Source organism: Carassius carassius, chromosome 47, assembly GCF_963082965.1.
Source record: "Carassius carassius chromosome 47, fCarCar2.1, whole genome shotgun sequence".
In the NCBI taxonomy this organism is placed as follows: domain Eukaryota; kingdom Metazoa; phylum Chordata; class Actinopteri; order Cypriniformes; family Cyprinidae; genus Carassius; species Carassius carassius.
The window spans coordinates 15,546,543-15,786,438 of record NC_081801.1 but is presented as its reverse complement, the minus strand read 5'-3'; the positions used below and the strand labels follow the sequence as shown (position 1 = coordinate 15,786,438).

Genomic DNA, 239,896 nt, shown 5'->3' with positions numbered 1-239,896 from the left:
GCGTTTTTTGCCACACTTTTTCCTTCCCACAGACTTCCCTCTGAGGTGCCTTGATACAGCACTCTGGGAACAGCCTGTTCGTTCAGAAATTTCTTTCGGTGTCTTACCCTCTTGCTTGAGGGTGTCAATGATGGCCTTCTGGTCAGCAGTCTTACCCATGATTGCGGTTTTGAGTAATGAACCAGGCTGGGAGTTTTTAAAAGCCTCAGGAATCTTTTGCAGGTGTTTAGAGTTAATTAGTGGATTCAGAAGATTAGGTTAATAGCTTGTTTAGAGAACCTTTTCATGATATGCTAATTTTTTGAGATAGGAATTTTGGGTTTTCATGAGCTGTATGCCAAAATCATCAGTATTAAAACAATAAAAGACCTGAAATATTTCAGTTGGTGTGCAATGAATCTAAAATATATGAAAGTTTAATTTTTATCATTACATTATGGAAAATAATGAACTTTATCACAATATGCTAATTTTTTGAGAAGGACCTGTAGATAGTAAGTGCTATTTACATTAAATCCTATGTTATGTCACTCTACACACTCTATTGGAAAAGATTTAAAGCATGAATGATTATCCTTCTTTGCCCATGTATGGTACATCATTGCTACGCAGGTAACCAGCCGTGCGGTCACGCACTTGATGACTTTTGTGAGGCCATCGTAAAAGTTTATGGCTTGGTTATGGTGTACCCATAATGTCATGAAAAAAGAGGCAGAGTTGAAGGGAGGTAGGGTATATAAGTGCAGGAAACTTCACCCATCCGTACTTCATCTCTCAGCTTGCTCTTCCTCTCTGCTCAACAATCAACACCCAAGCCATGGCTTTCAATGGAAAGTGGGAAACCGAATCTCAGGATGGATATGAAGAGTTCTGCAAACTGATTGGTAAGCCGCTTCTTTTCAAACAACTGATTTTTGCCCTGTTGATGGGTGAATGCCAGTGGAAGAGTTTGTAAATCAGACTTGAATAGATGAGAGTTTCTGGCTGCACCTCTATCCACTTAATCCTAGGTTGCTCTAGTTCAGACTGTCCCTGTACTATAAATTGCTTTGGATAAGAAATGTTGTCCTAGATGTCCTGGTGTGTTTGCATCTTAAGAACCCGCTCTCTCAAAGATAAAGGTTACTTAAATAAATAAATCTGTGGTTCCATTAAGAACCTTTAATATTCATGGCACTTTTCCATTGCACAAAAAGCTCTTTATAGTAGAAAAGGAGTTCAAATTATTAAAATGTTCCTCAAACTATGAAAAAAAGTGTTATGGAATATTTTAAATATGGGTTTTCTATGGCACTGCTGCAAAACCCCCCATTTGGAATCTTTATTTTTAAGAGAACTCCTTTTCTGTGTTCCTGTGGCAGAGCATTGTGTTAGCAGCACAAAAGTTTGTTGGTTTGATTCCCAGGGAACACACATGGTAAAAATGAATAAAAATTATAGCCTGAATGCACTGTAAGTTGCTTTGGATAAAAGCGTCTGCCAAATGCATTAATAAAATGTAAGAGGATATATTTAAATTTGAACATCAGCTGGTGAAATTAAGGAATAATAAAGATGTTTTTAATGTTTCTGAAGCAGTTATTTGTATGCACACCAAGATTGCATCCATTCGATCAAAAGCAAAGTAAAAATAGTACTATTGTGAAATATTATCTCACTTAAAAAGAACTTCTTTTTAATATATTTAAAAAAATCTTTTATTCCTGTGATGACAAAACCAAATTGTCAGCAACCTCCGGTCTTCATTGTCACATGATCCTTCACATAATCATTCTAATATCCTGATTTGGTCCTGTATACCTCAGGTATCCCTGATGATGTCATCTCAAAGGGCCGTGACTTCAAGCTTGTGACAGAGGTCATCCAGAACGGAGATGATTTCACATGGATCCAGTACTACCCAAAAAGCCATGTTGTGACCAACAAATTCATCGTTGGCAAAGAGAGTGACATGGAGACCGTTGGAGGGAAGAAATTCAAGGTATGGCATAATAACACTCATGAAAGATCCGACTGAAGTTACTGTATAACTTTGACTTCAGTGAGACAGTATGTTCATAAACTGCTTCATGTAATGAAAACTCATATTTGCATGTCCTCACTAGGGCATAGTCTCCATGGAAGGGGGCAAGCTGGCCATAAGTTTCCCCAAGTACCACCACACATCTGAGATCAGCGGTGGAAAGCTGGTGGAGGTGAGATATCATGATATTTGACTTTGTGAAATGAGTTTCGATGCTTGTAAAGTAGCTAAAGTCCCCTTGCTTTGCTTTACAGACCTCCACAGCCAGTGCCGCTAGTGGTCCAGTTGTTTTTGTACGTACAAGCAAGAAGATCTAACTGCATTATTGAGATAGATGACCATGTTCTGCTCTGACCTCTAATTTTCTTGAATAAAGTGTACGAGCTAAACTCACTAATGTCTCCTGATCTCTCCACTTCATCCTGCTTAATGCATAAAGTGATTCAGTGATGAAATGAGTCATATTATAAAGAGATAAAATATCTAATCAAATTAAAATGATTGCTGGCTGGCTGCCTGACCACCACTGGAGGGCAGTCTACACTTAAATCCTGCATGTACCCTTCAGGCCAACAAGCTCCTTTGTAGCATTTTCCTTTAAATGTTAATGAGCTCTGCTGACCCCGCCCCTCTCTTCCAGCCTGCTCTCCTAGGTACTGTTTACTTTAGCCACATTCATTGTGAAACCTGCTAATCAGCACATTATTAGTAAAGGCGATTTGCAAAGATTAATTAAAAAACCTTATACTCACTTCTTCTGTAAGTGAAGCTGGACCACAAATGATTCAGGTGAACATAGACACATTTAGGTAGATCGGGGGCGCATTCCCTTCCGAAACAAATGTAAATGTATGACTGGTGTGTTCATTATTACATCCAACAACAGAATACCTATAGCTTAGGTGATATTTTTTTATCTACATCTGCTCCAGCGGTGAAACAATGGTGAACTGATGACAGCTCACTCAGGGCGGGTCTAAGGTAATACACCAGTGCAGTCTGTGCTGGAACGCTACTGTCAATCAAACTATCATGGGAGGGGCCTGTCTGTGTGATGAGACCAAGACTGTCTCAATTTGAGAAATGGGTACATTACATTAAATACATTTAGCACATACATTTACCTAACGTGTTCCCTGGGAATCGAACCCACAACCTTTTGCGCTGTTAACACAATGCTCTACCACTGAGCCACAGGAACACACAAAAAAATGATTTAAGTTTATTTTTTGAAGATTAATATTTTAAGAAACAACAAAAATTAAATTACAAAGAAAATACTGAGGACAATACTAATTGTGGATTGTACACCCTCGTGTTTTTTCCAAGACAATTTTTAAGGCAAAAATTAATTTAAATCATTAAAACATTTGAAGCATGTTTAATCTTTAACTGGTCAAAACACTGTTAATCTCAAATCTCACTATATAAAAACCATATGAACTAAAAATCCATTTAAAGATTCAGAATGAATAAAGAAATAAAACAAAAGCAGTCGAGGGTGCCCTTCAGTTTGGAGATACCCCCTCCTGGTAATTAAGAAAAAAGGTGCCAGCCCCTCCCCCTTCAATGCTTTGCAAACAAAGGTTGTGAAAATGATCCATTACCCAACTGCCCCTTTGCCAGCTCTCAACCCCCCCGTCCAATTTCATGTCTTGTCATCATCACACCAACTCAGACATGTGGCCCACCTTCCAGGATCTGCCCATGTACCCCCCGCCAGGATCCAGCACAAAGAGAGGGCCCCTCTCTCTGTCTGCTATCCACCCAATCTCTTTAATTAAACAGATAAAACCCCTAATCCCATCAAGAAAATATATATTTAAAAAGTCCATATAATGCAAAGTATGAAACCCCCAAAGCTGATGCCTATAAAAAACACTACAGGAATCAAACGACCTCAGGTGAAGAATCAAGGTCTTGTGAAGCAATATGATAGATGTAAGAGAAATGCTAATATTTAACACTTTTCACAATTGTCATACTCCTAAACCAGCCAATCAAATTAAATTATATAGCCTCTTAAAACCAGTGTTATACAAGGCTCCTCGAGCTTATTCATGGTCATTAAAGGGATAGTTCTCCCAAAAATAACAATTCTGCCATCATTTACTTACCACATGTCATTCCAAACCTGTAAGACTTGCTTTGCTCTTTGCACAAAGATTTTTTGAGAAACGTTGAGAACCGTTTTGACAGTTTTCATTCCCATTAACTTCAATTGTCTCTTGAACTGAAGCCATTTAGTTCAAAATATGTTAATTTCTTCCAAATATCTTCTTTTGTGAAGAAAGTTAAGTCACACAAGTTTGAAAAGATATGAGAGCTAGTAAATGACAATTTTCATATTTTGGTGGACTTTAAGGTCTAACATGTTAACCCAGCTATATCATGGCCATCTCTATTAGTTTTAAAGACTCATATAACTTCCAACTGTGTCATAAAAGAGATCTGTTACAAGCCAATTATTCTTCTCTCTCTTTTGCACTACACAGATGTTTCCTTGAAACACCCACTAAAATCATATTTTAATCATACACCAACACTACTGTAGCTGTTGTCGGCTGTTCTTTGAGGCCAAGAGCTTTCATCTCGGAAATGATCAGTGGTGCTCAGTTGGATGCGCCTTATTTGTTTAGTGTTGTTTTGTGACAGGAAGAACCACAATGTGGGGCAAGAATCTACCCCATTGTCTTCAGTCCAGTGTGTTACATGCTGGGAGGAATGGGGAGGGCAGTGGTATTTGGGGTGGAGCCAAGTGAACACGACCCCCTCACCCCCCAAAGACCTTTTCATGAGCAATGAGTCCACACATTCATATGAAACAGCTTGCCTTAAGCCATGCAAATCCAGCATGGCTTCTATTCAAAATGTCTGACTCTCACATTAATGAAACATTTACCAAGCTTTTGTGCATTTTTTCCTTTTCCATTTTATTTCTGGGGTTATCCAATTTACACCTGTTGTCCCATCCCCACCCAAATACAGGCTTTTAAATAAACCCATTAGATCACCGAATAAGCAGAATCCACGTTCTCTAGTCTACTACATGTCTAGAGATTCAGGAGACATTGGTTGCAATGTGCAACATTTTCTTGGTGGAAAAATAAATCACTGCATGTAAGCAGTAATAGATTGTTAAAACAAACTGAAGCAATGAAAAACTAATTCTACATTGTATAAAAACGTAGTGGTACAAAATAAAAATATTAAGTCTAAAAAAGTAACAAACTAATGATTACATATTGCACACACAGAGGCTTCAACAAGAGAATGGCTTGAAATATCAAACAGTGCGTGTCTGTTACAGTGAACACAGTTCTCTACCTACACAAAATATGGGACTTCAACACAAAAAAAGCCTAAGTTCTGGGTAAAAAAAAATTAAATAAAGAAAACATTTGAATGTTCTGACCAATCAAGAAGAAACGGAAAATGAAAAGACGAGCCCTGCAGAATCAGCAAGTAAATGGCAATATACTGAGGTAGTTTAAAGTTCAAGACTATAGGGAGAAAGATTTTGATCCAAAGTCCAGTAATGTGGTTGAAAAAGCTCTTCATTCAGCAGGACATAAAGCAGACACTTTGGTCTTAAGGCCGGTCATCATATATAATTCATGTGTAGTCTAAGAACCTTCTGAACAACAAAAAAGGACAAAAACAAAAGGAAAGAAATGTAGCATGTTTGGTTAATCTTCTCTTTAGTTTACAATAATAATAATAATAATAAAATATTTTGGACCCAATATTAAAGTCTGCTTAACAGAAACTAGACATCTGGACTAAAATGTTGACACGACTACAGCTGAAGCACATTGTAACAGCAGATCCATTTTTTCTAACCCCAGTAGTGAGGTTAAACTAGTTATTAGCATGACCTTCGAGGTAAATGGGAATGAAAGCGTAACAGTGAGGTAATCTTTGCCAGCCACGTCTGAAGGGAAGAGGTATCGCACAATAAAGTCGTCTTCATGGCATACAGCAGAACACGGTTCTGGCGATCATGGCTCTTTTTCCCTGGGAGGAGGAACTAGTAAAGCATGGTCTCCGTCCCATGAGGCGTCTCCCTCCATCCGCCTGAGGGAACTGGAACATCAACCTTCTCTAAAGACCGCATCGGTTTACCACAGATTTGGAGAGAAATACGGTGTGTTAGTATTAAGGAGATCTGTACATCCCTGAAAAGTGGCATGTCACTGTAAACAAGACCAGAAGGGAGACAGGGTTCTTGGTCATAAAGCCATCAATTCATATAAAAAGGCAGCAGCATCAAAGGACCGTAAATCCAGTGTGAAAGTTCAAGGACTCATTTGAAAATGCTGGTGGGATAGAATGTGGACCTCCACGATTCTCTTCTTAAGGCTGTGTGCTTTAAAAAGGATCCCCAAGTCATAAGTCTTTTGTTGAGGTTGACACAGAACCAGAGTCTAGCTTATCTGTTGAGGCACTGGAAGAAGGCCCTCACTTGGCTAAAAAAAATCTTAAAAAATAGATATCCTCAGTTCATAAAATGCCCAAAAGAAAGCATCCAAAAAAATAAAATAATAAGTTGTCAAGTTAATACAGTGGCAGCCCCAGGTTGAGTTTGTCCTCACTGTCCTAGCGTCACCTGTCGAAGCAGCCAGCTGTGAATGTGTGGTGGGAACTCAAGTAGCCACTCCCGTAAGTCAGACCGAGGCAGTGGCGCTCAGGCACCATGCTCACCTGCATGGAGATGGGACCCTGGAGGGGCAAGCCTCGTAGCCCCGACGCCAAGCTTGGGAAAGATGCGAATGAGCTGGCCGGTATTGGGGCCGAAAGGAGACCGGCCTGATGGGGCTGCAGATATTCCCGAGAGCCCACCGGTCCCAGGACCTGGCAGTCAGCCAGCATGTGCAGCTGGGATAATGCCGGCGAATGCTGGGGGAGCTGCGGGTATCTGCTGGCCTGGAGGAGCAGTTGCTGGGAGCTGGAGATGGGCTGCCTCTGCAGAGCCGGGGTGGCGGGGCTGTGGGGGATGTGAACTTGCGGCTGGAGGCTCTGACTGGCGGAAGGGGAAGATTTGGATTTGTTGGCCTCCTTTACATCGTTGTCGTGAGCCCTGAAAAAAATAAACAAAAGAGCAGGGTGAGGTGAAGCATGTGGGATTTACTTCAGGGCACATTACGTCGTATGAATGCGAGCATATACTGCGGTTTGCCCTTACAGTAACATGAGCTGGATGCACTGCGTCAGATGATCCCAGGAGTAGCCCGTGAGCAGGTGGAGGACGGTGGTCCAGCTGGGGGAGATCTGCAGGCAGATTCTGGACGCAGCTATGCAGGCAGCTGCCACCTGAGAAGGCCTGAAGCTCAGGAAAGCATGATCTACAACAAAGACGCATACAAACATATGTTATGTTATATCCTCAGTGATTTTACCACAGTTAAGAGACTGTTAGGCATGAAACATTTATACAGTGGCTGCATCATCAATATGCTTAATACGGCATCAATAACTGACATATAAACCATATAAAATAATGGTAATGTATTTATTAAGCATATAAATAAAACGGATAATTAAAAATAATTTCAATTATTTAAAAATACATTATTGAAAAACAATTCCTGCAATTCATCCAATTAAACAAAAACAGATACTTTGATTTTATATATTAATAATTATGTTAATGTCAAAGCATGGAAAAAAGGTGAGAAAATGGGCTATTTTTTTTAATTGAACTTTGTATTATCTAAGGCAGTGGTTCCCAAACTTTTCCATTCTACGACCCACCTAGACAAGTGTAATCTATTTCACGACCCACCAAAATATATATATATAAAAAAAAATAAGAAAACGATTGACATTACTTTAAGCCTAATCTTAAAAGTTTGATGACAGAAATTAAGTATTTAATAAAAATAAAAAATTTTCACTACTAATATTTCAGTTTTAATTTTTGTTTACAGACGTTAAAATATGTAGTGTCCATAAAAACGTGAAGCAGGCTCACTCTAGTGAACTGTAATCTGCGCTGCTGTGTTTTGTTGCAGAAAATACATTCATGATCTTCCGTTTGTGTCGGCGAGAACGGAGCACAATCCAACACTTATTTAGAAAAGCATGAGAAGCAAAGCAGAGCTATCTAACACAGTTTTGAGATTAAAATAATTGTGAAATTGGTAAAAAATTATAATAAACAGATGTGTCTCATTTTAAATAATAATAAAAAAAATATATTTATTTTTGTGATGGTTAAATAAATGTTCAGCAATATCTTCAAAAGACTTCTGAACTTTGGCAAATTTTTCTCTAAACAGAGATGATACATCAAGGAAATATTGCAAACTTTTGTACATTTTGTTACGTGGAAATGTTTAAATCTTGTAGTGTTACAATTAATCCTGCATTTGTGCCCTGCTTATGGAATTACATTTGTTTCAATAATAATGAACGAAACTTTATAAAACTGAACGTAACTTTTTCAGAAACTATCAAAAATATGCCATTACAAAAGAAGAAAAACACTATGAAAATGAAAAAAAATTAACTCAGTCGCACAAATTTAACAGGCTCTTCAAATATGCTTCATTCTTTGTTAATGTTTTTCAAAGATTCGTTTTCGCTAATCGTGGATTCTGAATTCATTGCTACAGATTTCGCTTACGTTTCGCAGTTTTTCGTTTGGTGTTTTGACACAAACATCTCATGGGGGTGGTGTTAACAGTGATCTACTCTGATTGGATAGTGAGCTTTTGATGGACAGGTGCTCTCTGACCGGGAAGTACAGACGCCACCCAGTGGCCTCTCTCGTCCTTCACTGTCGTCGCTCCTCTTTTGTATACTTCCTATCTCCTCCGGGGTTCTCGAGACCGGTGAGTGTTGCAGGTGTCGCTCATTTCCCAATCACTCCACGGCTCTCGGCCCCGCCCCACTCGTCACATTCGTGCAGCCCTAGACTGAACTGTGTGAGTGTGTGTGTGTGTTTTTATTGAAACGCAAATTTAGCTGCAGCCAAGTGACTTTGTGTGACCCACCTTGTTCCATTCTGTGACCCACAAGTGGGTCGCGACCCACAGTTTGAAAACCCCTGATCTAAGGCACCGAACCCCCAACTGCTCCCCGGGCGCCGCAGCATAAATGGCTGCCCAATGCTCCGGGTGTGTGTTCACAGTGTGTGTGTGTGTTCACTGCTATGTGTGCTCACTTCGGATGGGTTAAAAGCAGAGCACGAATTCGGAGTATGGGTCACCACACTTTCACTTTCATTGATAATAAGAAACATCTGAGCAACCAAATCAGCATATTAAAATGACTGATGCCTTTCCATCACAGGAATAAATTGCATTAAAAAAATATAAAAATCAAAAACAGCTATTTTAAATTGCAATATCCGCTCACAATATTACTGTTTTATTGTATTTTTGACCAAATAAATGCAGCCTTGGGGAGCAAAAAAATGAAAAGAAAATTTCCCTAACCCTTTTTTATCAGGTTTGTATACTAGAGGTTTGTGATAATCATCATTTTATCAAATTGACAATCTGAATTGATCTTTTCAAATGTCATTTTCTGACCTACTTAGTTGATCATTATTACTTTATTTTTAGAATAAAAGAAAAATTTAATTGTTTTCACCTTGCAACGAAACCTCCAGGAAGTAGTGCGTGTATTTGTCCATGAAGGCTTTGGTCTTGGACATGGAGGAGAGGGGCCAGCCGTTGTGCAGGTCCCCCTCCTGGACAGCAGCGTGGAGGTAGTAGTCAATGAAATGGGCCGGTGTGGGCATGCACAGGTTCCATCCGAACGTCTCCAGCAGCAGCAGCTCCATCTTGATGAGGTCACGTTTGTTGAGGGTGAGGTTCAGACTGCACATGAAGCCCAGAGTGTTCAGCTGCTCCAGTTTGGGCACACGGTCCTCTTTCTCCTCAAACTTACCTGTGCAAAAACAAACAAAAGTATCGGAGGTTAAGCATTTCATATGTTTGACGTTAAATGCTTTGTTTCAATTACAATGTTCAAATATGAATGCATGGATTATCCTGCTGGTATTCCAGACATCACATCAGAGATATCGTGATGCAGATTCATGACGTGCAATAAATGAAAGTAAGGACCTTTTCATAGCTTTTATAGCCTTGTTAAAGAATCTGCCGTTATCAGATATGACTAAGATCTAAGACATTCTTGATCTAAGAACCATCCATCGCTGTGCTTCATTCACATACTTGGGTTTCTTTAAAAGGATTTGCATTGACATCATTAAGGTGAGGCATTTTGTGAATTCCTGTAATGAGAGAGCACAGCTGCCTCACAGTGAATTAGCCCTTCTCTGCAAATTTCCTTTGTTCTCTTCGTGCCAGGTGTTATTATCTTTTCCCCAAAGTCCAAGACTCTGTGGTATTGCTTCCCCTGCAGTCTAATGCTCCAACAATAAGGGCCCCAAGAGTAGCCCATGACCTCTGACTTCTGCAGCTCATGCCTGAGCGGTCACAGACCCCCTCAGATTGCTGGCTGGTGTGGAGGAGAAACAGTCCAAACAGCGAAGAGAGACCAAGGTCACACCTTCATTCCTCGAGATTTCCAAAAACTCTTTCCTCTTAAAGGAAACGTAAGCACTATGAGGTCTACAGTCGTGGCCAAAAGTTTTGAGAATTACATAAATATTAGTTTTCAAAAAGTTTGCTGCTAAACTGCTTTTAGATCTTTGTTTCAGTTGTTTCTATGATGTACCAAAATATAATTACAAGCACTTCATACGTTTCAAAGGCTTTTATCGACAATTACATGACATTTATGCAAAGAGTCAGTATTTGCAGTGTTGGCCCTTCTTTTTCAGGACCTCTGCAATTCGACTGGGCATGCTCTCAATCAACTTCTGGGCCAAATCCTGACTGATAGCAACCCATTCTTTCATAATCACTCCTTGGAGTTTGTCAGAATTAGTGGGTTTTTGTTTGTCCACCCGCCTCTTGAGGATTGACCACAAGTTCTCAATGGGATTAAGATCTGGGGAGTTTCCAGGCCATGGACCCAAAATTTCAACATTCTGGTCCCCGAGCCACTTAGTTATCACTTTTGCCTTATGGCACGGTGCTCCATCGTGCTGGAAAATGCATTGTTCTTCACCAAACTGTTGTTGGATTGTTGGAAGAAGTTGCTGTTGGAGGGTGTTTTGGTACCATTCTTTATTCATGGCTGTGTTTTTGGGAAGAATTGTGAGTGAGCCCACTCCCTTGGATGAGAAGCAACCCCACACATGAATGGTGTCAGGATGCTTTAATGTTGGCATGACACAGGACTGATGGTAGCGCTCACCTTTTCTTCTCCGGAAAAGCCTTTTTCCAGATGCCCCAAACAATCGGAAAGGGGCTTCATCGGAGAATATGACTTTGCCCCAGTCCTCAGCAGTCCATTCACTATACTTTCTGCAGAAGATCAATCTGTCCCTGATGTTTTTTTTGGAGAGAAGTGGCTTCTTTGCTGCCCTTCTTGACACCAGGCCATCTTCCAAAAGTCTTCGCCTCACTGTGCGTGCAGATGCTCTCACACCTGCCTGCTGCCATTCCTGAGCAAGCTCTGCACTGGTGGCACTCCGATCCCGCAGCTGAATCCTCTTTAGGTGACGATCCTGGCACTTGCTGGACTTTCTTGGACGCCCTGAAGCCTTCTTTACAAGAATTGAACCTCTTTCCTTGAAGTTCTTGATGATCCTATAAATTGTTGATTTAGGTGCAATCTTAGTAGCCACAATATCCTTGCTTGTGAAGCCATTTTTATGCAACGCAATGATGGCTGCACGAGTTTCTTTGCAGGTCACCATGGTTAACAATGATTTCAAGCATCACCCTCCTTTTAACATGTCAAGTCTGCCATTCTAACCCAATCAGCCTGACATAATGATCTCCAGCCTTGTGCTCGTCAACATTGTCACCTGAGTTAACAAGACGATTACTGAAATGATCTCAGCAGGTCCTTTAATGACAACAATGAAATGCAGTGGAAAGGTTTTTTTGGGATTAAGTTAATTTTCATGGCAAAGAAGGGCTATGCAATTCATCTGATCACTCTTCATAACATTCTGGAGTATATGCAAATTGCTATTATAAAAACTATAAAAGCAGCAACTTTTCCAATTTCCAATATTTATGTAATTCTCAAAACTTTTGGCCATGACTGTATACGTCATGACACTGAGTTTAAAATACTTGCATATGTACATTTTTAACCCACGAGTCCTTTGTTCATGTATCGGGTTGCACTATTTTAACTCGATGTGTTTTTGTGTGCCGCCAACAAAGACAAAGCATAGAAATGTGTTGCCTATTTATTGTCATTTTGTCTGATATATCACATTTAATTCAAGCTCAAATACAATTTCTTTTGTCACATTACTGTAGATGCAGCAGAAGAACAGGGAACACTGGTGGACCTTCACGGTCAAAAATACTCAGCTGACACAAAAGCCACTGCACAGTGTTTTTTCTTAATTATCCGGGGTGTACAAATTCTTTTCATAAGCATCAAACCACAGGAGGCATCTGTCACACTAATCTGAATATCAGGAACCCTGCTGAGTGTTTCAGTTCAAACATGCCCCTCTAGGGTCCTCATCCTTCTGAGGAGGGCTGGCCTGCATTTGACATGCTACTCTACATCGTTTAGTTAAAAAGGAGCATGCTGCAGCCCCATTAGCTACAGGACAGCTATACCATTTCAACAGGGCTTCTTGCTGAAAATGAGAAAGTAACAAAGGATTCGAGTTTCACCTCATCTCGTTTTCGTTATCCCCTTCAAAATGCAGAAAACATTCTGCTAATAATAGAAATCAGATTTGATTAAGAAAAACCAGTTTCACAACATGCATCGTGCATTAAATTGGTTACCATAAAAAAACCCATCACCCCAGCTCAGGACAGGAAATGAGCCTGATATCTCACCCTCTCCTCCTCCAACAGTTTTCAGTTAAAAGAATGAGAGCGGGTGGGTGTTGGGGGCTAGATGCACTGATAACATCAACCTCAAGTGTTTTCGTCCACGCATATCCTCAAGCTGCAAATGGCCATCATTCATCTCTGGACGGTATCACCTGAAAGAATTTTATTCATTTCCTTGGTTTCAGAATAGTAATGTTTTCACTCAGCTAGTTTTTAAAAGTTGAAATCTGGGCAGGGCACAATTTCTGCCGATTCAGCCTTCGAGGAGATCATCCTGTGTTAATACGCAGTTCAATATGTTCTGGCTTTAAATTACACAAGCTTAAAAAAAGCTTAAACTAGGGGCGCTCCGATCAGGATTTTTGAGGCCGATCACAGAAAGCATTATCGGCCGATCCGATCACTGATACCGATCTTTTTATCATGTATTATAGTGATGATCCAATCAAGATTTTTAGACGTTTATTCAGGGCCTGAATTACATTTTTTAATATTAATTCCTCTCTTAGGTGACTCTTGTGAGGATTATTTTTTTTAATTTGAGGGGTGGAGGGGGGTATTTTTTAGACATTTTTCAAAAAAAAAATATATTTATCTCACCTAAATGATTGATCATGCACTGTATATTTATTTTTACAATCGTGTAATTGTTGCACAATAGCTTACACAGCGCAAGCCTGATTTTGTGAGCTGTATGTGAGGTCTACACATATTCCGAGTGTGTATGTAGTCCATGTGTGGTACAGAAGCAGCACAGACTGTGCTTTCACACAGGAGTCTGCTCCTGATCCACGGCTGTTTACCACAAAACAACATTTATACACTTTGATTTTGATTTTAAATCCAAGCGTTGTTACTCAAAATGCTTTCTCAACATTGTGATTCTTTTTTCACACAGTACAGTAATACAGTCTTTCATCAATTATTCAATGCTTTTGACTTTTGCATTTACTTCTAGACTTACATATTAAATTGCTGAAGCAAAACATTTAAACTACTTTTCTTACGTTATCACAAACATTCTAAATTAAAACTTACCATTGACAGAAACCGTCAGCTCTGCTGCCTTTTCTTTTGCATTTAATTATTACAAGCAATCCTGCGGTTCATAAAGAACTTTAAAACGATTGCCTTATTTAAAAAGTGCTCTTTTTATTTAAACCTAGCCAAAAAGCCATAGCCTGCGTTGGCTGTAAAACACAGACTATAATTATTCGCATTTATTTGCATGTTCATATTTACCGCAAACAATGTTCTACTACTTTAATTCAGTGCGTGCAGCACAGCAAAAATGCTATTCTGTGCGGAAAAACTATCTCTTCGCTGCTGCAGCATTTAAGACCTCTCCTGGTAAAAAAGGGCTAAAATGAATATTAAGATGGGATTTTTTTATAATATGAAATCACAAACCAGGCTGTTCTATGCAAACACAGCAGCTCCCTACCATTGGTCATAATAAATCTTGGTCTGAATGGAAACTTTCCAATGCTCTCAGCTTTAAGCTGAGTCCAGCCCTGCCCCACACACATTGACTGCAGGCCACGTAGAGAAACCCAACAATGGCCACAGCCGCCTGAATCAATGACTTAAGGAAAGGGAGGGATATTTTAACAAGGATCATGAGCGAAGCCATTATTCATTCAGTCGAAAGCAACTAATTAATGCCCGAACACTGCCAATTGCCAGCCAACGCAAAACAACCCTCCCCCAATCAAGAGGCGGCCATAATGAGGGTCAGAAGAGCGAGAGATGCCATTTAAAGACAACCTTTTGATTAGGCCTAAAAAAAAAAAAAAAAGTTTGGTTCCGGTTGGTTGTCAGTTGAGGTCATTGGTCGGTAGGGATTTATTATTTTTTTTAATTAATTTATTTTTTTTCTCCAGTGGAAGTTTTACAAACACACACACGCGCGCTGATTTTAAATGTGTGTACCGGTACTTTTACGACAGTGATTCTGTATTCCCGTTTAAAGTTGCCATAGACACGCAAAACGCACACACACACACAAAAAGCCTTCGCGGGAGTTTGACAGGCGATCTCATAGTAGATTAACATGGAGGATTTGAACTTGAAAAACGGAGTGTACAGACATCTTTTTGTAGTCAAACAACATTCTTTGTTATGTTCATTTATGTGGTTTATTTGATTTTGATGCTATAAATTAACTAGAAGCAAGAGACGATCAGTTTTAACTGATGATCTAACTTACAGCGATCTGTTCGACACATTCAAGAGCCACAAAACGGTATTTATTGTTTACATTTCTTTAAAAAATGACCACATTTGAAAGGTGAAATAACCAAATGAGACTTTGTTTCATATTAAAAGTAAGCTGGTAATGTTAATGTCCTGTCTGTCAGCATGTTGTCAGTGCCCTCTCTGTTCCGCGATATATTGTTGACTCCCCCCGTGTTTCTCTTAATGTTACGATTTCCAAACCTTAAGTTATAGCTCACTTTAGGAATTGACAGTTAAAGGGTTTTGATGCAATACTTAATGGTTTTTAACGGATTACTTAAGTGTAAAACAGCATTTAAAGGAAACTGTAATTTAATTAACGATGTGTGAAAGACCGTTCTTCCCCAGTCTCATAAAATAAATTTGGGTCGCACATAAATTGACAGGGTCGGTCGGAAACCGGAACCAAACAATTTTTTTTTTTTAGGCCTTATTCGGGTCAGTATTGTACAAATGCAGATCCCGAAAGCACTCTGAATTAATTGTCATTTTGGTCGCTCCAGATTTTAATCTGTGAAAAACACCACCACATGGCAACACAAGCCACCCCCCCCCCAGCTATCTTATCTCTCTCGCTTTGTTTGTGTGAGCAGATGTGTCACCACTGATAACATATCCTGCCACATTACACAGCACTGATATATTATGAGTCAGGCTTCCTTGTTTCCTGCACTACAAATCTCCTGAGCCCCTTTCACACTGCATGTCGGACCCGGCATATTGCCGGAACATTGCCTGGTCGCCCTCTGTGTGAAAATAACCACGTCCCGCGATTGATTCTGGCATTGAACCAGGGTCGGGGACCTAGTAACATTGCCGGGTTCAACCCGGGACGAGCGCTGTGTGAACAAAAGCCAGATCTAATGCCGTGTCGAAGTGATGACGCACGTTATCACGCGACTCTTTTACCAGCTGTTTTGAAAGAAGATCAATATTCGCGATGAAAAAAATTTGCAAACTGTAATGAAGCAGAGATCAGTTGGTTCCTCACTTTCCGCGCTGACACCGAGATCATTCGCTTGCTTCAGTGAAAGTGCCTAACGTTTTCGACTCGTACATTACACATCACGCCCTGATGTCACGTGTAGTTACGGGATCTTTACGGGTTGTGTGTGAAAGCACGCACATATCCCAGGTAATCACTGGCAGTGTGAAAGTGCAAAATCTAGCGACCCGGGAACAATTGCCGGAACACGTTACCCGTGTATTTGCCGGAATGGCAGTGTGAAAGGGGCACTGGAGACATCAGGGCGACACTTCTGCATCACTGCAAGATTGTCTCTCTCCTTCTGCTGCACAATGCGTTTGCAATCCACCTAAAACTGACAGTTAGACTTGCAACATGCCGGAGCAGCTGGAACTTGCTCTGCAATGCCAAACTCGTTCTTATTTGTGCACTGGATAGGTTGTCTTGGAGACTGACTCAGGGCTCTTCGGCACACAGCACAATACAGCAGCCAGCTAGCACAGAGAATCAGACACGCTCGCTCGGTTCAATAAGAGCACCTGGAGAAATTTCATCAGTTCAAATATACTTCATGGAACCTGCATTGAGTTTACCGCCTGATCAGGTACAGGTAGAAGGAATCAAGCATCACAGTCACATAAAAGCAGCAAATGAAGAGAAAATAATCTTCAACTTACTGGCCAGGAGGAGGCAGGAGAGGGCGATGACATACAGCTGCCGCACCGCTACATCATAGTGGTCCATAAAGAGGTCAAGCAGGTAGACGGCCAGGTGACGTGCTGTGGGGCACAGCTGGTACCGGTTACTGAGAACAGCGAGCAGGTCGGCAAAGTACCGCCGCATCCCAATCTGTGGAGACTGGGCCTGGTACGTTGGCAACTTCAGCTCCTATGGAGAAAAGGATGGTATGCTGTTTTTTTTTTTTTTTGCAAAAGAGTATATATAATATTTGGTCAATGGTACATTACAAAAAATATCATGGGTGTTCAACAAGAATGCATTAAATCTATCAAAAGTGACATTCATAATGTTACAAAAGATTTCTATAATAAATGCTGTTGTTTTGAACTTTCTATTAATCAAATAATCCCAAAATGTATTTATACAAAAGTATTAGAAATAACTGTTTTTAACACTGATAATATAAGAAAAGTCCCGAGCATTTAAATCAGCATATTAGTATGATTTCTGGAGAATCATGTGACACTGAAGGATATGTGCTGGCTGCTGGAAAATCAGCTTTGCCATCACAGAAACAAATTCTGTTTTAAATTCTATTCACATAGAAAACTGAACATTACTTGTATTTGAAATTATATTTCAAATATTTTATCACAATATGTTTGGGCTTTCATATCTTTGACCAAATAAATCCAACCTTGATGATAATGAGAGAGAACAGTAGTTTTTGTGCGAATCATTAAAATTATTGTTTTATTCTTTGATATCACCATATATAATCTATATATATTAAAGAAAAGTATACAATCTGTGAAAGATAGTAGTAAATAAAATAATGTCAAATTAAAGATAAATGTATGAACCATGAGCATAAGTGTTGCATTCTGCATTCAATTCATTCAATTTATGAAAGCTTAATTTTTCATGAATGAGGCCAAGCCCAAGTAAAGTAAATTTCCTTTTGTCAGCACTCTCCGTAACCAACTAAACCAGAGCCAATTTACAAATTTAGTCCAGCACTAACTGCGCAGAAATTACAACTCAAACCAGTAGAGCTGAAACAACGAATCGATTTAATCGATAAAAATCGATTATTAAAATAGTTGTCAACTAATTTAGTCATCGATTCGTTGCTAAATAACTTTTATTTGCCGTAAGCGGCTCATTTCATGCATATTTCAAATCTGCGGTGACCAAAGTGTGGCAGTAATGAGCCACCGGAGGTTTTACTCAGCCAGTACAGCAGGAGAAGTAGCGAATAGCCAATAGCTGGCCTCGTTTTATGTCACGTGCTTCCCGAACAGCGTCTCTGCAGCATTTAGCGGGATGTGGGAGACTGGGAGTACTTTACTTTGAGCCTTCAAAACAGAAGAGTAACCTGTAAACTCTGCACTACTGAACTGTTTAAGGGGACGTTCACATATCGCATCTTTTGCGCGCTCAAGTTCGTTATTTCCAACACCGCACCGCATCGAGTTAAAAACATCTCAACTTTTCAGAATGCTGCAAGCGCATCGCGGGTCATGTGACAAGAACTAACCAATCAGCTTCATCCTTTCCCGTAACAACGTTGAAAGCTCAGCTAAGATGAGGGAACAGCTGATCATAGCTGTATATGGATTTCCATTTTGAAATAAATTTACTAGCAGAGCTACTGCAAGCGATTTTTTGAGCTGCAAATCCATTTATCATTTGCTGAAATTTCCGCGTCTTCAAGGAGAGAGCACGTCATGGTTGCTTAAAGGCAGACGCCTCAGGGGCGCTTCTGCGCGAGCGCTTTGGAAAGAAGGAGAAAGCGGCGCGCCTAGCGTTTTCCACGCGTTTTTAGGCACGATATGTGAACGGCCCCTAAGACTTTTATTTGTGCAGATTCTCCAGTACAATGTTGTTTGCAAATGTTTAGTCGTAAAAGCTGATAACATTGCTTTTTAACAGTTAACATTTAAAGCTTTACAAACATGTTCTGTGATCAGTTTGTCGTTTACCAGTTCAAAATTCAGTCGTGCAGCCTAATTATGACTGAATGAGAGAGGTAAATGTTTAAAGATATTTGAAATGCCCTTTTTTTCTAAGTATTCACTGCTCTTTTTCACACAGCAGGTTTTTTGTGTGTGACTGTCCAATTTTTTTTTCTGGACAACCTTCTGATGGATTTTACTTTAAATTGTGAGTTCCATTCAGGTTTCATGCCACTGGCACTTTATTCGAAGGATTGTTTACAATTTCACAGCATAAGCTATAAAGCTGTTTCCCAGTAAATAATAAAATACAACGCACTGCAATTTTATTCTGTTTTATCCTTATTCTTCGTGTAAATATGTTCTGAAAGATTCCTTAATAAGCTTCGTTCGGGATGTTAAACTACTTTAGGAGCTCTAAGGACTGCCATGGTGAAAACATTATTTGAAATCTCCTTGTGAAATTTGCTAGAGTATGGGTCAGTGTTCTGATTGCAGAAGAGTTCGACATAGGATTACTAACACAATAAAACAACTCCAGGTATATTTTTGATTAGGATATGACAGTGCAAAATGGTTAAAATCTCTTAAAAATCTATGCTGAAGGATAAAGACCATTTATTAATAATTTACTTAGGGGGGAAAAAATGGAAAAAACTAAAATATAAGTACATAAACCGATTAATCGTAAAAATAATCGACAGATTAATCGATTATCAAAATAATCGTTAGTTGCAGCCCTACAAACCAGTCACGCTTAATAAGCAGCTTAATGGTCAAACCCTTTCCAGACATGAGTCCTTCAGGAAGAGTGTGCTGCTTTATAGTGGCTGTTGAGGAGAGTGCTGGTTCCTTTACAGGCCTAGCCATCATGTCTCGCAGCCATCTGTCCCCTGTGGGGTGAGGGGCTGGGATTTGACCCTCTCAAGGAGCCCTTTTGTGGGTCCTGCCCGCAATTTAGACAACCCTACAGCTGCTGCTGTATTTAAACGGCTGATCAGTTTGTTAACTGCATATCTTGATGCAAACCTTTTTCAAGAGAACACGATTTTTCAACATCTATAGCAATGGTAAAGCTAGAGGAAATAAAACTAGCTAAGCAGCAACCCTTTTGTGGTTTTAGATTTTTGTGGGTTTCACACATGGGAAAATCGGAATTGGCACTTGAACATCACACAAAAAAAAAAAAAGAGGAAAAAGACTTGCTTGAATTTTGTCATTTGGCTTGTTAAGGCAAACAAAAAGTATGAGCCATATTAAAAGACTGCTAATTAACCTCCTCAAAGATTTCAATTAATTGCAAAGACCCTTAGGTTTGGGTATTGACGTAATGGAAGTCGGCCAACCTCTCACACAAAAAAAATTTAACTATAGCCTATCTGTTTAAAGATTTACATCGGCTAAACATTTCTGCACAACATTAACTGAATATTTCTTATATATCAATATTGAACCGAGAGAGAGACTGTTCTGTCTAAAAGTCCACCAACACCAAACACCCGATCTCCACAAACATCTGAACCACTCTGCATCTGCATTGCATTAGACCTCCTACATATCGCTACATTTCGCATAGTACAACTCTGACTAACCAGGTAATGAAGGGAATAACTTGCCAAAAATGCCAGCCACATTCAGTCACATGCATCATTTTGCCGCTCCTTGACATGTGCTCAATAAACCCAGCAGGATTGTTCGGCCCGTTAATCTCAAGCTAACAGACAAATTCAAGTACAAACACACACACACACACACACACACACAAACAGAGCAGTTCACATTCCAAACCGGATGTGAGCACACCTCGCAATAAACAGTACGGACAATAAAGAGACAACAGAGTGCACTAAATAAATGCACTTAAACCTCACTGTCTGATGAGTGCAATTCACTCAGCAGTGAGGAAACAAAAGTTCACAGGGTTTAGCAAGACACTTCCTAGTGATCCAACACAAAAGTGTGTCCACTTTCAAGAAACAAATTTACCAATAATGACACAGCAGTTGTACATAGACTTTTTTTTTTTTTTTTTTTTTTACATAATTTGTAAGTAGTATACATATATAATAGTTACAGGATTAGAAAATATGTCAAATAAAAGTAAACTAAACGTATGATGTACCATAGAAGACCTTAATGGCTTTGCACAGGGTCCTGGGTATTCCTAGTTGTACATGATATTCAGTACGACTCTTATGAGGGAATTGAGCGTACAATATGAATGCAGACAATACTAGACGTTGGCCAGGAACCTTCAGAAAGCCACAATGAGAGGATGCTTTCTGAGGGCTATGAGACATTTCACACTTCCCCATCAAAGCTTGGGCAAGCCAAACCAAACCTGGTTCAGCGTGTGGCAATCCAGCCGTTGGAGACCTGGATGTTGACGTTTGGATTAAAAGTTTTAAAATTGCACTGTGATAACCTGTGATGAACGCAACGCAGTTTATTACAACTCACCTTAATTCGCAGAGCCTGGTGGATGTCCGCTGCAAGCTGGCTTTTCCACCACTGGCCCTCCGATTCCATCTTTCCCATCCAGAAAGGGCCCCAATCCTTCAACACAAACATGTGTGTGAGAGGGAAAGAAGCAATTCTTGTTCAGTTTAAGCACTTCTGCCACACAACTTCTATTTCAGGTTTGTTTGCGAGAAAATGTCACAGTGCTTCAAGGGAATTTAAGACATAAGATAAGTGGGCGCCTGTTTGAAATTCTTTTCTAAATTTACTGATCTTGAAGTCGTCCAGCAAAGTTCAAGCAGTTCATCCCCCGCTGGACTTACAACAGCCGCTTCGACGAAAATCACGACTTTATGTCTTATTTGTATAAGACTTAACCAATTAACTAAACACAATAGTCTAGCTTTATATCTAAATAGATAAATAAATCGGTCCGAAATGAAAGTGACCGGTGCAGCACATCTAGCCCTGCGGCACGCCACGAGACTCTTATTACAGCGATATCAAGTATAGCTACATGAGAGTTGTGAACAAATTAAGCGTATAGTTTCGGTTTAAAAACTCGCTAATCGACCACGACTATCCAAACTAAAACTGAGGCTGAAAATGCAACATTATAGGAAACATTATAACGGCCTTTATTAAAAGAACTGCGCGTCTTACCACTGAGACAAGGCGGTCCAGACCCCTTTGTTTCAAAACTGCCGCATACTGGAGTTATATCCTTCAACTACGCGCGTGCACTTTTCGAAACAAATCCCATATCAAGTGAAATTCTTCCCGTGTATAACAAACTCGGTTCAATGTGCAGTTGGGTGTTTTTTTTATCAAAACACCGCCGCGTGTATGTCCAAATGAACCCCTTTTGCCTTTTTTCGCCGTCCCGTGTAGTGCGCTCCCCCATCGGCCTGAGAGAGCAGCTCTGAATGATGTGTGTGGAGCTGCAAGGTTGCTCTGCACGGGGAGGAGTCCGCGGCGCGGACATTAACATGTTAACATGAGCGTGGCTTCAAACAACCCGTCAACTTGTTTCAAACGCTTATAAATGAACTGAATGAACTGAAATGTGCATGCAAGTAAGTTTTATTAGAAACAATCATCTAAATCAACAGGTAAAATGTGGTAATTATGGTTTGGTGAGATTAAGTTATTTTAATGTAAATTAGAACAGCGAGGAACAACATTTTAAATAATTTGTTTCATAACTGAATGTAAAATGTAAAGAATAAATAACAAAAAAATAATAATTTGGTTGAGATCCAATTATTTAATCATATAAATCTGCTCAATAATACTTTTTTAAATAAAAACGCATTTCGATTGAAACTGGTGTTGATAAAATTAATTTATGAAAATGAAGAATTAGAGATTGTCACGATAGTGCTGTCTGAATGGGTCCCACGCAACACCAATGTTTATAATGTAAAACTTAATCCTAGTTTTGTGAAATAAAGTGACCAATTTTAATTTATGATATTTTCTGCCTGTATTTGGCCAGCAGGTGGACCCTGCGCGCATAAGCACTGTAGATACTGCTTAAAACTCACCCCCGGTTTCACAGCCTGGTCCCAGACTAAAATGCATTGTCTGGGCTTTTTTACCATTAGATAAACTTTCAATGATGCTATTGTTTTGTCTCAAGATTCACACGAGTAATGTTATTTTCTAAGGCATGTTTATAAAAGATACTTAAATGTCCTAATTGCCTAATCCTGGTTTAACCTAAACTCAGTCTGTGAAACCAGGCCTAATTGTAATACAATATTAGGATAAGGTGAAGTTGATGCATAATCTAATAAATAGTAGCCTACTATCTATATAGAATACATCAATGCCTGATCAATGTAGATCAAATGATCTTTAGTTTCTTATAATAGGATATGTTGAAGTTAAAAAATCTAGTCGTTTTACAAGTAGCAGTTTGGCTAAGCTATATTTAAAGTACTACAGTATGATGCCAAACTGATTATTAATGCCATTTTTAAAGTGTCATGCAAAATAATAAATACAAATTTGGCACAAAGATTTGTATACTTTATAAGATGATGCTAATTTGATATTTACTGTATGCAATAGTGAAATTTGGTTTACTATGGAACATTTTTGTGAGAGATGTACTTAACCCCTTCACAACCATCAAACCAAGACACTTACTGTATGTTCCTTTATTTTAAGGCTTTGGAGAAGTGTCTACTTAACGCATAAATGTAAAAATAAATGAGATATATGGAAATCTTTACCGTTATAATGTATTATGGCTATTGTTTCCATGTTTCAAGAGTCTGTAACCATGTTTTCATGGTGAAATGCTAATATGTAAGTTATGTTATAGGCAAATGCTCTTAACTCCGTGTAATGCTACGCACTTCTCACAACTTAACACCACAGTGTTGCTGGTCCCCTCAGGTTTGATGTGTTACTATGTGGATAAGAAACTTTTGGAGCACCGCTGGTGTGAAATGAAGCAGTCTTATATCCTTGCTGGCCATTATATCATGTCATTAAACCACATCAGGCACAGCCAAGACCAAGTGGATCAAATAGCTGTCATGGCCTCCAATTCAGTGAAACTCCCAGAGTTGGCTGCCAACGCACAAATTAAATTAAATTAAATTCATTTAGCTGACGCTTTTATCCAAAGCGACTTACAAGTGCTATATATGTCAGAGGTCGAATGCCTCTGGAGCAACTAGGGGTTAAGTGTCTTGCTCAGGGACACATTGGTGTCACACAGTGGATTCGAACAACAAACACTTGAGAGGAAGTGCACATCTGCTCTCGAACAACTGTGTGCTTTCGAACAACAGTGCTTCCTCTCATAGTTAAGTTGCCAGTTAACTTCACTTTCACATCAAAATTAACTTCACACAAACAAAATTCAGATCAATGTTCAATTAATTTAGATAAAGTGATACCTTTAATGCCTACTTTAATAAAGGACCAATTTACACCATCAAATTATAACCTCATAACCAGCATGACCATTCTATTTGCAGAGGCTGTTTAAAGGCCCAGTACTTACCAAAGCGTATCCAGAAGTCTTCAGTCCTATCTCCCTGATGATATTGTTATGGGGCCTGGGGAACTATATTTAGATTAGATTCCAAAGGGAAAGCTCCAGCACAGCCAGACCAGCACCTGCTGTCAAAGCTGACTGCCACTGCCTTAGCTACTACTGGGCCTGGATCACATATACTGAAGAAGCAGTCAAGCTGGACATCACTGGGCTCAGTGTAACATTTATTTTCTGAACCATAAACATTTCTGCACTTCCAATATAGGTCTGACCTGCATACCACCCCACACTAGTGTGTAAAATGTCCAGTATTACTGCAACCGAAAGTTTTCAAGCACCACAGAAGGACATTTTTGAAAGTGACATTTTAAAGAGAAATGTCTAAATCATCTGCATCTATCAAAGAAAAAACAGTCTGCCTCTCCAACAAACAGATGAAGGGGAAAGTGAACTAGAGCAGACTGATGATATCACTGATGACTCAGCAAGTTCATACTACACTGCTCTATGTTCTCTGAGTGAGTACAGTGAAGCTTTAGGGGACAGAACACTCACTGTCTCTACAGAGCGTCCTGCTGAAGGTGGCACATTTGAGTTCTTGGATTGTGCTACCACTATAGAAATCATCACTTCAAGATCCTTGATCACAGACACTACACTATCACAAGACTACAAAACACAAGAAGAAAATGGTACAGAAGTGCTTCCTGATGTGTCCCAATGTGAACAGGATAAATCTTCATCAACTGGGTGTTAGAATGTAAGTCAAAACATCTGCTGTTGGGTAAAACAGCAACAAATGTGGATTTGCAGTCTGTAAAGGCAGCCTTTAGAAACCAGCCTTTAGAAACCCTGTGCAAAAGCCGGATAATTCAGAAAAGCTTAATTTATCAAGAAAAGATTCATAGGTCAAACCAAGGTATTATTTTGGAGGCAGCAGGACAACATTTCATACTAACATTAGAACTGCTGAGAAGCACAGCTCCCCAGAATCCATATTCACTTTAAACACGATTTTGATAACACCTAGGAGAAATCAATACTGCAAGGGTAGGGAACAGGAGCATGGTAGCACAGAGCCAAAAGAGGACCACGCAACACAAAAGCAAAGACCCGGGGAACGTTTGAGTGCACCCAGGGCTGAATGCAGGCTTGAGAGAGGCAGGCATATTCTGGGTCATATGGAAAAGGAGGGAAAGGGCCAGGGTAGCTGGGTGAGTTGCAGAAAGGAGCATGTTTAGCTGTAAGTCAGGTCTACAAATAGAAAAGCATCTGCAATCTGCATCTCAACACTCACAGTCAGCAAGCAGGAGTCAAGAACCCCACTGCACTGTTATTCGGAGTGTATCCCTGCAACCAGGCACCAACACTAGCTACAGAGACTCGCTGATACTCAGACATTGGAAAAGCAGAGCCGGCAAGGCATCTGGAAGTCCAGACCACTCTCTTACATGTTGTATAGCAGCACTTAGCAACCCTGCCACACTACAGGCAATAGCAGAGGATCAACCAGCATGGGAACAAAGGTTGCTGAAGCCATTAGTAAGGTGGGGGGCTTTGTTAACCTGAACCAGGTAAGAGCTTCCTGTTCTGAAACTGACTACAAGCATGTTTTCAGCTGTAGGTCCTCAAGTCAGCCCTCTGCTGATGAAAACCACAGCAATTGGACAGATGATGCTCTCTCTTTTAAAATTCATATGTATTCAAACACTCAAAACACATCTGCTTGCTCAGAATTCAGTAGCTTTGAGTGTGTTGATGTGGCAGTGGAATCCACTGATGAAGTAAACCGAGGCTTAAAGACAAAAAGACTAATCCAACTGAAGAGACCTGACACAACAGAGGCACATGCCAGAGAGAGCAGCAATCAAAGCCTTCAGGTTGCAAACACAACCTGTGCGTGCCCGGGACATATTTCAGCATCAGCATAGCACCCCTGCAGCTTTTAACCAGGAGTGCCATGTGGCTGATCAAAGGTCAGTACAGGCTGACCGAAAGCAAAGGCTTCAGAAGTCATTTTCCCTGGATGAAACATCCAGCAAAACCCAGATGGTTTCCTGCATCATAACAAATGTCTTAACTAAAAAAATGCAACATGAACAGAATCTTCAAACCTTGGATGTTTCTGCATCTATTACCACTGGTAAATGCATGTATTTGTCTGCCAAAGATGTGTTTTTTAAAACTACCAAACTAAATCAAAGTGCTACTCTTCAGAGGGAGGCCCAGAGAGAGTGCAGCCCTGTTCAAAGCCATTGCAGTGTTAACTCTAAAACACATCCCAAGCTGCTGAGCAAACATGGCTTCAATCCTCTTTTAAGTGCAATTGGCAGGTCTGAAGTTCAAGACAGTGGAACTGAAATAACGGACCCTTCAGTTCAGAGAATGAGAAAGCAGAGAAGTTGAGTCTGAGAGAGGACATGTTGCGGCTGCCTAACCTGAGCCCTGGTGTAAAGCTATCCTGTGACACAGCAAAGAGCAGAGCATGGAATTCGAGTGTAGAAACAAATGTAGCCATCAGCACACAGGCTTCTATGAAAACCACACCTGAAAAATACCATACAGGGCAAGAAATCCAAAAACAACACAATATGACCTTAACCAATGTGCTGGAAAAGCAGGAGCAACAGGCTGGCATTACTGAAAGTGCACTCAGTCCTACTGATATTGCATGCCTAATCTCTGATTTGCAAGTAAATGTAGTGGATAATATAATGCCTCAAGCTGATGAGAGCAGTGTTGGAAACGAGCAAGAGAGTGACAGAGAGGAAGTCAAGTCACCAGGACAGTCTGCAATCCTAGGTAGCCAAGGCAAATTGAAAGCCATGGGCCTTGTGCATGTAGTAAGAGACATGAGAACCCTAGTGAAAAACACATACAACATGTCTTTCAAGGGCACAGGGGAATCAGCCCATGGAATAGATTGGAGTGCTCCTTTGTTTCGGCCATCAATGCACAATCTATGCAACAACATGGGTGAAGGAAAGGGAAAATGATACAGACAAGATGAAAACCCCCTGGTACAGAAAGTCACTTCACCTCTTTCACTGGAGAAAACGAGAGATTACTCTGGACCAAGAGGATGCTTGACTAAGGTAATGCCTCCAATGGAATCAAATGGCAAAAGGCATTCCGTTGGATTTACAAAGGTCAGGCAAATTAGTGTAACCAAGGCAAACAGTTGTGCCTCGTCAAAGCCCTCAGAGACAAGCCCTCGGGATAGCCAAGTTGCCGTTCTAGTCAGTGATACAAACTTGAAATCAACTAACAGGACATACCTGGCACTGCAAGCTAAAGAGCAGGCCTCTACTGAAACCCCTACAAAAGGAGACTTGAACAAGGCAGAGCATGAGATGACCATCAACTCTGACAAAGATATACTTTTCCCAGTTGCACTGCAATATTGTCCACCCACAGCAAGTTCTGAGCAACAGGATCATGGCAAGATAATCAGTGATGGCCTACAGAGCCCATGTCTTCCTCCCAGGTCACAGAGTTCAGTGGGGCCTCTGTCTGCTTGCGTGCTCCTAATGGTTGCTTCAACACCAATGGTTCCCTCATATTATTACAAACCCAGTTCACTGGGTTACCAGACAATTTCTCCCCATATTCGAGCCATTCATGGATATGTTCAAGGGCCTGTCTTGTTTCAAACGCCTATTTACAAACAACTTTCTGCATCAAACCCAGTCATACCCCCCTACTGAGATCCCTCTCTAAAGATGTAAAAATGCTAGTCCATCCAACAGATGGCTCAACCAGTCAAGCTCAGAATGGGGAAGCAGGGCTGAAAATGTCTTCTCCAGAAAGCCAACACAACACAATCTTTGTTGCTCCCATGAATGCAGAGGCCAGGCTTGGGGGTACAGGTGTGCTGTATCCAGAAACAGGAGGAAGTGTAGCAGCAGGACAAAACCCCCGCCAACTGCTACTAGACCTGGAAACTGGCTGCTATTTCTATGTGGACATGCCTCAGCTGCCACAGCGCAAGATGCTGTTTGACCCAGAAACTTGCCAGTATGTTGAGGTCCTACTGCCACAGCAGACACTTCCCAGTGCTGTTTTTCCCACACCCTGTGCCATACCCTTTGCCTCTGTTCACATCCCACCCATGTACACCCCACAATGCTTATCTTACATACAGTCACATCCTCAGGTGCTCCCACCACAAGAACAATAAAACCTGACTGTAGAAGACAATAGAAGAGTCATCCCCAGTGCCTATTAATTGCTGGAAAGGGGTGGTATAAGCTTCTGGATGAGTGAAACATGTTGAACATCTGCTGTCCTGGTCTCAAGGCATCAAAGTGTATTCAGTTAGCACTGCGTTCAACACTCTTTACTTCGTAAAGGCTACCTCTGGACTTGGCAACTGACATGGGTGAGACTGATTATATCTGTTGAAATGTTGTAAGATGCATATGCATTCACACATTCAGGCTACATAGAGCAGGGGCTCTAAAGGGATAGGGGTTCAGATAACCTCTGGAATGGACAACTGAGACTCACCAAGAAACCTGAGTCTCTTGAGTTTGTTTAGCAAGTATGACAGAGGTCAAGATTTTGTTACTGTAAATTGTAAATATATTTACAAAATGGCAGTTTGAGCAAAACCATGACTCTGTTTCATGTCTACAGTGGCTTAGTTAAGCAGAGACCTTTGCTTTAAAGCCCCTGTTTCACTATACATGTTTATTGCAACATTATTGTTTGTTGTTAAAAATGTCATGAGGAATGAATTGGTAATTCTTCACAATAAAGTTCAGTCGGTTAAAATTAGTTAACACGTTAAAACATTATCCAATTTTAAAATAACTTTTCTCCTTTAAATTATTTTTCCTGTAATGGCAAAGCTGAAATTTCAGCAGCCATTACTCGAGTGTCACGTGAGCCTTCAGAAATCATTGATAATAATAATTTCCTGTTGTTTTTGCAGAATATGTGCTTTATAAGTACTAATAAACAGCCAATATGTTAATAACATGCATGCCAATAAGCAACTAGTTAATAGTGAGAATTGGTCCCTAAACTAAAGTGTTCCCAAATGTTGTTTAAAATACAAAATTCATTCATGGCATGACTTGGACATGGATAGAGCATATCTGCAGTTACTACAGAGTTTCTAAACTCTTAACTGACACCCTGTGGAGAAAGCTGGAACAAAACATCTGCTAATACAAATAGGTCCAACAAGCTCATTACCAAACAAGGTGCAGAACATCCCTCCGAGGATAGGGTCAGGTAAGGAGGCAAACAGAGCTGTGAACTTCCCGATAGTTCCCAATAAAAGCATTATGCCTGCTCCATACTGTATCAGCCATCCAGCTTCCCACCTATAGGATAAATCAAGACACCAGAGAAACCACTGCTTGTCATTCAACACAAAACAAATTCACAAAATCAACAACAGTCATTACCAGCTCCCTCTACCTCACCTTGGTGATGCTAAGCACCCCTATGTTAGGACTGGAAGAGGTCGATCCATTTCCTGTGCCCAGCAGCCCCGCTATGATACAGCACACTCCCTCTGTAAAGATACCCCTAGGAAAGAAAACAGATTTTCCACTTGATTTTTTGTTTTTCATACCTTCCCCCTCCCTCTCTGACATAAAGAATAGTTAGTTGTGACCAGTGTTGGGGAAAGTTACTTTTAAAAGTAATGCCTTACAATATTGCGTTACTCCCTAAAAAGTAACTAAATACGTTACTTAGTTACTTTTTATGGAAAGTAATGTGTTACATTACAATGCGTTACTTTCACGTTACTTTTTAAATATGAGCAGGGCTTGATTGTTTTTAATATAAGAAGTTCTATTTATAGGAAATGTAAAAGCCCTTTCACACCAAAAAGTGTAATGAATAAACCTCAGGCTGAAGGAAAAGTAAATTCACGTCTGTACAGTAGAACACAGGAGAAGAAGGTTCAACACTCTTCAGCAATAAAAAAAAAACAATGAAGCACAATTATTAGTTTATCTAAAGTCATTTTTTAATTATTAGTATGGTTGAACTGGATCATTAAAGGTCAGCAGCAAAGACACTGTTAATAAAATGGAAATAGATACATTTGTGTTATTTAATATATTTAGTTATTCCAGGTTTGCGTCATATTCTGAGTTTGCATTTCACTGTTTTGATTAATTTTGATGAATACTAAATCTGTTTTGTTTTTTGTTTTTTTTTGTGAGTGGGATGAATTAATGCACATTCACATTTAGTCTAGAACTACAGTAACATGTTCACACAGCGCACACAACGCCTCCATACTTCCGCTTTCTCCCAATATGGGAACAGGAGGCTTGTCAGTCAAAAAATGGGAATACAAAGTAACTGGCGTTACTTTTTTGAAAAAGTAACTCAGATATTTTCTTGTAAATTAAAAAGTAATGCGTTACTTTACTAGTTACTTGAAAAAAGTAATCTGATTACGTAACTCGCGTTACTTGTAATGCATTACCCCCAACACTGGTTGTGACATGATAAAAAAACCGTCTTGAGCTGTGATGAGGTGTTCCAACTCAATATCAGACTGAAATGATCTGAGATATTGTTAAGAGCAATCTGCAGTCACAACGCTGAGATCCTTCAAAACGAATATGCAGAGCTGTAGGTGCTACACACAGCAAGGAATACCACAGTCTTTAAAAGTGCGGTAAGAAATGTTGAAAGTGGATCAAAAAACACTTGATTCATAGCATGTTTGTGTATTTGAGATCCTTTTGGGTAGGGGCGTGTTTGTTTCGGTGATTTCAGATACCAACAGTTTTTCTCAGAAATCACCAACTAAACCTTAACTGTTTACTCTGGTTAATTGCTCTGTTGTTAGCATCTATCATACTTCCTCTTGGCGAAGTTTCTCTAAATAACAGTTTATATCTAAACACAGATGGTTATGTGTTGATGCAATCATCTGTGTGACGTCACAACATCAGCTGTTGCTAACACTAACACACAAGTTTTAACCCTGTAAAGCCTGCAATATCACATTTGCTAACTAAGGCCTCTATTATAAAATGGGGAAAACTTTGAAAAACCTGTTGTGCACCTGTGTGTTGTCTGATTTTAACCCTTCAGGTTGCGGTGCTTACCTATTGATAGCATGAACAGGAGGAGGTGGAGCTCCGGAGAGACGAGCACAGGCGTAATAGTCTCCGATCGACTCAACAATACCAGCTAGCGTGGCACTAAACATTCCTAGCACTCCTGCTACCGTCACTGTGGGTAAACCCCACTGACCTGTGACACACACAAAATCATGAACATGATCTGATTTGGAAAGACTTCAGCCATTAACCCACCAATATCCTTCCCTCTAATCATACTTCTAATCATTTTACTGTGGGAAAAAAATAGAAGCTGTTAGAAATTATATTTGTGTGATACAGGAAGCAAGCATGGTTCTTACATGGATAGAGGAAACGAAACCATGGTGCCTGGGTCATAATATCACCCCGGGCATCAGTGTGAGCCTTGTAACCGTAATGATTCGGGTCGTTCGGAAGCACATCCGTCAGGGTGAGAATATACAGTAGCAAACCAGCCACACCACCATAATTGCCATGATGATCTACTGAAATCACGATTATCAATTTCTAAAGACAAAATGTTTGAAAGTGAGCATTTCGATCTGTAAACGCACTGATAACATGCGCCACATTGGGTTATGTGAACTTGGTTTATTTAATTTAGATGAATATGGTTTAAGATGTTGTCAAAATGCATGATGACATAATTATCATGGAGCTGGTTGTTGAATGTTGGTTCGTACCGGAAACATCTTGAATATCTGCACATGTGTGATGTGACAGCCTTTTTGTCTAGAGTAGTTTGGGAAAGGACAGGCCCAGTCCCTTAGATACTGAGCAAACAAAACAATGAGGAAGATACACCTGGAACAACAAAACACACAGATGTATTAAAGCAAAAACATCTATAGAGGTAAAGGAAATGCATTTTTAAAGAGCTCAAGGACTTACAGCAGGGACAAGCCCCACTGGCTGCCTGCGCAGTCTCCTGCCGTCTGGAAGACAGACAAGCCAATAAGGGACACTGTGGGAGTGACACTGAATTAAGCAGGATCCCAGGGATTCCAGCAAACCCTATGACCACCTCAATCAGGCTGGACACAATGATAGCACCCTGAATCTACAGAAAATCGACACACACACAGAGATCAGGACACAGGACATTACTAAGGCAATGATGACTGGTTCAGATGCAGGGAATGCACCTCTCGTATCCGTGGCTGCCAAATATGAGAGGTGTTGAGAGGAAGACTCCAATCTCCGTAAATCTCCTCTGTGAAACCCAAAACCTAAATTAAGCATTAACTTAGACACAGATTTGATCCGCACGGTGTGGAAACAGATTCTCACTAAACAATACTTTCAAGAAGAAGAGGCGATTCACACAAAACTGTGCTGCATTTGAACAAAAAAAATGTCTATGTAAATATGATTCTTTTTGCTTTTCAAGGAGAGTGCTTTGTTTTTAAGACACCATGTTCATTTAAAAGCATTTGAGTTTTAAAAACATGTCATGACACGTGCAGGCTTTTTCCACTTTTTTGTTACACAGGGGTCCAACTGAATTAAGCAGGATCAGATTAATTAATGGAAATCAATTAATGTTAATAAAAAGATTTATTTAAACAAATCTTTAGTAACATACTACATGTCTTTAATATCAGGTTTGATCAATTTAATGCATTCTTCCTGAAAACCATTCGTTTCTTCTTCTTTTTTATATGCTGACCGGAGACTGTATTACAGAAACAGTTACTAACTTACAATTTTAACAATGGTACTTTCAATTAAGATATATATATATATATATATATATATATATATATATATATATATATATATATATATATATATATATATATATATATATATATATATATAATGTCATCAAACAGTTAATAGTAGGCATTGACACAAAACAATTGGAAGTCTATGGCTTCCATAATCTTTTGCTGATCTACATTCTTCAAAATATCTTCTTTTGTGTTCAACACACAAGAATTTTCATTTTTTTGATGAACTATATCTTTAAGTAAAGAATTAAGCTTAGAAATTTCAGTAGTATAGCCTCTGACGAGTTAACCATAGAAACAGTATCAGACAAAAAAAAAGGTTTTGCAAGGATGCAATACAGAAAGCTTCCCCCACTGATAGTCACTGTAAAACTCACACATTGTGTAACACTGTCTGTACCTTCAGGGGGACATTTCCATTTGTCCAGCCTCAGAATTGCCTGAGCAGGGATGAGAAAGGCAAAAGCACTCGCCTGGAACAAAGGCAACCTAAAAAAAAAATGATATTGTGACCACTAATTACATATTTCCATACTAAAGCCCACACTGAATAACTTACCTGACACAGAATGTAGTCTGTATGAGTGTAGTGATCCCCACACAGGTGAAGATGGTGCCCACTAACTGGCTGACAGTGTACTGGTCCCGCCCCACACACATGGCTTCAACCAATAGGAATGGTACAGCAATAGTTCCACTGAAGCATGTTAGGTAGTGCTGGAGATCCATATATAGCAAGGGTTAGAAAGGATGGGAACGTTAGGTGAGTGAGTCTGTGGGAAAGTATGAGCATGTAACCTGCAGTTCCAGCAGCACACACAGATACCAAGGCGGGACGTCCTCGATCCTGTAGATCATATCAAATCCTGCAGGCTGATTCTTACTCGCATCAGACACCTAAGCCATGTCAGCAGGCATCTCTTGTACCTCTGTACCATCTGCTGGCACAGCTCTATCTGAAGGTGGGAGCTAATGAACAACATTAAAAAGATGGAGTATAATGGAGAATAAACACGCACACAAACACACACAAAAATAAATGCATGAAAATATTATTTGAGTGCACATCTGTTACAATAAAACATGTATTGTAATACAAAATAGAAATACAAATAAATTCAAGTTGAATAGAAACTTTAAACATACACACAAACAGCACAAAATGAAAACTGAAATTATGAAAATAAAAGCAACTTTAAAATAGGTATAAATACTACACAATATATATATATATATATATATATATATATATATATATACACACACACATTAATTTATCATTAAAATGGGTTAATTTATCTGTGTAAATAAATACTTTCTTTCATCACAGCATACATTTAGCTAAAGTAATTACCACTTTGTACATTTTAAATGAAATAATAAAGAAAAATTGCATCATTTGATTCTTCATGGAAGCCAATTTCAAAAGTTGTCAAGTTGCTCTTTTTAATTTAGCATTTATAACGTACCTACTATTTAACTACATATAATGTATCTACCTGCAAAAGAACTGCAAACTGGTTAGTAAACATAAGTCTATGGTTTGAACAGTCTCCATTATTCAAATAACTTATGTAATTTGCTTCAAAACAAACTCAAATCTTCTTTTTTTTCTAAGAAAATGCTCTAATGCTCAGAATGATTGAAAGTGCTAAGATCATGGTCGACTTGACATGTACTAGTTTAGCACGGCCCTGTTTTTTTTGCAGGGTAGACATTTCCTTGATATGCATGACAAGTTAAGTGCACAATAAAGTGTTCAACCCATTTCAAAAGAGATAACATGAATAAAAACATTAACATCACGATTTATCACTAAGCAGCCAGACTGTATAAGGTTATGTCATTACAAAAAGCATTATGCAGATGCTATTCCCAACAATTTGGAATTTGTGTTCCATTAATAAAAAAAAGAAATAAAAACATAATTTAAAAAGCAGTTAATACCAAAACCTTTACTGGAATAAAATATGTATACATTATATCTACATAAAACATTTTTTTTAATTAAAATTATTTATCTAGGCTAATTTAGGATAATTTCTTTTGAATTTGTTTTCTTCCATCACATCACATATTTCCATCAAAATAATAGTGAAATATACGGTGGCCGAGACAGCTCAACACGCTGCAACTTAAGAAAACACATGCAAATTGAAAAAACATCAGCAAGTGAAGAAAACATCTTCATCAGTTTGACAACACAAGTGTTGCAAATCATCACAACACTTGCATACAACGAAACGCGCTGCAAATACTTCACAACACATGCAATTAACAAATGCGCTGCAAATAGCACTGATCACAAGGGAAATGTTTCAAGGAGACCTCAAAAAGGGATTTGTTTATCGTGCAGTGGCTACTGGGGCCTGTTTCAATAAGGAGGTTCAACCAACTCTGAGTTTAAACTTGAACTCTGAGTTGACTTACTCTGAGATGGGAAACTCTGAGTTTTCGGTTTCAGAACAGCTGAAATGAGTTAGTTCAATCAACTCGAAGTTGACTGACTCTGAGTTAAGCGTGGCACCGTGACTATAAAAAGCCATTATCAATGGAGCGCAGATATTATGATTCACCATGGCAACAGCGTCAGAGAAAAGGAGGTCTGCATATTTCTCACCAGCAGAACTGGATGTGCTTATGCAAACATATGGAGAACTTGAACACATCTTTAAAAAAAAAAGCAACACTGCTGCAGCAGCAAAGGGGAGAGAGTTAGCTTGGGAAAAAATAGCTGCTCGAGTCAATGCGTAAGTTGACTTTCTTTTTTATATATACAATTTGGGTGTAGGCTAATTAATTAAGTAATCAGAATAGGCTACTGTAATTTCATGAAAGACTGTAAAACAATTGTATATATAAAAAAAGTTGATTTAAAATCTAATTTTAAAAGGTATATTTTTAATGTAACCTCCCTCTACACACACTTTAGGTCAATTCCAGTGTTGGGGAGTAACTAGTTACATGTAAGGGCGTTACGTAATTTAATTACAAAATTATTGTAACTGTAATTAGTTACAGTTACTACGAAAAAATGAGTAATTAAATTACAGTTACTTATGAAATTTTTACGATTACAAAGGGGATTGCATTTGAATATTTACACACATCCACATACAGATTTAACTGATTTCTTTCCCAAATTGCACTGACTATTCTGAGACATACCGCCCTAATAATTTCCGGGATGCGGAAATACAGTCTGGTTCGTAGAATCCAGTCATAAAAACGAAATGCCTAACGCGGACGAATATGCCACATTTTGGATGACTAAATCAAAAGTAGGTCAGTACACTTGAATCAAAACATGACATGGACTAGTGTCTGTGAATATAAAGCCCCAAAAATGCAATATATGACTTGCACATTCTGCGTGTCTGTGGAAATCAGGCGCGGACTGGACACAGGGAGAACCGGGACAATTCCCGGTGACCTGGCAGCCGATTTTGCCCCACTATTTAATATCATTATTGTATACTAAAGCGATCATTTGCGAATCCGCCATCTGATAATTAAATCTCTAATAAGTCAAGAATTGTTAGTCATGACTCGCGCGCTCTCCGCGCCTCCGCCAAACGGTTTGGATCAGACTCGGAGTAATCAATGCGAGAGAACAAGAGAGAAAAGAGTGGACTGTGGAAGCGCACAGCTGGAGCAGAGAAGCAGAACTACTGTTCAGGGTTTTAGGTCAGTTTCATCTGTAAAGATGCTTTTTTGTCTTTGTTTTTTTATTTAATTAATCAAGCAGCAGCACGTTGCTCATCAGTCATCACTCAAAATACTATATAAAGGACATCATTATTATCTGTTGTAATGTTACAGTAGGAATTTAGCTGAAAAAAATTTAGATTTTTTTATAGGTTTAGGGGGAGCTACGAGAGACAACACCACAACCCTTACGAAAATTAACATTTTAATATTTAACTATAAATCCAGAGAAAATGGTTACTATTGTTTAACTGTGGTAACCAAAAATGTAAAATTATTTTACAAATCTATTTATTTAAAAATAAATACAAATCCATTTGCAAAAAAACAAAAACAAAACAAGGTTATTTTACTTTTATAGAGGTTAATAAAAGCATGGTAATTTTTTGTTACTCGTGTACAGTATTAGGATTTTTCTATAAAGATATTGTAGTATTGTAGAGTATTGTATTGTAAAGTATAGTTTTGTTCAATCTTGATTATTAAAGTCATGAGAGAGATGGATAACAGGGCAAAATAAAGAGACTGAAGAGAAAAATGGAAGTGAAGGTGCAGTTCAGGAGAGAACTTTAAATTATTTTGCATGTCCCCAAATTAAAGATTTAAACCTTTTTTTATGTCAGGTCCATACAAAAAAATAGTTTTGTCCATGAATTTGTTTGTATGAGTTTGAATTTTGCAGTCTGAATTTTTTTTCCAGTCTGCCCCTCCTGTAAATTAATGGCAAAGACATGGTTTCATTTACTACACATAGGCCCACTGAAGCTCGCAGTGTTTTCAACCTCTACCATCTCAATATACTGTAGGAGTACACGAGCACATAAACATAATTTCTAGAACTGCTCTGTGTCACTTCATGTGCATTTTACATATTTTGAGGAAACTATCATCATATACAAAGAGACAGCAGTTTAAAAAAAACACCAATGTTTCAGGAGTTTATTACACAGGATACGTCACATGCTTATTAGATAAATGTATTTAAGTTGATGTATATGCTTTCATTTATTATTCTTTAATTTTCACAAATTTAGAAAAGTAATCAAAAAGTACTCAAAAGTAATTAGTTACATTACTTTAATAAAGTAATTGAAAAAGTTACACTACTATTACATTTTAAACAGGGTAACTTGTAATCTGTAACCTATTACATTTCCAAAGTAACCTTCCCAACACTGGTCAATTCAAGGATAATTCATGTAATTGTAGCCTATATTGTTTATTTGAAAGCATTAGATGTAAAGTTTCTTGTCTGTCCTTATTGTTCAAGTGGTTGAGGTTGATTTGGGATGTAGAAATTAATAAGTACACTGCATTAGTAAGTAGAAATAGTAATTATTACATTAATCTAATTACACTGGTTGAATATGTAATTTGTAGTTATTAATTAAGAGCTATTTTATAGTAAATTCCCAACTGTTTTAATATCAGAGGTTAACTGGAAGAACAGTATTTTATTAAACCTATTAATTTAATTTTCATGTATAGGTGCAAACCTGCAGGCATCAAAAGAACATGGCAGCAGCTTAAAATGAAATATAAAAACAATTAAATCAGGTAAGCCTTGATTTTGCTATAGTGTACCTATTTGACATATTAAATAACTAAATAGCATTCAGTGTCTACCAGTGCAGCAGCATTTTTGACATTGGTCTAAATGTTCATTCTCTTTTGACTACTCAGCCAACAGAAAGAAGGCAGATGCTCTCAAAACGGGGGGAAGACCTGCACCCCCACCTCTGACTAATGCAGAGGAGATGGCCCTGAGCCAGAATGCTGGACGGCCAATAGCTGAGGGAATTCCTGGAGGGACTTCATCTGAGCCAGTCACTCCAGAAGATTCAAGTGCCTTCATAAAATGTAAGAGGTGTACCTACAGTATGTGTAAAAAAAATGATATTGACTTTTTGTGATATTTTCTATTCCTATCCTATTTTGTGATATTTTTTTTGTTGGTCCAAACAGATTCTGACGGTAATATCTGTCTTTTGGAGCCTTCTGTCCCAACAGAACTACAGGAAGTTGTAAGTAGCCTATAGTCAATGCACCATAAATTATTACAAAGTGTACTCTATGAAATTCTCATCTTCACAGGATGATGGGGATGAAGAAACAGTTTCTGCTGCCACAGAGAGGCCTACAGAGGTCATGTTAATATGGGTCTTTACACATCAAACAATCTACACATTCACATTTTTTATTTCGAGTACTTTATATCTATAAATGGTCATTCTTATCTCTACCCTCCCAGAGTGTGGAAGAACAACAGGATGAAGGTCTATCAACTTCTGGTGCACAGATGAACACAGTTCAGTTACTTACAGTAAATGCCACAGTTTAATTCTGTAGAATTTTACAAATAGGCTACACTATGTAACTCTAATAATGTATTTTCAGTTGCCAGTTAAGGAGTTATATAGACTTCTTCTCATTAAAAAGATAGAAAAAAACAGCAAAGAACTTATATACTTGGACCGCCAAATCCAAAAGTCAGATCTGGAAATTGAAATTCTGAAACAAAAGCTAAAGGTGAGTGTAGTCACAGTTGTATTCTAGAAAGTATTGAAACTATATGAAAACCTTTATTTATTTTTTATAAATTTCTGTGATTTTATGTTTATTCCTTTTTTGTGGGAAATAAAAAAAGACCATATAAACTGCTGTGTTTTTTTTTTTTTTTTGGTGGTAGTGGTGGATATCTTGACTAATCTGAGAAGACATTGCGGCAGATCATATCCCGGACTACCCTTCCATCCTGGAAATCTGCAGGGTTGATGGGGTCTTCCTCAGGATCTTGTACTTGTAGGGCAGGGTGTTGCTCCCCTCTAATCATGGCAATATTATGGAGAACAACACATGCCACAATAATGTTACAGGCCCTTTCAGGGGTTACCCTGAGGTGAAGTAGGCAATGGAAACGTGCTTTCAACAGGCCTATGGTCATCTCCACCCGGGCTCTCGTCCTGCAGTGTGACACATTGAAGCGCTGCTGGGGTCCTGGTTCAGGTTCTGGGTAAGGGGTAATAAGATTTGGTTGGCATGGGTAACCCCTATCTCCCAGCAGAAGGCCATAAATCTCTCCTATAAGAAAATTCATATTGTTTTAGTGCTGCATAGAAATTCTCCTGTAAGTGTGTAGTGCATACATTGAAATATGTGTATAGGACATACATTTACTTACCCCTTTCCAGTCTGTTGCTCAGGGTTGACTCTCGATATATTCTTGAGTCATGAACAGACCCGGGCCACTTTGCCTCCACATTTGTGACTATATGTGCAGCATCACATATGATCTTGAAAGTGCAAAGAATGACACATTTACAGTATTGTGATGTAGTCTTTTACCATTTGAAACAGTAGGCTGTCAGTATATACCTGCACATTAATACTGTGGATGGACCTCCTATTAACATAATCTGCTTAATTTTCAGAAGGTGCAATGATCGGAATATGTGTGCCATCAATGCATCCAACCACATTTGAAAATCCTAAAGGGAATTCTGATTATTAGGTTACTTCCAGTTGTCACAGCAATATATTCTAATTGAATGTCTTTTATCAGTCTCATTTAAACCGATTTATACACCACTGACCTGCAATCCTGTAAAACTCCTCTTTGATGACTCTGACTGGTTTGTGCCCAGGAAACACCACAAAAATTCGCAGAAATCGCTTAAGGTCTGCGCTGCAAACAGTAGCTTTACTAATATGTTCTGCATCTCCGATGTTATACAGAAAACTACCATTTGCAAAGAAACGTAAGGCAACGCAAAGAATCTGTTCTGATGTAAGAGCATGGCCGCGATGTGTGATGTTTCTGATGTATGGATGGATGAGATTATGGATGTATTTTATTGACTGTAAAGAAAAACGGTACCGCTCAAATAAAAATGCATGGGGATATGACAAACAATCCACTCTGGGCCTCAAAATCCTCTCCCGATGTAAATGTAACTCCCTATGAATTAATATAGCCTCTTCGTCAACCGGATCGTCCATAAAAGGACATGCCATTTCATTCCCTTTGATGCCTCTGCGTAACTGAAATGTGCGCAATGAATAAATGTACCAAAAGAATGAATGAGGTGTTTAAACACCGCTTCCTCTTTTAAAAAGGGGAGGACACCTTTAGAAACTCTGGGTTTAACGAAGTAAACCTGCTCCCGACCAGGTTAGGTTCAAAGAGTAAGTTACCATAGTAACTGACTCTGAGTATAAGTTACCTCTCTTTCAAAAACGGGTTTGACTTACCCTGCTTTCTCAGGTTTGACATACCTCCCATTCTGAAACGGAAAACTCAGTTTGCCTCATTTCAGGGTTAACCAACTCAGAGTTTTCACTTAACCTCCTTTCTAAAACAGGCCCCTGGTCAGTGGAGTTGTTGGTGAACTGAAAGGTGAGGTTTTTTTTTTTCATGGTGTTTTTTAAACACCATGATTCCTTTATCTTTTGGATATTATTAGCCTAAATAAGCTGAATAATTACATGATTAAATGCAAAACGTTACTTAAGATGGCTAACTTTAATATTCTCAACTAAATATAATTTCAAGGTTAATGAAAATAAATTTGCAATGCTTCATTAATTGTTTCTTAATGTGTATGTGCTGTGAGGATTTGCAGCATTTCTTAATTTATATGTGTTGTGAAGTATTTGCAGCGCGTTCCGTTATATGTTAGTGTTGTGAAGTATTTGCAGCGCGTTTCGTTGTATGCAAGTGTTGTGATGATTTGCAACACTTGTGTTGTCAAACTGATAAAGATGTTTTCTTCACTTGCTGATGTTTTTTTTTTGCATGTGTTTTCTTAAGTTGCAGCGTGTTGAGCTGTCTTGGCCACCGTAGAAATAAAAAAATAAAAAATAAAATTACATACGGAAAATGTGACATTTCAGTTTTCAGAGAAGCAGAGTTCAAAAGTTAGCAAGTTACTCTCTTATTTAGCATTAATAATTGACTTAATATTTAATAATAGATGTATCTAACTGCAAAAGACAGCAAAAGTTAACTTCGAAGGTGGTTGAAGAAAAAAAAATTTTTGGGAAACAAATTGTAGCGAACACAAAATTGAAGAAAAAAGAAAGAGAAATCTTCATTAATGTGATTTGCAAAACTCTTCTTATTCTTATGTCTCATTGTTACATGTTATATCACATATAACTCCCCCAAATTATAAAAGCTTTTCTTATTTATGCTTTGTTTTTTTTCTTGTTTTTTTTTTAAGTGCAGCTTATCCCAATTTAGTATTTTGAGTAAATGTAAACAATAATAATGCAAAACAAATGAGTTTCATTCACTGGCTCATATTGCCAAAGAGCAAAATTATAATTAAAATATAACAAGCATGTGTTTTTTTAATGACTGTAAAGAAAAATATATTTACTTACTACTTCAATAACTTCTTGGTGTATTTTGTCCGCCAAGCTAGCAGTTATTCTAAACAGTAATCTGGCACAATACTTTGCATCTTATATTTGAACATTTGTGCATGAAAAAGACCTAAATGTTTTGCTTTGCATGACCAGAATTCAGATTTAAATTTGTAAACGCCCAAGAAAAGAACATCAAGACATTTCCTCCATGTAAAGATAGTGACACAGAACATTTTAGTCAAAGAAAACAACACAGATTTCCTTCAGTACAAAGCTTCAGTGTTTCAATGCGATATTTAACCAACAAACGCTTGCTGCTCTTTCTTTCTTTGAGATAAACATCTGCAGCGTGACCCAAATCAGTGCTTTCACTCACAACAATGACTCTGCACTTTATAAATATTTTACCTTAAGCTCCTTTGCAGTTTCTGACCGATTCATTGGCCCTTGAAAGATGTGCGGGGCTCCGTGCTGCTGTCTCCCAGATGCCGTGTGAGACGCAGAGCGAGAGACAGAAGGGGACCAGACTAGACAGGTTAATAATCTGCCCTTGGTTCTGGACTTTACTCCCCCTGCCTGAGCTCATCAAAAGGCCGACAGTGTGAACACAACAGGAGCAATAGGACGTCTCTTTTGGATAAGAACAACAGGGCCCTCACAAAACAGAACATGTGGGGTTATTCTTCAGGGCACAGACTTTTGAATGGTTATCTAAAAGCCTTAATCTTCTTCATCTTCCTAAGAAGTGTGTGGTCTATTGCGAAAAAATGGGAACTGCAATATTAAAGCTGTTAAAGAGAATCAAAATTAGGCAAGATAACCCCTCGTGCAGTCCCCGGTGTGTCCGGTAGACGGACCTCAGTGGAAACCGCAAATATTCCACACTGTCCTCTTGGAGCAGTAATGAACACGTGATTCCACGTGGTTAACACCTAGCTGTGAGTGACAGATAAGTGGAGTTGCTCGGGTCACTTCTGCGGCCAGTAGAGGACGCTACAGATTAATTACTGAAATAAAGACTAATATTTTGCTAATAAAGCCAGATAGGGAGATCAGGATATCTGCAATAACGATCACACTATCCCAAGTAGAACACAGATTAAAATCTTTAAATGGACATTAGATATTGTTTTTAGATTATAAATGATATGAAAAGTCACTTTTGTGAAAAAAAAACTGGTTGCCTGGCGCAGTGATACTAAGTTAACACATTTTACCGATTACAATCTTGGACGCCAAATAACTATAATAATAAATTAGTGCAATAAATAAATAAATAAAATGCAGCAGTTATTGTAATTGTTATTTATAATAATAATTATAACAGTTAAAATCAAGCTACACGTTGCTGTCTTTCAGAGCATGCGCACAAGGCCTTCACAAAAAGTGACATTTTAAACAATGTTGATATTGTTAAAGAAAACTATTAAAAAGCGTTTTCGGTGATTAACCACATCAACTCTGGGGACCCACCGGTGGGTCCAATATTGCATATGCCTAATTCTCAAAAAATCAAAATAACAGCTCAAGTGGTTAAAATGAAGTAAAAAAAAAAAATAAGTGTAAATATTAGATGTAAAAACCCTGAAACTTCAAAAATCTGCTTGGCAACTAATATAAATAAGTTTGGAGTTGAAGTAGTAAACTAAACCTGATAGAAAATATATATATATAGAAAAACAAACTTAAAAACAAATTCTATATAGAGAAATAAATGATACTAAAATAGCACTGATAGAAATAAACCTTTGCATTAGTGTGACTGAAAGTGAACTCTTAAAGTGCACATAACCGCACGTATATTTTATATATATATATATTTATATATATATATAGTGCTGTCAACGCTAACGCATGCGATTAATTTTTGTCTGGTTTAACGTGTCAAAATATTCAACGCAATTAACGCAGCATCCGTATTTTCTGCCATCCGTTGGCTAGCTTTACATTATATGATCACGCTCTTATTCATTGAAATGCTTTTAAACATTTCAAGCACGGCAAGACAAAAGAGAATGCGCTGTCTGTGAATGCCCTTATGTGACACTTACACACACACACACACACACACACACACACACACACACACAATGCATAGACAGGGCGCCAGAATCCAGTTCTCTTAAGCGCTTGAACTAACAATAAACATCCCAAAGTGCCAGTTTTGTCAATTATCCTCATAAGAGCAATCTTAAATGATTTATATAGTCTAAAATGAACAAAAAGAGTTGTGAGAGAATGAGGCGAGATCCATAGACAGTAAGTTATATAAACGGTGAGATCCGCGTGTCTGTCTGCTCTTAAAGGGACAGCAGCCAATAAAGCTTCCTGTCAGTTAAAGAACAAAGGGAACAGAGAAAATGACTCGCTGCTCTTGACTAAATAACTTTTGTAGCTTTAATAAGGATTAACTATTTAATTTATAGTTTATGCAGTGCAGACTGCATATAACTTTGATAACTTTATTAAATTTCTGTATATTTCCTAACTGTTAAGACAGGAAGGGCAGGAGTAAACATGACATTTATTATGGGTTTATGTTGGCATTGTTTTAAGTTTACTTAAATTAAAAACGGTTATATTTTTGAAGCCTAATAATAAATGTAAAAAAAAAAAAAAAAATCAGTAGCTGTATTAATATCAGTAATACTGGCCTTCATTCATAAAAAAGATGCCATTTAAACAAGTATTTAAAATATACTGTCTTTATGTTGTTTCTACATTAATTTGATTAACTGTGAAATTATTACATTAAAAAATATATTAAAAACGTACAAAAACATTTCTTTTTTTATTGCGATTAATCACAGAAAAAATGTGTGATTAATCTAGTTAAAGTTTTTAATCAATTGACAGCACTAATATATATATATATATATATATATATATATATATATATACCAATCAGAAAGTAGTTACTGAGGCCATGTCAACATTAGGAGTATTTAATCCAAAACTAAAACCTCATTGGGTGGCATAACAATGACATCATCAATTACAAAACTTCACATGTAGAAAGATTCTCTATTCCTTTATTTATGCAATTCATCCTGTTCTGACGAAGTAGGATATCAAGCAGACACACATCTGCATCACGAATGAAAGAGAGGCAGTCCGGCATGCAGGAAAGGATATCTTAAGAAGATTTAAGCAGAAGTCTGGGGTAATTCTCTTTTCCAGTTTCAAAGCTGTAGCCTGGAAGTTTCCATAGGCTTATGCGACACATTTCTCTCAGAGTCCAGTATAGGATCAGAAGAACACAAGAAAGGAGACTGAGATGAGACGAGGGGAGAAAGAGGATGTCCAGAAGGACTGACAGGAAACCAGTGACACAGGCACGAACACAAACACAGCAATGAAGTACAAGATCATTCAGATCACATGACACACACGCACACAGATTTCTCTTTAAACAGCCACCTTTATTACCATGTTAACACCTGCTTACAATCACAATGTTTTGTATTATTACAAAACCATAGAAAAAAGAACAATTGAAGAACATTAATAACTTAAAAAGTCTTACAGACCACTCAGGTGTCAGAGGCCACACAAGTCAGGATTAGACAGACGGTCAACAGTACATTCATTTTTAACTATTAACCTAAATAAACTTCCTGTGTTCAGCTGACAGATGACTCCCGCTGGCTCGTCTGTCACAAGTATTCTTCAATACATGCAAAAGCATGTTCAAACCAAGGGCACGGTGTACAAAGGTGATGGAGAAGTTTTTTTTTGCGTGTGGATGGGTGTGAGCGTGTTTTACTGGGCTCTCCTGGACATCAGCATCTCTCTTATGTTGTCCTCCGCATCTTTAACGCTGCGCTCCAGGTAAGTCTTCTTTTGCTGCAGAAAAACAAAGGGAAAAGACAAAAACAAGTTGGTTATAACGTCAAGCTCGGTCACATCAGAAGGCTTTTTCTTTCTGAACACACCCTTTACTCCCCAAACTGCGTGACAGAGCTGTTAAAATTCTTTGTGATAAGATAAGATGATGATCGTTTTTTGGATCGTGTTCAGAGACACTCTTGGTGTGAATGAAACATTGATTGCTCAGGATGAATAAGGTTAAAGGTTTCTGATTGTCTCGAAATATGAAAAACCTTTCCTTTTATAGTCAGAAAACTTCAGGAAGACTATTACATCAAAGGTGCTGTTTGCTAGAGAAAGTGTAAATGGAACGTTACGCAATGCCTGCCAGGATGTGTAATCAGCTGACACCTGGTTAGCGGCGAGATACTGTACAGTTACAGGCCTCTACCTGAAGTCTTCAGACAATGTGTTGCAAAAGAACTGAGTCAAATGCTAAGTGTGCACACGCACTCACACACAGTCAGAAAACCTTTGCCCCAGGCAATGTGGCACCATCTCATCAGAAATAAGCCATTTCTGACATTCATCAACACAAACATTGTGCGACACACATCACATTATGAAGCCATTTATTATTCTGGACCAATTTACATGAACCAGCTCAAAGTTTTTTCTTACCTTATGTCACAATTTGAAAGTCTTTGAGACAACACAAAAGAACCAAAAGTGTGCCAGATTGTCGTTGTGTGTGGTTATAAGTCGAAACATGCGGCTTGTGGGCTCACATCTCTGTAATGATTAAAGAATAGGCATGTGTTTACATCTGTAACCAAGCATTACTGCACATTAGCTCACTGCTGTCTGGGAACCCCACCCTTCCTCCGTCCCCCCTTAGTCACACACGACTAGCTTAATATAGCTCGATTCTCAAAAACCTAGTGATGTGACAAAACCTTAAAGTGATAGTTCACCCCCCCCCCCCCCCAAAAAAAAATTACATCATGTCATTCCAAAACCTGTAAGACTTTCGTTGATCTTTGAACGCAATTCTGCATGACCCACTAAACGCAATGCAAAATCTTATGTCCTCAAACGAAATTCCCAGTGGCATTAATTCCTATTAAAGTATCTGTTATTTGTCCGTAAAAATTCTGCAAACAATGGTTCATGTGACCACACCTTAACACGTAATCGAACTTTTGTAGTTTAGTACTTTCATTAGAACTTGTAAATCAATTTCTTTAACACCTGCAAGCTATTAATAATTTTATGAAGTTACTAGTACAGCTGTGCAATAAATTGAAATTAATTTGGACTCCAACGATTATGAAAATGTAATAATCTAGGTAAAACGATTACTGCACTCCATTCTGCCCCCTTTCAAGTGGTGCGCTTTTGCACTTGGTGATTATACACATACACCCTCGTCGGTTATGTAGTATATGAACGTAAACGGTTGAGAATGAAAATACGTGTGTAACAGTAAATTGGATCCGTATGGCTCTATAATCCTGCTGCTGACTGTGTGCTTAATATTAATCAAACAACAAAAGACAGAGAAAAGAGAAAGACAAAGAGAAAGACAAGTTGTGAAATTTCTCTAAATCTCTAAAATGCAAATGTCATAGCATTTATTTTCAGAAAATATATTTGATTTAAACTGCTATCTTTAAATAAATCACTTGTATAAAGTTTTAGTAGGTTATGTGGCCCACTCAAAATTGTGTTAAATAACCATGATTTCAATATTGACCAAAATAATTGTGATTATATTTTTGCCATAATCAAGCAGTAACTAGGTATGGTTAAGGCCCATTTGTAGTATTAAGGTTTAAGTATTAAGATTATGGTTACATTTGCTGTCGTTTGGCAAATTTTAATGGGTTATATCCAGTAATTTTAACAGAAATCCATGCAATTGCAAACTGCGTGTGAGAATGAATGATTTCTCCACACAGATTTTGCAATATGGATTCACACTAGGGCTGAACGATATTGGGAAAAACTCACATTGCGATATTTTGTATTTCTGTGATTTATATTGCGATATGAAATAAAAAAAATGAAAAAAATGACAGGTGATTTCAAAAGCTCTATTTGGAAAAAAAAAAAATCAATGATTGGGGTGATTTTGTAGGTGAGTAAATCAGCACAGAAGAATAAACAAAGTACAAACATATATAAATATAATAAAACAAAGATATAAATGAAATAAACAGTGCTTTTTTCTGGTAAGTCTAACAGTATTCAGGTATACTGGTTGAATAATCAAATGTAAAATAACACTGCATAGTTTTCACTGTATAAATTAAATCTAATAAATGTGTGTAAAAGCTACAAAAGTGATTTTTTTTTCTCCATGCGTTTTCTTGTTTGATTAACATTCATGACACAGAAAGCCTTAGGAACATTAAACTGCTGTGAACCAATAAACTATCCATTTTCTTTATCAATTGTTTACCTTCACCTAAGCCATAAGCAACTGTCGCGAATGGATTCAGTGTTCATGTTAGCCATCGCCTGCTTATAACTGGAGCGGCATTTAATACACAGAGCCATAGATCACTGACACTGCAGGTGATGGCAATTTAGCGGTAATCACGGAACCAAATTTACTGATTAGATGCAGAGGCGTCGTGCCCATTCGAAGTGAGGGGGCACGTGCCCCCTCAGATTTCTGAGCCAAGTGGATTTTAAATGCAGATTCCAAACGAAAAAAATAAGAATAATATTTTTTATATATTTGATACAATCACAGCGTTGTGATTAGATCGTTCAGTGCACAGCATCAGCTGCTAAATTCAAATCTGCGTTCGCTGGCTGGCGCTGAGCCAGAGACAGACGCGTTCGTACAACGCTTCATGATAACCAATCAGAAACTATTCTGTTGCGCTTATGGATGCAATGGCCAATCAGAGACGTCCAGAAGAGTCATCGCTGAAACGCAGTGTTTTGTTCACTTGCTCGCTGACTGAATTATTTAGCGAATTCTCTCATCAGAAACAACAAAAAGTGCAGATGTGCGTACGAATGTAAGTAAGATATTCGTTTCATAATGTAAAGTGCTTCAGTGATTTTAATGGGAGTTTTTGAGAGTGCCTGAACTCTGGCTAGAGTGAATGAAAATGTTTTTTGATAATGTAAATGTTCTTTACTCTCTTTAAAATGAAAGTGTTAAAATAAGTATCTTACAATATTGTTATTAAAATTTACATTAAATGCAAATTCAGTCGTATTAAAAATATTTTATGGCATGATATGGCACTTAAGTAAAAAGTCAGGTTTTTATGTGTAGTTAATCGATTAGACTACATTTCCATATATTGATCAAATAGCAATCTATAAAGGTGCAAAACGCGTTTACCTACACATATTTGAGAAACGAGATATCCCCCCCCCAAAAAAAATGTGCCCCCTCAAAAATCATGAATGCATGACGCCCTTGATTAGATGCACATGATCATATCGTTAGAAAAATCTGCGTGGCTCTTGTCGTGTCTACACCGGACGCGAGCAGCGCGATGTAACAAAAAAAACTATTATAATCTGTGATGCTGTCTACACTGGATACTGCGCGACACAGAACATCCCTTGTTCTTTTTATGACATACTGACACAAAGTTCAAAGGATTTGCAACAGTCGCTTTTTGTCGCGTCCGGTGTAGGTAGCACAGCTGTCACGGAAACGATTAGTATAAATCTAATAATCCGAAAAACTAAAAAAAAACGCACATCCTGTGATGTGACTATCGATGCTAAAACGTTATATCGTGCAGCCCTAATTCACACTGACCAACATAAAGTTTCTTGGTTTGAAAGTGACTTCAGTGTGAGGGGCTTCATAAAGATGCAAACTTTTTATAACAGACGGACCGGTTTGGCCCATGAAATAAAACGATTGTGTCTTAAATTTCTCGATTCAACTGCTCAATTCATATGGAAAACTTTTACATTCTCTTTTTTAACTTTTTTAAGTGGTTTTGATGGAACAGATTTTCCCAAGTTTCATTAAAAATGTTTTCATTTATGTTTAAAGATGAATTACAGATTTGGAACAACATGAAAGCGAGTACACTTGCTGGGTAAATAACCATTCTTAACCCAAATCCTGGGTTCAGCCTGCTGGGTCATTTTATTGGGATATTTTGTAAGATTTTTATCCAGGTGTTGGGTAGTTTTTCTGCACTCTAAAAAATGTTGGGTTATTTATTTATTTATTTTACCCAGAGTTCAGCCTGCTGTATCATTTTAATGGGTTACTTGAACTGGAACAGCTCACTGATAGCAATTTTCTTCCCACAGATTCCCACTGGCTGCTCTTTCTGCTCCTGTCATGTCCTAAAAAGCTAACTAAATTTTAGAGTGCATTTTTGAAAATGAAAAACCTTAAATTTTAAAGATCTTTAAGATCTAGCACTATGCCAAAAAAACAACCCAGAAAATTGGTTAAATGTATAAAACCCAACAAGCTGGGTCAAAATAGCCCAGCATGTGTTCTGTCCAATATTTACCTAGTGCTGGGTTGCCAAATAACCCAAAAAGCTTTGTTTTTAACCCAGAATGTTTAGAGTCTAACTGACAAAATTTACATTTTTCGTTGAACTATCCCTTGAAACTTTTTGTGACATTAAAAAAAGAGTGCATTGTCTTGTTTTCCTAGTAACAGGCACATGTGTCATGATTGTTGCATAAAAAGAGAGGTATTTGGTTGTGCTTTTATTCATGCAAACATATTTTCCATTCGAAACTACGCCAAATGTGACACAAAAAATCAAAACAAGGATGCGGAATGAGACGAATATCTGAACTCTGTCCTAAAAAAAGCAAGAGCCAATTGTTCATTAAAGAGAAAGCTTATTTTTGGAATCTTGTCCGGCCTGTTGTTTACGTACAAAGCTGCTTGTGTATTTTGGGGTTTTTGTATGTGCGTTTGTAGATACAGATGATACATGTTACCAACATGCTTGCTTGTTTTTAATGAGAGGGCGAGGTTTGATGGGTTTTTCACACCATGACATCTGTTTTGTGATAAGTCTGCATGCCAGAAGGAGGGGGAAAATATTCTCTGAGCAATCATGATAAGAGATACGACAACAATTGATATCAGCTTTCCCATACCTCGCCATTATGGAGAGCTACAGAAAAAAACTATTATTTATAGGTCACAGTGCTTGGAAAGGCAAGGGAAAGGTCATGAAAATATTTAAGAGGGCAGAAAATGATATGATGGAAAACAATGGCCAACAGGGGTGCACAGAATTTTGCCCCTTCATCAGCCTGAAAGAGTTGAACAAGTGCTGTCAAGCAGACACTGTTAACTTGTTTGGCTGCCTTTAAAGTTTCTTTTCACCCGTGACAAAGGAATGTCACCACCATGAGAACACCCAAAATGCATGTACCAAAAAAACAAAAAAGCTAATTTTCTATTTGCGTGCATTCGGAGACGCAGGTTTACTGATGATGGCGCATGAATGTTTAAACTGGCAAAGCTTAAATGAGTTTAGATTAAACAGAGATAGCAACGTGTGCTGCTCAGGTCTCACCTGCATGCATGAAATTAACACCTGGGTGATGACAGCATCAATGACTGCTCATATTCCAGCATACGGCACTCGCATTGAATGTGTTTTCATTAAGTTGAACGGCGGTGCAAGTGCATGCTGAACCGGTGGTGGAGAACACTACGGTTTGATTTCTTACCGAGAATGAGGCCATATTTATTTGATCATAAATACAGTAAAAACACTAATAATGTGAAATATTATTACAAAAAATAAATATAACTGTTTTCAATTAAAATATTTTTTTTAAATGCAATTTATCCTTCTGATGGCAAAACTAAATTTTGAGCAGCCATTATTCCAGTCTTGAGTGTCACAAGAAATGAGTGTCATCAGAAATGATTCTAATATGCTGACTTGGTGCTCAAACAACATGTCTTATTATCATCAATGTTGAAAACAATTGTGCAGCTTAATATGTTTGCGGAAACCATGATACATTTTTGTTGTGGTTTCAGGATTCTAAAAGAACAGAAGATAGCTTGCTGAATAAAAATAGTAATTTTTTCCCCCCAAAAAACAAAACAACCGCCAATCTTTTGACAAATAAATAAATTGTCAAAACAGTTGTGTGCTTGCAGGCTGTATTAAATGTGTTGAGACAAAAGAAAATACAAATATAGCAAGGATTTATGGAATTGTCTTCACAGGATACACATGAGAGACAAAGCATGGCCTGTGTGATCCAGTTCCCGAGCAAATTACTAAATGCCAGTTCTTTTAATAAGTCATTCAAAAAGTCTACTGAGTTAAATCATTCTGATGCATCCTTCAGGAAATGAACTGACTAAATGCACTGAAGAAGATTATTCCAGTGGTTTATTTACTCATTTCTCTTGTTTGCGTATTGGGTGAAGCAGATATTCTATAAAAAGAACACTGGAGTTCCAGCTGAATTGCTACAGGGGAATCCTCTTCCCTGTATGCTCTGTGAATCATATGCAAAAGAAATGAAGCTTCAGATACATATGGAAAATTCGGTGGAAGACTGTTGCATTGACTACTATATCTGTGTTAAGCAAGATGAAACTAGCTGTTAAGTGCAGGAACAGAAACAAGACTAACTAGGCGCTGTTTGCCTCCTACACAGCTCTACTGAGGCGAGTGTAAAACAATCAATCTTTTGACTCCATGAATGTCCTGCTTGGTATATGTATGTGTGTGTCTTTCTCACTTTCGGACATCTCCACTGAGCTCTCCTCTATGAAATAGCACCATTTAAATCCGGCTCTCTTTGATAAATCAGTAATAGAAAAAAAAACAACTATAAAAATACTGTACAAATTAGTTTTTTAGTTACCAGTAAGTTGCCTTTTAATATATATACTGGTGACAAAATTGTAAATGGTTTTACATCACTTTTTCTAAAAACGTTTTGTAAAATACTGTAAAATTGATGTTTATGTACAGTAAAAACTATAATTACTTTATAACTTATAGTGAAAAATAGTAAAAGATTATTAGTAAAGGCCCCGAGTGAAACATCACTTTTTTTTTCTTTTTACATTGTTTTATCTTATTTCTGATAAATAATGTACATTAGGGTGTTTTGTGTAAAATGTCTTTATTTTTAATAATTTGTTATTTAGAAGTAATTGTTTATTGCATTATTTTAGTGTCATGTGTATGGTGATATTTTGTCTTTGAGTGTATGTCGCTGTGTATGTTTATACACGAGTACTGATCATGTGTTATGTATATACGATACTGTTAAATAAAGTGTTTATGGAAAAAAGAACAACTCTTATTATGATTTACAGTCAAACCCCATAAACATTTCCAGAACTCCCTGTGTGACACTTCACACATTTTTATTTTTAATTATTTCTTTATAATTGCGTTTCTTACAGTATGCTTCTTGTGCTATGCATGTTAGGGGTTTATTTTACAACTTATTTTAATTTGTGTCCATTGCATCGTTTTAGTGTTTTGTATTTGTGTGCATTAGAACTTACTTCAGAAAAGCAACTTTAGATGTACATTGTTTTTATCTTTATCTGATTGTCAGTATATGTTAAGATTTTAATTAGAGGAGCAATATTACAAAAACTTTTTTATTTATAGGTTGTTCTGTAATATATGCTCACATTTTACTTTATTTTTACATTATTATTCTAGCATGCACAATTGAAACCTTACACCATTTAACAGGATAATTTTTTTTAATTATAGTACTAAATCGGTTATCATCAAAGGTATGAACCCAGTAGATTCTGCTTTGCCCAAACACGTTGTGTTATGGAAAAACTATAAAGATACCTCAGAAGACTGACCTTCCCAGAACAATGCGGAAGAAGGCACAAAGAGAGGTCTTGTGGCTCTCTCTTCTGCAGTTCAATATGAATTGGGCTGCAGAAGCCTTCATTGTTGTAGCCTGAATGGAACCTCTCATGGGAGTGAGGGCCGCCCATAGTAACTTCTGTCAGAGCACAGATGACAGGGCAGATAGACTGCGCAGACACCGCTGTAAAAGAGCCCCTTTGTTGTTGCCAGCTCCGCTACAAGAGGCAGAGGTGACGCTTCTGAAAAGCACTGGCCAGCCACAAAGGCGCACGGAACGGATGAGCGGCAAAGAGTTGAGATTCAGCTTTAGCAACATAAACAAAAGACAACTGCCAAAGGAATGTGGCTGCAGCGGTTTAATTCTAGAGAAATGCTTTATTCTGACTGGCTTTGAGCTGCAGGAGTGTTTGTCTCGCAGAAACAAAAGGTGTATTCTTAGAAGTGCCATTGAAACAGGAACTTTAGCTCTATCTGGGCCATTGTTCTCGCATTCTGCAAAGATAAACTGTCATTTTGATTTTGTTGATTAAACACCTACAGAAAAATGAGGAATCCGGGAATTTCAGTGGTGATGGTGTGGTGGACATTTCAAATGAAGTCCCCTCTCTGCGTCTGGGCTTTTATGGTGTAATTTAAATTCATGTTTCATTTGATGTTTAAACAGTTTCCAGGTTACAAGCATCAATAACCTCACACCATCAATAAGCTTCCCAATATATTGCACTGGAGAGTCTCGGGTGAGTTGAGTGAATGTTATAAATTGTTAGTTAAACTAGCTGCCTAGTCTATTTACATTATATCTGTTAGGGATGCACTGATCATGATTTTTCATGGCCGATTCCGATAACAATAACAAACGGTTGAAATTGAAAACAATAACCGTAACCATCTGAAATTAATGGCAGTAACTGTACAGTAAGTAGCCTACATTAAATACAAACATAAATTGTACAGGCATCAGCATTTAGCTTTTGTTTTTGAATTGGGTTGAAACTACATAGAACTGGCCTTAAATGAAAAGATTAACTGTAACCATGTGAAATTAAAGTCAACAACTGCATAGTTCTACAATCCAAACAACACAATCAACACACATTCAATAAGATGTTTCTTAATCAGCATTCAGTATTTGTTTAAGTTTTTTAATTTGTTTTTAAATAAAAAAAAAGTTCTTTATCAGTGAGACTAAATAAAAGTATGCTATACAAAAAAATTATTCCAAAATGTTAAAATCAAATAATGTTGGTGCAAATAAAAAGATGCAAAGTGTATTATTCATCCAATTAAAAAAAAAAAATAGGGTAATGATTCACATCTATATTTTTTTACTGGAGCCAATGAAAAAGAAATAACTATAGTCTCAAGTTAAAAAAAATATAGATTTGAATCAAATATTAAGTCGATGTAATTTTAAGGTAAAATAAAAATAATCATCCTATACAGAACTGACATTTACTTCTGGCTTTTCAAACATGTATGCAAGATCTACTTTACAAAAAGTAAAACTTTACAAAAGTTTTGTCACAGTTTAGTCTGTTTAATTTCTCATCCAACACGTGAGAAGTTGAGCTGAACATCCCTTCACTGTCTCCACTTGTGCAGGGCGCAGGCAGGTACCGTACACTTGCGTAACTTCAGTGAGCGTTTGGCGTGTATGCCCCATAATACTTATCTTGTTGATCGTTATAACAGCATAAGTTTTCTGTAAAGATACGAATCAAAACAACTCACATGTCGAGTAAAACACAAGCGAGACCGGCATCTCTTTCTAGTTGAAGTTTATCACGAAGCTCTTTCTCTCCTTTTGTCCCAAACATTTCTTGTGTCGTTACGGGAGCTGTCCTTGTCGACAGAACCAGCGGTAGATGGTAAACAGTAATTATGTTCCATAAATAAGTAACACAATCCACCATAAAATGTGAAAGAAGTAAATAAGGAACAGCTTGAAGTAAACTAGTGGTTTGCTGGACGCTAGACACTACTTCCGCATTTGTCCACGACACTGCTGTCATGTGGTTTTTACGTCAGTAAAGGCAGTCACAAAAGGTAACTAACGTCATTGACAGGCGGCTGCACTGCCCCGTGTCACTGTTTAGAATGGGGATTTTCTCACGATTTACAAGTAGTTGAAAACATTAGAGATATTGTTAGTCATCAGCTGGACAAAATATATAACACTAGCCTAGTGGTTTTTGGATATTTTACTGCAAATATCTTACAAATTGTACCTTTAAACATTAACATAAAACAGCAATTTTAAATTGTAGTAAAATTTCACAATATTACTGTTTACTATATTTTTGATTAAATAAATGCAGTCGTGGCAAGTATAAAACACTCCTTTCAAAAACATTAAAATATATTATCAACCCCAAACATTTGAACAGTATTATTATTTTTTCTCTTTGCAATAAATAAATAATCATTTGCATTTTAAAGATCAATCTTTCTATTGTGGAGGGGCCAGTCAAAATTTTGGCCCTAAGAGACGATGTGAATCTTTGTAAACGGTTTCATCTAATATTTTATGTTTTATTTTCATGCTATCAAATAGTTTTCTTTGAGGGTGCAATAATTTGATGGGCACTTTTAAAAGAAAGTGTAGTTCTGTGCTTCTGTCAAGATCAAGGGTACAAAGTCAAATGAGGCGCAGCACAGCGGGTGCGAGGAGACCCATCATGTGTCTCAAAGAAGATGTGGGCATGAAAGTGCCATGTAAGGACATTTGTCCCATGCACTGACACCCAAGCCATGCAACTAAATCTGCAGCATCTCCCTCCTGCTGTCTCAGGAGTATTAATAACAAGCTTCTCCTATCTTTCACTGCAAATGCAGCAAACAATACCCCGGTGAGACTCAGGGAAGGGGGCTGACAGATCCATAACAGCCCTGTCAACAGGTTATCTCACGCGCTTCACAACAGACCCTCCCCCGCTATGGGCATGCAGCCCACCTGCATCGTGGGCCAATTATGAGCTCATAGTGGAACCAGCAGTGGGCTTAGTGTCACCCGAAGAGTCATCAGTCATGTATGGGGATCACGAGGGTGGTGTGTAGGCCAAGGCGATGCTCAGATGCTGACAACATCGTGTTACCTCGTAACGTATTGCTTTGCGTCTAGGCTGTGTGAATACCGAGGCCAAAGGAGTCATGAGTTCATTCGCTCTCTGTGGTCTAAATGCAGTCTCAGTATGTACTAGGCGGAAAATGGCAGCTATGCGATTTGACTGTACACAGGCGTTAAAAAAGCAAGGAGGCTTGTGAAACATTTGTGTGACTCAGGGGTTGTCTTTCAAACGCTAACAATCACCATCATTATATCGGTGCCCTTAAAAGCCAATTCACACTGCACTGACCGACGCCAACAAACGGCAACAGACACGTTCCTCAGGTTTTGTCTGATCAGTGTGTTACCCCTGTTGGCGTTGGTCGGCACTTGTTTTCACCAATTGAACAAGTTAAATCAGCGTTTGTTGGGTCTTGGAATGTCTGAGAAGTGACGTACTTTATTCAGTCGACTTCCAACGCAGTGGGAATTGGCCTTAAAACCAACAATTGATTATGACGTTTGGATAAGCAGAAAACATTTGTGTCTGGGGCCGGATTCACTAAAATCTTCTTGTTAAAGATTTTAGACTTACTGACACCCATACATAGAGCATAGGATGTTGATTATTGTTTTGATGTAAATGAACTATGTTTATCATATGAAGGGACAAGATCTGGATTAAACCACTTGATTTATAGATTACTTTTTCTATGCCTTTATGATCTTTTGTGTGTTTTGGCTACTTGGAATTTTAAATGGAGGGACAGAAGCATTTTGGGTTTCATAAAGAATTATCTTAATTCATGTTTTGAAAATTAACCAAAGTCGGGGGTTCAGAATCCAAAGTTATGGGTTATGGGTTTTTTACTTATTTGGGAGTCCAGGTCACCTGTAAACTTTCTGACTTGTTCAAAGCCAATATGTGCCCTCTATATAATTATGTTAAGTCTTTAATCCTATCCTGGAAATGTCCTCCTCTCTCTTTAACAGGAAGGGTGAATATGATCAAAATGAACTAACTAAATTTCTGTATTTATTTCGTTGGCTTCCTATACTTACACCAAAATCTTTAATCGTTTTTCAGCAGAATATTACATCTTTTATGTGGAATAATAAGTTGAAATGAATTAGTCAAAATCATCTCATGAATCCAAAATGCCTGGCTCTGCCAAATTTTCAAACATATTATTAGGCAGCAAACATAAGGAATATGCAATTTTTTTTGTTACAGCATGACATACAACTTCAGAAATTACTGATGAAAGCTGTCTCTTGCTCCACTGCAACTTTAACATCCTTGCTATGTGCACCCATTCCCTTGAAGTACACTCATTTAGTTAAACACTTTGTTGTTAACATTCACTTAGGATCTGTCTCAGTTTTGTCTCACATTAGGTCTTAAGGACCATTCTTTTACAGCACCTTTTTTACATATTTACCTTCTTTGTTTGACAGGGCCTTCAATATTTGAAGGGATCATGGATTAGTTACATTTGGCCAACTTTTCACATAAAATTACACATACACTTTGCATGATCTGCAAAATGTTAATTATTTCACCAAAATTAGAGAGCTCTTTCAAAATGCATGTTATTTTTATTTAGTATTGACTGATTAAGATATTTTTCACATTAAAAGAGGTTTACAAATAGTCAACGAGAAAATAATAGTTGAGTTTATTAATATAAAATGACCCCGTTCAAAACATACACTTGGTTCTTATTACTGGGTTGTTTCCTGGATTATCCACAGCTGTTTGAAGATGTGTACATTTTTATTTCGCTTAAACATCTTTTTTTCTCATTCAGTACAGCCCTTCAGAAGCTACAGAAGATACTTACATGTTTCTGAGAAGACAAAATAAGTTCAGTTTACCCTGATCTTAATTATGTTTCCTTCTGTAAAATGTATACTATTGTCCCCCTCAATGGCTCCGTTGAGGATGATTTGGAAGGAGGAGTTTAACCTGGTACTTGAGGAAAAAAGGATTGGGACTCAGTCCTTGCTCGAATACAGTCATTATCAATCAATACTAGCATACTCAAATTCAATTCAAGGTAGTGCATAGAACTCATTGGTCCAGAACTAAACCCAGACTTGACCCAACCTGCCTTCGTTGTGAAACTGAACCAGCAACTTTACTGCACTCTTTTTGGTTGTGTCCCAAATTGTCTTGACATCTGGGGGAGAGTGTTTAGGTGTTTCTCTAAAATCTCTTTTTTTACCAAAGGACTCTAACCCCTTAATGGTATTCTTTGGTGTTTTACCAGAATCTGTCAAGCTGACCTCACTGCAGGGTGAAAGCACAGCCTTGGCGACTTTATTGGCTAGATTACTCATTCTCATGAATTGTAAGTCAGCGGTTCTCCTACCTATGGCCAATGGGTTTTTTGACTTTCAGCATGCTCTTAAAATGAAAAAGATCAGATCTGCAATGAGACAGAAGCATAATCTCTTTTTGATATGTCATAGTGCACCCCCTAAATTATTAAGTTTTGTCCTTGTCAACTCTATTGACCACCCCCCACTGACTATCGACAGCTTGACTGTGGAGAGAGTCAGCAGCACTAAATTCCTAAAAGGTGCATACAACAGAAGACCTCACCTGGACCACCAACACTACCTCACTCTTCACGAAGTTGCAACAATGGCTACACTTCCTGCGCCAATTTAAAAGAGAAAGTCTCCCTCCAGCCATCCTCACCACATTCTACAGAGGAACCATTGAGAGCATACTGACCAGCTGCATCACTGTCTGGTACACTGTCTAGAACTGCAGTGCTGGTGACCACAAGACCCTACAGTGGACAGTACACATAGCTGCAAAGATCATCGGTGCCCCTCTCCCCTCCATTCTGGAAATTTTTCTTGCACACTGCTCAAGTAAAGCTATGAGTATCTCAAAGGAGCCCACCCATCCCTCCCACAGTCTCTTCCAGCTCTTGCCAACAGGAAGACAGTTACAGAGCATCAAAGAGCAGAGCATCAGAAGGCTTGACAAACCACCTGTAGAAAAACACCTTCTTTTCTATCTAGATGTAGTGTTTTTTATAAACACTTCATGTTACAAGGACTTAATCAGACAAATGTTTACTTGTGAATGCACCACAAATCATACTGCACTTCTTGCTTCTTAACCTTAAATGCCTCTTTTGCATAATATCATGCTGTTATCATGTAAAGTACTTGTATAGTCTGTTTTAGGTTATGTGTATGTATAGTCAACTATTTATAGTACATGTAGACTGTAAGAAAATATTGTGATTTTAACAGTTAAAGACTATAAGTGCTATGTAAGTGTATGTAAGCAACTATGTAAGTTTCCATACTATATTCGGCAAATAAATATAATTGCATTTAATGTAATTTTACAGTAAAATACTGCCAGTTTTTGTAAGAGAAAATGAAAAAGTCATTGTATAATTAACAGTGACAAACAGTAAAGTTACACTCCCAGAATTCCCTGCATGACATTTCATATTTGATGTTTTTGTGTGTGTGTGTGTGTTTAATAACATTTTATAGTTTTTTTTCTTATTAGTTGTGTACATTATGGTTAAATCTTACATCTAATGATGTTAAAATAATGTTTATTGCATTATTTCAGTATCATGTGTCACCATGATGGGGTTTAGTGTTTGTGTGAATGACACAGTGCACCTTCTATATATAAGTATTGCCCTCCTCAGCTCGTAGAAAAGCTTTGGTTCATCATGTGACTTTCTCATCACCACCAGTTTTTCTTGATTATCAGTGCATTACAATGGTACAATAAAAACTTCAATATGTTGGTTTATTACCATTATATCCGTTTATAAAATAGGGTATTTTATTGTGAATTTAATTTAAGTCTGTAAAACCCAATATATTATATTATACCATATATTTTTTACTGTGAAGGTCTTGCAACCACAGCTGCCTGTATTACATTACATTGTCTGCTATATATTTGCTTCTTATTTATAAAATACGGGCAATTAATTGATAAAACATTGATCAAAATTAAGATTGTGTCCAGTACTATATAAATCACAAAGGTTTATTTGGCATCTTTATTCCAAACGACCCGAATATCATACAAAATATTTTTGGATGACTCGTAACCGCGGTTGACCGCAGCACCTGCTCATTTTGGATCAACCCGCGCATCACTGGTGAGCACCGTCTTCAGGGCAATGTTCCCTGACTCGGAATGTGCAAAAACATTTAGTTGTGGCAAGGAAAAAACCTCTTATCTTGCTCGATTTGGACTTGTTCCGTACATAAAAAGGCAACGTCTGTTAAGTGTGAATCAAGGCAGCTTCGTTCTCATGTTTGACGAAAGCATGAATAGGACCACCAAAAGCAAACAACTGGATTTGCATGTCAGGTACTGAACTGAGATGCTTAATGGATCAACAGTAAAAATTGTGCAAGAATGCTGTGCTGTTGTTCAGAAAAAAAAAAAATCGGACACACACAAAAAACCTGCTGTGTGAAAAAGAGCAGTGAATACTTAGAACAAAAAGTGCATTTCAAATATCTTTAAACATTTACCTCTCTCATTCAGTCATAATTAGGCTGCACGACTAAATTATGAACTGGTAAACGACAAACTGATCACAGAACATGTTTGTAAAGCTTTAAATGTTAACTGTTAAAAAGCAATGTTATCAGCTTTTACGACTAAACACTTGCAAACAACATTGTACTGGAGAATCTGCACGAATAAGTCTTTGGGGCCGTTCACATATCGCGCCTAAAACGCGTGGAAAACGCTAGGCGCATCGCTTTCTCCTTCTTTCCAAAGCGCTCGGGCAGAAGCGCCCCTGAGGCGTCTGCCTTTGCTAAGCAACCATGACGTGCTCTCTCCTTGAAGACGCAAAAATTTCAGCAAAGGATAAATGGATTTGCAGCTTTAAAAATCGCTTGCAGTAGCTCTGCTACTAAATTTATTTCAAAATGGAAATCCATATACAGCTATGATCAGCTGTTCCTTCACCTTGGCTGAGCTTTTAACGTTGTTACGGGAAAGGACGAAGCTGATTATTTAGTTCTTGTCACATGACCCGCGGTGCGCTTGCCGCATTCTGAAAAGTTGAAATGTTTTTAACTCGATGCGGTGCGGACGCGCCCATTCGCCCAATAGTATCGGAAAAACGGGCGCGTCGCGACTGCGTCGCTTCCTTTATGAGCGTGCATACTGCGCACCTTCATTGGAAATAACGAACATGAGCGAGCAAAAGACGCGATATGTGAACGCCCCCTTAAACAGTTCAGTAGTGCAGAGTTTACAGGTTAATCTTCTTTTTTGAAGGCTCAAAGTAAAGTACTCCCACACATCCTGCTGAATGCTGAGAGACGCTGTTCGGGAAGCACGTGACATAAAACGAGGCCAGCTATTGGCTATTCGCTACTTCTCCTGCTGTACTGGCTGAGTAAAACCTCCGGTGGCTCATTACTGCCACACTGTGGTCACCGCATTCTGAAAAGTTGAAATGTTTTTAACTCGATGCGGTGCGGACGCGCCCATTCGCCCAATAGTATCGGAAAAACGGGCGCGTCGCGACTGCGTCGCTTCCTTTATGAGCGTTCATACTGCGCACCTTCATTGGAAATAACGAACATGAGCGAGCAAAAGACGCGATATGTGAACGCCCCCTTAAACAGTTCAGTAGTGCAGAGTTTACAGGTTAATCTTCTTTTTTGAAGGCTCAAAGTAAAGTACTCCCACACATCCTGCTGAATGCTGAGAGACGCTGTTCGGGAAGCACGTGACATAAAACGAGGCCAGCTATTGGCTATTCGCTACTTCTCCTGCTGTACTGGCTGAGTAAAACCTCCGGTGGCTCATTACTGCCACACTGTGGTCACCGCAGATTTGAAATATGCACGAAATGAGCCGCTTACGGCAAATAAGTTATTTAGCAACGAATCGATGACTAAATTAGTTGACAACTATTTTAATAATCGATTTTAATAGATCAAATCGATTCGTTGTTTCAGCTCTAAAAATTTGCGCAATTTAATACATTTTAAGACCTTAAAAAACTTATATTTTATTTAAGACGTTTTAATACTTTTTAAGGATCCGCGGAGACCCTGGTGAATATGAATCTGAAAAGAAAGAAGCTTCAAATGAATATTTTAAAGTGTGTGAATTAATCCAACCACCCCTATAGAGTTATGTTTCACTTTCCATAATCTGTGACCGACAGAGGAGCATCTTGGCAGCAGGGATTTAAAACTTTACCAAGACTCAAACTGACACAGGCAGAGACTGGATTTTTTCGATCAGGAAGGGTACAAGGGATTTCAAAACATTTCAGCTGGTGTATATATATCTTGGATATATTATTTACCTTATATAAGATTCATTTGATTTTGAGTCAAGCGCTTCATTGTATCACTATGGTGACATCTCTTGAGTTCAAACTACAATGCAGAATATTAATACCGTATTTTTTGGACTATAAGTTGCACCTAAGTATAATTCGCATCAGTCCAAAAATACGTCATGACGAGGAAAAAAAAAAACATAAGTAGCATTTATTTAGAACCAAGAACCAAGAGAAAGCATTACCGTCTACAGCCGCGAGAGGGCGCTTTATGCTGCTCAGTGGTAGGCTGCAGGAAAACTGAGCAGCATAGAGCGCCCTCTCACGGCTCTAGACGGTAATGTTTTCTCTGGGTTCATATCAAATTAATTTTGATAAGTTGCACCTGACTATAAGTCGCAGGACCAGCCTAACTATGAAAAAAATTTATGCGATTTATAGTCCAGAAAATACAGTAACCATGACTGGGACAGTTATATACATACCATTATAATGAGAAGGCCATTATACTAAAACGCTGTGAATTTTAAGAGTTTAGCTGCTGTTTCTGCACATTGTTTCGTGAAGATTATGTCCACAAAAGGAGTTCATTCAGAGCCCCTCAGATATGTTCATTTGGGCTCTGTTTGCAGATAGCCTATAAGTCTTAATATTAACGTTATGTTGTATAAATAACGAAGTGCATTCTATATGCAATTATGAGTTTAATCCCATTGATTAAAAACTTGCTATCAAATGCGACACTCTTCTGGTCATCTTCAGCGCGCACATCTCAAAACAGAAATGCAGAACATTAACTGCTGATGTTTTAGACTAATGTTATAATGAGAGCTGTTGTATTATTACACTATTGTAAAAAAAATTAATAAATAATAATAATACAATTGTTAATTGTTATGGTTTCTCCGACGTTAAGTGTTAGTTATCTGTTAATCAAAACATAAAACATAATTTACCCCATTTATATCTGCAAGGTGTTCGTTACACATTTTCCCTGTGTGTTAAAATCAGTAATTATGTTAGTAGAATGTCTGACTTGACTCTTGTTAATGTATTTAGCCCCGCCCCCAAATATATGATTCGACTATCAGTCGAATATCTGCAAGATTCGAAAATTTGATTCGACTATGAAAATTCTTAGTCCGGGACACCCCTAGACTACAGTAATAAATGGCAGGTATTTATTAATTCTGTACTATTTAGCCTAAATAAATTAATATTTTACAGTGTTTAATTAGATTATCGCTTCAATTAGTTAGCTATGTAGGTCTAATAATTGTTCTTACGTCTAGTGTTGTATGTTTTTATTATGTTTATTTATGTAGCACCGTGGTCCTGCAAGACACAACATTTCATTCCACTGTATGTCCACACATGTAGCGGAATGACAATAAAGCTCAACTTGACTTTACGAAGTACAATCTTATGGTAAAAAAAAGATAAGAACATTATTGAAAAATGTACAAAATATTCGTACATTTATTTTTAAGTTAGAAAATAAGAAGAAAATATCAGTTAAGAATATATTTATACGAATGCTTTTAGAATCTGACCCCTGGTCACTATGGGATATGTAACGGGCACAGTGCAATGAAACCAGCTGTCATCGGGCTTGATGAGGTATTTCTTATGGTGGGGTTGGGCTGCACCACCAGGGAAGCCCTGGGCCTGGTTCCAGAAGTCACCAGCCCTGAATTTGTTCAGGATGATGTCATGGCTGAGCCTGGAATTACACCCAAACTGCCCAGTGCACCGCAGCCAAAGTCAGACAGGCCCAGACACGATGCAGAACACAGTCCCAGCCAGAACACACACGCACACGCACACACAGCTCAGAAATACTGCACATGAGTGAACTCCTATGACCATACAGCCCTCGTGAAAACTTAAGGTGCACTTCCTTTTAGCTCATTTTCCTTTTAAATGCTCAGTACCTGCAAATAATGTAAGTAGCATTAAGAAAAGTATGTGCATATGCAAAGTTGGGAGGTGGATGAGTAATTGATCAGATAGTAAAGACATTATTCAAACTATGCAAAGTGTTTTACCTTGACATCTTGGATAAACAAGGAAATGCATTTTCCATATCACTCTGACATCATACATGTGCAGTGCCACTCAAAGCAAAGAATATCTAACAGGCTAATAGACTAAATTTCAATTATTGTTTCATTAATAACCTGAAATGATAAATATTTTAAAAAACCCTGTGTCCAAACATGCCTACTTCCATAGTATACTGTGTGACAAAAGCAGTATGTTGCAATTAATAGTCGAAAACTTCATCAAGTCTCTTATGCTTGCCAAAGCTGCATTTATTTGTTCAAATATACAGTATATTATTACAATTAAAAATAATGGTTTTCAATTTTGATATATTTGAAAAGGGATTTAATGTGATGAAAAATCTGAATTTTTGTCAGCCAGGAATCCAGTCTGATTGACTTCTTAATATTTAATATTATTGGCTTAATATTTTTGCAAAATTATTAAACTTTTTAAAATAATTCTTTGATGAATAGAAAGTTTAAAAAACAGACTGAATTAAAAACATTTTGTAACAAAAGTCTTTACCGTCACTTCTGATTAACTGAATGCATACTTGCAGAATTTAATACTTAATATTATTTCTCATTAGCAATCATTTCTTTAATAAACATTGTACTGATCCCAAACGTTTGATTGGATTTATATGTATATATTTGTAAACAGTTATTAAATTAACAAAACCAAATTAATGAACACAAATATATGAGAAAGAGTGAGAGAGAGAGAGAGAGAGAGAAAGAAAGAAAGAAAGAAAGAAAGAAAGAAAGAAAGAAAGAAAGAAAGAAGGATTTTGTGCCTATACTCTTCTGATACTGATACTTGATGATTGTAGCCAGAGGGTAAACACTTGCACAAGGTCATGACTTATACGTTTTGATCTACATTTTCAACACAGGCTCAAAGCTGGAGAGAGATGAAGAAATGATTCCGCATGACAAATCAGACCCAGACAGATGAAAGGTGAACTAGACCACTGTACCTGTACTAAATGTCTCATCTGTGCCTATGTTTCACTGCATCACAGACCACCTTTCATTACTTCATACACTCATATCAAGAGGCTCTGACACAATTCATCTGCACTGATATCTCTCATTCTGCTTAAACATGATCTATGTACAAACAGCTTACTTACCAGCATTGTGCATTGTATAAAATAAAGTATTTTTAGTACATGACTTTACATTCCCATCATAAGGAAATAAATACTTGCTCTCATCCTTCTCATAAAATTTTCCAAACTTGCATAGTCTTAAAATATTTTTCAAGAAATATAAATAGAAGCACGCCTCACAATATGACACCTTGATGACAGGCTGTGCTGTTTTATTAAAACTTCTCACCTGAATGGGGTTATACCTTGAGTAAGAAAAAGATAATGCAAATACGATGAAGAGAAGTTTCTAGCAAAAGCCTGCTGCATCCCCCAGAGTGTGTAGTAAATGCTAGTATTAAGCAGTGTTTACGGACTGGATACTTAACATAATAAAATGCATTTGAAAAATTTACCACAAAGCAAAGTTTAATGACCAGTTGCTATACAAGGTGCTAACTTGCTTGAACTGTTTAATGTGTGAGAAATGCTTTCTTCAGCTCAATACTTATGTCTTACTGTTATATTCTATGTTGTTTAAATGTTAAAAACTAAAAATCACATGCACATTTTGCAAAATGGGTTGTCTTAACAGTGAGCAATTTGGCATTTAACTTCATGCAAAAGAGAAAGAAGTGCTGTAATTTTGAGTAAAATCTGTATTTAGAGAATAGTTGGTGAGCGTCAAACTGAAACTACCGTTCAAATGTTTGGCGTCGTATTATTTGTTTCATGTTTTTGAAAGGAGTTTCTTATCCTCTTTATTTTAATATAGTTTATAATAATTTCTCCTGTCTTCAGCGTCACACGATCCTTCAGAAACCATTTCTTATCATCACTGCTAAAAAACACTTGTGCTATGTAATATTTTTGTGGAAACTGAGATGCATTTTTTTCAGGATTCTTTGATGAACAGAAAGTTCAAAGAGCAGCATTTAGTTGAAATAGAAATCTTTTAAGATTAGAAATGCCTTTGCTGTCACTTTTGCTCAGTTTAATCCTTCTTTGCGGAACAAATGAATTAATTTAAGATGTAACTAATAGGATTATAAAAGACTTTAAAGTAATAAGTACATTTCATAAATAATTAAATAATCATATAATAAGCTCATTAAAAGGAAAGTTCACTTTTAAAATTCTTTACTGTATAAAATAAAAAAGAAATGTAAAAAATGCAATAAAAATGGTCAGTAAAAAATCTGAATGGATCATACATACATAAAATGTATATATATATATATATATATATATATATATATATAGTCTACAGCAACCTTGGAATCTTCCTATTTCATAATGTCTATGTTACATTAGAACACAATCAGAAATCCCTCAAAAACCCAACAAACAAGCAATCCAATTTCCAAGGAACCTCGAAAGAGCAGATCATTTAAATTTGACGCTGGTGACACCAAAACCTGTGACAACATCTACGATTCAACACCCCACAACAGGAAAAACATGATGTGACACTTAATCCATTGCATCAGTCATTTTCATAGAGGCCCACATGTAGATGATGACGATGACATTTGTCATCACAGTTTCCTTACAATGAGTTCTTGGTGAGTCGAATCAAGAATGAATACATCAGTCCTTTCACAATTTCTCTCAGACCACCTACTAAGTTCCAGTGCAGCTTTCTCACTGGCTAAAATAAATGACCGTCAGTAGACTATGAATTTCATAAAATCTTTAAGCAGTATTTTACAAGGTTTGGATGTACACGGTCCGCAAATAAGGACTTTATGCCAAATGAAGCAAAGGTCCAGGCAAAAGAATGACAGCACAAATAATATAACATTGCAGCATGTGAATGTTTATGAGAAGATAAGTATATCATGAGGGCTATGTAGCTCATGTGGCTTTACCTTAGTGATGGGAATGCTGCGATGTATGCCCATTATCTTAACCACATAACCACATATGAATTGTCTAAACTTTCTACTTCTAATGGTTTTAGTCATCTTTGTAATAGAACCATGACAAAGCAATTGAACAAACTAACAGTTCTGACACCTTCTTTTTGAAATTCAAGAAGAGGTAAGAAAAGAAAAGGTATAATCGGAACAGAAACACAAGACATGGGCTCTGTTTACACCTGGTAGTAACATCGGTCTTGGGTGATTTGATCATGAGTGGTCGACCTGATCGCATTACACCTTACAGCACATGCACTTCAAATGCATTGGACCACTTGTGATTGGATTTCATCGAGCTGGGGAGCTTTCCTTTCACGAGTGCATACATCACAGTCACTGTAGCAGTGTATCTACTGTCCAAAACATTGGAGTTGGGATTTGTAAAGAAGTCTCTTATGCCCACCAAGAAGATGGGAAGATGACGCACGTTATCATGCAACTCTTTTACCAGGTGTTTTCGAAGGCAGATCAACGTTCGCAACTAAAAAATATGTGCAAACTGTAATGAAGCAGAGATCAGGTAGCTCCTCAATATCCGCGCTGAAGCAGAGATCGTTCACCAGCTTAAGTGAAAGTATAACATGCCAAGCGTTTTTCGACTCGTACATTACACGTCACATCATGATGTCATGTGTCATTGCGGGACCTTTATGGGTTGTGTGTGAACACACACACATATTCCGGGAAATCACTGGCAGTATGAAAGGAGCAAAATACATCCCGTACATTTTCCGGAATCGCAGTGTAAAGGGGGCTTGTGTCAATGCATAGAAGCTGTTCTGTGTAATCTGTATATGCATGGAATTCCATCATATTTTTCTAGATGATGCATAAACAGCAAACTGTGAAACGTTGGTATTTTATTAGTGGTTGAGTAGACAATTACATATTAGCATGTACACTAACGCAATCAATGTGCCACATGCAACATCCCTAAAATGTGGTTTCAGTGACTAGGTCCAAAACGCTTTAGGCTTTGTTTACAACTGTACTGGACACTTGCGATTGGATTTCGATATGTATGTTAATACCAGATGTAAACATGTAAATCAGTACTGCTGAGAAGTAAGAGAAATTGCTGTTGTTGTTTTTTTTTGTGGTCCTAACTTACCTCAAGCTCCTTGATCTTCTCATCTGCCGTCTTCTGCTTTTCCAAAAGCTGATTGGCGATCTCATCTTTTGACTGTAAAATGAACCTGTAAAAATTGAGAAGATGGTCAAAACAGTGAACAGAGTAAAAAAAAAAAAAGAACATTTAGTGCAGATTTTACACCAACAAAAACATACATACATGCGTCCTGCTCCCTCGTACATGCGGGTGCTGTCAGGGAGCAGTTTGATCTCTGCGTGCGTGAGGTTGGAGTGCTTCTTCATGCGGCTCAGCTGTTCGATCTGCAGGTCTGCCAGTTTCACCTTCTGCTGGGTGTCAACCATTTTAGCCTGCAACTCTGCAAAGGCCTGTGGCATACATATGTAAGGACTGCAGTTTGAGTTAAATGAGATCTTAAATGCAATATCAATGTCTTTTCGCATGCCTTTAAAAATGTTTTATGGGATGTGAAAGAGAAAGTTATTATAGAAGAAGAACATGAAGAAGGGTTGTTCTATATAACCTACTACAAACTAAACTACATGGACTACACTAGACTCTTTAAACCTTTTTGCAAAAGGTTTATAATTTGAATCATACATTTCATCAAAAAATATCGCAGTTATGAATAATCAGTAACAAAGTAAACATCAATTAACCAAAATGACAGCTATATTTTGAAAGCCTCTTACATCATTTGATGTATGTATTATACATATTAATTTGTAAAATGTTTACAGTAGAAAAAAGTGTAATGTCTATGATATTTTGACTTTATAATACTGAGAATAAGTCAATAAAAATGAAAAGGGTTCTAGTGCAGCGAGGTTGCACATTGTTATCACATTGTTTTTGCAGTTCCAGGGCATAATTCTAATCTACCTAGGTTTAAAAACTCTTTACTCGCTTAATTTATTATGACGAAGCAATAACCCCGTTTTTGTTCTATGAATAAATCTGTATTCCCTCGTTTACCTTCTTCAACTCGAGGTCTACGGGAGCCGCCATGATGCCGAGTAGAATGAGGCGCTGCGCTGCGCATGCGCACGATGGTCGCGAGCGCTAGTGACAGGTCTGCCTAGAGATACTAGCATTTTCGGTTTCGTACAGACGGCTGGGTTCTCAAAAATGCTCTCTAGATAGGCCCACACGGTAGGTTTATAGAAACAGCATCAGCCTTAAAATAATGCAGCACAGGAATGGCACAGTGCATAAGATATTAAACGTGTGTAATATTTTATATTTATTGTGAATGATGTATATGTAATGCTGTAAGAATGGCAAAGTTTCAAAAGCCAGTGCTGCCTTTTTATATTTTTCCAGCCAGTTTTGCACTGGAATGTTTCACTTCAGTGCTACGTTGCTCAAGAAAATAGGCTATCTGTAATTATAAAAATGTTAACGTAGTTTTATCTTGTAAAGTCATGTATGTTCTGCACTATGGCTCAAATGAGTCACTTTGGTTTATTTGGTTTCTTCTGCCATACAGAAGACAAACTATAGCAAACCAACCAGCACAATGCACATTCTATGATATATACCATTACATAACATAACATATTAATTCCCACCCCAGTGACCTCTCAATAGTTTAAACTTTACAATAAATAAATTAAATATCATAATATTTATAAAAGACAAATGTGCTACAACATATATTATAACATTATATATTATAGTATTATAAACACTGAAAACAAAATCACAGACATTCATAATGTTTATTAAACAATTGTTTATTAAAGTGAAACAGTAATATCATTGGTTAAAATGTTTCATTGTCATTGCCTAAAATTAGTAAATGAATTGCTATTTTGTAATATACACAGTACTTACATTTTTTTATAAACATATTCTATTTTATTTCACTTAATTTAAGCTACACTTTGTCAGTATTAGATATACCTACAAAGCCCTGTGTCAGACATTCCTCCACAGTATGTGATTTAATTGATTGCATTTTTAGAGCTCCACAAATCTGTTTATTTCACAGTTTAGCTATAATATTATTAAAACTATACAGGAGGGGTTTCCATATGTGATTGTACAGTCTGTCATGCAACTTCAGTCCTATTATTATTTGATTGTATCTATCAATAATAAATATCTATACAATAAAAACACATGTACAAAACTATCAGTGCATTCACACAAAATTGTTACATATCAAAATAAATAACTAATACATTATAAATAAATAATTACAAGTGTTTTGTGGTGTTTCCAACAGTACTATAGATTTAGACTGATGGGATAAACGCTCCGGTTGTTGACGTAACCTCGGTTCCCTGAGATAAGGGAACGAGCGTTGCCTACACACACTTATGGGGAAAACTCCTGTTTACTCTGATACTGAAGCCTGATTTGTTCAAGTTTGTGTACCTGCATGAACAAATGGTGCTTCAACCTGCCAAAAGGGGAGGAGCCACTACTATATATGTTAGCTCAGAGCGCCATTCGTCAGAATCTTTCGAATGTCAGCTGCAGCCATCGACTTGCGTGCAGACTTATAGCATGGCAACTTATGTAACGCTCGAGATTACATTAGTGTGACGAGTGGGGTGGGACCGAGAGCCATGGGACCAGGCCTGGACCTCTCTCGTCCGTCACTGTCGTCGCTCCTGTTTTATATCCTTCTATCTCCTCCGTGGGACTCGAGACTGGTGGGTCGGGCAGGTGTCGCTCAGTTCCAATCACTCCACCGGCCTCGCCCCGTTCCCACGGCTCTCGGCCCCGCCCCACTCGTCACAATTAGTAACCAGAGTATTCCCATTCGAATGGTATCTCCTGTTGCATATACACGCTTATGGGGAACGCATCCAAAAAGCACCATGCTGTAATAAACTGCATAACTAAGAAGCTCTGCATACCGAAATAAGGGCCCATAAGAAGCATGAGTATGAATGAGCCCCAAGCTTAACTCGCTGGGGACTACATACAGCAGTAAAACCTACATAGGATGACCAGCCAGTGGTCGCACAGATGTCACCAGTAGAGATCCCACTGGACCATGCCCAAGAGGAGGCCATTCCTCGAGTGGAGTGGGCCCAATGTAGCATAAGCTAGGGCTATAGCATAGATAGTCATTGTTTCATAACCGGCAGCCCTTTAGAGCAGCCTCCAAAGCATACAAAGAGCTGCTCCAAGTGTTGAATCAGGCCAGAGTGCTCAACATACACTCTAAGAGCCCTAACAGGGCTTATTGGCCAACCACTACAACATGATTCGCTGCGATTGGTTGCCACATAAACTTTGAGTGTGTAACTTTGGGTGCACCCTTTATCCAGCAACTCTTGTGATAAAGGTTAGCACATGTGGCATGTCACAAGAGGACGGGTCCAGGCTGCATCCTGTACACCAGTCAGAAAGGCATACAAGTGAGCGCTGGGCCAATCGTGGGCCCGGGCATCTTGGTGCTTCAAAAAGTAAACTGGGCAGTAAAAGTAGTCTTCTTAGGCAAAGAGGTCTAACTCTGCCCTCTAGAATACAGTCCAGATAATTTGAACCAGGCGAGCTACATTGCTCACTGTTCGTTGGGGGAACAGTCTCTATTGGTCCTATTACAAGCAATGCTTGCACTTCAGCCTGTAGAACATGAGCATCACTGTGCTGTACCGAAGTATGAATAATACATCTGAAGCTAACGCCGCTTTTCCACCGCAGGAACTTTACCCAGGAACTAGGGACTTTGGCCTGGTACTTGGTGTGTTTCCACCGCAGGAACCAGGAACTAAATAAAGCTCCAGGTAAAAAAATGCCTCTCAGAAAGTCCCTGCTGGCGAAGTAGTACTTTCCGGAACTTTCGGGGGCGGGACTTGTGCACTAAACATCCTGATTGGTTGAGTTCACACAGCATTGCTTGAGTTCAACCACCATTTATTCGGATCATTTTCAAAATATTACTGTTATTGTGTCATGAAATGTAATCTTAAAAGTATTTCAGGCGTTGTTGTTTGTAGTTGTTTAAAACTCAAATATTTGGTTTATTTATAAAGACAGCACCTATTTAAAAAGTGTGTTTCACCGATTTCGGAGACGTGAGCTCCACGCGATCAGCAGGAGCTCAGTGATCATGTATGCGCAGAGAGCAGTCTCACCTCAGCTAGACCTTCTGATATGTGCAGCTGGCTTTGATGTCTCTTTAGTGGTTAAACATAAAATATAATTCGTTTTGGGTAAATCTAACAGGTTATCTTTGGTTTGTATTCAATTTATCTATATGTTAAAATGAAAATAAATAAAGGCAAATTTACATAATATTTTGTTTCATTGTAATGGCTGTATATATACATATATGCCTGAACTAAGTACATTTCTGCAGCTGTCATTATGTTTAAATGAAAACGAAAGGAGGCAGTGGTATTTAATATCCTATTTCGTTTTATTGTAAATATACAGTGAGGAAAATTGCAGTAGTCAAGGCGAGCTGACTGAAGTTATCAAGTACGCTGCCGTTTGCAGAATTAACGGATTTATGTTGTCGGGGACATCACACTCCCGACTCGAATGCACAAAGTCTGCACTACCGAGGATGCACATCCAAAATCGGCGTACTTTGTATTGAGAAACGCGCACATGCCTACGTCACCAGTCTATTTGCCTAATCTTCTCGGTACTTTACACAGTGGTGGAAACGCAGAAAGCAACAGGTCTGGGGGGAAAAAAGTTCCTGGTACAAATGTTCTGGGTAATTTCGGTGGAAATGCGGCATAAGTGGCCTGCGTGCGAACTGGAATGAGTAACCTCATTCTATGGTTTTTACAACCTATACAACCTTGCACTTTTACAACCTGACACATCCGGGAAAGCTTTCCAAGCCTGAAGCCAGATGAACAGTGGTTTTAGTGTTTTGATTGGCAGATTGCCACTATGGGGTAGGGAACTGACTGCCACGGCAGTGAGAAGTGATGAAATGCTCAACTATCTTTTAGTTTGTGGGTCAACTATCTCAGCAGTAATTTTGTTGGGCTGAAGGGCGGGTCCAGTTACAACAGAGCTTCCATCAAACACAAGGCAGGGGAAAGGAAAGCAGACACGAGTCTTCTTTGAGGGAAGTACAGCCTCTGTGAGACTTAGCCCTCTAATCTTCCTCTCTTGCTGATCAGGACAGATTTTGACGAATGGCTCTCTGAGGTGACTTGAATAGTAGTTGGCTCCTCCCCTTTTGATGGGTTGAAGAACCATTTGTTTGTGCAGGTACACGAATGTGAACAAATCCGGCTTCAGTATCAAGATTAAACAGTAGTCTCCCCCATAAGCGTGTATACGCAATTGGAGAGACTATTGGAAAGGGAACTAGAAACACCCTTTTTGAAATAAATAAATAAGCAACAAACAAAACAGCAACTTGATTAAAGTCGCAATACATTCATTCGGTTCAGTCCTCTCAGTATGCTCTCCACAAGGAGAATACATTGATAAGGACATTGTACTGCACATGGAAGCAGCATTCAAAACATCCTTCATGCCAGTGTAGACAGCCACCATGACTGCAGGACATGGGATCAGTTTGAACGGGGGCTATCTATCCATGGGTCACACATCCTTTCGGCTTTCTTCACCCTGTAAATCAGTAATAAATATTATTTTGGATTAAATTGAATAAGAAACCAGTAAAGTCTGGCCATTCATTGAGAACTATTTACCTTTCTTCCCTTATCACTTCTGTAATGACGTTGCCTGGAGTTTGACCTTTTCTTCTCTTTCTACATCAGCATCATCTTTTTTGTGGTACCTGTAAGAAAAACATGCTGAATATCTAAGGAATTTTGTCAAACAACAATGGTTTAGTGATTAAGAATTATAGAATGCTGATTCATGGTAACTCACCTTAGGGCCAGCAGAATAGCGATGATTGCGAGACACATGAGGGACAGGACCACAGCTATGACCGCTAGAGCTGTGGTCCGGCTGTAACGCTGTTCCTCCTTACCAACTGGTAGGGTAAATATATGGCATCTCTCTCCTGAGTATCCTGCTTTACAACTGTGAGAAAGACCATCCAAAAGATCAAAATTAGTGTGTTACCACACGACATGAGAATCATATTCATCCATTTACTCAAATATTCATTTAAATTCCTATTCTGTAAAAACAATAATTATGTTATCTCATCATTTTACTTTTATTCTGCTCTACTTTTGTGCTATTCTGATCTACTATTCAAACTGTATATTGTAATATTGCTGATATTGGAGGCCTTTATATGATTAACTGCTTGTTTTTTCCTTCATATGTAAACAGCTTTGGATACAGCTAGATGAATAAAAGTAAAGGTTAAGCCTAAAACAAAAGATGTTCTTAATTTGTTGAACAAAAACTGGAAAAAAAACTGTATGACACTCACACACAAGAATGAGTGTTCAACTCCTTCAGATGCTGACACTCTCCGTGAATGCAGAAATCTTTGTATTCCTCCAGGCAGGGGTTCTTCTTTCTTCCTTTGCCCTTCCTTTTCCCTTTTTTTGTCTTCTTCTCTGTAATGGGAATCACTGATGGATGTTTGGGTTTGGTGGAAAATGCCACTGTTGAGTAAGAAAGAGCGGTGATGTCAGTCCTTGATGATCTAATATCATACAATAGCCTAAACCACTCAGTTCATATATTCACGTATTCACTAGCATTTCCTGTGGAAGTATACGGCACCTAGTTTTATTATTATTTTTAATAGTAAAATAATACTCAGTTGGTTTACATAAGTAGTCATTCCACAAAGTGTGACTTCAAAATGTACTTTTTTATATTTTAAACAATTATATTTTTTTGCAGTTAAATTTCGCAAAGCATTGAAACTCTAATTGAGCAGCTTTACAAATTGCATTCAAAGAAATATAGCAACTCTACCTCTTGGCTGGTTAGAGTCATAATCATCAGATAGATCAACATCTTCATCGTAATCATCATCATCTTCATCCACAATAGTCCCACTGTCCACCTGGTGCTGGGTTGTGTTTATTTTCTCTAGGGTGTGAAAGAGGTTGCCCACTGTTGTTCTGGGTTTTGCACTCTCATACCTGTCCACAGAGGCGCCACTGCACACCTTGAGTAACACTGGAACAAGAACAAGACACTTAATAGATATAAAACACATAGTTTATGCATCTTGCATACAGTCAATATGTAAACGTAAAAAAAACAATGGCAAAACTGAAAGCTGATGGAGATTATAGATACACGTATAATGCAAAATGTTCAATTAAACCAGGACAAATTGGGGAATAAAATGAGTAATCTGTCAAACGTGGTTAGAATAAACTCGTAGCAACAAATCATTTACTTAAAAAAATGTCGCTTAAAAGGTCTCACACTCATTTAAGAACCTGATGTAACAAAGTGCCACATATTGGCCAGGTCCGCGTGCAAGTTATAACAGCATATTTCATTAAGAAACCATAGTTTTAAACACTCACCGAGACAACAGAGGAGAAATATCGCGATTCGTAACGTATACATACTCCTTTTAGTATAATCCGAAATATTACAGGATCAGAAGTCGGTCTCGCGGTAACTTTGCCTCCCTGCCTCCAGCACTGTCCGCGTTCTGGACGTAAATGCGCGTGCTGGGGACTGTATCAAAGTCTCGTGCGGAGTGCTGCTGGAAATGAGAGCGCGCGCCGGTGCAGTTATATAGACAGACACACACCTCCCTTTTATGAATCATTTTTGCCACACCTAATCAATCATAAGCACGTAAGACACAAAGCTAATATATAGTCCGTCTGGCTGAGACTGTTTGAAAATTTGATTTGTCAATCATTTGAGGGGACAGAAGTGTCACAGGTTTATTAGTCAAGTTAATAATAAGTCCATTTTAAAATGGAAACTAGCTTCTAGATCTAAACTGGTTAACCAACTATGATCTGAATAAACGCTTTAACTTAACCCTTTCACGCATGAATTATGATAACCTCAGTCAGGATTTTTTTCCTGTGTGTTTTTATTGCTCTTAGGGCATGAAAAACAAGAATTGATTTTTATTTTATTTTTTTACAAATTTTTCAAAGAGATCTTCAGATGTCCACTTGAGTGGACAGCATGCGGTTGGTTTAAACTGAAGATATACTGTATTAAATATAAGACAATAATCAAACAGATAAAGTATGTGAATTTAACAAACTAATCAATGCAATTATATAAAATAATGTGAAAACTATAAAATATATGCAAAAAAATATAAATGCTAAATATTGCAATGGCTTCATACAACTTCATACAAGTTGCACTTCGCGTATCTATGATATCAGAACATGAGGACGTGATTCCATCAGAATTTTCTACAGCCTGTCAAGGTACAACTGTGGAATTACTTTTTAATGTTATGAGTAAAAAAACACATTACAATAATGCACATTACATAATCAGATTACTTTTTGATGTTATGAGAAAGGAAACGCATTACAAGTAACATGCATTATGTAATCAGATTACTTTTTGATGTTATGAGTAAAGAAACGCATTACAAAGTAACATGCATTACGTAATCAGATTACTTTTTGATGTTATTAGTAAAAAAATGCATTACAATAACATGCATTATAAAATCAGATTACTTTTTGATCTAACAAGTAAAGTAATGCATTACAAGTGTCATACATTATGTAATCACATGACTTTTTTCGATGTCAATGAAAATTACATTCTAATAATACAAATACACTTATTTACAGTAGAAAAAGTCAATGCATATTAAGTTTTTAAGTTTTAAATTTCAAAAACAATATTCACATTATAATTATGAATTGTAGCTGAAATATAGCCATTGCATCCATGACGTCCACTACAGTGGACATGTGATTAATCAGAGTTTTCTCTCAATCTAAAATCAAAACTTGGAAAATTTTACTGTGATATGACTCATTAGATATTGCTTTATGCTGCAATATTTTTTTTACCTACAAGAATCTCCTAGGATAGAAGGAATGGGTGGATATTCTGGAGCAACTTGGCATGTCTGACTGACCCTTGGCCATCTTGGTTTGGAGGGGGAAAAAATCGAAACACAAAGGCTTGCCACTTGGTTGCAATTTATAGGATGATGCACCAGGGTCCAATGAAGAGATTGATGTGCAACTTTGCCATAAAAACCCGTGCAAATTCAAGAAAAAGCTTTTTTAATAGCTGTCCACTGTAGTGACCACTATGCGTGAAAGGGTTAAACTGGTATGACCAATTCATAGCTGGTTTTTGTGATTATCCACAAGTTTGGACCTGCTTTAAAATATAATTACACACACACAATATATATATATATATATATATATAGAGAGAGAGAGAAAATGGATAAAGAGTTTAAAACAAAAATTAAAACGGTCTAAAATCATTGATTACTTTCAATGAATTATTTCAGGATACAGAAAACGTTCATTAAAAACTGTGATAATTTTCTGTAATTGGACCACTGGCACCACCTTGTGCTCAAAATAATAAGCTGACAATATGTAGACAAACCATAAATTCAAATCCTTTTTATAATCATTAGTGAGGAGCTGCCTAAAAGAAAGCCTATATTAGTCTAGTCATGCTAAATTGGTTGTTCTTGAACCACAGTTTATTGTTGGTCCTTTGTTTTAACCTAATGAGTTTGTCTGACAGAAAAAAAGGACAAAATGTGCATAAAGCAGAGACAACACATTGGTGAATGTTTATTTACCACATGATAAATCAAAGACAAACTAATAAAGCGGATTGTGACATCTACAATGAAAATATGCCTCTTGTAAAGTAGCCAGACAAGAAAAGAAAAACATTTTCCAGTTTATTTTAAAAAATCAGTTTCAACAAAGTTCTTTCCGCATTATAAAAAAGTGGAGTTGCAGCACCTCGTGCCATGCGAGGCTGGTGCTCTATAGTCTCTGAAGTGAACGATTTATCTGGAGGATATTTACAAGCATTGGGCTAATGGACAATCACCATGACTTGAACTCAGCGGTTGACAGTCAACTCAGGAATTGCAGGAAACCTAATACTGATTCCAACACTGAGCTTCAGAGTACAGGTGGGCAAGGAATGAATCTGATTCTTCCCATAGTCGTCATCAAAAAACAAAATCCAGATGGCCTCAGCAAGAAGACCCAACATTAAAAATATATTCCTTCAGGTGCGTCTACATGCCCCAGCCCCCTCCCATGCCATTCATGCTGACTGATCCACGGCTGCTGCCATAATAACTGTTGTTCATTCCACCCTGGCTATCTGTTGAAGTACAGGAATAAACATGTGAGAACCAGAAATTAGTGAACAAAATTAGAAAATATACAACTATAAAATGGTATAAAGTTAAAACAACCCACTGTAGTCATTGTAGCCTCCCTGGTTGCTGTATCCTCCAGTGTAGCCTCCACCCATCTGCTGCCCTCCATGTCCATAAGACGACTGGTTTCCTAGAAAATGAATAAATAAATATATTATACTGAAAATGTAAGCACTAGTTTAGTCTCAGACTCAGGACAGCTGCTTCACTATTGTCCATACAACAATAAAAGACATGACTGTTGCATGCTGGTCTATTATTCAGGGTTTCTCCAAGTTTTATGAAGGTAAATTTAACACCAAGTATAGAAAGTTCAAGGAATAAATTGAAATGTCAATATGGTCTCGAAATGTAACATTGTATTATCAATGCATCAAAGTTTGAAAACAACTTATCTGTATGTATAAACAAATTGCAACAGATCTCCATTACTTTTGTAAGACTGGAGTGGGACCATCTGGACTGACGAACGACTTCCTAAGAAAACAAAGGACTTTCCTGATAATTAACATTTGAACACTCTCTTGAACACCCTCCTGCAGAAGTAACAGTGCCATCAGAGACGCACCACACCTAGCAGTTCACACCTCACCATCACACTCCCTCCACTTTAGTTTCACTCAGAATTGCCAATAGTATAATATTCTACATTAATGCAAGTGATATTTACAGTCATGTTTGGTGTCATTTGACTTGTCTCGGGGCGACTGGTACAATGGTCTCAATCTTACAAAGTAGACTCAAAGATCAGACAGCTCCTAAGAGTTAAGAGATATTTTGATTACTGTAATGGGAAGTGCCCTTTTCCAGGGTCTTCCATGTAAATTACCTTCTGTTCACTTTGAGGTGTAAACTACCCTTGTCTGGGACCTGACTTAATCAAATTCCAATTGTTAGTTTCCGTCTCCATCTCGGGGGATGTTTGTCTTGGTCTGAGGTATTTAAAGGATTTCAGCAAAAGGATCAGAGTGATTCCGTAGCCAGAAAGCCTGTAGTGTGGTGTGTCTCTTCACTTCATACTATGTATTTTCTAAGGTCAGGTATGAATATTTTACTTTTAGATTAATCTTTGGGATTTGATGTTTTATAATGCTATGATTGATATGTTTTAGTTGGATATGTAATTGGCAGAACACATATTTACCTGACTGAAAATAAATTGTTACATTTGACTTTATTTTGTTTTACTCTGTAATCATTGACAAATCATTGTTAGCAACATGAGCACCCGAACGAACGAGTTAATATAAAAGTAAAGATTTAACTAGAATAAATGTCAGAAGAATACGAATTAAAAAAGGCATACAACCAATTAGCATTTCAACCTAAATTCAAGGTCATACTAAATGGAGTCAGATTAAAAAATAAAATAGAGTCAGATTTGAGTTTAACCTAAATTGAATAACTCTATGCGCTGAAAGACAGAACACACAGGAAACCTTCATCCAGCACCGGATACCTTCCTTGGGCCGAGAGCCTGGACCTTACACTTTAATAATAATAAAAAAAAATTCTTATGTAGATAAATTTACGTGATGAGAAGCAAAATTACAATTCTAGTTTTAAGAAAGCAACATTAAATAATTAAAATGATCCAGTTGTTCAATTTCGCAGAAGCAAGACTTCATATCTTCAATTGGCATCTTAAGTAAATGTGTCTTGATTTAAGGATGTATTGGAAAATATATTCTATTTTACGAAAATGTGAATTAAGACTTCGAGACCTTTTAAGACCTGCAGAAACCCTGATTATTGTGACATTAATATCACATCAACTTGGCCTTCTCAATTTAATATAAAAAGTCTCAGTAGTTATACCATTAACTTACCCATTCCCCCCATCATCTGCCCGCCGTAGCCCCCATTACTGCTCCCTGCTGTGGAGTTTAAGAATAACTCCACATAACGGTGTTCTGAAAAGGAAAACGAGGGCTGTTTATGAATACACATTTTGAATGTCAAATCCCTTTATTTAATATCAGTAACACAAAAACAACTCTTTCTAGTCAGGATACACCTAACGTACGCATGTTTGCTTTGTCCTTTGACATTGCAGCCACTGCATCTTCATGTGTTGCAAATTCCACGTCAGCTTCACCTGTTACCCGCCCATCTGGCCCAATCTCAATGTGCACACGCACCGGGTTCAGAGGAGAGAAAAACTGCACAGAAAAGGTTGAACTTCATTTTAACATCCAAATATATTTCCAAATGACCTTCATTTTCATAAATTCATAAATCAAGCATATCAAACAGCCCCCAAACTTACATTGTAGATGTCAGGCTCTGCTGCCCGGTAAGGGAGCCCCCTCATATGAACACAATGTCCTGTGGTACTCTGAAAATTACCACCATCACCATAACGTCCATCTGAGGCTCCTATTAAACACAAATACACAAGTAGAATCAAAGAAAGCACATGCAAGATGGCTAAAGCACAAAAATGTGGCACATTGGCAAAAGAAGCTGGTCTCACCTCCACTGTACCCACCACGTCGCACCCGATCAAAGGACCCCCCACGACTCATGCCATTGTAGCCTCGGCCTCCTCCGCTGGGCCGGTCGTAAGGCCCGGGTCTCTGCATGCCCATGCCTTTACGTGGGGGTTCATAATGTGTCCGCACTTCAGCTCGGCTGCTCTTAAAGATTTCAATATACCTACAACCGTACACATGAGCATTAAGGTGCAATGCAAGAACTCAACACAAACACTCCTGTTCAGAAGCAAAATGGACACCAAAGAACCAAAATCATAAGTATGATACTGTAAACATTCCCCTGTGCTACATGTACAATATACATGCATTTGACAGTTTGATATTAGTACTTATTTTTGACCACCTTATTCACAAAATTATATAGGTCTCCATTGTAGAGCTTTATAAAAGAACATTAAGCCCTTGTATAATTTTAAAATAAATAGTATACCTTTAATAGTTGATCCAAAAATGAAAATGGACTCACCCTCTGGCATTCCAAGATATAGATTGAGGAATTTAGCATTACATCATTTGCTCACCAGTGAATCTGCTGCAGTGATTGGGTGCTGTCAGAATGAGTGTCCGAACAGATCATAAAAACAATCGCAATAATCCACAAGTAATCCACATGATAATTAAATGTCTTGAAGCAAAAGACTGTTTGTAAGAAAGAAATACTTCAAGGCGTTTTTACGTCACGTCAAACTGCTAAAGAATCCATAACACTTCCTCTAACGAAAAATTCCATCCCATATTGTCAAAAAATCTAAATGAATAGATTTTTATTTTCACATATAAATGGTGAATGATCGGTGCACACTTCCCTCCTGATTAATACAAGATTACTTTTCCACTGGAGAGAACAATATTAAGAATAGATGAATGTTTTAAAGTTGGATTTATTACAAACACGAGGCTTTTCACTTCAGTTAATTGATGGACTGGATTTGCGGCCGAGGATTATTATGTTTTTATCAGCTCTTTGGACTGTTATTCTAACGGCACCCATTCACTGCAGTGGATCCATTGGTGAGCAAGTGATGGAATGCTTAATTTCTTCAAATCTGTTCTGGTGAAGAAACAAACTCATCTACATCTTGGATGGCCTGATGGTGATAAGCTTTCAAACTTTAATTTATGGGTGAACTATTCCTTTAATAATACAGTTGCTGTATCCCAAGTAACAATTTTAAGCTTTGTAAACAGCTGTTACATTTTGCTGTGCTATCCATGCATTAAACTCTAACATCTACTTCAGCATAACAGTAAATATAGACCAATTACACAATCCAGTCTAAAATGGTATTCAAACCGGCTGCTGCACTGCACTCATTTGTATACTTAAGAATTAGAAAATCCCATGATGCCCAAGTGCACCATTGCTATGCACTAAACATGCATTCAGCCTTTTTGAATCCAGACATTAACATGACTGCTCACAAATTAACACCTAAGGAAACAAAACAGTAGGAATCCATCAAGGCCCTGGGAGCCCAATGGTAAAGACGTGTGCATGTCCATGTGGCGTGTGTAAATGCATGTTGCATACCACTTTGAACGTTTACTGTAGTAGGTGTTTACCACATGAAAAACAGCTATCCATGAAAATCCAACCATCCATCCCCACCTGTGCCCTATTCTTTCCTTGTGTTTCTTTAGAGCCTTTTCAGCTATTTCCTGTGAAGCAAACTGCACGAAGGCCTCCCCCGTACTCCTCCCCTGGAAGTCCACCGGCAATGTTATCCCATTTGGCACGATTTCCAACCCTTCAACCCAAGGACAGATAACCCCAACGGGTACATATTAAATAAATCACATGCCCATTTACAATGTTTTTTTTTTGTCTTGAATGAAAATAAGAATTTAAAACAAAAAAAGCATATTGCTTATTACTGGGAGAGTTCCACCACTGGGGAACATGGCCTAGAAGTGGGCAAGCACTCCACTAACTTGGCTTAGACTGGATGATAAAGTGGCCATCCCAGAAAAATGTAGCTAACAAATGAATAAATCCTAGCAGAATAATTTGGGGCAACAGTGCTGGATTAACTAACGAAATGTGTCAAATTGTTCTAGCTACCATTGGAATGGTCAGATTCACCTCAATGAGTACTACGCTTGGCCATTACTTCTCCCGATGACTAGGTGAAGGGCTGCAGCGAGGAGTTTGAATATACCTGAGAAAAACTGCACAATCTCTTCCTTGCTACATCCAAAAGGAAGCCCACGCAATCTGACCAGTCCATCTCCCTCGGTCTCTGGACAGTTTGGACCAGTGTGCTTCATAACCCAGTCCATTTCCACATTGTTTGATTTGAATACTGAGAATAAGAACAGAAAGAAAACAATTCAAACTGTGAGGTAGTGCTGACCCCAAATTTCTAAATAGCAGTGTACATAAACACTCTGATCCTCGTACCTTCCACATATCTATGCCCCATTGTTTCTCTGTCTTTTTTGACGGCAAATTTCAGGTCTTCCTCTGAAACCAACTCCACAAATGCTTCTCCACTCGGTCTGCCTTCGCGTGTGTATGTAAAGTGGATGGCTGTTCCATTGTTGGCAATTTTGCAGCCTGAAAAAAATGGTTCAACTTTGTTAACTTTAAAGCTAAAGATATATTATGAGGGAAATATGTAATACATAATGAAGAGTATTATGAGGATCGGTATGCAGACTCCACGTTCTTACCTGAAAAAAACCTGGACACTTCTTCTACAGAGCACGACCAAGGCAAACCCCGAACACGGACGACAAACCCTTCATCATCAGCCATGATAACACAAGGAGTCTGCGTTCAAGTTAGAGAAAAACAAATGAGAAAAAACGTTCATACACTTCTCAAGTATTCCTGATGAAGATACTGAGAAACACCCTGGTCAGCCTGACTGAGAATCAACAAGTGACTGCAAGAACAAAGACTATATATATATATATATATATAGTGTTTACAGCTGCAGTGGTGTCCCATTCAAGCTTTAGCGGTAGGTTGCGTAGGAACAGCTTTGTACTTTGTATTTTATATATATATATATATATATATATATATATATATATATATATATATATATAAACTTTGTTAAACTGACAAACCACTAATGTTTACTATGGAACAAACCCAGCATCTACTGGCTCTGTTATAAGGGCGCATAAGGCACATACACACGGCCAGGACTCAAACAAAGAGCGCACGCAGGCCTCTGAAGGCCGGCAGCTTCATAACAGATAACGTTACTCCTTTAACGCAAACAGGAATTCAGCCTCTCAAACTCTTTAAACTGTACATTGTGAATATAATTTTTTAGAAGACGAGTAATACACATGATACCTTGGTATAACTGGTATTTTCTCTGCTCGTCGTGGTCACGTTTGAACGTTTCTCTGCTTCTCTTTCAGTGCTCAATATGACAACTTCCGGTGATTTTCACGCTCACTTCCCTATTTCTTCTTCTTTGGTGTTTTATTGGCGATTGGCAAACCAGCTTATAGGTGCATTACTGCCACCGACTGGACTGGAGTGTGGATCAAGATTTAGGCATTATCTATGATGGGGAAAGAGGCAAAAAAACAAAAAAAACAAACAAAACAAAAACACACCACAAAACAAAAAATAAAAAACACTTCCCTATTCTTCTTCTTGTAGAATTCCGGCAGTGTAGACGCTGCTGCCCTCCACGGGTCAAAGTTTGACCTAAATTCTTACATACAGTCCTGTATCATGCAAGAACTGAAGAACTGCATTGGAGATCATTTTATGCTCATTACTGTGACCAAACAAAACTTTTATATTTTAAAAGAGAAAAAGCCTCAACTCCAAGTCCTGCTAGTTTAAAAAATAATATATTTCTTTCTACTTCCCTATTCTTCTACTTCTTTCGAGTTTTATGGCGGTTGGCAACTCAACTTAAAAGGTGCTTTACCGCCACCTACTGGAGTGTGGGCAAAGGAAGGGGGGGGGGGGATAATGCTAAATTCTCTCACTTAACCCAGTGTGTGTGTGTGTGTATATATATATAATTTATTAATATATTGTGTATTTTCCCTAAATGTTTTCCATAATACTTGCTCAAGTGTCATGTTTTGTTCACCAATTTTTAGCTTTAACTCCCTATCCTCCTCATATCTTTTTCAGTCTAGTAGCATATGTTTCACTGTCTCTTTTCCATTACAGTGTGTGCATAGCCCAGTGGTTTTTTTCCTATTCTATGTAGTGTTGAATTTAAACCAGTATGGTCTATTCTAAGATGCGAGACTAACATCTATTACTTTACGTGTCTGCCCTTGCTTATTCTTATGACTAATTGTTTTATGTTGTAGAAATGATGCCCTGTGTCAGCAATGTCCCAATGTTCCTGCCATATTTTGAGTGAGTGTTCCTTTATCATGGTTTTGTATTTCTATTTCATGCTTTATAGAACCTTTTGCTCGAATATCCACAATCTCATTTCCTTTCATCCATGGGCAGGAACCCAAAGGAAGGAGACGTCCAGATCGCCCCGATTATGGAATATGAGAAGCAGATGGAATGTTTGATAAATAACATCTTGTCTACATGATGTCTTCCCAGACTGAGTTGGCCTACTTGATAATGCTGATGAACTGTCTGAAGCTACGGTGACACTTTGGTTCTGATTATTTTCTTCCACTCACTGTAAAGCCAGTAAGGTTGCTACTAATTCCACGGCGAATACTGACAGATGATCTTTTGATCATAGTGAGGAATGACAAAAGCACCATCAGTGCCGCCTGTTTTTTGTCAGCCTATATTATTATATAATAGTTTAGGATTATGCATTATTATTATTCTACAGAAACATTCGTTTTTACACGTTTTTACATTTAAAGAAGCATTTGCTGTAAATGAAGTCTATTTGTATATTATTTAATCTCAGCTGGTTGTTTCAGTTCTGAATATTTATCTATATTGTAGTCATAATAATATAACATACCCAAAGCATTGATATTCAGAAAGATGAAGCGTTTTTCGCTGCTCTCTCCTGATTCACTCACACCACACTAAAATAAAAATATATAAAAAAAACACTCCATGACGCATTTCATTCATGCTGGATTCAAACTCATTGTTCGATATATATTAGAAACAATAAACGTTGTAATTAATAATAGCCTATAATGAATGATTTGGCAATCAAAACAACAGAGAGTTCGTTCTGAATAAATGTATCTGAATAAATATATTTTATCCATTTCACTTCCGGTAAGGATCAGCCAGCCAAAATAAAAGCTATAATACAACGTTTGATTTTCGAAGGTGCTGCTCATCTGAACCAGCTCATTACGTCTTCTTATTAATATTTTTGTTGCTGACAGGTGTGTTTCTTCACTGTGGCAAAATCGCTCTTCACAGCATATAATACCTCGGCATATCATAATGAAATAAAAGTAGGCTATCCTGATCTTCAGTACTTTTTGGTTTATGTATAAAGTCATTTATAAAATGTAGAAATTTTGTTTTGAAAAGTGTCTACTTGTTTTTATGTATATGGTATAAAACATGTAATAATGAATAATGGATATTCTTACACTCAAACATTACATTAAATGAGACTAAAATAAGAAAGAAACTTTCATTCACAACTACATTTAGTAAACCAGAAGAAAACATACCAATGCTAATAATTATTATTATTATTACTATTATTATTATATTTAGCATTATATTACAAACAGCACGTCATTCAGTTACATTGGTATACATTCCAGTTAGTAAATGTACTTTATAAATGTGCATGCCAGCGCAAAATGCTGGTCAAAATTATAGACTTATAGAAATTGTGACTTAATTGTGAAATTGTGACTTAACTACAGTGGCGTTATGCAGACCTTTAGAGCAAAAAATGATTGTTGGAAAATTCACACCGGATATGCACATTTACATTTGATAGCCAGACACTTGTCATGTCAAAGGAGCAATAGAAAACAGTCCAGTCATGACAAAATGGCGAGCGGAGTTGGAAGTGAGTATTGCTCTCTATATTTTCATCATACACATGCATGTACGGCGTATGTCCTGCATGATGCGGAGGGCAGATTGTAATTGATGCATGTCAAGCGCGTGCATAATGGATTCAGCGGTGCGCGTGCATGTTGCGGGATTCGACACGCAGAAGTCATGATAACAGTAATGACGCTCATTGGCCGAAATCACTGGACACTTTACAGAAATGACACATTTATGACTAGCTTTCGTGAGCACATCACATTCCCCATCTATAAGAGGAATGTGAGATGCCGATGATGTGTCGACCATCTAGAACGGCATCATTATTAGATGTCAAGCTGCCCACCCACTGTAGTATAATGCGTCTCACAGCGCAGCACAGATGTGTGTGTGAATGCTGTTTACACTTGAAATGCTTTCTTCTCTTTATATTCTGTCTTTTTATTCTTTGGACAGAACATAAATTGCTGTTGGGCCCCACAGAGCCATGGTCTGTTAGGGAAAAGCTGTGCCTCGCCTCGTCTGTCATGAAGAGTGGAGACCAAAACTGGTGATTTTATTATTATTATTATTATTATTTTTTACACGTGTATCATTGCTTTAATTTAGCAGTTCTCAACCTTTTGGACTCCAAAATTGTCCCCAACAGTATTCAAAGGCCCCACGACTTTTTCAGGTTTTTTTTTTGAGCTTGGCATAACTAGAAAAATGTAAATTGAGTATAAAAATATCTTTATTTATAGTTGTTTTGGCTTATTTTAGTGCTTGCTTTGTTCCAAATGTATGCATAATTATGTTTCATCTATGTATCATTTAAAGTAATTTATAGTATGTAAGATATTCGGTTTACAAGAGCTCATATGGTATTTTCCTTATAAAATAAATAATTGCATAATGTATTTTTCTTTACATTCCAAAATATTACGTGACACTTAAATAAGCACCAGCAAGAAACTTTCATTCACAACTGATACCATTTTTTTTTGATATATAACTAGAAATATGTAAATTTAACTTATTTATTTCCATTAATTGAGAACCACTGGTTTAATTTCAGTAAAGCAAATCTGGCTATTCTCAAATCAGCCTAATTTAACATGCGGCATCAAAGTCGTGTTTTGTACATGGGTGTTGTTCCAGGGTGTCTGTGAGCCGAGCCATTAAGCCGTTTGCAGAACCTGGACGCCCTCCTGACTGGTTCTCTCAAAAGGTATCAGGAGAGCACTAGAGAAATCTAATGATACGGAAAACTTTAAGGAATAGTTCACCCAAAACTTGAAATTTGCTGACAATTTACTTTCAGGCCGTTCAAGATGAAGATAAGTTTGTTTCTTCATTGGAACAGATTTGGAAAAATGTAGCATTACATCATTTGCTCACTAACGGATCCTCTACAGTGAATGGGTGCCGTCAGAATGAGAGACCAAGCAGTTGATAAAAACATCAATCCGGCAAGAAACAAGTCCTTTATCCATAATATTGCTCTGTGTTATAATTTTGGGTGAACTATCCCTTTAAGGATGAATTCATTAAACATTATGTGATATATACTTTAACACACTCTCTCTTTCTTCACAGCATTGTGCATCACAATACTCTGAGCTCCTGGAGACAACTGAGGCCCCAAAGTGAGTCCGCTTTCTGTTCATTTGCCTTCCAACATCCACATCGTTTCTGACAGCACTTAATGGTGCACGTTCACAGGAGAAAGCGAGGTGAAAAGGGGGAGGTGGTTGAGACGGTGGAAGACGTTATTGTTCGTAGGTTGACAGCGGAGAGAATAGAGGAGTTGAAGCGATTGATCAAGGACACACAAGAGAAGCACAGGTACCAAATGTTCACATGCTTACATGGACCAACAGCTGCCTTCTGTTGACTTTAACTCTGTTTCTGTGTCCCTTTAGGAAACTGAAGAGAGAAACTGAGCTCATCCAGGCAGGACATCTGGACTTTAAACTTGAGGAGCTATGGGAGGAAATTGTACAGTAAGAATCACTCTACCAGGTTTATCCATCGCCAACTCAAGGCAGTTTTATCTGTAAATATACCACATTTTAAGGAATAGTTTCACCCTAAATGATCATTTACATGATTATTTATTTCAATGCTATTTTATTTTTCATGTTATATTATATTATATTTTATTTTGTTAATTTATTTTAGTAAAAAAAAAAAAAAAAAAAAAAAAATATATATATATATATATATATATATATATATATATATATATATATATATTCACATCAGTTCATAGTGACTTTCATTATGTTCCTCACATAAAGCTATCATATGCAAATCATATCAATATAGCACATGGTCATTTATTTATATACTATTATATCATTTATTAATATTTTGAGTTTTTATTTTTATATTTTAAGTTTTATTTTACTTTTAGTTTTAATAAGATTGTTAAGTGCCTCTTTAAATTTTATTTAGCTTTAATTGTTTTAGTATTAGTAACTGAAATGTCTTTATTTTTAAATTTTTTGGGGTTTTTCAGCTGTTCATCTAATATTTATGTATATGATTTTATTTCAGCTTCATTTCAGTTATCGATTTTTAATTGTTTTAATTAACAGTATGCAACAATGCAACAAAAAGAAGCTGAGTAAATAATCACAGAATTTTCATTTTGATGAACTATCCATTTAAGATTGTAAGTCTATGTTTGTCAGTTTAATGATTTCAATTCTGTATGTCCATTAGGAGCAAAAAACAAGAGGAAGAGGAAGCTGAAGTGAAAAGAAAGGCCACAGATGCAGCGTACCAGGGTATATAAAGAAAGCCCACAAAGTGTCATTAGCATTGATTGGTTTGGTCACATTGTCTTAAAGAGATGGGTTGCTAAAATGATGAATGCATATTTAAGCATTTATCTGAGATTCTATATGAGGAAAAAATGCTGTTCATAAATGTAGTTCCAGTTAATCATAAATGCTTAATAGTAAGAGCTGTTGATCTTTTTTTTTATTAGCCAGGCAGGCAGTGAAGAACACTCCTAAACGTGTTGCCAGTGTGACAGTGCGCTCCCCCACTGGGGCCTGCTCTCCGAGCCTGGACTTTCCTACTGGAGACCCATCTGAAGATCCTAGCACAACTGTGTGTTTCTTTGTTTTGAATTTTTCGATTTAAATTCTTCAATTTGAATTTGTCATTTATTTTAACAATCGTCCCTCCCTGGTGCAGGGGGCAGGATCAACAGTGTTTGTGCCCCTGACGGAGCTGCCAGGCCCTGGAGTGGTAGAGGCGAGTTTGGGGTCACTGCTAGATGAATCAACGCAGAAGAAGCTTTTGGGTCAGAAGATCACGCCGCCTCCCTCTCCTCTCCTGTCAGAACTGCTGAAGAAAGGCAGTCTTCTGCCCACCAGCCCCAGACTGGTCAGAATTCATCACATTTTGTCTTTAAAAAAACTGTAAAATATATTTTGGATAATTTTAAAGGGGTCATATGATGTTGCTAAAAAGAACATTGTTTTGTGTAATGCGATGTGTTTATGCGGTTTAAGGGTTAAAAAACACATTATTTTCCTAATACTACACATTATTGTTTCTCCTTTATGCCCTGCCTTTCTGAAACGCATCGATTTTTACAAAACTCGTCGTTCTGAAAAGTGAGGTGTGCTCTGATTGGCCAGCTATCCAGTGCATTGTGATTGGCTGAATACCTCAAGCGTGTGACGGAAAGTTATTTTCCACAATGACTGGAAACCCTGAGTAGTTTTGTCTTCAGTGTGGTCACACAAATTTCTTGTCACTAGAAATTTCTTGTATCATGCCTGTTTATGACTGTTGGATTCTTTGTTATTGTTCAGATTTTTTGTCTTGTTTTTCAAATCTAGTCAAAATGTAAAGCAATCTAAAGAAAATCATTATTGCAGGCAGTTGAGGGAGAATCTCCGTCGAGTCAACTTACAGGGAGTCACGATAATCAGATGATGACTTCTTCGCTCCCTGCCTCTCAGGCAGCGACAGGTATGAATTCACACACACTTGTTTGTACAGTGAGTCTAGCAATGTCACAGTTTAGCATCTGAGCAGTAGAAGCGAAGTGACAAAGTCTGTATCATCAAGAGCTTTGTGTTTTCTGTCTTTGTGTATTACAGTCATGATATGGGTATCTCTTCCAGCTTAACACCTAGCCTACTCTCTCTGTGCACCGTGTGTGTGTGTGTGTGTGTGTGTGTGCCACATGTGTCTCAGGTGCTCCCACACTGTCTCGTCTGCTGGAGGCTGGCCGCGCCCAATTTCCCTCTCAGCTGAGCTCATTGGCCACTGCAGACTCCGCCCTCAGCGCTGCCACCTCTGCAGTGGACCCCGCTGTCCCGCTCGGCACAGGTCTCTAGACTGTACACACTGTCTCATCCTTCTCCCATCTTTAGATCATAGCTGATGTGTTAACTATTTTGTAGCCTTGCTCAACTGTCTCTTGTTTGTTTGGTTTGTTGGAAGACCAATGTTTGTCTAAACGTCTAAAGTGGGTTTGATATGTGTCGAATACTTTAAACAGGAGGTGACGGAGCCCCCATGGCTTCAGTGGATAATAAGGAGGCGGTTTTAGGGGAAGAGGACCTGGTGACTGTGTCTTATATGGCAGAGGAGCTGGACTTAGAGACAGTCGGGGACATCATAGCCATTATTGAAGAGAAGGTAAATCAGACATGCACTTTCATCATGCATCTTTTTATTGTTATTACATTACATTCTTGATGTCCACTTAAATATTTTTTTGTGTGCCAATGTTATATTTTTAATATACAATATTTAATATTTCATGTTATTTGGTAAGAAATACAGCAAAATAAGTTATAAAATAAGTAATGTTTTCTTTTGTAATATATTTAAAAATGTAATTTATTCCTGTGATGGTAAAGCTGAATTTTCTTCACGCATTACTTCAGTCCATGATCCATTGGAAATTGTTCTAATATGCTGATTTGGTGCTCAAGAAACATTTCGTATTATTATCGATGTTTTTTTTCAGGATTCTTTGATGATTAGAAAGTTCAAAACAACAATATTGATTGAAAGAAATATTTTGTAACATAACATACATCTTTACTGCCAATTTTACTGTCAAAATTTAATGCATCCTTGCTAAATATAAGAAGTAAAAAAATACTGAATATAAAAGTTTATGATAATGTTTATAGTTATATTATAGTACTTATGTATAAGAAATTAGGATTTATATTTTAAAGAAAAGGAAATAGAAATGGTGCACAATAGTAACTCAGTAGTTAGGATGAGCTAGGCTTTTAAGAACAACATTATGGATAGATAATAATGAAACAAATCATTTTTGAGTATGTAGGATTTCCAAGTTTGAAAACATGGATTTGTAAACAACAAAAAAAAAAAAAAAAAAAAAAAAAAAAAGATTTGTAAGACAAAATCAGTTTTCTAAATCTACATAGGAATTTTTTCATTGAGGTACAATATTTATCATTTGAACACAAGGAAAACAGTGTACTGAGCAGAAATATATAAATAAAATATCAAAGCGGATCAAATTAGTTGATATTACAGAAAAACACGATTATCCATTAGACCATTACCACTCAAATCTTTCCATCTATCTGATGTTCCTGGCATAGTCCAACAACAAAAAAAACATTTTTGTGTTGACGAAGGGTGATGAGAATGCAGAGGCGCTGGATGCTGCAGCGGTGGAAGCCGCTCTGTCTCTGTGTGAGGACACGGGTCACAACCTCTCAGGTACCTGGGAGTCCGACCCCTTCAGGCCCATTGGCCCCGAGCCCTCCAGCACTTCAGAGGACTTAGACCCACATTCTCTGCATCTGTTAGAGGGGAAGCGAGAGGGTCTTGACATGTGTGGATCCAGCAGTGGCTGTGCACAGGAGTACACGACACCCTCCACCACTGTCCCCTCTGTTCCTCAAGACCCCACTCCATCAGCAGGAGCCCATTCAGACCCAGATGCCCTCAGACCAGAGCACACTGACGATGCCCAGGATGGGCGGCCAGAATCACTGCATGCTGTGATCAAAAGTGAGGCTGATGAATGGACACGGTCTCAATCAGGTACTCCACATTTTGCATTTACACCAGGGCAAATTATTTAAATGGTTTGACTGTGGTGAAAGTGGACATTGTACACTACTGTTCAAAATTTAGGATGAGTATATTTTGTTTTCAGTTAATACTTTTATTCAGGGATGTAGATTTCTAGTTTAAATAAAATTCTTTTAAACGTATTAGTCATCAAATAATCCACAAAAAAATCACAGTTTCCTCAAAAATATGAAGCAGCACAAACATTTTCAACTTTAATAATAACAATATGTTTCTTGAGCACTAAATCAGCATATATTAGAATGATTTCTGAAGAATCATGTGACACTGAGGACCAGAGTAATGGCTGCTGAAAATTCAGCTTTTACATTTAAAAAAATATTGAAATAGAAAACATTTATTTTGAATTGTAATAATATTTCACAATACACAAATACTGTTTAAAAAAAACTTACCCCATACTTCAATACACCTCTTCTGTGATGAACATGTTTTTAATTTCTATTTTTGGGAATAAAGTCAAAGATATATACTGTCCAAATAAAAAATAAACAAGAAAATAAAAACAAGTTATGAAATTCTTAAAAAGAAACCTTAGTTTGGTATGGTTCTTTATGAGCATCTTAGGGGGAAAATAGTTTTGTTAAAATGTTCAAGATAAAACATAAAACGGGAAATTATATCATAGACTCTCATGTGTGTCATGGTCAGTAAATTGAAAGTTTTAAGACAAGACAATGATAGTTTAGTTTGTAAAATGGCAAGTGGTGTGACCTCCCCAAAATCATATTTATATTATATAAATCATAATACTTGTAAAAAGAAAATATATGTATACCTTAAAAGTGTTTAAAACATTTTGTAAAATAATGACAGGATGTTTACATTCAAGTCATTAAATGTAAACCCTTTTTAAACACATATGAAACCAACAAGAATACAAAGAGTACATTTCTAAATTAAAATTGTAAAATATTATTCCTCTTCTATATTTTGGACACTCTTATGTCACTGACCCCGGTTGCATGTGATAATACATTAACTTGAACCCTAGTTTGCACACACCCCCTTTGAAACACGATTTTGGCAGCAACTCACAGATGTTCCGTTCTCTTCCAGATACACGGTCAGAAGATGACCCTGTGATTAAACAGCACTCAAAGGTGTGGTGATGCTGTGACTGTGTGCATACGCTAACACATAATGTACCACCCACGAGTACATATAGGCCCGGAAACCATTAACTCTGCCCTCTTTAGTATTTCTTTTACACTCCTCGTTAACAGGAAGTGAAAGAGGAGGCCGTGAGTGATGCGGAGGAAGGCAGTGTGTCAGAGATGAAAGCTGGATTAGAAGGGGATGGAGTCGAGGATTGTGGGGGAGAAGAGGATGGAGACGGAGTATATCTCTCAGAGCCTGAGGGGGAAACAGAGTTGGATCCTCCGGCCAGTGAGAGCGAGGACGGCTACAGCATGCACACGGCATCCTCTTCTGTACAGCTCCACACAACTGCAGACTCCATTCCCAGCAGCCCTGCCTCCTCACAGTTGTATGTGCCCAAACTACACATAATTAAGGAACATTCACACTTAGTCTGATTTTAAATAGTTCTGGTGATTTTGATTATACTTAAAAACATTTTTTTTAAAGGAATAGTTCACCCAAAATGAAAATCTGCTTCAAATCTAGTCTCAGGCCATCCAACATGTTGATGAGTTTGTTTCATCACTGGAACAGAATTGGCTAAATTCAGCATTCCATTACTTGCTCACCAATGGGATCCTCTGCAGTGAATGGGTGCCGTCATAATGAGCGTCCAGACAGCTGAAAAAAAACATTGCAATAATTGTCAAGTTATCCGCACGATTCCAGTCCATCAATTAACATATTATTAAGCAAGAAGCTGCGTGTTAGTAAGAAACTAACCCATCAAAGTATTTTTATGTTAAACCATTGCTTTTGGCCAAAATATGAGTCCATAATCCATAATAATGCTTCCTCCAGTCCATGTCCTGTTTTCCTCTCACATCAAAATCTACTGACATATTTGTTTAGAACTATTTTCTCATATAAATGGTGCTTGATCTGTGCATATTTCTCTCCCAAATCCGACTTTTCACCGGAGAAAGCAATATTATGGACATGACTCATGTTTTAGCTGGAAGCAACAATTTCAAGTTTAAAATGCTTAATAATTGATTTGTTTATTACAAACATGCAGCCTTTTTTTCCCACAAGACGTTAACTACTGGACTAGATTCGTGTGGATTACTTGTTGATTATTGTGATGTTTTTTATCAGCTGTTTGGACTCTCATGTTGACTGCACCCATTCACTGCAGAGCATCCGTTAATGAACAAGATGCTAAATTTCTCCAAATCTGTTCAGATGAAGAAACAAATTCATCTAAATCTTGGATGGCCTGAGGGAGAGTAAATTCTCATGTGTGAGTAAACTATTCTTTTAATACTTTTTTTGTGTCATTTAGTCACATCGGACTTGGTGTAAACAGACAATAATGTGCAATTATTCAACATGCTATTATTACATAATGCTGTCATCTTCATCCTCCTCAGCTCTATCTGCAGTGAAGATCAAGAAGCAATTCAGGCTCAGAAGATCTGGAAGAAAGCCATTATGTTGGTGTGGCGAGCAGCAGCCAATCACAGGTGAGAGTCTTCATTACTCGTTCCAAACCCCGCCCCCTTTTATTTGAAAGCCTCGGTTCTGCGCAGCCAGAATGATTAAACTTAGTGGTCATTTTAAACAGGTATGCAAATGTCTTCCTGCAACCGGTGACGGATGACATCGCCCCCGGTTACCACAGTATTGTTCACAGGTGAGAGCGAATTGTTGAAGGGAAATTCAAAGGGTTAGCAATGAGGAATCCAATTGTCCTTAATGATTTGCGATAAAAAAGTTGAACATACAATGAAAATAAATTCCAAAAAGTAATTACAAAGTCTTTGTGACACTTTTGGGCCTTTAGGCCAATGGATCTGTCCACCATCAAGAAGAACATTGAGAACGGGCTGATCCGGACCACAGCTGAGTTCCAGCGCGACATCATGCTGATGTTCCAGAATGCAGTGATGTACAACAGCTCGGACCATGATGTGTTCCACATGGCTGTGGAGATGCAGAGGGACGTTTTGGAGCAGATCCAGCAGTTTCTGGCCACACAGTTGATCATGCAGACCTCGGAATCGGGCATCAGTGCCAAGAGCCTGCGTGGGAGAGACGCCAACCGCAAACAGGACCCCAGTGACAAGGTGGGATGCTTTATATGCCATAGCATTTGACACTTTTGCACACATCAGAATATTCTGGATAACTAATATTAGTCCATTGAAACAGGATATGTATAAAGTAACTTCGCTGTTTTTGAAGTAAATAAACTTGCAGCTTTACTATTAGTGAAGAGACTGCACAGAAGCAGGTAAATGATTCTATAATGTGAGAAGAAAGAGACTGCTGAGTGATATGAAAGACATCACATTAGATGTCTAAATTTGGCCAGTCCAGTTGAGTCGCACCTTCTGCAGATCATTTGACTGATATAATACAATTTCTATTCAAATTATATTCAAAAATTATAATTTCTGTTCTTGTCTTTTTCAATGCAACATCCACCTTTAAACTGCTTTTGCATTTGAGTGTGTATTCGACCTTTTGTCTTCTCACAGGACTGTGTTCCTATGGCCTCTCCTGCATTCCTTCTCTCTCTCTTTGTAAGTATACTGTCTGCTTCTCTTACCCGTTATCATCACTGTTTTGGACAGATATTTTGAAGAATGTTGATAACTAACAGTCGCTGGTAGTCATTAAGCCATTAAAAAATACTATGAAAGTCAATGGCTACCAGCAACTCTTTGGTTATCAACATTCTTTGAACTGAAGAAGAATTTTCATTTTGGGGTGAAGTTAGAGCATTTTTGTTTATTGGAGACTACTGGCGATTTTTTATATACCATAATTGTCAGATTTTATCTTCTGTTTAACATATATTTAAAAGTGATCTGGAAAAGCTGCTGTAAAAAATTGGAGGGGAAAAAAGTTACTTGCTTTAAAGTGACTTTTGACTCATTCTCTTTCTGCAGGACGGGGGTACCAGGGGGCGACGCTGTGCTATAGAAGCAGACCTGAAGATGAAGAAATGAGCTGCCAGTGGGTGGATTCCTCTGAAACCATAATAAGTGACTGAGTGATGAAGACAGCATAGGAAAGTCTGTCTGAACTATATCGCTAACACACTTAAACAGCAGAGTTCGTGAGGGTTTCACTGGAGCGTGGTGTTTAGGATTGGACAACGATGGGACTATCTGAAAACCTGTGCATATATGTCTCTGTGTATGTAATTTTGTGAGGTGAGTGTTGTGTAGTACTTAAGATTTGTTTTGTGTACAAATAGTGCCTTTATAGGTATTGGTGAATGACCGATCGAAAGGACAAAAAGTTTAAATTAAAATGCCTTCTTATGTAAGAACAAGGTTACTGACATTTTATCCTGTTTTCACTCTCTGCCATAATGCTGTATTCTTGTGCTGTTCCAGACTAAATTACTTTTTTTGTTTTTTTACTTAGATTTTAAATAATGTTCACACATGTAATGGATGAGGACCAAGGACTTTCAAGCAACAAAAAAGAAAGAAAAAATAAATTTAAAAAAGCATCATAAATTGAGATCATATGACTTGTGTGCTATATTCAAAGTCTTCTGAAGCCTTAAGGTAGACTGGTGTGAGGAACAGTGTAATGAAAATGCAATAGCTGTATTGACAGATCTTTTCTTCAAGATTGTGACGTACATCAGAGTAAAACTGATTATCAGTAATGAAAACTAAACATAGGGCAGGAACTCGGCTCAAACCATTGGTTGTTAACTGGATGTAGAAAGATGGGAATGCGAGCTTGTAGTCGATTGTAGGGAAAGGACTGGATTTAAGATGATATGATTGAAGGAATCTGATTGAGCTCTAATTCACCAGAAGATTGGGCTGAGCCTGAGACATTTTGATTAAAACGACAAAATCAAGAAACAAACAAACAAAAAATATGTAATAACACATTTTTGTCATTATTTATTGATAATCTTTGGTCACCATTGACCTTAACTATAAACTACGATACTGATATGATCACCTCTTCCTGACTATTTGGTTTGGTCAATACTTTGGAGAATTCAACGTATATAAGCATACAACTTGTGAGAATCACAGACCAGAGAAACCATGTTTGATTAATGATTTATTTAAGCGGCACAAAAATGCACTCAATCCAAACAAAAACTTCCAGCAGTTTGTGGACCGCATGGAAACAAGATCAGAATATCACCACTGTTACAAACTCTCCACGTCACATCCAACACACTATTTCATCCCGAATGAGCGGACGCTTCATGTAGCACTTCAAAACATCTTAGCCTTCATGCTCAAATTTGTGCTAAAGATATATTATATTATAGTATGTTATATATAGAACATAGTGTTCACTGAAATGAGGTAAAACATTAATTGTAGTTTAAAACAGATGCTCAGTAACTGTTATTTGCCTAGTTATAATTACGGATATTAAATTGTGTCAGTAACACCTTCGAACACTAACAAGGCAGGAAGAATGCATGGATGGATGCATGCAATAACATAAGTAGTTAAGACAAATAAAGTGCCAAAAATATAAACCAAACACCGCAGATTAATAAATCTGATGTAATGACATTTAGCATTTTTGTCAGTGCACTTAACATTTTTACCTTCTACACAAAAAAAAACCATAGCTTAAAAACAGTTGCCTAACACCTTTAAATGTCCAAAACATACAGCACTGTAATGACCAAAAAACTAATTTAAAGTACACATGGGGCTTTTTAAATTTGCTACGTACAGAGAGCTTTGAAAAGCTGTAGTGGTCTATATCCCTGTTTTTAGAACCGTTTGTTTCCAAAAACAAAAAAATCGCTTTCTATTAAAAGTTGTTGTCAAATGTAACTCGCAGCACAAATTCAGAAAAAAAAACATTAATTAAATATGTTATTATATAAGTTAAATTCCTATTAACAATTAGCTTAAATGCAACAAATAAACGACAAGCACTACCTTTAATCCTGTCGGCCAGCCTGGAGTCGGTGCTCCTTAATGTAAGGAAAAAATATACCAGGCGCTCGCACAAATTAACATCTCGCACACACACACACGCAGTTGTGCATAGCAGCTGAATCAGATGAGACAAAAGCCGTCAGACTTCACCCCATTCATGGATGAAAGGCACAAATGCTCAAGTGAAAATCAGCTTGGACTCCTGCGATATCACATCTCTCCCTTCCTTTCTCCTTCCCGAAAAAGGTGACCCACCCAAGTAAATTGAAATATATAACCAATACTAAAAGCTCTTTGATTAGGTAGACCATGCTGTCTGGGTGGGCTACGCTGCCTCAGTCTCCTCTCTGTCGGCCCATGAAGCGGTGCAGCTTTTCACAGTGATCCAACTTCATGGTCTCTGCCTTCTGCTTCAGCCGCTCATCTCGGTACAGCTGGCCCAGATGAGCTAGATCAGATTCTGAAACAAAACAACATAGCTTTAGTGATACAGGGGTTTCTATTACAGAGCCATAACCTAATGAATGAGAAGACATCTCACTCTGTTGCTTCTCTTTCCAGCAGCTGGTCTGTAGATGGTCAACATAGTCACTCTCAATAGTCTTCTCCAGCTCTTCCAAGGCAGAGCCGCGGTATTCTTTCTCAAAACTCTTATCCACATAGTATGGCACACCCATGTGCTGGGTTTCTCTAGACACCACCAACCCCATGGACCTGTGAGACAGAGAGCACATGTCAGGTCTTTTCTTAAAGTGGATGTTTTGAACCATGTGTCATGATTGACTTACGGTTTGTAGAAGAGGCTGTAGGAAGGGTTGGTGGCCATCAGCTGAGTGAATACAGAGATCAGAATGAGCACTAGCACCGGCAGCAGCTGCAGCAGAGCTGTGAAGTTGTTCTACATGAAGACAAACAGGAACAAGTATTGAGATGGACCCTGTTTACAGCATGGAAGTCAGAAACAGAATGAAGGTGAGGTCGACTTGGTGAAATTTCCAAGACCAAAAAAGTCTATCAATAGTGTAGTGGTAAGTCCTTTTTAAATCAAATCGCTTTCTCTTGGTCAATCCAGTAGCAACTTGAACCCAGTGTAAAATCTGCAAGTCAAAATCTTTTGCCCTCACTCGAAATTACTGACTGTGCAGCTTTGTCTTTTGAGTCAATGACTGTAATTTTAAAAATACATAAAAAATGCTATTCATACATACATCAACTTGAGTATACCAACAATGAACGTGTTCTACGATGAACATGTTTTCACATTTCTGAATTAAAATTGATTTCTGTTCTTATAGCAAAGAATTAGCCTCACTAAAATGATGGAAATTAAAAACTTTAAATAGTTTTATTATTTCTTACAATTTGTTTTCTTTAACTGCATTACTGCTTATTAATATAAAATAACTATATATTAAAATAAAGTAAACAAGGAAAGATTTCATGCAGATGACATCATAACACCACATAACATTCAATGTCCCTACTAAAAAATATATATATATTTAAAAAGCATTTTGGAAAAGAATGATTACATTTATTTAAGAATATTTTTTTATTTTAAGTGTAATTTTTTTATGTCAAGGCATTAAATGACACGTATTTATTATGACACGTATTTGTGATCGGCTCTTATTTGAGGACTGGTCTTGTTTTAGCCCATAACTTGTGTGCTCCCCTATACAATCAAGGAATCATAAGATTAGTCACCTGACTGTGGCTCTCTTCCACCTCTTCCTCCCGTCTCTCATACGCACGGCGTCTGCGGGGCTGGTAATAATGAGAGTAAGAAGCTCCTTGGTTGGTATACACATGGATGTTGCCTGCATGAGGATAAGACTAGCTTGTTTTTTTAAATATGTGACGGAAGAATTTAGCTTGCATTGTATTAATTATTGGAACATAGAAATGTTCCAAATGAAATTACACATTGCAATTAATGAAAACGATTTCCTTAGCTGTAATGCTTTTCTTAAAGAGGTTCAGACCTGTAGGAAACCTGCCCCCGAAGAAGATGTTAAAGAGCTCCTCTGGAGAGATGTCAGCCTCAAAGTCTCGACTGAAGGTGCGGTGGTGTCCGTATGCATGAGTAGGCTGCGCTGAAGTATGACTGGATGTCTCTGCAGGGCCCTGCTCCCCACACTGATCATATTGCTGCCTTTTCTCTGGGTTACTGAGAACCGCATATGCATTGCCTATAGCTGAACGGAGAACAGGATATAACAATGTGAGGTCAGTAAGAGGTCTTTTATGCTCGCCAGGGCTATATTTATTTGATAAAAACAAAATACAGTAATATTGTGAACTGTTTCTAATTTAATATGTTTTCAAATGGAATTTATTCCCAGGGGTTAGAGCACATGCAAAGCATGCAATGACTGTGACATATTTAACATTTGAAAGGATACTATGGCAAAGTTATTGCTTTCTTTATTCAAACTGATTTTCTTTTTCATGAATATATGATTGACCTGAATAATGAAAGCTGTATCATACATTTGGAAAGTTTTGAGCTATATCACCGACAACCGACTTCTTAGTAATCTGCTATTTTTTTTGTAACACAAACAGACCTAAGTGAAAACCAGGCTTTAGTATGACTATTTCTATATAAACTAACAATGAGGCAATAATAATTGGCTTAAATAAAATATCAAACCAAAAATTGACATGATTGTATTGAACAACACTGTTAAAATACATAATCTAATATGCCTATACATAATATGAACAATACCAATTTAAAACAAATACCTGCAGAGGGCGTCAACGGCCTGGTGACGTTTAACTTTACAGCGTGATTAAACAATGTTTAAATCAATTAAATTTTAATATTTGGCCACATGCAGAAATGTTTATGTTGAAATCACGATGTACAATAATACAATACATATTTAGACATAGGTTGATGTATTCTCCTGTGTTGGCAAAGGTTTATAAATGATTTACGTTACAAATCTAGTGAGATAATGCACACTGTTTTTCCAGATGACGTTAAGCAATTCAAATTCACAGCGTATACTGAGGAAGAGTTTAGCCCCTTTCACACATACAGTCTTCACTGGTAAATTACTGGGAAAGTTACATTAAAAGATTATGTGTGAACAAGACCTTTTCAAAAATCCTGGTAAATATGTTCTGGCAATCATATCGTTCTTATGGAGATTACATGATTACGCTGAGCTGTTTACAAAGCTATGGGACTTTATAATTGGCTTTTCTATATAAATATGTGCTAGATTGACCTTTTTGTTTTTGGAATGTACATAGGATTATTTTTTTCTGCAGACCAACACTGCGCGCTGGAAATCCGGCACAGTGCCGGAGAACTTTAAGCCCTATATTCCCTGTGCTTGCAAATCGGAATTTTCAGTATCAGATGGTTTTTCAGAAATCATCTAATATGCTAATTTGGTGCTCAACAAACATTTTTTATTATCCATGCTAGAAAATAAAATAGAGACATCAAAACAACAACATTTATACATACACTTTTTGCATCAATCAAAAGTATTTAGTAATCACTTAAAAACATCTTTACTGAATAAAGTATTAATTTCCTTTAAAGGCGAATAGAACTGACCCCAAACTTTTTAGCATCAGCAGTGGTCATAACATATTTGATAGGGGTGTAACGATTCACTCGTTTTCTCGATGCATCGATTACAAACCCTGTCGATTCATATGCATCGATCTTGAAACATGATTTTTGAATCGTGAATCGCCGATCTTGGACAGCAATCGATTTAAAATGCTAAAAATCGAATGAATCGCGATTTCTATAGCGATTGAATGCTTTCAAAATGTATACACATTAAAGTACTACACGCACGAATTAATGGAGACCTTGAAGAGTGTTCGTGAATCGTGCCTCTTATCTGTCCTTCACGCGCTCCACTGTTTACCGACTGAGACTGTCACAGGATTGCGCTCGCGCTCCGTTCGTCTCTGACGCAGCTGACGTGCGATCTATAGGACTTGTGGCCAGTAATGCTAACGTGAAGTAGTTTTACTTTTCTGTAGTTTGTCAATGGCTCTCTGCATCTTACCCCGTCGACAGCTGTATTTATTGCATGGACGGAGCAGAAATGTAAGTGTCTAAATCATACGCACAGATCCATTGAATGATAAATGTTTTTAAACAATGCGGATGAACCGAATATACGAAGGAAACTTTTCAAATTAACCACAGCATTAACAACGACCTTGAAATAAGAGCGAGAGATTTATCTGATAATATGCATGAAAGTAGTGTTTGTTTCATTAGCAAACAGACATCTGGCGCGTTTTCTCTCAGAATCATTCGCTGATGGAGAGGAAAAGTTAAATCGAGATGAAGACGTTTTCACACTGAAAGAGAAGCGATCTCGCTCTCATAGACGTGCCAGGCTATATCTGCAGCTAAACTGAATAAAAGCAGAATGAACTGATGAAACCCACAAACAATTTATGAATGATGCAGTGCTAATTGACATTTATGACAGTACAGAAACTATAAAGTAGCCTATATTTTCTACCTTATTCTGTGCAGAAAATTTAAATAATTGCTAATTAAATGTAGCCTAGTATATAAAACAATCATAAAATTGCCATTAGGAAAAAATATATTTATTACAAATGATTGATTATTGTCCAGCAGTGTATTTGATTTATTAGAGCTAATTAAAAGTAATTAAAAAAAGAAGATAATTCCTTGTAAAAAATAAATAAATAAATATAATAATAATAATAATAATTATTATTATTATATAGGCTACATACATAAAATGATTGTATTTGACATTTCTGTCACTTCTGAAATTATGGCTATGCCCCTGGTGTGACAAAATGTTAGCTTATACATAATACTCTTTAAGCTCTTTTTTAAAAACTTGGCTTACATACATTTTTACGTATGCCATGTCGCATCATTAAACTAGCATTTAACAATGGACAAAAGTTTTTTTTTCTTTTTTTTTCTAACCTATGGTTCTCTAACCATAAATGCTACTGTAATTTGCCCCCTGACTAAGCATTTAAAGAATTTAGTAGAAGCATTTAAATAATCCCGTAAATGCACTTAAAGAATGCAGAATCGAATCGTTATAATCAAATCGAATCAAATTTAATTGTGAATCGAATCGAATTGAATCGTTCTAATTTGCAAAAATCGTTATTGAATCGAATCGAAAACCTATGAATCGTAATCGTAATCGAATCGCTGCCTTCCCAAAGATTCACAGCCCTAATATTTGAGATACCTTTAAAAGCTTCGGTCGCTCCAGGGGCACAGTTCTTATCTGGATGGAAGCGTAGCGCCAGCTTCCTATAGGACTTCTTCAGGTCGTCATCACTGGCATCCTTTGGCACCCCCAGAATCTCATAGAAGTCTCTGCAACTTTTTATCCTGCACAGGTTTAGGCATAGATAAACAAACAATGACTGACTTCTCATTTGTGGGTGACTACTCATGCCAGTATGGGGAAGTCGTGGCCTAATGGTAGGAGATTTGAACTCGTAATCCAAAGGTTACAAGTTCGAGTCTCGGTCCGGCAGGAATTTAGGTGGAGGGAGTGAATGTACAGTGCTCTCTCCACCCTCAATTGAGCAAGGCACTGAACCCCAACTGCTCCCTGGGCACCACAGCATGAATGGCTGCCCACTGCTCAGAGTGTGTTCACGGTGCATGTGTGTGCACTTTGGATGGGTTAAATGCATAGCACAAATTAGTATAGGTATAGGTCACCATACATGGCTGTATGTCACGTCACTTTCAGTACCTGAGCACTCCTTGCCGCTGCTCCTCCGTGTAGCTCTTCTTGTCGTCACCGGATCCCTCTGCTCTCTCTTGAGTACTGGGCCGCTGATGTGGAGCCGGGCCATCATCTTCAGAGTATCTCCAGCCGGGTGGAGGTGTGTAGGTACGCTCCTCTTCAGGGGGAGTGCCGCCATTCTTCACAATGGCATCAATCAGTACTAATGAGAGAAATCAGAGAGACATTTTAAATTGATTGTAGTGACTTTATTTATTTACTAGCAATAACAGTAAATTATACATAATTACATGCAACTAATCCTAAACCAAACCTAACCCCTATGTACATGTTTTTATTGCTCAATACTTAAAAATATAAAAAATATACTTAAAAAAAAAAATCATGTATTATTTAGTATCAGGACTTAATAGTAAGGTTTTTTTTCTGCTGATCCCCCATATCTATTAACAGGATTTCTGCAAGTTTTATGAAGATGGATTTAAGACTTTTTAAAGAGCTTTTTACAACCAATTAAAGAAAATTTAAGGACCAAATTGAAGGGAACACTATACATCAACATGTTCTCTAAATGTAAGTGTCTATGGAGAACACAATGAGTTACATTAGCAACACTTCAGAGTTTGACTTTGAGAATATGACTTCTAACCAATCTCCATTGCTTTTTAATTTATTTTACACACACACAGCTAGAATATGGAAACAACTTTCATTGTACCTTCTGATTAACAAAACAGAGGTGTTAATTATAGGACCTAAAAACTCTGCATGTAATAACCTAGAACACTGTCTAAGACTTGATGGAACCTAGGTGTGCTATTTGATCGCAATCTTTCCTTAGAAAGCCAAGTTTCTAGCATTTGTAAAACTGCATTTTCCAATCTCAAAAATATATCTAAATGATGGCCTATACTCTCAATGTCAAATGCAGAAATGTTAATCCATGCATTTATGACCTCAAGGTTAGATTATTGTAATGCTTTATTGGGTGGTTGTTCTGCACGCTTGGTAAACAAACTACAGCTAATCCAAAATGCAGCAGCTAGTTTTGACTAGAACCAGGAAGTATGACCATATTAGCCCGGTCCTGTCAACACTGCACTGGCTCCCTATCAAACATCGTATAGATTTTAAAATATTGCTCATTACTTATAAAGCCCTGAATGGTTTAGCACCTCAGTATTTGAATGAGCTCCTGTTACATTATAATCCTCTACGTCCGCTACGTTCTCAAAACTCAGGCAATTTGATAATACCTAGAATATCAAAATCAACTGCGGGCGGCAGATACTTTTCCTATTTGGCGCCTAAACTCTGGAATAACCTACCTAACATTGTTCGGGAGGCAGACACACTCTTGCAGTTTAAATCTAGATTAAAGACCCATCTTTTTAACCTGGCTGACACAAAATACACTAAGGATTTTTAGGCTGCATTAATTAGGTCAATCGGAACACCTTCCATACCACCCGATGTACTTGCTACATCTTAAGAAGAATGGCATCTACGCTAATATTTGTCTGCTTCTCTCTTATTCCGAGGTCACTGTAGCCACCAGATCCAGTCTGTTTCCAGATCAGAGGGTCACTGCAGTCACCCGGATCCAGTACGTATCCAGACCAGATGGTGGATCAGCATCTAGAAAGGACCTCTACATCCCTGAAAGACAGCGGAGACCAGGACAACTAGAGCCCCAGATACAGATCCCCTGTAAAGACCTTGTCTCAGAGGAGCACCAGGACAAGACCACAGGAAACAGATGATTCTTCTGCACAATCTGACTTTACTGCAGCCTGGAATTGAACTACTGGTTTCATCTGGTCAGAGAAGAACTGGCCCCGCCTGGTTTCTCCCAAGGTTTTTTGTCCATTCTGTCACCGATGGAGTTTTGGTTCCTTGCTGCTGTCGCCTCTGGCTTGCTTAGTTGGGGTCACTTCATTTACAGCGATATCATTTGACTTGATTGCAAATAAATGCACAGACACTATTTAAACTGAACTGAGATGATGACATCACTGAATTAAATGATGAACTGCCTTAAACTATAATTTTGCATTGTTGACACACTGTTTCCCTAATGAATGTTGTTCAGTTGCTTTGAAGCAATCCTTTTTGTTTAAAGCGCTATATAAATAAAGGTGACTAGACCACACAACACACTGAACACACTGCACAAAAGTGATGTTCTTCATTTGTTTTTGTTTTATTTCAGTGCAAATGTTAAAAATTCTTAAATTAAAAATATATGCAAAAAATGAACTGCATGTATAATTTATAAAAAGATCAAATATCTGCCAATATATGCGAAATTCACTTATTTTAAAGGGAAATCCAGGTTTCATACCCCAGATATTTGTTCTTGTTCCATAAACTCACTTAATTTAGTTCATTTCTCAAACGAGACTTCTAATCTTCATTTTGCATCTCAAGTAAAAGTATCTTGATTTAAGATAAAGGCAACATTTCATACCATAACTTGGAATTTAAGACATTCTGCTCTAGTCTCAAAGCTTTTTAAGGCCTTAATTTATGGAAAGGCAAATTAAGAGTTTTTAAAATGTTTTGGGTCCAACTGATTTCTGCTGTATTTTGGCCAGACAATGGAAGTCAGTGGTTACTAACATTTTTCTAAATATTTTATTTTGTGATCTGCAGATGAAAGAAATGCATAGGGGTTTGGACCGAAGTCGAAGTTATTTTTTTCTTTCTTAAGACTGAATTACAACAGGGACTTGTTTCACAATATCAGTCTCCACTGCGATGCACCACAGCTTTCAAAACGTCGCATGTCAGATATTTTCAACCCTTGAAGACCCAAACCCATCGCTGATCTGAGGACAGATTATATAACACACAACACCAAGACGCTGCACTTTCTATTTCAGCGCACTGACCTAACACACCTGATTTGTCAATCAAAGCACAACAGCATGATACAAACCTCTGGCCCGGGTGCTCGGGTAGATATTCTGCGCCTCGTACAGCAGCTGTAAGGCTTTCTCTTTGCGACCTGACCGCAAACACAGCTTGGCTTTCTCTATCAGCCTGTCAGACTCCTCTCGGTCCATTCCAAACGGTGACATTTCAAGCAACGAAACCTCCTCAAACCCGCATGAAATGACGACAGTGAACGAACAGAAGCAAAATAATCAAAAGAAAGCGTGTTTGACTGTAAAAACGACTCGCAATGTTGTTGACATGAAGCTAAATCTAGTGCGTTATGCTAATGCAACCAAAACAATTTAACTTCCGATGTTAGACATCTTCCGCTCTATTAACGGACACCGCGACTTAGTCAGATATTAATTTATCAAAAAAAAATCATGTTTGACCCTCTATAATAGATTTGGCTTAGTCACTGTAAAATGTGCGAGAAAGACAGAAATGCAATACTGCTTGCAACCTCCTCCATCGCTAAACGGAAGCGGAAACACCTGATGAGATGGACTACAACCCAAACAACCAATTAGAAGGCGACATTCCTTGCCGTAAATGGCATGGTGGCAATACCATAAAAATCCTAAACTGGCAGTCGGAGAAAATGAGTGACGATGCAGTAGTGGGTGTTATTTGTTAGATAAATATAAGCTTTTACTGTCTCGTATACACTGAACACAATGACCTTGTATGTTTAGATTAAAATTATTAACGAACTTCTTTAAAAAATCCACGTCGCTAGGGTTTTATAGTAGGCTAGGCTACGTTACAGCACACACACACACACACACACACACACACACACACACACACACACGCACACACACGCACACACACGCACACACACACACACACACAAAACCCAACTTAATGTCGACTTTTAAGGAATGCACATAATTTTCAAGATGAAATCACTGCCTGTCGTCCTCTTGTGGCTGAATAGGATTGGTCCTCCAGTATCATATCTTGAACACATTTTGATGAGAGCCAGCTCAAAAGCATTTTTCATTAAGATCAAGTGGAACGTGTATAAATACACAAATTCAATTACACAATTACAGGTGCATCTCAGTAAATTAGAATTTTGTGGAAAAGTTAATTTCAGTAATTCAACTGTTTTAAATCAATTCAGTGCACACAGACGGAAGTAGTTTAAGTCTTTGGTTCTTTTAATTTTGATGATTTTGGCTCACATTTAACAATAATCTCAACAAATTAGAATATGGTGACATGCCAATCAGCTAATCAACTCAAAACACCTGCAAAGGTTTCCTGAGCCTTCAAAATGGTCTCTCAGTTTGGTTCACTAGGCTACACAATCATGGGGAAGACTGCTGATCTGACAGTTGTCCAAAAGACAATCATTGAAACCATGCACAAGGAGGGTAAGCCACAAACATTCATTGCCAAAGAAGCTGGCTATTCACAGAGTGCTGTATCCAAGCATGTTAACAGAAAGCTGAGTAGAAGGAAAAAGTGTGGAAGAAAAAGATGCACAACCAACCGAGAGAACCGCAGCCTTATGAGAATTGTCAAACAAAATCAATTCAAGAATTTGAGTGAACTTCACAGGGAATGCACTGTGGCTGGGGTCAAGGCATCAAGAGCCACCACACACAGATGTGTCAAGGAATTTGGCTACAGTTGTCGTATTCCTCTTGTTAAGCCACTCCTGAACCACAGACAATGTCGGAGGCGTCTTACCTGGGCTAAGGAGAAGAAGAACTGGACTGTTGCCCAGTGCTCCAAAGTCCTTTTTTTCAGATGAGAGCAAGTTTTGTATTTCATTTGGAAACCAAGGTCCTAGAGTTTGGAGGAAGGGTGGAGATGGAAAACCATACTCCCTGCACCCGTTTAACAAGACATTTTTGAGCACTTCATGCTACCTTCTGCTGACCAGCTTTTTGAAGATGCTGATTTAATTTTCCAGCAGGATTTGGCACCTGCCCACACTGCCAAAAGCACCAAAAGTTGATTAAATGACCATGGTGTTGGTGTGCTTGACTGGCCAGCAAACTCAATAGACCAAAACCCCACAGAGAATCTATGGGCTATTGTCAAGAGGAAAATGAGAGACAAGAGACCAAAAATGCAGATGTGCTGTAGGCCACTGTCAAAGAAACCTGGGCTTCCATATCACCTCAGCAGTGCCACAAACTGATCACCTCCATGCCATGCAGAATTGTAGTAATTAAAGCAAAAAGAGCCCCTGCCAAGTATTGAGTATGTACAGTAAATGAACACACTTTCCAGAAGGCCTACAATTCACAAATTTTTTTTTTATATATAGTATATTTTTTTGGTCTTATGAAGTATTCTAATTTATTGGTGGGTTTTGGTTAAATTTGACCCAAAATCATGACAAAAGAACCAAAGACTTAAACTACTTCAGTCTGTGTGCATTGAATTTATTTAATACACAAGTTTCACAATTTGAGTTGAATTACTGAACTGGTCCAGAAATTTGAATGTATCATACAAAACTAAAATATTTGTATATTTTGGGCACATTTAAGATGCATGTCACTGCACTAGCTAAATTATCAAATCGGCAGACCCTTCCATCTCTCCAGCCTTAGCATTTTGCGGGGCTGGCAGGTTTTGGTTGCGTCTGGTGACTTGGCTTGTGGTAGAAGTTTTAGTGTCTTGTTGAATTGCCTGCCTAGGGATGTGTATTGTAAATAGATTAACTTTTCTTAGTTAAGTACTACACCATCGAATCATATTTATAAAAAGGGAGTCACCTAGGATTTCTCAGAGCTCCCTGTCAGCCTGTCCCACACATTCCTGTCACTCACATGACAACAGAGCTCACTTTCTCAGCCACCTTGGGCTCAGAGATCCTGTCAGGGCCACTGCAGAAATCCTTGAGAAGGCCACTTTCACTGCTGCTCCAAAACCTGCTGAGGTCCCACAGAGGTCCCTTATGTAAAAGCACCAGAACACAATTTTTATAGCATTGCTACTCCAGAGGTTCCTGCAAATGGGTCCCAAAGTCAGGGATGCTTCAGAAATCACTGTAAAAGGCCTCCATGTTTACAAAAAACAATGACACAAAACAAATATATGTGGCCTATACAGGAACACACACATTTGTGTAGTTGGACTTTTGATTTAAATTCTTACATTCTGTGTATCTCACTTTACAAATACATTAGATTACACTTTAATGCACTTAAAAAAAAAGAAAAAAAAGAATATGAACACAAAAGTGACAGTTTATTTATCAATGAAGTATGTGTCATGTTGAATATATGAGAGAATGTCTGATATAGGGATCATTTTATATGCAGTGCACCAATGTAGGTCATAAGCATGATTTGTGATCTGCACACTGGCCATCAGCTAGAGGCACATTAGTTCACATTCACTTAACATTAAATATAGTATGCAGCCTCCAATCTCATGCACTATGAACTGAGTGAAATCACAGTCCGTCTCCCGTCTCTAGTAAATTCTTGGTCCTCATTGTCCAGTGTAGTGCTGTGAACTGAAGACGTCTGGGGAGAATCTGTATCTGCACAGAAGAGAACTGCAGTCTTACAGGGCATTTACAGATTCATATATTAGAATAACATAAAATGGGATGCTATTATCTCAGTACCAGTCATGAAAACAATGAGGAAGTCAATTACTTACAGTTTTCAGTGTTTATTGTCCTCACAGAGACAAGAGTGATGCTCTCTTTCTCACAGTTGCTGGTCATGTTGCTTGATCAAAATTTTAGACAATTGTTTACTTGCCAACAATTCTGTTATCTAAATATAATACATAATATTATATAATATTTTAGCAAATGCATTTAATTTGTTTGGTTTTCTTATTTTCTTTCTTTTTTTTTTACATTTCCCATTAGTACAGTATATTGACGTCATTAACGTTATTGTTACGTTGAGTGAGTCAGAGACGTTCAGATCCAATTGCAGCATTTATTAAACAGAACATTATCTGGTCAGGCAGAAATCAGGAATGGCGTCAGGTGTGTCAGGGATAACCAGAAACAAGCAGAGATCGGGGCAGGCAGCAGAGAATCAGAGTCGGAATATACACAGACTAAAGGTCAAACACAGGGAAAACCGTTCTGAAATGCTAGACAGGGCTAAACAAGACTTCGCAGTGAGTGAGAGTGATTGTGGTGCTTATATGTGTGTGTAAATGAGGTGCAAGTGTGGCAAGGTAATTGGCTGATGAATGAGGTGCAGGTGAGGCAAGGTGATGTGATGCAGTGACTCATGGGGAATGTAGTTCGGGTGTGGTGCAACAGAATGAAAGGTGCTAGTGTCCAAGTGATTATATGGTGACATCTGGTGGTTGATGGGAAGAGGAGATGCCAGAGTCCTGAGTGGAGTTCCCAATATGAGAGTTCATGGGCACTCCAGCTGATGATCATAACAGTTATGCTTGTTTAATTTTCATATTTCATTTTTTCTTTATATTATATTATATTATATTATATTATATTATATTATATTATATTATATTATATTATATTATATTAAAACAGACAATGATGATAACCACACATGCAAAGTCAAATCCTCACCTGTCAGACACCACAGAATCACAGCTTTTAATACCTTTATAAGAAAAAAAATGAATTACTATATTGCAGTAATTTTGAAACTTCCAGAATGAGAGATAAACCCACCCTTGTGCTGTTTGGTGTCTCTATAACGTCCCCTGAGGTTGATAGCAGTCACCAAGACCCCCAAGACAACAATTAAAATGAGTATAAGACTCATCACACCTGTAATGGCAGAGAGGAAATATTTTAGCAGCAGAAATAATGTGTATCATGATATTTTATCAGTATAGAGCCTACCAAAGGCGAGCAAAGTGAGGCCGCTGTCTGGTGCCTGTGAAGGTGTGGCCATCCCCTCTGAAATGCTGATGTTTGGATTAGCTGCAAGTACGGAAACACTCACTGCACATGGAGAAAAAATGTGAAATAGTGTTTTAATGTAGTCTTAAATGATAAATGCTTGACTGTACTGCACAGCATGACCAGTGCTTCAACATACATCAGATATACATCAAATACTCAAAATTATCTTCAAATGCCATTTTATTTTCATACATTTGAAATATACTAATATACAAACTCATCTACATCTTGGATAGCATGAGGGTAAGTACATTTTTAGCAAAATTTCATTTTTGGGGGAGCTATTAATTTACCAGCAGTTAATAATAACTACCTGTAGTGATATGTGAAGAGAGGCCAGATCCATCAGTACCGCCTGAGCAAACAATGCTACAGGTTACATTACTGTCATCCACTTCCACTGATTTTGATCCCCAAAAGCTATATCTTGTCCATTATTTAAAGTCCATTGAAATTTATAATGATACTTACTGTTCATATTTTGGCAAATAAAAAGAAGGAGGTAAAACCTGTTATTTTGGCCACTGGGGATGAGGTGGAATTTAGAGTTGAGTCAATGTTGGATTTTTGTGTTGTTAACATGAAGCTGGTAATGATAGACAGTCCTGTAATAAACAATTTTATAACTTCAAAACTATTTAACCTCACAGTTCTCAGAATGAATTTCACTTAGTAGAAAAGCAAGATAAGCTTTCAGTCAAAATAATGAAATTCCAGTCTTCTCCAAACTTATACTCCCACTATATATAATGAATATTCTAATTTAAAGGGGTCATATGTTGCGATTTAAAAATGTTACCTTTCTCTTTGGAGTGTTACAAGCGCTTGGTGCATAAAGAAGATATGTAAAGTTGCAAAGACTATAGAGTCTCAAATCCAAAGAGATATTCTTTATCAAAGTTAAGCGTTAACCACTCATTTAAACACGCCCCCACATGTCTACGTCATGATGTGGGAAGAAATCAGTGGTTTAGTTGTATTTACAACACTGTTCCAGAACAGTTCAACCCAAATATTCAGTTGTGTGCAGTGCATTTTGCAGAGGACTAGGACTGTACCACAATGTTGGTGTCTGTTTCTATAAAGTTGGGCAGTTCCAACTTTGAAAGGACAGTCTGGCGCTTCTGACACACAGTCTTTAAGTATGTTTTCATATGTAAAGGATTTGCCACTGACAAGTTTTGAGCAGTGTAGAGTAGCGGTTGTTGTTTGTCGTTTCTCCGATCACAAATGCAGACGTGGTTTTGTTTACGCAGCATGATATGCAATGCAATGCGTAAAAAGACAGTATAAGTCATTATAATCTGTAATTATGTCCCCACTGGATGCAACAAATGCCTCGTTTGTAATGGGTTTTATTGGTTGTCTCATCGCGCCAGGACACACAGTATCACAGTATGGTAAGGGGTGTAACATTTTCGTCACACGCTTGAGGTATTAATCAATCACAACGCACTGGGCCGGGCTTCCCAAAAGCTTCGTAAGCCTAAGAAGTTCGTAAAAAATGATCGTATGACAGAGAACATACATTTCATAAAAAAACATATGCTGTATATATAAAACGATCATACATTTTAGGGGCCACCATACATAGTCAGTGACTACTGAAATCTAAGCCAGAAAACATTTGGAAACTAATCACTAGCAAGAATCCCCCCTTCTCCACATTTACTGTTTTACACCATTTTCCCTTTCTTTTTACTATATACTAAAAATATGTATAAAATTGGCTTCTCAATCGACTCACCTGCTGAGATTATGGATGAAGATGCAAACACGGGAATGAGAAGAAAAAAGAGCTGCTCCATGTCTCAATCCAAATGCGTTTTACTCTCATCCACATCCACAGGACAGGTCGTATGTGTCCCAGATATCAGAAATAATTACAGTAATTAAATATGTGTAACAAAGCAGAAAAACTAAGGAAATGATCTTGAGCGATCGAATTTGGTTGAAGCATTAACCAGTATGTTTAAATCTGTTTCCTGTTGGATATGATTGTAACACATGAGGGAGTGCACATATTATAAAGTCCTGCTGAGAAGCGTGTGTTTGGGTGTGTGTTAGTGGGCACCGAGCTCTGGTTTGAGGGAGAAGTAGCTGTGGCCCCGTGAGCTTCTTGTGGAAGAATAGCAGGAAACAGGTGGGATGCCCTCATGGAAAAAATCCCTCACTGACTAAGCCTATTAAACTCGAGAAAAAAAAAACAAAACACGTAACCAAACTGTGGTTTTTGCATTTTTAACCATTAATGTTACATTAAAAAGTACATTTTCATTGTTGATTATTAATAAAACAAAAGTTGTATAATCAATTAGCTTTTTTTTTTTCAAAGATAAAAACACTTTTTTCAACCAATGTTTTCAGTCCATCATTGAAAGGGGAAAGACAGATTAGTTCATGCATATTTTATTCAAGAGTATAAAAGTGATTTGTCCCATAGGGCATGCTTACAATATGTGTTTTCATTTAGGAAGTCAAATGCGAAAATTACAAGAAAAATAATCACAAATCCATAAAATTCCTTCTTTGAAATAAACCACGTCTGGACCAAACAAGGATCAGAAAACAGTGGAAATTAAAGAACGTAAGCTTAATTGTAATAATAAGAAGATCATCAAGATTCATAATGATAATATAGTTTTCCTCTTCAAAGTGAGACACTGAATTTTCCTCGTGTCCAATTAGTTTACATTTGAATAAACCATGCGATCATGCTTTGGCAGCCTGAATGTTGCTTTTCACTGAGTAATATGTTCATTCACACTACTGAACAACTTCTGTACACCAACTGAACAGAGAGAACCAAACAGAAAGAAAGAACTAAAGATGACAGAAAACACCTCGGAAACAGCGTCAGTGCCTGAACAGCCAAACTACAAAAATAAAATCAACCATAAAAAAAATGATATTGATGAAAAAAAGAAAAGGAAAAAGAAATGAAATAATAGATTACAAAATCATATCTATTTATAGAGATATAAAAACAAACTAGACCTTTACAAATATAATTCGAAGGGAAATAATTCAAGTCTACTATATTGAAACACATCACAATTATAATTTCACATATCAATAAGGAACTTAGTTGCATGCACTGATGCGTTCAGTACCATAGATGCTGTTAAAAATCATTGCCCTCGACCGCTGTTAATAATCATATTGAAATATATTTATATATATATTTATAATATTTATTTGACTTGCGAAATGTACTATGTGCATTCTCTCTTGAAATACAGGCAAGTGAGAAACAATCAGGAAGGTGGTGCCAAAGGCTGAGCTTGAGCTCCATCCGAACGGTTGCTTTGATCGAGAGTCTACGGCAGACAAGCAGTGCTGCTCTTCTCCTCTACTGCTTCATGGCATTTTACCAAAAACCAAATCAAGGAATAAAACCCCCTAGGTAAGACTGCATCGCAAGTAATAAAATGCACAGGATTTGTTGATAAATGTCCTTTCTTACAAACATTTTTCGTTTTTTTTTTCTCATTTTTTTTCAAATTTGAATATTTATTAATACTAGTAGCAAAACATTGTCAACAGTGAGATCATTTCGTTATGAGATGGGATCATGAAGAACAGCTCGGAATCAAAAGAGGAAACAAGTGTGCATGGAACCGGTCTGGGCTCATCACCCGCACCAACGAACTGGATGGATCAGGCTTAAGAGAGCGCTCCTAAACCCCGCCCACTTGGCATGTGGGTGGAGCCGGAAAAGGAACTGAGACCGCCCTCTCTCTGATAAAGACACTTTCAGGCCTTCACAGGCAAACCACTTCCCACCCCTCCTTCCTATTTGACACTCCCAAAAAAAGGCAGAAACTTGCCATAGGCAAGGTATCCGCTTCGAAAACTGCAAGCGGCAAACTGACAGCAAGAAAACAGCCTGCCTCTTTTCAGTGAAACATTAAAGATAGTTTGGTTCTCTGATTGAACATTGGAGAAGAGAGGGATGTGTAGGTGAAGTCATCGGGTGTTTTTGGAAGCAGGAGGTCTTTAATCACGGTTTTGGCGTTGTCATGCCATGGGTCGTGGCGGAGGCATGGACTCGGATGCAGGTGAGCGGGCAGCCGTTTCATCACTGGATGTTACTGTTGTCATCGGTGCCGTTGGTCTCGGACATGTTCATCTTGCCCATGGAGTGGCCCACGTGGTTGACTCCATCCTTGCGGGGCGGCATGCGCTCGTTGATGCGGTCCAGACCTTTAGCCTCTTCGAAGCTTCTGATCTTGTGCTGTGGAGAGAAGCCACGGATGGCTGCGGAGAGACGGGAAAAGCCCACAATGAGCAACTAGATTGTCCTGTAACTGTAATCAACGTCCTGTAACTTTGTAAATAATGCCATGAGGCCTGTAATTTCTCTTTATTAGAATCTAAACTTATAACATATTTATGTATATATAAATGTAATTATTCAGCTTGTATTACAGTTCCCACAAAACAATTAAGTGGCACAAGTGTTTTCAACATTGATAAGTAACGTAATAAGAAATGTTTCTTGAGCACTAAATCAGCTTATTAGAATGATTTCTGAAGGAGAATAAAGACTGCAGTAATGACATCATTAATTGTCATCACAGGAATAAATGACATTTTAAAACACATTTATTTAGAAAACAGCTATTTTGAATTGTAATTATATTTCACAATATTACTATTGAACGGTAGCTTGATTATAAAAAATATTATATATGGAGGACTTATAGAATAGAATGAAATTAATTATCAATTTATTAAACAATGTCATCGAAATGATGAGTAAATAGACATTACAAATGTTTAATTTATTTAACATTTAATTCAGATTTAAAAAGTTAAGTGTAACAAAATAAAGCATTAACAAATTATTTAAAGTGGACAAATACACAGACATTTACGTTAAACATACCATGACTTAGTAAAGTTTTTAATACAATTACTAATATTATTTTACATATCTAAACATATAATATTACCATATTCTATATATAGTAAATACTTACTACTAAGTACTTATTTCTAAATAAAATTTTTTAAATCATTGGTTATTTGCACTTCTTAATCCATTTGAAAGCTGCTTTTTTATATTCATTTTTATCCAACTGGAAAATGCCATTGAACCAATGAACCTTAGACTGAATTTTACACACCACACCAGCCTTAGAGCTTCCTCTGAAATGAAAAGCTTTAAGCCATTTTAGAGAAAACATATAAATATAAGTAAAAAATTCAAAATACTGGAGATATAGAGATAACCCCACCCTACCTGCTATTTTAACTATTTTATTGCTTTTTGTATATATATATCTCGAAAAGTCTTTAATACCATTAGTATTTTCACCAAAAAAAAAAAAAAAAAAAAAAGTTTTTAAGCCAGTTATTTCTATCTTTGGCTGTAGTGTGTCAGTAGGAAATATCAGTTTACATTTTTCCAAACATTCCTTTTGCAATTAATTGTAATTATCCAGTGAGATTTTTGTATGCACAAGGAGTCTGACAGCAGCCAGTGCTCCACACAGAGATCTGATCTCACCATCATCCATCTGTCTGTCTGGAATGACATGAAGAAACAGAACAAACTGAGAAAGACTAAATCCAGAAGAACTGTGGCAATGTCTCCAAAACACTTGAAGAATCCTTCCTGCAAAGCTACCTGAAAAACTATGCACAAGTGAACCAAGGACAAAAGCTGGTTTAGTGTGGAGCACTGACTGCTGTCAGACTCCTTGTGCAGACAAAAATCTCACTGGATTATTACAATTAATGGCAAAAGGAATGCTTTGAAAATTGTAAACTGATATTTCCTACTGACACACTACATCAAATATATATATATATACATATATATATATACACACAGAGGTAGTAGAAACTAGTGTCCAAACCCTTTGGAGTCCATCCATGTGTGTATCACTGAGGTGAGCTGGTCTCAGAAAGTGAGAGGTTGTATAAGAGGAACACACTCTGGTTGGCTGAGAGTTCCTGATTGAGGTTAATCACATGCTATGTCCACACTAGAACCATAAGGGCCAGAGGAAAAGCAGCGCCTGACAGACCATATCCAAAAATCATGCCTCCAGTTTAGATGCTACCTCAAACCATCATGCAAGTAATAAAAGGAATGTTCCCTTAATGTCACAACTCCAAAAGGGCACAGCAAATATCTGATTAAGTTATAGTTGCTTAAAAAAAACCCTTAAAACCTTTGACTTTTTGTAGAAATAGCATCTTGTGATAGCTTAGTTACATAACGGCTGTGTCTGCAACCTAAAAAACATTGCATTAGCAGGCAATATGTGGAGGTAGGAAGGAAACAAGGCAAATCTGAATCTGAAGATACTAAAATGTCTCCATCTGGTCAGTTTCTGAAAGCAGCATATATCCTGAATGCAGTTTGACAGTTGGTGGATTTTTTTTCTTATTTAAAAATCTAATTGCATATCAGCTGAGTAGGTCTCAAGTACATCAAGTACTGTAGTCATTGCAGGGCCCAACAATAAGGACAGCTGACTTGGGATCAGTGGCCTGTGATAGGTTTGTCACATAGTAAGAATGTGAAAATAAAGAAAAAGTAAATAATTAAATAATAAATGTTAAAATTATACATATAAAAAAAATAATGGAAATATACATTACCATCCAAATGTTTGGAGTCCGTATGGTGTTTTAATGTTTAAAAAATAATTATGCTCACCAAGTCTATTTATTTGATAAGAAAAATCTGTAAAAACAGTAATATTGTGAAATATTACTGCAATTTAAAAGAACAGTTTTCCATTTTAATATAGTTTAAAAAGTCATTTATTCCTGTGATGGCATTTATTTTTAATTTATAGCAGTCATTACTGCAGCCTTCAGTGTCACATAATCCTTTAGAAATCATTCTTAAATTTAATTATTATCAGTGTTGTGATATTTTTTTGTTCAGGATTCTTTAATAAATAGAAAGCATTTTTAATCGAAATATTTTGTAACATTATAAATGTTTTAGTGCCAATTTAATGTATCCTTGCTGAATAGAAGTATTACTTAAAAAATGACTGACCCCAAACTTCTGAAAACTAGTGTAAAATTACACATTCAAATGTATATAAAGGCAAGTACAAATCAGAACTAAAAAACAATGTGTTGAGCCCAGCATTGATAATTTGCTTGGTCATCTCTAAAACTCACCTGAATTTGGTTTAAAACCTTTGATGTGATGTTATGGTGCTTAAAATCCACTTGTGCTGTCTGTTTAGTCATTGACTGAGTGGGAATTAAGGCAGGTGCCTTGTGTTTTGGACACAGCTGCAGTTTTAACTAGTAAGCAATCCAGACTATGACAGATTACTTGAAAACTATTTTGATACCAAACTGTACCCAGACATGTGCTGTGCCCCTTCGTAGTGATTGGTGGCTTTCTGGTATTGTTGCTCTTTTCTAATGTAGTGTGTTAGTTGGTTAGAGCAGTTAGCTTCAGTATGTGGTGACCCTGGCAGAAAATCCAGCATAGGACGATAGATGTGTTTTGAAATGTCCCAACCGGTAGGTTCCATGTTGAACAAGAAACAAACCAGATATCAAACCATCTACCATTTTCCAACACTCATCTACCATCTTATGTTGGATTAAGTCCATATACATGTCCTGGAATTACCTTCTCCGTCTTCATCTGTCTCGATGGCTTCAATGGCTTCGATGGTTGCTGGAGGGAGAGGAGGGGAGTGTGTTACATCTGAACAAGCCATGCAACAGCAGTAACGCACAGGCAGCAGTTGAGCACAAGCAGCGGCGGGCGCCGGGACAACCCCGCGAGATGCATGCATGCCAACCAGACTATGGACCACGAACTCAGACAATCCCCTCAACCATTCGCACTTTGCAAGAGACTTCTCCTGCTTTCCACGCTTTCTGTGCTCAAGACACCCCACGGGTCTCTCAGAAACTCACTCTCATCCCAGTTTACCATTGACGGGTAAACCGACCCACTAATGTGTCCATGCTTTGGGGGAACTATATGAGCAGCACCCCAAAGCTTGGAGTTTTCAGAGGATACAGAAAGAGACAGATGGAGAGACAGGGACAGACATTACAGAGACAGAAGAGGAGGAAAAAAAGAGAGGAGGAGATAGAGAGGGAGACAAGGAACATGGCCAATACTGGATCGCGTGCTCACCACTCTGCAGAGTCTGCTTGCCGCCAGAAAGCACCCCGCTGGGCAACATGCCAGTAGGGGTCAGGCCCTTCAGGGTCAGCACATTCTCACTCTCCTCTCTATAGGAACAGCATATTAAAATCAGACACAATAAAACGCTGTAAAATCACTGATATTACACTAACATTCAAACATTTGGGGTTGATTCGTTTTTGAAAGAGGTCTCTTATGTTCACCAAGCTTGCATTTATTTGATCAAAATATTGTGAAACGTTATTACAATTTAAAATAACTGTTTTCTATTTAAATATACATTTGAAATTATAGTAATTTATTCCTGTGATGACCAAAAGCTGAATTTTTAGCAGCCATTATGCCAGTCTTCAGTGTCACGTGATCTTTCAGAAATCATTATAATATGCTGATTTGGCGCTCAAGAAACATTTGTTATTATTATCGATGTTGAAAACAGATGTGCGGCTAATATTTTTGAGGAAATTATGAAACATTTATTTTACGATCCTTTGATGAACAGAAAGTTCAACAGAACAGCATTTATTTGAAATGAAAATCTTTATAAATTATGAAAGTCTTCACTGTCACTTTTGATCAACTTCATGCGTCCTTGCTGAATTAAAGAAATGATGACCCCAAACCTTTGAATGGTAGTGTACATATGAAAGTCTCATGAGAGATACAAACTTTATATTCAATACATTTTAAAAACCTAGCAGACTAAACCATGAGTTTCCAAACTGGGGTCTGTTGAAAATTTTAAAGAACAAAGATAATATTTACTGAAATTTACGTTATCAGAGATCCATTCTAAATTCTAAAGGCTGGACAAAACACATGATATAAATTATGATCTTTTTTTTTTATTACTTAACAGCCATAGTTTTTAATAGTAAATAAGAAAAAATAAAAATAAATAAACATATGTGGTCATATTTGGCTTTAGTATACACTGACAATTTTCTTCATAATTAACTTTTACTGGTTTAAAATGACCATACATATATACATACACACACAGTGGGTACGGAAAGTATTCAGACCCCCTTAAATTTTTCACTCTTTGTTATATTGCAGCCATTTGCTAAAATCATTTTAGTTCATTTTTTACCTCATTAATGTACACACAGAACCCCATATTGACAGAAAAACACAGAATTGTTGACATTTTTGCACATTGATAAGGAAAAACTGAAATATCACATGGTTCTAAGTATTCAGACCCTTTGCTTAGTATTTAGTAGAAGCACCCTTTTGATCTAATACAGTCATGAGTCTTTTTGGGAAAGATGCAACAAGTTTTTCACACCTAGATTTGGGGATCCTCTGCCAGATCCTCTCCAGTTCTGTCAGGTTGGATGGTAAACGTTGGTGGACAGCCATCTTCAGGTCTCTCCAGAGATGCTCAATTGGGTTTAAGTCAGGGCTCTGGCTGGGCCATTCATGAATGGTCACGGAGTTGTTGTGAAGCCACTCCTTCGTTATTGTAGCTGTGTGCTTAGGGTCATTGTCTTGTTGGAAGGTGAACCTTCGGCCCAGCCTGAGGTCCTGAGCACTCTGGAGAAGGTTTTAGTCCAGGATATCCCTGTACTTGGCCGCATTCATATTTCCCTCGATTGCAACCAGTCGTCCTGTCCCTGCAGTTGAAAAATACCCCCACAGCATGATGCTGCCACCACCATGCTTCACTGTTGGGACTGTATTGGACAGGTGATGAGCAGTGCCTGGTTTTCTCCACACATACCGCTTAGAATTAAGGCCAAAAAGTTCTATATTGGTCTCATCAGACCAGAGAATCCTTCAGGTGTTTTTTTAGCAAACTCCATGGGGGCATTTATGTGTCTTGCACTGAGGAGAGGCTTCCGTCGGGCCACTCTGCCATAAAGCCCCGACTGGTGGAGGGCTGCAGTGACGGTTGACTTTCTACAACTTTCTCCCACCTCCAGACTGCATCTCTGGAGCTCAGCCACAGTGATCTTTGGGTTCTTCTTTACCTCTCTCACAAAGGCTCTTCTCCCCCGATAGCTCAGTTCTAGGAAGGGTTCTGGTCATCCCAAATGTCTTCCATTTAAGGATTATGGAGGCCACTGTGCTCTTAGGAACCTAAAGTGCAGCAGAAATGTTTTTGTAACCTTTGCCAGATCTGTGCCTTGCCACAATTCTGTATCTGAGCTCTTCAGGCAGTTCCTTTGACCTCATGATTCTCCTTTGCTCTGACATGTACTGTGAGCTGTAAGGTCTTATATAGACAGGTGTGTGGCTTTCCTAATCAAGTCCAATCAGTATAATCAAACACAGCTGGACTCAAATGAAGGTGTAGAACCATCTCAAGGATGATCAGAAGAAATGGACAACACCTGAGTTAAATATATGAGTGTCACAGCAAAGGGTCTGAATACTTAGGACCATGTGATATTTCAGTTTTTCTTTTTTAATAAATGTGCAAAAATGTCAACAATTCTATGTTTTTCTGTCAATATAGGGTGCTGTGTGTGCATTGAGAAAAACAAAAGATTTTAGCAAATGGCTGAAATATAACAAAGAGTGAAAAATGTAAGGGGGTCTGAATACTTTCCATACCCACGGTATATATATATAACAAAAAACAGCTGCCCTTCAATTTTAGGAAAGCAGTCTCTCAAATATAATAATCCTCTGCATATAACTTGCAATTTTATGTTATAACCACAGATATCCATGAAGAGCCCAGAATTCCATACTATACCTTTGAAATACTTTATTTAAAATACTTTGTGTACCTTTCAAATAGTTTTTGCTTCCCAGTTTTATGTGTGCACTGAATATCAGCCATGAATATCTTGCTTTTAAGAAGCCTCTCCTCTATCTATCATGTCTGATAAGCAAGCATAATATAATAATATAAGCATAAGCATGTGACCCAGCTGACCGCAGACTGAATGACTCAGCTGGAGGAAGCCCCATTTATACCTGAGCACAGAGAACATCTTGGCCATCTTCCCAATGGCACGGATCTTGTTCCTAATCACCTCTTTCCGCGCAGCTGCTGCATTGGCTGTGGGCGTAAGGAAAAAATCAAGCGGTCTCGGTCAGTCTCAGTATGTCCAGAGGATAAAAACCTCCAGAGAAATTTTAGTTTACATTTCTTTAATTATAAGTAGATTGTAGCATAAAAAGTTTCTCTAATACTGGCTGGTAGTAGTTACTTTAGCGGCTAGCAAAGTCAAATACTAAGATAAGCCTATTTAAAGCACAGTATCACAAGAGTGCTACTTAGCATGAAATATAGTTAAAGAACTAGGAGTCATAATTTAGGATGTACCTGACGTCAAAGAAAAGAAAATCATAATCATGTTTCTCACTAGGGAACTCATAAAATCTGTTCAACATCTAAACGCAATACAAAGGACGCTGTGGAGCAAACGACTGAGGATGTCTCACCGTCAAAGATCTCTTCTCCGTCATTCATCAGCTCATCGTCAGAACAGATGCTCAACACATTTACCAGCATCTCCGTGACTGCAGGCAAAGCACAGACAGTCAATCGCATCATCGACTGTCTCTGTATCAAAACAACATTAAGCTGAATATTTCGGACATTAGCAAAAGCTTTGGTTTAAGATATTTTTGGGAAAGAAATTAATACTGGAAGGAATTAATTCAAATGAAAAAAAGTGGCAGTAAGAAAATTTTTCTTTTGAACTTTCTAATCATAAAAGAATCCATAAACAATTTTTTTTTTTCATAAAAATATTAAGCAACTGTATTCAACATTGATAATAGGAAGAAATATTAGAATTATTTCTAAAGGATGAATTCAGCTTAGCCATCACAGGAATAAATGATTATTTCTAATAAAACAGAATAGCAATAATATTTTACAATATTACTGTTTTACGGTATTTGTAAAAAATAAAAAAAATAAAAAATAAATTAGTTGAGCATAATAAACTTTTTTTTTTTTCTTTACAAATATTAAAAACAGACTGTTGAGCCATGTATGTGTGTGTGTGTGTGTGTGTATATATATATATATATATATATATATATATATATATATATATATACACACAGGTGCTGGTCATATAATTAGAATATCATCAAAAAGTTGATTTATTTTACTAATTCCATTCAAAAAGTGAAACTTGTATATTATATTCATTCATTACATACAGACTGATATATTTCAAATGTTTATTTCTTTTAATTTTGGTGATTATAACTGACAACTAAGGAAAATCCCAAATTCAGTATCTCAGAAAATTAGAATATTGTGAAAAGGTTTAATGTTGAAGACAACTGGTGCCACACTTTAATCAGCTAATTAACTCAAAACACCTGCAAAGCCTTTAAATGGTCTCTCATTCTAGTTCTGTAGGCTACACAATCATGGGGAAGACTGCTGACTTGACAGTTGTCCAAAACACGACCATTGACACCTTGCACAAGGAGGGTAAGACACAAGAGGTCATTGCAAAAGAGGCTGGTTACAGAGCTCTGTGTTCAAACACATTAATAAAGAGGCAAAGGGAAGGAAAAGATGTGGAAAAGATCTGCTGAGTGGTCCATTGTTATATTCTCTGATGAAAGTAAATTTTTTCATTTCCTTTGGAAATCAGGGTCCCAGAGTCTGGAGGAAGAGAGGAGAGGCACACAATCCACGTTGCTTGAGGTCCAGTGTAAAGTTTCCACAGTCAGTGATGGTTTGCGTTGCCATGTCATCTGCTGGTGTTAGTCCACTGTGTTTTCTGAGTTCCAAGATCAACGCAGTTGTATACCAGGAAGTTTTAGAGCACTTCAAGCTTCCTGTTGCTGACCAACTTTATGGTGATGCAGATTTCATTTTCCAACAGGACTTGGCACCTGCACACAGTCCCAAAGCTACCAGTACCTGGTTTAAGGACCACGGTATCCCTGTTCTTAATTGGCCAGCAAACTCACCTGACCTTAACCCCATAGAAAATCTATTGGGGTATTAGGAAGAGGAAGATGTGATATGCCAGACCCAAGAATGCAGAAGAGCTGAAGGCCACTATCAGAGCAACCTGGGCTCTCATAACACCTGAGCAGTGCCACAGACTGATCGACTCCATGCCACGCCGCATTTCTGCAGTAATTCAGACAAAAGGAGCCCCAACTAAGTATTGAGTGCTGTGCATGCTGATACTTTTCATTTTCATATTTTTTAGTTGGCCAAGATTAATAAAAATCCTTTCTTTATATTGGTCTTAAGTTATATTCTAATTTTCTGAGACACTGAATTTGGGATTTTCCTTAGTTTTCAGTTATAATCATCAAAATTAAAAGAAATAAACATTTGAAATATATCAGTCTGTGTGTAATGAATGAATATAATATACAAGTTTCACTTTTTGAATGGAAATAGTGAAATAAATCAACTTTTTGATGATATTCTAATTATATGACCAGCAACTGTATATATATATATATATATATATACACATAACAGAGGTAGGTACCTTTCTCCCCCACAAATGGAAGTGACCAGGTAAAGACATCCATGAAATTTGGCAGCCAGTAAGGATGAGGGGAGCAGTTAAACTGCCGGATGTTCATTACATTGTTCTCGTACTTCAGAACGGCAGCTGAGGAAGTGAATAATAAAAAAAAGTGAGCCTCCGGTCTTTGAGCATTCTTGAATCAATAATATGAGAAACCATCTCAAGAGAGCACAGCTTCCTGAGCCGCTGGGTTTGTTTCCTAATCAACTAATTCAAGTGGAATAATTTTTTGCTAAAACTGTGCGTACACACAAACCTGGCCTAAATGAGCTCTATAAGGAAGAACATGTCAGTCAAATATACTGTATATCAATACATCTGGATATAAATGTACAGTATATTAATATGTCTGGATATACAGTATAGAATTTTATTATGTGGCATTTTCACAAAAATCCTCCACTAGATGGTACTGCTGAGAGGTTGACCCTCTTCCATCAGCGGATGATAAGAACACATGGATGGAGTCACTCGAGCTGATGCTCCTGCCCACACTCTCATCTAACTCTCTGTTCCCGTCACAATGCTCCATTTTTCTTTCACATAAGGAAAAACAGGACTCACCTTTATTGTTGTAAACATCAAGGTAGTTTGGTGCAGAGAAGATGGTAATAAGGGAAGGGAAGCCAGTAGTCTGACTCTTCCTGTACATCCGATAACTGATAGAAGAGAGAGAGGGAAGACAAATCACTCTGTAATTTACTTTTTATAAACAAAATGTGCAAAAACCGTACATGTACAAAAAAGGTGTACCCTTAAAAGTACAGCTTAGGACCTTATCTACGCCTGAAGCAGGGCTGACCGAACCCGGTCCTGGAGGGCCAGTGTCCTGCAGAGTTTAGCTCTAACTTGCCTCAACACACCCGCCTGGAAGTTTTAAGGATACCTAGTAAGAGCTTGATTAGCTGGTTCAGGTGTGTTTGATTAGGATTGGAGCTAAACTCTGCAGAACACCGGTCCTCCAGGACCAAGTTTGGTCTGCCCTAAAGGTCGCATATTAATACACAAAAACTAATTACAGAGCAAAGGACAGGGAATACATACCCTGCATCTTGTGCTTCGTGTGCTCGAATGATTGATAACAAGTTATTATTCTGTAGGAAGTCACAGACAGCTGGATAACTGCAACACGGTGATTGAGAGAAAGAAAAAAGAATGAGAGAGAAAATAAGACCCAGTATTCTCAAACTGTGGGTGGACGTGTCTCATTAATGTTGTACTGTTTTTTCAACCAAACCATTCATGTGTGAACGGAAGATGATTGCAGTTCCATGTGTGTCCAGCAGGGGCAGTGTGGCGCTCAACTGTGCAGCATTATCATCTTATGTTAACAGATACCCTGAAATCTATGGAAGCATATGGGTAGCAATATTCAATTTGGGATGTAATATGCAAAATGACAATGCAATATGTAAAATGGCAATGCATTTCTGTATTTACATTTACATTTTCCAATACATTTGTGCAACGTTTGGTGCAAAATGAAAATGAAAATTAAATTACATAATTTTCATTTGCCATTTCATACACCAGTTTTAATATGTAAAATGAATACTACTTTTAACTCTTTATAAGTTGCAAAATTAAAATGAAAATGTATTACAGAAATGATTAGATATGTATAACATGTTCAAGCAAAAACTGTGGCAAAATTATCATTTAAATGCTATTTTTCTTAAATGCATTAACACTCACAGTCAAGACTCTTACGATTGCATTTTCATTCAATGTCCCGCAATGAATGTAGCAAAATTCAATGTGCACATTGAAAATGCATGCACGTATCTGCCCCCTCCCGCCATGTCAATCACTGCGTGAACAGGGCGGGGCTTGCAGAAGGTCAGAGACTCAAATCTCAAGGAGATGATTCAAGTCAGAGAACATGGACAAGACAGTTGTTCCGTGTACGTTTTGATCATTTCGGTTTATGGCTTCAATATTTCATTCACACTTGTGGGCGGTGCTGAAGCGCTCCTTTCATCTGATTGGTCGAATCGCTCCACCTTCAGCTCGGTGGTTTCATTCTTTCAGGCAGAATAAAAGTCAGTGCGAGTGAAGCACTGTAATGTCTGAAACCACCGCTCACTGTTAGTTAGCATAATATTTGAATCAGATGTAGCTGGGCACATTATTCGTGCTGCTGAGACCTGCAAGAGACCCCTTTTTTAAATTATTTCTAGGTTATAGTATTGTATAAATATTGTCCCACTAATAAAAACAGTGCAAATAGTTCTGTCTCCTTGGATAACAGTGAAGTGGAAATAAATATGGTTAAATTTATGAAATACAATTAAATAGGATTTTTTGGGAAGGTAAGTCTGGCCAGTTATACAGCAACGCAACTCAGACGAGTCTGAAGATCTGAGCTCCGAGGCAATTACTCTCATAATAAATAATAATAATAATGTTACCTGTATTTTTCGGTATAAGTTGCATCAGTCCAAAAAAACATATATAAGTCGCAATGGACTTTTAAGTCGCATTTATTCAGAACCAAGAGAAAACATTACCGTCTACAGCCGCGAGAGGATGCTCTGGGGTAGGCTACAGGAGCACTGAGCAGCATAGAGCTAATTTTACTATTTTTATTTCAGAAATGTAACTATATTAATTTTTACAATTATTTATTAATGTCACACACACACATACCTAGTGCCTTATGACTTAAAAGATGAGAGTAGTAAATGTTACAGACATGGAACTGTTCAGTCTATTATTGATTTTTGTTTCCACTTCACTTTTAGCCAAAGAGACAGAACTATTTGCACTGTATTTATCAGTGGGACAATAATCATACAATACTACAACCTAGAAATAATTTGCAGGTCTCAGCAGCACGAATTATGTGCCCAGCTACATCTGATTCAAATATTATTCTAATTAACAGTGAGCGGTGGTTTCAGACTCTTATTCTGTCTGAAAGAATGAAAAGACCGAGTTGAAGGTGGAGAGATTCGACCAATCAGATGAAAGCAGCGTTTCAGCTCCGCCCACAAGTGCGAATGAAATATTGAAGCCATAAACCGAAATTATCAAAACGTACGTGGACCAACTGTCTTGTCCATGTTCTCTCACTTGAATCCTCTTCTTGAGATTTGAGTCTCTGACCTTCTGCAAGCCCCGCCTTGTTCACGCAGTGATTGACATGGCGCGAGGGGGCGGAGACATGATCGGCTCAGAATGCATTTTCAGTGTGCACATTGAATTTTGCTACATTCATTGCGGGACATGAAAATGCAATCGTAAGTGTCTTGACTGTGAGTGTTAATGCATTTAAGAAAAATAGCATTTAAATGATAATTTTGCCACAGTTTTTGCTTGAACATGTTATACATATCTAATCATTTCTGTAATACATTTTCATTTTAATTTTGCAACTTATAAAGCGTTAAAATTAGTATTCATTTTACATATTAAAACTGGTGTATGAAATGGCAAATGAAAATTATGTAATTTAATTTTCATTTTGCAACAAACGTTGCACAAATGTATTGGAAAATGTAAATGTAAATACAGAAATGCATTGTCATTTTACATATTGCATTGTCATTTTGCATATTACATCCCAAATTGAATATTGCTACCCATATGCTTCCATCGAAATCCTCGTTCTTACATATTTGCAATTCAGAGTTCATATACTGTTTGTATACACATAGAACACATTCACAGAAATTTTCACTCACAGTCTCAGCAGACCGTGGTATGATTTGTGTTTCAATGAAATTAATACTGTCATAGTATTTTACATTGTTATTGTATCAATAAGCATCATGATAGTTTATCTCACAATATCTCGCCAAGAATTTTAGTTACACTCTATTTCGCAGAACATTTTTCTCAATAATATTTTTGGTAAGAAGACATTAGCTATAAAATACTTTAACAAATGTATTGCTCCTCATTAGTTTATGCTAGATGATGCATTAATGGTTACACTTTAGTTTAGGGACTACCTATTAACTAGTTCTCAATATGTACTAGTTGCTCATTAGCATGCAAAAAACTAGCATATGGCTGTTTATTAGTACTTATAATGCACATATTCTGTATGACAATGTTCTATATTCTTTATCCTATCCAATATCTAAACTTAACAACCACCTTACTAACTATTTATAAGAAGTAATTAGTACTAAATTGAGGCAAAAGTCTTAGTAAGTAGTTAGTTAATAGCCGAGAATTGGACCTTAAAATATAGTGTGACCGCAATAAGTAATGTTATCTAATAAGACCTTATTGTATGGTGTTGCCATTGTTTCTTTTCAACCACAATTGCTATACTGTACACTAAAATAATAATAATAATAATAATAATAAAAAACACTGCAATATCATATGGAGTGCTTTAGTGCCCGTCCACTTTTTCAGTGCTTTTGGTTCCAACAAGCATTTTTGCTACTGAATCATCAATTGTTGATAATACCTATGGAAGCAATATATTTTAGGTTTATTGCAAAATATGCATAACTATACAAATACTGAAGTATTTTAACTACATGGGAGTGTGCATTGCCTGCAGAGCTCTTTTGGTGCAATCTGCTCACCATGACTCTCAGATTAGTGGGATTTTCTGTACGGAATCATGGGTAATGTAGTTTTTCATGACAAAGTCAACCGTTAAACCAAATTATTTTAAGAATAAGTTTTAAAAATAAGGAATAACGCAAACAAATGGCTTCAATGAAAAGCATTTCAATTAACAACCTCAGAACTCACAGTAGGTCTGCGTTTAAAGGTTTATAATTTTTTGATAAAAGTCACACTATGCAATGAAAATAAATGGAGATGGACGCTGTCAAGCTTCACTAAAACAGAATCCTAATATACGTTTGCTTACAACCCAAAGAGTGTGTAAAGGAGGCTGCTCTCCGTCTTTCTCTCTCTCTTGTGTCGTCAAGTAGTGAGGGGGCACCAATCACTCTCTCACTATCACTCGCTCCAGTTTGGGAAGAGGATGCGGGTTGTCATGGCAACACCACACTGCAGAGCCTTTGGGGATTGTGGGATAGATCGCGTAGCTGAGTTGCCGTTGCTGGCCGCAGCCCATCACTCCCTCCCTCCTTCCATCTCACTCTTTCTGCTGACTACAGTAGGATCAGGAGGCTGAAAGGGCATCCACCCATCTCCTCATCTGACAGCTTCACCCTAGTCTCACACGGTCAGATGTTTAATCAGCAGAAAGCCTGATTCACTTCCAACTTAATCTGACAAAGAAACCTCCACTAGTTTTTACATATCAGAAACCATGGTGGAATATATATTAATTGGGAAAAGTACACATTGTTTGCAGACGTAATACAAAGGAATATTTCACGTTCATTCCAAATTAATCTCAAGTGACAGCAATTATGCTGATGAACACAAAAATTTATTTGGAGTTTTGTCTTGATTTCTTTACAAAAAATGAGGCACTTAAGGTGAGGATGCATTTATTGTTGTCTATGGGTGAATCCAGTCAATTCAACAGAAATCCACAGAATCTTACATTTCGTGTGAGAACTTCGGATTATACACAACTAACACGTACATTGCTACACATTTAACAGTAGACAATAGGCTGCTAAATTTTGCCAAAACTTCTAATGTGAAGTTATTGAGACAAATCTGCAAAATTTCTAAACATAATACAAATTTAAATGATATAAACAAATTCAAAACATGCTTTTAGTGTGAAAAAAATCATTTATTAACCTTTCCTGTGTAAAGTTATATTCATTTTAAACTTTGTTGCCATGACAATGCTAATCCTAAACTCCTAAAACAATTGTAAAAATTCAACTCAAATTCAGTTTTAAAAGACAAATTCTTAAATTTAATTAAAATCTTTACATTTCTGTGAAGATTCACGTTACTTCACATTTTGTCTTTTTCTAAAGGATTTTTGTTGTTGTTGTGGTAATTAGCATTTTACCACAAATGCTTGACTTGTATTAAATATTCTCTATAAAAAAATTGTTTTGTTCATGAATAAAATGTAATTTATTTGTATATTTTAACAAATTTATACTTATATTTACAGTGGCATGCGAAAGTTTGGGCACCCCTTGCAGAATCTGTGAAAATAAGAATAATTTTCAAAAAATAATAGAGATCATACTAAATGCATGTTATTTTTTTATTTAGTACTGTCTTGAGTAAGATATTTTACATAAAAGATGTTTGCATACTGTACAGTCCATAAGACAAAAAAAGAAATTGCTGAAAGTATTAAAACAAGATTCATTAAGAACTAAGAGAATTTTAAGATCAAGCTAGATTGTACTTAATTTGTGTTCCAGGAAACATGTAAGTATCTTCTGTTGCTTACGAAGGGCAGAACTAAATGGAAAAAAATTATATTTCAACAAAATAAGAAAAATTTGGACATCTTCATCGTGTTCAAAAATTTTCACCCCCAACTCTTAATGCATCTTGTTTCCTTCTGGAGCATCAGTGAACATTCAAACCTTTTTTAATAGTTGTGTTTGATTGCCTCAATTGACCTCAGTGTGAAAATATGTATCTCAAAATCATACAGTCACTGCTGGAAAGGGTTCAAACATGCGAAAGAAGCTGGAAAACTGAAGAATCTGCAGGACCTGAAGGATTTTTCTGAAGAACAGTTCTCAGTTTAACTGTTCAGAACAAGCAAGGGACTCATGAACAACCATCACAAAACAGAAAGACAGTCGTAGACCATCCAGGTAACCAAACACAGTATTAAGATCCAAGGGTTCCCAAACGTTTGAATGGGGTTATTTTAATAATTTCAGCAAAAATTTTTGTGTTATGGACTAAATGTAAACATCTTTTATGTACAATATCTTACTCAGGACAGTACAAAAAAAAAAAAAAAAAAAAAACGCATTTAGTATGATCTCTCTTATTTTGTTCTAATTATTCACATTTTCACAGATTCTTCAAGGCGTTCCCAAACTTTCGCATGCCACTGTATACTAATTGCCTCTTCTATTCTCTAAATGTTTTCATTTGTATGCATGCACTATGGTGTCTGTATGTGAATAAAGGCAATCACATAAACAAATGGAGTGAATGGAGTGAAATAGGAGTGATTAAACACCAACATGGTGATACAAGGAGGTGGGGAGCTCGAGGAACATTGATAACACAGATTAAAACAAATGGCTTCTGTGAGCCTTGCATAACAGAGGTGTGTGTGTGGGTATGTATCTGTCTTCGTAGAGTATGCAGCGCTGTGTTTGTGTGATAAATTCAGTTGTGTGTGTTCTGCAACATGGCTGCCTCTGGTATTGTGCATATAACACACAGACACACTAATGAATGTAGGGCTCCAAACCACTGGCCCAAATCTGCAGTTTACACCAGACTTACAGAGAGAGTGAGAATAAGAGAGAGTGTGAAAGAGAGCGAGAGAGAGATTTGGAATTAGATAGATAGATAGATAGATAGATAGATAGATAGATAGATAGATAGATAGATAGATAGATAGATTCCCTAAAACAAAGCTATTGTATGGTTTCAGAAGACGAAATGCTAATGCTAATGCTAAAATACAAACACTTTTGTATGCTGAAAAACAAAAGACGAATCTAAACTCTCGATCTAACAGAAACAAACACTCATTCTCACATAGACAAGTGCAATGCCATTCCATCAAATTTTCAGCAGAGAGTGTGAAATATTAAGAGGCTGTTGCTTTATGCAGTCAGATCAGAACAGAGGACAGAAAACAACATCAACCCTGAGCACCTTGAGAGACCCAACAATCCCCCACTGACTCCTGCTCTCCTTAAATATACACACACACACACACACACACACACACACACACACACACACACACACACACACACACACACACACACACACACACACACACACACACACACACACACACACACACACATATACGCCCACATATGTGCACAATATGTTGCACAACATCAGTGCACACACATATGCAAGTTCAAAGCATTGTGGCAGTGGCATTAAGACACAGACAGAAAACCCTCTGAAATCTAAATCCTTTTTGTGAATTCTATCCTCCAAATTAAAATCCCAATATCATAATTTTCCATAACTGTTGGTTAAAAGAGTAAGCAACAAATAATATATATACATATAGAAAACATACTTAAATATATACCACCATTCTTAAGTTTGGGGTCAGGAAGATGTTTTTTTTAAAGAAATGAATACATTTATTTAACAAGGATATATTAAATTGATCGAAAGTGTCAGAAAAGACATTTACAATGCAAAAGATTTCTATTTTAAATAAATACTATTTTTCTGCTGTTTGTTTGTTAATCTGAGAATCCCCCCAAAAAAGGTTAAAGAAGGTATCACGGTTTCCACAAAATTCCACATCCATCTTCAACATTGATAATAATAAGAAATGTTTCTTGAGCAGCAAATCAGCATATTAGACTGCTTTCTGAAGGATCATGTGACTCTAAGACTGACGTAATGATGCTGACAATTCAGCTTTGCATCACTGGAATGAATTACATTTTAAAAAACACTTATTTTCAGTCATGATAATATTTCACAATATTACAATATGTTTTTCTTGTATTTTTTTTCCGAATAAATAGAGCATTGGTGAGCATAAGAGACTTCTTTAAAAAAACATTTAAAAAATCTTACTGACCCCCAAAATTTCCTTTTACATTTTTGTTGTTTCATGAATTGTTTTACTAATTACATTTAGCTGAAAAGCCCATTATAGGCTATATAAGACACACCAAAACACACACAAAAACCACCCACCTGTAGAAGTATGAGCATCCTCTGACTGTGTTGTGGCTAAAGTACTCTTGGCTCTTTTCATTGCCGAAGTCCTCCAGGGGATCGGACCAAAGCAAGTCACACATAGGCCCGAATGCTGGGGGCTCCTTAAATCGGTCCAACTAGGCCACAGAGACACAAATATAATAGAGAATACAGAAATACACAAACGTATCCGGCTTTCTTGTGGCCATGCATGAAATCTTTCTCCTCCCACACACAATGCTGCTGTTCATGCATGGCTTGGCAGTACCTTCTTTATGTCGTCTAAGGTCTGTATTTCTGGGGACAGGCCACCGTGGACACACAGGAACTGCTGGTTCATGAGAGCTGCCAAGGGCAGACAGTCAAACGCGCCCATACAGGCATCGTAAACCTGCTCTGAATACTTGATTTTACCTGATTCACAGTGAGGGGGAAAACAACAAGTGAGTACACAGACTTTGGTAACACTTTAGAATACTGTTTCTTACTTACTACATAACTAATAAGGAATTATTGAAGAACTAAGAGGTGATTATTCATTAACACTTAACTCACTACTGTTAACTACTAAGGAAGATGCGTTAATTAATCAGTATGTAATATAATTTTATGATTATGTTAAGTAACAGTTAGCTAATCAATAACTAATGTATTCTGTCATACCTCCTGAAGAACTACTATTAATTATCTACTAGTTAGGGTTCAAGAAAAATAACTATGAAGTAACTACTAATGAACAGTTTTACACAATTACATTGAATTGTGACCCGTTCATATAAATGTTATTAGCAATAGTAGTAGTCGTATGAAAATGCAATATTAATAAATGCAATACATTTTATAGAGGTTTTGCCTATGTAGTAGCCTATGAAACAGTATTCTAAAGTGAAAACATAGGGAATCCATTAGTAATTAATAATTAATTTTCAAATAAATCTGTAGGACTTATTTTGAACCTGAAACATTAGGCCTATTCTAAAGTAAAAATGTTGGGAACCCATTAGTAATTAATAAAGAATTATTAGATAATTCCTGAAGAATTACTTAGAATCTGAAACAGTATTCTAAAGTGAAAACATAGGTAACCCATTAGTAATTAATAAAGAATTATCAGATAATTTTGCAGGGCTTACAGAATTTTAAAGTGAACCTATTAGTAAATAATAATAAACTACATCATTTTGACTAAAAAAAATTATAAAATTATAAAAAAACTATAAAAGTAATCATAAATTTTGTAAAATACTCTCATATGTTTATTTCAGATGAGAACATTTCTTAATACAGCATATTTTATTCCATTTTAACATGTATACTGCCCACATTTTAACTAATTTAATCAAAAGTTAAACATTTAGAAGCAAACAAAATCCATATTTAATTTCCATTATAGGCTAATAAGTGGACTGTAACAAAGTTGCTACTGTAGTAGTACTTTGTACTTGTCCTTTTACTCAAGTAATGTTGGAAATGAATAGGCCTACTTATAATTTTACTGGAGTAATATTTTATTGGGGTATCTGTACTTTTACTCAAGTACTTGATTTGTGGGACACAGCCTGATTATTATAGTGATTTTTTTGCGTATAACTGTTCAGTAGTAGTTATTTCATAGTTATTTTTCTTGATCCTTAACTAGTAGATAATTAATAGTAGTTCTTCAGGAGGTATCACAGAATATATCAGTTACTGATTAGCTAACTGTTACTTAACACAATCATAAAATTATATTACATACTGATTAGTTAACACATCTTTTTTAGTAGTTAACAGTAGTGAGTTAAGTGTTAATGAATAATCACCTGTTAGTTCTTCAATAATTCCTTATTAGTTATGTAGTAAGTAAGAAACAGTATTCTAAAGTGTTACCCAGACTTTAGATCTTTGGTCTCACCATTAACTAACCAACCATTAACTACAACTTTTGTTTTAATAAATACCTAATTTTCTGCTTATTTATAGTTAGCAAGGTATGTTTAGGTATGGGGTAGGATTGAATGAACTAAAATATGGTCATGCAGAATAAAGCACTAATATGTGCTTTGTAAGTACTAATCTCTACTAATCATTCTTTTATCAAGCCAATATCAGTTTCTCTGTTTTGCAAAGACATTTTAATGCTAGGATTAAAAATTAAGAGCAATAGATATGCATTATTTGTGTAATTGATGCTTTCTTTCAGAATTTTCATACTTGTGCTGCCACAGAGCATGATGGGAAATGCAGTTCGGTTGCACACATCTGTCTCCTCATAAACCCACGGAATGAGAAGCATTTTTTTACTTCATCATTACTCTTTCTTAAAAGATACCATCAACAATTCACAATTACTTTTAATTATAAATATCAGATTCGCTTCTGCTAAGAATCTTTAACGGACACGTTCAAATTCTGTTTAAAAAAAATAACAATGTAAATACAACATTGTTACGGTGTTCATGTGCACTCACTATTATTATTTATTTTGTTTTATTCATTTTATTTTATCATATTTTTTTAACCTGAAAACCACTTTTAATGTTAGTCAAGCTTTCAAAACAGGCTATATTTGCTACTGTACCTTTAAGACAAGAAAATATAAGATGTAATGATTAGTTATTTTTAGCTAATGCCATAATTTACACTGTAGTTGTTATCAAGTTGGGTCACATTCTAATAAAGTAATACTAACTAATTCTGACATCATAGGCATGACTGGGACTGCATTGTTAACATAAAGGTCCTTTACATAGTACTTTAATTTCAAAACAATCAAAAAATCTTGTTTTTCTACAGTTTGCCTCCTAAGGGTAAACACAGGTTAGTCATTATGAGAAAGAAACAAAGAAAGAACTTTTTACAGTTCTTTTGCAAAAACAACCTAATATTTGTAGCAAACATCAGCTAATTTGTTTCTGTGGTCTCATTAGATTCCTACTGGGACCAAACTTTAGCGGTCAGCCCCATGTGTCTCAGTGCATCACAAATTTTTTTTTTTCACAATTTTTCTCAGTGTGTCAACGCGTGCCCTATTCTCATTATGTCTCAATACGCCGCCTCTCAAAAACATTTGTAAACATGGCGACAGGTCAGTGGAGTAGACATAGAAAGAGTTTGGCGTCAACTCAGCACCTCTCCCTCCCACCTCACCTGCCTCTGTGCTCTGCCGCTCGGCCTCATGGGAAAGTGCCATTCTGAAGCATTACCTCATACTCCACGTCCCACCCCTCCCAACTGCTCTGCGTTATAAACCTCATTCTCTTTAAATGTCCTTTCAGGAACAATAGACATTGTAGGAAATAATCGAAGTGCAATGAGGGTTGTGCTCTGTTGATTACTTTCATTGAAATATAGGGAGATGGAATTTATATAACCTTTTTAATCTTTGACAGTGTTATGAAACGTGAAATGCAATGCAAATGTACATGTAAAAATATAAACACAACATATAAAAACACTGCATACAAAATCAAATCAAATAAATGATTTATTCCAAGTTATGAAAAATTATATCAAACCAAAAAAATATACATTATATATAAAATTATGATAAATCAATCTGTTCTATTAATAATGATTAACTGACAGGTCTGATACAGGAAAATATATGGATCTGGAATTCATGCATTCCTTTTAAAACATGAATTACTAATCAAAAATACAAAAATCATTATATTAAATTTCAAATGTTGAAATATAATATAAATATAAATTATATTAAATTTATATACACTACTGTTCTACAGTTTGGGGCTGGTAAGATTTGTAAAATGTTTTTAAAGTCTCTTATGCTCAACAAGTAGGGCTGGGCATCGTTAAAAAAAAAAAAATCGATACCGATACCTTGACTTCGATACTGGTTCCTGAACAATACTTTTTTCGATACCAATTTTATGAAATCAATTTTAGCAAGATTACATTATGTTTATACAAACTCAAAGACTCATCTCCTGAGCCAATGCACAAAGGAACAAAATGTAACCAACACAATAAATCAGTGCAAATAGTTTTAATAAAGCTCCAATAGTCTTCAGTTTACACATTTGTTAGGCTACATTTACACTTCTGCGTGTTCGTTTTAAAATGCATTGCTCAGACGTCAGAATCATGATTTCTATTTATTTTCCACTGATTCACTGATGAGCATTAGCAGCTTTCAGCGCTGTCTCCCTGTGTTCTCTCTTCCATGATCGCTGCTCTGACTCAGAGGTAATAAAATTTTTAATTTCAGCAACATAACATGGCCAAAACACACATTAGATGGCAATCGGAAGTTATTACAAACACTCGATGGTGGTTTAAAGTGAGTTTCTAGTAAAAGTGGAATATACATCTTATTTATTGTCCTATACAGTTTGCATGAATGGTCACATAAGGATGACCGCACACTAGACGATTTTTAAATCTTAAATGATTTTAAAATCATGAGCGACCACAGACATGAAGACCGTTCAACCAATTCTTAGCCTTATAATCCTCTGAACCCGCACACTAGATGAATCGACCAGACCATGAGACCACACATTTGATCATTTTAGGAACGATTTCAGTGACACATAATCTCATGTACACTCGCAAGATCATACGTCACTAGAGAAGAAAAACAAATAGAAGAAAATCAATGTTGTCAGCTGGCTCTCTTGGTGCACATTCTGTTTAACAGCGAAAAACAAAGTATAAAAAATAATATGGGTGATCTGCTTTCTTGGCATGTTTGTGGCTGCCAAGTTTCAGCTATAGAAGCACGCAACATCTGGTGGATGACGCTTGCTTGCTCTCATTGTCTATCACGGATAACACGTCAGAGGCAGCCATATCAATAATCGTAAATATCAAACATGTTTGATATTTACAATTTGAGTTTGGTGACGCTCCGTCTCGATCGGGAGCAGATAAATAATCGTAATGACACCACATAATAGAGGATTCTTTGGACATAAAAATTGTTTGCGACAAGCTGCGAATAGGGCCACTCCCCCCCCCCCCCCCCCGATCATCGATCATTTGGGGATGCAAATCTGGCTTAAAATCGGATTTAAATTGTCTAGTGTGCGGCCAGCCTAACACACGCTTTCGGTCGTGTAGTATGAACGGACATCTGCATATGATCGGAACTCGATTGGAAATGAATGACTTCCGGTCTGTCGCTTGTCGTAGATAGTGGAAAGCCAGCTTGAAATGCAGTGGAAATGCCAGTATGACGAGGATTGTTTTCATTTTAAAACAAAAATGCACCAGTGTAAATGTAACCTTACATCTAAGGGGGCTGGGATGCATTTACAATACAGCCTCAGGTGTGCACCACATCTCTGAGTGTAACCGGTGTAAATTAGTAGGTGTGTTCGACTTGATGCGGATCGAATGTGCAGACCGATAGTTGTATTACAGTACCAAGAGAGCTATGGAGAGAATACTGCTCCGTGCACTTTCGAATCACTCTTGTGGATGTCAAACACTGATTGATCTGCGCCGTGCCTCTAGTCGAACACACCGGCTAGTGCTGCAGGCTTATTGGCTCACAGACGCTGATGAGATTAACCCCTTAAGTATCGAAATTTGGTATTGAACGATGAGATGTTTTTCGATACTCGAAGGTATCGAGGACATTTGGTCAGTGCCTAAAAAGTATTGAACGCATTTATTTGGTGTAATTTATAATGCTGATTTGCTGCTCAAAAATGTATTATTCTTATTTAAAAATGACTGTGCATCATAATATTAAATATATAATTAATATATAACTTACATAAAATATATATATTTTTTAACATATTACAGATTTCTTTACTAACACGTCTGATAAATTTAATGCATCTTTGATTAAGTATTAAAAGTAAAAATCATACTGACCCCAGTCTTTTGAATAGTAGACTACTAGTGAAAAAGCTTCTATTTTGCAATTTTAAACCCTTTTTTTGCCATTACAAATTATATTTGCAGCATATTAATACAGCATTGCATGCTTAGTTTAAGTGTACACATGTAGCATACTCACATTCTTGTTTGAAGGTGAAATATTCTGTCAAATGTCTACATTCATGATTTCCTCTCAGTAAAAATAGTGTCTTTGGGTAGAGGATTTTCAGTGACCAGAGGTACAGAACACACTGCAGAGAAGGAGAGGGAAAAAGAGCTGAAATATACAGTATTTCCACATCCATGAGATAACTACTAACACCATGCTAATGCAGGTTAGCTCAACGTCTGTGTAGTGTTAATGATACTCTTCCAATTAAGTTACATATGTTATCACATCCACTGTCAGTCCCCATCACCTTCACTTGCTGCCCTTGGACCAAACCATACATGGGCATCCTCTACTCCCTTTACTGCTAATACACACACACAGTGTTAAACACAACCAGGCTGACTAACTCATGCTGATCTCATGTATTTATGCTTTAATAAATAAATTATTCTTCAGCAAAACAACGGGAGCTGAAAGATTTAACCGAGCAGTCGGTGTTGAGATGTGTTCGCAGAGCTAATCATGGCCTGCAGTCAAAGATGGCAGAAATGGGACATGTCGAAGAACGTGAATGCCAGAGCACTGCACTCACAGATGACCGATTCCTCCTCTCTGTTTGAAGCTGGACGATGATTCCCTGATGTGTGTGACAGAATTAAGGCTGTCAAAATGACTGAAAAACTAAATTCGAATTTTTCTACTTACTTCTATTTGAATTATATTCGAATTTAAAAGGCATAATTTCAGTTAGGGGGAAAAAAGCTTTTGGCTTCTCTCCTAAGGCCACAAGAGAGTGCATCTCGCAAAACAATATGCACTGTCTTTCAAAGCGTAATGAAATAACATGACTATCTTTGAAAAAAAAGTGCATACTGTTTAAAAAAAGTTTATAAACCACATATAATTTATGTATGCATGTAATTAATGTAATGTAATATAATTAAGTTGCTTGAACAATTAGAAAAGAAAAAAGAGCCCCATGCATGTACAGTATGTTTAGTTTAATACAAAGGAACGAAAACCAATCATAAAGAGTAGGCTACTTTCTTCATTTAAAAACATGAGATACAGTGGGATGGGGAAAAACCACCATAAAGTCATACATTTAAAAAAAAAAAATTTAAAAATGTTTTTTGAACTTACATTAATTCCACATGGCTTTCTAAACATGCCGCTCTCTTGTGCGAGACAAGAGTGCAACGCTGATAGATGTACCTCTAGAAAATTTTATAAATATGCCTTCTGTGTGAACTTGGTTTCAGTTTTGATATAAACTACATCTTCTCCACACTGATGCTCTCGTTTAACACAATATATTGAATGAACAACATAGCAGCGCCGCATCTAGTGGGTTCAAATGGATAGGCAAACAAAAGCATTAAAATGCAATAACATATCATTGTCGCATTTTGTGTGCCACTGATAAGGCTGCCTGATGACTGACGAAGACCTTAAATTCGAATGCAACGAATAAATTCGAATAAATTTAAATGCAACGAATAATCTAAATTCGTTTTCCATTTTACTGCCCTAGACAGAATTGCCCATTCTTGTTATTAAAGGAACACTTGAGTTACAAGATAACTGGGATGAGACTATCAGCCGATAATTGAGTCTGCGTAGTCAACGGAAACTGTAGTTTCAACTCATTGTCAGGATTAATGAAATGAAAAATTTACATTTATTTTTATTTTTTAATTTTAAGAAAAGAATAAATGCAGGTACAGTATTACGACAGTTATGCTTCAGTCGCAATAGAAGTCATTTTTGAGCTACATATATATCGTTTAGAGATGCTCATTTTAACCAGTTAACCGTTATCCGACCGCAAGAATTTGGACCGATTAATACAATCAGTTAAAAGTTTTAAAAATCATTTATTTATTTGTTTATTTATTTCAGTAATTTATCATAATATATAAAAAGGTTTGCTGCACGGTTAAAATACACCACACATTTAAAAAAAAAAAAGTTTTTTAGAGGGGAAAAAAACTGACTTTTATTATTTCATAGGCTTAATGTAGGCTTAATGTGGACACAAAATATTTACAAACATTATAATAAACACTTTAAACATAGCTAGGTTATTTTACTTCCCCTCACTTCACAACAAATTCTTTCAATTAACAGTATTTAGAAAAGAACAAGAATTAAAAATATAAAAAGCTATAGCTAGCCAAAACAAATTAATTTAGGCTAAAACAAAACTGAAACCAACTTTGGGTCTCTCAATCGACACAAAATCAAATGCTTCCATATTTGTGATGTATCTGAATGCCAAAATATTATTTATAAAACAGATAGTTCCGGTCCTTGATGCTGATTGGTTGAGGCATTACTTCTGTTTCTGTTTCTGATGAACTACATTGTTTGGTGGAAGAATACTGTTTTTATTTATATCATTACACTTTATTTGCTCTTTTTTATTCAGTGAAACCTTACTACGTATATGGAATAACCGCTTTCTAAAAGCAACAAGCCATGTGAAGCCGTAATCCACTATCTGTAAACCATGGCTTCTTGTTGCTTATTGCTTTACGTAAAACAGAATGTTTTGCAAAACATCACGGCAGTACGGTGATAATGCTTAATGGCACAGATTTTACTTGATATTTTTTTTGCCTTTATTTGTGTACATTCACATTAAAAACAGCACACATTGCATACTAGGCTACTTGTTGCACAGCTTTTCTTAAATTTTTTAATTTATTAAATATATAATATACAGTATACAAATTTTAATATATTAAAATATATTTCCCGTGTTTAGGGCTAATAACCACTAAGTGTTCCCCATTACCATTCCCCTATATAAACTGTGTTTCGACTTTCAGTAATTGCGAATTCTTGTTTAGTTCTGTCTGGCATTTCCGAGCGGTTTCCTAGTGTTTGTTCCTTCCGTGTTTGACTTTGGATTATTTATACCGACTGTGATTCTCTGCTACCTCCCCCGACCTCTGCTTGTTATTGTTATTGATTCTGGAAATCCCTTGACACACCTGACGCTGTTGCCTGATTCTGCCTGTTTGACCATTCTCTTTAATAAACTACTGCATATGGATCCGACCGTCTCTGACTCCATGTTACAGAAGACTTCGCACTATAGGAGAGTCCAAACACAGTTTATATATGGGAGTGGTAATGGGGAACACCTGGTGGCCCTAAGCACGGGATTTTGGGAAATGGATTTGGGAATGTAAATACAAGATGCCAGAGTCCTGAGTGGAGTGCCCTCTATTGGAGTTCATGGGCACTCCAGCTGATGATCGTGTCCCACACAGACTCTTATACTTTCTAATTGAATTCAATTCTAATTAAAAAATAACCTTGTTGGTTAATAATCAGTTAACGAGAGTCCGTTGTCAGTTAAGAAAAATAAACGAAATTTAAATTTTCTAATATTGTTTAATGTTTATTTTATTTTATTGTATTATTTTATTTTATATTTATTTGAATATTACTGGAATCTTATTTCATTTTTTATTAACACTTTTTTTTTGTCACGTTGCAAAGCAGTTACAGCAATGTCTTACAATGTGGTAGTTTTTTCTTGAATAAAAGTTTCTTAATGTTTTTATAATTATAATGCTTCTTTATGAGCATTTATTGATTAATTAAATAGTTATAATTTGTATTAATTTATTAATGAATTAACGTAATATTTATATTATACTTATGCTTTTAATTTATATCTATAAATGTTTATGCATTAATATATTTATTATAAAATGCAACATCTGCAGGTTTTTATAGAATTTGTTTATTAAATATTTGGACAAATGTAAAACTGCTTTGTAGCTATTATAAGATCTATAAGAGTGCAGAGAGACTACATGGAATATTTATTTAAAATTGTATTAATGTCGTTATTAATATTTATGCATGTTTATTTATTAATATTCATCATCAAATTTAACCTCTTTTGTAGTTTTTTTCAGAATCTGTTTGTTTATTGGACGTCATTTTACAACCCGAGTTCCAGAAAAGTTGGGACGTTTTTTAAATTTTAATAAAATGAAAACTAAAGGAATTTCAAATCACATGAGCCAATATTTTATTCACAATAGAACATAGATAACGTAGCAAATGTTTAAACTGAGAAATTTTACACTTTTATCCACTTAATTAGCTCATTTAAAATTTAATGCCTGCTACAGGTCTCAAAAAAGTTGGCACGGGGGCAACAAATGGCTAAAAAAGCAAGCAGTTTTGAAAAGATTCAGCTGGGAGAACATCTAGTGATTAATAAAGTTAATTGATATCAGGTCTGTAACATGATTAGCTATAAAAGCTTTGTCTTAGAGAAGCAGAGTCTCTCAGAAGTAAAGATGGGCAGAGGCTCTCCAATCTGTGAAAGACTGCGTAAAAAAATTGTGGAAAACTTTAAAAACAATGTTCCTCAACGTCAAATTGCAAAGGCTTTGCAAATCTCATCATCTACAGTGCATAACATCATCAAAAGATTCAGAGAAACTGGAGAAATCTCTGTGCGTAAGGGACAAGGCCGGAGACCTTTATTGGATGCCCGTGGTCTTCGGGCTCTCAGACGACACTGCATCACTCATCGGCATGATTGTGTCAATGACATTACTAAATGGGCCCAGGAATACTTTCAGAAACCACAGTCGGTAAACACAATCCGCCGTGCCATCAGCAGATGCCAACTAAAGCTCTATCATGCAAAAAGGAAGCCATATGTGAACATGGTCCAGAAGCGCCGTCGTGTCCTGTGGGCCAAGGCTCATTTAAAATGGACTATTTCAAAGTGGAATAGTGTTTTATGGTCAGACGAGTCCAAATTTAACTTTCTTGTTGGAAATCACGGACGCCGTGTCCTCCAGGCTAAAGAGGAGGGAGACCTTCCAGCATGTTATCAGCGTTCAGTTCAAAAGCCAGCATCTCTGATGGTATGGGGGTGCATAAGTGCATACGGTATGGGCAGCTTGCATGTTTTGGAAGGCTCTGTGAATGCTGAAAGGTATATAAAGGTTTTAGAGCAACATATGCTTCCCTCCAAACAACGTCTATTTCAGGGAAGGCCTTGTTTATTTCAGCAGGACAATGCAAAACCACATACTGCAGCTATAACAACAGCATGGCTTCGTCGTAGAAGAGTCCGGGTGCTAACCTGGCCTGCCTGCAGTCCAGATCTTTCACCTATAGAGAACATTTGGCACATCATTAAACGAAAAATACGTCAAAGACGACCACGAACTCTTCAGCAGCTGGAAATCTATATAAGGCAAGAATGGGACCAAATTCCAACAGCAAAACTCCAGCAACTCATAGCCTCAATGCCCAGACGTCTTCAAACTGTTTTGAAAAGAAAAGGAGATGCTACACCATGGTAAACATGCCCCGTCCCAACTATTTTGAGACCTGTAGCAGAAATCAAAATTGAAATGAGCTCATTTTGTGCATAAAATTGTAAACTTTCTCAGTTTAAACATTTGCTATGTTATCTATGTTCTATTGTGAATAAAATATTGGCTCATGTGATTTGAAAGTCTTTTAGTTTTCATTTTATTAAATTTAAAAAACGTCCCAACTTTTCCGAAATTCGGGTTGTAATAATTTAATACATTTTAGAATGCTTTCAGCTACCAGTAAGAGTGCAGTTACTCTTTTTAACACATTTCACCATGTTTAAATTAATTCTGCAAATTTTTACCTAAAATCAGTATAGCGAATTCTGCATATTGAGTCTGGACCTGATTATGACTCAAATTATCCTATTCATTCAAATGAATCAAAGTGAAACACTTCTCCACACTCAAAACACTCAATTAACATGATTAAAAATGGCGAAACCATAAATGGATGTATGCACATACTATCCCAGTGCAACTTCTCTTACCTCAATACTGAAGTAACCCCGGTCCACATAGTCACCCAGGAAGAGGTATCGTGTTGTGGCTGGAGAGCCTCCCACCTCAAACAGTTTCATAAGGTCAAAGAACTGCCCATGGATGTCACCGCACACTGCATAAAGAAAGAGAAGGCAGCAGAGAAAAAGAGGGAAAAATATTGACTAGCTGAGCTGGATGCAAACAGACTCAACTGTTTGTTCAATATACAGGACATACAAACATTAATCCATGGCGGATTCATACAGCCATAGCTATTAAAATCATACTGTAACTGCAGCTCTGTGCTAGGTGTAATCCCTTAATATCCACCACTAGACTGCTTAAGCCATAATGAACTGATCGAATTGAACCACCTAAGAGCCTATATGAAACATAGCAGGCCTAAAGATCTACGTTGGTCCTTTGCAACATAATTCTCTCTCGATGATAGAGTGAGAGAGAGAGAGAGAGAAAGAGAGGGAGAGAAATACAAACTCCTGTTGCCATGGATACATGAATTTGATGAGAATAAAGAATGAAATAAATGAGGAGTTTGCGTTGGCATGGAGATGCTGCCTAAGTGTTTGCCCCAGAGGCCTCTCAGCCTGTAGTGTGTGTGGGTGTGGCCACGGACATAGAGGGAAACACACACATTTAAAACCCTCTTAGCTCATGCATCACGTAAGAATACCTAGATATCAAGCCCACATCACTGACATACAAAAGACAGAGGTTGAAATGAGCATGTATGTTTAATCGGATGCTGAGCTTGTGGGAAGGGAAACGAGTTTGAGAATTTCAGTCAAAGTCCGGCGCTTGAGGAATCTGATTTTACAGCGAAAAAGTCCAGATTGTGTGTAATGACCTACTGCATGTGCGTCACCACGCTTGAGAGCTGTGAATACATGGAGAATCTCGCTTCCTGTTTCTTCAACTTTAAAGACACCAAGACATTGTTAATCAAACAGTTTTCAGCATGATTAACTAAATGATAAACTAGAATTCATTAAATGTTTTGTAACATTATATATGGTCTTTACTGCCACTTTAGATCAATTGAAGGCATTATTGCAAAATAAAAGTATTAATTTCTTACTGACCTTATGCGTTTGAACAGTAGTATACATCCTATTGAAACATGAAAGCAGATTAGCACAACCAATTATTTCCCCCAAAAACGACTAATCAGTGCGTTGCCTGAACGAATAGTCCACTAATCAGTCTTCAGGGAGTCATGTGCGATAGGTTCACCAGACCCCATTAGAATCCAGTTCTTATGAGTAAATACATCTGTCGTGAGTGTTTATGGCTGTAGCTTAGCACAGGATCAGCACGCTAACTTCAGAACACAGTTTAAGATATTTTAGATTTAGTCCGAGAGCTCTCAGCCCCTCCATTGTTAACATATGTACGGTATACTGTCCATGTCCAGAAACGTAATAAAAACATCATCAAAGTAGTCCATGTGACATCAGAGGGTCAGTTAGATTTTTTTGAAGCGTCGAAAATACATTTTGGTCCAAAAATAGCAAAAACTACGACTTTATTCTGCATTGTCTTCACTTCCCGGTCTGTTGTGAGTGCGTTCACAGCACTGCAGTTTAGTGATATCCGGTTCGCGAAAGAATCACTCTATGTAACCGGATCTTCTTGAACCAGTTCACCAAATCGAACTGAATCGTTTGAAACGGTTCGCATCTCCAATAATCATTAATCCACAAATGACTTAAGCTGTTAACTTTTTTAATGTGGCTGACACTCCCTCTGAGTTCAAACAAACCAATATCCCGGAGTAATTCATTAACTCAAGCAGTACACTGACTGAACTGCTGTGAAGAGAGAACTGAAGCTGAAGACCGAGCCAGATAACGAACAAGAGACTGACTCATTCTCGAGTCAAGAACCGGTTGCATTTGATTGGACAGAAATCATTGTAGTGCAGGATAAGTCATCAATATTTTTGACTCGTTTTCCAGAAGAAAGATAATGTATATTTTAAGTGAAGTGAAGTGAAGTGACATTCAGCCAAGTATGGTGACCCATACTCAGAATTTGTGCTCTGCATTTAACCCATCCGAAATGCACACACACAGAGCAGTGAACACACACACACACACTGTGAGCACACACCCGGAGCAGTGGGCAGCCATTTTATGCTGGGGCGCCCAGGGAGCAGTTGGGGGTTCGATGCCTTGCTCAAGGGCACCTAAGTCGTGGTATTGAAGGTGGAGAGAGAACTGTACATGCACTCCCCCCACCCACAATTCCTGCCGCCCCGGGACTCGAACTCACAACCTTTCGATTGGGAGTCCGACTCTCTAACCATTAGGCCACGACTTCCCTAAAGTTGGCAGAAATGGAATTTGTGATTGTCTGATCTTCAAATCAAATGTCCGAGTGAAACTCTTCTCAAAGGACAGAAAGCAGGGCTATGAGGAATAGATTGTTGTTGTTTGCTAACTGCTGTGATCTCATGTGAGTGACAGGTTGATAGAAGCAAGGAATTATTGTCCGGCCCTCAAACCAGCGCACACACGCCATCAGAAAAAAAAGAGAGGGAGGGGAAGTTAATGTTTTTGATTAAAGATTACAGGGGCACATGAATTTTTAACAAATAATTATGTGCATGGATAAATAATTTAAACACGAAAAAATAAGACCTGTCAATTTTGATTTCAAAGCCACTTTAAAGGCGAGCAACTGCTAAAAGCAAAATCTGTCACCATTTAGGTCTACACTAACATCAAAACAGACAAAGACTAAAAGCCAAATATGTTGAATTCTGACTGGGTATTTTAATCAACTCTACAGGCCTTCCTCTACTCTAATGTTTGTTTCCTCTACACGCCAGCATTCATTTTTTAATCTTAATGAATATACGTATCATGTTGGCCTCCTTTTCTTCTGCTAGTTCATTATAGGGACACAAGCATTCTGTCAGGCTCTAACCAAACAGCTCTTTACTCAAATCAATAGATTTATTCCTAAAACAACCACTCATTTAGCCTTACACATCTCAAGCGATGCGGCTTAAATTAAGACTCCACATATCAAACAAATTAGTGGACTTATCTGGCCTAAATCAAAGAGCAGCAGCAAGCAGTCCACCAAGTCTGACATTCATGCAAAATGGGCCATTATCATGAACCATTAACACACATTATAGTGCAAAAGCCCTAAAAGTAATCGAGCACTGCAGCAATGTCAGGAAGATCGAAAGCTTCTAGAGGAAAAGATGTCGAGAAGGGCTAAAGGGACCAATTTCTGGAAGGCCAGGGCCACAGGGGCTGCAGTTAATGCCGTTTCATTCTTTTTCTTTCTGCTGGAGCACGGCTGATGAATGACAGGTAGGTGACAAGTTGAACTCTCTCTCTTGTCTGCTCGCTCTCGCTCCTCTACCAACTGGTAAAGAGATTCTTCTGCCCCCTTGTATTCAGCTGCTACCGCTTCAGCCTTCTCACGCTGTGCTTATTTCCCTTCTCTGTCGAACTTGCCTCCTCAACTGCACCCAAGCCATCGATAAAAACGCAGATGCATTGTGGGGAACAGTGCACGATACCACCTGATTTCGTCTCACAGGAGGCGCGAGATCTAAGTTGTTACGACTCGAGGGCAGAGGATCATTAAAAACACAAAACGCATTTATTTCATCTGCACTGCTGTGGTTGTATGTGTGAATCAGAAGGGTCTTACAGGAGTTTTAGTTCTCCATATTTACCCAAGTGGACTGTTTCCCTCTGGATGCCTAGTTTTCTCCTAATGTCTTTAAACTTCTTGCAGAGCTCTGCCACTGTCTGAGAGTCCTGTTGTTAAAGTCATTGTTTAGGTTTATATAATCTAAGGAAGAAAATTGAAAGATATGCCCAGTCACATTGCAGAATCAGAGCTGCATAATGCATGGACAAATCAGATGTGACCAGGCTGTGTTAGTAAGCGGCGTTTACTGTATATAAATGAGCGGATCCTGCATATTGAGACATTATATTATGCATGAAGAGGTATCTGAATTGTGCATGAAAATGATCCGAGTCCCGGTGTTAAGTGCTTCGGTTTAAACAAACTGGCAAGTTCGCTGAGCTGATTTTAACTGTGCTCGAGGAGAAACAGGTATTAAATGTGCAATTAACATGCTTGTTCACATTCTCGGTTCACATGCTGCCCGAGTGCATGAGAAGAAGAATGTAGATGGAATCCGATGTGTGTCACACTGACTCTGTTATGATCTCTCATCGCATAGACTAAATGCTGTTTGTCTCTGCACTCCTCCTTTACTCCTGATATCTGATCAATCGAACAGTGCACTCCTCTCTTTTTATCTCCTCTTTTCTACTCTCATGTCTTATATGTCTCATTTTGTCTGCTTATGTTTTCTCCTGCATCCTCTCATCTGTTCTTCTCTTTCCTGCTTTTTCCTTTCATCTGGTATTCTTATTCATTCATCTGTTCATCTCCCCCTCCTTTCTCTCCTTCTCTCCCTTTTTCACCTCCCGTCCTTTCTCCTCTTTACCCTCTCATCTCATCTGCTCTTCTCCACCTCCTCACCTCACTCCTTTCCTCTCATATTTCAGATCACATTATGTGTTCATAATAACATTCGTCTCCTCTTCTGGACAGGAACAGAATATCATCTTTTCTTCTTCTCCCCATCTTCTCCTTTCACCTCTCCTACATTCTTCTTCTTCTCATTTCGTCTGGTCTTCTCATCTCTCTTCTTTCCTCTGATCTCTTATTCTCCCATCTGTTCGAGCTCCTCTCCTTTCACCTCTCATCTGTTCTTCTTCCCATTCTCTTCTTCCCCCCTTCTTTACATCTCATCTGCCCTCTTCTCATATCCTCTTCTCTTTCCTCCACTCTCCTCTTCATCCTCGCCACTCATTATGTAAGCTGGACTTAATGAGCAAGCAGCACACAGCAAAAAAATCATTCTTAGCATAAATGAATGGGCCTGAAGCAGCACTCTGTGCATGTGTGTGTGTGTGTGTGTACATGTGTGTGATTGTGTAAGCAGTCTTGATTAACAATAGCATGAGGTGATGGCCATACAGCTGGGTGAAGGTAGTGACAAACGGCAAAAGATATGTCTTTGTTTGCCATTATGCTGCATCACAAAGGATGTGGATCTACTGACAATGACAGGTCCTTGTGTACACTGTGCCTTCTGAATATTTCATATCCCTTTGATATTAATAATAGACAATGGCCAGGCATAAACTTCACTTGGCCTTAGTTTGGCTGATCTGGGAAAATATTCTGAGCACAGGGACAGATATCACATATTCGAGCATGCACCCAAAACCAACACACACACACACACACACACACACACACACACACACACACACACACACACACACACACACTCTAAATGGTGATAATTGTAAGTATCTCTCTTCATGTGTGGCAGTGACTGTGCAGTGCTGAGTGTGGAGGGGGAGATGCTTATTCTCACATCACCCACTGCAGGCACACAGGGTGCAAGCAGAACTGGATGATGGGAAGTGATTTAGAGAGAGAGAGAATATTGAGGTGTTAGATGCAGATGACTCAGAGGTGTAGGTGTGTTCTGCAGCAGAGAAATGCTCTCTTTATCTCTCTCTCGCTCTGCAGGTCGCTCTGATCAACTGATGGATTTTAACAGCTGCACTGTACCAGACAAATCTAAGGGCACAGTGGAATTGAACTCTTCCTGTGAGACTGTGACTGAACCGGGGTGAACTCAGATGCTTTGTGTCTTAAAACACAGCAGCGAGTGACTCCTGATGCACTGAAGCTTGTGACCGTGTGATTTTGTGACTCGGCTGCCAAAAACGGCCTTTGGTGTAGTGATATCAACACAAGTTAGTCTCAGTTTTTTAGTCTGCCAAAACAAAACAATTTTTTTTTTCAAAAAGTCATTTTTTGTAATCCGTAGCTTTCTCTTGTTTACCAGAAAAAAAATTCTAATAAAATCTTAATAAAACAATAAAATTAACACACAAACAACAATTATCATTACTGTTTTTACTCTATTTGTATATATTCTTGTTTTTATTTACTGCATACTTTATAAATCTAGAAAAAATGAAGTGAGGTTTATTCTTTAAACAACAGAAAAATGTTTGCCAACAGAGTAAGAAAAATTATAAACTGAATTCAAGCTCTTTCAAATTTTGCTTTTCAAGTAACGTTATCTTGTTTTACGATTTTTTTTATCCTTACACTGCAAAACAAGACAAATATACTAATTAAAAACTGTTTTGCAGTGTAACTACTTCACTTCACTCCTTAATTATAAATGAGATAAACCAAAACACAAAAAACAGCATTAAAAATCCTGTAAGTATTCACGCCAGCGTGAAGGAGATGTACCATTTGAGTGAACAGAATCACGTTACAAAAAAAATGTATCAAGCTATGTCCATTACCTCTGCATATTTGTATTTTTTGTGTGCGGTTACACAAGAGCCTGTTTCTTTCAGGAGTAAGCGGCTCATACGCGGATGACACAGTGGAAATCATGGCCAGCTGGTGTGCTGACACACTCCTGCAGATGGACGCGGGTATCAAAGTACTCAACTCTAGTACTCAACAAGGCGTTGAATAGACAAAAACATCTGTACATGGTACGTACATTACCCTAGTTTAAATTTACAGCTAGTTTTCCTCTATTCTCACCTCATAGCTGATGTGAAGACAGGTAATAACGGAATTAATACACACACATATACACGTTCGCACGTATACAAGGGATCGAACTTTAAAGTGACAGCTACCTTCACAGGTAAACTTCACACGGAAATACCTCGAGCACTTGCTCACTTTGCCGTCTTTTGTTTTTGTCAGCCTTGTTCATGCACTGAACTCCCAGTCGGGTGTTTTGCAGTTTATTTTTGTATTTGAGGTCAGGATTGTGCATTCTTTCTCAAACTCTCGCTGTCTCGTCTCTCTTTAGTCCTGTTTGCTGACAGTATCAAAGCAGGTTGTCACGGATATACAGTTTACACATGCAGACGGCGTCAGATAACAAACTGCATTAAGTACACACACAGATGCTAATGCACAGACGGTCTTTATCGACTAATGTCTGAAAATATATCCAAACCTGCTGCAAAACAGCACACAAGCACTCAAATGCATGTCAAATGAAACTATCCTCTTTACTACTTTGTACATTTATCTTCATATTGAACGTGAGGTGAATGTGCCACCATAACAAGGAGGAAAGAATACCTGTGACAGGTGCCTCTATGTCCAGCATGGTCTTCTCCTGGCGTAAGATAGAGGCCCCTTCATTTACAATTCGGAGGGCCACGGTCTCCTCCACTCGGCCCTCTTTAGTGAGGTGGGCTTTCAGTAGATCCACCCTTGGTTTCCCCTCACAGTCAAACACCTCCTTCATGGTGAGGCGATGACTCAGGGGGAAGGGAACGGCTGAGAGGAACACAAAACAAAAAGAAAACCACAGAACTTGATTGTTACATGTCACTTTTGATATGTTGTATAAGCAGAACTCAGTGGTCAGCTGCAACTGTTCTCTGGGGATATTTTGTAACTACATCATTTTATGATTCAGATACTTTCTGAGACCACACAATATATTTATCAACAGTAGAAGGCCTAGTTGAAATATCTGTTAGAAAACAGTTAGAAAGATTTTTTTCAAATGTATTTTAGAAGTAGTTTATGCTCACCAGGACTGCATTTATGAGATCAAAATTTAAGTAAAAACTGTAATATTAATACAGTTTAAATTCATAAGATTCATTATAACTTAACCTTATTTTATTTCCATTATCATATATGTTATTTAAAGTACTGAAACAAAAAATGTTTTTAGTTGTAGTTATTATAATATCTCTGGTCTTTAGAAATCATTCAGAATCAGAATCCTTCATAAATCATTATAATATGCTGTTTTGGTGCTTAAGAAATATTTCTTATTATTATCAATGTTAAAAACAATTGTGCAGCTTAATGTTTTTGAGGAAACCATAACCCCCCCCCCCCCCCCCCCCAGGTTTCTTTGATAAATAAAACATTCAAAACAACAGCATTTATTTGAAACAGAAATGTTTTCTAACGTCTCCAACAAGTATTTCCTGTCACTGTTAAACTAAATGCATTCTTAATGAAAAAAAGAATAATTTATTACAAAAAGAAACAAAGACATACGTTGAAGGACGTTCAACAACAGCTGGATGGAGTTAGCATGCTAACAGTGAACATGCTTAATAAAACACCATCACTAAATTTAAAACAAACTGACCTCACTTTTTAATTAGATGAGAATTAGAGTCAACTAGCCTAGATGACCCACTCTTAATGACTCTCTGTTTACTTAACTCCTCACAAAACTGTTTTTCTTCAATAATGGCTGCCTAGCATCAATGCTTGCCCGTTAAACTCACTTACAACCATGCAAACTTGGCCTTTTATCACAAAAACAAAGCCACAACTATGAGTTAGTTGACTGACAAGTCATAATAACAGCTGCTTATTAAGCTTCCAAAGAGCTGGATGTGAATAATTAATAAAGGTGCAGCAGACGACGTGCCGATTCTCAGCTGCGTGAAAATTCAATTTAGAAATTAGACAGAGAAAACTATATCTGCCCTGAAAATTGGGGCAAAGGCAGTTTCTTTCAGTTATGACTCAGTAATGTGTACAATGATAATGTGGGACTTGGATTCGACAAAACATTGGCATGGTGAATTATTTACGCACGTGTGCTTGCGAAGATTCACCCAACACTGTACAGAAATAATTACTGAGTGCAGTTACAGTGCCATTGAGAAGAAAAGCTACACATTGTTCGGATAGCTACATGATGAGATAGTCACTCAGATCAGGATTTCAGAATAAGACGGAGATATGGGTAATTCTGTGAGAAAAACATTCATTTTGGATTGCTGAGTAGAGGCTAGCAACCACATACACACACACACACACACACACACACACACACACACACACACAGACACAGAAAAATACAGTAGGGGAGCTGGGGAGGGAAGCTCGGGGCAGAGACTCAACGTGATCAACACAATGCTAAATAATTCATGTTTGACTTGAGGGGGAAAAAGAGAAATCTCATGTTCCTGCTGCTGGGATAATAAGACTAGGCCTAGCATAGGATTTTAACAGCGTTCAAGTGTGTGTTTGTGTGTATGTGCTTGCATTGCTTGTGCATATTTGCATATGTTTGTCTCCTTGGTCATGTAAATTTTAATAAATCTAAACATCATTCACATTAGAGAAATTTCACTGGAAAAAAGGCTGTTTATTGTCAGCAGTGTAGAAATGTATGAAACACTGCTCCCACTGATGTCACTTTCAATCCAAGCAGCATTCTGTTGGTCAGAACCAATTTGAACCCATTGAGAAATCTCTGAGGAAATCTTTTGCCCTCACATGACATTCCCAACTGTGTGGATTCCTATTGAAAGGATGAGAATTCACAGAACGATGGAAAATATGACCGCATATTAACGTTTCATATGTTCCCTTTTATGTAAGATATGTGTACATGAAATTCAGAAACCCCATTTATATATACTGCTGCTAGTCAGCTAGCCTTTAGCATGTACAGCATAAAGCTATTTTGTTGTAGTTATCAATCACTGGAAAGCACCGATGGCAATGTTCACACAGCTTTTCTTTGGCCTGCAATCCATTCCACTGAAGACAAATGTGTCAACATTTATTTGAAAATGCACTGCAAACCACTACATTTTTGGTTTATTAAAATAAAAAGTTAGATTAAGGGGGACTAGATCCCAGATCCCATCATAGGCAAAGAGGAAACATCACAAAAAAAAAAAAAAAAAAAATCAAAACAATGACACGCAAAATGGCACAGTAATTATTTTTAAAAAATTTAACAGCAACATAGGCTACTTGATCTTCAAGATCAATACCTCATTTAGACATTGTTTACTGAAAGATTATGTTCATTAATTTCTGCATAAGGTAATTAATATTCATGAGCCAAGCCATCACCATTTTGTGAAATCACAAACAGCACAGATCTCTGTATTCTTCAACTGTCCACACCACTTCTTAAAACAAAGTGATTATCTGTCTTTTGAATGCAGACTTTGCTATTTTGGGAAAACCGAGGACAATGTGAAACACTGCTGAGATCTCTTCTGAAACATCTGAGGAGACTAAGATTACTACAGCCTTGTTCTCTAGAGAGAAAAGCAAAAACAAAAGAAAAAAACCCTCCCATTTCCAGTAGCTTTGTTATACTTATAAAATAGAGCTTAAAAATGAAAAATATTAGCACAATCAATAGATTAAAGGTATTAATGATGATTATTCTAATACTTTTTTTGTAGTTAACAAATTTAGGTCATTTAGGACAAGAAAACAAAAACAGATTTTTTGTTGTAATTATGACAAATCCACTTTATTTGACACTTTTTTATTATCGGAAACTGCTAATTAATTAATCACAATTCATTTTGTGACTCCAGAAATGTCAAGAACTGCTTGTTCTTTAATTATTTCAATGGATATTGACTCTGGTGACTGTGTTATCCTTGTGCTTTTAGATCTAACTGCTGGATTTGACACAGTGGATCATGAAATATTGATTTCACGTTTAAGGCAGTGGGTGAGCATCAGTGGCATAGCTCTGGATTGGTTTAGGTCATACTTAGCGGATCAAACTTTTTGTGTTAGCTTAGGTGACTCTGCATCCTCCTCTGCTCCTCTCTTGCATGGGGTCCCACAGGGCTCAGTCCTCGGCCCTCTACTTTTCTCTCTGTATTTGCTTCCACTTGGTTGCATACTTAGAAAGTACGGCATTTCATTCCACTGTTATGCAGATGACAGTCAGATTTATGTACCTCTTAAAAAGAAAAATTACAACTCTGTTGGACAACTACTCGATTTTCTCGATGACATAAAGGCCTGGATGGCTCTGAACTTTTTACATTTTAATGATAAAAAAACAGAAGTGATGGTTTTTGGAGGCACCACTGGGAGATGCCTGTAGATCTGGGCTCCTTGGCATCCTATATTAAACCTAGTATCACAAATCTAGGAGTTAAAGTGGACCCTGAGCTTAAATTTAACGGTCAGGCAGCTGGCCAAAATAATGCCAATTCTGTCAAGACAACATTTTGAAACTGTAATCCACGCCTTTGTAACTACACGCTGGACTACTGTAATTCACTATATGTGGGGGTTAGTGGCTCCTCCATCACCCGTCTGATCCAGACCATCTATACCGTCTCCAGATGATACAAAATGCAGCAGCACGTCTTTTAACGGGCACACGTAACATGAGCACATTTCCCCTATTTTAGCTTCATTACACTGGCTCCTTATTCAATTTAGGATCCATTTTAAAATTCTGTTATTTGCTTTTAAATCACTAAATGGTCTTGCTCCGCCATACCTCTCTGAGCTTCTACACTCTTATAAACCCGTCCGCTCTCTCAGATCAGATGATCAGCTGCTCCTGACTGTGCCTAAAACTAAGCGTAAGCTCAGAGGGGACCGTGCCTTTGGTGTGTCTGCCCCTAAACTATGGAATGGTCTGCCTTTGCATGTTAAGCAGGCCTCTTCTTTATCTGTTTTTAAAACCCTTCTTAAAACCCATCTTTTCTCTTTGGCCTTTGACACCTAGTAAGATGTCGACTTTATTTACTTGATTTAATTTGTTACTTTGAATGCTTTTATTGTGTGGTTATTAATTGTATATATGTTTATTTTTTCTGTACAGCACTTTGGTCAACTTTGGTTGTTGTAAAGTGCTTAACAAATAAAGTTGGTATGGTATGGTATGGATAGTGAGGGAAAATAAATACGATTTTAAACATATCAGTTGATTTTATGTGTTTTTTGTGCTTTAATTTAGTATTAATATATATTGAATTGATTATTTAATGTTATAGATCATAGATTTAATGTTCAAGTTAGATTATTGTAATATATTAACACAATTTTATTTACATATTTGTAAGTCATCCCGCATCCTGATTGAGATCCCTGGTTGAAAACCACTATTGTAGAGGAATATGCTTATTTATTAAACTCTTTACTTCAATAATGCTTATGCTATCCAGTTTATCATGAGCTAAAATAAACCAATTTCTAGTATGTTATTGATTCAGGGGCCCTTGGCCATTTGATGGGTATGAGGGAGGGTAAAAAAAAGAAAATTGAAAGCACTCACCCAGCAGAAACAATGGTGATATGCAAGATTTATTCATTTCTTTTTTATGCATTTTTTTCCTTCTCAATGTGAAGAAGCAAATGTGTGTAAACATAGACAGCATTTCAACAAATCTTTGGCACTTTTCTGACTCAGTGTGCGAGTCCACCAAAAGACGTCACGGCACAGACAGACGAAGAGAGCGAGAGAAAGACAGACAACGCAGAACATAATGCATTTCCACAAGAACATAATGTCCCTATTTGTACCCATCTTTGCCTTCTCCCAGTACTCTAGAGGGCTAAGCTGCACTCACACAGTATCCTGGAAGACAGAAAGATGACGAGATAGACAAGCAGTTTGTGTATGTAGTATAAACAATAATGAGATGGTCCAGAGCACGACATGTGGCTTATCGGAGTGGGAAGAAACTTAATAGAGAGAATAGACAAGAGAGAAATAGGAGAAAGTGTGAAAAGCCTGATGAGCAACAGTCTCAGTAGGGAGGAATGGAGAGCAAATGAAAAGAGAGAGAGAGAGAGAGAGAGAGAGAGAGAGAGAGAGAGAGAGAGAGAGAGAGAGAGAGAGAGAGAGAGAGAGAGATCGGTTCAAGGGTGAGATGGAAAACAGCAGCTTGGCTCTTCACTTCACAAGATGTTGGACTGTGGTGCATGTTGCCGTGCAACAGCCGGTGACTACTGAAGTGTGGCCAGTTCAGACACAGTATACACTGTGATTTAGGATTAAATCTCCAATGTGCAGGTTTGCAGCAGCTCTTCCTTTCTCTACACACACCATAAACACACATCAAAATATTATATTCTGCAGCTAATAAGCAGTAAAGTACTGTGCGATTCAGCAAAAAAAAAACAAAAAAACAAACAGCCAAGGTAAGCAGAAAAGGAGACCTGCTCTTAATGGGAGTACCTCAGGGGTGTATAATGTACACATATTTACATATAAATAAAAACCAGGTAAACCTATAGCAACGCATACTCATATAGGAGAGGATGTACAAAAATGAATCAAGAAGAATCCGCATTCATCAAAACAGATATTTTAGTATCACTGAAATAGTATTATTTTAGTTTTGAATGTCCATATTAATTTAGATTTGAGTTATTTCAGTACATCATGTTGAACAAAAATTAAAAATTAGAAATGTTGCCTTGGCAACTAACAACTAAAATAAGTTTAAGTTTTATTTTATTTCAGTTAATGCTTATTTTATGTCAAGTAACAAGATATGTTTCTTCATGGTTTTAGTTAAGCATAATAACCCTGGCACAATGCAAATTCAAATTATACTAACACACACAATGCCTTCATCACTGATTCTAAAATACGCACTTATCATTTTTTTCTTTCTTGTTTGTTTATTAAACATAAAATTTAAGCTCTGTTCCAAAACCTAGCAAGCATCATCTTGCTTTTTTCAACTTATAAATAATGTGTATGTGTTTAACAGCACAAATGTCACACTACTGTGCCGGAAGGAACACGGAGCCGAGAATAATCGAAAAAGTCTATTCATCCAACACAGGGGTAAATCCAACATGGAGAACAGGAGGGAGACACACATACTTGACTGGTAGACAAGACCAAACTGAACTGAAAGGACTAGGGTTTTTAAAGGTAGGATAATGGGGAAAACATTGTTAAGGTGTATGGAATGACTAAATAAATGGGGACATGGAACACATGGCGCAGAAACTAGACACACCTGGAATCAAATTAACAGACCACGGGAGAAAGAAACTGAGTCACAGGGGCAAAAACACACATACAGGTCCATAATCCTGACATTTCGCCCCCCTTCCCAGAAGGTGTGTCCTCGCACCGCAGGAAACAACAGGAGGAGAATCAAATTAACAGACCACGGGAGAAAGAAACTGAGTCACAGGGGCAAAAACACACATACAGGTCCATAATCCTGACATTTCGCCCCCCTTCCCGGAAGGTTTGTCCTCGCACTGCAGGAAACAACAGGAGGAGCCATTGGTGGGAGCTTGGGACGAGGCTCTGGTGGAGGACGGACCCCCAGGAAGGGTCCGGCAGACAGAGACCACGGAGGGAGGATCCAGGAGGAGCTTGGAGCAGGAGGAGTCCAGCTGGACCTAGGCAACATCCATAATGACGGCCCAAAGCGGAGCAGAGGGTGGGAGGAGCCATGGAGGAGAAATCACCGCTGACTCCAGGGGGGCGACCAACGGCGGCGGAGCAGGTGGAGGAGGAGCCCGAGGTGGAGAGCCAATGATCCAGGGTTATGCCGAGGATCCGGGGGGCCAGGGTGGAGCCGAAGGCTCTGGTGACCAAGGTGGAGATCCAGGGACCCACGGCAGAGCCAGAGCGACTGAGGACCAAGGTGGAGCTGGTGGGAAAAAGGAGCCCAACGGAGCTGATGGGAGAAAGTGACTAGGTGCAACCAGTAGAGAGGAGTCCAGAGGCGATGGCGGGTCAACACTCGACCAAGGCGGAGCTGGAGGCACGAGGGAGCCCGGTGGAGCTGATGGATCTATGGTTGACGGTGGAGGCGAGGGACCTAGGAGCCGAGGTGGAGCCGCTGGGACTAAGGGCCAAGGCGGAGTCCGGGCCTCGGAGGCTGGAAGAGGACGTGCGGGAGACTCCAACCATGGCGAAGCTTGAAGATGGCAGTCCCGTGGGGCTCACACCGCATAGATGGTGGGCTGAGGGTGAGCAGAGGGGCTGCCAGACAACAGTGGTGGAGGAGGCAGGAGCGGGTGGGAGGGCGGTTAATTGAGGATCAGGCACTGGAAGGCACACTCTAGGAGCAGGTACTGGAGGACACATTCTAGGAGCGGTTTACAGGAGGATCGGAAGCCCCCTCTGGGCTGGACGAGGAAACCAAGGATGAAGGAGGGCTGGACAGGACCAGCGGAGATGACAGAGAGAGGAGAGGGGGCAGTTAAATTTCCAGTTCCGATTCAGTTCCTAGTCTATCTGATACCCCTCCCCGTTTTGGCACAAACCACGCTCCATACTCAGCTCATCCTCAGCCCTGAAGCAGGGGGCGGAGCTCTACTCCACGCTCACACCATCCACGGCTGTCTCCCTTGTGGTGGGCACTGTAACCGGCTCTCGCACCTGTTCTGACGGTTTGGGCTCCATGTCCGTGGGGACACAGGGGTAAATCCAACATGGCGAACAGGAGGAAGACACATGTACTTTACTGGTAGACCCGACCAAACTTAACTGAAAGGACTAGGGTTTTTAAAGGCAGGATGATGGGGAAAACACAGTTTTTGGGCACATGTAACACATGGCGCAGAAACTAGACACACCTGGAATCAAATTAACAAACCACGGGAGACAGAAACTGGGTCACAGGGTTAAAAACACACAGACAGGTCCATAATCCTGACAGCAAATCCTGGTGAAAAACTTAAAATTAACATAACATATACAATAAGCTGATCTGCTTCAAAATAAAGTTTGTAATGTTGTGATTAACCTTGTAGATGGCTGGTTTGGCTCATCACTTAACTCTTTAACAAAGTGTGTGTTTTTTTTCTCCTATGGACAAATATAGCTGAAAATCCAGCTGGAAAAAAATACTTAAATCAGTACCCAAAACACTCTAAAACAATCAAACAGCTTCTTTTTTTCCTCCAGCAGGGATGTATGTCACTGAGTCACAGTGCATTGTGGGATTTCAAACTTTGCAAAAGACAAACAAAGCTGGTTTTATGCTTAAAATCAATTAGACAGATTATATGGCGCCTTGAATGCTGCCTAGATAAGCAACGGAGCTATAGTCTCTTCACAAATGTGAAGTGTAGTGTAGCTCTTTATTTTCTCAAGATGTCATTCAAGCTTCACTTTCATTAGATGTGAAATCTTGTCTGTGTATCAGACTCTGTGACTCTACATTCCTCTATGGATGAGTCTATTGTGGTTTCACTTCATCTTATGTTCATCTTAACAAGCTCTGTTACGGTTGCCTGTCTCACATTGTGCAATCGACGGCTCTATTACACTGAGCAGATTCTCTCTTCCTCTCTCTCTCTCCTCATTTGCTCCTGTGGGAAAGTTCTGGATGCCTGTGACTGACAGTAAACCTTTAGCTGAAACCTGAAGGATGTAAACACATAATATCCTGCCTGTGTGTTAGACTATGAAATGGGAATAACCACTACCTGCATGTGGCAGAATATGCACAACTGTTCCAGTTGTCTCTCTTAGACAATTCATGCATCACCAACAAGCACACCTGGCAGCATAAGAGTTTATATGCCTGTCAATGCTCTTATGTTAACATAAAAGCTTCAGTCTTAGGCCCAGATCACAAACAACTGTGCTAATGCTACCAGAGATTGTCATGGTTAAATTGTCATGCTGAATTGTCACTGCAAGCAACATATATTTAAAATGTGCTGAATATGCTGACAGAGCTAGCCTCATAATATTATAGGCATAAAGAACAGGGACAGACATATTCTAAAGTAAAAGCATTACATTGCATTTTTAGTAAGTGTATTTAAAGAATTAACATTTAGATTTAAAAGAAATAGATTTTTATATTTCTGCATAGGCTGTTAAAATAGCATCTTGATGAAAAGGGCCATGCACATGTTAACATTACATTTAAAAATGCAACAGTTTTAACAGTGTTAAAACGATCAAAAAATGTGACTAAGCTCTGTAAATTAACACATTTGGCACACAAATGGCACAGTTTGTCATTAACGCCATTTGAATATTGAACCACAGTGCTCCAGATGCTACATTTAGTAAGGGAGCATAACACGTATAATTTTGCATAGAATTCAATCTCAAAATGCACTGCAACAAGCTAAGATGGTGGGCAAAAAAAGTAATATAAATACTGAAAAGTGTCAATAAAAATTCCTTGTAATTTTTTTTACCAAATACACTTTTATTTGTCTATTATGAGTATTAGCTTAGCAACATGCTAATGTAAAATCAGTTACTTTATGTGTGGTTAGGATGCTGTTTATGTGGCACTAAGTGGTAAGGTAGCCAGCTAGGTTTTGGAATAGAGTTTTGTGTTAATGTGCACAAGGAAACGGAAAAACAGATCATTTCTTCTGTATTTTGATACATATCCGAATGTAGCGAATTATCAGAAAACAAACAAAGTACATCGAAATAGGTATACTTCCATACTATATACTGTAGTAGGCAAAAAACAGCACGCTAAAAGAGTAGAACGTCCAAATTCATATTTGAAAAATAGTAAACAGAAAGTACCTGGAAAACTTCCCACTGAGATTCTGGAGTTCACATTTGATGGACACTTTACTATGGCATTCATGAATGGCAGTGAAGCAACGCAACTGACACTGGTAGTTCATGTAACAGTAATGACATGGCAGATGTTGGAGAACTGAGAGCTTTCATTACTCATTTTGCTTTTGACTCTGTTAAAATAATTTATTACTTTATTTAGTGAAATTATTCACTTTTCACCATTACCCATTGTGCATGTTTTGGCCTAACATACTGTGCACTACAGCTTAACAATGTATCTGTCACCAGTGCACGACAAGCCGCTAACGTCGCACAGCGGATCTTTTATCAATGTAACATTTCAGGTGTTTAGAGGTGGCGGAAAGCTGTGGAGCCTGTTAAAAAGTACAGAGAGAAGTGGACATGTTGACAGGACATTATTAATAACTGAAGAAACTGGATTACATAACAGCCTCCACAGTGTCTACCACATTAACTCTAGCAGAATCAACTGCACAGCATGAAACAGCGCATCTAGGAATCACTTTGGACTAGCGATTCAGATTAACGTCCTCCAGTTCCGACGCCATTGTGTCTGACTTCTGTTGTTTTTTGGATTACAAAAAATAATACTTATGTCTAAATACAGTAGATCTGGTAAACATAATTGTGAACACTTGTTTTACGAGACTCAAAACACAAGCACCGCTTGTGTCCAAATGCACCAGTGATTCCTGCAACATGCACAGACCTGGACTGTGCCGAGCCTTTATGTGTTTATGGGCTGTGGCAGTGTGGCAGCTTGCAGGCCTGAGCACAACCCATGCATGAAAAGCCAATATGCTGAACAAGGAAGAGATGAAAGAGATGGAGTTAGTTTGGCTGCCATGCCCTGCTGACTGTATGAGAATGGGGGGGTAGGGGAATACAATATATATCCAAATAAAATCAAAACAGTGCTTCACTCTGAAACATGCAGCACATATACTTATTTGCTGGCAAACCATCAAAATATAAGCTCTGCAGTTTAATGTTTGAAGATTAAGACACAATATTAGTATTGTAATTTTACAGTATACTGTAAAATAAATGTTTTTATATTTTTATTACATAACTATACATTTCTGCAATGCATGTCACGATTTTATCATCTGAAACATGCTGCGACTTAAATAATGCAAATGCACATTTGGATTTGTGCCAAATGAGAGAGGTAAACCTGAGCCCAAGTTTACTTGTATAGTGCATTTCCTACACGCCTGTAGTTTCAGTGTATTTTACATTATTTGTTCATGTAATATTGAAATGTGATTCATCTGTGTTGTTTTGTCTCAGTAATATTATTTTGATCCGGTGCGACTTATAGTCAAGTGCACTTATTTTCTGTAAAATATGGTAAATGATTATTTATTTATTTTTTAGTATAATATAGCATTATTGCAATATATGTCATATTATTTTGTTTGATCTTTACTTAATAATAACTGACAGTAAATATCTTAATATTTTATATTCACATTGAATGGGTCAAAACAGGGAATATAACCTATGAAAACTTAAATTAATAGTTTTCAGCTTTTTAAAATTATTTAGATTTTTTTAGCGATTCAATCTAGAAAAACAATCTTTCCAAATATAGCATTAACAGTATATATTAAAGTCATCTGTTTAAAAAATAACTGTATTTCTTCATATCACAATATATAGTGCAGAAAATACTAATGTTCAATATTATGCAGTCCTAATTTGAAGGGTTTTTATTACTTTGTGGGTTTGTAAACTTTTGTATTGAAAGGAAAAATTGGACACAAACTCATGGAGAGAAATCATGCAAGCTAGAATAAAACCTGTCTCCCATGCAAGCACTCCAGTTTAACATGTAACCACTAAACTACTGCTCAGATCATTAGAACCTTTTTTTCAATAGGATGGCTGAGAAATTACAAGAAACTGTGAGTAGAAGAGGAGGGAACTTGACAAGAAGCAAGCCATATTCAAACAATGTGATGATACGATCATGAATAGAACAGACCAGGACTTTTGAAATGTACTCTCAAAAGTGAAGCAATAAACACCTAAAAATATACACTGAAATAGCCACTGACTTCCATAGTATGAAAAAAAATTAAATGTGAAAATTGAATGGCTATCTAGCAACCACTTTGGTAACCAACATTCTTCAAATGATCTTCGTTTGTGCTCAACAGAAGAAAGAAACTCAAACAGAAACAACATGAGGGTGAGTAAATGATTACAGTATTTTCATTTTTGGATGAATTATCCCTTTCGATGAAAGAGTGATCGCATTAGTAATGTTTGATGTGTGTGAAGGTTTGTGTGTTTGTTGAAGCAGAACTGCTAGCAGATACTTCATCCACAGACCTGTCACATATACGTGCGATTTACAAGCATCCTCATGCGTGGCTCTCCTTCTGTCTCTGCTTCTTTCCTATCGTATTATTTCTCTCCTCCTCTCTATCACGTCCTGGCTGCCTACTTTAGCCTTCATCTGTCACTTTCTCCTCACGTTCATCATATTGCCTTTTTTAAGGCCTCCGGATCCTTTGTCCACCTTTATCCATTGAAATGTCTTTATGTCTTACACCTCTCCATCCTTCTTACTCACACACACACATCCCCCATTCCCTTTTCTGTTTCCCTTGTCCTATTCCTATTCACATATTCACACCCAACACACACAAAAGAAAATACAACAAAATTTGCAGTCAAAATGTATATACAAATATTAAAACAAACATAAACAAATATTTGTTAAAATGAAGAGATAAACAAATACTTTCTGATGGAATAGGTGGTGCTGAACAGTACAACAGATGACGCACACATCTGTCAGGATGTCAGTATGAAGTTTAATTTAATTATTAATTTGACTTAATTAGATAAGCCTAATGTATTTGCCTAATTTTCACGAATTCATAAATTATTTCAATTATGAATTAAATGTAGAACGTATTTTATATATATATATATATATATATATATATATATATATATATATATATATATATATATATATATATATATATATATATATATATATATATATATATATATATATACAGTACAGATGAAAAGTTTGGACACACCTTCTCATTCAAACAGTTTTCTTTATTTTCATGACTATGAAAATTGTAGATTCACACTGAAGGCATCAAAACTATGAATTAACACATGCGGAATTATACATTGAATTATATACATAACAAAAAAGTGTGAAACAACTGAAAATATGTCATATTCTAGGTTCTTCAAAGTAGCCCCTTTTGCTTTGATTACTGCTTTGCACACTCTTGGCATTCTCTTGATGAGCTTCAAGAGGTAGTCACCTGAAATGGTCTTCCAACAGTCTTGAAGGAGTTCACCCGAGAGATGCTTAGAACTTGTTGGCCCTTTTGCCTTCAGTCTGCGGTCCAGCTCACCCCTAAACCATCTCGATTGGGTTCAGGTCCGGTGACTGTGGAGGCCAGGTCATCTGGCGCAGCACCCCATCACTCTCCTTCTTGGTCAAATAGCCCTTGATGCCTTCAGTGTGACTCTACAATTTTCATAGTCATGAAAATAAAGAAAACTCTTTGAATGAGAAGGTGTGTCCAAACCTTTGGTCTGTACTGTATATATATATATTAGGGCCATTTAGGGGTGTAACGATACGCGTATTCGTATTGAACCGTTCGGTACGAGGCTTTCGGTTCGGTACGCGGTACGCATTATGGACCGAACGGTTCGTTGGACTAATTAATTATATTTGGAAAATAAAAAAATTTGTGAAATATAATGATATCCGTTCAACAAGGTAGCCCAATAACCCAAACGACGTAACAGGCAACGCCCCTGACACCCCCGAAGAAGAAAAAAACACCAACTTATATGTTTATGTTAGGCTACTCAGTCAGGCGCTCGCTCACTCAGTAATACACGCTGAAGGCTCGTTGCAAAATGGCCAATGCGTTTAACAGACCAGAAATAGAAGATCCTCCAATAACCAACAGGTCTGGTTTTTGGGTGCACTTTGGATTCCCTGTAAGCAATAATGGTGATGGAAAGAGAGTGGTGGATAAAAAAAAACAACGATGTGTCGCATCTAGGGTACACCAGCGGGAATACAAAAAAAAAAAAAAAACACCAGCGGGAATACTTGAAACATGTCAACTCATTTACGCCGACATCACCTTAGTGTGTCAGTATCTGGGAAAAGACGGAAAAAAGGAGAGACATACATGCAACAAACTATCCCCGCAACATTTAGACAAACATTTCCAACGGATTCAAACAGGGCAAAAGACATCACCACGCCGATTGGTAGGCTACATTTACGTTATAGCCGTGGATATGAGACCTTACTATTTACCATTCATTCTATCATCACCATTATAGCTTACAGGGAATCCAAAGTGCACCCAAACACCAGACCTGTTGGTTATTGGAGGATCTTCTATTTCTGGTCTGTTAAACGCATTAGCCATTTTGCAACGAGCCTTCAGCGCGTACTGAGTGATCGAGCGCCTTACTCTGTAGTGGAAAACGTAGGTTTTAAGAACATGCTTAATGTAATTGAGCCCCGTTACAATATTCCTTTTTTTATAAGGAGCTGTTTTTGTTTTATACAGTATGCTGCTAAGAAAACACCATAGAAGATGGGTAAAGAATAGCTCCATCATTGTTCAATGTAAAATAAAAAAAACATACTTTGTTAGTTTTAATAAATAAAACATTTTTTAAAAATCAAGGAAATTTATCTGCCAATTTTTTCTTTTTGCTGTATCTAAAACGTACCGAACCATACCGAACCGAACCGTGACACCAGTGTATTGTATCGAACCGAACCGTGAATTTTGTGAACCGTTACACCCCTAATATATATATATATATATATATATATATATACACACACACAAAAGTAATTATTATATTATTTATAAATTACTTTTGTTAATTACATTTTTAAAATATTATTTATTTTTTAAAATCTGTATTAAAAATGTTTTAAATATTTACTTTTTTTCTGTGAGTGGACAAATAGCATAACCAATGTACTTTGTATAATTTGAAAATAAATCACAGAAATATAGTTAGCAAAAATAATGTATAAATAATAAACATTTACTTACACATTATATACAAGTGCTTTAATATTATTCATAAGTGCTTTAATATTATTTATAAATGGTTTTTGCTATTTGTTTAATTATATATTTTTATATTATTTATTGGAATAAAAAAATTATATATGAATATTGATGAATATTAATTATAAATAAAGTGAATATTATTCACTCCCTTATTTTCACAGATCCATAGAAACCTTGTGTTTTTCTTCAACATTATCCTTTGACTGAACATTTGCAGTGAATATTCACATTGGGGTGAATAGGCCTTAAGATTGTTCATCCATTCTTTCATCTTTTCTTCTTCATTCCCTCATCTCCCTTCTCTTCTCCATCTCATCAGCAGGCCTCAGGGAAGCATTGTTATGTAAGAGAGCCATGTGAACTGAAACAGTGCTGCAAAGCAATGCTTAAATAATTCACCCACACTACTATATAAAGCCTACATGTACATATCAGGCAAGCAGATCCCCAACATCCATCTCGCTCCCTCTCAATACTGTCAGTGATTACTCCACCTTACCATCCACCCTCGTGCACCTGCCCCCTACCACCGCCTCTGAATGGCCTCCTTCATCTACCGAACAGATTTTGCTTTGAGCTTACTGCTCAAACAACAGTTCTGGATGATCACTCAGCGAATAGCCCAAGGGATCACACTAATTCAAAGGAAAAACACAGGCTTATTAACTCATTAAAAATGTATATGATGAATATGGGAAACTGCAACAGCGTGGCCAGAGAAGCTCATGCTGATCGATCAAGAAACCGAAGCTTAAATGACAGAGTATTTGTTTAAAACCATTTGTTTGGGTGGATTTCATAAATGCATCCACTTCGTCAAACCATTAATAATAGGGAACACTGACACTAAATATTGACACTTTTTGTTTCGACAATATTTATGTGACTGACTCAATAAAACTAGTATTGGAGAAAAAAACTGATCAACTGGTAAGACTGGTCTAAGCAGTTTATGCAACCGACCACAGAACACCATAGCAACTGCATAGCAAATACTCTAAAAATCAATCTAAGAACATCTTAGCAACTGCAATGCCATGGAAACCACAATGCCTGAGAATAACAGCAATGATTATTAAAATTCTGGCCAGTATAAGATGATTTCACATTATGACCAATAAACGATACAAGGCCGATGTTAAAATCAATACTAGTTTGTCAAAATAAATGAAAAACAAAACCCTTTAAACTACAACCAATCATTTGAAATGCTACAAATTAATTAAAGCATGACATTTTAAGGTAACACTTTACAATAGTGTTTTTAAATGAACATTAGTTAATGTCAACTAGCATTCACTAACAATGAACTATTTGTTACATTATTTATGAATCTCTGTTAATGTTAGTTAATAAATAACCTGTTCATTGTAAGTAGTTCATGTTAGCACAGGTTCGTTAAATACTATTAACAGATACAAGTTTTTATTTGAAACATTATATTAAGACATATTAAGAGTTTGTCACTGTTAGTTCATGTTAAATAATGAGGTTTATTGTAAAGCATTACCCATTTTAATTTACGGCATGAAAAATCGATTTATTTTGAGATTTGTTAAAAAGTACATTTAGTAAACAATTAGTGTTTTAAAGATCAGCTTTAAGCCACGGCAAAGGCAGTCTTATTTTAAAAGTGAGTAAACACAATTAAATATCCAATATGGGTCAATACCAATCAATTAAAATCTATAATATCAGCCAGCGTTTGATATGGTACTGACATATTGTGCATCTTCAATTAGTTTCTTTCATACACCACAAACTTTTTTTTCCCCTTTTTCAGAAAATGAAATAATCTTATTTGTTCTTTTAGTTAGAATATTAGGCACTTTGCCACACAATGACATTTGTAAGTATGACACTGTCAGGTCAACATCATTGTAACAACACTGATTGTAGTAATCTTCACATGTCCTTATCAGAACATGACCCAGAGAATCCTCACTCAGCTTATAGTGTCCCGTTTATATCCTGACAATACCACTTGAGCCCCATTTGTCTCACCAAGCCCCAACACAGTTAATGCCCTAAAATTGTGCTCACCCAATTAGGCCGTTCTAAGCCTGGCATGAAGGCATGCCAAAGTGAGTGGGCTAGTGGGATCTACACAACAGTTTTCAGAGGCGGATCAACACTTGACCTTCCTCCTTCGGGCTTTAAAACCAGGCAATGATTGACATGTTGTATTTTTGAAGAACACTGTCTAGTAACTGCATTATACATTCACATTCCCTATCACATCCTCCCTAGAAACACATCTATATCAATGTTTTGTATCTCAGCAAACTATTGTGCAAGTTCATATGTATTATTTTGTTCAGTAATATCACAACTACAGCTTGTGTGATCAATATACATTATAATTAAACAGCATTCACAGCACCTGCAGAAATTCCCAATTTAGTTTGCTTTAGAGGGGTCTGGGTTTGTTTGGAGCATTCGAAAATGGAAGACAATACAATTATAGACAAGGTAATATTAACAGTGAAAAGCAATCGCTGCATGTCAATTTGAAATGTTGCAAATTATAAAAAAAATAATACAACCACAGAGTAGCCACAACATTCAGATTCTGCAATAAGAAAGACATGAATGAAGCATCTTGACATTCTCAGTCTGTTGGAACATTTCACAGCTGCAAATCTGTAAATGTTTTTCTGCCTTCATACCAGGATCATTAAGACAGATTTATAAGCAAGCTGGAGAGGAGTATGAGAATGTTAACAGTGTGGCTACAATATAATGATTTAGCATACAAAGAGTGATGCTTAGTAAAGCTCCCATGAGACGAGGCGATAAACCAGCATATCAAAACACTAAATGGAAAGCGCCATAAAATCCATTATGCCAGCACAGAAATGACAGGCCTAACTCTAGTTGCACTTAGTAAATGAGACTTTGCAAATGACACACCATGCAGTGTTTTATGAAATCCTGCTTTGCTGCTGTGGGGATTCTATGCGGAGACAATTTCTTTGTTTGTCTCCGGCGTTTGGAGCTGCACAATACTAAATATGAATGCTTAGCTAACCTCATCACTGGAATTGTAGATGTGGTTATTTATTGATGCAGTTGTTTATGATAAAAGCCCTCAATTATACATGAGGGGGGAGAGGAGACAGAGGTAGTTCAGAGAATGCCATTACGGCTAAAACAGCCATATCTAAAGTTAAAGTACCTCTATAAAGGAGTCGGTACGTTGGAGGGGGGTCACTATTGTGACTCATTACGTGTGCCTATGACTAATGCAACCTTAACTTTTAGAGGGGTCAGATGACTTATATCAAAGCCTGAATTATAATGGGCCTTGTGATAAGATTCTGCATTCAAAGGCAGATAATGTTCTGCCAAAAAATGCCCACATCAACAAACCGGGACTGAAACGATCTTCAGGTTGATATGTGCGATTATGCACAAGATTTATGCTGTAAATCAGCCTAACATCTGCTTTTTGTGAGAATCAAATGGGATTTAAACAGTAAATGATGACAGAATTTTTAGGTGGACTATGTCTTTGACACAAAGAGTGTTTTAAATGCTAATACCATTTATCGAATCAACACAGTAGAAAACACATTTAAATGTGGCCACATTAGCATGCAAATCGAGATATCCTGGAAATTGTTTTCCCGGAAAAGTTCACAAGCCCACTGATTTTTGCAATTCAAATCAATCGGCTAGGCTGAAGTGTTAATTTGTGTAAAAACAAGAAAAATATTAACATTGGGCGTTTACTGTTTTGAGGAGGTTGGAATACATATATAGTCTGCGATTCAAACACATGTCTTCAAGAATATATCTGTTAGTAATATCACAAATTATGTAATACATCCATCTCTGGACCAAAAAGACAAAAGTGTCAGACGTGAGAGGAGAAGGGAGGAATCATGAAAGTGCAAATGTGATCCATTAGTTGTCATAGAGGGTCGGAAAACGCATCAATGAAAGCCAACAGCACAATAAACTGAAACAATTAAAAATAAATTATGTCTATATTTAAATGCTGAAGCTTTTTCCTCTTTGTTACTGTCAAGATTAAAGGTAAACTAAGTAGATTGTTGTTTACATGTATCTGCTCTCATTCATCCAAATAATACTAGTGTTTAAGACTTACTGACACCCTTTGGCCTGGATGCATTACATTTTATCACTAAATGCTGACAGTAGCGAAGCTGTTTGTGTGTTTTGTTTTGTTCCTTTTTCCCAGGTTTCTCTAAATTTCTCGTTTAGTGGCTTGGGTTGTGGTTTCGGTTTTTACCCTTTCATTCATCTCGGTGGGTCGCACACCTGATGATCCAAACCGAAGCTCCGTTTTTATATGATGTCAGTTGTTGTTAGAATTTGCATTTATGCTTTGTAAAGCATCCTGGCAAAAGACCCAGATGCTTATATTTCGTCTAGGTGGTCTCTGCTTCTATGTTCCTATGAATACATGTGAATATTAATGTACGTGACCAGTAAATGTGCGAAAATCAATCGGACGCACCGGGGGCGCGACAGTTTCTAGCTCGATTTACCTGCAGATCGAGGCTCTCCTCGAGAAAGGACACCGCTAAATATGAAGTGAAAACTTTATTGCTTCATTGTCTCTGAAGAATACATGAAATGCTGCGTGATGCCACCTAAATCCTGCTGCATCACCGCCTCCACTGGATCTGGATTATTTAACACATCTCTCCTGCCCATGACTCAATTAACATCAATCCATAGCAGAGAAAATAATTGCAACTATCTCTTATCTCAACACCACTCAGTCTAAACATGATCTTACCACATAAATAAATGCAATCGATCTAAATTAGCTGTGGCAAGATTTTAACCATTAGAACATTAAATAACGGCACTGGTCCCAAATTAAAGATGCGGGGCTACACTTACATTTCACTATCCGATCGGTGGAGTTCAAGACCATGTCAGCGTTAGACATCTTCATGGGCAGTGGATGTCTCCAGGCGAATGTGTTTCTCCCTCCTCGCAGAAGAAGCGCTTTATTCTCGGCGTGTTTTCGCGGTGGCGAGATGCGGTTGCTGCAGTGGCATCACTCGGATGCTGCTGCTGCCTAGAGAGGGTGGAGGAGGACGATGCTGCTGCTGCTGCTGAGACTGAGACTGTCGTGAGGGGGAGGATGGAGCTGATGGGGTGGAGGCGGTGGAGAGAAAGGAGAGATCCTTCCAGCGCGTTGCACCACCCCGACATGGCGAAGCGGGGAACTCCCACGCACCCGTGTGTAGGGGCTGCGTGATGCTGCCATCAGGTGGAGGTGAAGGGCTTTCCCGGGAACGCGCAGCTCGCGCTTTGCCATGACTGATAATCAAGTTGAAATGCCAGGTCTGTAAGAATGTGTCTCGCATGTGGCACCATCACCTTACAACTTTGTAAGGGGAACGGTAAACTTTATTTGTTAAATAAGTTTATGTGCTCTTTTAAATGAGAGTTATGGATAATGGCTTTCAAAACAGAATTTAGAATTAGCTAAAAACTCAAAAGACATTTAACATATACAGATTGTTTCAAAATATGGCTGTAGTAAATACGGTCTTGCAATCTTTAAACAAAAGTTATTATGAATGCCAAAAATTGTTTTAACCAATTACTTCAACAAGTCCTCTTGAACAAGTGGATACTCCAAAATTTTCTGTAATTTAATTACAGTTACTTCTGATGTAATTGCACTAAATACTGCATAGACTATAGAATAATTCTATATAAAACATAGTGGATTTAACATTTCTAATGTCAAAATGTCTCATGTTAAAATGTATGTTTTTAATATAACCTTCTCCCTTCAGTTCAAGAATAATTTATTCAAATGCATATTATTCATTTGAAATAATTAAAGGCAGAATGAATTTGAAATAATTACAAGCAGTTTAATTTTGTTCAAACTGCTGAAGGTTAATATTGGATTAAGTATTTTTTTAGCAATCAGAAATGCAATAGAATTAGAGTGATTCATTCTTAATCAAATTAGACTGTTGATGTAATTATTCAATTACTTAGTTAATTAATTAATTACTATTTCAGAACAACTATACTTATTATATGAGCAACCATAGTAACCATTGTATCATCTCTAATAAAATATAATTTATTACAGTTATTGGTACCTCACATAAAATTGTGATAACTGGTTATTAGGCAATAATTGTATAAAAAGTCAATAAACTAAATCACAACTTTTGTAATAGTAAAACATTAAACAGCTAAGGCTGATGGTGACGTGAGAATGTGACCGTTAGTAGCATTTATCCTGTTATGTTAAATATAATATTTATATTTTATCATCCTTCAGTTGATTTGAAGAAACCCAAATTCTCAAATGGACACCTCCTTGGAGCATCTAATATAACAGTAAAATGCCATTAGCTTTATTTTATAGTGTGGTGTTAAAAGGTAGATTTATAGTTACCTTATCTACTTTATTCACATCTAAAATCTACATTTCCCAGGGAGACACTGACCGAGAGCTGAACCAATGATGTGCAACAGGCAGTCAGCTTTGAACTGACACTAACGCAGCTTTTTCTTGCTGGTGAAAAACACAGCTGCTGAGAACTCCTATTGGTTCAGAGGGCTGCACTGTTTTTGCATTACTACAGTTTTGCAATACCTTATTCTTCCCATAAGGGTCAGGGCAGGCTAAAGTAATGCAAGCACAAACAGCACATTTAGCAGTGCAGTAATATTGTTACCTCATTAAAGTCAATGTATAAACACTGTATTGCTGTTCAAAAAATACTTTTGCATTTAACGGTCCCATTTTTCGTGCTTTCTTGAAGCTTAGATTGTGTTTACAGTGTGCAATATAACATGTGTTCATGTCTCGCGTGTAAAAAACAGTATTTTTCACACAATTCACCTATCTGAACAGTATACCGCTGTTTATACTAAACATAAATACGGGCTGATGACTTCCTTGTTCTATAAAGTCCCTCCTTCAGAAATACGTAACGAGTTCTGATTGTGCCAGCGGTTCCTGTGTTGTGATTCGACACCAGCTTAGAGCACGCTGCCCTCCTGGAAATGCGATTGGGCTAGTTTTGGAGTAGTTTTGAGAAGCAAGTGGGCAGGATTTGTTTTGAAAACCTGGCAATCCTGATCTGAACCATAGACAGTAAAAGAATGCACGTGCTGGAGATGTACTTATAATCACAGAAGCGTTTCTACTGACAAGAGATGCGCATGAAAATCGCATTAGATTTTTTTGCACAGCCCTAACATCTATTTAACCAATCTAAACAGCGTTGCCCTTTGTGTAATAAGTTAAACTGTTAAACACACCAACTTTAATAAAATACACTTACCGGTTGTGGTCCATAAACAACGCCTTCTCCAGACAAAGTAGTTTTACATGTGGATTATAATTTTTGGGAACCGAGTTAAACATAAATTGTAACCATTAATCTCCAAGTACAGCGTCGCTGGGAAGCCTAAACAAAGGTGATTGGACTCTGAGATGAAAATAACAGCGTTTCGACGACATGGCGACAAACACAAACGCAGCTCTTCCTCTTCTCCGTCGGAGCGCAACAAGACCACGCCCCCTTTTTTGTGTATTCATGTGGCCAGAGGTTAGTCAAAAAACTGTTTTAGTGTCGTCATTACTGCAGGAACTAGAGGGATGTAGTCCAAACGGGTCGTTCGTTGTAGGAGAATTCTGTTAAATAAAATATCTCGCTTGGCATTGAACTTTGAGCTTTAGAATTTTGCAGATATTATTTATACTCTAACAACAACATTACACACTAACTAAAGTTTAAAACATGGGATCACGAAGAACGGGGCCTTTAAGTGTAGATTCAAACAGTGATTAGAAATTAGTCTTTTTCAATATGTGCTCCAACCTATCAAACATGGAAAGGAACAGAAATACCAAACAGCTGTTATTTGGCAGCTTTTAGTAAAAAAAAAAATAGTTAATCCGAAAATTAAATTGTTTCCTCATCATTAAAATGTAAACCTGCATTCTGATGGTTATGAGACAAGCAGGTAAAAATGGCATTTAGTGTCACTGAGGGACCAAGTTTGAATATACACATGCAATATACGCTACCGTTCAAAGGTTTTGGGTCTGTAAGATTTGTTAATGTTTTTGAAAAATGTCTCTTAAGTCTCAATAAGACTGCATTTATGTTTTGACATATTATTACAACTTGAAATAACTGTTTTAGTTTAATATTATTATGATGTAATTCGTTTATTATGCATGGCAAAGCAGAATTTTCAGCAGCCATTATCATACGATCCATCACACATCATTTTAAATGAGTTTAAATGTCAAAAACAGATGTACTGATTAATATTTTCTGTGGAAACCGTGTTAGATTTTTGTTTCATAGACTCTTTGATGAATGGAGAGGATTTTTTTTTTTAAACAACAATGCTTTGTAACATTGTAAAAGTCTTTACTGTCATTTTTGATCAATTTAATCCATCCTTGCTGGATAAAAGTATTGATTTCTTTTCTTTTTTTATTGCAGTGTGTAAAATATAATTTTCAGGTTACTCCTCACATTAAGCTATTATGTTATCGTATATAATTTATTTTTCTTTCTTTTTTTCTGCATGGAAAAGACAAATTCTTCAAAATATTCCCTTTTGTGTTAAGAAGAATTTAATACATCTTTGTCATAATTTACTGACCCTTTAAGGTGCACTAAGCAACGCTGATAAGAATATGTTACTTATGTTACTACACAACAATCATCAGATCTAAATCACTTATAGATTTGTGACTCATTCACAAGAGTAACAGACAAAAACACTTTACCTTTAACTCAATCTGTTAAGTCTGCAATGCAGCCAGATGACCACTAGATGGTGATGTTTCATTGTAGGTTTTTCTCATACAGATTCATTTCTAAATGACTTGAGAACGCCAGATTCCTTCTTTGCTACATCACTATGCATCTGTTCATTGTTTCATAGTCATTTGTTTGGCTGACACTCTTAACATGCGCAGTTGGGATGATGGTTTCTGTTTAGGAATCCCTGACGAGAGCCCAAATTTGTACATATTACCTTATCGGATCTGTCTCATCAGCATCTCCCAAGAAAACCTCAATATTTGGCCACACCTGTTCATCTGATGACAATCCTAGTGATTTGGCTCTTGAGTGTTTCCTCCTCTAATTCACTTTGGCCTGCCAGTATTCAGATTAATCTCTGTGTGTGAGGGTTCAGTTGGAGCTTTGTAGTCTCTCTCTGGGTTAAAGGCAGAGAGATAGTACAGGTTTTTTGTGTCATGCTGTCAGGCTCAGCTTTTCACAGACAACCATATGCTCTAGAACGCAGAGGGATAGTCAAAGTACTGCATGTCCCATAATCTGACACTTTGGATGAGGGGAAATGGGCTAGATACAGGCCAGAAGAAACAAGAGATGCGTAAAAAAAAAAAAAATACTTAAAAAACCAACCCATGAATTGACGCATTAGCAAAACAGAACATCCAGAGTGATGGGAATCTTGTGTTGAGGCGGCGGTGGGAGGTGAGCATTTCAAGGAGTGCTGGGCTGTGCCTCGGGGCAGAGAGGAGAGAGCGGCACTTCTGTGTTTACTTGGAAATCTCACACAGCTCGCAACATTCCTGAGCGCCTGCGAAACCGGACATCTTTCTCTATTCGCTCTCTGGCATTTCTTTTTTCTTTTTTTTTCTAGCTGTCTTCTGGGGCACTCCTGCGGTGCTAGTCATGCAGCTGGAGTGGGAAGAAGTAGGCAGAGTAAAACTAATACCCCCTCTCCCTCTCTCTCTGGAAAGTGTCTCTGCCTCATCTCACGCAGTGCAAACGCAACAAAGATCTGAGTGTGGCGATAGCCCCGGGGCAAGCGCGCCCACCACGGCCTCTCCTGTGTCACACATTGCTGCTCCCTACCAGAGCAGTCTTTCTCTTTCAGGGAATGTTCAGCCAAACAGGCAGTTCAGCTTAGTATTTTCTACTTTGCCATTACTTTTAGGACACACATTAAAAAAAATATATTTCTGTTAAACATTTCACCCAAAAGTTCTGCTGAACACAAAAGATATTATGAAGAATGTGGGTAGCTAAACCGTTTCTGGTACCCATTGACTTTCATAGTTATTTATTTATGTGCTACGGAAGTAAATGGCTACCATTAACTGTCTTGTCAGCCACATTCATTAAAATATAAGTTTCTGTTCCTCATTGCTTTATATTGTATTTATTTATTTATTAGATTTTTTTCACACTATGGAAGTCAATGACTACCAACAACTGTTTGGTTACTCACATTCTACAAAATGCATTACCAAACAGTTTCTGGTTCTTATTTAATACCATAGTAACTTTCATACTGTACATACTTTCATACAATTCATACATACAACTTAAGAGGTGAGTAAATGATGAATTTCTTTTTTTTTCATTTTACAGTAAGGTAACATTAACATATTTGTTAACTTGAAAAAAAAAATGCATTTATTAATCTTATTTAATGACTGTGTCTAATTATGAAAGCTGCGTCCTCCGGAGGCCGCATTTTAAGGCTGCATACTTCATCTGGGAAGTTTAAGAAAAGTAACCGTTAAATTGCAAAGTAAAAAAGAAATGATAGTATTTTAAACCTCACAAGGAATAACAGTTAATTTTATTATGGTTACTTTTCTTAAATAAGACATCCTAAATGACGTATGCAACCTTCAAATGCGAACTCCTGAGGACGCAGCCTCCGAAATGAGATGCAGCTAACGTTAATTTACTAATATTTCATAATACATTATTAAAATAAACTGTTAATATTATTTAATGGACCGACAAGCACTAACTAATGTTAACTAATGGACTTTATTGTAGAGTGCTACAGATTTAGTTGTTTTTGTACACATTATCTGTTCAGGGTCCTAAGATTCTGGCAAGGGGGTGTTAAGTAGCATACTGCACATTCAGTACACAAATGAAAATGTATCACTTGTACTGATGTCATAAGGTTACTATTATTTATTTAAAAGCAGTTTTAAGGCATTTTGTCAGTGTGTGCAGCAAAAACGTTCTGTTACTTATTAGTGTTTTAAATTTCTACTTATAAGAAGTATATTCAAAATATTCATACTTAATGAAAATGAAGTAAAGTGGATTTTTGGGAAGATTGTCCTGTTAAGTGAGATTTACAAGAATTTCAGATTACATATTGATTGATGATGTCTCGTGCTGTATCAGTTATCAGAATTCTGTGAAATTCCTTGCTTTCAGAGAACAGAGCCCTGGTGCAAAGATCAACACTTTACAACTACTGTACATGCAAGTCAGCACTACATTAATATTCTTCAAAAATATAATTTTCACTTTTCTTCTGGCTACAGATTTCTGGAATTATTTCAGCTTAAAACACTTTCATATAGTAAATAGGATTTTTTAAACAGGATTTACAAGTAGAAATGTGAAGCTTGTAATTATATAAAAGTGTTTTTGTGACCTTTTCTGTTATTATGACTTGAGCATTTTAACTTGGTTAAATGATCTTATTTTATGGGGTTTAGTGTTTATAGTGTTGCGTTGCATAATGTCATAAAATGTAAAATAACTTTAAACAGAAAAATGTGTGATTTGTTTTAATGTTAAAATCATGTTAACATGCATTTTGCATAGGTCTGTGTCTTGTGACTGTACTATTAAAAGAGTGAGTATTTTTGCTTTTACAAAAAATTGGCCCCATCTAATTGTTTTACAAGTGTCACACTGTAATAAAATATTTTTGCTTTATTGCTTATTTATTAATTCATTTTTTTTTACTTGATGTGGATCAGCTCACATGCAGGTTAAATTGTGGTGCTACAGTGATCTGTGGTGACACAGTATACATTATACGCGATACACAGTGAATGTCATGTCAATAATAAGATTACAACTGATGTAAACTCAATGGCTAGAAAATACCCATAATGCACTGTTAGGGTTGCGTGGAATGATTTCCTGAGTCGTGCCTGAAGAACATGCCTGCAGCTGAATCATTCATTCATCCATTTTAAAAACTGCTTGTCCAGTACAGTGTAATATCATAGATAAACATTCAAATAAAAATGTATTATTAAATAGTTGAATTAAGGTTTATACATGCTAGTTTCCATGACAGAGTTCAAGATAAATCTCTTCATTGCTACTAGAGTTGCCGGTTTGCTAAGTTTCAAATGGTAAGTAAACAGCGAGTACAAACTATACAGAAGTGGCAGCCCTTCCAGCGAATTCAGTTTCCAAATTCACTCATTTGTTTTTATGCACTCCTTCAAGGGAACAATATTAGTGGACTAATGTAGGCAATAGTGAATGATGGTGTAGGGTGCGATTTCAAACACAGCCATGGCCAACTATGGTCGCAAGTTCCATCATCACCAATATAGTTCAATGATTCTGTGTTTCGCGAAACCATACTTCAAATGAACATTTGCAAAACGCATTACAAACTTAAATGGTTGGAATTACAGCTCTCTAACTGTGGTTAGAAGCATAGTATCTTCTTAGAAAGACACATGGACTTAAATTCTGCTCTTGGGCACAGTAAGTCCTCAATAAGCGCCATTTTTGAAGAATTTGCATGTGCATTGTGCATAAATGCGTAAGGGACCCCCGGAGTATGAAGTAAGAAAAAACCCATAGATATGCATAGGTAGATGCCACATTAGATCGCTCAAGACATGTCGACGCATCCGCCATCTTGGAAAGGTCAAGGTGTCGCCACTCAAAATAAAAATCAATGAGTTTCAAGATGCCCCAACATTGCGCAGCCTCTGGTTATCAAAACTGCTGAAATGTAGAATCCTGAAGAAATTGGATGAACTTTCACAGGTAAGAATTTGTTGGTTTGTGTTTTTAATATGTATTAATTAAATATTATAGGCGCCTTTTAAATGTGGTGTTAGCTAATGGCTTCGTCTTGTTGTGTTGTATTAGTTTAGCTAAATCATCTGTTTAAGTCTGTTGCAGATATAGATATTCATACATACATATCTAGGGTTTCAGACATACAAGCAGTTTGCTCTTGAGTGTTCACAGACTTGCTTCGACCATTCTAATATGGTGGACGACTTACGTATAGCGGCTCATGGAGACAGACACTAACAGGGCATCTACCTATACATATCTATTGTTAAACCAATGTCTTTCAAATGACGAAGATGTTTGGGAAACAGTCATGACTAGCTGGTTAGTTTCTACAACAACGTCTCTTTCTATGATGGTTTAGCAGTGAGATAAACTGTTGTACAGGAAATGTTGTATGATCCTGTGCGGTTGCAGACTTTGCACAGCTATGCATCAATTCTGGATTCCAGGGTCAATCTATATCAGTTTCATCCAATGTCAGTTTCTTATCCTCACAATTCTTGAGAAAAAGCTGAGGTCAAGCTTGGAATGCTATGAAGTCTCAGGGTCAGTCTCATGCAATCAATCTAGAATTGTCAGGGTTTTAACACTTTCTGATTTTGGATGGGGTCAGTTCAGTTTTGAGTCCCTATTATAGTCAGGGTTAGCTGAAACGAATAATGGAGAAAATTATGTTTTCTTTCTTTCAGGTGTCATGATTTCATCAGCTTGTCGCCACTATCATTCTGTTACCTTAATTACATCAGCTTAAATAGTAAGTCAATCACTTGTTGGATTCACTCTTTTCTGGAGTTGCCCCATAACTACTCCTCTTTTCTGGAGTCCCCGAATCCCGAAATGTATTTACACACTCACAAATATAAAATTTTTTTGCGTCAGTAAGATTTATTTTTTTAAAGAAATTAATACTTTTTTCAGCAAGGATGCATTCAATTGATCAAAAGTGACAGTACATACATTTATAATGTTACAAAAGGTTTCCACAAAAAATAATAAACTGTTCTTAAAGGGATAGTTCACCCAAAAATGTTTTTTTTTCATCATTTACTCACCCTCATGTCGTTCCAAACCTGTATGAGTCTCTTTATATGTTGAACATAGAAGAAGATATATTGAAGACTGCTGGTTGTTTGATGACCCACCCACATGAGGGTGAGTAAATGATGAAATGATTTTCATTTTTGGGTGAACTATGCCTTTAAAATGGATATTTATAAGAAATGTTTCTTGAGTACACTCTTAAATATTAAGGTGCTTAAAAGGTTCTTCACAGCGATGCCAGAGAAGAACCATTTTTGGTTCCACAAAACACCATTTAGTCAAAGGTTCTCTAAAGAACCATCTCTTTATTAACTTTTTATTATCTGAAGAACCTTCTTTGGCCACAAAGAACCTTTTGTGAACCAGAATTTTTCAGAGTGTACCAAATTTGAATGATTTTTGAGGAATCATGAGGCACACTGAAGACTGAAGTAATGGCTGTTGAACTTACATTTTAAAACTGAAAACAGCTGTTTTAAATTCTGATAATATTTCACGATTGCAGTTTTACTATATTTTGGATCAGATAAATGTGAAATATTGAAATATGTCAATAATGTTTTCAAACAATGTTTCAGGGGCTACAAAGTTACGAAAATTTGTCAGAATTGGCTACATATGAACACAATCACTATATATTAGAATCATACAGGATGGTACACCGTCAAAACATTGCAAGCATTATTTATCAGTATCATGCAATCTACAGATGTACATATCACAAATATATTCAAAAACGTAAGTGTTTTATTTAAAACTCATTTGGATATAGCTTTAGGTTTGCTCACCAACATACTATAGGCTATAGGTTAAGGGCAAAAAAAATCCCTATAAAAATTTGCTCATGCTAGTGTTATATTCAGTAGTTTACACACTTCAGTGGTAACACAATCACAATCATCAGTGCAGAAAACAACGTCGGACTGTCGGGTAATATTTTCAGCCACCCTCCCCCACTTTTGGACCTGTTTCTGGAGGACTTGAGAGTTGGCGGAGCCCAGGCACAGAAAGCGGTCAGGCACTTCGACATGGAAGTGATTTTCAAAAGCGAAAGGAGGACGAATGGATTGACGTCTGCTTAATGTAAGATACGGTGAGGCCAGGCACTTTGCCAGAGCCATAGAGACACTCAGGGGATTACGAAGCAATGCGTGTCCAATTTATTCACGCCAGCCCGTCAGTGAGGGACTGGATGCGTCCATTGTGCGCTTATCTCTCTGACGAAACCCGTGCGTGTCAGCCCACGACCACGAAAATATGTCAGCAGTGAAACAAAAGCTAATTGTCAAACTTAGACAACCCATGTAACCAAGCACAAACCTGGATTAGAAAACAGTGGCCTCTGAACATGCTAGATATACTATTTTTTTCTGAACAGAGAATCATCTGTATTGTTGATGTTCTATATTTGGACAGCTATTAACGAGAACAGATTCATTTGCCACAACTTCTTGCTTAGCAACAGGTTATTTAATAGCCTAAATGAGATATTTAACATTAATAAATTGGTTAATGACTACTTGTATTTTCACACAGTTACCTTATATATGACCTATTCTGTCATTACCACTATGTGAGACAGTTCCCATTGAATCACCATTTATTTACTAGTGCCTTTTTATTTTTGTTCTTTCTTTACTTTTTTTTTGGCAAAATAGATTTACCCAGTGCTTTTATGGGTGTGTTACCATGGCATCACCATGTAGTTGCTATGACATTACCAGAGTGTTACTATACCAAGATGTTTTGAATGTTACCGAAAGACATGGCATCTCTACTATCTCTACAAGAGAGTTTGAAGGCTCTTAATCATGGCAATATGCATGCAGTTGCACTGCTCTGAAATACTTTAGCATTATTGTTTACCTTTCATTTTTACATATAAAAGCATAAGTCTACATTATGATTCATTATAAGTCTACCTTCGCAATGCCCAAATCTATGACTACCATTGATATTCACTGGGTGTTGCAAATGCAGCCATGTCTACATTGGTAATCTGGGATCCAAAATCCAATTTAAACCAAATTTGAGTGTTTAGAAGAAAAAAATAAATTATAATAATAAGCAAATTTCTGTCTGATTTACAGATGTTCTTCTTCTATTGAAGCCCAAGGCACACTTCAGAACATCTCATGTCATGCTGGAGAAAATGATCATCAGGTTCTACACATCATTTCAAGATTTTCAATTCAACTTTTCTTTTAAGTTATGTTATGAATATGTTAACATCATCATTTAATAGGAAAATACGTATTAATTTAGAAAAATGCCAACATGGAAGCATTTTTAGTGGTAGTCTTAGACTTTTGGAGCCCAATGTATTTATATTAAGTATTGGCACACTTGCTAATAGAGCTGTAGCTGCAGCCAAACCACATAGTGGCGTTTCGTTTGGCTAACTTTGACAGCTGGGGAAAACAATATCCTTTTAATGTTGATGAATATGATAAAATATCCTTGCGTCAGGAATAAACGGTCTTTGACGCGGCTTCCATTAAATGAAGGTTTAGTTTAGGCGATATTTGTGTGTGAGAGGCGAGAATTGGTAGCACATCCCCTCCCCGCTCTCTCTCTCTCTCGCTCGCGCGCGCGTTATTTTCCAGCTCGGAGCCTCAAACCCGCGCGGCTCGATCGATTCGCATTGATTGTCCCTGACGAGCTGCTCCACTTTCTAGCCAATGTCAGCCCGTCTGTGATCGGGAAGGAGAGAAATGAAGGAAAATCTCTGCCGCCCTGGCGGTGTCATTTCCACACACTTCGGTTGGCCGCCTGCCAGCAGACAGGACATTCAAAAGAAGCGGAGTGGACTCAGAGAAACCAGGAGCCGAACGAGCACAGCTGACCCCTGTTTACCACAGCAGACCACTCGATTCATGACCGTATAACGTGTGTTCTGCGTCACTAAACTGCACGGACGTTTAGAAAGACGCACTTTATTAATAAGTCATTCATAGGTCTGCATTTCAAACATTTACAAGTCAATAACAAATAAGAAAAAAAGGGAAAAAGATTATTATATATTTGTTTAAAAGCAATTAAAAAAAATGTGCCAAATTCTTAGAAATGTATAGTATTTGCATACATTTTGGTTTCATAGTTATACCACGTTATACCACTTTTTACAAATGGTTTACTATTTAACATTATTCAAACATAGTAACTCATAAGAACTCATTAATAATAATATTTATAATGATAATATGTAATAAAATTATTAATTAATATCAAGTGGTGTGACCATCAAGTAAAAAGGACTAAATAATTTACTTGAACATTAAATACATTTGAGTGTACACCTTAAACAATAAACAACTTTAAAATTATTTAAAAGTTTCCTTAAAATATCTAAGACATTAGATAAAAAGTCAGATGCCTCATTTTACTTGGACTAAACATGCCTTTCATAAAATATGTTTAAAAACTGAATGACCTTGACAGTTATGAGGGCTGTAAAGGGATCCTCTCTGTTTTATGATTTTCTTATCACATGACAACGAAATGGCTACGTGCATATTACTATGTCACTGACTTTGATATTAAGTTTTTTTTAAGACATTAATAATAATTTAAAACAAAAATGCAAAAATGCTAAATTTAAATAATAATAATATGAAAAGATTATCTCAGACTACTTATATGCCAAGATTTCATGGCCTTTTCATGAAAGTTTTTTTTCTCTTATTTAGAGTTAGTTACACAACTAGGACATTTTTTTCCCCTTTTAGCCCAACAATTAAAATCTTAATCTTATTATTATTATTTTTTTTAAATAATAAGAGGTAAAGACTATAATATTTTTATTTATTTATAATTATTAGTATTATTATTATTATTATTATTTTGGCAAAAAATATGATATATAAAATATAATAATAATAATAATAGCCTAATAATAATAATAATAATAATAAAATAAAATGCAGTTTAATGGGTTTTTGAATTACCTCAGAACTAGACAAAAAATTTTTTTTGCATCTCATCATTCATCCATAATGCATAAAATAAAATGGCAGCCCATAAGATGTTGCTAGTTTCGCTGTGGAATTTACTCGGAGCTCCACTGATGCGAAATATCAATTAATACAAAAAATTAATTTTATTATTTGCATTACAAAGTTTACAAAAGTTCAGACGTGTTTGGATCTTTTATCATTTATTTCCCCATAATAATACATTCCGTCGAGTAACAATAATATCGCGAAATTAAACCAAACAGTATGATTACAAAGTCATGCAGTCACCACGTGCATCCTTCTGACATAGTTTGATGGTAAATATGAATGTGTTGAAGGGAAGTTCAGTCTTAAAGCGGTATGACGACATATCAACTTTTGCTCCTAGAGAAAAAAAATCACAGGCTGCACAGAGCATAGAGAGACAGAGCCTCCACAGATCTCCGTCCGTTACATTAACCCTCAAATCTTTCACAATGCACGTGCACATCGAGAAACACCCTACACATTCTGCTTCGACACTTAAAACGTCGCCAAACAGAAGCGTCGCGTAACGCGAAATGTCTTTGTTTATCTGTGTGTTTCCTCCGTCTCATGACGCCGAAAGTCCAGTTCGGTTTTTACGCGAAGCTCCAAAAATCTATGAAATGTGTTTGCATGTTCTTCTGGATGTAGAGGTGGGATTGCGAGAATCGAAAGGTTGGTGAGCCCACACGCTCAGCTTCCCAGAAAGTGCGTTTAGCAATAATTCAATATTCTCTTTCTCACGCGCTCGGCACGGTCGAAGGCTACATGATTTCTGGAAGTGGAGAATAAGCTTTTTCTCTCTTCTTTTTGCCATCAATCTCCACGACAGGCTTGGAGAAGGGGCGCTCGGACAGTGGAAGCCCTCCCCTCTGCTCGGATCTGCCTTGGTAGGTGCGAATAAAAAAGGGGCCAGTGTTTGCAAATATGCAGATACATCGAAAGGGGGGGAATCGTACTTTGTTGAAGTCTGCTCAAAGTTGGGATGTCATTTTCCTTACGATCTTGTTGGCTGGGAAAACGGGAGAATGATTGTGCCGTACATTGGCAGTCGTGCTGCTGCAGACCGTACACTGGCACCGCAGAGACCTAGGTTTCAGATCACTGAGTCTAGACAAAAGGTATTTTTGTGCTGCTTTAATGTCAAATTAAATGAAGATCCGACAAATATTCTTAGCGACTGGACAATATGGACATGCATTTTTGCTTTATTTGTCTTATTGAAACACGATTAGCCTACGCTTCCCAGGAAGTAATATTGCATTGCTTCTTTAGAATGCACATTTAATCAAATTACAGAATATACTAATTCTTGTCGTATTTAAAAGCTACGGTGGGATGTACAAACTTAACACTCTCTTGAATAATTAGCTCGTAAAATTATGATGCCGATGACGTTTATTATAGTTGCTCCAGCATGTAACGACAGGTGGTATTGTAGCTGATGATGCGTTATGTTATAGACGCGGAACTTTTGGTCTGCCAGCAGTAGCACACCTGTGTGTTACTAAAACGCGCTGCTCGTTAATATAATGGCATATATGCATATTTTTTGACTGTGTTTCAAATCCGCTGTTTAGTCGCTCATGATTTATGGTGATTTGTTGAACTCATCGCGCAGGGATTATGCTCAAATGTGCGCTTCATTGTTCCGCCGAGAGGATATTATCTGGCTGATGTCGCCGCCGGAGAGCGCGCGGGGATTTACTGCTGCAGTCCGCGGCCGACAGCGCGCGGCGCTCATGCACGCACTGTTTGTGTGATTGCCAGTGATTAACTTTCGCTATTACGCAAAGAGTTGGAGAAGTTTTCAAGCGCATTTAACTTTGAGCTATGCAAATGCTCAGGGCGCCGCTTGGCAAAGTCCACATCTGGCGGAGCGAGCTTTGAAAACATGAATTATTGTCAGCGTCCTTAGGGTCTCGTGAGCAAGTGTGTTCGTGTGTAGTGCTTGCGTGTGAGAGCATGCATGCGTGAGTATGTGTGTGCGTGTCTGTGAAGCGGTGTGAGGAAGAAAGACAGCGGCAGGAGGAGATAGATAGGTGTGTGCGTGTCTCATTACCTGAATTACACGATATCTGCCTGCGTGACGTTGCGAAGAAACCTCACAGTGATTTGTTTCAGCTTTTTCTTCAGCTCTTCAATGGCAATGTTTTCTATCCATTACTTTAAATTTGTCTTGGACATTTTACAAATATTAGAAGTTTAGTGTTCTTGATTGACACACTATAAAATGATTTATTTTTTAATAAATTGATAAATTAAAAAGATAAACACAATATTGGCTATTTTATGCTTATATTAGGCTATAGGGTTACAGTAACATGCACACGCACACACATATATATACACACACACACATGTTGGTATTGTTGGTTTACAGGATGGTTTTTATACTGTACAAACTGTATAACTATATTACTATCGCCCTACACCAACCCTACATCTATACCTACCTCTGACAGGAAACCTTCTGAATTTGTAGATTTTACAAAAAATAAAAAATAAAATTGTATGTTTTTGAAGCCTTTTGAATTACGGGGGCGCAGGTGTCTTCATAAACCATCTTCATATTGTATTACCCGTGTTATAGCCTTGTCATTATAAAAATGTGTGTACTCATAGTATTTTGGGTCTGCACTGATCCTTAAAGGAGCTGTATGTAAGAAATCTGTTTCAATTAATCATAAAATGGCCCTGATGTGTCACTAGACATTAAGAAAACATGTTCATTTCAAATACTTATATCACTGACAACAGTAGTCCGGCCAGGGTATTGTCATTTAAAAAGTGGACTTGCAGCCCTCAACTGATGTTGATGTTGTCATTTTGTGTTTTGGCCTGACGCGCTTCCCTCCACCTATCTACCAATCACGAAGTCAGTAGTGTTTCGGTATCCGTGTTGCCAGCTTTGCTGTAACCTACCCTAACTCCAGTCGGATAAAAATGTCTAATGTTACTAAATCAAAAAGACCTCGTTATAATTCAGAAATTCATTGTGACAAAGTCCGAAATAAAACCAGAATTTGTATTGGAGATGCTTTTGAAAGATGGTGACGGCTGAAAACGGAGAAGAATTTGAACACAGACGCCAACGTTGCTAATTTTCTCCTGGACAGGTAAGAACTATCTATGCTTGGCTAACTTATACTTGATGTCAATGGACATTTCATATATTCTTGACAGTCGAACAAAGTTATGCATGTTTGTGCAAAGTAACATAACGTTAGCTCACATGGACGTATGCTAACATTAGCAATGCATTATAGGAGCCTGTTTCTCTGTCATTATGCTGAGATGCTGAGGAAAACAACATTAGCACGCCCATTATGGCAATTTGAAATGTAATTGAGACAGTAGCCTAATGTTACCTCAGTAAAAATGATTCGTCATTTGTTCTTCACGTATATCGTGGACTAAGTTACACATGCTGCAAGTTGACTTGTATGACCATTGCTAATGTAATTTAGTTACTCTAACAATATTTTCAGATGGAACTGATGACAGATACATAACGTTACAAGTTAGACTAACAGCTACCGTTCTGTCTGTCACGTACGAGCATACATCTTTACGATTATACTGTCACATACGAGCATACATCTTTACGATTATACTGTCACATACGAGCATATATCTTTATGATTATACTGTCACATACGAGCTTAAATCTTTACTATTATAGTTAACTAATGACAATTAGTAAATTTTTTAAATACATAATTACTTATCAAAATATCTCTCATGAAGCATAAACATAATTAACAGAAAAAAAAACTTACTGTGTACGTCTGTTCGTCACTTGCCATTGGAAGCTCATTGAAGCAGCCTACGTTTCTGCAGAATCCTGCAGCTTATCTGGCAACCTCGAGTCAGGGGGTAGGGGGAGGGGATACACCGCTCTACAGTATTTTTATAGTGATTGCAGTACCAGTTTTGGCCACAATTCTACATACGGCTCCTTTAAATGGAGTCTTTTACTGTCATCTAATGAGTCATCTGAGTCTTGTTCTAAATATGACAAGACTGACAGGACTTATTGGTATACAGACTATTGTTACACTGACATTTTTGAAAATTTTCTGTAAAAATAATGGTAAAAATGTATGATAGTCAATGCACATTCTAATGTATGAAAGAAAATAATGCTGTATTAAACTTTTATATTTTGTAAACGCACACATATGTGTGTGTATGTATGTGTGTGCGTGTACAAAATATATAGGTTTAATACAGCATACATTTATTTTCATACAGTAGTATATATATATACAGTACAGACCAAAAGTTTGGACACACGTTCTCATTTAAAGAGTTTTCTTTATTTTCATGACTATGAAAATTGTAGAGTCACACTGAAGGCATCAAGGGCTATTTGACCAAGAAGGAGAGTGATGGGGTGCTGCGCCAGATGACCTGGCCTCCACAGTCACCGGACCTGAACCCAATCGAGATGGTTTAGGGGTGAGCTGGACCGCAGACTGAAGGCAAAAGGGCCAACAAGTGCTAAGCATCTCTCGGGGAACTCCTTCAAGACTGTTGGAAGATCATTTCAGGTGACTACCTCTTGAAGCTCATCAAGAGAATGCCAAGAGTGTGCAAAGCAGTAATCAAAGCAAAAGGTGGCTACTTTGAAGAACCTAGAATATGACATCTTTTCAGTTGTTTCACACTTTTTTGTTATGTATATAATTCCATATATAATTTCACATGTGTTAATTCATAGTTTTGATGCCTTCGGTGTAAATCTATAATTTTCATAGTCATGAAAATAAAGAAAACTCTTTGAATTAAAAGGTGTGTCCAAACTTTTGGTCTGTACTGTGTATATATATATTTATATATATATATACTATATTACTGATACTTTCAAAAGTTAAGTCTTGTTCACTGCAGAATTTTCACTGCCGAGTTGTTATTCAAAAGGGGGAGGACCAATTAGTCGCGTGTTTGTCTCTAGTGAGTAGACATAAGTTGCCTTTGCTTCACATGACATAACCATTAGAGCCCTTGCAAAACTAAATATGCATAAAATAATAAATTTTGTCAGTTAACATGAATGTTTAAATAGTCTACTGTGGAGACATACTGAATGTGTCTTCCGGTTAATCAGCCGAGATATCATTTTCATAACTTGTTCAGCCAACATAAAACAAAGTAACATGAGTGTAAATACTCATTGTAACTGTCATATATGAACAATAATTCTTGAATACAGCAGATGGAAATTAGAGGAGAAACTATGCCTATAATTTAAAGATTTTAAGGATTTACAGGAAGCAAAATTTAATATTTCCAAAACCATCCTCTCAAACTGCTGTTTGGGTATAATTAGCCATTACTGGACTTCTTTCCTTTTAATATAGCGATATCAGTCATAAAACTCTCCAGACACATCTTTATGGAGCTATTATCTTCTGCTTTAGTACATTAATGATTCTGCTGAATATGTGTGTGGCGGCTATCAGAGCCACACTACTTTTATCTTTTATATTTTTTGACACCCTGGGTATTGCAGTTATCCGATTAATAAATGCTGACCAAATGAATATGATCAAGTTTGACACTTTTCAGACACATTTTGCTTTTGGCTTCTTAAGATTTTAGACATATTTATTTATATATTATTAGTGTCATTGACTGCAAAGACTGTGAGAGAGCAAAAGAGGAAGCCCAAGGTTGTTACTCCATGCCATCGTGTCATTGTTGTGTGATAGATTAGTTCAAATTGATCAGAACATTAACACAGCTTCAGTCAGTCAAACTTTAAAAGTACAAGCTCAAGAAGCATTAGCATCTGCAAGAAATTGATCAAATACTTTACACATATTATATGTGTAGGAACCCAATAACAACCCAGATAAATGTATACGCTCAAATAGACGTCTCTGTCACATAAAGTTTCCAAAAGGAGCCTCTTTTAGCATTTAGCTAGTTGCTGGTTTTACACAACACAACCAGACTGTTTGCTAGCATCAATGCTAGCAGCTGTCATTATAGCAGAACAATAACAACGACGTCTGTTTCTTTCAACTTGTTGCCTGTTGTTTCTCAAAGGTGTTGCCTTTTCCTGTTCAGCTGTAAGTTTTTTGACCTCTCAACCTCTATTTGAAAACGAATTCACTCTTGTCAGTCCAAGGTCACTGCTTACTCCATTTGATCAAAGAATAACATCCTCAAAAGCTAATATCTTACATTTGTGACACATTGGACTTGAAGCAAAATAAGATAGTATGTGTAACCCAATGACAACTTTAGGAAAAAGGTTTTTATATCCCATCGTCACTTTTAATGGGTTCATTTCTGTTTTTAGATCATATGAGGTTGCCGTTTGCCATTACAGTACAGCCCTGCTCTGTCCTTTGTCACCCCTAACCAGTCAAACATTATTGATTATGAAGAGTAAAGAGGCTCGCTAACACACTAGACAGCTGAATTGATCAAACTGATGTATTTTGGCAATCTCTGACACCAATTTATTGTATTACGTTCACTTTAAGGATGGATCAAAAAAGGGTTTCATATATATCTGAATTTCGTGTGAAGCGACTGACAGACGCAAGCAATGAATGATTAATCAGCTGAACTGATTCTGACCATATGACAGATGAGATCGGGATGACTTCGTCTGTGAATGATGGTCTTGCTTAAGACAGTTTGTTCTCAGTCTGATTATTCTTTCAGTTGCTTTATTTATTGACTCACCTGACTTCATGCCTTTTTCTGTAATATTTCGGAGCTTTGACAGTCCACATTAGCTATAAATGGGTCATTATGTTTCCTCTACTGAGCTGCTGATTACATGGTTAAGGGTCTGATTACACAAGCTCTATTTGAATGAATACAAAGCATTACAATAATTCATAACCATGCTTTTGGATGGGCCTAGGTTAATTGCCTTGGGGTCTAGCTTGCCTTCTTTACAGCTGGGAGTGAGGCATTGTGCTGTCGTAAAGGAGAGAATGCAGTGTGTGGCCTGAGGTAAGGAATACATCTCTCGCATTAAAAGTTTTCAACCCTCGGCTGAAACTGAACCTCATGACATCTGCGTCAGCTGTTGGTGTACCCCGAGTCATCTAACTTGTGTGTTAAGTCATTTTTTAACATGAAAGTCAAACCCTTAGAAAAGGACAAATATTTTCATGACTTCATCAACCACATTAGACGCTCAATAGGACTGTCTTGAATATTGTGTAATTTGATTGGCTTCCATTTAGGACCACAAACTATTAGACAAACACATCCCAACCAATATTCACAATAGTAGTCAATCAATATGGGTTTTTCAAAAACAATTCAGTGCATCTTAAATGACGCAATGCGATAAAGGGACAGACAATAAAAGTTATCTTTTGCTTTATTGTTCTTACCAGAGAAGCTTGACAGGGAATTTTTTTTGATCACTTCTAATTAGGAATGCACAATATGTCCATGGTTATACTGTTTTATGAAGTAAGTTTTAAGTTATCCTTATCAGTCTGAATGGTAAAAAGCTGATCACTGGTAGCCAAGTGATCATGGGTTTATTACTAGTTCTAGTTTGCCTTCAAAAATATAAATAAGTATCACCATCATATCAGTATCACTTAAAATTTCCATTTTGTGCAAAATGCACGGCAGTTATATGTGGCAGGAAAAATATACTGTCAAAGAGGAATGAAAGAAATGACAGTGTTGCAATAACAATAATTTGACTAAATTTGAAAAATCTGTGACTTAATTAGACAGAAATATTGTAGGAGCGTGTTGACAAGTGTGCGTGGTTGACAGAATGTGGGAGTCACACATTTGTAGATGGATTGATAAAATTAGAGGACCAGAGGAAACATCATTTGATGTGAGTCCTCAGTGAAAACTGACACAGGTGCAGAGAAACTGGAAGATGGTTTAACTTTGAGGTGGACCTGGTGTTGAAGAGGTTACAGTGATTGACAGGAGCCAATGTGGAGGCAGTGGCAGACAAATTCACTTATTTCAGCCTTTACAAGACCTCTGCAAACACAGGTCATATATTACAGGAACAGATGGAGACAACATAGAACTGACAATGCTTAGTAACCATCACACACTGTGTTTGCATTTTATTTGCTTTGAGATCAATGGTAGAGTATTACCGCAGATAGCATCCACTTCACTGGGAAGCTGTGTGACTGAATTTACTCCTAATGGGGAAAAAAATCACAAAACAGGAGGAAGCAAATCGATTCATTTATGTCCAGTGGGCTTATTTGCTAAGTCATTTTGTGGGCCCATTTCCATCACTCTAATGGTTACTTTGGGAACAGTAATTAAGCAAGTAGGGCTAACATTGAGGCACCTGTCCCTTGCCTTTTTTCTCACCCCATCTGACTGGTCACTTTTCCTCTTTCTTACACGTATTGTTTTTTGACTTCATCTGAACGTTACACAGAAGTTTTGGGTTGGTAAGATGTTTTTTGAAAGAATATCATATGCTCACCAAGGCTGCATATATTTGATGAATACAGTTTTTCTGAGATATATTTACAATTTTAAATAACTGTTTAATATATTTCAAAATGTAATTTATTTCTGTGATGCCAAAGCTGAATTTTCAGCAGTAATTACTAGTCTATAGTGTCCTTCAGAAATCATTCTAATATGCTGATTTGGTGCTCAAGAAACATTTCTTGTTATTATACAGAAAAAAACTGTGCAGCTTAATATTTTTGTAAAAAGGAAAACTTTTTTTCCAGGAATGTTTGAATGTTTGAAAAGAGCCGCATTTGTTTGAAAGAGAAATATTTGGTGACATTATAAATGTCACGTTTAAACAATTTAATGCACCCTTGCAGTATTAACCTGTTTTCTGAATGGTAGTGTACACTGGTCTTGGATTACAGCATATCATAAACTGAATTTTATAAACAAAACAATAACAAAGATAAGAGTGTATCTTACGTGGATGGACTACGATCCGCTGCTAGGATAACGTTTGGTGTGTGGTGGTGTGTGGCCAACTGTTGGCTTGGTGCAGCAACCATAAGAGTGGAACAGATTTGAGATGTGCCATATTGCCATTCCAAGCCAGGATAAAAGAGAAACCATGGGCTGTCCATGGAAAGCTAGCATGGTCCGTTAGAGACATGTTTTTCTCCTTAGCTTTGGATGGGAAGTGAGTCATTGCTGCTAATACTGAATCAAATGCTGCTATGTAATTTCAGCACTTTTGGGACATGAAGGTCGGGTGCTTCTATAGTCCCAGCAAGAGATGTGCGCGGCAGGGAAGGTTTGGCAGGCGTGAGGTTAGGCAGCCTGGTGCAGTGTGGCCCCTGGTTTGGGAAGGAGAAGATAGAGCGAGTGAGCAAGTGAAAGAGAGAAAGAGGCTGGCTGTGGTCCGCTGGCGCCACAGACCCCTGAGCTGGGGAGAATGCGGGGGCTGCGCTCCTGCCTTTGAAGCTTTACCTCCCACTAATTCTGGCCTTCCAATTTCCACACACTGCGTAGATCCCCTCCACCACCCCTTATCCTCTCCTCTCTCCCTCCCTGTCCCTTTGTTTCCCTTATAAGGACTGGCCCGGCCATTTCCTCAGCTTTTCTCAGTGGGGTTGTGTGTGTGGGTGTTTGTGGATGTCTCTGTTGTGGACAGGGGCAGCCAATAAAAAAAGAGGGTTGAGTTTTTGCCGTTTGGATTCTTCCATGAGGTAAAATTCTGTGTCCAGTCATTCAGCGGCATTCTGTCATGAGTCATATTTCAATGCGTGATTGACAATGGTTCTCTTTGGATTATGTTACGAAACAGGCGCCTTTTCAAGTTTGCTAATGTAATTTTTAAAGTACTTTTCTGTAACATTTTAAACATTCTAACAGACAAAGTGTTATTAAATTACACCACGCCATCTTATACTTCTGTTACTACATTTGTGTAATAAAAACACTAGGATATAATTAGGCCCTATTGGAGGTAACAGGGTTGACAGGTTTACTGTTTTTTTTTTTGCTTTGACATTACAAGCCTTGCAATCAAGGTCATGAAATAACTTATGTGCAACTTAATTTTGAGAATTCTACAGATCATGTAGTATTCATCATTCATTCATCATTTAACTGAAACAGTAACTGCTTTTTTTGTTGTCAATGTCTCTTTTAAGCATCAGAATGCTTTCAACATCTTTCCGTCTCTCTCTCTTTCTGTCTTAGTTTACAAGTTGTTGGCGGAAAGATGTGGATGAGGGCTGAAGTGTAGAGCTGAGGGCATCTGGGACTGCCTGCCACTGGCCGGCCGTTTTGCCCATTAAGGGGAGGCTCCACCCTCACCTGGGCGCTGAGCGGATTGTGAGTGCTGCCTGGCTCCTCCCTCGCCAGCCCCACCCCCTCCCCAACCCCGCCCCCCTCCCACGGTCACACTTCGGGCTGGACCATGTCTGGCGGACAGCCGGAGGGCAGCCGGACACCCAAGGCCCAGGACACGGACCAGGACCAGGACAAGCACAGTTGCAGGGAGGACAGCCCTGTTATCGAACGCCGCAACCGGAGCGGCATCATCAGTGAGCCCCTTAGCAAGAGCCTAAAGAGGTCTCGCACCCTCTCGCAGTACACCGCTGCATGCCCCCAGACTGCCAACGGACTGAAACACAACGGCCAGGCCAAGAGCCACGTGGCCAAGCCCCAGCCTGCCCAGCAGCAGCCGCAGCCTTCCGCCTTGGTGCCGAGCAAGCTGGACCGAACCCTGGAGCAGGTGTTGGAGGGACAGAATGGCCTGTTGCACTTTGCCCAGGCAGCTGCGCTACTTAAGCGGGCGGGCATGGAGCACATGTTGCTGCCAGGGGGAATGGGAGTGGGCGAGGTGGGCACGGTCGACCTGGAAGGAGCGTCGGTGGCCGACAGTGTGGGGGGTCTCACTGATTTCCCATACGGTGTGGGTGGCGGCTTCCCCTTTAACCCTGGGTTGTTCATCATGACACCGGCCGGAGTCTTTCTCGCTGACAGTGCGCTGCACATGGCCAGCTTGACGGAGTACCCAGTGCAAAGCGAGCTGGCCTCCGCCATTAACTCCGGGAAGAAGAAAAGGAAACGCTGCGGGATGTGCCCACCTTGCCGGCGCAGGATTAACTGCGAGCAGTGCAGCAGTTGCCGGAATCGCAAGACAGGTCACCAGATCTGCAAGTTCCGCAAGTGCGAGGAGCTCAAGAAGAAACCATCTGCTGCACTAGAGGTAAACAATACTGAGAATCTGTGACCTTTCTTAATTTGTTCAGTTGCATTTGTTTCTTAATGGTAAAGAGGGAATGTTTTTTGACCAGAAAGCATAATAACCTTTGTTACTTCTAATTCGGGTGAACTTTGTACATGATGGCGGTGTCTGCTGAGGGTTAGGCTGGGAGATGAGGCTTTGGGGTGACAGGTGGCACTGACAGTAGCAGGGGAGGGAAATATGACCAGACATGCACCATGGGGTTTGTTCTAATCTGCCCCCACTGCGGCATCACGTCACTCTTCCAACATCCTGCCTCCCTGACACTACTAGGACACTTCTCAGAGACATGACGCCCTCCAGTATGGCTGCTTTTATAGGTCCCTGCATTCATTAGTTTGGTTTTACAGAACAATGCGGTTTTAGAGATCCTGTTTTTGTTAAGATCAAGAATTGTACTGAGGTGGTTTCGTCAACCTGGTGGTATGTTTAAAGGATTAGTTCACTTCCAGAATAACAATTTCCTGATAATTTACTCACCCCTTAAGTCATACAAGATATTCATGTCTTTCTGTCTTCAGTCACAAAGAAGTTTTTTTGAGGAAAAAATTCCATATTTTTTCTCTATATAATGGAATTAAATGGTGACCAATGGGTTGAAGATCCAAAATGGAGTTTCAATGGAGCTTCAACGGGCTCTAAATGATACCAATGGAAGAATAGGGGTCTTACCAACCGAAATGATTTGATTTGAATACAAATTTATATCCTTTTTAACCACAAATTCACATCTTGCACTAGTTCCACGATACGCATCTGCAAATTCATGCATTACGTAATCACGTTGTAAAGGTTATGCATGGATAGTTCTTCATCTGTGTACTCTGGTTTAAAAGGTAGGAAAGAGCAAACAACTCTATCTAACTTTTTATCTGCAACGTCAAAATAGTCAGACATCTTTGTTTTACCTTTTCTTGTAAAGGGCATTTGACTTTCTTTGCACCTTCGCTTTGTAAACACTGTGTTGGTACTTTCGCCTATGTCATGTGTGACCTTTCCAATCTGACTATGTAATATGTGAGGTCGGGCTGGTGCAAGTCGAGCATTTGTGGTTAAAAAGTATATCAAGTTATTTGCAACTGAAGAAAGAAAGACATGAACATCTTGGATGACATGGGGGTGAGTAAATTAAAAGGACATTTTTATTCTGGAAGTGAACTTATCTTTTAAAGATGTTGCAGTGGGCATGATTTGGATATATAAGTGTATGTGTTTTAAAGTACAACGAAATCCATCTGGCAACAGGGCTGTCATCTGGAGAACCAGGGGCCTCATTTATAAAACTTTGCGTAGGATTTGCGTCAGAAGTGGCGTACGGATGAAACATAGGACGTGCGTACGCACAGAAATATTCAGATTTATAAAACCGTGCGCACGCACATCCTACGCATTTTTCCCTTAATAAATCACTATCAATTCTAAATGTAGCGCAGCTTTTGCGGCTTCATGACACGCCCATAGTTGCCCATAAATAGTCCGTGAAACGCCCCCAAGTTAATATTCATTGATTGCGAAATCATGGCAAACACAGAGAGGAAATCAAAAAAACGTAACTTCACTCAATGTGAAGTAGAAGTTATCGTTGGCGAGGTGGAAAAGAGGAGAAAAATGTTGTTTGGAGGGCAAAGTGTGGGCATTACTAATGCCAAAAAGGCACTTGAGTGGCAAACGGTGGCAGACGCCGTAAATGCTGTAGCCTCACAACCTCGGACCGTGGCCGAAATAAACACAAACACAGACATCGGACATCAAAGTCGAGGCAAAAAAACTTCTAGCGCTCCATCGCCAGAGTGTGTCTGCCACGGGTGGGGGAAAGGGGACACCGGAGCTGACCCCTCTTGCATCTGACAAGCTACAGATGTTGGTAATAATCGACGTGGAAATGGGAAATTGTTCAGCGCAAATGTAATTTCTTGTTGCTTTCTGAATGGTTGAGACATACGCCATACATTGACTACGTTTACATGCAGCCAATAACCCGTTCAAAACCGGGATATTAGCAATAACCCGATCGCGCACGGCCATGTAAACACCGGCAAAAACCCGGATATGCTCATATCCCGGTTTTTAAAAACCGGGATATTATACCTGGGGTACCCCTTTTCTAACCCGAATAATTGGTCTTGTAAACGCGTTATGGCATATACCCATCAAAATGTGTGTTCTGCGCATGTTCTATTCGCAAGGAATCTTGGTCTTTTGAGTAGAGACGGCGCATAAAAAAACCCCGCGTGCAGTATAGAGGCACAGTAGTGTCAAGTGCTGCTGGTGGATCAGTACCAGCGCCAAAGCGCAAACAAATACTATCGCTATCTGCCCCAAACTATTCATTATCCGCCTGCTGCTGCTGTTGTTGTTGTTGTCTTTGGATACAGGAAGAAGAATCGTAAATGACGCATATTGCGTCTTGTTGTCCGTACGTCCAGACGCTAACCGTGCGTCGCCGTCTACATCGGGATTGGCGACTGATTACACTTTCCATGCATACAGGAGTAACTCTCTCTGCTCACGCATGTAAACGGGTTATCCCGAATGTTTCAGAAACCCGAATAGTGATCTTAACCCGACCATAACCCAAATTTTAACAGCATGTAAATGTAGTCATTGTTTTATCAAAAATAAAACAAACTAAAGGCATATGCATGAATACCATAATTCTGTAGTTTATGAAGAAATGTTTTACTATGAAAACAACTTTCCCCAGTGGACAATTAATACATCTATTTATTTATTTATTTATCTATCTATATATCTCCTTAATTATCTATCTATCTGTCTATCTAATTGCATCTATATCTGCTCCGCCAGACGGACACATTGACGAGAATATCAGTTTTGTACATTATTTCGTTCTGTTAACTATATTATTTATGAGGATGAATTGCACAACATGCCAATATTATTGCAGAACATATTTCACTTTTCTTTTTGCAAATATGTGTTCATTTGAATTTCTGTTGTAATTTTCGTTTGATTTTGTTTGTTTGTTTCACTGCTGATCGATCAAACGGGTGTTCGTGTAGGCTGTTAATTGTAAGACTTGCTTTGTGAAGTCTTCATGTTATTTATGAGAGGCAGTATTGTCATTTTCACTTTCACTTTCACATGTTTCTTCCATCTGCCGACGGTGTCGCCATTTCTCACTTCACCCGTTTTTGTGCGTACGCCTGGGTCAGAGCTTGCGTGAAGGACCGCACATTTTCCCGTCAAGTTTGCTTTTTATAAATATCAATTATTGCGTAGAGAGTGGCGTACGCCTTCTTTTGTGCGTACGCAACGTTTATAAATGAGGCCCCAGGTGTCTGTGACAAATGGCCCAACCCTCCTTTCTCTCATCAGTGGGGGCTGATGGTCCTACAAACTTCTTGCTGAGGTCAACCGAGTTATTCGGATTGTACAAAGGCCCAAATTTGACAAAAAATTAACAATTTACAGTAAGGTTCAGTTTTTCAACATTATTTAATGCATTTGGTAATGAACTAATAATGAACAACAATTTTACAACATTTAATAATCTACTTTAATGTTAATTCATGAATATATTATTGTTAAATTTTATTGTCTATATTAAAAATTCATTGGTATATGTAGAAATTTACATTAATCTATATTAATAAAGTATTATTGATTGCTAATTCATATAAGCTATTGCATTAATTTATACTAACTTACTGAACCATACTGTAAAGTTTTAATGTTTGCATGTCATATGACACTGCTAAAAAAGAACATTATTTTGTGTATTTGGTGTAATGAAATGTGTTTATGTGGTTTACGGTAAAAAAATTATTTTCGACATACTGTACATTATTGTTTCTCCTCTATGCCCCGCCTTTCGGAAACATGTAGATTTTTACAAAGATCATCATTTTGAAAAGCAAGGTGTGAGCTGATTGGCCATCCAGTGCATTGTGATTGGCCGAATAATTCAAGCGTGTGATGGAAATGTTACGCCCCATAACATAATGTAAAGAAAAAATCAATAAAACCCATTACAACTGAGACATTTGTTGCATCCAGTGGGGACATAATTACTGATTATAATGACTTATACTGTCTTTTTGTGCGTTGCATTGCATCGCGCGGCATCACACCATGTAAACATAAAGCCATGTCTGCATTTGTGATCGGAGAAACAACAAACAACAAATGCTACTCTACACTGCTCAAAACTCGCATTTGAATCATCAAGTGGCAAATTCTTTAAATATGAAAACATAATTACCGGCTGTGTAAATACAACTTAACCACTGATATCTAGTTTTGTCCTCTTTTAAAGACAAAACTAAGTATTTTCGCTTTCGCAATAAACAGCTTGTAACACCAAAGAAAAAGGAAAACTTGAAATTGCATCATATGACCCCTTTAATAAAAAACTCAAACCAAATACACAAACAATCAAAAGTTGGGGACGATTTTGTAATATTTTTGAAAGAAGCGTTTTATGCACAAATCTAAAGCTGCAGTTATTTAATTTTTGATACAGTAAAAATCATAATATAGCAAAATATATTACTAGTTTAATTTAACTGATTTCTATTTTAAAATGTGTTAAACCAGAAATGTATACCTGTACTGGAAAATCAGATTTTTCAGCATCTTTACTCCAGTCTTTAGTGTCAATTGATCCTTCAGAAATCATTCTGATATGCTGATTTGCTGCTTAAGAAACATTTATTATTATTCATGTTTCAGTTGTGCTACTTAATATTTTTGTGGAAGCCTTTGTGTGGAAAAATTTTTTTTCAATATTTTTATGAATAGAAAATTCAAAATAGCATTTATCTGAAATAGAAATCTTTTGTGACAATAAATCACAAAAAAATAAAATAAACATCTTTACTGTCATAGAAAACATATTCAAATAGAATATGTGGCATTTTGATCAAATAAATACAGTCTTGGTGAGCAGAAGAGAGGAAACATTTGACTAGTAGTGTAATTATTAAAATATTTCCACAAACGAAACAATTCTGATTTAGATAAACATTCTGAAAGGGTCGTATACTGTAAATTCTGAAATACCAATTATTTCAATTTAATTGGTAGAGTTTAACATTAATTTATCTGTGGTGACTTGCTTGTCTAAAAAAAACTTAGCTTGTACTGTCTGGTTGGAAGAAAATAATACATTTGCAATCTGTTAATCTGTCATATTTTTATTTTTATTCCTCATGTTAGATTTTTCTGTGCCTAATATGCATTAGGCTCTTTTTAGTTAAAAAAGTGACAAATTATTAAATTAGTTTGAAGGTACTTATGCTTCCTTTTTATTTGACATCTACTACATACACAGGGATTTTAGATTTGTCAATTTGATGTCTTCCACACAAATAAAACATATTTCAATAGTTTTATTTAGTTTCAATAATAAATCAATAGTTTTTTGTTGTTTTGTTTGCTGATTACAGACTCATTGAAACACAATCCATAAGAATAATAATGGCAGGGTGATGCTGTGTCACTAACGTTTCAGTCATTAAAAATGGTCGGATAATTCCAAGCCACGTCTGCTCCCCCAGCTGTCCAGTCAGTGTGGAGTCAAACAAGGTCATGTCTGATGGCGTCTCAGGGAGCCCCTGTGATTAAAATGTGTCTAAAACATAAAGTGCTGCTGGTTTATGGTTTCTTAACTAGATGTTAATTTGAGTGCCTATCACGATGGGAATAGTTTTGCACTAAGTGTCTGAGATGTGCTGCACCTGCTGTTTTATTGCTACTAGACAGAGTTGAAAAAGTGCTGTGGAAACCAAAGAGAGCACAACATATCAATTTATAATTCTGGTTCTGGTCTGGTTCTTGGCCTGCATGAAGCTACAGTGGGGGAAATATTTATTTGATTCCCCTGATTTTGTAAGTTTGCCCACTTACAAAGAAATTAAGGGTCTGTACTTTTTATGGTAGGTTTATTTTAACGTATAGAAACAGAATGCCAACCAAAAAATCCAGAAAAAAACACATTATATAAAGGTTTGAAATTGACGCATTTCAGTGAGTGAAATAAATATTTGATCCCGAAGCAAAACATGACTCAGTACTTGGTGCAGAAACCCTTGTTGGCAAGCACAGAGGTAAGACATTTTTGTAGTTGGTCACCAGGTTTGCACACTAGTGATGCGCGGGTCAGTTCATAACCCGCGAACCCCGCAGGTAACCTGTGACTCGGGTTGGGCCGGGTAAAGAAATTGTCACTTTATTTGTGGGGCAGGTTGGGGCAGGTCATTAAAAACTAAATAAAAAAATCGATGTTGCGTACAATTCCCTATAGCCTATATTAAATATTTGGAATATCTATTTTCATATTGCATTAGGTTCTTTGATAAGGTTACAATATGAAGGCTTATGTAGCAACCTAACTTGCGTGATGTCCCTGATGCACGGGTCGTCTCATAACCCGCAGACCCCTGCAGGTCGAGTTGGGGCGGATTAAAGAAATGTTACTTTATTTGCGGGGCGGGCTGGGGGGGGCCAAATAACTTGCGGGTTGGAAAACAACCCGACACCTGCATCACTATTGCACACATCTCAGGAGGGATTTTGATCCACTCCACTTCGCAGATCCTCTCTAAATCCTTAAGGTTTCTTGGCTGTCGTTTGGCAACTCGAAGCTTCAGCACCCTCCACAGATTTTCTATAGGATTGAGCTCGGGAGACTGGCTGGGCCACTCCATGACCTTAATCTGCTTCTTCTTGACCCACTCCTTCGTTACCTTGGCGGTATGTTTCGGGTCATTGTCATGCTGGAAGTCCCATCCCTGACCCATCTTCAGTGTTCTGGCTGAGGGAAAGAGGTTCTTATCCAAGATTTTACAGTATATGGCCCTGTCCATTTGTCCATCAATGCGGTGAAGTCGTCCTGTACCCTTAGCAGAAAAACAGCCCTAAAGCATAATGTTCCCACCTCTGTGCTTGACTGTAGGTATGGTGTTCTTGCGGTCATAGTCAGCATTTCTCTATCTCCAAACACGGTGAGTCGAGTTAATGCCAAAGAGCTCAATTTTGGTCTCATCTGACCACAAAATTTTCTCCCAAGCCTTCTCTGAATCATTTAGATGTTCATTGGCAAACTTTAAACGGGCCTGTACACGTGCCTTCTTGAGCAGGGGGACCTTGTCGGCACTGCAGAATTTCAGTCCATTGCGACGTAGTGTGTTACCAATGGTTTTCTTGGTGACTGTGGTCCAACTGCCTTAAGATCATTAACAAGCTCCTCCTGTGTAGTTCGGGACTGATCACTCATTTTTCGCATGATCATCATTACCCCATGAGGCAAGCTCTTGGATGGAGCTCCCGACCAAAGCCGACTGATGGTTGTTTTGTATTTCTTCCATTTCCGAAATAATCAAACCAACAGTTATCTCCTTCTCACCAAGTTTCTTGCTGATGGTCTTGTAGCCCATTCCAGCCTTGTTCAGATCATGCAGCCTTGTCTCTGACATCCTTTGACAGCTCTTTGGTCTTGCCCGTGGTGGTGTGAGAGGTTGGAATGGAAGATACAGATTGTGTGGACGACATTAGGTGTAACTTCTTAAAGTGGCAGGACTAATCTGTGGGAGCCAGAATTCTTGCTGGTTGGTAGGGGATCAAGTACTTATTTCACTCACTGAAATCCAAATCATTTTCCAACATTTATATAATGTGTTTTTTTTTGTGTTTTTTTTGGTTGATATTCTGACTGTATACGTTAAAATAAACCTACCATAAAAAAAATACAGACCCTTCATTTCTTTGTAAGTGGGCAAGTGGGCAAGTGGGCAAGAGGGAAGTCGTGGCCTAATGGTTAGAGAGTTGGACTCCCAATCGATAGGTTGTGAGTTCGAGTCCCGGGCTGGCAGGAATTGTGGGTGGGGGGAGTGCATGTACAGTTCTCTCTCCACCTTCAATACCACGACTTAGGTGCCTTTGAGCAAGGCACCGAACCCCCAACTGCTCCCTGGGCGCCGCAGCATAAATGGCTGCCCACTGCTCCAGGTGTGTGCTCACAGTGTGTGTGTGTGTGTTCACTGCTCTGTGTGTGTGCACTTTGGATGGGTTAAATGCAGAGCACAAATTCTGAGTATGGGTCACCATACTTGGCTGAATGTCACTTCACTTTCAAACTTACTAAATCAGCAGGGGATCAAATAAATATTTTCCCCAATGTAGTTGGTGACCACCAAAATACTCTATCTTATTAAATAATTTAAGAAACCTGGTGAAGACACCAGTACACCAGCACTGCATGATGATCACCAACATACAAGTATGTTGTGTTTTGAATGCTGATGAACTGGTGTCCCCACCAGACTTATTAACTAGCTTAACCAGCAGATTTACTTGACCAGTCAGTGTCATGCAGACCGGCTTTCACAAGTACAGTTTTGCCATTTTACCCGTTTAGAATTTTATGATCATATTCATGTTGATGAGATGCTATCTATAAGCCTGAGGGTCTTAACTAACTTAACCAGCAAGACTAACTTGGAGAGCTGGCTTCATGCAGACTGACCAGTTTGACCAGTAATGTTTTCCTGTTTAGACCTCTTTTATAATCTCATCAACATTAATTACAAAATGGAATCAATCCATTACCATAGGAGTCTTAACTAGCTTAACCAGCAAGACTAACTTGGTCAACCAGCTTCATGCAGACTGACCAGTTTCACCAGTAAAGATTTTTCATTTAGACCACTTAGCATCTCATCATCATTAATATTAGAACATTAAATCAAATCCATCATCATGATGGAATTCTTAACCAACATAACCAGCAAGACTAACCTGGTCAACTAGCATCATGTACAGTAGGCTGAACAGTTTCACCATTTATTAATGTTTTGCTGTTTAGACTGCTTAACATTTTATCAACAGTAAATAGAACATGGAATCCCATCCATAAGCACAGGATTCTTATAGCTTAACCAACAAGACTATTTTGGTCTACCAGCTTCATGCAGACTGATTAGATTGGTCAGTAAGTTTTTGCTATTTAGACCTATTGTCATCTCATAAACATTATATATTACCATGGGGCCCTTAAGTAAATTAACCAACAAGACTAACTTGGTCAACCAGCTTCATGCATACTGATTAGTTTGACTAGTAAAATTTTGCTGTTTTGACCTCTTATCTCATCATCACCATTAATTACAATATGGAATGTTATCTCTCAGCATGGGATTCTTATCTAACTTAATCAGAGTGATTAACCTAGCCAACCAGCCTCATGTAGGCCGACATGTTTTACTAGTAACATTTTGCTGTTTAGACTGCTCAGCATCTTATCGCCATTAATAAGAAAATTGAATCCTATCCATCAGGATGGGATTCTTAACTTAATTAACAAGCATGACTAATCTGGCCAACCAGCATCATGCACTCAGACCAGTTTCACAGTGATAGTTTTACTGTTTGGACCACTTAACATCTCATCACCTTAATTAGAAAATCAATACTATCTATCAGCTTGGAATTCTTAACTAACTTAACCAGCAAGACTAAACTGGCCAACCAGCTTCATGAAGTCTGACCAGTTTCACTATTAAAGTATTTCTGTTTAGACTGCTTATCATCTCATTACGATTAATAAAAACATGTTGTCTTATCTGTCACCAGCCTTAACTGGCTTAATTAGCAAGACTAACTTGGTCAGCAAGCTCCTAGCAGGCTTGTATCACCAGTAAAGTTTTGTGATTTAGACTGCTTAGTATCTCATCACCATTAACTAGAACATGGAGTCCGATCTATAAGAAAATTAATTTTTAACTAGCTTAACAAGCAAGACTTAGTTGATCTGCCAGCTTCTTGCAGTCTGACATATGGTGTTCATTTTTGCAGGGTTAACCAATTGTAGCCTGCACTGAACTTATATTCATGTTTGACAGTTGTATTGTATTGGTGTGTATATGGTAAAGTAACTGTGTGTGTGTTTTAAAAGAGAGGGTACAGCCAAGGAGTGATCTTGCAGTACAGGGTGTTTTGCAGCTTTAACGGTGCATTGCTGACATCTCAGAGAGAGCCATAAACAGAGGAGAGAGTGAGAGGCGAGGTAGCGTGCAGACCGTCAAGGCCTTTGCCACCTCATACCTCACTGACTGGAGATGTGGGGAATTATTTTAGGAAGCCTGCGTCTGAATGGATATAAAAGAAGCACAGGAGAATTAGGAGCGTGAGGCTCGCCGGACTGACGCTCACGTTCATCCCAAGATCTTACAGCTCTGCTTGCACGTGGCTGCATGACTGCTCATTCGTTTATTTTAGCTGTGTTAATGTGCCTGAATGGCTTTGCTTGTTAGCATTTGTTAGCAAAATTATCTGCGAGGATAGTGTGAGGAATTGATGATTTACATTTCATTCATACATAATATATTAAGTACCTTAAAAATGTATTATATATGTATGCTCTGTCAGTGTGTTTATATATAAATTTATATGTAATCATTTTCTTCCTCTTATGAATGTAAGCTTCTAGCACTACATTTTTTTTTCACCTATGTGTTTGTCATGTTTAAAAAAAAATAAAAAAAGCTTAAGCCAGCCTAAGCTGGTTTACTGGTCTTATCTGGTTAAGCTGGTGTGTTTTGCTTGATTCAGATGGGTTTTGTTCATCAGCTGTCGAGGCTGGAAGATCAGCTGACCTACCAGCTAAATCAGCTCACTTTGAGCCAACTTAAACTAGCAACGACTACTTTATTATTATTATTTTTTATGAAGAAATTGATAGATTGATACATTCATTCATTCATTCTAAAATTACAAAAAGTTTTCATATGTTTAAAAGTGTAACCTAATGTAGTCAAGGTGAGTCAGTCAAAATTGTCTAATATTTTTGACTGGATTAAATCACAATTTTATTTTAATTTGACAATTTTTTTCAATGTTTATATAAAAATATAAATTTTGAGTATGTATCTACTTAACCATGTTTTGTGGACATTTTTATTTTTATTGTTAAAATGCAGACTGTGTTCTGCTAGGGTAAGGATATGGTATTTATGATGATAGTTATATTTTAAACCAATAGAAGTCTATGCAATCTCCCCATTTCAATCGCTAAGTAAACGATGTGTACACAGAGAGAAGCTGTCACCCTGTACCTCTATCTGACACCCGACACACACACACACACACACACACACACACACACACACACACACACACACACACACACACACACACACAAAGCGAAGGTACACATGACCACAGGGCTGCATACAGCACACATATAAAGACATGGAAATCAACAGACAGATCAGCAAGGACACGTCCTGAAAAAAAAAAAATTGTACACTACTGGTCAAGAGTTTGGAAGTCTCATGCTTACCACGGCTGCATTTATTTGACCAAAACTACAGTAAAAACTGTAATATTGTAAAGTATTATTACATTTTGAATAACTGATTCCTATGTTAATATATTATAAATTGTAATTTATTTTTGTGATGGCAAAGCTGCATTTTTAGCATCATTATTCCAGTTTTTAGTGTCACATGATCCTTCAGAAATCATTATAAAATGATTTGGTGCTCAATTATTATAAATTATTATGCTCAGTTATTAATAATGGTTCTTATTATAATCAATTTTAAAATTAGTTTTTGGCTGCTACATTATAAATGTCTTTATGGTCTCTATCAATTTAAAGGGTTAGTTCACCCAAAAATAAACATTTGCTGTATATAGTTGTGCATATTAAATAACCAGTGTCAGTGCTGTTTTTATTTTATATTTAAGTCACTAAACTTAAAAAAAAATATATATTTTGATGCAAAAAAGATGATTTATTTTAACCTTTAATCCACAATTTTTAGCTCAGGCTATCGAACGGAAACGGTCAAACTGTGCTCTTGTCCCCTCGGGTCAGTAATACGGCTCCAGTGTATCACTGACCTGTGGAAACTGAACCCTCAGCAGATTGGAGCGGTAACTTATTCATAGGAAAATCATTAACACAGATTAAGATGGGGGATCTTTTGGTTGACACCTTGCAGGAATGATGACCTTGGAAACACATGCTACCGCTTGTCAGGGTGCAGTGTTTGTACAGATTTAGGGTTAAAGGTCGTGGGTCAGGTGTCACAGTGGTCGCCTGTGGGCTAGGCTTCTGAAAGAGGATTGGGCGTTACGGTCACTTCTAGTGGGTTGTGACGAGCCAAAGGTCACTACCAGTGAATTCCCAGGTGTTCGTGTGCAAGACACACCCAGAGTGTTGCATTTGATTTTCACATGCACTCAGCAGTATGAATGTTGCATTGTTTTGAAATTAGTATTTACTTAAATTTTCATTTAAGTCTCTAAATTAGACAAATGCATGAAATGTAACACAAAACAGAATATTAAGCTGTTTTCAACAGTAAGGATTTTTGAGCAGTTATCATATTTTTACTTGTGCATTTTAATACCACAGATACTCTATGATGATAAACAGATATTTTAGCAACATATTCACATCAAGAAAAAAAAAGAATTATCACAAGTCAAAAGACTACTGTTTAAAAGTGAGGTCAGTATTTATTTATTTTATAAAGAAATTAATAATTGTATTCAAATAAATGCCATTCTTTTGAACTTTCTATTCATCAAAGAATCCTCAAAAAAATGCATCACACATCAAAATCACATACGTATGCATCTATAATATCTCATACATATTGTTTATCGGCCACAAGAGTTTATTGTATTTACTGTCCTCTGAAAAAAAAAAAAATCATACACTCCCTTACGAAAGGAAAATATATTTACCAATATATTTCTTAAAATATATTGTGATATATTGTAATATATTAATTTCCCTTTTTATTTTCTAAAATATTATATATTTGAATACATTTAATAATATATTGATGATACATATATTACATAATATATTGCAAAATATACAAATGATTGCCGCTTTCAATATATTGCAATATATTGAAAAAATAAATATATATAAGAATACATGCCTAATATATTACATGATATTTTCCAATATACTGCAATATATTTTTGTTTCATAAGGGCTCTCTAAAGTAAAAAAAAATATATAAAATGCTCTGACAATGTAAATGACAATGAAAATGTTGTTTCCTCCAAGAAATACTCCTGCAACCTTTATTTACAACACGAGAAGTGCTAAATTGAAGTGTTAAGAGTTAACATATGCCCAGCTGTTGACATGGGATCACTCTAGTTTAGTCCGTTAAGTCTGGCCCATATATTTCTGTGTGTGTTTAAAACACGTTCATCTTAGTTTGTCTCGTTCAGGAACGCTTGAATGATATTGAGTGTGAGTGTGTGGGCTGGTGCACGTGTGATCATGTGAGCAGGGATGTGTTTGCCGCCCATTGCTTGGCCCAGTGCTGGCAAACGCTTGAGATTCTGTGCCGCAGTAGCGTTGCATTGTTGAGGGGAAGATGCTATGTCTCTCCGGCAAAGCGTGAGCTTCAGTCCCCTTCAACCTCAAAGTTGCCTCATAAGGTTTCTTCCTTTTCTCAGCTGGCTTGAACTCAGCGCCCACCTGAGTCCCGCTGCAGACGCCAAACCGACAGATGCGTAACACTGAAAGAATACTGAGAGAGAGAGTTATAAAGAGGTCGTAGCGAGAGCAGTGTGGTGCGGCTCCGACGTGACTGCGTGGTGACTAAATAATGAATGTGGCGTATCGGGTTTCACGTGGAGCCAGGGCCATGGCCCATGGCTAGATAGGAGGGGAGGGGGGGGGGGGGCAGGAAAGACAGAACAGGGAAGGAAATGGGGAGAAGAAGGAATTAGATGAATCACACGGCCGCAGAGGAGAGCGAAAGGATGCAAAACAACTAAAGTCTATTTTTTTTTAAGCAGGAGATATCTAAGACATCATTTCCTTTTTTTTTAATTAGCAAGTAAGCTTTAGCCACACCACATCTGTCCCTGCATTCAAATATATGCATACTTCCATACTATATAGTGGGCAAAAAACACTGTCTAAAAATAAGCAGTATGTCGGATTTTGTAATATTAATAAAAACAGTATGCGAAAAGTACTCGATGGCTTACAACTTGCATCCATATATGCATTCTTCCATACTATATAGCTGGCCAAAAACAGTTTGTGAAATTAGTAGTATGTCGGACATTGTAGTATTCAAAAATAAGTTAGCGAAAAGTACTCAGTGACCTACAGCTTTCATCTGAATATACAGGTCCTTCTCAAAAAATTAGCATATTGTGATAAAGTTCATTACTTTCCATAATGTAATGATAAAAATTAAACTTTCATATATTTTAGATTCATTGCACACCAACTGAAATATTTCAGGTCTTTTATTGTTTTAATACTGATGATTTTGGCATACAGCTTAGTATATTTCATCGGCCCAATAAAAGAAAAGTGTTTTTAATACAAAAAAAGTCAAGCTTCAAAAAATAATTATGTTCAGTTATGCACTCAATACTTGGTCGGGAATCCTTTTACAGAAATGACTGCTTCAATGCGGCGTGGCATGGAGGCAATCAGCCTGTGGCACTGCTGAGGTGTTATGGAGGCCCAGGATGCTTCGATAGCGGCCTTGAGCTCATCCAGAGTGTTGGGTCTTGCGTCTCTCAACTTTCTCTTCACATTATCCCACAGATTCTCTATGGGGTTCAGGTCAGGAGAGTTGGCAGGCCAATTGAGTAATACCATGGTCAGTAAACCATTTACTAGTGGTTTTGGCACTGTGAGTAGGTGCCAGGTCGTGCTGAAAAACGAAATCTTCATCTCTATAAAGCTTTTCAGCAGATGGAAGCATGAAGTGCTCCAAAATCTCCTGATAGCTAGCTGCATTTACCCTGCCCTTGATAAAACACAGTGGACCAACACCAGCAGCTGACATGGCACCCCAGACCATCACTGACTGTGGGTACTTGACACTGGACTTCAGGTATTTTGGCATTTCCTTCTCCCCAGTCTTCCTCCAGACTCTGGCACCTTGATTTCCGAATGACATGCAAAATTTGACCAAAAGTCCAGTGCTGCTTCCCTGTAGCCCAGGTCAGGCGCTTCTGCCGCTGTTTCTGGTTCAAAAGTGGCTTGACCTGGGGAATGCGGCACCTGTAGCCCATTTCCTGCACACGCCTGTGCACGGTGGCTTTTTTGAGCGTTTTTTGCCACACTTTTTCTTTCCCACAGACTTCCCTCTGAGGTGCCTTGATACAGCACTCTGGGAACAGCCTGTTCGTTCAGAAATTTCTTTCTGTGTCTTACCCTCTTGCTTGAGGGTGTCAATGATGGCCTTCTGGTCAGCAGTCTTACCCATGATTGCGGTTTTGAGTAATGAACCAGGCTGGGAGTTTTTAAAAGCCTCAGGAATCTTTTGCAGGTGTTTAGAGTTAATTAGTGGATTCAGATGATTAGGTTAATAGCTTGTTTAGAGAACCTTTTCATGATATGCTAATTTTTTGAGATAGGAATTTTGGGTTTCCATGAGCTGTATGCCAAAATCATCAGTATTAAAACAATAAAAGACCAGAAATATTTCAGTTGGTGTGCAATGAATCTAAAATATATGAAAGTTTAATTTTTATCATTACATTATGGAAAATAATGAACTTTATCACAATATGCTAATTTTTTGAGAAGGACCTGTACATACTCCTATACTATATAGTTGGTGAAAAACAGTATGTGAAATTAGTAGTATTTTGGATATTGTAGTATTGACCGAAAACTTGTGTCAGAAGATGCGTTCTTCCATACTATATAGTTGGTGATAACATGGACTTAATAGTATTAATTTAACGGTAAACTGAAAAGTACCCAGTGACCTACAACTTTCCTACCGTAATTAAATCAAAACTTAATTTTTGATTAGTAATATGCATGGCTAAGAATTCATTTGGACAACTTTAAAGGTGATTTCCTCAGTATTTAGATTTTTTTGGATTTTCCTTAGATTCCAGATTTTCACATAGCTGTATCTCAGCCAAATATTGTCGGATCCTAATAAACCATACAGCAATGGAAAGTGTATTTTGTCAGCTTTCAGATTATGTATAAATCTCAATTTAAAAACAATTGACACTTAAGACTGGTTTTGTGGTCCAGGGTCACATTTCGTAATAGTCATAGAACAGTAAGCGAAAAGTACTTGATGGTCTACAACTTGCATCTGAATATGCATACTTTCTTACAATATAGCATGTGAAATTAGTAAAATGCTGACTTTGTAGTATAAAATAGTAGACAAAAAATACTCAATGACTTGCGCATCCAGTCAACACTTTATTATCCCATGAGACCATTGGAGAAAGTTTTTGGAAGGCAGTGAAGCAACAATGATAAAGCTTACATGGCAGATACAGTACGTACAGATTTCAGTCATACTACAGACTTTTGTACAATATTGACAAATTTTTTAAATGAGTCCGAAGTTTGTTCCTTATCAATTGAAACAGCTGTTGAGGTAGTAAGCACATTTAGAAACCCCTTGTGAGATGCAGTTTGAAAAATGCTAGTTGGTTGCAGGCAGTATTAGGAGGCGGGGCATGTTTGTTCTACAGAGCATTTGATTGGACAAAAATCGGTGTAGTGCAGGATGAGTCATCAGTATTTTAGTTGTAAAAAAAAGTGTGAATGAATGTCAGTATTTAAGTGTACACTAGCATGCAATTAGCTTCAAAGCTAACAGACATGACTAAAATCCACAAAATGCTCATTTGGATCGAATAAATATAGGTCTGTGTGTGTTTTTTCATCCAAACTGCACTCTACTAAATACACCTCATTTCTGTCCCCTCCCCCCATTTCTATTTTTCTTTCTCTAAGAAGGTGATGCTGCCGACGGGCGCGGCCTTCCGGTGGTTCCAGTAGGACTGTGACTTCTGACCTCCACCCAAAGCTCTGCCATCAAGTGCAATGCCAACTCTTGCTTGGATCATCTCGGGCACCAACACTGGCTGACAAACACAAACTACGTAAAAAAAAAAAAGAGAAACACAAGTAAACTATGAAAAAAAAAACTTCATCACAAGATACAGAACAATAAAACAACAATACAAAAAGAATCAAACGAGTAATGGATGCACCTACTTATTCCTTGAACCAAAAATTAAACATAAATAAAAATATCTATGGCAACTTTCATTCCCTTTTATATGTTTCCATTTTGGTACCTTTATGTCCCTTTTCCAGCAGATTTTTTTTCTGTGGCTTAGACATGGAACTGTTCATTGCCAGACAGAAATGGCGGACTCAGTGTGGACAATCAGCAAAATTTCTGTGTTTGGTGTTAATGTTGTTCACGTGTGGAAAGATACCGTACTTGTGTAGAGAATGTAAATTTTACGGCTATATTTTAAAATTAGTGGCTAATGGCAAGCACTATTGTAATTTAGGACCATTGTTCTTACTTAAAAACTGTATTTTATGATTGTTTCTTTTTTTTTAGTTTGATTTAAATTTATAGTTTGAAAACTGATTAATGTTTGTCTTTCAAGGGAAAGTAAATATTCCAAAATCTACAAACCCAGTTTTCTAAATGAACAAATACGCATCATAAAAAACCCTACTCTGATGACGACTTAATTGGAAGATAAAATTCTTATTGTTTCTGTCGGGTTGTTACTACTGGAAGCTCCAAATTTAAGATACAGATTTCAGCTTGCTTTACTGTACTGGCAGCCTTCTATTATGTCAGATTACATCATATCACATGATATAATATCACCTCGAATGATGTTCCACATGATGTTGCATTTAATTACGGCTCGTTACATTATTGTTCTCAGTGTACAGGTCTGAATTTTTACAGAGCACTTGCTCGGCTCTATCGAACGCACTGAAAAAGACTGAACTTTTTTGGTTTGGTTTGGTTTGTTTTCATGACATTGCCGGTAGCTACATCTTTTAAAAAAGCAGCAATGTTTGTATTGGATTAGAACTATGGGCTGGTTTTGTGAATAAAAACAAATGCATGTATTTGTGTCAAAAATTTACAGCTCTGACATCTGTCTATTTGCATGTTTTTTAGAAACGGCAACAAACGTACAAAAAACAACAACAACAACAACAATATGGAAATGTTCGCAGAATCCTCTAGGTTGTTCCCTTTTCCATTCAAACAGGAAAATAAAAAGCAATGGGACAAAATATGTCATTTTGAGATGCGATAAAGATGTTTTATCTAGAGTCTTTGATTTCTTCGTCTTCTTCTGCTTGATGTCTGACACACTTATAACAAAGACAGTGAAGAACAGTGTGCTGCTGGCTTTGTCTGTGGACCACTGATCTTAATATCTTTGCATTCCTGCGTACAGTGCAGTCTGACATTTAAAGGTAAAAAACACAATTAAAAGACAATGAATTATTGATACTCTGCCAACGTCCCTGACCGGGAGTCTGTGAAAGCTGATCAGTGGTAAGGTAAATGGGAAGGTAAGGATGTGCTGGCAGCGCACACACCTTTTGAGTTTTTTTTTTGCTGAAGATAATCGCACCAAAGAGAACATAGTTCTTTTAAACATGGATACTTGCTACCTACAGAATTACTATCTATGGCCATAGACTTTAATCAGGTTAGACGCCATGTTGACTTTAACGTGGCTGTGAGGGACAGACTTTCTGTCGCATTGTAAAAATTTAACATGGAAATGTCACAACTTTGAAAACTTTTGTTTAGTCTACTGAAAGTTTTTTTTTTCTTCAAAAAGACATTGGTAAAACAATTGGTATATTTTTAAACAACAACAGTACAGCACTGTACTTCAAATCGTTTTCATGCCTGTCAAAAATGTAATATGTCGCTACCCGACTTAAGGAATATTGACACAGTCAAATTAAACACTCATTATCTAACAAGTGAAACAAACAATCAGGGTGTAGGAACTATTTAAAAAAAAATTCTAGAAGGAATATTTGGAATTTTTCTTTCCTGAATTGCAAAGTTGCGAGATTAAATCTGGCTTAAAGGGATAGTCCACCCAAAAATGACAAATTTGTTAACATTTACTCGCCCTCATGCCATTCCATACCTATGCACATTTCTTTCTTCTGCTAAACACACTAGACATTTTTAAAGAAAGTTGATAATCAGACAGGTTTGGTTCCCATTTACTTCCATTGTATGGACAAAAATATAATGGAAGTCAAATTAGGGGTAAATGATGACAGATTTTAAATTTTTGGGTATCCTATCCTTTTAATTTGAAACAACAATAAAATATATATTTTTTTTAATTAATTGCATTTTAATGCATTTTTATGGTGGATGAAAGATCCACTATATCACTTATGACCAGGACCACCGCTAACTAGAGGGAAGTATAATACCTAATGTAGCAAACTTTTTAAAGACCGGTAAGGGGAGTGAACTAGCCTCTGACAGCTACTGCTGCAGCTGAGTTAATTGCAGCTTTTTAGAGGGTCTGAGACGAAAGACGTCAGACCAAAGCCCCCCATAAATAGGGTCAAGCAATGCCTATGGGACACACTGAGTAATGAGACTTAAGTAATGATTAACTCTGAATAAATGCAAAAAATTGCAATAGTCGTTACACTCCTGCATACAAGAAACACTATTGGCCTACCACAAATATGTACTAATAAAACAACACTTTTATGACTAAGTAAGACGGGTGCAAGTAAAAGTCTATGGATTTATGTGAACACGAGAGAAAAGCATCGTGCTGCAGGAGAGAGATGGAGGTACCAGCTGCAGGGCTGGAGAGCTGGATAGAGTCCTCAGTGCCGTAATGAGCCCAGGTCTGTGGTGCAGTCATCAGAGCAGGGTCTGTAATGAGCCACAGTCTCCGGTGGAGTCCCAGTTTGGTAGGGTTTGTGTAAAAGTGTGTATGTCTGCCTGTGTTTATGTGTGAGAGACTGAAAAAAGTAGAGCTCGAAAGAGAGAGAGAGAATGTTCCCAGCTCCCCCCTGGTGACAGCGATGGGCCAGTGCCATGGCCGCGGCGCTGGGAGGAAGCTGAGGCTCTACATTATTAATGTGCGCCGCGGCGTCCTCGCCTCTTCCGAGCTGCACATCTCACTGCCCGTCCTGCCATCACAGAGGGAGAGAGAAAAAGAGAGAGAGACTGAGAGAGAGGTATGTATTGGGTGGGGGTGTAGATAAAGAGAGCGAGTGAGGGATAGTAGTGTGGCTGCGCCTGTTAGTGAATGCAGTGTGTTTGTGAGTGTGTGTGTTGGGCTGAAGAAACTTTAAGGGCTTTTGTCCAGTATGTATGTATATATATATATATATATATATATATATATACCTGAGAGAGGACATAGTTTTCAGCTAATACTACAGATACATGTGTGTGCTGGATAGACATATTTTTCTAAAATATCAGACTTTAGGGAATAAAGTGTTATACAGTTGTATGTATTTAGCATTTTGGTGATCTTATGGTAAATAATCCAGCCGTGCATGTTTTTATACACTTTATATTTACTTTATTTATCAGCGGCTTTGATTCTGAAAGTATTTCTACCATTAATTTTTCCTACAAGGATTCTAAAGTGTATGCTTAAACTGTGAACCAAGCCAACAACGAGGTGAATCACAGCATTGCAAACCTATATTTCTAGAACCTGCGACACTGTTCTTACAAGGTTAGGACCAAGTTCAGGCCCTAATATATCTGAATAAAGCTATCTGTTAGCATCCGTTAGCATTCCCCTGCATATTAATGGCAATTGACATTTATGCATTTGGCAGATGTTTTGGAAGTGACTTACAGCACATTCAAGCTATTATAGACTAGTTTTGGCATCTACCAACGGACTAAGAGATTAAGCAAGAAAGCCAACTTTAATCAAGTTAACTTGGTGGCCATCTTGGTTTCTGTTCAAGAACAGCCTCCATTTACATAAATGTGACCCAGGACCACAAAAATAAATTTTTCAAAATGGAGATTTATACATCATCTGAAACCTGAATAAATAAGCTTTCCATTGATGTATGGTTTATTAGGATCGGACAATATATGGCCATGATACAACTATATGAAAATCTGGAATCGGAGGGTGCGAAAAAAGTTGTCCAAATGAAATTCTTAGCAATGCATACTACTAATAAAAAATTAAGTTTTGATATATTTACGGTAGGAAATTACAGAAAAATCTATAATTTTGACCCATACTATGTATTTTTGGCTATTGCTACCCCAGCGACTTAAGACCAGGTCCAGGGTCAGAAATGGTAAAAGACTACTATACAGTTTCGTAACTGTTGCCTCTTTTGCTCAAATTATGCAAAATGGCAAAAATGGCTATTTTAATTGACTTTTTAAGGCAATATTTCCTTAAAATATTGCTACAGCTGCCATGTTGAGCCTTAAATTTCATCCAATCATTTGCTTTATACAAGCTATTTGGGTTGCAATCAGTAGGTTAGTGTTAGATGTTGCAGGTGTGTTCATGGTTTCACATGAAGCTGTAGATGCTTCAACAGGGTTGGGGGCTTCCGGGAAGGTTCTTGGGGCACACTGTGGGCGTTTAGGATGTATCAGTGAGGTTGTGGTGAGTAAATGTGGCACTGGACTCTTTGGTGGATGGCGAGGTAGAGTTAATCACGCTGCTGTGGAGTGTAAGGTCAGGGTACCAAACAGACCTGTCACAGTAGGAGAATCCTAGAATCTTATCACCGCCACACAGACATGCAACTGCGCTGATCTGCTCACCCTCACGGCCAACACACACATGTGCCCTTCCCCCAGCCAAACGCTTGCTTCCTCATGACGGCCTGAGCCAAGACAACAGCGACAGCCAACAGAGCCCAATAACACTGCTGGACCACTTTGCTGGAGACGTTCAGTGTAACATGCAAGCAACAAGAATGGGCTGAATATCAAAGCCTAACTCATAATCGGTAATTGATTCCAAGATCACAAATGTAGATTGGATCATTTTGTGTCCCTAACATTTTCTAACACTTCAGAAGGTGCTATATCCAAGATTTTATCTCAAATATGAAAGCTGCTGCACCATTAGCGGTACCAAAGGAGGAAATCAGCCAATGAATTGCTTACTTTTAGTTATCTCTGCATTTAATTTGGGATAAACAAAAGTACATAAACTTCACTAAATTTAACACAACTATTAATTTCTTTAACAATATATTAAAAATGCAGTTCAACAAACAAATTGACTTGATTATACCTCTTCCAAAATCTATTGATCTATGGGGTCTTTTCATTGAATTGTGTTTATTTTTCCTACCCCATTTGCAGATTTTTATAATCTTGTATATTCACCCCCACTTCTAAAGTAAATCTTTCAATATTTCTACTGGAAAACAATAAAAAATACTGAGTAATACAGTGTATAACCATCATGAATGCAGAAAAATACATTTCTACAAATTTGGTTCTTTATCATGAACCAAAAAGTTGAATCTAACAAAAAAGTAAATCTACACAATCTGATTATTCAACATTTATACTGATTACTCTGTAACTGAATTAGGGTGCGGATCTCAGCAGCGACCCTGTCCGACTTTTCTCCTCAGGGTGTGGAAGAGTGAGAGGATGAGGGAGAAGAAGAGAGGCTCCAGAGCTGTGGGAGGCAGAGTGCCTGAGGGCCTTGGCCTGTGACTGAGGGTGAGGTGTGAATAAGCAAACTCAATGAGCTGCTGCAGTGGAGAAAGACACATCACCATCGCTGTGGAAATCTCCCCCTTTACCAGACCCCCCACAACTATACATAACACAACAACTCCAAACCACAACACACAATATCTGCAAGCTGTTTCAAAAATTGGCGAGTTTCTCCTTGAAACACAGCACCAGAATATGTTCACGTGTAGTGAGCTGACTAATGTCCTCTCAGACAGGTACCTGTCTCATAAAAACAATGACAGGTGGTCATTGTTTTATTACAGTACATGTATGAGGCATGTATTGCCTAGGGTGCATATGGTATATATATATATATATATATATATATATATACATATCCTATAAGGGCACATGACACTCTAGTGTATGTACTTCCAATAAAATATGACTGACACATTTCTACCCACCTACTGCTCTGTTGGGAATACTATACCTGGAAAATAAAGCTATAGCAGTAAAGTGCATTGTACGACATTCATCTACTTTGGATTATTTAATGGGATTGTTTAACCATAAATTAAAATTATGCTTGTTCCAAACCTGTATCACTTTTTTTTCTTCCACATCATTTCCATTTGGTGAATTTAAAAGAAGCAATGCCATTCTCCATAGAAAGAAAGCATACAGCAACCAGGAGCTATCAAGAAAAATAAAATAAAGTAATATAATATAAAAATCATTAAAATAATATATAACAGTAATCAAATTTGTTTATATTTCACCAGTACCTATTTTTATTCTTAATTTACCTGATATTAACAAACCAATGGCCAATTAATTTTCATTTACTTGGTACTTTGCACATAATAGCCATCCATGCTAGTTTACGATTGAATACAAAAACTAATAGTTGATGGTGAATGTAAACATTTTTATTACTGTTAATACATTTATACGTTTTTTTTTTTTTGCATATTATTGACTTCAGACAAAAATGGTTTCTTTAAAACATAAAACTATCAATCATTTCTAGATTACACACTAATTAAGTGTGTAGAACCACTAGTAGGCTAGAACCACTGAAGACAGCAATATCAGATACATCAGGTGGGGAAAAAAAAGAATTCTCTCTCACTCTCTTTTTTTTCTCTCTCTCTTTCTCAAGCGTTGAGCTTGCACTAACAGAATCTCGGATAAATGCAACTTGCGAATCTCAGTTAAATAAATGGTACCTCTCACGCGCTCACACTCTCCCACCATCAGCGCCCCCCAGCACACTCACACAATCACACACACTTACACACAAACACAGGCGCGCACGCAAGCACACCCGCAGAAACAGATTAAGCTGAAATCAATGGCTGGAGCTGAAGCTGAGGAGAGATTTCACCCTGGCTTCTCGTTAAGGCCTGGCTGAGGCGCCGAGGCTCGGGGGAGTGTTATTACCAGGGTGATGGTTGATAAGACGCTCGTTCCTCCACGCCGCGTCCCGCGGGACAGATACATCGCGCAGCCATGGAAACCGTAAGGCTAGGCGTTATGCTATAATTGGGCCGGTGCTTTTAACAGCACAGCCACACAGACAGGTATGCCAGCGTCTTCAAATGAGAAATTATACCATGGTGTGTGGAGGAAGAGGAAGAGTGAACGAGAGAGAGAGAGTGGAAGCGTAAAAACCTTGGACCTTCACCTTTTAAAATACGCAGTCTCCCTCCTCTCTCTCTCTCTCTCTCTCTCTCTCTCTCTCTCTCTCTCTCTCTCTCTCTCTCTCTCTCTCTCAGGGTTTCTCAAACATTCTGGGGCCAGAGACCTCTTAAACTGGAGAAACATTTTCAAGGACCGCCCCCCCCCCCCCCCATAATTATAACAGCGATAAAGCATATGTGTACTACAATTTGCACTCTTAAATGCCATAGAAAATTCTGTTAATGTTTAATGGTTAAATTAAATTTTAATCAAAAAGTTGAAACTGAAATAATAAAACTTTATGAAATGCTCTTTCTTTCTTTCTTTTCTTTTTCTTTTTTAGAAATTCCGTATTGTCTTTATTCTTGATGTAAATATGGTGGCAACAAGATGAAGGCATAAAACATTAACTTTTAAAATATAATCAAATGAAAATGTAACTATTACAGATTGCTGCATAACAGAGGTTTACTGTACAAATTTAAACATGGAAGAATTTTTGTTGTTGTTGGTTATTCCTTTAAAAATAAAGATACAGTAATTGTATAACAACAATTATACACATTCTAACACATTATACTGTACAATATACAAAGTATTTCTGTCAAAATTTCTTCAAGTTAAAGCAGACTTTTATTTTGATGGGTTGTCGTGAAGTCACCTTTGAGTTTTTGTGTGTGTAGCTTTATGAACGATGCATTTCAAACGGGATATATCACCTTCTGAAGGGCACTACAGAGTGAAAACAATCATGGCCAACATATTGAAGGATGTTTCCAAACCAAAGTGCTCAAAACTGGCCACTTCAAAGGGTACAACCAATGGCCACTTCAGGCGTACATGATCCTTTGCACAGGAAAGTTGTTTGGCGTCACAGAGTTCGACTTCACTTATAAATGTAAGGTGAAAAGGGGAAGTTGTGGCCTAATGGTTAGAGAGTCGGACTCATAATTCAAGTCCCACCCTCAATACCACGACTGAGGTGCCCTTGAGCAAGACATCGAACCCCAACTGCTCCCTGAGCGCTGCAGCAAAAGTGGCTGCCCACTGATCCAGGTGTGTGTTCACAGTGTGTGTGTGTGTGTGTTCACTGCTGTGTGTGTGCACTTTGGATGGGTTAAATGCAGAGCACGAATTCTGAGTATGGATCACGTCACTTTTACTTTTTGATATTTATACGAGCAAGATTTAGTGCATTAATATGGTAAAAATTGCATTGTACTTCAACAAAAATACTTTACAGCTACCTTTATCAGTACATTCGAATGTTTCAAATACGTATATAATTATATAATACATACACTTGGAGAACCCTTGGCCTAGATTTATTTATTTATTTATTTATTTATTTTTCAGCTGGGATACATTTGTAGCAAGGGAGTGGAATGTTTTTACTAACCAATCAATGAGATTAAGATAGAACCATATTTTAAAATGAGTTCAAGTCATCTTGAAATCAATAGGCCTATTTACACTATTCAATAGTATCAGGTCATGACGTCAATTTGTTGGTTAACTCAGTATGCGGGAGTCATGACTGTGTCAGCATCTAGTGTAACACTGGCTGTATCTGAAATCTTATAGGCAGCATTCTGCATGGTCTACAACAAAATACAGAGCTTTGTTGATAACTAAGCCATTATTGAATTTTAATACTAGACACATTTTTCTTGTAAGTAATACATTTACACAGATGCAACTTTCTGACACAATTTTATTTTTTATCTCAACTGTCTTGACCATGCAATATATGCACTTATTTGATGCACTACTCAACCATTTAGTGTATGAATTATATAAAGTTATTTTGCCATCCAGCTGTTCTCTGAAGGTGGCTGTAAAAGTTTTATTTTTACTTTTTTTAAATTATTCATTTTAGAAGATACTTGAAATAATGAAAATTTCTGAAAATATGAAAACACTATTGCCTGCTTTCAAGGATTTAAGATTATATACTTAAATTATGTGCAATGAAGCTGGCAGCTCTTATATTCATAATGTTGCAATGTGTTAGCAGCTTATGTTTTTAAAGGACAAAACAGTTTTAAAATTCACGCTTTCCACCAACTGTGCAAACTAAAGGCATGACAGGAAATGACGTCACAGCTTTAGCACTCATTAGCTTAGAAGGACCATTATTGTTTTTTTTTTAAATGTATATAAGCATTCGTGCATACACAAATATTAATTTACATAGAGGGAATCCTTAATTAAATTAGTAATAATTAAATAAGAACTTAGCATAATGAATTTTAATAACTGAATGCAGTTATTTTCATTGTCATTAACAAATTACACGATACTAACCTTGTGATATATGCTATCACTTAAATAAAAACTAATGTTTTTAATTAAACTTTAAATGAAATAAATGTATTCTAATAATAAAGCAATAATATGTTTTTTTTTCCTAAAGAAAGTGTTGGCTTTTAATGATAAGTCACCTTTAATGCAGTTTACTGTGTGAGCTTACCCACGCAGATTAACCAACTAACACAATAAAACATACATTAAACACACACACACACCATCTCCTGCATTCAGTGATGTTTACATAGACTTCGAAAGCTCCAGGAAGGACTTGGAGGGGATGAGCAGAGAGGTAGGTGTAGGGTTCAGAAATAAAGCAGAGCAGAAGAGAGGAGAGGGAGAAGAGTTTCGACGGGCAGCCGCTCGCTCTGCAGGCGCTGTTGATTACGATCAATTTCCCTCGTATCGACGCACACTCTGGCCCTGAGCACTAGTCCCTCCTGCTTTTTACATGCTACGTGCTTTGTGTACCATGACACTTCTCTCTCTTCCTCCACACTTGCTCTTTCTTTCTTTCTCACCCTTGCTTGCCTTCAGTTCTTTCCATCACAGCCTTTAGAGTGAGATGCACCTATGACTCATATTGAATGTGAGGCTAGGAGGTCTCTTAGGATGGCAAAGTGTGAGCAGCGCAATTAAAAACAAACAAATAAACAGCAGCGTGTCTCGAACAAGGCTTTTCCTGTTTTCCGAAATAAGTGCTAGGTTGTCGGGTGCAGCTCAGCAGCTGTTGGGATGCTGGGCTGGTGTTGACGGATTGGAGGCCATGCGCAAGACGTAATGGAAGGGAAAAAAGTGCTCTTCTGCAAGAGTGAGACCGCGGGCAGGCAGAGTGTGAGAGGGCGCACCCCTCATCGCTCTATCTCTCCGCTCTTGGCAGCCTCCATCCAAATTAATTGCAATCTCCGAGAGAACGGGAGAACGAGAAAGAGGGAGAGAGAGAGGGCGAGCAAGATGGCCCTACCGCTAGGCTGGTATTGCTGTGGGGGAATCATTTAAAATTCTACCTCCCGTGTGGTTCCTGGTTTCCAGTTTAATGACCCCCACCCCTCTTGCTCTTGCTATCCGCACCCCTCCCTCTGTTTCTTTTTGTCTTTCCGCTCGCAGCCTTCACCTCCCTAGTTGCCTCGTTCCCCCATCCGTTCTCTCTCTCACTCTCAGGCATCTACAGAGGACTCGCCCCCCCCCAATGCTGATGGCTGCCGCAGTTCCACGTAACGCCCTGCTTGGCAATTACTAATCCAACATCCTTTCCATTGCCCCAGGGATTGCATCTCTACACCTGTTGTCACAGGTGACAAACGAACCCTTTTGCTGATTTCTGAGAACCACGTGACCAGCACGACAATATGTTTGAGCAAAGTGGAAGCAAAAAGTCAACTTGATTTCTTTTTTCACAAAGATTTGAATCAAGCAGTGTCCAAGACAGAGAGGACATTGGGGGTTTCCATATCAGGATGCCCCATGAACACCTATTGACATTTATACAGAATTTGGCAACTGCATGACTCACCTGTGACTAGAAGGTATAGCATGGAAGAAGAGAGGAAAATATGAGACAAGAAGAGGGTAAAGAAAGAGTCCTAGAAGCAGGGGAGATGGGAACAAGGAGGTTGTACGCTTTGGGTCGTGGCCCACCTTGACAGTCACCGGGGTCTGGGACCATCTGGCCTGCGTGTGTGCACGCGTGTGTGTATGTACATGTCCTGCCAGGTCTCTGGGCTCCTGTCACCTGCATCAGTGGAGGATAGCAGGAAGGAAGTGCTCTCATTCAGCCAAAAGAAAAAACGAGAGAGAAAGTGAGAGAGAAATCAGGTACCAAGCGCCAACCAATAAGGCTATGGAAGCAAGCCATTGCATACAAAGGCAAAGCCTCAATAGCATACATATACAAGGTTAGCATGACTCTATGCTTCAGTGTGTGTATGTACGAGGTTGTTTTCTATTTCATTCTGGTTGGGTGCGATATGTTCTGGCTCCCCTGGTCTCTCCTCTGTTTGGTCAATAGCAGTGCACAGGCTGCGGATCGATGTGGGGTCAATAGCTCTCAGAGACCCGCCTCTTTGTGCTCGTGCTGATTTAGCTAGCGTCTGACCCTCTTTCTTACAAACTAGTTTTTCTCTTTATGAGTGTCTCACTTAAATACATCGGCAACCTGAAATTAGAGACGCAGCAGTAAATCTATGATGTCCGGAGCACTGTTCGCTCCTTTCTGCTGTCTCTCTCTCTTGCCAAACATACCTTAAAGCTCTCAAAGCAGTGTATGCTGCCTGAATCTCCTTGCATCACAATACAATCTCTAGCTTACCTCCCTTGTGTTTGTGTGTGTATGTGAGAGGTAGAAATTGTGAAAGTACTGTTTGGAGTTAAAGGTAAGTAGAACTGTTATATTCGCAAGAGCTTATCTCTCATCTGTTTCTACTCTCCTTTCCTCACCTTTCCACACCTCTGCTTCCAGGCCAAAGTTCTGCTCCACCACAGACCTGAGAGTCTGCTTTCACCGTTGGTAGATATTTCATAGCTATGTTGTTGTGGGCCACATGGATCAATGGTAAAGGCTTGTGTTTATGTTACACGGGAGTCAGACAGTGATTTCGATTGATTGCAATGAAGGTAAATAAAATGCACCCACATGGAAAGAACCTATATGTGAATATGTGCGCATATATGAAACCTATATGCAGTGTATATGCACATATATGTAGCATATATGCACATGTATGATAATATATATGCTGCATATATGCGCATATATGCATATATATACTGCATATATGCTGCATATATGCCATATATATAGGCTACTGCATATATGCGTATATATACTGCATATATGCTTTATATATGCATATATATGTCACATATAGGCAAAAGAGGTGCATATGTGTGCATATACAGGAAATATAGGTCTCCTGTATTGCTTCTTCATATCCACATATAAGCCCTATACATACAAGATATGTATTCTATATAGCTAATGGCAGGATCTGGTCATTTTGTAGCTCATATCCCATTTTTGACTGTCATACATGATGCCTAGCTCATATTTTCTATTATCAAGGCAAAAACTAAGAATTAACGAAAAAAATTATGCAAGAACTTATGTATGTGCGAACATGTGAAATTGGTATCACATGTAATTGGCATGTTATGGAATTTAACTATGGCAATATATTAACATGATATACAGAGCCGGACAGTAACGGAGTACATTTACTTGAGTACAGTACTTAAGTACAATTTTGAGGGATCTGTACTTTACTCAAGTATTATTTTTGGGGAGTACTCATGACTTTACTCAAGTACATTTGAGAGGCAAAAATTGTACTCTTTACTCCGCTACATTTCTATCCATAACCGTAAGTCCCCGTTACTTCCTTGGCCCCGTCCACACGGAGACAGACCCCCGATCTTTTTTTCCCTCGTCTCAAGAAATATCCGCGTCCACACGAAACCGATGTAGTATACATGCCAGACCAGCATGTGGTGCTGTAATTCTGCTGCAGAGATACACAATTAAAACGGAGAAGAAGACATGGATTTGCTGCGCGTGGTACACAAACGAACATGGAACAATACATTTATTAATCCGTGTTAATGTTAGCGTTCAGTGTTTGTTCATGTTTTTGTTGCTGTTACGTGATGTAGTGGTGTTTGAGTAGGGGCGAGACGTGGGCTGATGACGCCATATTTTCAGAAATGCCTATCCGCTAAAAAATTTGTGCGCCGAAAAAAAAAAGAGGAAAAAATTAAAATCTCGGACACCCTATCAAACGTCACTGGATAGTACAGGAATGAGGCGCGTCATGACAGACCTTCAAAGAATAATAAAGATATTTTTTTTCTATTCAGTTTTTTGTCTTATTTTTGTTCTTGTACTATTTGATTGTTCTTGTAAATACATAATGTACATTTCTATATTTTGGACTTTTATTTATGTTGCCTAGCAGCTATGGATTTTAATTTTACTATTATAGGTGAACATATAGGTGCATATATGTGTGCATATATGTACATATATATGTTCATATATATGTACATATAATATAGGAGAACGGTCAATTGTATATATGTCACATATATTAAAAACCTATATTGAAACATATATGTTTATATAGGTTTTTTCCATGTGGGCATGGACAGAGAACCTATAAATATATCTTGGATATTTTTGCGAGTTTTTTATTTCACACTGAAATCACCAGATCTAACTGTTATGAATTTTCAGTTTTGGCCTAGTTGGCTTTTACCTGGTTGGTAAAGCTAGTTTACCGTGCTAATGGGGCTATTAAAAGTAAGTAGCCTGACAAGACAAAAAAGCACCCCCATGAATCTTTTCAAAGAGGACATATTTATGTAGTTTTACATTTATTCTTAAGTTGCGATGAGTCACTTTTAGGTGAAGGGAGTTTTTGCATTAGCACGCTAGCAATTAATCCAAATGCTGATTGATCTGTAAACATCACACTTCATTGACATATTGGTCTGTGGCCATTTTGTGTCTTGAGGTTACAACACCCTGTTCTTTATCTCTCTGACACACCAATGCACACATGCATAGGCTATTTGAAACACATAAAGAGACCTAAGTGTCCTCGTCCCGTGCGTCAATGTTCCAGATCTCGCTTCCCTGCCGAAGCTAGCGGCCTGATGGAGAGGCTCCTAGCGAGCAGAGCAGCATTATGGTAATTGTCATTACTGAGGCTGGAGCGGATGCGTGACTGACGCCATTAGAGAGAGTGCAATTACAGTAGGGTTTGGCGACCTTGCTGACTGGAGGAGGTCAGGGCTTCTCATTAGAGCGGCGTGGAAGGCAGCCCAGTGTCTCCATCCTGCCAATCAATACCAGCGCTCCCCTGGCCTGAACTAATCACAGACCTGCCGCCCAGATCCACCCTCTCAAAGAGAGCCCAGGACGAGGAACGTTGATGATGTGATATACACACACATGAACACACACACATAAGTACTGACGTTCACAGCTAAACCTGCTTGTATAGATCTGGTCAATCTAAGCGTCGGTTTTGATTTTCAAGGCTGGGCGTCGCTTGAAATTTGACACTGTGATCCATCTCTGAAACTGGAGCGCGTTAGCTGAGATTGGTCACACAACATGTCAGTAATGCACCAGAGCTAAATTGCAAAAATAGCTCAGATTGTAAAAAAAAAAAAACTGTCTGTCTATCTGTCTCTCTGTCTATCTATCTATCTATCTATCTATCTATCTATCTATCTATCTATCTATCTATCTATCTATCTATCTATCTATCTATCTATCTATCTATCTATCTATCTATCTATCTATCTGTCTGTCTGTCTGTCTTTCTGTCTAGCTATCTAGCTATCTATCTATTGAATTGATATATGTTCTATATCTATCTGATCTATCTAAACTTTTCTTTCTATCTGTCCATCCATCTGTCTATCTTCATAGATAGATGTATCCGATATGTGTGATGTTTTGCTTTTGTTGTGTATCAATATGTACTGTCACATGTAGCATCACGTGCAATATACTGATGTAATACGCAACTACCACAGTGTGTGAGTCAGAGTAATTGATTTGTTTGCACTAGAATATACTGAATAGTCATATGTTTGATGTAGTTTATAGAGTCTTTCGCTCTGAGGTGAATGTGTTCAGGGTAGGCAAGTTCTGAGTTAGTCGTCCTTAGAGACAAGGAAAGAGAGGGGGTGGGTTGGTATTGTTGGGCCGGAGGGCTCCAGGCTCCAGCACATTTCCACACTGTTCGCACTCCACTGCCTCAGTCACCAGCCGTGCCTATTAAATCAAGGGCCCCACTCTACAAAGACTGCCAATTATGCCCGGCCGAGCCGCCATTCTGCCTCTCTCTCTCTCTATTTTCTCTTCCGCTGTTGCTTTTCTGGGTAAAAGCCCAATGTGGAAAACCTGATCCCATCTCCACCAGTCCCATTATATTCTGTTACTGGTGAAGTCGAGGTGAAAACGTGGAATGGTGTATAAGGAAAGAGTTTAATCAGAGCTGGATTATAGACGATTTTAAGAAAGCTGATTTGCTGGGGTGTTTGAGCCAATTCCCATGGCCGATTCCTAAAGCTTAAAACAAATTTTTTTGTGTATTCATATGATCCCCCACTGTCTTAATTCCCAAAGGTCTTCTCCACATCAGCTCACCATGAGGAAAGTTTTAGGCGTGTGCAGACTGATAGCCCCACCCAAGGAATTGTTATATATCTGAAGAAAGCTATTTGTTAATATTGCCATTCATCTCAATAATTCAGTTTGCACCTGCTATTAACATACTCAGGTGATCCGATCACAAGTGGTCAGCAGAGAGAGACAGCTGTTTACACCTGCATTAACATGCACCTTAAATATGTCTCCTGTGACCACTATGATTGCATTTCGTCTTTATGTAATTAGCAAGAAAAATGAACTTGGAAAGCAAAGTTACATAAGCTGTTTTCAGAAAATATATATAAAATTAAGTTTTTAAATGTTAAATGTAAGTTTTTCTTATCTTAACACATTAACAATGAGCAATATATTTCATGACATGCCTATTAAGAGGTTAATAGTGTCACATTTAAATCAACATAACAGCCTCATATATAAACACATAGGTTAGTGACCAATTATATCAATTCTATTTCTGTAATATTATTTATGGCTTAAATGACAATATACTTCCCGTATCCACCACATTATTGTGCTTTTGCATTTTTGCCCTTTGAATTGAAATGGAGACCCATGTTTATGCAGGGCTATATGTTGAATAAGAATGTTTGAAACTTTAGCTTTAACATATTATAGTTGAGTTACTCTTTTGTAAAAGCAGCCAGCTACAGGTTGCTGATAAAAAGCAGCTAACTAGACTGAAGCTATATAAGAAGGCACTATCAGATGATTTTTTTCTTTTTTGTAATCAGAGAATATGATGTGGCATAAAACAATAAGAATCTATCATTCTAACTACAACCCGAATTCCGGAAAAGTTGGGACGTTTTTTAAATTTTAATAAAATGAAAACTAAAAGACTTTTAAATCACATGAGCCAATATTTTATTCACAATAGAACATAGATAACATAGCAAATGTTTAAACTGAGAAAGTTTACAATTTTATCCACAAAATGAGCTCATTTCAATTTTGATTTCTGCTACAGGTCTCAAAATAGTTGGGACGGGGCATGTTTACCATGGTGTAGCATCTCCTTTTCTTTTCAAAACAGTTTGAAGACGTCTGGGCATTGAGGCTATGAGTTGCTGGAGTTTTGCTGTTGGAATTTGGTCCCATTCTTGCCTTATATAGATTTCCAGCTGCTGAAGAGTTCGTGGTCGTCTTTGACGTATTTTTCGTTTAATGATGCGCCAAATGTTCTCTATAGGTGAAAGATCTGGACTGCAGGCAGGCCAGGTTAGCACCCGGACACTTCTACGACGAAGCCATGCTGTTGTTATAGCTGCAGTATGTGGTTTTGCATTGTCCTGCTGAAATAAACAAGGCCTTCCCTGAAATAGACGTTGTTTGGAGGGAAGCATATGTTGCTCTAAAACCTTTATATACCTTTCAGCATTCACAGAGCCTTCCAAAACATGCAAGCTGCCCATACCGTATGCACTTATGCACCCCCATACCATCAGAGATGCTGGCTTTTGAACTGAACGCTGATAACATGCTGGAAGGTCTCCCTCCTCTTTAGCCAGGAGGACACGGCGTCCGTGATTTCCAACAAGAATGTCAAATTTGGACTCGTCTGACCATAAAACACTATTCCACTTTGAAATAGTCCATTTTAAATGAGCCTTGGCCCACAGGACACGACGGCGCTTCTGGACCATGTTCACATATGGCTTCCTTTTTGCATGATAGAGCTTTAGTTGGCATCTGCTGATGGCACGGCGGATTGTGTTTACCGACAGTGGTTTCTGAAAGTATTCCTGGGCCCATTTAGTAATGTCATTGACACAATCATGCCGATGAGTGATGCAGTGTCGTCTGAGAGCCCGAAAACCACGGGCATCCAATAAAGGTCTCCGGCCTTGTCCCTTACGCACAGAGATTTCTCCAGTTTCTCTGAATCTTTTGATGATGTTATGCACTGTAGATGATGAGATTTGCAAAGCCTTTGCAATTTGACGTTGAGGAACATTGTTTTTAAAGTTTTCCACAATTTTTTTACGCAGTCTTTCACAGATTGGAGAGCCTCTGCCCATCTTTACTTCTGAGAGACTCTGCTTCTCTAAGACAAAGCTTTTATAGCTAATCATGTTACAGACCTGATATCAATTAACTTAATTAATCACTAGATGTTCTCCCAGCTGAATCTTTTCAAAACTGCTTGCTTTTTTAGCCATTTGTTGCCCCCGTGCCAACTTTTTTGAGACCTGTAGCAGGCATTAAATTTTAAATGAGCTAATTAAGTGGATAAAAGTGTAAAATTTCTCAGTTTAAACATTTGCTACGTTATCTATGTTCTATTGTGAATAAAATATTGGCTCATGTGATTTGAAATTCCTTTAGTTTTCATTTTATTAAAATTTAAAAAACGTCCCAACTTTTCCAGAATTCGGGTTGTATAACGGGTTTTAAAATTTACACTGAATACAAATACAAACAGAGATTAACAGCAGCATTTTTAAAAATGGCATACAAAATATGCACAAAAATTTAAAGGAACTGATTCCTTTGTACAGCATGAACATTCCCTAAAATTAATCAGAATATGTGCTTAATATGAGAACGTGCACACTTCATACATTTGGATCATACATTTGATTTTATTGTTGAAATATATAGTTTAGCAGCGTCACTATATTTAGCTAGCTAGTTACTTCCTAGAAGTGCTGTTTTCAGATTTCACTGTGACCATGCATGTCTATACATCTATAGGCATGTGTTTTTGGGGAGGTGGTGGGTCTCTAACAGGGTTGCCTTATGAAAGTGACCTCAGGCAAAGCTGTTGTTGTTCTTCAGTGCCTTCTCCCTGTGGAAAACAGGAGTCCTTTAGGAGACCCAGATACCAGACAAACACCCAGACACAATCTCCTGACACTATCTCTGTATTCCTGTAAACTCTTGCATGGAGACAACTTCCAAAAGCAGAAGATGAAGACCATGTTAAAAGGAACATTTCTGCACAAACCGCAGGTGATCTTGGAAATGAATGTAAGCGATAATATTCTGTATTTCTCTGTCTATATTGCTGTCCTAGCACTGAGGCATATATTTCACGGCTGCAGAGCATTCCAAGTGTGCGTCTCTCTCTCCTCCTCTGCCTGCTGAGATACACAACTGAACCCAATGGATAAGAGTGGTGAGATAGTAGAGCGGTGTCAGTGTGTGTGTGTGTGTGTGTGTGTGTATGTGCCACATGACCAGGGTGACGACCGCTTGTTTACCGGCCTCATTATGTCAGCTCGCTTCCTCAGAGGCTGTGGCAGGTCACGCCAAGGCCTTCTGTCCACCTACACACACACACACACACACACACACTCGCACACACACACACACACACACACACAATCAAGTATTGCAGCAATGGGGTGAAGGACAATGCAAACAATTATTTGGGATTGGACATCTCAGACAGACCACTGAAGTGGCCAGTACGAGCCTTCATTAAAACATATTCGTAATCTTCGTCTCGCATACACTTGTACCACACAATCTTGTTAGGAACTTTACGAAACAGCGAACTTTACATCTTCTACGTCAATGATACAAGTAGTTAGAGAATAGTCTTTGTACATTTGCATGTTTTGCCAAATGCTATTTCGCCCTTCTTTCCAATTATATGGAGATACACTCACATTACCTGTCAGGACAGTTGGGGCAGCACCAATAATTGGGCAAGTATTGAACTATCAAAAGTTGTCGGATTTGTAAAAAGCACACACAACTAATGTAAACTAGCTTAAAGTAAGCACAGAAGTTCATTAAGTGATATTTTTTCTTAGTACAGTTGCATGTATAATTCAAACATAATACAGTACACTAGGATAATGGGTGGTGGTGTTGTTAAATAGCACTGCACATAGATCATATGCGGGAAATATGTGTGTGCATGTATGTTACCTGTGTGTGTTCTCCGTCTCTGCAGTCTTCACATCCATAATCCCTTTTATTGAAATCCGTGTCACCTGCTGCCTGCGTAGTCCAGCTCCCTGAAACGCCAGCCGGCTGGCACAATGATGGGCTCTGTGATGAAAGAGAGAGAGGGAGAGTGGAGATTATCAAGGCTAGCTAAATTTGATTGCATTTAATATGCTGAAGACATTCACAAAAACACAAATGAATCATACATTTCTACTTGTACATTCCACAGATCATTAATAATATGATTCCATTACAAAAATGCATCATTAGATCATCGCTGCTGGATAAATAAACTAAGCCTGTTCAACTGGTGACCTTAAATTTGAATCTTGTTGCTAGTTACAAGTACAAGTCATGTTTAGGGTTTTGTTGTTTTGCTGGTAATCTTCACAGGTGTGAGTGCAGGAGAAAAGAATGCTTAGCTTTTTGTATATGATGTGTGTTTATATGAATATACTTTACTGATGGGTAGTAATGATTGCTGCCCTGATAATACTTGCCAAAAATGATGGTCTATGATTGTCTATGATAATTTTCCTCACCCCAAATCTACTGAAAATTGTAACAACTAATGAAAAAGAAAAAAATAGATTTAACGGAATATGTGTTAATTATGGTAGAATTAGTTAATGCAAGTATATAAAATTTGCAACAACTATTTTAAAAGACCAGCACAGACCCTATTCAAGGTCAGCACCAGTGTTGTTGGCTTTTTTTTTTCAGTTGATGAGTGTGTATTTGAATTTAACTGGCCATAGACCAGTTTAAGGGAGTTGAAAGTGGCATTTACTGATTTACAGTTTAGTGAAATTTAGTGAAAGGTAATGCATTCTGAGAAATTAAGTGGTCTCACATCTTGGTCAATAAAAGTAAAGTATGCATGAAATTCAAAGGGCTCTATACGATCCCAGGAAAGGAATAGTCTTATCTAGCGAATCGATCAATAATTTTCTTTAAAATAATTAATTGTGTATACTTTTTAACCACAAATGTTTATCTTGCACTAGCTCGACTTCAATTCATGCATTACATAGTCATGCTGGAAAGGTCACGCGTGACATAGGCGGACGTTCCGACCCAGTGTTTACAAAGCAAATGTACAAAGATGTCAGATGATTTTGAAGTTGGAGGAGAAAATGAGATGGAGTTTTTCGCCCTACCCTGCCTTTTTGAAATGAAGTATACAAATGAAGACCTGACCACACCTGACCTTTCCAATGTGTTTACGTAATGCGTGAATTTGCAGATATGCATTGCCAACTGGTGCAAGTCAAGCATTTGTTGATTAAAATATATAAATTGTATTTTTTAAAGAAAATGATTGATCAATTAAATTTTGTGCATTAAGACCAATATTCCTGGGATTGTGTAGACTGCACTTTGAAGCTGATTTGAAACTTTTATTCTGGAAGTGAACTAATCCTTTGGGCCCAACAGAAGAGTATGCATGGGACGCACATATGCCTTGAATTCTTTTTTGCACTAATTAGTTTGTCCACAAGAAGCCAATACTGGCCTGGGCCTGCTGAAAAAGAAAAGTAAGAGACAGAACAAAAATCTAATGGAGACCGCAACATCAATGGACAGCAGCGTTGACAATGTTTGTGTCAGGGGGTTATGAAATATCCACAACTCTAGTTTAAACAAGTATAAAGACAGTGCTATCAGTAATAACTTCTGGAGAGAAATAGCGCAGACACTGGACAAGATGATTGTCAAATGATACTCCATTGTTTGAAAGTCTGTGCGTTCGTCTGTACACATATGCTGAGCCACTTCTCGGGGCACCAGTAGTGCTTCAATGGACAAAAATACACACAAAAGTATGTCAAAATGCAAGGTTTGGGTGAGTGATCTCATAATAATACAAAGTATTATTCTGTAAAAATATTATGCAATATATTTCAGATGAAGATAATTGTATAGCCCTGCTATGAGTTCTTTAAACTTTAAAAGCCACCAATCTTCAAGCCTTTTCTAGTTATGAATGTCTTTGAAATGTAGTTAATTTTAAATCTACTTCTAGAAATCCAAATTGGAGTGCTGCACTCTGTTTATCTCCATTTAAAACAGAAGTACAGTCTGTTCACTGAGTCAAACTGACAGAACACTGGAAATATGTCTTTCCAAAATATCTGGTTGAAGCACTTTTTTGTGTCTGTAAATACAGATGTACTGTTGTTATAGATCAGCTACTTTGTTTTGTAGTAACACAGCTCTTCACTTTATAGATTCGGGATTATTTGTGTATTATTCTGTCAAATATATTAAATATTCATATATTACTCGACCTGGTCTGGTCCTGGTTTCCAGCCTCAGGCTAGAGGTTCGTCAGTGGGCGGCCATTTTGTGCTGTGAGCTGAGGAGAAGAGCATGTCCTGCGCTCCCTCATGGATCAGCTCAGATGTTTTCACTCCCTTTGCTGTGCACCTGGGAGTGAGGGCCATGCATATCCTCCTAAGAAAGAGAGAGAGAGAGTAAGAGGGTTGGGAGGGGGGTGAGAGGAGAGATAGATATATTCCTGTTCAAGCCTGTGACACATTAATTATTAACAAACTCAGAGTAAATGCGTAAACTCTTCCTCTCCTGTCCTCTCATCCCTTTCTCCCCCACTGCTCGCCATCTTGTCTTCAGTCATCCAGTTATTCCTTCAATGCTCTGTTTCCAACAAACACCTACCTCTCTCTTTCTCTTTCTCTTCTGCATACATAGTCACCCTCTTTTTCAGTGGTTTTCTCTCGTTCTTTTTTCTTCTTTTAGTGAAGTGCAGTGTGCTGCTCGTAAAATGAAGTGGAGCATGTCAATTGAGGAGTGGGGGGTGACAGCGGTGTCAGGCACAATGCCCCAAGAGAAAGACAAAAACTCAGAGAAAGAGAGAAACTGATGGGAATGAGACTTTGTCTAGTTTCAGGTGTAGAGCTTAGAACAGGAAGCTGAGGTTCAGTGGAAAACTCAATGAGAAATGGCCTTCACAACACATTTCACTTCCATATTGTGACTTCCATATAGTGAAACAGGATATTTAGCTGGATAGAATTTTAGCTATTGCTAACTGATTGAATTTTGAGAAGTTATGGAGGCACACTGTCAGAAAAACAAAAAATTAAAGTGTACAGTACCTTGAAGATTGAAGATCAAGAGGACATGAAAAAAATGTGCATGGATAAATCCCTTATAATAAACACTGCAAATTAGAATTAGAATTTGCTGTTTTGATTTCATGGTGACTTAAAAAGAATAGATACATTCAGTAATATGTATAATTTTGTCATTATTTCCAAAAAAATATCAAACCATCCTTACACCATGAATCTAAAACAATTTAGTTTATATATATATATATATATATATATATATATATATATACACATATATATATATATATTTAATTGAGAACCGAATTTAGACTTGTTTTCAGAGATTGTATCCTAATTGAGTTTATTTATTTTTTTAAACACAGACATCAGTAAATTTTGTTGGAGATTTTGTCAACGCGCGAAATGGTTCACCAAATTCATTCAAAACATGGATTAAGAAAAGAAATGCCGATGTGGGTTGCTTGGGGATGAACATTTCTGCTTTGTCTTTAACTTCTGGTTGGCAAAATTGAGCAAAACAGAAAACATTGTGTCTAAAATAACACAATATTAACTTCTTAATGAACTGTTGTATAAGTTGAGTATCACATTTACACTTAGCCTACTGCTCGTGTGATATTTCTTAACTATGTGATGTAAATATGAGACAAAATTTCAAATCATATGGCTAGTAACTTTGCTTCTGAAATAATGTTTTGTTTTAACGATTTTTAAAATGGAAAATACTGTTATACTATAAATTCTGAAAGCAAGTATGATCTTAAGTAATTTCAACTAATCAAGTTGATTTTTTTTCTTA

General features: G+C 37.7%; 10 protein-coding genes and 1 long non-coding RNA gene across 17 annotated transcripts; 3 read left to right on the top strand and 8 right to left on the bottom strand.

Moving 5' to 3' along the window:
- Positions 1 to 494: 494 nt before the first annotated feature.
- fabp6 (fatty acid binding protein 6, ileal (gastrotropin)) lies at positions 495 to 2,414 on the top strand. The gene is made up of 4 exons (XM_059542151.1): positions 495 to 884; positions 1,806 to 1,981; positions 2,106 to 2,195; positions 2,278 to 2,414. The coding sequence occupies exons 1-4, from the start codon at positions 818 to 820 to the stop codon at positions 2,338 to 2,340; spliced, it is 396 nt and encodes a 131-aa protein (XP_059398134.1). The 5' UTR covers positions 495 to 817; the 3' UTR covers positions 2,341 to 2,414.
- A 4,161-nt stretch (positions 2,415 to 6,575) lies between these two features.
- On the bottom strand, positions 6,576 to 21,509 carry ccnjl (cyclin J-like). Its single transcript, XM_059542364.1, has 5 exons — positions 21,226 to 21,509; positions 16,804 to 17,014; positions 9,623 to 9,922; positions 7,209 to 7,368; positions 6,576 to 7,103 (listed from the first exon to the last, which is right to left on the bottom strand). Exons 1-5 carry the CDS (start codon positions 21,334 to 21,336, stop codon positions 6,629 to 6,631), a joined length of 1,257 nt encoding a protein of 418 aa, XP_059398347.1. The 5' UTR covers positions 21,337 to 21,509; the 3' UTR covers positions 6,576 to 6,628.
- Positions 21,510 to 29,270: 7,761 nt separating this feature from the next.
- Positions 29,271 to 42,611, bottom strand: slc23a1 (solute carrier family 23 member 1). Its single transcript, XM_059542354.1, is given in 13 exon segments — positions 29,271 to 29,574; positions 29,672 to 29,782; positions 31,330 to 31,477; positions 31,647 to 31,770; positions 31,773 to 31,808; positions 32,010 to 32,130; positions 32,218 to 32,305; positions 32,308 to 32,386; positions 32,472 to 32,539; positions 33,460 to 33,548; positions 33,619 to 33,776; positions 33,858 to 34,028; positions 42,546 to 42,611. Coding segments are annotated over 13 exon segments (1,437 nt in total). The 5' UTR covers positions 42,579 to 42,611; the 3' UTR covers positions 29,271 to 29,363.
- A 2,927-nt stretch (positions 42,612 to 45,538) lies between these two features.
- pfdn1 (prefoldin subunit 1) lies at positions 45,539 to 70,423 on the bottom strand. Its single transcript, XM_059541725.1, has 4 exons — positions 70,290 to 70,423; positions 69,516 to 69,682; positions 69,336 to 69,420; positions 45,539 to 45,983 (listed from the first exon to the last, which is right to left on the bottom strand). Exons 1-4 carry the CDS (start codon positions 70,320 to 70,322, stop codon positions 45,900 to 45,902), a joined length of 369 nt encoding a protein of 122 aa, XP_059397708.1. The 5' UTR covers positions 70,323 to 70,423; the 3' UTR covers positions 45,539 to 45,899.
- A 3,251-nt stretch (positions 70,424 to 73,674) lies between these two features.
- hbegfb (heparin-binding EGF-like growth factor b) lies at positions 73,675 to 76,904 on the bottom strand. The gene is made up of 6 exons (XM_059541929.1): positions 76,724 to 76,904; positions 76,158 to 76,364; positions 75,661 to 75,838; positions 75,144 to 75,299; positions 74,960 to 75,048; positions 73,675 to 74,876 (listed from the first exon to the last, which is right to left on the bottom strand). The coding sequence occupies exons 1-5, from the start codon at positions 76,764 to 76,766 to the stop codon at positions 74,973 to 74,975; spliced, it is 660 nt and encodes a 219-aa protein (XP_059397912.1). The 5' UTR covers positions 76,767 to 76,904; the 3' UTR covers positions 73,675 to 74,876; positions 74,960 to 74,972.
- A 2,027-nt stretch (positions 76,905 to 78,931) lies between these two features.
- On the bottom strand, positions 78,932 to 85,528 carry hnrnph1l (heterogeneous nuclear ribonucleoprotein H1, like). 3 transcript variants are annotated; one of them, XM_059541608.1, is made up of 12 exons: positions 85,372 to 85,528; positions 84,735 to 84,834; positions 84,463 to 84,618; positions 84,221 to 84,364; positions 83,671 to 83,809; positions 82,040 to 82,221; positions 81,833 to 81,942; positions 81,590 to 81,725; positions 81,393 to 81,476; positions 79,996 to 80,040; positions 79,604 to 79,693; positions 78,932 to 79,505 (listed from the first exon to the last, which is right to left on the bottom strand). In XM_059541608.1, exons 2-12 carry the CDS (start codon positions 84,817 to 84,819, stop codon positions 79,417 to 79,419), a joined length of 1,260 nt encoding a protein of 419 aa, XP_059397591.1. In that variant the 5' UTR covers positions 84,820 to 84,834; positions 85,372 to 85,528; the 3' UTR covers positions 78,932 to 79,416. The 3 variants fall into 3 exon arrangements, with proteins under 3 accessions (XP_059397591.1, XP_059397592.1, XP_059397593.1); XM_059541609.1 differs by having other exon boundaries at positions 84,735 to 84,838; positions 85,373 to 85,491; XM_059541610.1 differs by lacking the exon at positions 79,996 to 80,040.
- Positions 85,529 to 87,897: 2,369 nt separating this feature from the next.
- On the top strand, positions 87,898 to 99,070 carry brd8a (bromodomain containing 8a). Its single transcript, XM_059542537.1, has 20 exons — positions 87,898 to 88,021; positions 88,462 to 88,555; positions 89,146 to 89,215; positions 89,584 to 89,633; positions 89,710 to 89,832; positions 89,910 to 89,990; positions 90,715 to 90,779; positions 90,983 to 91,107; positions 91,195 to 91,386; positions 91,887 to 91,980; positions 92,209 to 92,343; positions 92,516 to 92,655; positions 93,639 to 94,050; positions 95,161 to 95,204; positions 95,328 to 95,590; positions 96,618 to 96,710; positions 96,812 to 96,880; positions 97,031 to 97,313; positions 97,728 to 97,772; positions 98,142 to 99,070. The coding sequence occupies exons 1-20, from the start codon at positions 88,003 to 88,005 to the stop codon at positions 98,199 to 98,201; spliced, it is 2,457 nt and encodes an 818-aa protein (XP_059398520.1). The 5' UTR covers positions 87,898 to 88,002; the 3' UTR covers positions 98,202 to 99,070.
- Positions 99,071 to 99,271: 201 nt separating this feature from the next.
- LOC132130123 (dnaJ homolog subfamily C member 18-like) lies at positions 99,272 to 109,317 on the bottom strand. The gene is made up of 8 exons (XM_059541781.1): positions 108,828 to 109,317; positions 105,893 to 106,088; positions 105,374 to 105,519; positions 102,122 to 102,334; positions 101,844 to 101,956; positions 100,925 to 101,034; positions 100,678 to 100,850; positions 99,272 to 100,596 (listed from the first exon to the last, which is right to left on the bottom strand). The coding sequence occupies exons 1-8, from the start codon at positions 108,967 to 108,969 to the stop codon at positions 100,472 to 100,474; spliced, it is 1,218 nt and encodes a 405-aa protein (XP_059397764.1). The 5' UTR covers positions 108,970 to 109,317; the 3' UTR covers positions 99,272 to 100,471.
- Positions 109,318 to 112,021: 2,704 nt separating this feature from the next.
- LOC132130795 (uncharacterized) lies at positions 112,022 to 112,693 on the bottom strand. Its single transcript, XR_009428779.1, has 2 exons — positions 112,463 to 112,693; positions 112,022 to 112,340 (listed from the first exon to the last, which is right to left on the bottom strand). It is a non-coding gene; the product is annotated as an uncharacterized LOC132130795 (long non-coding RNA).
- A 3,408-nt stretch (positions 112,694 to 116,101) lies between these two features.
- LOC132130483 (protein phosphatase 3 catalytic subunit alpha-like) lies at positions 116,102 to 175,565 on the bottom strand. 2 transcript variants are annotated; one of them, XM_059542194.1, is made up of 14 exons: positions 175,263 to 175,565; positions 155,088 to 155,288; positions 147,887 to 148,011; positions 142,057 to 142,168; positions 136,351 to 136,496; positions 136,080 to 136,219; positions 128,388 to 128,465; positions 127,908 to 128,002; positions 127,302 to 127,427; positions 125,263 to 125,340; positions 124,792 to 124,876; positions 121,849 to 121,946; positions 121,330 to 121,377; positions 116,102 to 117,968 (listed from the first exon to the last, which is right to left on the bottom strand). In XM_059542194.1, the coding sequence occupies exons 1-14, from the start codon at positions 175,315 to 175,317 to the stop codon at positions 117,790 to 117,792; spliced, it is 1,566 nt and encodes a 521-aa protein (XP_059398177.1). In that variant the 5' UTR covers positions 175,318 to 175,565; the 3' UTR covers positions 116,102 to 117,789. The 2 variants fall into 2 exon arrangements, with proteins under 2 accessions (XP_059398177.1, XP_059398178.1); XM_059542195.1 differs by lacking the exon at positions 121,330 to 121,377.
- A 12,880-nt stretch (positions 175,566 to 188,445) lies between these two features.
- LOC132130377 (CXXC-type zinc finger protein 5-like) lies at positions 188,446 to 217,556 on the top strand. 4 transcript variants are annotated; one of them, XM_059542074.1, is made up of 3 exons: positions 188,446 to 189,128; positions 198,397 to 199,411; positions 216,195 to 217,556. In XM_059542074.1, exons 2-3 carry the CDS (start codon positions 198,617 to 198,619, stop codon positions 216,237 to 216,239), a joined length of 840 nt encoding a protein of 279 aa, XP_059398057.1. In that variant the 5' UTR covers positions 188,446 to 189,128; positions 198,397 to 198,616; the 3' UTR covers positions 216,240 to 217,556. The 4 variants fall into 4 exon arrangements, with proteins under 4 accessions (XP_059398057.1, XP_059398058.1, XP_059398061.1 ...); XM_059542075.1 differs by having other exon boundaries at positions 188,446 to 189,132; XM_059542078.1 differs by having other exon boundaries at positions 188,462 to 189,128; positions 216,198 to 217,556.
- Positions 217,557 to 239,896: the final 22,340 nt, after the last annotated feature.

What these genes read in the sequence shown, in the direction of transcription:
- LOC132130377 (XM_059542074.1), top strand. Translation starts at nt 198,617, where the DNA reads ATGTCTGGCGGACAGCCGGAGGGCAGCCGGACACCCAAGGCCCAGGAC. An exon ending in AACCATCTGCTGCACTAGAG is followed by an intron (nt 199,412 to 216,194) that starts GTAAACAATACT and finishes TCTTTCTCTAAG; the next exon opens with AAGGTGATGCTGCCGACGGG.
- pfdn1 (XM_059541725.1), bottom strand. Translation starts at nt 70,322, where the DNA reads ATGGCGGCTCCCGTAGACCTCGAGTTGAAGAAG. An exon ending in TAGACCTCGAGTTGAAGAAG is followed by an intron (nt 69,683 to 70,289) that starts GTAAACGAGGGA and finishes TGTATGCCACAG; the next exon opens with GCCTTTGCAGAGTTGCAGGC. An exon ending in TACGAGGGAGCAGGACGCAT is followed by an intron (nt 69,421 to 69,515) that starts GTATGTATGTTT and finishes CAATTTTTACAG; the next exon opens with GTTCATTTTACAGTCAAAAG.
- ccnjl (XM_059542364.1), bottom strand. Translation starts at nt 21,336, where the DNA reads ATGTTTGTGTTGAAGGATTGGGGCCCTTTCTGGATGGGAAAGATGGAA. An exon ending in ACCAGGCTCTGCGAATTAAG is followed by an intron (nt 17,015 to 21,225) that starts GTGAGTTGTAAT and finishes TTTTCTCCATAG; the next exon opens with GAGCTGAAGTTGCCAACGTA. An exon ending in CCTGGAGGTTTCGTTGCAAG is followed by an intron (nt 7,369 to 9,622) that starts GTGAAAACAATT and finishes TCTTTGTTGTAG; the next exon opens with ATCATGCTTTCCTGAGCTTC.
- hnrnph1l (XM_059541608.1), bottom strand. Translation starts at nt 84,819, where the DNA reads ATGGCTGATGATGAAGGGTTTGTCGTCCGTGTTCGGGGTTTGCCTTGG. An exon ending in GATTGTGCAGTTTTTCTCAG is followed by an intron (nt 83,810 to 84,220) that starts GTATATTCAAAC and finishes CTTGGGTTGAAG; the next exon opens with GGTTGGAAATCGTGCCAAAT. An exon ending in AAAGGACAAAGCAAACATGC is followed by an intron (nt 81,477 to 81,589) that starts GTACGTTAGGTG and finishes TTTCCTTTTCAG; the next exon opens with AACACCGTTATGTGGAGTTA.
- LOC132130483 (XM_059542194.1), bottom strand. Translation starts at nt 175,317, where the DNA reads ATGAAGATGTCTAACGCTGACATGGTCTTGAACTCCACCGATCGGATA. An exon ending in CCTTAGACGACATAAAGAAG is followed by an intron (nt 136,220 to 136,350) that starts GTACTGCCAAGC and finishes TCTGTGGCCTAG; the next exon opens with TTGGACCGATTTAAGGAGCC. An exon ending in GACAGATGAAGACGGAGAAG is followed by an intron (nt 117,969 to 121,329) that starts GTAATTCCAGGA and finishes GTCTCTCCGCAG; the next exon opens with CCATCCGTGGCTTCTCTCCA.
- fabp6 (XM_059542151.1), top strand. Translation starts at nt 818, where the DNA reads ATGGCTTTCAATGGAAAGTGGGAAACCGAATCTCAGGATGGATATGAA. An exon ending in AGAGTTCTGCAAACTGATTG is followed by an intron (nt 885 to 1,805) that starts GTAAGCCGCTTC and finishes TGTATACCTCAG; the next exon opens with GTATCCCTGATGATGTCATC. An exon ending in GCGGTGGAAAGCTGGTGGAG is followed by an intron (nt 2,196 to 2,277) that starts GTGAGATATCAT and finishes TTTGCTTTACAG; the next exon opens with ACCTCCACAGCCAGTGCCGC.
- brd8a (XM_059542537.1), top strand. An exon ending in CTATGGGAGGAAATTGTACA is followed by an intron (nt 89,991 to 90,714) that starts GTAAGAATCACT and finishes TATGTCCATTAG; the next exon opens with GAGCAAAAAACAAGAGGAAG. An exon ending in TAGCCATTATTGAAGAGAAG is followed by an intron (nt 92,656 to 93,638) that starts GTAAATCAGACA and finishes GTGTTGACGAAG; the next exon opens with GGTGATGAGAATGCAGAGGC.
- LOC132130123 (XM_059541781.1), bottom strand. Translation starts at nt 108,969, where the DNA reads ATGTCACCGTTTGGAATGGACCGAGAGGAGTCTGACAGGCTGATAGAG. An exon ending in AGCGACCGAAGCTTTTAAAG is followed by an intron (nt 102,335 to 105,373) that starts GTATCTCAAATA and finishes TTCTCCGTTCAG; the next exon opens with CTATAGGCAATGCATATGCG. An exon ending in CGGGGGCAGGTTTCCTACAG is followed by an intron (nt 101,957 to 102,121) that starts GTCTGAACCTCT and finishes ATCCTCATGCAG; the next exon opens with GCAACATCCATGTGTATACC.
- hbegfb (XM_059541929.1), bottom strand. Translation starts at nt 76,766, where the DNA reads ATGTATACGTTACGAATCGCGATATTTCTCCTCTGTTGTCTCG. An exon ending in TGACTCTAACCAGCCAAGAG is followed by an intron (nt 75,839 to 76,157) that starts GTAGAGTTGCTA and finishes CTTACTCAACAG; the next exon opens with TGGCATTTTCCACCAAACCC. An exon ending in GCTATTCTGCTGGCCCTAAG is followed by an intron (nt 75,049 to 75,143) that starts GTGAGTTACCAT and finishes TTTTTCTTACAG; the next exon opens with GTACCACAAAAAAGATGATG.